At 42.8% G+C, this 288358-nt stretch overlaps 5 protein-coding genes across 11 annotated transcripts; 3 read left to right on the top strand and 2 right to left on the bottom strand.

Annotated features, from left to right (window-relative positions):
- Positions 1-67252: 67252 nt before the first annotated feature.
- Positions 67253-87078, top strand: LOC121291441 (serine/threonine-protein kinase Sgk1-like). 2 transcript variants are annotated; one of them, XM_041212604.1, is made up of 13 exons: positions 67253-67309; positions 70093-70168; positions 70943-71018; positions 71111-71154; positions 72037-72094; positions 72256-72339; positions 72826-72957; positions 74852-74964; positions 75942-76065; positions 77182-77277; positions 79047-79202; positions 81683-81772; positions 84624-87078. In XM_041212604.1, the coding sequence occupies exons 1-13, from the start codon at positions 67276-67278 to the stop codon at positions 84792-84794; spliced, it is 1254 nt and encodes a 417-aa protein (XP_041068538.1). In that variant the 5' UTR covers positions 67253-67275; the 3' UTR covers positions 84795-87078. The 2 variants fall into 2 exon arrangements, with proteins under 2 accessions (XP_041068538.1, XP_041068537.1); XM_041212603.1 differs by lacking the exon at positions 67253-67309 and adding an exon at positions 69290-69530.
- A 43679-nt stretch (positions 87079-130757) lies between these two features.
- Positions 130758-195642, top strand: LOC121291413 (eyes absent homolog 3-like). Of its 5 annotated transcripts, none has more exons than XM_041212539.1 (19): positions 130758-131038; positions 159245-159355; positions 160851-160900; positions 162930-163045; positions 164008-164085; positions 174098-174164; positions 175365-175501; positions 176258-176380; positions 177040-177131; positions 177225-177405; positions 179519-179658; positions 182714-182797; positions 184047-184136; positions 184800-184858; positions 185355-185515; positions 185634-185748; positions 186341-186462; positions 188865-188965; positions 194494-195642. In XM_041212539.1, the coding sequence occupies exons 2-19, from the start codon at positions 159323-159325 to the stop codon at positions 194572-194574; spliced, it is 1830 nt and encodes a 609-aa protein (XP_041068473.1). In that variant the 5' UTR covers positions 130758-131038; positions 159245-159322; the 3' UTR covers positions 194575-195642. The 5 variants fall into 5 exon arrangements, with proteins under 5 accessions (XP_041068473.1, XP_041068475.1, XP_041068472.1 ...); XM_041212541.1 differs by having other exon boundaries at positions 130765-131038; positions 179522-179658; XM_041212538.1 differs by having other exon boundaries at positions 130769-130941.
- A 5863-nt stretch (positions 195643-201505) lies between these two features.
- On the bottom strand, positions 201506-211585 carry LOC121291501 (XK-related protein 8-like). The gene is made up of 3 exons (XM_041212787.1): positions 211009-211585; positions 208580-208770; positions 201506-205233 (listed from the first exon to the last, which is right to left on the bottom strand). The coding sequence occupies exons 1-3, from the start codon at positions 211329-211331 to the stop codon at positions 204512-204514; spliced, it is 1236 nt and encodes a 411-aa protein (XP_041068721.1). The 5' UTR covers positions 211332-211585; the 3' UTR covers positions 201506-204511.
- A 17698-nt stretch (positions 211586-229283) lies between these two features.
- LOC121291750 (acid sphingomyelinase-like phosphodiesterase 3b) lies at positions 229284-274013 on the bottom strand. Of its 2 annotated transcripts, XM_041213267.1 has the most exons (8): positions 273743-274013; positions 268515-268725; positions 262387-262484; positions 258791-258934; positions 250371-250540; positions 250020-250200; positions 233764-233897; positions 229284-229806 (listed from the first exon to the last, which is right to left on the bottom strand). In XM_041213267.1, exons 1-8 carry the CDS (start codon positions 273744-273746, stop codon positions 229441-229443), a joined length of 1308 nt encoding a protein of 435 aa, XP_041069201.1. In that variant the 5' UTR covers positions 273747-274013; the 3' UTR covers positions 229284-229440. The 2 variants fall into 2 exon arrangements, with proteins under 2 accessions (XP_041069201.1, XP_041069202.1); XM_041213268.1 differs by lacking the exons at positions 262387-262484; positions 273743-274013 and having other exon boundaries at positions 268515-268651.
- Positions 274014-274126: 113 nt separating this feature from the next.
- Positions 274127-287358, top strand: rpa2 (replication protein A2). Its single transcript, XM_041213711.1, has 9 exons — positions 274127-274247; positions 275759-275877; positions 276857-276958; positions 277125-277238; positions 280968-281042; positions 281827-281937; positions 284519-284635; positions 286610-286704; positions 286786-287358. The coding sequence occupies exons 1-9, from the start codon at positions 274232-274234 to the stop codon at positions 286868-286870; spliced, it is 834 nt and encodes a 277-aa protein (XP_041069645.1). The 5' UTR covers positions 274127-274231; the 3' UTR covers positions 286871-287358.
- The last annotated feature ends 1000 nt before the right edge of the window (positions 287359-288358 follow it).

Raw genomic sequence — 288358 nt, 5'->3', positions numbered from 1 at the left:
TCTAATGCAAGTGTCCAGTGATTAGTTTCCAGGGTTAGCTCTATTCTCCATAAATAGGCACAGTTCACAGGGAGGAACAGTATGTCTCCATGGGTGTCAGGTTGAAATAGTTCCTGGGATCTTTGAGGTGAGAGTTAGGGATTGGGAGTCTTTTTAGTTGATGGTTCGGAATCTCTTTGGCTGTAATGTAGTTTAGGCCAACTGTAAGGAGGCCCATTCCTTAGTGTTTTCATTGCCTCAGGCATAATCCCTCTTGTCAGTTGTCCCATTGGTCCATTGTTCACATTTGTTGCCTAACTCCCACCTCGCACCAAATCCTGTTCACCCCTCACCCCTGCTCGCTGATCTACATTAGCCATTGGCTCCTGGTCTGCCAACGCCTGAATTTTAAAATCCTCATGCTTGTTTTCAAATGCCCCGCCCCTTCCTATCTCTGTAGTCTCCTCCAGTCCTCCAAGATCTCCGCACTTTAAGCCCCCCCACCAATGGAAGCTGTCTCTTCAGCTGCCAATGCCCTAAGCTTTGTGATTCCCTCCTTAAATGCATCTCACTATGTCTCTCTCCTCCTCTAAGATGCTCCTTAGAGCTCTATTGGCCACCTGTCCTAATATCTCCTTATGTGGGTTTGATGTCAAATTTTGTTTGATGATGCTCCTGTGAAAAACCTTGGGATGTTCACTATGTTAAAGGCGCTATATAACGGCAGGTTGTTGTTGTTTGATGATTTAAGGGGGTGGAGGGAAGTCCTTTCTTGCTGCCTGATATTAAGTAGAGCAAACCTGTGGTGACCTAAGTTTATTGTTGACAGTAAGTCATGAGGTCTGGTTGAATGGGATGGGAGGGTGGGGCTGATTATGACAAATTCCTGAACTGCCCCTCTGTGACTCAAAACAAATCCCATAAAAATCCCCTGATTAATGGATCCAAGCCCAGGTGGGGAAATATGGAACTGGATGCAAATTCTTTTCTTGATAGTTCTTTTATTTACAGACTGCTGCATTACATCTGTTTGCCTCCTACCTACTGTAATGTCCCAGCAATGTCTCTAGTACTCTTTTTTAAACTAAAAGTAAATTCACTGAATCCTAAAGTGGTATGGATTTGAACCCGTCTTCCCAGAGCATTAACTTGGGCCTGCGGATTACTAGTCCAGTGATATTGATTTTTTTGAATCCTAAACTGTCCCACTTGAACTGCTGCACAAGCTAAAGTCAGTCAGCTCACAGACTGAGAATTCAACTGGGGCTTTCAGGCTCTTTTTGTCTTAATTCTACTGAGTGAAGGAATTGCTTACTCTGCCATTGTGGGAGCTCCCAGTCTCATTTTATAAGTGCTCTAGGTACTTATTTAAACAATGCTCTTCACCTCTGTATCTTAACAATATTGATCAACATACCATTAACACCCCCTGCTTCTAATTCATGTTGCCTTCCGTAACATTGGATGATACAGAAAGCTAATCCTGGGAGTGTATCTGGCCAGAGTAGCAATGGAGGATCGTGGTAATTGTGCCTCTACCCTCTCCAGATACATCAGCATGAGGGAAAATTAACTGAAAATTATCCATTGTACATATCTCCCCTCATACAAACATCATAAAATTCCAACTGACGCTGCAGATGAATGATGAAAGAACCGAAATAAGATCTGATTTTAACACAGAGATAAAAACAAAAAAACTGCAGATGCTGGAAATCCAAAACAAAAACAGAAATACCTGGAAAAACTCAGCAGGTCTGGCAGCATCGGCGGAGAAGAGCAAAGTCGACGTTTCGAGTCCTCATGACCCTTCAACACAACTGTTCTGTTGAAGGGTCATCAGGACTCGAAACGTCAACTTTGTTCTTCTCCGCCGATGCTGCCAGACCTGCTGAGTTTTTCCAGGTATTTTTGATTTTAACACCCTGGACAGAAAGCAGGCAAAGTTTTGAAATTTTTAAGACGCTCCCTTAAAAAACCTATCACTTTGTCCAAGCTTTTGATCACCTGTCCAACTACTTCCTTGTATGGTTCAGTGTTAAATCTTGTTTCATAATGCACCTTTGAAATAGATTGGGATGTTTTACTAAATTAAAGGGTGCAGTAAAATACAAGTTGTTGCCATATCTATTTTCCTGATGACTCATTGGGTAAGTGTGAATACTATCATGACAGGCTCAGAGACGTAAATCACTGAAGTTCAGTATTCTTCCACTCTGGCTTGATGCCAGGCCTTGCTGCCCTCTGGGCCCAGATGGTGCTTATGTGGTCAGAATTCTGTACAAGTATAACAAAAATATAAGACAAGCAGGTACATTATTAGAGGGTGAAGTGAAAGAGCCAAGTACTTAGCTGGCTGCTCCCCGGTGTGCTGTTGAAGAGGACAGGCTCAACCGTCTTCTTAAAGGCTGCACCGAGTTTCCAGGGGCAGAATTATATATCCCACGGTGGGGTGGGAGGGGCTGGTCTAGCGAGCGCTCACGCGATATTTCAGTCGGCGGGCACATGTGAGAGTCGGCAGTGCACCCGCCGACAATTAAGAGGCCTATTTTAAGGCCATTAATGTTGTAGTTGATTTTTCATTGCCCGTCCAACGTTACGGTTGGCGGGCGGACGAATCAGCCAGGCGGCCTTTGACTTTTTGAGGAAGCTTCACCCAAGGGCAGGATGAGGTTTCCAATGTTAATTTAAAAAATTAAAACGGGCAGGACTTTTACAATCTATATGTTTAGGTGAGCGAGTCCGATGTGTGGGAATTATTTTCTGCATTTTTAAATCTTTATTTGGTGGTTTTAAATCCTTCAGCTCCCCGAGGCAGTTCTCTCTGCCCTCAGGGAGCTTTCATTGCGCGCTCCCCCACCATGCCCCGCGCTGAGTCCAGCGCTCGCTCTCCTCCCGCCCCTCACCCGGCAGCGCTGAGCCTTTCAGCGTGCCCTTCATGATGGCTGCCCGTTAATTGGCCAGCCGGCGTGAAATCGCGGCTGGGGGGGGCCGATCGCGGACAGCGGGCCGTTTCCCGGTTGTTCCTGGGCCGCCCACCGCGCTCACCTGATGACCTCAAAATTCTGGCCCAGGTGATGTACCTGTTTACACCCGTTCTACAGTGGGACGGTAAGTGAGCAGAACCAGGGAAGCCGTGTGTGACACCTCGCACTGAGCATGAGCGGGCACAGGGTTTTAAAAAAAAAATGGCAACCTGTTTACAGGATAATTTAGGCCAATCAGGAAGTTCTAGCCACAAGAGTGAAGCTTCAAACCATTCTCTGAAGAATGCGCCTAGTTAAGACTATGAAGATTTTCTCTTTCATATACCACAAAGAAAGAAATAGGTAAATCCCTGACCGATGGGCCAGTAGAATGGCAGGACGTGGCAGAAGCAGCTGATCGGATGGTCTTGATCTTGGTGACAAAGCAGTCAATGATTTCCTCGCACTTATTGTTGGTGAGGGAGATGAGGGTAATCTCAAGGTGGGCATTGTTATGATTCTCAGGTGAGGTTACCACTGGACAAGCCTGGTCCCAGGGTGGATCCCAGCTTGATAGATCCTAACTGGAGGAACAGCACCTCATCTTCCGATTCTGCACTTTACAGCCTTCTGGACTGAACATTGAGTTCAACAATTTTAGATCATTAACTCTCTCCTCCATCCCCAGCCCCTTTCTGATTTTCCCCCTCCTTTTTGTTTTTTCCAATAATTTATAGATTTTTCTTTTCCCACCTATTTCCATTATTTTTAAATGTATTTCCATCCATTGTTTTATCTCTACCTTTTAGCCTTTTTCGATTCCTTCACCCCACCCCACCCCCACTAGTGCTATCTGTACCTTGCTTGTCCTGCCTTCGACACTTAATTAGCACATTCCTTTGATAATATCACCACCTTCAACACCTCTTTGTCCTTTTGTCTGTGACATCTTTTGGTTATCTCCACCTATCACTGGCCCTCTATCCAGCTCTCTTGTCCCAACCACCACCCCCCCCACCTTAAACCAGTTTATATTTCACCCCTTTTCTATTTTTCCTTAGTTCTGTTGAACTCATGCAGACTTGAAACATTAACTGTGCTCCCTTCCACAGTTGCTGCCAGACCTGCTGAGTTTTTCCAGGTATTTTTGTTTTTGATTTCCAGCATCTGCAGTTTTTTGCTTTTACCTAACTTTTATTTGTTTGTTTAGATACATGGAGAGGGACTACTGAACAGAGTCACTGGAGTCAGCTAATGAACTTTTAACAAAAGAATAAAATATTTATTTAACAAGCAGAAATGGGTTATATTACAATACTCATTCACCCACAACCATATCGTTACAGGTATATACAAATTTGTAAGGATAACTCAAGTTACGAAAGCTATCTTATACTCTAATGTTCACAGTAAGTACAGCCCACGTAAACCAATTGGCAACCTGTGGTCAGACACAGCGCACCCTGAAACCAAGTGACAGATGCCACCCTGGACAGATGCAATGGATCTCTCCTCAACCCTCCCCAGATGCTTATTACGCCATGAGCCAAGCAGTCTCACTGAACTCCATCTTTCACATGGGGGTTTCCGATCTCCACTCTGCAAGAACCCGCTTTGGAATCTTCTCCCAAACCAACGCTTTCTCTCAGGTGCCCTCATCCAGGCCCAGATGAAATGTATCCTAGGCTGTTGAGTGAGGCAAGAGAGGAGATAGCAGGGGTGCTGGCAATAATTTTCAATACCTTTCTGGCCACAGGAGAGGTGCCAGAAGACTGGAGGACAGCCAGTGTGGTACCATTATTCAAGAAAGGAGGAAGGGATAAACCAAGGAACTACAGGCCAGTCAGCCTAACCTCGGTGGTGGGGAAACTATTAGAAGCAATTCTGAGGGACAGAATTAATCTACACTGAGAGAGGCAGGATTAATCAAGGACAGTCAGCATGGTTTTGTTAAGGGGAGGTCATGTCTGACCAATTTGATTGAATTTTTCAAAGAGGTGACCAGGTGTGTAGATGAGGGCAATGCATTTGACAGTCTACTTGGACTTCAGCAAGGTTTTTGATAAAGTCCCGCATGGGAGACTGATAATGCAGGTAAGAGCCCATGGGATCCAAGGCAATTTGGCAAATTGGATCCAGAATTGGCTGAGTGGCAGGAAGCAGAGGGTGATGGTTGAGGGGTGTTTTTGTGACTGGATGCCTGTGTCCAGTGGGGTTCCACAGGAATCAGTGTTGGGTCCCTTGCTGTTTGTGGTATACATAAACGATTTAGACCTGAATGTAGAAGGGTTGATCAGTAAATTCGCGGATGACATGAAAATTGGTGGAGTGGTAAATAGTGAAGAGGATAGCCTTAGATTAAAGAAGGATATAGACAGACTGGTCAGATGGGCTGATCAGTGGCAAATGGAATTTAATCCAGATAAGTGTGAGGTGATGCACTTGTGCAAGATAAACAAGGCACAGGAATACACGATGAATGGTAGGACCCTGGGAAGTACCAAGGATCAGAGATACCTTGGTGTGCTTGTCCACTGGTCCCTTAAGGTAGCGGGACAGGTAGATAAGGTGGTTAAGAAGGCACATGGGATACTTGCCTTTATTAGCCGAGGCATAGAATATAAGAGCAGGGAGGTTATGCTGGAATGTATAAAAAGTTGGTTAGGCCACAGTTGGAGTATTGTGTGCAGTTCTGGAATCCGCATTATAGGAAGGATGTGATTGCACTAGAGAGAGTGCAGAGGAGATTTACCAGGATGCTGCCTGGGCTGGAGCATTTTAGTTATGAGGAGAGATTTATATAGACTGGGGTTATTTTCCCTGGAGCAGAGGAGATTGAGGGGGGACATGATTGAGGTGTATAAAATTATGAGGGGCATAGATAAGGTAGACAGGAAGGAACTTTTCCCCTTGGTGGAGGGATCAATAATCAGGGGGCATAGATTTAAGGTAAGGGCAGGAGGTTTAGAGGGGATGTGAGGAAGAATTTTTTCACCCAGAGGGTGGTGGGAATTTGGAACTCACTGCCTGAAAGGGTGGTAGAGGCAGAAACCCTCATAACATTTCAGAAGTATGGATGTGCACCTGCAATGCCATGGCATTCAAGGCTATGGGCCTAGTATTGGAAAATGGGATTACAATAGTTAGGTACTTGTTTGACCAGCACAGATTCGATGGGCTGAAGGGCCTTTTTCTGTGCTGTAGACCCCTATGACTCCATGACTCTGCTTCCTGTAGCTTGGAGCTTTAAGCTTGGAGTTTTTCTCTCTGATCCTTACTTTCACTTCCACAGAACAGGACCTTTCCCAGGTTCCTGTCCTTCCTTTGACTACAAGGTCTTCTTGGGACTTCCTCCTGTTCCACTCCCGTGGATTTGGGGACATTCTTCTTTAGCTTGGAACTGGCTATCTGCCCCTTCCAGGTGCTTGTGCCTGGTAGCTGTCTTCAAAACTAACTGAACTCAAAAAGCTTCCAAATCAAATTGCTGTTCCTAGTTTCTTCTGTGTGTATGTCTGTGGGAGGGACCTGACTCTCTGATCCCCTGTTGCTAGGCAGCAGCCCAGTTTTTCTACTCTTGTATTTGCTTAACTTCACTTACAGTCATAAACTCTCATTAGAAATGCAGGATCCTTTTAAAGTGAAACTAAAACTCAGCTTGACCTTTTCTTATCACACAGATACAAATCAGACTTAAATATTAAAGCTGAAACTCATTCCTAACACCCACAAGTACCAATATAACTTACTTAAACTATCTCTATTTCCTAACAGCAAGGAGATGTGAATCAATGGAGTTCTGTACTCTTCCACTCTGGCTTGATGTCAGGTTCTGCTGCCCTCTGAGCCAGGGTTCTGAGCAGCATTGGGGTGCCTGATGGACACCAAAAAAACTTACTCGATATATTTTGCTGAGGAAGAGCTACTTCAATCCTCAGACCTCACTGTTCTGGCAAGCCACTGTAATCTAGCCCAGTTTGGAACACTAGGGACTTTAGACCCCGATGTGTCAAACTCTAGACTTTGATGGCCCTGAGGTAATCCCTGCATCTCTGAACCACAGAGGCTTGGTCTCCATTCTGCGCTGCGTTAGCTAATCTCAGTTGGATCAGCAGTAAAGTTGCGACATTTGGCCATTTTACCTCTGGGTTAGGAAAAAGGAATATTAACCAGGGCACCTCCTGTGAATAGATATATGGTGATACCACCAGTTGGAACCCACGTGTGTATACACCAAGTAAACACGTGATCGGACTTGTCTACGTTGTTCCTCACTATTACGTGAGTCATGAATGAATAATAATAGTTACATGGAAAAGTGCGAGAGGGAAGCCACTGCCCATGAAACTATACCTAGTAAGGCAATCAACGCCTTCAGGATAAGAGGGAAAAGAAGAGCATCAAGAGAGAAATTACTCTCCTGAAGAGTGAGTTCCTTCTTGATTGTTCTTAATCCAATTTTTGCTTGAGACGTTAAGCTGAAGACCCATTTGTCTTCATGGTGGATGTAAAGATCCCATTGCGTTATTCAAAGAAAAGCATTGGAGTCCTCCCTGGGGTCCTGGCCAATATTTATCCCTCAACTATCATCACCAACACAGATTATCTGGTCATTATCGCATTGCCATTTGTTGGGCCTAACTGTGCACAGGTTGGCTGCAGCCTCCAACATTACAAATGACTACATTCAAAAGAGTTCTTAATTGTCTGTAAAGCTCTTTGGAGTGCCCCGAGGTTGCTATATAAACGCAAGTTCTTACTTTCATTACTACAATTTATATTTCATTTCCCTTACACACCTATAACTGATAAATAAAATAAAAGCAAAAAATACTGGAAATGCTCAGCAGGTAAGCAGCATCTATGTGGAGAAACAGAGTTAACATTTCAGGTCAAGATGAACTTTTGTCAGAACAGTTAAAAATGTAAAATAACTTTATGGAACAGATGACTGCAGTAATTGGATTGTGATATGAAATGTATGTCATTGCAAGACTTAAAGGGTTAATGAATAATTAGAGTGCATGTTACAGACTGCCGGAATTTGGCAGTGAATCCTAAATTAGTGCATTAACTGTACCTTTACATTTTGTGGTGCATTGCTTAAATGATGACAGTTCAAATCTGCAGCAAATAGGCATTTATCTCTTTGAAGTTCAATGACCTGTTCCTTGATCCCTGAAAAAAACAAGCATTTAAGTGGATTGTCGAAGGACAGCACAGCAGAGGACATTGTTCCTTATGTGACATTCCTTCTCCAAGTGTTAATTCCTTCTTATGCTTGTAGTACCAATGGACTTTGGTGCCTGTAATTATTTCACAAACTATAACCCTCAGATAAAACATCTGACACTTTTGTGGATTGACTGCTATGTAAATTATTCCTTGCAATGTAGAAAAATAACACGTGCTTGATTGCTTAATTCATTCATCTTGTCCAATCCCAAAATGTATGGGTTTATAAACATAACCACCTTTAAGAAGTAGTCCCATATTTGATGTTCAAAGACCTACTTTCTGTGAACATTACCACCTTGTTACTTTGCCCCTATCTCTTCCTTCACTGTAGCCCAGAATTGTTAGAGCACAGAAGTAGGCCTTTGGTTCTTTTGCCATTCACATTAAACTGGTGTCCTCTGGTTCTCAACCCTTACATTAATGGGAACATTTGCCCCCTACCTACTCTGTCCAGATTCCTCATCATTTTGAACAGCTCGATCAAATCTCCTTTAAACCTTCTCTTCAAGTAGAACAGCTCCAATCTTTCCTCGTAACTGAAATCCCTCAACCCTGGATCCATTCTTGTAAATGTTTTCTGCAACCTTTCTAAAGCCTTCACGTCATTCCTAAAGCACAGCGCCCAGAATTGGATGCAATACTCCACCTGAGGCCAAACCAGTGATTTATGAAGGCTCACCATAACTTCCTTGCTTTTGTACTCTATGCCTCAGCCCAGGATACCACATGCCTTATTAATGGCTTCCTCAACCTTCCCTGCCATCTTCAACAGTGGTGGGTTTTTGAAAGAAAATTATCTTTAGAGTGTGTTTATTTTTTGCATTGCATGCATGAGTCCAGGTGGGCAATCTAATTGACTTGAAGCTTTATAATGGTCACTATCATTGCAATCAGACAGAAATTACTTCAGTGATTCATTATATAATGAGATTTAACCCGTCCAAAATGTCACACAATAAAGGTATCTCATTCAGATAGAGGTGGTTCATGCTGCGTCAAGTGAAATTTCTACCTGAATAGTTTAAAAGTAGCTAGGGTCAAAATAGAAGCCTCCATTAATGTTCAAATTGGACGATATGAGTTAACCTATCTGCATGAAAAAGGCCTAATGGCTTTTTGTTCAGAAATCAATTAACATAGAAGTATTCCGGCTAGTAGATAGAAAATATGATTTGCGGTTACTGTCAACAAGTTATTCTGTGTCAGGAAGCCAGGAGCTCAGAGCTATTGTCCCTTGATGTGAGTCCTGTTGATGTTTTGTTTGTTCATCCATTTCAAAAGATTTGGTTTGATTATTTTAACTGTGGATAGTTGACAGCATAGAGGGAAAAAAGATATAAAATTAATTGTTTTCAGCAAACTTCTGTCCTGGAGTAACTGCTGAAAATCCCATTGGCATTTAGGACTCACACATAGTCCACATGCAACATCTTATCCCAAAAGACTGAGAAAAGAGAATACCCAGCTGGTTCAAGCAAAACAAAACAAAACAAGAGGTGGTAACTGGCAGTTTCCTTGAGAAGCTTTCTTTCAGATTAATTCTAGTTCTATTTGTGTATAATTATTATGTTGATTAGCATTGTGCGTGTTTCAGTCTGCTTCTATGTATTTTTTATTTATAAATAAGCACTGGAATAGTATTTTTAGCCTGTTCAGAGCAGTGTAGGAGTGCAATGGTTTTGCTTTCTGAGGTGATGGGAGAAAATGGCCAGCATCCCATGTATTCTTCAGTGATTGTTTTGTGATTGACGGTAGCAATATGATAGTGATGTTGATCATAAGGACACAGGGGATAGCACCCCTGCTCTTCACCAAAATAGTTATGATACTTGAAGCAAGGTTTAAGTATCACAGAGGGGGCTGAAGGGTTCTCAAAATTCCCACATTTTTCATATCATCAACAAGGATATGACTTTTGGACTTTTACCTGAAACCAGACAATGAGAGGAGACAGAATATGCATTCTTCCCTTTAAAACAATCAACACGAAACTAAAGCCCATCAAAATCTTGCATAAATAATCGCCACTAACTACGGGGACAGGAAGACGACAATCAATGCAATTATGCGAACCCATCAATACTCCACACATACGATGGCTTTCAGTTCAAGACTAGTTACGGGAGCAGGAAGACAATGATAAACATCATGTGAGCCCATTAAAAGCAACAAGACAACAATCATCGGGGGAAGCCCATCAAAATCAGACAAAGAACTAACCTTGATTTGGATTGAGGTAAGATATTCGAAAAAAACTGTGTGACATTTTGAACAGGTTAAATCTCATTATATAATGAATCACTGAAGTCATTCCTGTCTGATTGCAAATGGAGGCCAGGAGATCTGAAGTGAGCAGGTTTTTGGGCAGTGAGCAGTTTAAGCAGGGAGCTGAGCCAAGTGGAGGAAGGAGATCTGGAGGTTTGCAGGCCCACAGGCAACATCACGGCGAGGGGCACTGGGTGGTAGGCTCAAAAGAAAAGACAAGAAGGCCGCAACTGCAGCCCTCCGAAGATTGACCACCCACAACCGCACCCTCCACCCACAGACCAGGACCACTTGGGGACGGCAGGCCCCAGAGGACACAAAGAGCATACCCCAAAACTGCAACTGGCTTACCTGGCTGGATTTCGAATAGTCAGGAACCCCGGTTGGTGAGCATGATGCCTGACCTCTCCTAGTTCAGTTTAGTTAGGTTTTGGGGGTGGGACAAGGGTACGGGGATTAGTACCGTGATTTTCCCTCGTTATGCCATGCGTTCCCCATTCTTAACTAAGTGTACTTTGTAGATCTGTATAATCTCAGTGTAATCCTAATGTTATAAATTCATTTGTGACTTCAATAAACTCAGTTTTTTTCTTGCACCAAAACCAGTTGTCTGCTGCACTTTGTCACAACCCCCAAATAAGTCCAAGGTCAAGAACCCAGGGAGTGGGAGCGATTCAAACCTCTCAGAACTCAGAGGTGAAGCTGACACACACCAACACCCCCTACATAGTCCAATGGTATCTTTTGATTCCCACCTGAGAGAGCAGGCTGGGTCTTGGTTTAACATCTTATCTGAAAGATGGCACCTCCAACGATGCAACCCCCCCACCCACCCCCAGTACTGCACTGAGTGTCAGACTAGATTTTTGTGACCTCACTAGATACTCCGTCTGCTTGCCACTGATTCCATCATTTTCTCAGTGTAAGGTTGAACCACACTGTTTGTTATCTCAGAGTCCTGTTCAACCCTGAGTGGATCTTCTGACTTCTCCTTCAGGTCCTACAATCATGCCGAGGCTCCCAGTTTCTCTGATTCTTCACATCTTCTTCATCTTCTGCTCCCTTCACTCCACAACTGGCAGCCACACCTTCACCTGCCAAGGTCCCATGTTATGGAATTCCCCCCCAACCTCCCCTGCCTTGCCCTCTTTTAAGATGTTCTTTATAACCCACCACTTTCACCAAGTTTTTGGTCACTCCCGCTAATCTTTTTACAGACTCAGCATCCATTTTTGTCTGATTTATTTATCAGTGAAGTTCCATATGAGGTTACTCTACATTCTCTGTAACTACACGTTATTGTTAAAAAAAAATTAAAATGTGTGTCACGCAAGATACTTTTTACAAATTGCCACAATGTTCCTGGTAGGTTGATGGTTTTCTGATAACGTAAAGCCCTGCACTTCTTGAGGTTATTTGAAATTGTGTGGGTGATATTAGTAATGACTGTATTGCTCATTCATTATTAATATGGTGCTGCACAATTTCAGTTCAATCATGTTTCAGAAATAGCAGGGTTTTACATTAATGATTTTGTACAAAAATTGTGGACTGTGTTAGTAAAGAGATTGCAAACCACCTAAAATAGAATTTTAAAAAAGCAATTTGCACAATGCGTTGCATATTCCCGTAATGCTTTTGTGAACATTTCTGTTATGCTTCAATAATAGTCACATTTGTTTTGGCCTAGAAATCCTGATACTGTTTACCCCTCTCTACCATGATACTGTTTACCCCTCTCTACCATGTCATTGTCTCCAGATCTGGTCCTCCTAAGAACTCCCTGAGGTCTAACTGGTGCTTAAGAGCAAGCAGTTACAAGAAGTGTATGCTCTTTATTCTCCTGACTTTCACTAACTGAATTTTGTCAAGTTTTTTTTCTTTGATTCCCCCTGTTTCAACATCTATTATTTCTATAAATCTTGTTCTGATCCTGGCAATTAAGGCCCGATTCTTGCCGGCAGATTTTTTTTTTTCTCACCTGCCCTGCAAGAGCTAAGCAAATTCTCTACCAGACTGAACAACAATTCTCACAGATTCATAGAATAATACAGCCATTCGGTCCAACGTGCCTGTGCGAGCTGTTTGCGAGAGCTAACCAACTAGTCCCACTCCCTTGCTTTTACTCCCTCTGTGTACTTATATGCTTTGTCTTAGAGCCATGGTTACACTGCTATTCTGGGAATGAAGGGCAAAGTGGATGCTCTGTGCACCCAGGGCTTAGCATCTATACAGGCTGCAGCTCATGAGCAATCTTAGGCCTATTTTATTCACTCAGAGGATTTGGACATCGCTGGCAAGTCCAGTACTTATTGTCCATTCCTAAATGTCCTTGAGAAGATGGTGGTGAGCTGCCTTTTTGAATGGCTTCCCAGGGCAATTAAGAGTCAACCACATTGCTGTGGCTCTGGAGTCACGTGCAGGCCAGACCAGGTAAGGACTGGAGGCTTCCTTCTCTAAAGGGGGGTTAGTGAACCAGATGGGTTTTTAATCACAATACATTAGTTTCGTAATCGCCATTAGTGACACCAGCGCTCTCTTTCAGATCTGTTTAATAATATAATTTAATTTAGATTACTCCCAGCTGCTCAAGATCATGAGGATGAGAGAGGCACTATATAAATGCAAGTTCCTTTTTTCTTCGATAGCATATGTTCCGGCCCAGTCCCATGGTGAATTTATCCACATCACTACAGCTCTATTTTACCTTCCCACAAATGATATACATCTCTGGCTTGCAAGTGGAGCAACACAACCTCTTTCCTACCATTCACCTTTTTGCCAATCCACAGTGCAGCAGGTGGTCAAGGGTTTTTTAACAATAAAAATCTGTGTAAAAACAACTGGAGAGGATATTGCAAGGATGTCGAGCATTATATCATTCATGGGGAGGTGAAATAGAGCTGTCGCGATGTGGATAAATTCACCATGGGATTGGGCTACACGGTACATATGCTGTTGGATTAAAAGGGTCTTGCATCCTCAGGACAACCCAGAGAACTTCCCTACCAATGAGACACTTTTGAAGTGTAGTGATGTTGCGATTTATTGGTTATCCTTAGGCTAGTGCAACTGAGGTGGTGGGGAGGGGGAGGGGGAGGATTATCATTGAGGTCCAAGAAAACATGAGGTGAATCCTGAGAACACTTTCACTATTCACATATTGTATAAATGGATATGGAATTTGCAGGTAGAAATTGCCTTCAGTTGAGACACACCATCAGCACCCCTGCACACCATCAGTCTCCCCCTGGACACCCTCAGTTTCCCCTCAGACACCCTCATTGTCCCCCTGGACACCCTCAGTCTCCCCCCTGGACACCCTCAGGGGAGTCCTGCCTCTGCTGAAAAAAATGTTCAAATAATAAATCAGGATAAAATAGAGCCAGAGACGATGGGCAGACTCTTGCTCTACAGTGGGCGGGAGGTGGGGTTAATAATAAGCTACATATTCTCTGACATTCTCTCCCCCATCCCCTCGTTTCCTTCTCACCACCAAGTCATAAACAACCATGGGAGCGTTGTGAAGGAAAGAGTTTGAAGCAAAATAGAAAAAAAATCTTTCACTGAGCATTAATTTCAAGAGTGAAATTCACAAATCTTCTAGAAAACATTGATTTTTTTTTTGTTATTGATTTTTGCCCTCATTCAGTTGTTGCACTTTGACCAGGTTTAACATCCAAAGACCCCACTTTACCCCCTGCAAGGCCACTTTACCTACACATTCAATAGGCAGTCGCTGGCAAGGGTAGGAATTTCTTTGGCTTTTGACTTTGCTCTGTACCCACACAGGTGGCATCCATTGTGCCAGCTTCCTTCAAGTCTGTACTTGTAGCTCGTTGCATGACCATGTAAGACACTGAGAAGATTTCAGTTGCAAAGGTTGCCACGGTTCATGTGCTGTAAAAACAGGTAAGTTTCTCCTCTTAGCAAATAATACCTTACAAGATCGATCTTGAGTGCTTTCTGTGATGGAGAGAAGTGTTAGTCACAAGGCTAGAGTTTCAGCCCAACGGAGGAATGGCAAGTGCTCAATTTAAACTCAGATTTCTGGTATTCCTAATCCTTGAAGATTTTCTTCACATTTTGAGTTTGCAAGAATTTATGGATTCTTAGGTTTTTAATTTTCTGGACTCATTGTACACCGTGAATGATAAATCAATCAACCAAAAATGATGCAGCCCGTTTCAAGTGAGGCATTTCTCGTCCTTACTGTCAGGTGAGCAGGTGGACTGGTAATACTGTGAGTGAGGAATGGACTCAGTTTCTACATCTAATATTCCAGGCCAAAGTCACTGATATGAGCTGGTGTGGATCCTTTGCACATGACAACAACATAATAAGGGACAGGAAGCTTTATACTGTAAGTGAGCTGGATGTATCTTACAATGGTGCAGCATTATTACTATCACCCAATTTTATGGGGTTATGATTGAAGTTGTTTTATATTTTATGTGCCTTTCGTTCCTCTTTTCTTTGCTGAGGTACACATCCATCGATATCACTCCTGAGTTAGTAATTAGGTGCATGTCTTTGTAAGGAGTGCAGAGCTTCTTTTCAAACATGAGGGGCCAGATGGCCTCCTTCTGTGCTTTAAGACTCAATGGAGGCATCGCAGTCGCACCTGATGATGACTCACAAGCATAACCAGCAGGGATCACTGTGGCTCTCCTGCGCTGCAGATACAAGTGACACATCATGCATCTTGGAGACAATATTGCAACCACACCTGCTGTGCTTTTAGATTGAACCTGAGCCCAAGAGAACTAAATCTTGTTCTGTCCCATTTTCAGGCTCGTGACTGACTTTGCATTGCCCAAACCGTAATGTCTGAGGACATTTCTAAATTGATCTTCAGCCCTCATTGTGATAACTGGGGCGAGCTACCACTGCCTGTGTCACCTCCCAGAGGCAGCTCCCCTTGCAGGTAAATGGGACATGGGCTGCTTGCCCCGCCGACTGTGTCCCTCAGGAAGTTCTGGGATGGGGGTCAATGTTCTCTCTAATTTTTCTTTGTTGTGTGTGGTCTGTTTATTGTACTGTGTTGTCACTTTAAGATTGCTGCATGGCCATTGGCAAGGAGGCCTGTGCTCATTTCGGGAGGCCTGAAAAAAGTGCGCGATGAATTTCACAGCGGCCAAGGTACATGCGCAAATTTGATGGCTCCTTACCACTGCTAGATTTAGCATTGTTGTATCTATCTTACACCCATTGAATGAGTTCAACAATATTGAACTTCAACCTCCTAAGTGCAGCACCTGGTCTGGTCTGATGCCTGTGGGTGGTGTCTGAATGCGTTTTCTCTGAGTCGCCACTACTCAGATGTGAGTCTGGGTGGGGGACATTGACAAACTATCTGACCTCCGGACTGGTGGAAAATCGGAGTGACAGCTGTTGCTTAGTTGGTAGCATTAGTCACAAGGTTCAGGGTTCAAGTCCCGCTCCAAGGCTTAAGTACAAAAATCAAGCTGCAGTGCAGTATTGAGGGAGTGCTGCACTGTCAAAGGTGCTGACTTTTGATGTTCTGTTAAACTGAGGTCCCCACCTGCTGCTTAGGTGGACGTGAAAGATTCCATGGTATTATTTCAAAGAAGAGCCAGGGTGTTCTGGACAATATTTATCCCTCAATCAACATCACTAAAAACAGGGTTATTTGGTCATTATCATATTGCTGTTTATGGGAGCTTGCTGTGCGCAAAATAGCTGCTGCATTTCCTACGTTACAACAGTGACCGCAATTCAATGGCTGTAATTTAATTGGCTGTAAAGTGCTTTGAGATGTCTGGTAGTTGTGAAAAAGCGATATCTAAATGCAAATCTTTCTTTGTTCCACTATCTGTAAATGTGCACACAATTTCCTGCAGAGGTCATAATGATTGGCTGGGGTCTACCCAAGGAACACTTGACCCATCATTCCCCATTCAAGATCAGCTGACGCAACACAGAAGGGTCATCTTGGAACCTTCTGGTCTAAACGGCTGAGTTCTAAAGCAATGTTCCTCCCAATTGAACGATCTGCAACATCATTTCTATTTGGACTCTTGACCTTTTGTAATCATAACTCCGGCTGTGCTCTCCCTCCGATGATTCTGTCTGATAGAATCATACAATGGTTACAGCACAGAAGGAGGTCATTCGGCCCACAATGTCCATGCCGTCTTCCTGGAGCTAGTCCCACTACTCACTAGTGTGTAACCAAGTCGTAAGCATTCCAGGTTAAACATTCTTCTCCACAATAACTCTTACCTGGCGACTGTGAAGCTTGATTGACTGTTAAGTCAACGAATGGCTCCAATATTGATCACTGATGCCTGGGTTAAATAATCATTGACAATATTTATTAAATCACTTTCACAACATGTATTAGGTGACTTTAGGTTATGTTATGCAACATTCATTCCTCTTAAGTCAAATTCAATGTTATTCCCTGCAGAACATAATAAGGAGCAATAGGCATTCAATGAAATTTCAGACTACTTTTTCTCTAATGTTGATGAGTAAAGATGGGGTGACCTTAGTCCGAGTTGATATACCTCATAACCAGCCAGATCTCTCCAGTAAGCTGTTAGGTCATTCGCATCACCTGGCAATATGCAAGTTGCTCACGTTGTAACACAAATGATTCTATAGAATTATAGAATGATACAATTCGGGCCTATCATACTCATGCCTGCTCTTTGAAAGAGCTGTTCAATAAGATCCCCCTCCCATGCACTTTCCCTGTAGCCCGGCAAAACTTCCTGCTTACTGGCCTGCAACCCCCAATATTCCAAGCCTCATAACAGGGGGCGTACCCCAAAAACGTGCTGCGGAACCACCCCCCTCCTCCTGGAAGCCCCCGGGTAAGAAGGATTGCAATCGGAACCATCCGAAAGTATGAATTAAATCGCAAGCCTCAGATGGTTCTGACTGACTTATAGTATTAGTTACACAGGAAAAGTTAGAAGAATTACAACCACTTCTAACTCCTGGGTAACTCTGGGCAGAATATTACGCTCGGCAGGCGAGCGTGCGTCCGATACGACCGAGCGCAAAATGACACGCGACGATGCTGGGCGTGCGTCACGAAGTCATCGCGCATATTTCATTCGGCGGCGCGCATCCAACTCCAGCCTATCAAGGCCATCAACAATCTAATTAAATTCAAATTTACGCTGCCCGTCCAACCTTAAGGTTGGCAGGGCAGGCGAAAAGGCCGAGCGGCCTTTACGTTTTTTAGGAAGCTTCATCCACGGGCGGGATGAGCGTTCCTAGAGCACACAAACATTAAATAGAAACTTTATTTTTAATTAAAAACACGTCCCAGCTCATGTGACAAGAGGGGACATGTTTTATTAAATTTTTATTCTCTTCATCATTTTTTTGTTACACAATCTTCGATCCCCCCCTGTGGCCGCTCCCTGCCTCAGGGAGATCGAAGGGCTCTTTCTCATGCATGCGCAAACTGTGCACTAGGCCCGGCTCTCCCTACTCCCCCCCTCCCTCCCCTCCCCTTCCCGCCCGCACAGGCAGATCCACGCAGGGCGGGCCTTAATTGGCCCACCCACGAGAGATCACGGTGTGGAGACAATCGCAAGCGGCGGCTGGATTCCCGATTGCCCCCGCCCATTCCCGCTGAGCACCCCCGCCGAGGGCAAATTCCTGCCCTACAGTACTGACCCCTCCATGGGACCGACCCCCTGACCACCCCCCAATCCTATCCACTTACCCTAGAAACCTACCTTCTCCCTGGCTCTCTGGAAAGTGGCCGGGCATTTAAACTTAGCCGCTTTAGAGAAGGCTAGGGCGTAAAAAATGTAGGTTTAGTTCCCTTACCCCCGACTATCCAGCCCTCGACTGTAGGCGTCAGGAATGCACTGCCCCTATACAGTTCTCACCCCGCCTGAATTGGCAAGTCGGGCAAGGATAGAGTGGTTGGATTTCCAGATAAGAAACGAGCAGAGTGGCAATCAGGCTCTGATTGCCATTCCATGGAAGTTGAGGCCCACTATATACATCCAATCTGAAAGTTGTTATTGAATCTGCTCCCCAGCACCTTCCAGGCAGTGCGCTGGAGATCATTAAAAACCCTCTGTATAAAAAAGAAATGTTTCCTCCTGCTCTGTCTTGTTCTCTTGCCAAATTCTTTTAACTGACTATGTTGCACACCATTTATTATTGTAAACTAATATTTCAACCATTTTACAGCTTGACCTTTTGTCCCCATCTCTGAATTCCACTGCAGATTAGACAAAGTGGTTTATTACAATAAGGTCAGGTCACATCAGGTTGATTAAATAAAATCAGTTATCCCCAGGCTGAGCAGTTTATCTTCATTGAGCAATTGCTGCTTCTACTTTCTATTTAAATCCATTGAAATCAAAAGTACTTGATTAATCAAACCAGGCAGCAGGTGCATGGGAACACCTTCAAGTTCCCCTCCAAGTCAGTCACCATCCTGACTTGGAAATATATCGCCGTTCCTTCACTGTGGCTGGGTGAAAATCCTGGAGCTCCCTCCCTAACAGCACTTGTGGGTGTACCTTCACCACATGGACTGTAGTGGTTCAAGAAGGCAGCTCAACACCGCCTTCTCAAAGGGCAATTAGGGATGGGCAATAAATGCTGGTCTAGCCATAGACGCCCACATCACATGAACGAATATAAAAAAAGTCCTTACCCTGACTGGAGAGCCCCTCAGGATTCCGAAGGTGCCAACTGTGGGACCCAATTACATCCTGCATTGAGTTGAGAAAACATGGTGGGGCTTTTTGGCCAGCATTCCAGGGCGGGCAAAGAAAATGCTCCAAAGACACTGAAGCTCCCCTTGAAGCGTGGCAGCATTGATGTTATGACTGGGAGGAGTTTGCTACCACTCGTTCAGAGTGGCGACAACTTGTCTGTCAAGCTGCATCACACTTTGATTCACAACCTCTTAATGATGAAGCATCAGCGGCAGCAAAGAAGGAAAGGAAAGGAAGCAGTCCTGCACTCTGATCCCACTGCCTCGTGAGATGTCCTGCCCCATGTGCTCAAAGATCTGTGGCTCAAGAATCAGCCTGTTTTCATTGGCAGTCTCTCATCTCTGAGCCAGAAGGTTGTGGGTTTAAGTCCCACTCCAAACATTCAGTCAGATTTTTCAGCTCACACTCCAGTGCAGTGCTGAGGGAGTGCTGCACTGGCAGAGATGCCATCATTCGGATAAAATGCTAAACCCAAGCCCCTACTGCACTTAAAAGATCCCATGGCACTGTCTGAAAGAAGAGCAATGGCATTATCCTTGTTATCCTGGCCCATGTTTCAAAAGTGTTTGATTGCAAACACTTTGGGGTGGAATTTGGGGTGGGTTGGGGTGGACATGAGGTCGTGAGGTCATGAAAGATACTTGCAAAGATGCAAGTCTTTCTTTTCTTTGTTATGACCAGGATGTGTGCAGCTAATTTGGCCCCACTCCTCCACAGGTCGCAACATTTGTTTAAAAGTTTGATTTGCCCACCAAAATGGCCAACCATTTATCTTTGCTACTGTTACCCAGAATAAAAGAAACTTTAACCAGGCCACTTTCAATAAACAACAAACTTATAAGTTTATTATTACAACAAACTTATAAGCTTATTATTAAACCAGTCTTGTCAAATAGAAAGACAAAGCTTATCAACACACTGTATAGAATATGAAAGTATACTAACTACTCTTTTGAGATACTCTAAATTACTCCAACGCACAATAATAAACAATGAAATAAAAGTCAATGGTTCAAAGGTGAAGGAGTCCTTGAAATGGCGTCTCGGTAATACAGTTGGTTTCTTAGCAATGGTCTGCGAAACAATCAATGACTCTGGCACTGCTTTTCAGTTGGACTCAAGGAATACTTGAGGGTACTCTATTCCAGCATGTAGAGCATCTTAGGAGTAACTTATATTCACTTCCAGCTGTGGACTGGCTCTGGAGTACAAAAAGGCTGCTGTCTTCCTTCTCAAGCAGCTGGCCCTTCTCTTCTCAAAGCAAAACCCACTTTTAAAACACAGGCATGGTCTTTTTTCAGAGCCGTAAAAACCATGGGCAGGAGTTTTCATATGGCGCGTGGGCTCGGTGGGGGCAGGGCTCCGCACCGCCACTTTCACAGGTGGGCCAATGACGCAGCGAAAGAGCACAGCAGTCGCCCTGAGGCATGGGGCTGTCTCAGGGAGATTGAACGGATGTTAAAATAATTAAATGAATGATTTAAAAAATTACTTAAACACGTCCCCTCGTGTGACTGTGTCACATGGAGTTGGGACATGTTTTCATATTTATGAAAGTTTATTTATTTATTTGATAAAAGCTTCAGGAAACCTCATCCCGCTCATGGATGAGGTTTCCTGAAAAACACAAAGGCCATTTGGGCCTTAAGGTTGGACGGGCAGTGTTCACAAGTGCTTCAATTAATTCCTTAATGGCCTTAATAGGCCGTTTACATTTCGGCGGGCGTGCAGCCGACTCTGGCGCATGCCTGCCAAATGAAATACCGCGATGGCGTGCGGTGACATTGGATGCATGCCCACCACCACACACCAACGGAAAAGTCCTGCCCCGCGTGACCCTCTTCGTACACAGTTCACCCAGGTCAAGGGTTCACAGCCCTTCTTTTCAATTGCTTAAATACCTTTCCTTGTATGAAATTCCAGGATTTTGACCCAGCGACAGTGAAGGAACGGCGATATATTTCCAATTCAGGATGGTGCATGGCTTGGAGGGGAACTTGCAGGTGGCGGTGTTCCCACGTGTCTGCTGCCCTTGTCCTTCTAGGTGCTAGAGGTCGTGGGTTTGGATAGTGCTATCGATGAAGCCTTGGTGAGTTGCTGCAGCATCTTGTAGATGGTACACACACTGCTGTCACTGTAGTTGAGGGAATGAATGATTATGGTGGTGGATGGGGTGCCACTCAAACAGGCTGCTTTTTCTCGGATAGTGTTGATCTTCCTGAGTGTTGTTGGAGCTGCTCTTATCCAAGTGACCAAACTGACAGGCTGTTTCCTATATATAGATGTTAAAAAAAGCGGACTTGTGAATTAGTATTCTGACTGAAATGACCTACTTGTTACCATTTCTGAGACTGGGAAATCATGAATGAGTCTCAAAAGGAAGTGAATCAACCTCGGGATAAGCATATCATTCCATTTCTATGGAAGTGATTTTGACCTAAACCTCCTGATGGGAATGTTGAGGCGAGTTGGTGTTTTACCCCCGTCCCCTGTCAAATGTTACCCCTCCGCTGTCTAGGTGGAGTTGGGTGAGGTGTAAATAGATAGATGAACTGAACCTTTCAACACTTCCCAGCACAAATTAGGTTAAAATGACCTAAATCTGTGGAGAATGCTGGATGGAAACACTCCTCATTAATTTCTTGAACCTTAGTATAGGACGTCGTCTATTTTAGTTGAACTCTCCTATAAACTGTAGGTCACTGGCATTGCCTGGTAATAGAACAAATTCTTGTGCTATAATATAACATGCTATATGTTGTAATATGACAGATCCATTTTTAACCTTGTTGCTCTTGCAATGTTTGCACAGTTTTTGCTAGGGCTTTTTCTCCCTCCCATTCCCATTGCTAGTTAGGCAAAATGATTTTATCTAATCAGGTCAACAACATTGGACGTCGCTGCCCTCAGCATTTTGATTGACAGCTGAGAAGTTGTTGTTTGTTTCCATTCGCCTCCAGATACTTGGATTTAAAGCAACCTCAAATGAACTCCCCTGACTGTGGAAATGTTCAGGATTTTGACATCGCCTCCAATTACATCTTCTGAAGCCAAAAATAACAAATCTCCTGAAGCTTCCTTAAAGATTGAAGAGAGCGAAAAAGACAGTTTCTGAAGAAAGCGGATACCCACCTTCGGAAACTTGAGCAAAGTAATTAGGAAACTGACGCTTGGGGCTGTAAGGTTTTAAATGCGGGTGTCATAGCTCAGGATTTTTTTGCATCAATTTCCAAGGAAGGATTAGAGATAAGTGAGTTACTTTTACTTTTAAGGGGTGTTATTTATTAAAAGCAAAATGTATTCATACAAGTTTTGAAAGGACGCTGAGAGGGTGTTTTGCCATGGTTTGTAAATAATATGCATTTCCTTAGCCTGTGATAGTAATCAAATAACACCTCCCATACCTCACACCCATCATGTATCAGGAAAATACTTGGTCCTGAGCATTGGGCAGGGATTAAAAAGCATAGGCCTTAAATCATCAGTTTACTAAGAAGCTGAACACACCATTGGCTGCTCCTAGTACGAACAGCACCCTTCAAAAATACAGGTTAGAAATAAATCACAGGTCCACAACCTCTGATTTTCCAACCATTAAGAATAATGGGCATAGAATTGTGAGCTCTGGATCTGTAATTTCCTAGCCTGAGCTTTTTGAGTGCCACTACTCTGGTAGCATCCAACCATGGAATCAGACTTCAGTTCTTATTCTTGCAATGGACTGTACAAGTGCAAACCTCAATTATCACCCACTGACTACACCCAGCGACTACAATTTGAACTAGCCTCCCTACACTGACTACCGTTTTAAATAGATGTTCACTCAAAGCCTGTTGGTTAATTGTTAGCATAACCCACAGTTACAAATTTGGCTCTGTGTAGATATCTTCCTGGGTTCGGTGGTGTCAGTCATAGCTGTAAGTGGATTGCCTTTTTGTTTTGGAAACGACTCACTCCAACACCAAGCTTCAGAATTTCTGCATGCTCCTCCGGCCCAGGTCTGTTCCTGCCATATCATGTTCCACCTTGTCCTGCAAGTGGAGAATCATTACAAAGAAGTGACAGAGCAGAAATAGGCCATTCAGCCCAATATCTCCACATGAGCTTCCTGCCAACTACTTCATCTCACCCTATCAGCATATCCTTGTATTCCTTTCTCCCTCATGTTTATCCAGTTTCCCTTATTCATTTCTAACAACAAATTACATTTATATAGTGCCTTTAATGTAAACAAATGTCCCAAGGCGCTTCACGTCAGCATTATAAAGCAAAATGTGACAGCGAGCCATGTAAGGAGATATTAGGATGGATGAACCAAAGCTTGGACAAAGAGGGGTCTTAATGGAGGAAGGTGAGGTGGAGAGGCAGAGAGGTCTAGGGAGGGTATTGCAGAGCTCAGGGAGTGGGTAACTGAAGGCACGGTCACCAATGGTGGAGTAATTAAGATCGGGAATGCTCAAGTTGACAGAATTAACGGAGTGCAGATGTCTCGGTGGGTTATGGGGCTGGAGGAGATTACAGAGATAGGGAGCAGCGAGGCCATGGAGGGTTTTGAAAACAAGGATGAGAATTTTAAAATCCAGAAGTTGCTTAACCAGGAGTAAGTGTAGGCCAACAAGCACAGGGCAATAGGGGAATGAGACTTGGCTCAAGTTAAACTTGGGCAGCAGAGTTTTGGATGACCCCAAGCGTACAGAGGGTTAAATATGGGAGACCAGCCAGGAGTGCATTGGAATAGTCAACCACTCCATAGGCAGCAAGTTCCATATTCTGACCACTCTCTGAGTAAAATTTCTTCTGAATTCTCTATCAGATTTATTGGTGACTATTTTATGTTTATGGCCTCTAGTTTTGCATTCACCCACAAGTGGAAACAGTTTCTTTATCTTATCAGAACTCTTTCATAATTTTATAAACCTCCATCAGGCCACTTCTCGGTCTTCTGTTCTAGACAGAAGTAGTTTTGCCATGTTGCACATTTAAGGAAAACCTAGTCACAGACATGATCCTAACCTCATCTTGGTACATTTGAGGAGCACAAGAGGCTGACAGATGCCTATAATGTAACTTGTCATGGAAATGACCATGCAACTAGGATATAAAAAATACTTTCTACATAAACACATTTTAAGGTATCAGTATGCTAAAGGTTTCCGCTCAAGCTGTGGGTTTTACATGCTCCAAAAGTAAATGTGTGGTGATTTGATAGGCAGCATTCTGTGCCTTTATTATTGAACCTGGTACATGGGGGTTGCTAGATGATAAAAGACTATGGTCCATTGAGTTCACAATGGAGTTGTTGACTAATTATAACAATTAATCTCTATCAATTAGTTCACGACAGATCCAGTGTCATGCTCCAGTATATTATAAGCTTTCAGACGATACTTTAAAATTTTGAATACAGTCTATAAAATATTGGCTGCTGCAAATCATGTGACCCTTGGCATCCTGAACTCAGACCATCCCGAGTCTCAAGCAAAACGCTGTCACCGGAACCTTCCGGGCCTACCCGCAGCAGGACTGGAAATTCCCTCCCAAAGTCAATGGACCTTTGGCTGGTCCATCAAATTTGCCGTCCCGCCCACGGGGGGGGACGGGAAAATCCCAGATTGTGCCTCCTGCCAGCCCGGGATGGCCACTCATACCTCTCTGCACATGCGCAGAAAACCAATAACGTCATTTGCAGAACATACAGTGCTAGCAAAAAACCCAACTGTGATCTGTCCCCCTGCAATCTTTAACGTGTCAACTTTCCTCTTTTATTTCACACGCCAGGCACTTGTAATTTTCAAGCAATTTTGTTAAAAGGTTCATTTGTTTCAAAGTAATTGTTGGCTCTGCACTCTTCTCGGGCTGAAGGTTAATGGATACAAGTTCAAGAGTCGCATATTTTTTTCCCTGTGCTATCAATGCCGGGTAATTCTAAGGGCTATGTGTATCAGTAAATTATAATACAGTACTGAGCTTTCAGTTTGGTAAGACACGTACGTATTCAGTTGGCATTGTGCTAAACTGGGTCTGTTTATACTGCGAGGCTTAACACAAGATGCAGTGTTCTCTGGTGATCCCAAGTCAGTGTGACATTGTAGTCAGTGTAGGGCAGCCGTGCTACACTGGTGCTGAATGGATGGAGGGAAAGCATGGAAGAGAAGGTAAAGCTTTAATAACTGTTTGATAAGCATCTTTCTCCTGGCCGCTGCCTACTTTGTCACTCCCAATGACACCATGGAGTAAAACAGTGAGTACAACTGCACATGCTGCAGCAGCAAACGCAGCCATTTAAATATGGACATTCACAGCCTTCTGGGAAATTCAGAAGTCCCTTTGTTTAACAATGGACCATTAACTATGCTAGCTTCGGCATTCCAGCTAGCTCACCTTTCTGTTTCACCGAGGACAAAAGAAACATCGAAACTGAATGTGTGTTAGACAAATGTAAATGGATCTCACTGAGCTTCCATTGTATTACGATGGTCCCTCATCAAACTAGACTGAATGAATTTCAAAGTGCCAAATGACAATGCAGATTGTACCTTTGTAATGGTGATTTTGAAATGGTCTGGAATGTGGTTGAAGATATTTTATGAATAAAGTATATTTTTGCATAATGTGTAATCAACACACCAACCCTTTTTTGGAAAAAGTACTTTGAATTTGTACAAGTCACATAGTGAAAAAGCCATTTTGTTGTCTGCTTTTTTAATAACAGCAGGAGACGTTCTGCAGAGATAGAATTCTATCAGAAAGCCATTGAACCAGCTGCAAGTCAACTATGCAGCTAAGCTACACAGCATTACCTTGAAAGTGGAGAAAGACTCTTCTCCCCAACCTGTTCCAACTTCAAATTCACCTGCGAACCAGCCTTTTAAAAATTCAACTACAAGAAGCCTCACAGTTTACTGAGAATCTCAGTGTTACAAGACTTTCACTTCAATTAAAGCCTCAACGTATCTAAGAAGCCACAGGCTTGCCACAAAAGAGACTGAAACAATCAAAAATTATAATTACATTGCTTTTTTTTCACATACCTATATCTAATCTTTGTCTGAGTGATAGTGTGGGTGAGTTGAGTGAGTGAGACATTGCGTTTTTAAACTGCCAGGGCAAATTAAATTTAAAACCCACCAAAAAGCTTGCCGCAGAGTTTATTTCAATTGGGCCAATCACTCTGAGGGTAAGAAAACATACACCTCCTCACATACAAAACAAACTGAAATTCGGCAATAAGGAAACACGCACATTCTGTCTGTGACACCCAGACATAAGGGGATGAAAACCCCCAGTTGTGGAAATCTTTGGGAAACAATGGTCCAAAGTCACATGCTATACTTAGCTATAATGTGTCAACATTGGCAATCAGAAGGTGAAACTCTGGCTTCTCATCTCCATTAGCCCAGAAGAGCTGGTGTTAATTGTAGCATGTCTATCTCAACACCTGCTGAAATTAACTAATGCCACATTGAGCAAGAATTAAGCCTGATGTCCTGGCCTGAGTCACCCATTTCATGTTGGTGATCCATTAGCCCATTAAGCAATGTGCAATTGAGATATTTATCATAGTTTCAAAAACACACCTTTCAGTATTACAACAGTGTGAACATTGTCACTCAGTCCAGCAATACCTTGCTTTTAAAACCCTCATCCTTGTTTTCAAATCCTTCCTTGGCCTTGCCCCCAGCTACCTCTGTAATCCCCTTCAATCCCACAACTCCAATAAATGCTTTAAATGCATACCAACGCAACCCTCCAATTCTGGCCTCTTGCACATTCCTGATTTTCATCACTCTAGCATTGGTGGCCATGCCTTCAATTGTCTAGGCCCTAAGCTCTCGAATTCCCTCTTCAAAGCTCTCCACCCCTCTAGCTTTCTCTTTCTTCCCTTCTTTATGACATTCCTTAAAATCTATCTCTTTGACTGTCCAAACATATGAACATACAAATTAGGAGCAGGAGTAGGCCACTCGGCTCCCCCACCCCGGCCAGTCAATAAAGTTATGGCTGATAAAAACAAAAAACTGCGGATGCTGGAAATCCAAAACAAAAACAGAATTACCTGGAAAAACTCAGCAGGTCTGGCAGCATCGGCAGAGACGAAAAGAGTTGACGTTTCAAGTCCTCATGACCCTTCAACAGAACTAGGTGAATCCAAGGAGAGGGGTGAAATATAAGCTGGTTTAAGGTGGGGGGTGAGGGGACAGAAGTGGAGGGGGGTGGTGTGGTTGTAGGAACAAACAAGCAGCGATAGGAGCAGATAATCAAAAGATGTCACAGACAACAGAACAAAAGAACACAGAGGTGTTGAAGTTGGTGATATTATCTAAACGAATGTGCTAATTAAGAATGGATGGTAGGGCACTCAAGGTATAGCTCTAGTGGGGGTGGGGGGGCATAAAAGATTTAAAAATAATGGAAATAGGTGGGAAAAGAAAAATCTATATAATTTATTGGAAAAAACAAAAGGAAGGGGGAAGAAACAGAAAGGGGGTGGGGATGGAGGAGGGATTTCAAGACCTAAAGTTGTTGAATTCAATATTCAGTCCGGAAGGCTGTAAAGTGCCTAGTCGGAAGATGAGGTGTTGTTCCTCCAGTTTGCGTTGGACTTCACTGGAACGATGCAGCAAGACAAGGACAGACATATGGGCAAAAGAGCAGGGTGGAGTGTTAAAATGGCAAGCGACAGGGAGGTTTGGCTCATTCTTGCGGACAGACCGCAGGTGTTCTGCAAAGCGGTTTACGTTTGGTCTCTCCAATGTAGAGGAGACCACATTGGGAGCAACGAATGCAGTAGACTAAGTTGGGGGAAATGCAAGTGAAATGCTGCTTCACTTGAAAGGAGTGTTTGGGCCCTTGGACAGTGAGGAGAGAGGAAGTGAAGGGGCAGGTGTTATGTCTTTTGCATGGGCATGGGGAGGTGCCATAGGTGGGGTTTGAGGAGTAGGGGGTGATGGAGGAGTGGACCAGGGTGTCCCGGAGGGAACGATCCCTACGGAATGCCGCCGGGGGGTTGAAGGGAAGATGTGTTTGGTGGTGGCATCATGCTGGAGTTGGCGGAAATGGCGGAGGATGATCCTTTGAATGCGGAGGCTGGTGGGGTGATAAGTGAGGACAAGGGGTCCCTATCATGTTTCTGGGAGGGAGGAGAAGGCGTGAGGGCGGATGTGTGGGAGATGGGCCGGACACGGTTGAGGGCCCTGTCAACGACCGTGGGTGGTAAGCCTCGGTTAAGGAAGAGGGAGGACATGTCAGAGGAACTGTTTTTGAAGGTAGCATCATCAGAACAGATGCGATGGAGGCGAAGGAACTGAGAGAATGGGATGGAGTCCTTACAGGAAGCGGGGTGTGAGGAGCTGTAGTCGAGTTATGGCTGATCTGATTGTGGCCTCAACTTCACATTCTGCTTTTGGTCATCTGTCCTAAGATACCTTTATATGGCTCATTGTCAGATATTGTTTTTGTGAAGTGCCATGAAATGTCTTATTACATTAAAGGTTCTACATAAACGCAAATTGCTCTTGTTGCCTCTCTCCCTTTCTGGGGCCACTTGCGTGGAAGTCAGTAACTGACCAGGTGAATAGGTAAAGATCTGAGAAAATTAACATGGCGACAGTTGTCTGTGCTCCAAGAACCAATTGAAGAGGGAGTGGGGAGAAGCAACAGATGTCTAATGCTCTGAGATTCTCAGGGTTGGACCACGCTACCTAGCAGCAAAGTATCCTACTTACTAATATAATGGAAAACTACCCCATGAGCTGGGGCCACTCTTGGCAGCTGCCTTACTGCACTTAAACAGACAGCATCAGAGTCAGTGAACTTTTCATGTGTTCTCTGAAAACCTTGTCATTTTGGCAAGTTTTACATAGAGAACTGCAGCCAGTTGAGCTGCTTCCTCTCTTGGGTGTACTCAATAGTGACCTGACCTGACTTAGGGGATCAATAACAGTCAAGTGCTTCTATATTGATTGAGGGTGCGTCCATGCTGACCAGCCCCAATGCAACTGATGCCAAGCCAGGTATACAAGCAGCTGTAGACCCACAAATATGTCAGTTTACAAATACACCACTGGGTCATGGACACTCCTTTGAATAACTATGGTGGGCTGGTCAAACAGCTGGGGGTTCCAACTCTTTATATTGCAGGGAAAAGCTCAGGAACACTACAGAAACCAAGGAGTGCAAAAGGAGCAGAATGAATCATGGATGTTGCTCCCTTCAAAATGGTTCAAAAAGATGGTAAAGTATAAAAGGACCTTAAGACGAGATGAGATCCTGTGGCCATAGGCAGGGGAAAACCTGTAATAAATGAAAAAGCTGCTTCAAGTGCTGGAAATCTGGAACAGAAGCAGAGAAAGTATGAACGCACAACAGATCTGTCAGCGGAGAGAACAGACAATCAACATTTTAGGTTCAAAAAGGAAAAAAAAACAGATGGATAAACATTAATAGGGTCAGCAAAATGGCAAGGGGAGAAAAAAGTATTAAACAAAGAAACACAGGCAGGAAGTATCAGTGGAGTAAAGATAATGACATCATGTCAGTTGAGTGATAGAAGCATAAAAGGAATAATATACATTGGGTCAACACAATATACATTATAATACATATAATATACATTGGCTTGGATTTCCGCCCAGGTCTCTGTATCTCCCACTCTAACTCCGGCAGAAACACTGGACAAACACCAACTTGGTTTATTTCACTTCATTTCTTTGGGATTCTGATGATTTTCCACCAAAGTTACAGCAGAAGAACCGTGGGCAGAACTGTTCGTCCCACAGGCGGGCGCATGCCAACCCGGTCGGGTGAGTGTCCCTACATCATCGCGCAGTCGCGTGATATTTCGCTCAGCGGACATGTGCGGGTGCCGAATTGGCACCCATCGTTAATTAAGCCACTGCTTTAGGTCCTTAAGAGTCAAAGTGAAGGCAAGTTTTCTTTGCCCGTGTGATTTCCAGCTCGTCGCACGGATAATGTGGGCAGCTGACATTTTCACAAACCTCATCCAAGGGCAGAATAAAAAGGGTCAGCAGCATTGCCAGTGTGAGGAGTGAGGAGTTTTGGAGATAGTTTGCTGCTGGTTGCTTATTGGTACTTGACAGTTTCATCTCTGTTCGGGGCTTCATTCTTAGCATTTCCAGGTTTCACTTCAGGCTCATTGCTGTCTGCAAGGCCCTCGGAGGATTCAGACCGTGTGGACCCTTCCAGGTATCAGACAGCCTTCCCTTACCCTGGTAATGGGGATTGTGGCCTCCGCTGGAGGCACCTCCTCTGAGGAGGAAGAGAGAGGCAGAAGGGAGAGGAGGCCCAGTGTCCCAATGCAGCCTCCAGGGGAGGGACCTGTGGGAGGAGAGGTGCAGGCACAAGGGGCACAGGGCTGGCACATAGTCCAAGGCGGAAGACGCCACTATCCTGCTGCCAGTGTTTACAGGCGGCGATGCAGCTACCTCAATATGTCTGAGAAGCAATGCCGAAGGAGGCTCTGCCTCTCAAGGGAGAGCGTAACCTCGATTTGCCAGGTGATTGGACCTGAGATCAGCTCTGACTGTGTGGGTGGACACCCCATGCCAGTGACTCTGAAGATCACAGTGGCCCTCAACCTCTATGTTTCCGGCTCTTTCCGGGAGTCAGTGGGGGATCTGTGCGGAGTGTCCCAATCAGCTGTCCACAGTTGTGTTAAGCTGGTGACAGAAGCTCTGTTCAAGTGGGTAACAACAATTATTCTTTACCATATGGACAAGGCCAGCCAGGCAGAGCGAGCCAGAGGCTTTGCAGTGACTGCTGGGTTCCCCCATGTCCAGGGTGCTGTAGGCCGTCAAGGTGCCAGCGAGTGAGCCCGGTGCCTTCGTCAACAGGAAGGGCTTCCACTCCATGAACGTGCAGATAGTGTGTGATCACAAGATGCAGATTCTGCAAGTCTGTGCAAGGTACCCTGGCAGCTCCCATGACGCTTACATCCTGAGACACTCCCAGGTGCTGAGGTTCTTCAGTGCTCCAGCCCGACCGGATGGATGGCTGCTGGGTGACAAGGGCTATCTCTTGAAAAGATGGCTCATGACGCCTCTCCACCACCCAAGAACAGAAGCAGAGCAGCGTTATAAAGGAGTCATGCCTCCAGAAGGGCAGCGGTAGAGAGGCCCATAGGTCTTCTGAAGATGTGTTTCCGATGCCTGGACCATTCAGAAGGAGCACTACAATACCCCCCAGTGTGGGTGTCACTGATAGTTGTTGCATGTTGCGCTCTCCACAATCTGGCACTGGCAAGGGGGGATTCACTGGAGGAAAAAGATCTTGAGGCAGCTCCACAGGCCACAGAGGATGAGTCCAGTAGTGAGTCAGAAGAGGAGCATGGTGAGGAGAACACTGAGGGTGTGGAGGCAGACCTCTGTATCCTTCAGGGAGACAGGGACTCCAGGGACACCTTGATCCAACTCTCCTTCAGCTAGGCTGCCAAATATCAACTTGGACCTCATGCCAGGGCTGCCGCCTCCATCCCTTCTGAAAGGAAACTTTTATTTGAACACAAGGAACACTCAGTGCCTGTGTAATAAAGTTCAGAGCCACTATTGGCCAGCATTACATACTGGCGTACACTGCACCAATGAAATAAAAAAGTGAAGCATACCCAGGCCGGACAAAAGCAAAATTTATCTCATTTTGATAATTCCAAACTATTCACATAAACTTCTCTGGTCTTCATTCCCAGACCAGTACGGATGAAGTAAACATAAATGAACATAAAATCATCCATGACCTGTCCCTCTTGTGCTCATGGTGCCTTTAACTTATGCTTGTAAGTGCTGCATCTTGGTGCTCACCCCTTGCTGGCACTGGCATTGGAGACAGCCTGCTGACTCTGCTGTCTTGTTGGCCTTGATGACCTTGACGGTCATCCTTTGGCCTGTGGAGCCTGTGCTGGGCCCACCTGGGAGGGAGCAGCCAGTGCCATGACTGGAATCTCCCCAGTTTTCGCAACCTCATCAGAAGCGAAGGTCACTAGCAGAGGGGCGGAGGAGCTGTTGCCATCAGCCAGAGTGCCCCAAGAGGAGCCCGCAGAGTCGACAGGCAGCTCATGCGCCAATGTGAAGTCACTCTGGACCTCCCTGCTCACCATTGATCGCCGGGCACCTAGTTGGGATACTGGGTGCCTCATCCATCTCCCACAATGCCACTGACGACCTGAGGTCAGTGCCTGTGTGAGGGTTTGCAGGTCCAAGCACAACACCAGGAACCCCTGATTCTGTTCCTGGAGCTGCCTCTCCATGAGGTTGGCCACTATCTCAGTGGAGGAGGCAGTGCACTTGCCCATGAGGGTCAACGCAGTGCTCATGCTCCACATGGACTCCTCCATAACAGAGACCATGGCACGCATACCCCCGTGGATCTCTGCCAGATACTCGCGCACATCTTGCCGGGCATCCAGCATCTGCCGCCTAATGGACGACTCCAGAGGCTCATCATCAGCCTTCGAATGAGCATCATCCTGATCCCCAGCAGTCCTCCGACTGCCAGCACCCTGGGTATTCTCTGCTTCCGCCTGCACCTCAAGCAAGTGAGAAGTGCCCACACCGCTGTGCACCGAGATACTAGCCCCTGATCTAATTCCACCGAGGTGCTGGTATCTGCGCTGGTCTCTGCTTCAAAGACCGTGTGTGACACAGGTGCAAAAGATGCCCAGTGGTCCTCTGGTGTCAGGGATGGGCCTTTGGGGTCTGCAGAATGAATGCCTGCTGGCAAATCTAGAAGGGAAAAGAAGGACATGTCATCAGTTAAAGTCATCACACTGTCACTGTGCATGCCAGATACCCTGGTGAGACAATGGAGATCTGCATCATGGTGCCATCATCTTTCAATGATCAATGGGGACTCCAGGTTCCAGGCTCCCATCAATGAGGAGACTACACTAGAATGGTTGCACAAGCCGAAACTCTCACCTCTGTGCTCTGCACTCTTACCTGCATCTGGCACCCCCGCCTGGTTGCGCGGGGAGTGTGCCGCCTCTTGAGCTCCAGGGACTCTTGCTCAAACCTGCTGAGCAGCAGGAGTTTGGGCTGCCCTCTCTATGTACGTACCCTCTCTGCCTGTACGTGCCCTCTCCCTGTACATGCCCTCTCTGCCTGTATGTGCCCTCTTCCTGTACATGCCCTCTCTGCCTGTACATGCCCTCTCCCTGTACGTGCCCTCTCTGCCTGTACGTGCCCTCTCCCTGTACATGCCCTCTCCCTGTACATGCCCTCTCTGCCTGGTTATGGCTTGTCTTCTCCTGGAACAACAGAGGAGCATTGATGGGTCCACTCTCTACCAGCAGCACCATTGCAGCCTGGCCAACCCCGCCTGAGGAACACCTTGCAGGGCACATCCGAGTTGTGGCCCTCAGCCCAAGCAGCCAGGGCTCACCCCCTTGTCCAACACTGACAGTTGGCACTCAGACTCTAGCACTCCTGAGGTCCAAGGGGGACGGCCAGATCTTAACACTTCTGCACACTGACCCACGCCAACACAGTACTCACCCTTCCTGATCGCAGCAGGTCATTGAAGAGCTTCTGGCACTGCACCCATGTACGCCGCACCGCGTCATGGCTGCTCACCATTGCTGCCACTTCCTCCCGTGCCCTCTTGGTGAGGTGTGGGGGCCTCCTCCTCCTCCCACCTCTGGGGATGAGGGTGACCCTCCTGGCAGCCACCTCCTCCGTGAGGATGCCGAGGCACTCATCAGAAAAATGGGGAGCCAACTGCCCTCCCACCTGCCGTGCCCAGCCACACTCGACTGCATTGAGAATGCGGAACACATGTCCTTCTGTGGCAGCCTTCCAGGGGCTACCTGGGCCATTTTTAGACTGGTTGATAGGTCACCATTGGTCCCGGTGGCTGACAGGCCCCAGCACCCGATTGGCCCTTCCCGGCCAGTGCGGAGTCGCGTTTCATGCTGGGTGGGCCTTAATTGGCCCGCCAGCGTGAAATCGCAGCCGGGGCCTGATCGCAGGTGTCAGACCGTTTTCCATCCACTCCTGGGCCCACCCACCGCGCCTGCCCAACGACCTCAAAATCCTGTCCCATGTAGAAGTTCTAGATGAGTGCAGGAACAAAGGACTCATGAATAGCTTAGGCTGGAGGAAGTCTAAAGAAATTGTAGAGGTGGAAAACAGACGGTGGAGCGAGCAGGCATCCAGCACCTTTGGCAAGTGGCCAATCCTTCATGCTAGAGGCTGAAAAATGAGAATCAGGGGCTTATTTAATCATTGCGTTATCACAGCCAAACTCAATCCTGGTTTCACCCATTGTCCACCTCCATTACTGGCCAGTGAAAACAAAGCAATCAGGGTAGGGACTTCATTTTCACTGCCCACTGCAATAGAATGAGATAAATTGTTATAAACCTTACTGCAGTCCCAGGACACTCGCCAATTTACCACAGTTAAAGTTGTCATCTCTTCTACAAGAAGGCAAGAAAATTAAAAAGAATCTATTGTGCCATTGCTGAGTGCCATTTAGCTTCTGGCAAAGTGTTCATTGGCTGAGCTATTGCTCGGTTAGATGAAATGTACATTGAGTAAAAAAAACTTTACCAATAAAGTAAAATATCTACTGAATTAGCTCAGTAAATTTAAAGTGTTGTGTTATGTCTTGCTAGAGATAGTGTTAAGTATTTCTGGTGTTAGATCTAAGGGATTTTGACCATATCAGTGAAGTTGGGTTCAGGTTTACTCAATTCAAACTGATCACAAATCTCAAACTCTAAGATGGTGTATTCCTTTCTATGTAACACATAGCAACATGAGCAGACAATTCCGCCCCTCAAGCTTGCTCTGCCATTCTACTAGATCATGGTTGATCTGTAGCTCAACTCCATTATTAATCAAATATTGTCCATATCCCTTGATACCTTTTCTTCTAAATGCCTTGAACTAGTGTCCCTCTCTGGTTTCTCCACCATCTTCCTTCTCTGTAAGATCCACCTCCCACTTCCTTGACCCTATTCCATTAAACTGCTGATGAATGCCTCACTTTTAAAATTCTCATCCTTGTATTTAAATCCCTTCCTGCGCCATCTCTTAGTATCAATAAACTCCTCCAGCTCTTCAACTCTGCCCTCCTGAACTCTGTTCCTCAGACTAACACTGCTCCTCCCTTCTTCCCATTAAGGACTTGCCTGCAGCTGTCTAGGCCACACACACTTAAAATCCTTTGTCTTGCTAGCTCCTTCTCCTTCTTTAAAACAGGCCTTAAAATTCACCTCTTTGACCAAGCTTTCAGTCACCCAGCGTAATATTTTGACTACTTGACTCAGCATCCTTTCTTATTAAGCTTCTGGGAAAAGCCTTAGGAAATTTTACTATATTAAAGGCCCTTTATGATTGCAAGGTGTAGTTGTTGGTTTAGTCGTTTTGAAGGGCTAAAGGGCCCTTAAGTGATTGACAGATACTTTCATAGACTGAAGAAGGGTAATTGCCCTTGGGGTTTGAAAAATGTTTTGCATGATAACAGGCTTCACAATCTGTTAATCTGGTGCCATTATAGATATTCTTTCAAATTGGGGAGCAGCTCTCCAGTGAATTACGAATCTTGCCAGTAGCTTTCAATAGGATGATTAGACTCTTTAAGATAAAGCTAGGAACATTATCATTATCTCTTGTTTCAAAGTGTGGGATCTATTGAAGAGCAAATCAGGTAGTCTCGGAAGAAACAAATAAAGCACCAAGAAATTTGAGGAAAGAGACCACACACGGAATTTCTTTTAAAAGATTTGGTCTGTGAGGAGAGCCTCAGGAGATCAACTACTATTGTATAGTCTATAATTTGATACATTTAGCTGCCAAACCTAGGAAACTAGCAAGACATTAAAATGTAAGAAAGCTTGAAGGATGACTTGTTAACGTTAATACAACAATTCTCCTGTTGCAATCTTGATATTTGATAGAATAAGCATGTCGAAGTGACGTGCATTCAGACATGTGAGACAAGTCATGAGCACAGAGGGAATGAATCAGGATATATAACCCCCAGCTATCACAAGTCATGGGGTGATAGTCTTTTAGGTCCATAATGTCTGATGCTGAAAACGTTAAATGAAAACTTGACATTTCTTAATATTCTTCATGTATTTCAATTACGGATCAGTTAGTACATGAAACATCTGGATAGCACTCCAAAGACTCATTGATCAATTTCAATTTGGAGTCTATCTTCAGAGAGTTGGTTTAAATCTGAGCTGGGTAGATAGTATTCCTGAGTGTTCAGAATTACTTTTGAAGTATGTAAAAGATATGACCATGTTAGTTAAAGCCTGCAGTGGTAGTACAGCTAGGGAAACCATAAATTTAAAAATAGATTGGTGCTTTTACATTACCTGAAAGCTGATTCCTGGATCTGGATAGTGCCTTATATACATTCTTTGAGCTGTTGAGCCACAATGCTATTGACTTCTGCAATATAACATAGACGCATTTGCTTAAAGTGGCAAAACATGGGGTACAAACTCCTCAGGTTTTCTTGTCAGGAACCTTAACCCAATGCCAGATTCATAGGCAGCACATTTTCACAGTTCTACAAAGTCATTGGAAATGATGACAATGGGAATAAAAATTGGGAGAGGTATGGAATGGACTTTTGATTTACTTTACTCATTTTACACTCTCTCAAAAAGTCAAGACCTGCACCATTCATTCCTGATTGGGCCATATACGCTAAGATCTGCAGTTTCTAGAGAAAGAGTTGCATGTTTGACACTAATTTTCAGTAATGTGAAGCTGCCTTGAAGTGAACTCTTTGAAAATGCAGCATTAGCGTGTTTGGGAATTCGGGGCAGTAAAAGTTGCTACAACGCCCAGTCTGAAAGTTGCTATTCTGCTATTAGTCTCTGACTGAGTTTGTGATTCATCAGATAATGTATTGGCTATAATTCAACTCTTCCCATGCAGACTTCTCCTCCACATACCTCCCCCACCCCATCACTAGTTTTAGCTTGCTTTTAAGGTTTGTGTGAGCTGAAGTGACTGGTGATGCAATGGCATCTTTTTTTTGAAGGATTCTATTAGTACAGCTCCGTTTATAGGATGTGGCATGTTGGGATTCGGATTCTGGGAACTCGAGTTCCTGATCTTGGCCCTCCAGTCACAGTGATGAGTTGCAGAGCAGAGGTCAGATGTCTCCTCAGAGAGAGAAAATCAGCAAAAGAGTTATCCTCAGACTGTCCTGTGCATCTTCTACTGGCTGGGACAGATTGGCATTGGCTGAGCTTTGGAAGTCCACTGTCTTTCAGAACCGCAATTGTTCCCGTGATGCAAGCATCAAAAGTGGGGGTGCTGCATAGTGAATAAAAAAAGAAAAGGCTGGCATTTATAAACCATAGATCTCCGCATGTAGGTTAACTCAGCATATAAGATGGCCCCATTTTTCTGGCCCTGGAAATCATGCTTTTGCACATTCTTGGCATATTTGCGAACTCATCAAATAACAGGACTGCAACGGGGGAGTTTGATGTTAGTGAAAAACTGGTGCGAGAATGGAGGGAGAAGGAATACACTCTGAAGAAGATGCTCAAGGCCAAATGTGCCATGAAGACAGGGACCAGCCACTGGCCTGATCTTGAGAAGCATGTATCGGAATGTGTCCTCGAAAATCGTCCAAATGGTTATAGCGTCACCAGAAGTGCTATGTGTATACACACTGAAGTGGGCCAAATCAAACCCTGAATCCAGCAAAGATTTTCAGAGTAACTGCTAGCTGGCGTAGCCGCTTTATGCAATGAAATCTAGTGTTGCAGCAGAAGACCAAGATCACTCAGAGACTATCGAACGTCCTCGATGCCGAAATGACCAGTTTCCAGCAATTCTTCAGGCAGCAGCGAAACACGAGTACCCATTATGTCATATATCGACAACATGGATATAATGCCCATGAATTTCTATATGCCCAGCTACCAAATTGTGTTCAAACAATTCTAGTGAAAACCACAGGACATGAGGACACGATTTAACTTAGTACTAGCCTGCTTGGCCAATGGAACAAAATTAAAGCCTATGGTAATTTTTACATTGCTTGCAGGAGTTCTCGTGCATGTCGATGACAACACATGGAGTGAAGATGTGGATCAATAATGTGTGAGGATGGAGTGAAGTTGTGGATCAATAATGTGTGAGGTCAGCATCTTGGTCAACTATGCAAAGAATGCAGTTTTGGGTCATGTTCAAATCCCATATAACTGATGAGATCAAGAAGTGTCTGTGAAGAAATAACACCCACAAGGCAGTTATACCAGGGGGTTTAATGCCCATAATTCAACCTTTGGATGTATGTTTCAAGAAGCCATTCAAGGATCATGTTCATGCTGAATGAAATAGGCTGATGGATGGTGGAGCAAAAACCTTCACAAAGAGTGGAAATATGGGTGCTGCCCTGCTTGGAGGTTTGTGTGGTTTCATCATCAAATCGTTGGATGCTATTTGTGAACAAAGTGACCAATTTAATGGATGGAGAGGAAGGTGATTTGTTGGTTTGAAATGCTAAATACATAAACATGGTTGAAGTTTTAGGATGTGAAGTGTGAGGAACATTTGCATTTTTAGATAAACCAGTGTAGTTTGAATTTCAAAGGGATTATGGGATGTTACACCTAGCCATAAGAAGTTAAGCCAAACAATGTATGTCTTTTTCCCAAAGATTACTGATAATAAGAGTACAATGAAAGATCTATTTTATGGAAAAATTAAAGATGCAAAGACATATTGGAACAATGGAATTTATATTTAAAAGGGAGAAACCTGTATAAAGGAGATGAGATTATATGTAAGGAGAAGGCATTCTAAGATCTAACAAGTCTCCAACTTCTATGCATCAAGCTGCTGTCTACAGGACCAAACCTAAGAAAACTCATTGTGAATATCACTGTCCAGGGTATTGTGTACTTTGCCTGGGTTTGTTGAAATCTATGTTGTTTTACTGTTGGGTTAGTGGAGGTGTAACTGGGAGTTAGATTAATTAAGGGAGTTAGGAGATATTATAGTAGTAATTGGTAGACCTATGTATGTGCTTAAAATCTTTTCCTCTATTAATAAATATTTAATTTAGTTTTGTAAAAAAAAAACCTCTAAGACTCGATGAACTTATTATTACTGAATTCAAGGCACACATCTCAAAACAAAAATACAAATTACAAAACAGTTGTGGTGGCTGTTTCAAGCTTCCTCTGGGATTTGAGCAGCTCAGCATTTACTATCTGCTGCGCCATAACAAAATGAAGGAACTTTTGGTGCATTCAGAACTGGTTATTCGTCCAGCAGTTTCTAAGAACCTAATATGTGAATGGGTCATTTGTCTCTTAGGGTCCACTCTGTGTAAATATATCTAAAGCTCTCAAACTGCCCTGTTATTGTAAAGATAACATTGCTGTTCTTAACTTTGAAAGTGCCCAAAGCCACACTGACCACAATAGGTGCCTGCTCGCTCCTGACATTCTCCTGGCAGCAGAGGGGCCACATAAAGTTTAAAGGGTCAAAAAGTCCTTGGTGATTTGAATGCCTTTTCTCAAAATTTAAAAATAAAGTTCAAACCTTCAACCAGCCCACTGGCCACACTGTGTCACAACGAGTCTTTGGACTGCACTGCATGCTCCCCAGACTAAGGCAGGCTTTCCAGTGGAGATCATGGAGCCCACCTTAATACAAATCACACTAACAGCAGAAGAGATGGATCAATCAGTGTCTTACCCTCGTGTCGCACAAAGCCCATTCCCACCAAAGTTGCCTGATGTTCACACTCCATAGAAGTTCCAGCCCAGTGCATTTCAGCCTAAGGTGACAAACCGAATTACAATCAGCTTTTCACTTAAACTATAAATTCAGAACATCCCCAACGTGATGCATCAATCTTTATTGCGCAACAGTTCAACAGAGCAGTAAAAAATGATGCATGAAGACAATGGTGTTGGGTTTGCATATTGTCCTTTCACCTCTGAATCTAGCCTTAATAATATCTGTAAGAATAATAACTGAACTGAGTTTGACATCTCCACTGCAGGTGATTTGATGATTAATTTCATCCCACTACTGAATACTGTAGGCTACAAAGGTGGGAATGTGGGAAACTCAGTTGTCATGTGAAGAATAATTGGACATTGTAGACTGACCTAAAAGCCTGGCTACACAGAGTGTCAGACTACTTGATACTGAAACACAAAAAATGGTATATCTCTCAATTTCAACTAAATTTTCTTTCAGTTAAGAAAATGTGCACTATACAACATTTCTGACTGACCCAGTAAAGAAATACTTATGTCTAAGGAAACTTTGCTGCTAACTGTACCATGATAACATTTTCAACACAGCATAAGTAATTCATTACTCAGCTCTACAAGGACAAACATGTATAAATGGATAAGAAATGTATAAGGCACTTTGCTTCCGAAAAAGTGAGGCTCACAAAAGCAGAGTTGGTCACAGGTTACAATAATATTTGGCTGAGCGTAAAATGAATGAATTCGTACTGCTCATTGCAAAGTACAATGTCCAGAAGCTGTGAATTCTCAGGCTTTGTCAACATTTTGTGAAATAAGATAAGATCATTGCACAGACAGTTTTTTTTCCCCCCTCTCTAGTCTCCCTCTTAAAGATGACTGGACTGTAGCTTTTCAAAAGTATTCTCATGCGTAAATGTTACTTCAGGCTTCACCAATGCAGCATTATCCTCGCAAAGCACTGATAAGACAGGAAGCTCGTCGGTTAATGGAAATCAGTTTAAGTTACAGCAACGAGAGTCTGGTAAATGTTCTATCCATGGTTGATGCTAATTGAAAAGTGTGGTCTATTATTAGCTCCTATGACTGTCCAATTTCCCAAACCTTCTTCATCATCAGCTGATTTATCCTTAATCTCAGAGTGTTCGTAGATTCACTGTACTTGATGTGATGTGCACATCTAAGAAGTAATTTAACCACTCAGTGTGTCGTTGTGGAAGCCTGGGTTATTGGCAAACACGAATTGAAAATTCAGTGTTTGCTGTCTGGAAATGCAGCTGAATTTTGAAAGATGCACTGTTGGCCGATAAGACTCTGCCAGTAGAACAGGATCATAAAATTCCTTTAAAACTAATCAAAATCTGTAAATGTGTTTTAAAAGTCTCACCTTGCTAACATTAGGATTGCACTTTTATTACATGATTGCTTTAAGACCGGCAGCTTTGGCATATGAAAAGGAGCAAGTAAAAAAAAAGTGATATGACTCACATTCTGGCCGGGATTTTCCAAACCCACTGGCATAGGGCGTGTTCGGTGACTTGAGCGGACAATAAGGCAAGGCTAAAAATCGGTTTCATGACGTCATGAAACCAGTTTGTGATTGTCCGCTCAGCCCCTCGATGGTGGGCTGCATTCCCTGCCATCAGACGTTGGGAACCTCAGTGTAATACATCAGCGTCTCATTATAAGACCAGCCCGCCGGACTCATTCCCACTCCAACCACCCCGCCCACCTCCCCCACCCCAGCCCCCATGTTGGTGGGAAAACACACCGGTGCAGAACAGGCCTTGACAACTGTGACTGTTGGGAAGGTGGTGGCATAGTGTTATTGTTATTGGACTGGTATTCCGGAGACCCAGGGTAATCCTCCAGGGACACGATTCAAATTCCACCATGGCAGGTGGTGAAATTTCAATTCAATAAGTCTGCTATTGAAAGTCTGGTGATGACCATGAAACCATTGTCAATTGTTATAAAAACCACCTGGTTCACTAATGCCCTTTAGGGAAGGAAATCTGCCATCCTTACCTGGTCTGACCTACATGTGACTCCAGACCCACAGCAATGTGGTTGACTGTTAAAATGTCCATTAGGGATGGGCAATAAATGCTGGCCTAGCCAGTGATGCCCATATCCCATGCATGAACAAATAAAAAAAATATTGGCTGGGGAGGTAATGAAGGCGTCAGGGTGGGGTGAGCTTGGTGGGGGGGGGGGGGGGGGTGGCAGTGAAATTAAGGTGTCAGACGGGTGAGGCTGGAAGGGAGTATGGAGGAGGAGGAGTTAATGGGGAGAAGATGGCAACAGGGGAGGTAGGTGTAAGGCATGAAGTTCGGAGGGGGGAAGGAGTGCAGAGAGGGGAAGGAGTCCAGGGGGAGGAAAGAGTGCAAAGAAGGGAGGGTCTGGGGGGAGGTGCAGGGGAGGAAGGAGTACAGAGAGGGGGGGAGAGTCCAGGTGGAGGAAGAAGTGCGAAGAGGAGAAGGAGTTCATGGGAGGAGGAATGTGGAGAGTGGAGGTAGTAAGCGTGAAGGAAGAAGTAAGGGTGGAGGAAGGAGGAAGGAGTCAGGGAAGAGGAAGTAATAAAGCTGGAGGAAAAAGTGAGGGTGTCTGAGGGAGCCAGGAAGGGGGAAGAAGCGAGGCTGGAGGAAGAAGTAAGGCTGGAGGAAGGAGTCAGGAGAGGGCAAGGACTAAAGGTGGCAGAAGAAGTGTGTCTGTGGGAGTCAAGAAGGGGGAGGGACTAAGTGGGGGTGTCCGGCGAGTGGGTAGGAGGACTAAGGGGTAGTGAAGGGGATCCTGGTGGGAAGGAGTTCGGGTGGGGGAAGACGTCCAGAGGGAGGAATGCCTAGGTGAATGTGCAAGAGTCCATGACTGCCTCCTGGGGAGAACTGAGGGTGGGCATGATATGAGGGCATGGTGAGAATGACCGAGGGCAGAGTGAGGCAGTAGGGTGGAAGGGTGAGGATTCGACAGTAGTGGTACAAAGGATGGTGAGGTTGGTTGGCAGGAACTCAGATTAGGACATGGACCCTGGGGTGGTAAGGTGTAGGCCAGGGAGACGAATGTGGATGGGGTGGGATTTTTGGGAAGGAAGGGAACGTGCACGTTCACCTGGACATCTCTGTAGGAAAAGGGTTGTGGCTGGTAGGTCATGGAGGGGAGGTGGAAGGTGATGCCAGGGGAGTCAACTGTGATGGGGGAGAGGAAATGGGTGACCGGGGGAGGGGAAAAGATGGGGGAGGGTGACAAAAAGATGGGGGAGGGTGGCAGACCATGCTGCCCGGATCGAAAGTGAAACGACAGTCGTGGTTGGACAGACCAGGTGCTGCATGGGGGTGTGATCAGTGGGTGGGCTGAGATGCAGGTCAGCTCAGATGGGCAACTGAAAGAGAACCCCAGCAGGCAGCAGTGAAAAGGCTCAGGACATTGAGGTGAGAATGATATGTGAAGCCTCCGTGTGAGTGAGAGAGTGCTTGCACAAGGCTCCGAAAGGTCCTGCCACACACACACACACTTCTCCCTCCAGAATCACTCTTTGGCATGTTGCTCCCTCTGTGGTGACAGAGGACGAGGTTGAGTGTCTCATAGGCAAAGGGGACCCAGAGGAAGAGGACAGCTTCTGAGATTCCTGAGTGGATGACCTAGGGGTGTCCAGATGCTGCTCTTCCTCTCTTAGGTGTCCGGGGGTCCTGGCCTGACTCCTTGAGGGGAAGGAGCACCTGGAGGGATGGCGAGATGCCTCGTTTCTCTCCCATGTTGTCACTGCAGGAACTCACCCATGGCTACCGCAGTGGAGTGCACGTCTGTGTGCTTCTCTGCCTTCTGCTGGACCAGGTTCTCCATGGTGTCTACCATCCTTCCTATGGAGACCTCCATACAAGCACATGTGGGCACCACTTCATCAGAGAGCAGGCAGACGCACTCCTCCGACTCGCATGCCACTCTGCTGAGGGCTTCCAACAGCTCTGCATGATGTTCCCCTGCCTTCTACTGACTCTCCAGGATGGGTTGGGAGGCCAAATCTAGAGGCTTGTTGTCTGACTCGGGCCTCTTCCCTAGCAGTCCTCCGACTGCTGGGGAGCTCGCATGAACCTGCCTCCTGCTGCTGTGGACGTGTGTCTGTGCTGAGACCATCAGACTGTGAACCCGAGAGTGCTCTAGATCTAGATTCCACTGAGGCGTGTGTCTCTCAGCTAGTGGATAGTGTGGGTAAGCAGTCTTCCAGGCTGCTTATTTCCAGCTCTTCAATAGAGGTGTTCTTTTGGCAGGAAGAGAGGATGTGGATGGAGCTGAGGGACTGGCTGGCTGAGGGTGTCGGTCGCTTGGCAGAGCTCCCTGTGAACCAAACTAGAGAAAATAAGTGCATGGCAGCAGAGTCAAAAGCAGGAGAGAGAGCACTCACAGCTGCGTTGACAGAGGGATGCTGTGGTGCAGGATCCTTACAAGGGTGGTTGCCACCAACCTTACCATCACCGCAGGCATGATCCACATCCTCACCAGTCAGTGCGATGGCACACTGCTCAAAGTGAGTAAGGGGCCTAATGTGGGCCACTCCACCCCCAGGTCTGGGGCCTCTCCCTGCTGTTGGGAGCCAGGTTCTCCTGCATGAAAACAGATGGAGAGAGTGTGAGCAGGACGCATGGCACTGCGTGGAACGTTTGCAGAGCCATGGACAGGATGAGGACACGAGCTCAAGAGGGTATGAGCCTGATGGAGACGTGAGGGTGTGTGTGAGAGTTAGTGTTGTTGTCCCTTGAGGTGTGAGATCCCTGTAAATGTGTGATGGGTTTGTGAGTGTGTGAATTGAGAGTGAGGAAAGAGTGGAACGGATGAGACCATTCATTTAAAAACTAAATTAAACATTTATTAACAAAAGAAAAGATTTCAAGCACAGACATAGATCTACAAATAATTACTATGATAACTCCTAAAACCTCTAATTAATCTGGCTTCTAGTAACTCCCCCATTAAAGCAACAATAAAAAAATAGATTTTAAACAGATCCAGGCAAGTCGACACAAACCCTGGACAGTAGAATTCAAAGTGGCTTTTCCCAGCTTCAGTTTCTGTAGACAGCAGGCTTAATGCATAAACACTGGAGGCTTCTCACATTTCTGGTAGATCTCACAATGCCTTCCCTGACACATAGCCTCATTCTCCTTCATACATGTTTCTCCCTTTTAATCTAAATTCCATTGTTCCCATATGTCTTTGGGACTTTACCTTTCTCAAAATATAAATCTTTTCATAGTTCTAATATTGTCAGCATCCTTTGGGAAAAATAAACACAATGCTTGGTCCAGCTTCTCTGCCTCGGTGTAAACATCCTACTATCTCTATGAAATTCAAACTGCCCTGATTTATCTAAAAATACAAATTCTCTTTACCTCACAGCCTAAGACTTCAGCCATGCTTACGTATTTAGCATTTTAAACCTAGCTTATCTTGATGAGTCAAAGCCTCCAGACCAGCTGTCTCCAATTCAATTAAATCCCACACGCACACACACACTACAGAGAAGCTATCCAAACCCCACTATTAACCTACTTTTACAATAAATCACAATAATATTATGAGAATTATTATACTTTCATGACACATCCAAGGAAGGTGTGTTCGGAACAGGTTGAGATTGATACTCAATCTGCAAATCCATGCAGCACACACCAGTGGGAGGCTTAAGAACGGGAGAAATTCCTGGTCACCCATGTGAGGGAAAGAATGTTGGAGTCTCTGCCATCACTGTCCATAGCTCCAGACTAGAACATGCATGTAAAAGTGCATGCTACCGCAGCAACTTGGATTCCCTGGGTGAACTGTAACACACCATCACCATAGCACTTTTCACAGGAAATTCCAAAGTGCTTTACAGCCAATGAAGTGCTTCCGAAATGTTGTCACTAGTGTAAACACAGCAGCTAATTTGTGCACAGCAAGCTCCAACAATCAGCAATGTAATAATGGCCTTAGAATGTGTTTTTTAGCGATATTGGTTGAGGGATAAAGATTGGCAGGACACAGGGGAGAACCCCCCTGCTCTTTTTCAACATGGTGCCCTGGGATCTTTTATGTCTACCTGAGAAGGCCAACTGGGCCTTGGTTCAATGTCTCACCTTAAAGGCAGCACCTCCTATAAGTTCCACACTGGGATGTCATCCCAGATTTTGAATGTACATCTTTGAAGAATGATGAGATTATCGATATTTTACAGGCGAGAGAGACTAACGATTGGCAGAACCGACTTAAGATACTCAACCTGTTTGTCTTTTGTCATGGGCTTTAGAGTGACCCCACAGTGAGATGCATTATAATAGTAAGGCATCTCAATACTGCTATTGAAGGTGGGCTGGGATAAGAAACCAAATCAAATATAATGAAGAAGTGGAGTGAGCTCAAATGTCATTTTAAGCTTTTGGTTTTGAAATCCATGGTTTCCAACTGGATCAAACTGTTTTCTTGATTACTGGACCTGGAATTTCTACTTTATGGGATTGCAATTTATCTTTGCAATATTTTTACAAAATAGTTAGCATGTTTGAATAAAATCTTTATGTTTACTATTTAACTAAAGGTATTACACTACCAAGCTAATGACTGCTAAAATAGCTAACAGAGGAATTTCACAGAATCACAGAATTTTAACAGCGCAGAAAGAGGCCATTCGGTCCATGGTATATGCACAGGCTCTCTAAATGAGCATTATAACCTAGTGCCATTGGCCTGTCTTTTCCCCGTACCCCTGCTCATTGTTTCTATTCAAATAATCATCTAATGGCCTCTTGAATGCCTCGATTGAACCTGAATGTGAAAACCAACTTACTAAAGCCAGTGCACAAATTAATTTTTAATCCCAAATGTATTGTGATTCCTTGGTGTAGTTTCAATATTTGTTTGCGTTTATCATTTCTTGTTTAAATCCTGTCCAGTTTAAACCTCGGCATGTCTGTATTTATATGTGTAGATATCGGGGTATAAATGGGTACCCAGGAGTGATTGCAGGGTAGTAAATTTGTCCAAGGGCTCTGCTGACATAATAAAACACCAGGACAAAGCTTATGCAGTTCACAATTTCCCCCAAACCTCGAAAGCAGCTTTCCGTTTGCTCTAAGATATTTCTTCAGATTCTGTCTTATATTATTTAGAGAGTGAGAGAAAATAAAGGACTTTATAAATAAAGGCATTTAGATGGTGCTTTTCAGGACCTCTGGATGTCTCCAAGCATTTTCAGCTAACAGAGTTCTTTTGAAGTTTAATCACTGTTGTAATGTGGGAAACGTGGCAGCTAATTGAAACTTTGGGGTTGATTTTGGCTTTATGTGACTGTATAAAATGGGCAATATCGAATCAGCTGCCTGTTATACATCTTTTGGGATTTCCAATTCCATTGAGATCTACCCAATGCAATAATGCACAAAGTCAAAATTTCACAGCCTGCCTCCATTGGTTTCAAAGCATGGTTTAATTCAGTTTATAGTCCTGTTTGATTATTTCTGGTAACAGCTCTCTCTGTATAAGTTGCTTACCCAGTCTGTGCCATTGACAAAAAATAAGAAAAATTGCGATTACTGCAAATTTAGGGAATATATTTTGTATTTAATTACAGGGAGTATACAGCTCCCCAAAGGCGCTACTACACTAAACCACAGAGAACATGCATCCAAAGAAGAGAAAAAGGGGAAAAGATTTAACTCTGATGGGAACATTAACCAGATGTTAATGGATTCTTTGCCGATTACACACTCTACATTTCCTTCCCATCAATTTTGAGTGAGGTGGAATAGTAGCGGCAATCCACTACCCCATTTTGCACCTGTACTGACGTTGAATTTTAACCTCCAATGAAAATGAGTAAAATAAAGAATTTGTTAACAGGACATCTTGTGCCTGTGCACGCACATGTGCATTCATCAGTTAGCAAGAAAAGGATTTGAGTGAGCCGACCTCAGCTGGAGTTATGGGAGGTGTACTGCAATTGGCCTGTAGGAATAGGAGGACGAAGGGGCAGAAATATTTCCACTCCTGCTTATTGGAATTGTGGATGTGTAGACAATAATTGGAGATGGTGAATTCAACTATTGCGGCATTACATTATATTTCATAATATCCCCGTTGAAGGTGGGCGAGATTCCTATTGGCTATGAACCATATTCCAGCAAGAGTCATAATTTGATTAAATTCAGAAACCACACAGTGTGAATATATGATGTGAGTGTGTATGTGCTGTACATGAGCATTGAGCTTCACTAATTAATGTTACAATATTTTCCAACACAGATAATGAAACAATATTCAGACATCCTGATAGGAATTCCTGCCAGGAAATTGTTCCAATTCGACAGCACTCCAGGTAAATTTCTTTATGCTGCTATGCTTTTACCATAAAGACAGTGCGTTAACCAAGGAGTGAAACTTTTTCCCATTTTTTAATGTGCTTGCAGATATATCCAACGTTACTGTATTTTCTGGAAGGCCAGACGTGCGAAATAATACTCGGTTGAATGGCTGTTGGGAAGCACCTGCTTCAGTTGGAAACACAGCCACTAAAGCAGCGAAACAGCTCAATGTATGCTGTTCAAGATGAGTGGAGTGCAATTTCTGAGCAGTGGAGGGAGAGCGCAGAAAAATTAAAACAAAATTTATGCATGAAGATTTGCAGATCATGGGAGACAGTGTGAGGGTGCATTGAAAGTGCTCGGCATGGAGCAGAGAGGCAAGCTTAGAAGGCTTTGGGCAGCTGTTACACAGGAGGTCAATATCAAATCGCACAGCGGCAGAAGCTGGAGAAAGATGTCAAGATTTGAAGCAAAGTACAAAGGTGAAAAATGAAAATCAGTGTGATAATTTTAAGCTTCTATCTATTGAGGCAACCAAGGTACCTTACAGATGTCAGATGCATTTTGCTCAGTACCTTAGTATAATTAACCTAAATTAAACTAGTAGAAGACTGAAAATACAACACAGCAACACAAGAGAAACTTATGCTCATTGTGGAGAATTAGCACAGCAGGGTTAAAACAAAAACCAGAATGAAGTAACTCAAACGCTGAAGATTGACCATATATAATTAATTCATACAGTTGACGACTAGAATACACTCAGCCCTCAAATAGACTCACTAACCTTTTTTGTAAACCAGGTAACTTTGTTGTAAACTGTAAACCGTGCTGCATGATACTGCTGCCCATTCAAAGTCAGTTTTTGTGTTAACAAATTAGCTAATCATGTAAGTTAAATTAAGCAATGAAATTTGAATTACCAGATACTTTGAATTAAGAGGAATAGATTGTATTGCTGCAAATGCATAAAGTATTTGTTTATTCAGCACCTTTTTGTCTTTGTTTTTACAGGAAAGGGCTGCCGTCAACAGAAACACAAATGGGTGGACAGACTCAAGAACACATCTCTCACCCACTTCGAAGATAGTACTTACTGGTTGTCAGCTGGGAGTTGCACGTACAACGGATGAGAACCAAATCAGAGGAGGCGGAATACGTTTCAGTTTCTATAATTAGACTTGTAAGCCTTCGAAAATATTTCAGCCAATGGAAAACAGGGAATCTATTGCACTGTGAAATATGCCACACAATATCAATGCAGCAACTCCAACATACCTAGCTGTGTACATGGACGTATGATGTGCCACTTTTTTTTCGTTATAACCTTATAACCTCAGTCTGCCACGCCCTCTCACCAACAAGCCTCACTGCAGCCCTCAATGTCGTCACTTCAAGCAGAAACCAGCACAGTGACACACACTCCAGAGGTTAATGAAGTGGAGCACAAATCATTTTAGGACGTAAAAATAGAAGCAATATCAATAAAAAGTTACAAAATACCCCCGACTGAAAGAATAGCATCGCCATTGCTTTTCCGAGAGTCTTGATGATTCCAGACTTCTCTAGCCACCTATGAAATGAGGAATGTCTCAGAGGTTTGCATTTACCTCTTTGCAAAGTTGAGTGTAAGAGGATAATAAACGGCTGGACCGCCGTAGACTATAAGGACTCTCTGCTCCATGGTCTGTTGTTAAGTGGTGTGCGGGGTCAGTGGCATCTGCCAGGGTCAGCAGGCACAGCTGCAACATCTCTGATGAATGAGGTTCACACTTCATGACACAATATGGTTGGCTTCAATGTGCTTGGAAGACTGTCTCCAGAGAAAACTAAGCATTGGATTCAAAGATGTTCTGGCAGTGCAAAGCTCTGTGCTCAAACAGTGTGGTGGGCCAGTGGGAGTGCTAGACCTGCAACACAGGCATGGCATGCAGCAATAGGTGATGTGCTTCCTCAAGCTGCTGCCAATCCTTTGCCCCTAAGCAACCCTGGACAAACCCTTGGCAAGCATCTATCAGTTTATTGTACAGTGTGTGTCAAATGTTATATGCCGCTGAACCCACTACTTGTGACTACATGTACAACATGAACTAGGACAACCTAGTACTTCTATTCCTTACATGATGTACTGCTGGAAGGACTAGATGTGTTGCAGACCGGCTTGTATGTTGGCTGCATACCTCACTGTGTGATACAGATAGTCCTGTTTTTGGACCAGAAATGGTCTCTCCTGTCCTGACCTCTTCAATCTGCTGGGATTTGCTTCCTTTTGGGGTTTTACTCAATGTCTCTTGTTACCTGGGAAAGAAAGTTGAGTGTCATTCCTACACTTATCATTACTGACAGTATTTGTTTTCTCCTTGATTGGCTCTTGGGTTCTAAGTATAAGCAACTTGTCTATGTCTCCCTTATGAGACAAAGCTTCCTCACACTGTGTGACAGCAGCTCACAGCTCTAAGTACTTATGGGCATACTGAACTTTTAAAGAAAGATTTTTTTTTAATAAAAAAGACATACAGCAAAAGCTGGCTGAAAATGTAAAGTAATCACCCGCTGGAAAATTCCTATATGGATTACACTTGACTAACTAGTCCAGAGAATGGAATGTTGCACCTCAAAATGTGTAAGGCCTACTTCAGACAGAGACACTTCAAAGGAAGAGATGCAATGCAAAAGCTGAACTTTAATCTCCTGTGGTTGCAGAGACAATGGACACTGATTACCATCTCAGCATAAACCATCTCCTGTTGAGTTTTATATCAGAATGTAGAAATGATCTGATTTGAGAGAAGACAGATCCTGGGCGAAAGACATGTTTGTTTTTCCCTTCCAGGAATACACAAGAAAAGAGGTTAAAAAGCCAGCTGCAACCCTCATTTGTGTGTGGTCATTCTGGTGTTCTAATTCTGGGCCAGAATCTTTCGCTGATTGGTGGGTGTGTGCCTGACCCACTCAAGAGAAAATAGTACGTGATGACCTCAGGTGAGCATCCCAACATCATCACACACTCGCACAATATTTCTGTCGGCGGGCGCGCTAAACTTGGAAGCACGCCCACCGACAATTAAAAGGGCTATTAAGCCCATTAACAGTGCAATTAACTGGGACTTTTCGCTGCCCCTCCAATGTTACAGTTGGTAGGTGGGTGATTTGGCCAGACAGCCTTTGCATTTTTTACCAAGGTAGGATGAGGTTTCCATTATTAATTTAAAAAAAAATCTAAGCACTGAATTTTTATAATGCCTATGCTCAGGTGACTGCTGGTGTTGCATGGATGAATTTTCCAGATTTAAAAATCTTTATTTGATACTCTTGCAGCTCCCTGAGGCAGCTCTTTGCCTTCAGGGGGCTTTCTGTGAGTGCTCCCCTGTGCCCACATTGACTTCAGTGCTTGCCCTCCTCCCGCCCTCAACCCTAGCAGCACTGATCATATCAGCACGTGCTTCATGCTGGCTGGCTGTTAATTAGCCAGCCAGCATGAAATCACAGCCAGGGGCCAATTACGGGTGTGGTCCATTCCCCAGCCAATCCTGGGCCCGCCGATCGCATCCGCACGCCAGCCTAAAAATCCTGCCCCTGGTGTGCTAGTGTGTGCTGTGAAGGTCAACAGCAGAAGAACAGCAACTAGGCATCCCTGCAGCTTGCAGGTAAAAGTCTCTCTCTGTTGCTGGAGGCAAGTCACAAGTCAGCAAAGCCACAGTCAGAAGGAAACAGGACAATTCCTTCAGCCAATCTGCAGAACCAAGTGCCTCCAAACCAGCTGCTCAACTGTCAAAATCAGCACTACCGGAATCACCCAACTTCGCAATTGCAATATTTCACCATCTACTCCTCACGGACAAGCCAAAGACTGATTCGTATTTTTTTAAACTTTTATTTTTGGACTCAACTTTTCATTTCTGATCTGTGCGTATATGTATTTTTTCTTGGATTTTTAGTAACTAATAAACTTATTCTTTGATTCTAGAAAGCCTGGTTAAATTGGCTCCTTCTAAAACATAAATACATGTGGACCAGGAAAAGGATTTTGCAGCTGTGCCTGCTGACTCTGGCAGATGCCACTGACCCCGCACACTGCGTAACAACAGACTATGGAGCAGAGAGTCCTTATAGTCTACGATGGCCCAGCTGTTTATTATCATTTTACACACGTGCAAAGAGGTAAATGCAAACCTCTGAGATATCCCTCATTTCACGAGAGAAAGGATCCTTTTTAAATGAACCTTGTTGCGATCAACCAAGGGGGTTGGATAAAGAAGGGGAGGCAGTTCTCCTCATCCGGGAGCATAACAATTTGGAGTATCTCGTCCAGGATCATGACAAATTGAGGGACTTCGCCCCGGGATGATTTGTGACAGCACAAAGCTTTTTGGCATGACTGAGGGGTAGCTCAGTTACTGACTCGGCACCAATTCTGTTTGAGGTATTAGTTACTCCTGGTGTAACTGCTCAGGTTTGGAATTCTTTGGCTCACCTGTGCTCCTTCTCTACCATATCCAGTAAAGTGAGACACCCTGGTGTATCTGCATGTGTACTTTTTACAGTGGGGTTAGACATTTGTCAGCAAGTGGTTTGTCAACAATGGCAAAATGAACTGTTAACGCTAACTGACTAAACAGCGTTCACTATCGCACACTTTGGGCAGAATTTAGCCCTTGGCTGGTGGGCGGGCCCCACCCGGTTCGGCGGTGGGCGAGCAGCCGAACACTGCTATCGAAACATTTTGAGTGGGTGGGCCAATTAAGGCCCGCCCAGCAGCCTGCCCGACAGGAGGCGCTATGAGCTTCTTGTGTGGAGGGTGGAGGGATTCCCCATCTGTCAAAGTGCGCACTGCTCCCTGAGGCAAAGTCCTGTCTCAGGGAGTTTAGTGAAAGGTAAGTAACGTCAAAAAATAGAGACATTTTAAAATTATTAACATGTCCCCCTCATGTGACAATGTCACTTGAGATGGGACATGCTGATAACAATCTTATAAAATTTATTAAATGTTTACAAAACAGTAAAGACACTTCATCCCGCCAGTGGATGAAGTTTCATTAATAAGCTACAGGCCGCTGGGGTTCCTGGCCTGCCCGCCAGCCTTAAGGTTGGCCAGGCAGGGCATTTAACTATCTTAATGAGCCTGTCAATGGCCTTAATTGGCCATTGACAGGTCGGCGGGCGGACAGCTGATTTCGCTGTCCGCCCACCTTCCTGAAAATTTAAAGGGACCGGGATGGCGTAGGGGGTTCCACCCAATGTCATCCCACGCCATTTTCCCGTTGGCAATCTGGCCCCGCCCCCAAAACGCCGAGGGGAAAATCCTGGCCTTTGTTAGTTTCTTAGCTCTACTGCACAGAGTAAGTTTATTGTCTCTGTGTTTAATTATTTGCTGATAGGGAGTAATTTCCTGTTCAGCCAAGAACTCATTATTGACATAAAATTCAGAGTATGTGGCTACCTTAAAGGGGCAGTGCCTTCATGAAAAGCATTTATAAAAGAGACCAGTCATTGTTATCACACAGATAATCTGAATTTTGATATATTTTCTTTTACAACATAAAGCTTATATAGTTAGTTATGAAGATAATTCACATTAAAAAACATGTTTTTGCTATACTTTTCCTGTCTGATCTGTACTTGATGATGCTGGGATACAGCTTCTTGGTTAACAGTGACATAGGTAGAGAGGAATGGGAGGAGGCCATTCAGCCTCTCAAAGTTGGTCAACCATTCAATTAAATCATGGCTGACCTGTATCTTAACTCCATTGAGTCTATATCCCTTGACACTAACAATTTTCGATTGAACCCAGCCTTGACAACTTCGTTGGGTTGCGAGTTCCAGATTCGCACTACCCTTTGTGTGAAGAAGTGCTTTTTGACATCGCTTAATGGCTTAATCATAACATTATGTCCTCCCTGGTCTGGACTCTTTCACAGGTGGAATTAGTTTCTCTTTATTTACCCTATTGGATCCTTTAATCATGTTGAACACCTCAATTCGATCACCTTCTTTACTCGATGGAATACAAGATTAGTTCATGTATCCTGGTCTCATAATTTAACCCTTTTAGCCTCAGTATCATTCTGGTGAATTTGCACTGCTCCCTACTTCAAGGCCAACATGTCAATTCTAAGGTGTATTTTCCCACACTCTCCAGCATCCATAATTCACGTCTAAACATCAACTGGCAGGTTATTCTGTCTCAGTTACTCTGGCCGGGATTTTCCTTGGCATCTGCCATGGGAGGTTTTGCGGTCCAGCCAAAAGTCCACTGGCTTTCGGTGGGAGCAGACGATCCCGACGGTGGGTGGGGCTGGAAAACCCTGCCCTTTGTCTCGGTTACTCTGTCTCAGTTACTCCATCTCATTTACTCCATCTCAGTTACTCCGTCTCAGGGGCTTCATGGTCAATGATCATTCTGACCTCATTTTCATTCAGGGAGAGCTGGGGAACAAGCGGGAGTAGCACCCCTGGGGGCTTTACACCTTCAATAACCGAGGGGCATTGAAACCAGTTACGTGGAAACATAGAGGGCAACATTCCCCCCACCCCCCGTCAGTGGGGATGTGCGGGAGCGGGTGGGGGTGGGTGGGATCCTGATCGGCCCTGCCCCCCAGTCGGGGGTGCGCCACTATTTTATGTTGGTGGGCCAATTAAGGACCGCCCAATGTGACGTCTGCCAGAAAGCGCTTTGCACCCCCTGTGCGGGCGGAGGTGCTGGGGGGGAGTGGGATTCCCTGAGCAGATCTGAGCACTCTTTCGCATATGTGCCTGAAAGAACGCACAGATCTCGCTGAGGCAAAGTGCTGCCTCAGGGAGATCGGCTCAGATTTGAACCTTCAAATAAACATGAGAGAAAAAGAAATGTGACACTGTCACATGAGTTGGGACATGTCCATAACTTTTATTTTGCAATATTCTGAGATTTTTAAATCACTCTTGAAACCCCATCCCGCCTGTGGATGAGGTTTCATGGTTTTTCAGAAGTCCCCCAGGACTCCCAGCCAGCCTGTTTACCTTAAACTTGGACGGGCAGGTCCATTAATCACAGAATCACGGAGTCACACAGTGCAGAAGAAGCCCTTTGGCCCATCGAGTCTGCACCAACACATGAGAAACATTAAAGATTTCAAATAGTTTTTTAATGGCCTTAGTAGGCTGTTGATAGGTCAGCGGGCACACAGTCTGAAAATCTAAATGAGGCAGGATGATGTTGGGACGCACGCCTGACATTACCCGATGTCATTTTACACATTGGTGAGCAGGCCCTGCCCCCACTCACCAAACAGAAGATCCTGCCCAGAAAGATTCACTGCTCAGAAAGAGTCCATTCAGTTCATCATGTTCATGACAGAAAACGAGTTATCCAGTCTAATCCCATCTTCCAGCTCTTGGTTTGTAGCTTACAGCACTTCAACTGCATATCCAGGTACTTTTTAAATGCAATGAGGATTTCTGCCTCTACAACTCTTTCAGGCAGTTTCTAGCTCCCCCACAACACCATCTCGGTGCAACAATTACTCCGCAGCTCTCCTCTAATCCTTGGTCAATCGCTTTATATCTATGCCCCTTGGTTGTCGGCCTCTGTGCTAACAGAAATAGGCTCTTTCTATCCATTCTAACTAGGCCCTTCATCATTTTGTACACTTCAATTTACCAGGGTCAATCAACTAGGGCCACCCAGCTCCTGACCTCATTACAGCCTTGGTTCAAACATGGACAGAAGAGTTGAACTCCCGAGGTGAGGTGAGAGTGACTGCCCTTGACATCAAGGCCACATTTGACCGAGTGTGGCATCAAGGACCCCTCGCAAAACTGGGGTCAATGGGAATCAGGAGGAAAACTCTCCACTATTTGGAGTCGTACCTAGCACAAAGGAAGATGGTTGTGGTTGTTGGAGGTCAGTCATCTCATCTCCAGGACATCACTGCAGGAGTTCCTCAGGGTGGTGTCTTCGACCCAACCATCTTCAGCTGCTTCATCAATGACCTTCCTTCCATCATAAGGTCAGAAGTGTGGATGTTCGCTGATGATTGCACAATGTTCTATACCATTTGTGACTCCTCAGATACTGAAGCAGTCCACGTCCAAATGCAGCATGACCTGGACAATAGCCAGGCTTAGGCTGACAAGTGGCAAGTAACATTCGCGTCACACAAGTGCCAGGCAATGACCATCTCCAACAAGAGAATCCAACCATCACCCCTTGATGTTCAATAGTATTACCATCACTGAATCCCCCACTATCAACATCCTGGGTGTTGCCATTGACCAGAAACGGAATAGGACTAGCCATATAAATACTGCAGCTATAAGAGCAAGTCAGAGGTTAGGAATTGTGTGACGAGTAACCCACCTCCTGACTCCCCAAAGCCTGTCCACCATCTACAAGGCACAAGTCAGGAATGTGATGGAATACTCCCCACTTGCCTGGATGAGTGCAGCTCCCACAACACTCAAGAAGTTTGACACCATCCAGGACAAAGCAGCCCGCTTGATTGGCACCACATCCACAAACATTCACTTCCTCCACCACCAACACACAGTAGCAGCAGTGTGTACCATCTACAAGATGCACTGCAGGAATTCACCAAGACTTCTTTAACAGCATCAACAGCATCTTCCAACCCATGACCACTACCATCTAGGAGTACAAGGGTAGCAGATAGATGGGAACACCACCATCTGGAAGTTTCCCTCCAAGTTACTCACCAGGCTGACTTGGAAATATATTGTTGTTCCTGCACTGTCGCTGGGTCAAAATCCTGGAACTCCCTAACAGCACTGCGGATATACCGACACCACATAGATTGCAGCGGTTCAAGAAGGCAGCTCACCACTACTTTCTCAACAGCAACTAGGGATGGACAATAAATGCTGGCCCAGTCAGCGAAGCTCACATCCCTTGAGTGAATTTTAAAAATTAAATCTCGCCTCAGCCTCCTCTGTTCCAAAGAAAGCAACACAAATGTTCCTCATGTCTAAAATTCTCCATTTCTGATAGCTTCCTTGCTGCAAATCTCTTCTGTACCCTCTCAAATGCGATCCCATGCTTCCTGTAATGCAGTGACCTGAACTGTTATATGAACATACAAACATACGACTTAGGAGCAGACGTAGGCCATTCGTCCCCTCGAGCCTGCTCCACCATCCAATAAGATCATGGCTGATCTGATTGTGGCCTCAATTCCTCATTCTGCCTACCTCCCAATAACCTTTGATTCCCTTGTTAGACAAGAACCTATCTACCTCTGCCTTAAAAATATTCAATGACCCTGCCTCCACTGCTCTCTGGGGAAGACAGTTTCAAAGATTCACAACCCTCTGAGAGAAAAAAATTCTTCTCATCTCTATCTTCATCGGGAGGCCCCCTATCTCTAACCTGTGACCCTAGCTCTAGTCTCTCCCACAAGGGGGAACATCCTTCCAGTATCAAGTCCCCTCAGGATCTTATATGTTCCAATAAGATCACCTCTCATTCTTCTAAACTCCAATGGATACAGGCGCAGCCCGTCCAACCTTTCCTCATAAGATAAACCCCTCATTCCATGTATCAGTCAAATGAACCTTCTCTGAACTACTTCTAATGCATTTATATCTGTTCTTAAATAAGGATAATAATAATATTAACAATAATAATATAATAATAATAATCCCCTTTCAGGACTGATGAGGAGAATTTTTTTCTCTCAGAGGGTTGTGCAACTTTGGATTCTATGCCTCAGAAGGACGTGGAGACAGGGTCATTGAATATTTTTAAGACAGAGGTAGATAGATTTTTGTTAAGCAGGGGAAGCGAAGGTTATCTGGGTTAGATGGGAATGCGGAAATCAAAACACAAGAAGATCAGCCATGATCTTATTGAATGGCAGAGCAGGCTCAAGGAGCAGAATGGACTACTCCTGTTCCTATTTCTTATGTTCTTATGTTCTCAGGAGACCAATACTGTATGCCTTACTCTAGCACCCTGTAATTGCGATCTGGCATCATGCTGACTGAAATGATCAAAGTCCTCATAATCCAGGGATGGAATCTGTGACCTTAGAGATAGCTCAACTACTTGAGATAAACTGAGGGATTGCTGCTGAACCTGTCCTCAGGAGCAGGAATTCTGCCTGCTTCTTTCCATACACTCCTTAGAATCAGGAAATTGCTTCAGTGCCTCGACTGAGAACCTCACACAGCCCAGGTCGAACCTGTGACTATGGTGACCTGCATGGTTCTGTTCATTTTGGAGTATTCAAGCAAACTCCAATATTTTCTTATTTTGCAAGAAAAATTATTTAATAATTTTTCATTTAATCATAAGCAGATGAAGCATTCTACTGTTACGTACCTTTCATGTTCATCCATTTTTGGCATTCCTAAAATCAATGAATGTTTACAACGCCCTGGGTAAATGAAGCATGACATAGTAACTGGTACTTATTCACATTCTAAGTGTTGAATATTCATTTAAGTGCTCTAGTTTACTGCTTTTAGAACTGCATTTTAAGAGTATGTGACAGAGCCAGCTATGGCTCAGTGGTAGCAATCACGTCCCTGAGTCAGAAGGTTGGGGGTTTAATTCCCACTCCAGAAGCTTGAGCCCATAATCCAGACTGACACTCCCAGTATAGTTCTGAGGGAGTGCTGCACTGCCTGAAGTGCTGTCTTCCAGATGAGGCATTTAGGCCTGTCTGCCTTCTCAAGTGGATGCAAATGATTCCATGGCACTATTTTGAAGGGGAACAACGGAGTTCCTCTTCAATATTTATCCCTCAACCAATATCATGAAATCAGATTATCTGGTCATTGTCACATCGCTGTTTTTGGGAGCTTGCTGTGTGCAAATTGGCTGCCGCATTTTCTACACTACAATAGTGACTACACTTCAAAAGTAAAAGGAACAGTATCTCATCTTCCGACTAGGCGCTTTACAGCCTTCTGGACTTAATATTGAGTTCAACAACTTTAAATCATGAACTCTCTCCTCCATCCCCACCCCCTTTCCGATCCCCCTTTTTCTAATAATTTATAATTTTTTAATATATATTTTTTAAGTATATTTTTTCTTTTCCCACCTATTTCCATTGTTTTTAAATGTATTTCCATCCATTGTTTTATCTCTACATTTTAGCCTATTTCGATCCCTTCCCCCCACCCCACCCCCACTAGGGCTATCTGTCACCTGCTTGTCCTGCTTTCTACCCTTAATGTCATCATTAGCACATTCCTCAGCTCATATCACCACCGTCAACACCCCTTTGTCCTTTTGTCTATGACATCTTTGGCAATCTCTTCTTTGCCTCCACATATCACTGGCCCTCTATCCAGCTCTACCTGTCCCACCCCCTTTAACCAGTTTATATTCCACCTCATTTTTATATTTCTCAGTCATACGGACTCAAAACATTAACTGTATTCCTCTCTGCAGATGCTGTCAGACCTGCTGAGTTTTTTCAGGTATTTTTGTTTTTGCTTCATAAGTATTTTGTTGCCTGTAAATTGTTTTGGGATGCCCTGAGGTTGTTAAAGGTGCTATATAAATGCAAATCATTCTTTCTCCTTCCTTAAATGTACCTTAAACTGATAGCTGTATGCAGACAAAACTATGTTTAGGCTTTTTGCACCAGGTGCACTGTAGACTTACAAATAGGGAAGGTCACCATGAAAACACCAATTTACTATAGGCCAGGTAAGTGAGCTCTAGTGAAAGGAGTCACTACCACAAAAAAGAGGAACCGGGAAGTGCATCAGAACTGTGGGGACATTTGAGTCAGTTCCCCATCTCTGGCCTCCTTGACTCCTTCACTGCCTGGTGGGGCTGGTTTTCATTTTAAGCATTATTCTCTAGGGCAATGAGCCACCCAGATGTCAGTGTGGGTCCTAATGGATTTTGGTAATGAGTCCTAATGAGAATGCAGGAATTAGGAATATGGTAGCATAGTGGTTATCCTACTGGACCAGTAATTCAAAGTCCTGGACCTTGAGCTAGAGACACAAGTTCAAATCCCATCACAGCACCTGGGAAATTTAAGTTCTGTTAATTGAGTAAATCTGGAATAAGAAGCTAGTCTCCGTAACAGTGACCATTTAAATACCGGGTTGTTGTAAAAATCCATCTGTAAATTGTTTTGGGATGTCCTGAGGTTGTTAAAGGTGCTATATAAATGCAAATCATTCTTTCTCCTTCTTTAAATGTACGTTGAACTGATAGCTGTATGCAGGCAAAACTAGGTTTAGGCTTCTTGCACCAGGTGCACTGTAGAATTACAAATTGGGAAGGTCACCATGAAAACACCAATTTACTATAGGCCAGGTATGTGAGCTCTAGTGAAAGGAGTCACTACCACTGAAGAGAGGAATCGGGAAGTGCATCAGAACTGCTTTTTAGCGAAGGAAATCTGCCATCCTTACACTAATCTACACGTGACTCTGAACCCGCAACACTGTGGTTTTTGTTAATGGCCCCTGAAGGGACCCAGCTGCTGTAGAAGACCGGGCAATAAATGGCCAGCAATGCCCACAAGGTGTGAATGAATATAAAAATAAAGTTCAGCAGCAAGTGGTCAGTCTAGAGGAGGGAAACCAAATAGGCAAAAAAAAAGTGAAGGGCCTGCAGCAGCAATGCTAAGAGTATTGGCATCAGGACTGAAAGGAAGCAGCAGGCAACTAAAGTGCCAAATTCATCACATGTGAATGTTCTTAAGGCTCAAAACATAAAAATGCCTTCCAAAACCAAACTCGGTTTTCCCTGAAGGCAGCCGTGAATCTCTATAAGTAGCCCTGCAAATTGCTACCTCCTGACTTTTACCACCCAGGCTAACTTAGCCGAGACCGCGAATCATTTTGGCAAAAAACAGGAGCATTTTGTGATAAATAATTCCATGTGAAAGAGGGTCACATCATATTAAGACCTGTGTTCTAAAGGTAGTCAACTCGGGGGTCCAAAATGAAAGAATGTCACAAAAATTGTTCAGTTACGGGGGAGAGATTCTATATTTAGGGCAGCAAAATCACCCCTTGATGTGCACGTTGCTAAAATAGCAGTTTATCTGAGTTAAGTGTGCTGTGCAACGATCTGAACAACATCACATCATCAAGCTGACACTTCCCACGTTATTCTTTCTCCAAAGTTGCTGTTCTTTCCAGCAGATCTTTTTTTGTTTGGTCTGGCAGTTTGGCACTTTGTTTTTATTTTCATTCACACAAACTTTAATATAACTTCAATAACCACCAGTTAGACCAATATCTTCCTCCGTATCTCCTGGTCTATGTGAACAATCTGGCTGCAAACATAAATCTTCAGGAAAAAAAATTCTTTACTGATTTTTAATACTTCACCATTAGCTTTTCTAAGACATAAAGAGTGCGCATTCATATAGCACCTTTCATGCATGTAGGAATTGGACACCAAAGCTCTGTTTCAGAACCAAGAGTGCTACCTATTGAGCCACATGTGGCCAAAAAATACTCCTGTTATCACTTAGGTTGTTTTGTTTTCCTAATTGAAGCCATGTGTTTAATTGCTTTTGTCCTGGCAGCTCCCAATGTGTTGGTCTCACGCAGCTAACAGAGATACCAAAGATATTAATGTATACTTATAGTCTCACTATGAAACTCCCTACCTAAAAGGTTAGCATGCAGGTGCAGCAAGTAATTTAGAAGGCAAATGGAATTTTGGTCTGTGTTGCTAGGGGGTTGGAGTTTAAAAATAGGGAAGTCTTGTTACAACTGTACAGGGTGTTGGTGAGGCCGCACCTGGAGTATTGTGTCCAGTTTTGGTCCCCATATTTAAGAAAGGATATACTGACATTGGAGGCAGTTCAAAAGAGATTCACTAGGCTGATTCCTGGGATGAAGGGGTTGACTTATCAAGAACGGCTAAATAGGTTAGGCCTTTATTAGGATTTAGAAGAATGAGAGGTGATTTTATTGAAACGTACAAGATTCTGAGGGGGCTTGACAGGGTAGGGGGGGAAACACAGACTAGGGGACTTGTTACAGAATAAGGGAACACTCATTTAAAACTGAGATGCGAAGGAATTTCTTCTCTCAGAGGGAGTGAATGTCTGGAATTTTCTACCCCAAAAAGTTGTGGAGGCTAGATCACTGAAAGTATTTAAAGAGGAGGTAGATAGATTTTTAAAATATCGAGGAGTTAAGGGCTATGAGGAGCTGGCACGAAAGAGGAGTTGAGGCCTGGGGGAGATCAACCATGATCTTATTGAATGGCGGGGCAGGCTAGAGGGACTGAATGGCCTACTCCTGCTCCTATTTCTCATGTTCTAACAGCACTGTGAAAACAATTTCACCATGTGAATTGTAGTGGTTCAAGAAGACAGGCTCACCACCACCTCCTCAAAGAAAACTAAAAATGGGCGATAAATGCTGGCCTTGTCAACGGCACCCATCTCCCAAGAATTACACTTTTTGAAACTATAATGGCAGGCAGCTGGGTTAAAGTTTTAACAGGGTCCTGGCTACCAGTCTTACAAACCAAGGCAATCTGATGTTGCCGTTGGCTGCGCAAGAGCTGCCTTTTGGGTAGTGGTGGCACTGGCGATTTAAGGAAGGGGTCCATGCTGGGAATATAGCACTTTACGTCTTTAATACCTCATCTCAGTCGCAAGTGCTCCCAAGTCAGGTTGAGCAAAGGTTAAATGTTTCACTCTGCTATTCTGTGCAATCCCTGAATATTCCATAAGAAATATAACTTGACCTGGTACAAATGATCTACTGAGTAAATGTTATTTGTTGTTGACAGCATGATCATCTTTTTTAAAAAGAAAGCTGAAGTAGAAACTTGGGTTACTGAGGGCGCTATAGAAATTTCTTTGCTGTAATTGGAAACTTTGTAACAGTACAGTCAGGCTGCGTTGGAACTGCAAGAATAAACAGCACACTCTCACAGCCTATGTTTTAAAAGATCAAAATCCAAAGATGTTTGAGATACACAGCAAAACCGTGATTGCTGAAAATGGAAATAAAAGTAGGGAATCCTTGAAATACACTTTAAGACTGCGGTGATTCATGGATGAGGCCCAACACCAACCTCTCAGATCACCTTGCGATAGGCTTTGGAGGCAAGTTTCACGCATTGAGATCAGGTAGAAAAACATAATCAAAGAGGCTAATGGAATGTTGGCCTTTAGCTCCAGGGTTAGAATGTTAAAGGGTGGAAATGATGCTTCAGTTGTTCAGAGCTTTGGTCAGGGCCAACTGGAGGACTGCGTTCAGTTCTGGTCACCACGTCTCATGAAGGATGTGCTGCCCTTGAAAATGATACAGAGCAGATTTGCCAGAACGATGTCAGCGCTTAGAGGGTTGAGTTCTGAGGACATGTTGTAGAAATGTGGTTTGTATCCCTTTGAGTTTAGCAGATTGGGCGACAATCACATTGAGATATTTAAAATGATTTAAGAGGATAGAGAGGGTACATGCAGAGAGACCATTTCGTCCAGTGGGGGAATCTAGAACAAGAGGGAAAAATAAAGCTAGGCCACTTAAGAGTGAAATCAGGAAGCACATAAAGGATAGTAGAAAATCTGGGACACACTCCCTCAAAAGGCTGCTAATATTGAGACAAGTGAAATTTTCAAATCTAAGAAGGATGGCTACTTTTGAAGTGTAGCAAGGGATATGGAACAAAGCTGGGTAAATGGAGTTGAGGTCCAGGTCAGTAGTACAGGCTGCAGAGGCTGAGTGGCCTACATCTTCCTATAGTTCTATACCTCTTATACAAACAAAAATAGGCCCATTAACACCTGAAAGAGAGAAGAAACAAGTCTTAAAAAATCTAGAATGCTAAACTACCTTTGCTCTTTCAGATCGTTCTTTTTTAAAAAAATAACAAGAAGGAGACATTGGATTGCTAGTGTTAGCAGTGTTATCAAGCAAAAGGTAAATAAATGTCCCCCTGTTTAGAGGGGAAAAACTTATAAGATGCTTTTTAAATTCTTTCACAGAATGTGGGTGACGCTGGCTGGGCCAGCGTTTATTGCCCATCCCTAACTGCACTTGAGAAGGCAGTGGTAAGCTGCCTTCTTGAACCACTGCAGTCCATGTGGTGTTAGGGAGGGAGTTCCAGGATTTGGCCCAGCGACAGCGAAGGAAAGGCGATATATTTCCAAGTCAGGATGGTGAGTGGCTTGGAGGGGAACTTGCAGGGGGTGGTGTTCTCATGCATCTACTGTCCTTGTCCTTCGAGGCGCTGGAGGTTGCGGGTTTGGAAGGTGCTGTCCAAGGAGCCTTGGTGAGTTGCTGCAGTGCATCTTGTAGATGGTGCACACTGCTGCTGCTACTGTGCATCGGTGGTGGAGAGAATGAATGTTGAAGGTGGTGGATGGGGTATCAATCAAGCCGGCTGATTAGCCATAAAAAAGAGGAAAGTTATAAAATTAGTTAATGTTATTGCTGATGTCCACTCTGCACTTCAGTTCCTGCAGTGCTCACCAACTGTTGAGGGAGTCTTTTACAGCTGCTGATGGAACCAATGTGTATGTGCAGCATTTCCTGTTTTTATCTTTCAATGAGTTAATTGTTTTGGCTACCTCTGAGCCTCATGCAGTTTCTTCAGAAAATGCAAAGGAGGGTAGTGTCAGGAATTTCCGCTTGCTGAAATTGAAATTCATCAAGGTAAAGGCATGTGTAGGGGGAGCTACTTTCAATATAAGATACACCTTTGTCAGCACCAATTTGTGCCTGCTGGAGGTTATGTATCTTCCACATCTCAGAACACCTTCTCCTCAAAACATGTAGGCACGTGCAGATGTTGCTAAATACTAGCTAAGTGCCTGCAAACTATCAAAGCTATTATGCCTCAGCTAATCTGCCCTGTGCCACAGACAAGGTTCAACAAGCAAAGCAGTAAAGAAAAAAACCTTTGAAATTTAGCTACAAGAACACTTAAGACTCATCCCAATGAGAACATAATTTTGCTATTACAGCACCTTCAGTTTTTGAGAACACTGTGTGGTCATGGTTATGTTACCGGACTAGTAATTCAGAGTAGAGCAAGATCCCAATTTCAGAAAACAAAAATTGTAGTAGAATTTTGTTACACTTTTTTTTGCATCTGTAACAATATATGACAATTGAAATATGAGACCCTAGTGTTCTCCAGTGAATTTTCCATGGCTCTGTGGTTGTTAAGTTTTGACAGGAACAGTGTACAATGAAAAACAAGGTGTTCTGCTGCTAACATGTACATGCATATCTTTTTAAGGTTGCAGGATATAATTGCCATTAATTCCTGAAGTAAACATTAGGTTCACCTACGGATCAGGCTGCAGATCAGGAACCTGACATTGATTCAGCAAAGTTCAGTTAAAAAACTGTAGATCCGCTGGGTCAGATTTCCCTGCTAACATTAGTGGAAAATTAGTTCCAACACAGGTAAGAGGGAAGTATTATGTTTTAGTAAGAAAAATAAGGAGGTTACATTTTATTTGGAAAACAAGAGTCTCAATGGTGTCAAGGAGCGAAGGGATCTGGGAATATAAATAGACAAATCTTTAAATTCAGTAAGACAGGTTAATAAGGCCATTAAAAAACAAACACCAGGGTTTATTTCTGGATGGATAGAATTGTAAAGAGGATTTGCTAAACTTATATTAAACCTTGGCCAAACCGCATTGGAGTACTATTCTGGATGGGTAGAATTGTAAAGTAAAGAGGATTTGCTAAACTTATATTAAACCTTGGCCAAACCACACTGTACAGTTCTGATTGCCATATTATAAAAAGGATATTGAGGCACTGGAGAGGAGACAAACACTATTTACACAGATGATGCCAGAAATATGAGGCTATACCTATCAGGAATGCATGACCAAGCTGGGTCTTCTCTCTTCAAAAGGGAATACTGAGAGGTAAACCTAATACAGGTTTTTTAAATTATGAAAGGTTTTGATGGAGTAGACACAGAGAGAATGTTTCCCTGTTGAGGAAAAAGCATAACAAGAGGCCATCAATATATGATAGTCACCAAGAAATCCAACAGGAATTCAGTAAAAAACATCTTCACTCAGAGAGTGGAGAATCTGGAACTCACTACCACAGGAAGTGGTTAAGGTGAATAGTACATATGCATTTAAGGGGAGGGTTTAAGCACCAGGGAGATGGGAATAGAGGTTTATGTTGATAGAATTGGAATAGGAAGAATGGGGGCGGCTCTAGTAAAGCATAAATTTTGGCATGAACTCATTAAACCAAATGGCCTGTTTCTGTCTCATATATCTTCTTTAATTCTATGGAATATGCTGGTCAAATCTCAACTGGGTGGTCAGGTAGGAAGGATTGGTTGCCCATAGGGAACCCGTCCAATATTCCATCTGCTCATTCAAATGGATGGAAAATGGGGCAGCCTCCATTAACTGTGTGCAATCTTTCCCATCAAACCTTCCTGTATGCAGTGTTCAGATGATCCAATAAAGCCTGAGGCACTAACAAGGGAACCTGCCCCTCCAGTATTAATTTCACTAATTTCATATTTCACCTTTCTTCTATTTTTCCTTAGTTCTGTTGAAGAGTCATATGGACTCGAAACGTTAACTGTGTTCCTCTCCGCAGATGCTGCCAGACCTGCTGAGTTTTTCCAGGTATTTTTATTTTTGTTTTGGATTTCCAGCATCAGCAGTTTTTTGCTTTTACCTCCAGTACAAATTCTGTTACAGGAATTTACATTGACACGTGGAGTGGTGATACACAAGCATAGAATCAGTCAATACAACAGGAGGCCATTCAGTCCATCATGCCTGTGCCAGCTCTTTGAAGTACAGACCCAATTCGTCCAACTCCCATGTTATTTTCCCATATGGCAGGAGCATGCACCCAATCGCAGTGTATATAGGTAAGTTTGACATAAGAATCGGTCTGGCTTCTCTGCTATTTTTCCTATTTGTTCCTAATCGCCACATTTCAACACGGAAATCGAATGAGACACCTTCAATTAGGTGGTCTAGTCTAATAACAGGGCGCTAATGGCAATCCATTAAACAGAACGATTTGTGCCTTGCATAAGATCAAGATGCAGGAAGTAACGCGGGCAGTGCAGAGGGATCCATCCAGAAGAAACAAGCATGAAAACGGCTAGTGCAAAATCATCATTCATTGGTGAGAACAGTATTTTTCATTGAGAATTACACGGTTGCGTTTTGTTTTAGCAGCAAGAAACTCGGTGCTGATTGAGGAAAATCTGATTTTTTTTCGTCTGGTACGCGACCACAAAACATTTCGGGCAGAGCAATTGAAAGGAAAATAATTTCTGGAATATCCAAAAGATATTTGACCTTGAATTCACGATATGTTGGTTCTATGACTATTGAATGAAGATTAGATAATTGTGTACGTTCTCAAAAACGAATGCCTGATTAACAGGCTCACTGTTAATATTAAATGTCGAGCAGTGTTGTATAGGTTTTATGTTGGTTGTGGTAACGGGGCGGCTTTGGCACTTGATTATAAACAGTGATAATCTAGACAATATGAATAAAGAACATACAACGCAAACATAGGCTCCTTAGCGGATTTGAAATGCTCTTCCGGCTGGACTAGATTGTGACCTTCAGTATAGATATTTTTGGGTTTTTTTTTGGATTACTCAACCCCCCCTCAGTAAATTTCCATCCTCGGGATGTATGACTAGAAACCGCTGCCAACGCATATATGAACTTTGCCCACAAGTTTTGAAGTTGGGAAATGCAAATACTGAAGATCGTCTAGACCGTTTTAAAGATATTTTCTTAAATATGTGCACCACGAGGCAGTGCCGCTTCCCTCCCCCCTCGTGTCCTGACTTGTTAAAGAGACGAGTTAATTCAAAGCAACCTCCTCTTACGAGCTGCAGAAGTATGGACACACAAAAAAGAGCGGAAAGGTAGTTCTAGAAGTACACGAAGCACAAATGTTTTTTAAAGGGGAATCAAGGACCAACTGTGCAGGGTTATTTTGGGAGGGGAGGGGGGAAAGGAGCGGAGGAATTAATTGACTAGCTCTTTCAAAGAGTCCGCACAGCACGATGGGCCGAATGGCCGCCTTGTGCGCTGTACCGTTCTATTGATTGCATTAAGGCTTGCTTGTTCTAACATGCAGCATTACGCCAGTAGGCAGTGTGTGTGAACAACCGCAACGCCAACCGGATGCTCTTTCTGCAGATTAATACGGAACATCTGATTTAAGCAGCTTTAACTTCCTGATGAATGAAAGCAGTCTAGGGGGGAAAAAAACCTGATTAAACCCAAGGGAGAACTGCACTCGGTGCTCATAACATAACATCCCCGGCCCCGATTTTATTTCAATATTAATGTGTTTCCCGCGGTTTTTCTGTTAGTGCAGACCGAGCTGCTTTCAAATTGATTCGACTCCCAGTAGTCGTCTTCAGAAACTGTATGAACGCAAGGTGATAAACCCTGTCAAGCCTCCCATTTTTGGAAAATCTCTAGCTGCCCGCGGCACTGTAATCCACGCGTGGAAATGGGGGTGGGGGAAATGAAAGGTGCAAACGTCCCGTCAAATGTGGGCAGCTCTGCGAAAGGTTGCTAGGAAATAATGTAAACCCAGAGCAGACGGCGTTGGAAATAAAATGCATTTTGTCCGAATAATGAGCGAGCCTCTCAAAGCTTCCATCGAAGGGTGCTCAGCATTTTCTGGTCTTGTTTCTCTGATTCCCAGCGTCTGCAGGTTTTAATGTGCAAGCAAAATGTGTGTTTTGACTGGTTAACTTATCTCGCTGTAAGGCCTTTTTATTTAAATACCCTGAATTGCAAGCAAGAATGCATCACTAGACGTTCAGGGCTTCGTCAGACAATTGTCCCCTGGGGGCAAGTCTCTACCCACCCCACATGGTAATTCCGCTCAGGCGCCAGCCCGGCAGCACCACCCGCTTCATGAATTTTGATTGACATTTCCCGGGACAGCGATTCGAATGCGGTGTTTCCACTTTGCAAGCAACCAATCGTCGGCGTCGACAGGGCGGGGATTCCCGCCGTACCCCTCCCACTGCGTCACTGAGCACGGTTACCGGAGTAACGATTGTGACGTATTCTAAAGGGGGCGGTGGGGAATCAGCACGCTCTGTGCGTGGGTGTATAAGAAGGGCGCTACGGGCAAGGCGCGGTGTTCAGTCCGCCGGTCCCAGGCTGCAAGAGGCTGGTACCAATTTCAAAGGGATTAATTCCGGTTAAGACATCTCCATCCCGATCCATTCCATTCCATTCCATCCCATTGCAACCGGTCCGTTTGCTCCTGTGGATTGATACTAACAACATGGCTGTGACTGAAACCGCAAGCGATTTCACCTATTCCAAAATGAGAGGCATCGTTGTGTTTCTAACTGGTATGTTTCATTTAGTAAGTGCATGAAGCATTTAAAATAAAAAGACATCGCACCTGTGTTAGTGTCTAGGGGTTCTCAGCACTTGTCTCTTAATTTTATGGTGGGTTTATCATAGAATCATCATGGCAGAATAGACCACTTAAATTTGAATGACCTCTCCTGAGCTGTTAAGCAGGAGGGCTACAATGAAAGATGAACTGGCAGCGTCCCAAGACACTTGGTCAGTTTCTGTCATGCAATTAATGGTTAATTTTAAACAAATGCTTTATCATTTGGGAATTCCAATTTTTTAATCACTTTGGTTAAGTCTAAAACCGCATATTGTTGTGACCTGACTGGAATGTATTGTACATCCTCCAGGACTCTTCTTTTGAAACATGAATTGGCATATTTACTTATGTAACATATTGTAATGAACATTCCTTTCCCTATACACTAACTTCTGTAGTATGAAGACTAAATGATTCAACAGGGTGGTGTTTAAGTTTATTGGGTTTTAACATATTAGAAGGATATAAGCCTGTTTCAAATTGAGATTAATGAGTATTTTAATTTTTTCCAGCTTTTATAAAGCAACGTAAAATTGGCTTGAATGACTTCATACAGAAGTTGGTCTCTAACCCACAGATCTGCCAGCAGTAAGTGATTTTTAAAAAAATAGATAATTTCAGTTCATTGTTACGCATGCAATTCTTCTGATGGTTGAGTATTTGCATTGTTCACTGTCCTTAGTTAAGACCAGGTTTAAGACAATACTTGCTGCAAGGTTGGTGTGTCTTTAGGTGAAGCATTAAATGAAGGCTCCATCTGCTCTCAGACAGACACACAAATTATCTCATGGCACTTTTTTAAAAAGAGCAAGGGAGTTATCCCTGGTTCCCTGGCCAATATTTATTTATCCCTCAGTCAGCATCGCAACAGATTATTTGGTCATTCCCACATGCTACTGTTTGTGGGAGCTTGGTGTATGCAAATTGGCTGCCATGTCTCCTTTACTATGTGGATTGCACTTCTGCAAAATGCTTTGGGACATCCTGAGGTTGTGAAAACTGCTATATAAATAAGTGGTTTTTTTTTCTATTAATTTTGTAGTCTGAAATTGAGTGGAATGGAATGATTAATCAAATTAACAAGCTTGGAACTGTTGACCATGCTTAATGAATTCTTTCTTTGAAACATATTGGATCTGGAAGACTAAAAGTTGAGAAATAGCTCCACCCTGAGGGAGTTGCTTTTAAATTGGCCCAGAAAGCAAGCTTGGAACAGTACAATTTGTTAGTGTCATTCAAGTGAAGGCTACTTGTTTTACCTTTGATATAGCATATTTTGGGTAATAGGGTGCTCAAAACTGTCATGATGCTGTCAACTTCTGTTATGTTGTAGATTAAATAAAATAAATAATCATTTTGCAGCCCAGATGTCTGTGTTTTCTTACAAATTGACCAAAACCAACCAGATGAAGCAGAATCTTATTCTAATTCTAATAGAGTGAGTATCTGCCTTTAATTTTTTTTTTTTACTTCCATATTTCCATGCATTTTGAATTGCAAATCTAACAATTCCCACTTCTTTTCCTGCAGTCAAGTCTTGGTTCAGAAGAATTTGACCTTTCTACACCCTATAGGTAAGAACAATATTTTCTACATGTAGAAATATTATGTTAATTAATTTGACTTGGATCAGAAAGTTGTGGGTTCAAGTCCACTTGAGCTCGTAATCTAGGTTGGCAGTACCAAGGAAGTGCAGCATTGTCAGAGGTGTACTATCTTTGGTAGGGATGAATAAAATCTAAAATAATTCCTGTTGAAGGGTTCAAAAGGACATTAAAGATCTGGTGGGACTATTTATACTGTTTCCAGTATTTCTCTGCCAAGCACAACTAACTGGCTTACCTGGAAAAACTCAGCAGGTCTGGCAGCATCGGCGGAGAATAAGAGAGTTGACGTTTTGAGTCTCGTGACCCTTCAGTAGAACTGGCCCTCCAGCATCTGCAGTTTTTTTGTTTTTATACAGAGGGCCTGTTACCAGAAATAACCAAACAGGACTATAAACTGAATTAAACCATGCTTTGAAATTAATGGAGGAGGGCTGTGAAATTTTAACTTTGTGCATTTATTGCATTAGGTAGATCTCAGTGGAATTGGAAATCCCAAAAGATGTATAACAGGTAGCTGATTCGATATTGCCCATTTTACACAGTCATGTAAAGCCAAAATTAACCCCAAGTTTCAATTAGCTGCCACGTTTCCCACATTACAACTGTCATGGGTCATGAGGACTCGAAACATCAACTCTTCTTCTCCGCCGATGCTGCCAGACCTGCTGAGTTTTTCCAGGTAATTCTGTTTTTGTTTTGGATTTCCAGCATCCACAGTTTTTTGTTTTTACAACGAACTGGCTGTTTCTGGGGTTTTGCCAACATAAGGTCCTTTTTTATGTGAAGGACAAGGGCAAGAGTCTAATATTTGTATTTCCTGCCTTAAAATAGTTTTTTTAATATATACAGTGTGAAGCCTTCAGACTTTGACTACCTTCGAATAATTGGAAAAGGCAGCTTTGGAAAGGTTAGTACAAGTTCCTGATTGACAGCAATGGATAGGGTTTATAAGCCATCAGTAGTGTCATTGAAATTTTAGTTAATGCTTGGCTGTTTAAAGCATTATGGAGAGACATGTACATTTCTGTATCAATTGCAATTTGAGAATGTGAACATCATTCATTCTAGGTACTTCTTGCCAAGCACAAAGAAACTGAGAAATATTTTGCAGTAAAGGTTTTGCAGAAGAAGATGATTCTGAAGAAGAAAGAGGTGAGCTTTCTAATTTCATTATTAGAATGATGTAGAAGCAGCAGATAAAACAGAAGGGTGGTGGAGAATTTGGTGCAGTAATGCACCCCTTTTTTTGTTTAAGTGGTTTTGGAATAAGCCTACAATATTGGGAGCATTATAGAATGACACAATGAAACTTTTATTGCCTGCTCCGGTTGCTTAACTTTAGTTGCAATGTAAGGAACAGTAGCCCCAGGTCTCGGGTGGAGACAACTATTGTCGCACGTCCCCTGGTGGCCATTGAAAGAATGGCAGAGACCTGAGTAAAGCTGAACTCTCTGCTACCTTGGGTGTGGTCGACATGCCTCAAGTGGAAAATTCCACTGTTTAACAGTGCTACTGAGATAAGCAGAAACCTTGCTGCTGAATTGATGGTTTTGCTGAAAGCTTGGTTCTTGCCCCAAGTATCAGTTGGAATGACATATACTGTTTCAATACCTGGCTAAATGTTTTTTCCTTTCTCAGCAAAAACATATCATGGCTGAGCGCAGCGTCCTCCTGAAAAATATGAAGCACCCTTTCCTAGTAGGGCTCCACTACTCCTTTCAAACTACAGACAAACTCTACTTTGTCCTGGATTATGTGAACGGTGGTGAAGTAAGTAGCTATTACATGTTAATTTCTAAAACAGAAGGGAATCCTTTAATATTCCACTCCTCTAATGCCTAAATGGCTACGTTGCTAATGGCTCAAGCCACACAGGTTGAAATTCCAGGTTCTGTATCTGATAACACGCTAACTTGGGCTAGGCCACCAGTTGGAATACTTCAACTGGTTTCATTGCCCAGCTCTCTCACTGCTGCTCAGACTCCTGCACATGTTTGAGAATTTCCAGCAGCCAGATTTGGGATTGGCTGCAATTTCCTCTGGGTGAATGCATAACCCATTGATAACACATGTTTAGGTTGATCGATTCTACTTTAGTCAATTGTTTTGAGGAGACACCAGTGGTTGAAAAGGAGAAAGATGTGGGTGGTGCCTTCATCAGAAGCCCCCTTCTGACTGGGGGGTGCCCTCCTCTTGCCAAAAAAAAAATCCAATTACCAAGTCAGATGTGATTTGTGCACCCGTTTAAATTTTGTGCACTAAGTTTTTAAACTAGATAGCAATTGTGTACTTGGTTCTATAAGAACCTTTTTCAAGCCAGTAGATATTCTGTAGTCTTTCTTTTTCTGCTATATTTGAAGCTGTGCAAAGCACAATTGCCTATCTTCCTGTTGAGCATTTCTTAGATATGTTAAGATTCCCCCGGCCCCCCAAATCTGTTAGCAGATTTCACCCAGAACAATATGTAGGCCAAAAATTTGCAACACTGCTCCATTAGGATGGGGAAAACCTGTCTTTCAGTCAGAAGTAAATATTTTGTATGTCAGAGGATAACATCAGGTTATCCCCTGGACTAACCTGTTGTGTAGGATCACATGTAGAGTGGTTATCTGGGTACTTTTGGTGACCTTGCTTTTAGGACCGAAGAGGTAAGAGGAACAAATTGGGTGAGGAAAGGATTAATTTGTGGGAAAATAACAAGCCTGTTCTATTGTAAATCTCAATTTCGCTTCAGTGTTATAATTCCAAAGCAATTAGAAATCTGTTGGGTGCCATTAATTCCTGATGGACTACTTGTTGGATATTCATGAATATACGCTGACATGAGCCTGAATTTTCAGGATGGGGGCTTGACCTCGACCATCTGAAGAGTCAGGAGGGAACATGTCCCATGCACTCCAACTTGATTTGACATAAGGTAGGACTTCTGCCCCTTGCTCAGAAGGAGGTCCTGCCTTGGAGAAATGCTAGCCAATCCGATTGGTCTGCAGCGCTCCAGACCCTCCAAGCACAGTGCTGGAAGAGGCACTGCAGGGAGCTACCTGGCACAAAGTCCTGGGACCTGAAGGGCAAGGTAAGGGGCAGGGGTCCCAGGATGGGAGGAGTTGGGAATGCCTGGGGGATCAGGATTTCCATTGGGGTTTGGCATGCCTTCAGTGATCAGGGCACAGTGAGGGAAGGTCCAGAGGCCACTGGGCCTTAAGAGGAGGGCACCCCCAGTCAGAAGGGGGCTTCTGATGAAGGCACCACCCACATCTTTCTCCTTTTCAACCACCCACCCTGCCCCACCCCTTGCCAAAAAAAAAACATACCACTTTCCTGCCCAAGATCCAACCGTCTCTATTTCTGGCATTTCCCCTGTGACCCCCTTAACTGGTATCTGCCTGCTAGCCCAAAAATTGAGCCTGGGTGGGAAAATGGCCACATGAGTGTCGTTAAAGACCTTACTTGGGCAAGGGTTGGCTTCTTGTCAGAGGCCCTGTCTGGCACAGCATAAAATCACTTGAGGGCATGCCAAACCCCAATGGAAATCCTGTCCATGCAATTTCCTGCTTTCTGACCATAATTATTTGACCCATTCAAGGCCCTATAGTTGACTGTGTTAAGAAAGTAGCTAATCATGGTAAATGTTTGGAAGGCTAACCTTTTTTTGGTGTTTTTTCAGTTGTTCTACCACCTTCAGCGTGAGCATGTGTTCCTGGAGCCCAGGGCAAGGTTCTATGCTGCAGAGATTGCCAGTGCTCTAGGCTACCTCCACTCCCTGCACATTGTTTACAGGTATGTGACTATAACCAGCCAATAGTCAGTCAGTTTACATAAAGAAAGGCTCAATATTCTCTGTTCCTTTTTGTGCACTTGAGTGACTGTACATCCATAATGCAATTTGATTAGTCAACTGCAAGGAATGAAATGCATGCAATTCTGAAGGTATGCACAGATCACATACCATTGAAAAGTGATTGCATGCAAATCTTAGAATCGATCTCTTTAAAAGGCATGAGTTTAAAGGCTTCAGTTTTGAACTCTTGTTAATTGCTTGTGGATCATAAGGTAAATTTGGATGAAGAGTCTTTCAGTTGATATCTCACACTTGTTCAGAATGGATTTATAGTGCCTCCTCCTCCTCATGGAATTGAAGAGGGTAATTTTAACCAAATCTGTCCACCAGCAAACTGATTAGATCAGGTGCAACATTGGCTTAACACTCAGGCTGATTTTTACATTCCACTGAAGTAAAGGGTGAGTGTTATTGGATGGCATATAAAATCAGTGTTCCACCTGATCCTGTGGGTTTCCTCCATGGGGAGTTAGGATAAAATCACTCCCCAAAATTTTTAAACCATCCTGGGTTTGTTGACAAACCCAAAATTTCATTTTGTATGTTCACTCTTGAATGGGAGGTGGTGGGGAGAAAAGGCTTCCTCACGTTAGCCTTGAATTACCCTCCCCAATTTGAAACACTGCCACTCATCTTACTGCTGCAGTTTAACTTTTCAGGAGCAGTTGTTTAAAATTTACTTTCTTGCATATTCAGTCCTTTCTTACACTGTGGGCCATCTCAAGCCATTTTACCCATATTAAAAGTCTTATATAAATGAAGGTTGTTTTTTCTCCCTTAGTCATGCCCTGGACTTAGTTCTTCCACACTTTTCTCATCAACTGGCCCTAAAAGTGTCAACTTTCCTGCATTAATTGTATCTATTTGATTTTGTATATAATGTAAGTTACTAAATGTGCACTTTTTTCTAATGCAGAGACTTGAAACCTGAAAACATCCTCCTGGACTCTGAGGGTCACATTGTGCTAACAGACTTTGGCTTGTGCAAAGAAGGAGTAGAACCAAATGGAACAACCTCCACGTTTTGTGGTACCCCAGAGGCAAGTGACCAGAAACCTCCTTCCAATTGTATAACATTGCAGGTTTGGAGACTTGCTCTGCTGCATTACATCCAGATGTGTACAGACACCTGTGGGGAAGATGCCCTGTGCTTGTCTCTGTAAACGTTGCACAAAGAGTCCCTCTGTGCACCATGCATTACAAAATCAATATCTGTTTAATGGAGAATATTCTACACAGCACACACAAATGTCCTCACCTCTGAATATATTGTTTACTGTTTCTATTAAAACCATAAACATATTAGAGATTTTCCCTGATGTGGAATTTGGGGTGGGTGGTGTGGGGCAGTTGTTAACTTGATCACTGTTGTAACTTTGGAGAGATTATATTAAAATCTTTTGCAAAGTTATGCTGGAGAATCAGGAGATCAAATTCTCTCCTCCACCACCCCCCGCCAAATTCCTTTTAAACACATTTCACCACTTGGCTACAAACAACAAAAAAAAAAATGGGAAATCCTCCTGTGTTGTTCATGATGTCATAGCACAACATCTTTCTTTGTGACTTCCTGATTGGACCCATGAGCTAAACCGGTATTAGCTGAATTTACTTGTCCCTGAGTGGAGTTGGGGATCCAATGCCTTTTGAGAGCTTTTGACTGAAATGTGGAAGATGCTGATGGGAGTTATTTAGCTTAAGACAGCTAGTATGGTGCAGAACAATGCCAACAGCACAGGTCCAATCCTGTAGTTCATGGCCTGCCTCCATACCCTGCCCCATCCTTGATGTGGAATGGTGTCCCTCAAACTATAATCAATTGTTACTCTCTATCATGGGGAAATGCCTATGGTTTCCCCCATGGACCAAAGCTAATTACTTAGGGAATTCATGACTGTTGGAAGCTGAAGTGGTATCAGGGCTTCAGCCTAATTTGAAGTCTTGCGCATGTGCTGGGGTAGGAATGCATCACTGACAGCAATATGTATCAGAAAATCAGGGGCCAATGTTTATTGCAAACTCATCCCATCTGGTGTCAGGGCATGAGCCAATGATTAAATCTCTTTTCCCCTAATGAAAAGACATTTGAAGCATATAACATAAATGCGGCCTATGGCACCTTGCAAATGTATCTAATATAAATGTTTGTATTTCAGTACTTGGCCCCCGAAGTGTTACAGAAGCAAGCCTATGATCGAACAGTTGATTGGTGGTGCTTAGGATCTGTACTGTATGAAATGCTGTATGGATTGGTAGGTGTCTGTTTAAATAAATCATACAGTGGGTTATGTCAAAGGCCAAATGAACTCTGGTAAATAAAAGGTTTCATTTCATAATCTTGCCATTGTGAGCAGGGAAAGGTGCTTTGGTCTCTTGCCTTTGTCAGAGATGCATGGGCTCAAGCCTCTCTAGAGAAACGAGCATGAAATCTAAGCTGGTAAATCACAAGTTCTGAGTGTTTGTTTCTGTCCAGTGCCACCCTTCAGATGGGAGGTTAAACCATGGGCCTGGTCACCTTTTTCGAGTGGACATAAAAGATCCCACAGCACTATTCCAAGAACAGCTGGGGAGAGTACCTGAGTTAGCCTGCCCTGTTTGGAATAATCCCGCTTGGGTGAGCTGCAACCAGGGGAAGAATTCTCCTGTCAGCGAGCAGGGGTGGGGCCCACTCGCTGACATGTAAAATGACATCGGGCATGCATCCCGATGTCACCATGTGTCATTTAGATTTTCAGCCGAGTCAGCTGGGTGCCCGCTGCACTGTCTAAGGCTGTTTATAACCTAATTAATTCAGTTCAATGAGCTGCCCATCCAACCTTAAGGTTGGTGGGTGGGGCAGCTGAAGAGCCCAGGCAGCCTTTGTGTTTTTCATGGAACCTCATCCACGGGTGGGATGAGGTTTCATGAAGTGTTTTAAAATCTAATAAAAATTTATACATTTTGTTCTTTGACATGCCCCAGCTCATGTGATAATGTCACATGAGGGGGCCTTGCTTTAAAAGTGTTTAAAAACCTTTTTAAAACTTTATAGCCCTGAAACAAATCTCTTTGAGGCACCTTTTTGTGCCTTGGGGGACCTCTGCGCTCTTTTGCACACATGCATGAAAGAGTACAGGCAATCTCTCAGGGAATCTTCACCCCTCCCCCCGGTCCATACGGAGTGCTCAGCCCTTCCATGTGAGGCTGGATGGGCCTTAATTGGCTCGCCCACGTAAAATGGCGGCGCATCCCCCAATCGGGGGTACCGATTGGGGCCCCCCCCCCCCTCGCACAACTCCCCCAACGGGGGTTGGGGAAAATTCTGGCCCAGGTCTAAGAGCCCTTTTTGATGGGGATGAGGCATGATGCCTTGTTGGAAATCAACCTAGCGTTGAGAATTGGGACTGTTTGAAGTGGAGTTTGGCCCCTTCACCATCTCTCTCAAATGAGAATGCTACCACTAAGTGAAGTTAACTCTGAAATATTTGACAAAAAAATTTTATTTTCCAAATTTGCTTTGCTCTGATTTTTAAAATTGAGTTCCTAGTGTTAAAAGATGTTGTCCATTAACAGCACATTAGATTGGTAAAATATGCCCAAATACTTTTTTTGCAGCAAAGCTAAGCAGGAGTGGCTAGAGAAGTTGGGTCTGGGAGGTTTTTGAAGACTAAAAGTGGTGGCAAGGAGGTTTGTGTGGAGAGATCTGTGTAGGGTGGTGGTAACTGAAGGCTACACCACTATCAAGGGAAGGTGTAAAGTAGACTAGGCAGGAAAGTGCAAAGTGAATGCTAGAGTGATTTGGGTAGATAAAGGCTACAGTGTTTTCAGGTTGATATAAGGGTATAGGGAGAATAACTGCATCCCATCACATTTTATATAATTACATTAGGAGAGTAAACATATATCTTTAAATGTTGATTTGTTGCCTGCCTGAAACTGCAATGACATTCATTCATGTTTTTTCTGTTTGATACTTACTTTGTTTTCACCCAAAGCTGGTTGTGAATCTGCACACATACTAATCTAATCATTTCTATCACAGCCCCCATTTTATAGCCGGAACACAGCTGAAATGTACAACAACATCCTGCACAAGCCACTGCAGCTCAAAACCAACATTTCAAATTCTGCCCACACGCTCTTGGAAGGCCTGCTCCAAAAAGACCGAGTGCAGCGACTGGGGGCCAAGAATGACTTTGTAAGTATATCGAAGGCAGGATTCTCTGGTAATGTCAAACCATTCAGATGCAAGATAACTTTTTTACTTAAAATTTCAGCACAGTGTAACTAATATTTATCTGTAGTGATGACTGAAATATCATTCAGTTGTATTCTTCAATTTGTTTGGTTTACTACTCGAAGCAAGTAATAATTCACCCCCTTTTTAAGCCAATCCACCTTTACCTTTCTCTTCCTGTGGTGTTACTATGCCCGTTTCAATTGCAACATTCAGACTCTAGAGATTCTATTAAAGTTGATTTGAATTTAATTTATTTATGCCCTAATCCTGCTTTCATAGAAACTAGGAGCAGGAGTAGGCCATTCGGCCCTTCGAGCCTGCTCCGCCAGTCGTTATGATCATGGTTGATCATCCAACTCAATAGCCTGCTCCTGCTTTCTCCCCAGACCCTTTGATCCCTTTCGCCCCCAAGAGCTATATCTAACTCCTTCTTTAAAGGATACAACGTTTTGGTCTCAACTACTTTCTGTGGTAATGAATTCCATAGGCTCACTACTCCCTGGGTGAAGAAATTTCTCCTCATCTCAGTACTAAATGGTTTATCCCATATCTTCAGACTGTGACCCCTGGTTCTGGACTCCCCCACCATCAGGAACATACTTCCTGCATCTACCTTGTCTAGTCCTGTTAGAATTTTATAGGTTTCTGATATTTCCCCCCTCATTCTCCTGAACTCCAGCAAATATAATCCTAACCGACTCCAATTATTTGTCAGTCCTGCCATCCCAGGAATCAGTCACGTAAACCCTGCACTCCCTCTATAGCAAGTACACCCTTCCTCAGAGATAAGGAGACCAAAACTGCACACAGTACACCAAGGCCCTGTACAATTGCAGCAAAACTGCACACAGTACACCAAGGCCCTGTACAATTGCAGCAAGACATCCCTGTTCCTGTACTCAAATCCTCTGGCTATGAAGGCCAACATACCATTTGCCACCTTTACTGCCTGCATGCTTACCTTCAACTGGTGTACAAGGACACCTAGGTCTCGTTGCACATCCTCCTCCCCCCCACCCCCCTCAACTCAATTACTAGCCTTCAGATATTAACCTGCCTGCCTGTTTTTGCTACCAAAGTGGATAACCTCACATTTATCCACATTATACTGCATCTGCCTTGCATTTGCCCACTCACTCAGCTTGTCCAAATCACACTGAAGCATCTCTGCATCCTCCTCATGGCTCATCCTCCCACCCAGCTTTGTGTCCTCTGCAAATTTGGAGATATTACATTTAATTCTTATCTAAATCATTAATAATGATTGTGAATAACTGGGGTCTCAGCACCGATCCCTGTGGTACCCCACTAGTCACTGCCTGCCATTCGGAAAAAGACCCGTTTATTCCTACTTTGTTTCCTGTCTGCCAACCAGTTTTCTATCCATCTCAATACACCTAACCCCAATCCCATGCGCTTTAATTTTACATGCCAATCTCTTATGTGGGACTTGGTCGAAAGCCATCTGAAAGTCCAAATAAACCACATCCACTGGCTCCGCCTCGTCAACTCTACTAGTTACATCCTCAAAAAATCCCAGTAGATTTGTCCAGCATGATTTCCCTTTCATAAATCTATGCTGACTCTCTGATTCTGCCACTGGTTTTCCAAGTGCTCAGCCATTAAATCTTTTATAATGGACTCTAGAATTCTCCCCACTACCGACGTCAGGCTGACTGGTCTATAATTCCCTGTTTTCTCTCTGCCTCCCTTTTTAAATACCGTGAAGACATTGTCCCTTTTGAGGTATGATTTTGTAACTTCCAAGCATTCAGTGGCCTAAGGGGGCAGCTGCTCGAGTTGAGAGTGAAGTTGAGCTATTTGACCTCCTGGGGCATCAAGCAACCAAATCCAACTGCCCAGCTGCTGACTGGATAAAAATATATTTGGACTAGTTTAAAGTTTTTACATTTTATTTTAAAAGCTTGCTTGTTTGGCATTTTAAAGCTGAAATATTCTTGATTTAAAATAAAATCAACCTGTGAGATCATGGATTTCTGGTGGGAAATCACAACTACTTCTGCCCAAAATGAAACAGCCTTCAAAACACTACAACCAGCAAAATTAAAACTGGTATTTAATGCAAATGAATAATGATCGCCTTTTTTCTTCAGCATTTTTTTTAGTGTGGGGACTGTGCACCCAATACCTAGAACGAAGTAGAAACTGTGTTTTTTCCAAAGAATATTCAAATGCCACTATGCCGGCACCCTTCACTATCAGGGCTTTGCACACTTTAAATTTGTGCCGTTTGCTGATCGGAGATAAGCTAGATGCCTTTCAACAGTTCTAAGAGCTGGCAGTTACACAATCATACTTCAGAAATACGTTTGATCCTAAGCTGCTTCTGTAACACTTCAGGGGCCAAATACTGTTTAACAGTTAATGGTGGTTAACCTATTTTTTTTGTAATCATCCATTTTGTTTATCTTCCACAGTTGGAGCTGAAGTTCCATTCCTTCTTTTTACCAATTAACTGGGATGACCTCCTGGCTAAGAAAATCTCTCCTCCGTTTGTCCCAACCGTGGTGAGTATTTTTGGTAAATGTTTTGACCTGGATAGTACTTTGCTGGGAGGGTGGGTGGTGGAAAACAGTATTTCAGAAACCAAATTATATTCCTCCAATTTCAATTATATTTGTAATTTGGCTTTTTCTTCCCTTGCCTGATGATGCTTTCCTCCAAGTAGCTGCTTCTCTGTATTGTGAAAAGCCTTGAAATGGTGAAATATAAGCTTAGACACTTGGGCATATTTTCTAAAGCTCTCCTCTTCATTATCTTAGAGGCACAGCATAATTTTAAGACTAGAATGTATGTTCCACAATAAACTGCTTAATCTTCACATTTCACATTGGAACATCCCTCTTGTCACCATCTTCTAACACTAGACTCTGATCCACTAATAGATTTTACTGTACAGTTCACAAAGGGCTAGTTATTGGAATGTGGCTATTGCTACCTTTGAATTTAAAAAGCACGTAACTTACTGGCAGGGTGGTGGGGTGAACAGCATGTAATTTACTAGCAGGGTGGTGGGGTGAAGAAGGGAGCAGGACTGAAAGTCAGGTATAATCCAGTCTCATCCAACAGTGAAATTATGCTGGGCAGTGTATCAGTGAAAGGTCCTGAAGAATGAATTGATTGTTTGCATCTTGTTAGTTGTATTTTTCAATTTGAAAAGGCTCTGCTGATATCAGTCAGTTAGGTCATCAAGCAGTTTGAATCAGCTGCTCTCATCTTGTTACAGTGCAATTACTTTGGCACTTGCATCCAGAATCTATTATTAACAATTGGAGCAAGTTGCTCAGACTGGTTTTTTAGTTACAACATGTATAACCATACAATATGCTATGGTTACTTCTTTGGTTTTAACTACATACTTGCTGTAAGCTCGGCAAGCTGTGAATTGATATTGCTGTTTTATGGAATTTTCTGAAATAAAAGGAAAGCTCTGATAGGTGCAGTCATTTAAGACACATTCTAATTTCTTAGAACTGTTGTAAGGCATCTAGCTTATCTCTGATCAGCGAGTGGCAAAAATTTGTGTGCAAAGCCCTGATAGTGAAGGGCACCACCATAGTGACATTTGAATATTCTTTGGAAAAAAAAACTGCTGCTGTTTAGTTCTAAAATATTGGGGGCACAGTCCCCACTTAAAAAAAACAATTTTAAAATGATGAAAAGGTGATCACCATTTGCATTAATACCAGTTTTGATTTTGCTGGTTGTAGTGTTTCGAAGGCTATTTCATTTTGGGCAGAAAGTTGATTTTCACTAGAAATCCACAATCTTGCAGATATGATTTTTATCAATGTTTCAGCTTTAGTGCCAAACAACAAGCAGGATTTTTTAAAAAAATTAAACTTTTTTTAAAACTAGACTAGATATTTTCTAACCAAGAAGTGCATTAAGCAATTCTTCACCATTTAAAGCCAAAGTACACCAGCTCTGGCAGTTGACGTTAAACATCTTCACTAATCCTAGTGCATGAGTTATAATGTAATTTGCTCCATTAGTGCTGTAATGAGTGAGGTGGCACTTTTTAAAAGGAATTTTAATAGCTCCAAATAGAATTTTTTTTTCTGCCAGCCAAAAACACATTTAGTCAAGGAATTCACAATTTCAGAGTGTGATTTAATGAAAGAATCATTTTTCTCAGTTGCAAGGACTTCTAGTATTTCATTTGATATAGTTCCTGTTTTCAGTATCTACACTAGTAGAGCACTGTCAGTGCTACTCCATTATACTGACCATTACTTTGGTGGACAAATCACATTGACGTGAACACATCTGCTATAAATGGTATGAATTTCAATGGACTTGTATTGCTGAATATCAAAAGAGCTTTTTGGTACAGTCAGACAAAGCATCTTCTGTTAACTTAAATTTAATGCCCTCTCTCCCATGCTGAATTTGAGGTGGGGGCACTTAATTGGGTGGGAGGGTGTTGGATGGCCTTCCTGTCCCACTGCCAATTGAAGCCCTTAATGGAAAATGAATACCCATTTAAGGTGTCTCCATGCTGCTGCTGGTAATCATTCAGTGGTGGGTGGGGGACTTGGTTTACTTTTTGGTCTTCAAGCATGTCCTGTCTGGGTTGCTTTAGGCACCTGGGTGGGAGGTCCCTTGTTCAAAGGCACTCTGGCCTTTCAATCAGAAACTAACATTGGGGAAAGGTGGGGGTGGCGTCCCCACTGAGAGCCTCCTGCCACCATGCATCTGTGGCCTGGGTCCCTCTGACCATGGGCCTAGGATGTTTGCATTACTGGCAGTGGCCACTGCCTCAGCATTAGTGCTGCTGAGCAATTGAGTTGCTGGCCCCTGGTTGGCTGGCAGCTCTTAACAGTGGGGGAGCTTTGGCCCCCAAGGGGCTTTGATCCTTGATCCTAGATGTTGTTGCCCTGTTAAGTGTCTGGATGGCACTTACTGTGGCTGGCATTCCCAAGAAGCAATACCCTGGATTTTTACCCTTGATCATTAAGTTGTTCTATCTTCAATTCCATGTCCTTGGCATCCATTGTTGGTTGGATAAATAATGCATCCCATGCTTGCCTGTATGGATGGCTTAATGTCACATCGGCCCAGATATTCATGATTTGCTTGAGTATATTTTTCCATTCTTAATATTAGACTCGTTGGTTATTAGCCTACAAACATTTAACCAGTTTAGATGGAACCTATTGTTAATCTAACCAGACTTCAACCTATTTAAATTAAATGGTTTATGTCAAAGTCAAATCGTGATTGAAAGAGTTCCATGTGAATGTATTAAGTCTTTCTGCACCAATGCTCAGACCTTAATTGCAAAACATTTATTGTGACCATCCTTATGAATAGTGGCAAAATTCTTTTAACATGTTTCTATATTGTCTTTCACAGTCCGGGCCCACTGATCTGCAACATTTTGACCCAGAATTTACCCAGCAACCAGTTCCAACCTCAGTTGCAAGTTCGCCTGAAGATTTTCTAATTAGTGCCAGTGCCAGAGAGGCTGCTGAAGCTTTCCTTGGATTCTCCTATGTTCCACCTGTAGATGAAAACTACCTATAATAAACTAGGTGGACTATTCTGCCCCTTTTAAAAAAAAAAAAGCAAAGAACGGATGAGGTAGAAACCCTCTGCACATTGTGCACCTTACTGCATAAGTTGTCCCGAGTCTCTCTTGCTGAAGAGAACTTCTGTAGGAGTAAGTGTCTTCCTGTTGCAGATTTCAGCATTCAACATAGTGAAAGGATCCCATCAACTCTGCTCTAGTATGACAAGTGCACATTCACAATTTCCCTTCAGCTTGCCCATACTATACAAAAAAGGTCTTGTGGATGACTCTCCACCTGAAATATCACTGCTAAGAAGCACTTTCTTCAGAGTGACTCGCATGGTAGATGAACTCCACCCCAGCAGCAAAGTGCACCAAGATTCTACTTAAAACTCTATCAAACTGAACCACTTTTTCTCCAGTTTTTATTTTCTGCAAATTTGGCAGAAAACCTGTTCATACTTCGAGAGCTTGAGGGAATTGCAGCTACCATTTGCAAAAAGGTTTTTAAGGAAAAGGACATTTGCCCACTTTCAGTCCAATCGATTGGCAGAAAAGATTGCTACATTCCACACAAGAACTGACAAATTGTTACAGACTAAGTCTTTAATGAAGTGCTTAATGAAAAAGTACAATCAGGACCATTCACAACTTAAATTTTGTACTAATAGATCTAAGACTGCATGTTTTTTTTCATGTGAATGTACCTTGCTGTTTTTAGCCAGGAGAAAGGCATTGGGAATGCTGTTGATACTGTGTGGACTGAACCTTATTTTCATTTCCTCTTTTGGAAGAGCAACTCTGTTTGAACAGCTGAACAGCAATTCTTATTACCTGTTAATCTTTGACCCATTGCAACAAATACTAACTGGAGTCTTGATCAACATTAAACTAAATTCTAGTCCTTTAGACGAATACTGTGAACTAAATTATTCCCAGTTCTCTAGATTTCTCACAAACAGTGTGTGAATCCATAATAAGGTTATCTTAATTCCAAGAAGCTTGAATATATGGCTAGCAGGGCAGCACAAATCCTAAAGAAAGATGTAATAAATCAATTGGTTTAGGTTTTAAAAGCCAGACATAGCTACAAGAGGAAGGGAAAGGTGGTTAAGGAGTTCTCCAATTTTGAAGCTCTGGGAGGGGCAAGAAGAGTGAACTTTAGGGAAGGGGGAATAGGAAGTTATGGATGAAGAATCAAAAAAGCTGACTAAAGGAATTAAAAATTCAAGATTATCATTAAATTTGTTTTTGGTGGGGGGGGAGGGGGAGGAGGAGGATCACTCAACACCCAAGATGATATACCATCCTTGTGGGATGTGGTAGTGATGCTAGCCCAGACTGCTGGTGTACCACCTCCAGATGAGATTGCAATTTGAAATTGAGTGTACAGTACCCAAAGGGTTAAATAACTGCTGTGCAGATATTTCTTTCATATTTGGAAGATTATATTTAATTTCTCTTTATTTGCACCTTTTATAAACAAAAATGGTTTGTTGGAAATGTTTAGAGGTGAGAAAGAGCTTTTAAAATGTTGTGGTACATATCTTTGAGACTGCAATCAGTAAATATTTTTTTGAATCATAGCAGCACGACATGTGACAGCCAAGTGCTGCAGTTGCCTTCAGGCTTCAATTATATTGCTGTTGTGTGTAATCTAATGATTTAAGTCAGTGTCACTAGGAATTCTACAATATGTAATATTTAGTGACTTCCTGAATTATGAAAAAATGCCCAGTCACTTGGGAAAGAGCACCTTGACCTATATAACACTAGGCTGAAGCATGAGCATTGGGAACAGTTTGAATTCTGAGTATCGAGCCATTTTTACCATGGTGTATCGGTTCCAGCCAGCGTGCTTAATAAGCCTGGTGATAACAGTCTGGTATCACAGTCCCAAGTAATGGGGGAAGAGTTGACCTGTGTAGAAATTATTCACAAAGAATAAGTCTGCAATTTTTTTGGTACGCATAGTGAACTCTCTCACCCTCCCTGCTCCCCAAATGGTTAATCTGGTTGAAAGTCCATCAAGGTTAGTTTCTGTGCATGTGGGTTTCTGAGGGCTCACCTAAGAATTTAATATGAAAAAAATTAATGAAAGACTGCATTACTTGAGTTGGTGTATGTACATATGTGAAATATAGATCTGGGTATACTGTGCATATGTATATACGATATAAGATCAGACCATCTTATCAGTGTTTTGACTTGTAATTGTAATGTATTTCTAATTTTAATGTAATGGTTTATAATGGACACAAACTTTGACTGAACCAATAAACTGATTATTACAGCAAAGATTAGCTGGTTTTCTCTTTTTTCCTCCCTTTATTGTGGGGGTGAGGCTCCTTTTCAGTCTTTTATAAAATATCATAGGGATATATGTGGGGGAGGGAAATCGTCCTCTAGTCAAAATCTATCTGGTCCAGAGATGTCGGGTAGAACCTTTCCACTTGGTCCCTGTTGGAATGGCAGGACCATTTCCAGGTGGAGGACCTGATTTTTTTAAATAATGGGCCAGATTAGCTGAAAGATGCTAATGCCATGGCTGTCCAGTTCCTATAAACCATGGAGGGTGAGCAGGATAATGCCTATTCTGTCAAAGAATTAAAGGGACCATGTCATGGATTTCCAAGGGCTCACAAGCACTTTGGATTTTGAATCTGCTACCCAGGTGTCTCACTCCTTGGCTGAAGAGGTTGCAGAGAGGCAAACACTTCCAAGGGTGGGAAGTAGAAAACCTCTCCTGAGCAAGATGATGTGGATGGAGTTGGCTGAGGAAGTCTGCATCGGTGAGTGGTCCCTCCATATTGGTGCACCTAGAGGATCAAGGGCCTTGGGTAGGCATAACCGGTGAGTAGCATAACACTTTCAGGTGTCAAGCCTCACACTCTGCCACTCCCAGCGTTCTGCACAGCATTCCTCAGGTCAACACACCCTTGCAGCTCCACTCCTCTCCCTCGAATCCCTACCTCAATCAACATTCACAATCGCCTTCTACCTATCGTCTTTCACACTATGTTGTGTTAAGTCTGGCCTCCTAATTTATTAACTTCCTGAGCGATATGCAATTTTGTTTTGCTACTTGGTTGCAACAAGGTTAATTTAAAGGGATCCCTTCCCACATGGATACCTTTTCCCAGTCCAAATGTATTTATTTTTAAGAAGGAGCCAATTTAACCAGGGGTTTGAGTCAAAAAGATTAAGTTTATTAGTTACTAAAACCCGAGGGGGAAAAATAATAAAAATGCAACACATTCTCACAGATCAGAAATGTGAAGAGTCTAAATAAAAGCTTCAACAAATTGGTCTTTGGCTTATCCATGAGGTGTAGATGGTAGTAATTTGCTACCGTTAAGTTGAGTGACCTTGGTAGAGTGACTTTTGGCAATTTTGCAGTTAGTTTAAAGACACTTGGTTCTGCTGAAAGTCTGTCCTATTTCCTTTAGATTGTGGCTTCTGCTGATCTTTGCCTCCAGCAACAGAGAGAGATCCTTCACCAGCTGACAGAATGACTAGGAAACCCTCATCTGGAATGTACAAGATGAGTTTCCCACGTGTTGCTGTACTTTAAAAGGTTGTCTAGGTACACTATGCAATTGGATAAGCCCGCCACTATCTGGTTCATTAGTCTTTGAATCCAAGTGGCATAGCTTGACACTGGTTATAACCCATCTGGAGTTATGAAGGCGGAGTTTCCCTTTCAGCTGACAGTCAAGGGAACCTACCAGTATCCATTGAGCAAATCTACCTTTGTAACCTAGGATGCTTCACCTACCCAGTCTTCCAGCTGGGGTCTTGGGTAGGAGTCGGCTCTGGTCACTGCATTAACTCTCTAGTTGTCAATGCAGAACCTTGTGGAGCTTGGGCACCAGCACAACTGGGGAGCTCCAGCTACTGCTGCTGGGCTCCATTGGTTGGTGCTCCAGCATGTAGTTAATCTCCTCCTGAACCTGGGCCCGCTTTCCTAGGCCTAGATGATAGGGATGTTGCCTTATGAGAGGGGCCTCTTCCACATCATGTTGAGCTAGTCTGGTGCTGCCTGGCTTGTCTCTGCATAAGCCTTTAAATGCAGTGAACAGTCTCGTCAAGTCTGCTCCCTGTTCTGGCTGAATAAGGAGTTTAGGTTGTAAACAAGTATCTTGGTATTGGTTAGCTGGGTAGAAGGTTCAATGTGGGCCCCACCCATGTCTCCCTCCAATTCATTCCCACTCACCCTCTAGGTCAGTGGCAATGAGGCAGACTGTTACCTGCTTGCCCCCTCCTCGACTGTGATAATCTTTTAAATCTTTTAAATTCCTCGACTGTGATGTTGCTTTATCATGCTTAGATAGTATATTCCCCCAATCTGGGGTGTCAATTAGGTAGTTTATTTCCCCGAGCTCCTTTGCTACCCTGTATAGGCCACTGACCCGGGCTTTTAAGGGTTCACTTGGTATTGATAGGAGCACCAGCACTTGGTCTCCTGAAAGATTTGGGCCCTGGCATGTTTGATGGCCTGTTTTTTCATAGCTGTCTAGGAGATTTTTAAGTGTTCTCGAGCCACATCACAGGCTCTCATGATTTGCTCCTGGAACAATGTAAGATAGTCTAATATGGAGACTTCCTCCTCCTGTTCTAAAAACCCCTCCTTGAATCATTTCATGGGCCCCTCGCACTTGGTGCCTGTAAACTAATTCAAACGGAGTAAAACCGCTGGACTCATTGGCTGAGTCCCTGTAGCAAACAGAAGAGAACCCAGTCCTTTATTCCGGTCATGGGGGTTACTCGTGGCAGTACACCCTGATCATTGTTTTCATGATCTACATGATGCATTGAAGACTTCAGCTGGGTCATGCCCAGGTTACCCATGACTTCCTGGAATATTTTGGACATGAAATTTGAGCCCTGATCCGAGTGGATCTCAGTGGGTAGACCAAACTTGGTACAGGATTGGGTTAATTCTCTCACCACTGATTTGGCAGAGAGAGATTGCCCATAGGTAATTGGTACCATTAGTCCACTGCCATAACTTTTGTCCTCCCCTCCTCTGCACACAAGCCATTATGGATACTCACTTGCAGGAGAAGAGAGTACATATTTTCACAGAATCTCAGTGCAGAAGAGGCCCTTCAGCTCATCGAGTCTGCACCGACGCGTGAGAAGCACCTGACCTACCTACCTAATCCCATTTACCAGCACTTGGCCCATAGCCTTGAATGTTATGATGTGCCAAGTGCTCATCCAGGTACTTTTTAAAGGATTTGAAGCAACCTGCCTCCACCACCCTCCCAGGCAGTGCATTCCAGACCGTCACCACCCTCTGGGTAAAAAAGTTGTTCCTCACAGCCTCCCTAAACCTCCTGACCCTCACCTTGATCTTATGCCCCCTTGTGACTGACCCTTCAACTAAGGGGAACAGCTGCTCCCTATCCACCCTGTCCATGCCCCTCATAATCTTGTACACCTCGATCAGGTCGCCCCTCAGTCTTCTCTGCTCCAACGAAACCAACCCAAGTCTATCCAACCTCTCTTCATAACTTTAATGTTTCATCCCAGGCAACATCCTGGTGAATCTCCTCTGCACCCCCTCCAGTGCAATCACATCCTTACTATAATGTGGCGACCAGAACTCCAGCTATGGCCTCACCAAGGTTCTATATAACTCCAACATGATCTCCCTACTTTTGTAATCTATGCCACGATTGATAAAGGCAAGTGTCCCATATGACTTTTTCACCATCCCACTTACATGCTATGGCTGCAGCCCTACAGTTTCAATTATCTAAACCTTCCCAGCTTGCCAGTAACTCTTCCCGCTATGTTCTCACCTTGGTAACACTAGCAAGTTGCTCAACAGATTGGGAAACAGGTGCCCTGGCTGGGAAATCCAAAATTGAAGATTAAAATAATACTAAACTGCCATTTTATTTGCCTGAATTGGTCTCCCCCCAGATCCAAGGGGGTTCCCCGTTGGCCTCAGAATCCACTGCTTAGAAACATGGACTCGATGATATTGGGATCCTGATCCAGTGTCAATTTCAGGAAACTTAACTCCCTGCACATGCACAATCCCATCTCCCCTTGGCTGGAAAAATCTCCCACCCCTGTGCAGTTGATTGGACCATCAACTCACTCATGCTGTCCACTGGGGGAGGCAGGAAAACTGAGGCCGATTTAGGGAAAAGATTTGGTAAGGTCTCTCTGAAGGACTTTCAGTTATCTGAGAGATCAGAGAGAGAACAGACAGGGTTTTGACCAAGTAACTACGGAGAAATTGTTTCCCCTGGCAGGTCAATAACTGAAGAGTACAGGTTTAAGATAATTTGCAAAAGAACCGAGGGAAAATAATTTTATTTACACAGCAAGTTATGATCTGGAATGCACTCCACCATTTAAGAGCGGCTAAGTAACCTGGAAGAGGCTAAAAGGCAAATAAAAACCTGGGCCAATTCAAGAGGAGAGAATTCAGTGAAACTTCCTGAATCAGGACATAAATAGAGTGGAAAAGAAATCTATTTGCCCACATGATGGTGCTATAACATCTTATGGAGTCTGTTAAATATCAGCTGTAAACTTGGACTTATAACTTGTATGTACTGTGATTCTTTGATCTAATTTTGTGCTACAGATGCAATCATCAGAACAAGTTTTCAATCAACTCGCAGAAAAGAAAATCAATGTCGAATAAGATGCCAGAAATCTGACGAGTGACAGGCTAAGACATGATAGTTTTTGCTGGTGTTTTGATCTGCCTATTTCTCAGCTGCGTATTCCCAGCATTTCTGTTTGTGTTCAATGATGAGCAACAATTGTCAGATGATAAACAGACACAGGCTTGGCCAATGGTTTCTGTTGACTGAATAAGTCAAATTCCATTTTTATTGCACAGCATTCCAAGATTTTTTACAGTGGTTTTAGGGATCACGTTCCACAGCTGGGCCCATTTTCACATAATAACTGCAAAGCTTTAGAATAATCGCACTGTACAATAGTAGTAACTGTTGTGTTAATGTATGGTTATGCAATTCCTGTTTTAACAATAAGGCCTTTCTTTAAAAAAGCAGACAGAGGAACTTCATGTTAACACATGTATTCACTGGGAGTCCAACCCCATGGATCCTGCAGAGAAGAATGAATGACATAGAGGTGGATGCTCCTCCCAGCGACAGTGTTCAGGTTCGATGAAACATTCCCCCATGACCCCCTTCTTACACTATGGCAACCCTGACCCAGTTTCCTGGGCTGATGTTTATTATGACAGGCTGCATGCGTGATTTCTGCTATTGGTGCACAAGCACAAAATCCTGGCAATATTGCCTTGACACTCCTACCAAAAGAGGCCAGCTGGCATTAAAAGGGGCAGAAGGCCTTAAGGATCAAGTAATCGTCAGCATGTGTGCCTTGGCAGGGACTGAGACCTTCACATGTAAGTTAGTGAGGGCCAAAATGGAGGGAGGTTCATTACGTGTCCTTGGGTTATTATCACCGCTTCCTGGGTCCTATCAGCACCTGTCCTGGTACGCATCAGTAACATGGGATGGTATTTTATCAGTAATACATGGTTCCCAATGCTGGAACTGGAAGTAGGCTGCACTTGAGCTCTCGAGTCAGGAGCCAGTTCCCATGCGATTCTAATTAAAATTTAAAATGACAGCGGCGTGCATGGGAGACATGTGCAATCATGGGACGAGTGCGGGCATTTGTTGGTGGAACCACTGTCAACCTGGGCTGGGGCCTCAAAAAGTTCTGGCAGCTCCAAGTTACGCAAAATGTTTTGAGTCACGAGAGCTCCCGGTGAAACAAGCACAGACATGAATGATTCTTTGTTTGTGGTCGCAGATCAGTTGCACTTTCAAGGAGTGAAAGCCCTTGCGATTCACAAATACCACTGGTTGGTCCCCGGGAGTTCTAATGGCTACATGGGCGCAGTGGATGCCCCCTTGCAAGGGAAACAAGTGATGGCCGTGAAGCGCAATGCCCTTGCCACCTGACTGTCCTCATCTGCGGAGTAACTGATGAATTCATTTGCTTGACTAAAGAGGGCATTGGTCACCTCCTTTATATATCTGGATGTGGCAGACTGTGATGTGCCACATATGTTGCCTGTGGCGCCCAGAAAAGCACCGGTGGTGAAAAAATTGAGCTCTGCAATCACCTTGAGAGCCACTGGCCATGGGGTCCCCTCCAAATTCACATGGCTGCAGGTCTTGCCGCACAATCCCCACATGGTTCAGTATTTCCTTCCTGGGGCAGCCTCAGTTGTCTCTGGCAATGCCTCTCTGACATCTGCAGGAGTTAGTTCTTTTCCTGTGAATGAGGTGACGTGTCAGGGTCCGTCTTCTACAATGCCTTCCCTGGATGGCCGCATCCTGACCAGCCTCCTCCTCTGGTGCTGTCTGATGCTGGCATTGTGGCCTCTGTTGTTGAACAGCAAGAGCCCTCCTTTGTCGTATCGTCTCCTCCATGCCCCCAACCCCACCCTCTGTCCTCCAAGCCCCAGACCCCATTCCAGACCCTCCTTCCCCCTCACCTCTGACAAGCCTTTGCCAGTCCCAAACCTCCACTGGCAAGCTGTCCTCCCTTGAGCCACAGACTTCAATAAAGAAAACCATTGACCTCGGACACAATTGCACAAAGCATACCACCCTTTAACAAATGTGAACCAGGTGCCATGAGATTCTGGTGTGCTGCTAACTTAATCTTGAAGGTAGGACATAATTACAAAAAGTTTTGCTATAAAGAGTATTCACAGGGTGCAAATGTATTATAAGTAGAAACTGTTCAGATGAGTTTTCGCTTATTCTATGAGTGACTTGCAGATAGTCAGTATTTAGTTTTTCTTAAACTATTTATTTAGAACTCCTTACATCCAAGACTTCGTGGTACATATATTGTTCTCTGGGCACAGACTGTTCTGGTTGTTGCTCTCTTGGAGTTTCTTGATCATCTGACTCTGATGTCATGCTTGCATCATTATGAACAATTTTGTCTAATTAACATAACCATTACAGAAACTTTCCCCGGGACAGCACGAGGTCCGACCCGCCACTAATGTAACTTGTGCATTTCAATCCAGCGTCGGGAAAACAAAATGTTGGCTCCTGACTAATAAAGACACATTTCCCTCTCTTACAGGCCCCCTAATAGGAAGACTCCATTTTCAACTGAAAGGTGAGAATGGGTTGACCATCAGTGGTCCTGGCAGGGCTGTGGTTGGAAAATTGAATTTCAGTAGCAGAAGACCACAACCAACTTTTCTTCCACTTTCCCATCTGAATTTGGGCAAGATAGTGGAAGAAAATCAGTGTGATTCCAACTGGGTGAATTCTCCTTCCAGTGCCAATGTTCAATTATGGCAAGACTTCTCCTTTCACCTCAATCCTAACACAGTTATCTAAATCATAATAATTTATTTGAAATTCTGTTCATTAATACCACTTTGTATGCCTGTGTTCTGATATATGTAACCAAGTTAGGCTTGAGAGCAGTAGTTATTCAAATTGTATGTGCGACGGTCAGATAGACAACAGTGCAGAGTAACACCTTGTCTTTTTATCGTGCCATGTCCAGTAAAGGCATGTCATATTCATAGCTTTACACATGGGACTGAGCTTGTATGGCAGCTTCTGGAACTGTCTTTTATTTCTAAACTGGACACTGATGAACTGTTAAGATGGCTGCCAAGGGATCAGGAGACCTTTACTTATTTAACACAGACTATCAAGCTTCTGGAAAACTCCAAATTGAAGAACAATAGTGGGGCCTCCCACTGGAATGGACATCCCACTCAAATGTTGTTATCTGTGGAATTTACACCTGCAATTGCTCGAAGCTTATTCAAAACACAGAAGCAATGGGCTCTTACTCTTTGTCTCCAGGTTTGCGGTTCAACAAAGAAAGCAGTCAGTTATCCACCAGTTAAATTTGAAAGACCACCATCTATCTCCTATTGTATATCAATGGCCTTTAGCTTTAAACCTTTCTGGGTGGACAATGGCTGTTGACCATGTGACTGAAACTAGCTTCTGATACTGAGATCCTTTATTATCCCAAGACCCAGAGGAGAACTGACCAGACTGCAGAAGAACAACAAGAAAACAGCTGCAGAAAAAGGCAGTACCATCTTTGCCTTTTAAGGACTATCAGTCATCAGTTAGTCTGAGAACCAGACTCTGAAAATACTGCAAGTCATCAAGCAGCCAAAGTAGTTAAACCTGTTCCAGTTCCAAAGTTCATCTAAGAAACAATCTTCTAGATATTCAAATGCAAGAAACCTCACAACCTGCTGTGAACCCTTCACATTACAAGAATCTCACATCAACATGAAATAATCAAAACCATTCAAGAAACCACAATGTACTGATTACAGACAGATAGTGAGCACATGCATTCTGTCCGTGACAATGGGTGTGCACATATTACTTCAATCCAACAACAACTTGCATTTATATGATGCCTTTAAAATGTCCAAATCCATCAAGCTTTGAAACAGAAAGAGCTTGCATTTATTTGGCCCTTGTCACATCTTCAAGATATTTCAAAGCATTTTGCAACAAACTAATTACCTCATGATGTATAGTTTGTTGTTATGTAAGAAAATGCAAAACCTATTTGTGCACAGCAAGATTCCACAAACAGAAATTAAAATGAATGACCAGCCTCTCTATTTTTTAGTGATTTACCTTGAGGAAGAATTATTTGCCCTTCGAATAGCACCACTGGATCTTTTGCATCCACTTGAAAAGAAAAACTGGGCTAACTTCTCAATGAAAAGACAGCACCTCCAACAACAGAGCAGTCCCTCAGTAATGTAAAGTATATAACAATTTACCAAGTCTCGAAGATGCACCCCAAAGTGTTTCAAAAATAACAAATGACCTGTAAATGCAGTCACTATTGCTATGCAAGTGAATCCAATGTTTCCTGCGGAAATAATTAAACCACGTCCTAAAGTTGAGCATAGAAAGGATATCACACTTCAATTAGCTTAAATGTTGCGGAGAATCTAGAGATTCAGCTTTACTATCACTTTGAACTTGCTGGAGCTGCACATTTTATTTACAGCTGCAGGTAGAACATTAGAGGGCAATATTAAAGCATAGCAATGCAAGGCCAGGCACCTCATAGCAAAATGAGCCACCGAGGAAGCAGAAGAGAAAGAAAAACTGCACCTTGGTTCCAACACTTTTTGCATGTGCATGATGTGCGATTTGCATGTGCACTTGTACTCACATTCCAAAACTGGGGAGAATACGGGACAAAACACTGTGCATGGCAAACTAATATCAAAGAATATAAAAAGAAACAGCAAAGCATTTTACGGACACATAAATGACAAAAGAAGATAGGAATCTTGGTCACTATGGGATATAGCAACAACAACAACAACAACAACTTGCATTTGTAGAGAACCTTCACCATAGCAAAGTGCCCGAAAGTGCTTCACAAGAGTATTGTGGAAAATAATTTAACACCAAACCACTGAAAGAGACATCGGTCAGGTGACCAAAAGTTTGGTAAAAGAGATAGGTTTGAAGGAACATTTTAACGAATGAGAGAGAGAAAGCGAGAGAGAGAAAGAAGTGAGGAGGTTTTTGGAAGGAACTCCAGACTTCAAGGCCAAGGCGGTTTGAAGACACAGCCACCAATGTTGGAGCAGTTAAAATCATGGATCTGTAAGAGGCTAGAATTGGAAGAACACAGAGATCTCAAAGGTTTATGGGACCAGAGGAGGTTAAAGAGATGGTGGGGTGGGTTGGGAGGTAGGTTGTAGTGAGGGGACCGGGTGTGATGAGTGACCCCGAGTCCATTGAGGGGTTTGAAGACAGGGATGAGGATTTTAAACTTGATACTTTGCCAGACTGGAAGCCAGTTTAGGTCAGCAAGCACAAAGGTGATGGATGAATGGAACATGGCATGAGTTAAGGAATAGGCAACAGAGTTTTGATTAAGCACAAGTTTATGTAGAGTGGAAGATGGGAGGCTGGTCAGATGTTCGTTGGAATAGCCAAATCTAAAGGTAACAACTGCATGGAGGACAGTTTCACCAGCAGGTGGGCTCAGGCAGGGTTAGAATCGAGAGAAGTTGTGGAGTTGGAAATAAGCAATCTTGGTGATGGAGTGAATATGTGGTCAGAAGCTAAAGTTGGAGTCAAACAAAGCACGCCAAATTTGCAAATGGTCTGCCTCAGCTTTAGACAGTTGCCAGGGAGTGGAATGGAAAGAGTGGACAGGGAACGGATTTTGTGAAGTGACCAAAAACAATGGTGCAGTTCTTTCCAATATTTAGCTGGAGGAAATTTCTGCTCATTCAATCCTGGATGTCAGACAAGCAGTGTGACAAATTAGGGAGAGTGGAGGGTTTGTGAGAGGTGCAATGAGATAGAGCAGAATACCATCAACATACATGCCATCCATTGTATACCAGCATAATGGCAGAAATAATAAATACTTACTATGCCCAGTATTGACCAGGAGAATAACATGGTGGACAAGATATTGGAGGAAGAGATCAAAAAAGACACCTAGACATTTAGGATAGAAAAGGGGGAGATAATTGCTAAACTTTTCAAACTTAGAAATGATACATGTCAAGAAAGATCAAATAACCTTTCCCTAGAATAGAGAAGACTGAGGGATGACTAGAAAGAGGTCTTTAAGTTTATGAAAGTGTTTGATAGGGTAAATGTAAAGAAGATGTTTCCACTAGTGGACAAGACCAGAACTGGAGGTCATAATTGTAAGATAGCCAATAATATATCGAATCGTTAATTCTGGAGAAACCTCTTTAATAGAGAATGGTTAGAATGTGAAACTTGCTACCACATAGAATAGTTGAGGTAAATAGCATAGATGTATTTAAGGGGGAACAAGCCAAACACAAGAGGGAGAAAGGAACAGAAGGATATGCTGATGATGTTAGATGAAGTAGGATGGGAGGAGGCTTGTGCAGAGCATAAACCACAGCATAGATCTGTTGGATTGAACATCCAGTTTCTGTGCTGTAAATTCTATGTAATAATGTCATGCAGTGTGAACGGTATAGTCCCTCGCCATGGTATCATCCTAACAATATTAAGAAAGTGCACTGCTGATGGGGAACCTTGGCTGCAAAAGCAGGAAATCACAGGTATTCTGATCTTTATCCATTACTTTTGTTGTTAAGTATAATTGATGGAATTGATTGTATTGAAGCACCTCGTGATCCATGTGCAAAAGTTGAATCTGATTGCAATTTTTGTGATGGCCATTTAGAAAAGTTTTGTAATGTTCTTTCAGATATTTTATGAATAAAGTATATTTTTCCCCAAAAAAATAATTGATGGAAAAGTATAAACTAATGGCTGGACTAACAATGTGAAATGGGGCTGATGATGTTTGATAGATTTCATGGAAAGCCTGATTAGTAGCATAATGCATGTAAGGATGATAATTAAGTTTATGTGGTTAAAACCATGCTCGCATACAGCCAGGAAGTGAGCGATTAAATATCACCTTTGTCCAGTTAATTAATGACACAATTCCTTGGGGCCATTATGCCGAAAATCCAGTTTGAAATCACATTATAGGTGCGGTATCCCACTTCTGTAATAACTTAAAAGAAAAGATTCCTAAAAGGTGTTAAACAATAAGTCTAGATGAATTCAGGAGAGTGCAGCCTTTGCAAATCCCATTGTATTTTACCTGTTTCCCCTTTGTCCCTTTTTGTCTTTAGAATCAACAAAGAATTGGACAAGAAATGCTTCAAAGTCATTCCATACAATTTTGTAAAGCTTTAGCACATTAACAACAACTTGTATTTATACAGCCTCTGCAACATGGTGAAATGTCCCAAAGTGCTTCAAAGGACCATTATTAAACAAAATTCCCATAGGCAAAGGAATTGTAGGGTTGAAACACTCAGGAATGCTACTTCTTATCAGCATCAACTGTGCAGAAATGTTTTCTAGTTTTGTAACCTCAGCTCTATTAAGCTGTTAATTTTAATTCTCCAAATTAAAATGTTTTAAATGATGGTTCAACCAGGATTTTACCAAGCCATAAGTTATATCCACAATTCTGTGGAAACACTGAAGCATATCACAGTGAAAAGAAACGATGGCCGGGATCGTCCATGCCCACTGGCGTCGGGTGAGCGGACAATATGGCGCATTCGGTTTCACAAGGGAGTGGGACCAGTCCGCTCAGCCTGTCCAATGGGCTCGTTTCCCGCCATCGGACGTTGGGAAGCTCATTGGAATACATCTGCATTTCATTATTAGGCCAACCCTCTGGAATCGTTTCCAGCAGGAAAGCACGTGTTTCAAATCAGGTGGGGGCAAGGGCTGCCCTGCCATTGAATATAGTGCACAAGCACTCATGTTGGGAGGTTAGGGTGGGCGAGGGGAGCGGCCATGCATTAGGGAAACCTGTATAAAGTGACCATTCCTCTGCATCATTCAGATGCAGCCACATTAATATGATTGGAGTCGGGCCTCTAGCTTCTCTGCCCACTCAAGAAATGCAGAGACATTAAAGTGCCACCAAGTGCTCCAAAACTTTTCACCCTCTCAGCACAGGTTGCACAGTAATGAGCATTTTAGTGGTCTGTGGAACAGTTGGACAACTGGACACGTTGTACAATCTCCTTGCTAACGCTGGCCATGGAGTAGTCACTGCTGGAGGTTCTCACAGCCCCTTGCAATGTCAGCATCCTGATTTGGACCAGTCTCCCCCATGGTTCAAGCTAACAGCGCAGCCTTGCAGTGCGGGTTAGGAGAATGCCTGTGCCTGAGTTGAGAGCACAGCCTGCAGTCCAATGGGCAAAGCTGACGCCAATCGGTCAGGTGGAGTGGGGCGGAGGTGGTGGGGTTTCGGGCAGCCATGCAGCCCACTAAACTCTGGCCATCCAAGTGGTGGCCAGCACTCTCTGGGGAGCATTAAGGGGCCTTCACACTTAACCAAGGCGGGTTCTTAATGCACCCATAACCATGTGTTTCCCCAATTCATTCTGCAGGAGGACTACATCAGGATCATGGAGTCTGGTGAACTAGCCGTATGCCTGATGGCCTACAGAGAGCCAAGACAACAGAGGAGAGAGCAATTGAGTCTCGTGGCTGTGCAGAGGCAGAAGCAGCACCCTCAGGTAGAAGGGGTGGCTGGGGCTCCTGCACATTCTGCCCAAGAGCCACAGAGAGCATTGCTGGTTGGTGCCAAGCGACACTCAGGGTCTGTAGACGACGCCTTTCATTCCTGCAGATGACCAAGAACCAGTGTCACCAAAAACTGTGCATGTCTAGGGATCTGGTTGGTCACATCCGCCAGCTACTGCAGGATTTGGCGCCACGGGGACATGGAGGGCATCCACAGCCAGTAGCATTCATTTTTATGCCAGTGGCTCCTTTCAGGGTGACCTCGGTGGGATCTCGCAATCCGCCACCCACAAATGTATCCATGAGGTCACAGATGCCATCTTCGTGTGGGCACACAACTTTGTGCATTTCGCCCGGGACCAGGACAGCCAAGATGCAAGAGCGATTGGATTCGCCCAGATCTCGGGTTTCCCACAGGTGCAGGGTCTGATCAACTGCACTCACATGGCGCTCAGATCTCCATCGCAACACACGGTCAACTATATCAACCGCAAGGGGTTCCAATTGCAGAATGGGCAGCTGATGTGTGACCACCAGAAACGGTATAAAGAGGCTCATGCTGCAGCTCACAACTTGGTGGAGCAGATCACAGGGATGCTGAAAATGAGATTTCAGTCCCTGGACCGGTCTGGCGGAGCCCTGTAATATAAGTCACAGAGGGTGTCACACATCGTCATCATCTACTGCACGCTTTGCAACCTGCCATTGCAACAGGGAGACGAGCTGGCTGAGGAGGAGATGGAGGAACTGGAGGTCTCTTCCGATGAGGAGGACACCGATGGGGATAAGGGTGAGGAGGTCCTCGAAGGTAATGATGACGGGGATGAGGCCCTCACACTGGCTAGACAAGGCAGGCACACTTGGGAGGCCCTCATAGTTGCTAGATTTGTGGACGATGATGATGACATGCAGTGAGGTGACCCCATAGATCCTCGCATTGCATTGGTGAATCTTTGACTCCAGCCTGGCTTATGACAGCATGAATACCCTCTGTGAGAATGCTCCTATCTTGGGGATGCAGTGGAGGCCTTAATGTCACTTGATTGCAGGAGGATGATGATGACATGCAGTGAGGACACTCCATAGATCTTCACATAGCCTTTGAGAATGGCTGACTTCTGTATGGCCAAGGGCAGCTCGCTTGCTCTCTGTGATCAGGGTCATATCATAGAGATACAGCCATGAAATTTTAGAAGCATCTGATCATTTGTCTGCTTTCAGCACCTGAGCCCTTTAGGAGCACACTGTCAATGCTGAAAGATGCTGAAGAGATGGGGGCCAGCCCCACCTTAAAGCTGTTGAGAGTCCACAGAGGGGATGATGGAACTCTGTGACACCTGCCCACTACATTCTGGCAGCAATGACAAGCACCATCGAAGCACAGGCATCAATAATGTTTCCAGGGAGTGTGAGGCTGGGTCATCAGTTTGGTCTGAAGGTTACTCACTGCACAGAGAAGAGGCCCTGGACTGAGACAGCTGCCCTTATCTTGTGCAGAAAGGTTTCACCTCTGAGTGGCATGAACACTGCTCATCAGAACAAGGAGCCATAGGCACAGGGACATTCTTGGGAGTTTATTGACAATAGTGAACAATATGTACAAGTGATTAACATCTGCACCCAGGCTGTGCAATTAATTTTTAACTTTCCTAACCCTGCTGCTATGTCTTGGTGCTCCCTGGATATCCACAGCGGAGGTGGAGGCAGCCTGCTGACTGTGACACTCTGTCTGTGATGACCTTGGCGGGCGTCCTCTGGAGGACTGAGACTTGGAGGGCCCCGGCCTGCTTTCAGGGACCTGCTGTGTGGCAGTGACACCCTCCTCGGCCTGTGGAGCTGGAGCTGCTGAGGTCACAGGGAGAGGGGATTTGGATGGGCCGGACACTCCTGGAGTCACCTGGGTGGATGGCCTCGGGGTGTGTGCCTGCTGAACCTCCTCCCTATGGGTGCCCGAGGGCCCCAGGCTAACTCCAACTCCTGAGGGGAAAGAATAGCTGGAGTGAGATCAAGCTGCCTGGCATCCCTCTCACGTACACGGCGTTAGAGGCCAACTATGGCATCAGCGATGGAATTGAGCCTGTGCAGCAGTGCAGGACTGGTGTCCTGGACCAAAGTCTCCGTGGCAGTCACCAACCTACCAGTGTTGACCTCGGTGCCTTCTCATGCCGGCGCAATCACCTCAGAGTGAAGGCAGACGGAGTCCTCCATCATGCCTTGCAATCTGAGGACTACAGCAGACGTCATTTCCTGTTGTTCCCGAGCTTGCTTTTGCAGCTCCAGCAACTGTGACTTGACCGAGTCTGGAGGCTCCTCATCTGACTCAGACTCAGCAAATTTCTGGCCTCCAGCAGTCCTCTGAGTGCCGGACACCTGGGAAGTCCCTGCCGCTGCCTTCGGTGGATCAGACAGTGCGGTGTGCTCACTAGATTGTGATCCCGAGGCTATTCTAAAGCTAGGTCCCACTGAGGTGTGTCTCTGCACCAGTGGAGGGTGTGGGTGAGCGCTGTGACAGGACTTCAGTGAGAGTGCCTTCTGATTCCTCTTCAGAGCTTCTCTCAGGGCTTGACTGGAGGCCCTGGGTCGTGGACTCAGTCGGCTGTTTCCAAGATGTGCTTGCGGAAGCAGGGAGAGATAATTAGTGCCAGGCGGTGGCCTGTGAAACAGGACACATCACTCGCAGCATGGTTGTCTGATGGACGTTGTCCTGCTGGACCCTCACTTGACATAGCACCCCCAATCTCACAGTAAGAACAGGGCCGGTCCAGATTGTCGCCAGCCAGCTAGATGGCGCTATTTTTAAAGTCCGTGAGGACCTTGATTTCAGGCATTCCTCCACCAGTCTGCGACCTCTCCCTCTTGTTGTGTGCCAGCTTGTCCTGCATGAATAGAGATGGAGAAAGTGTAAGCAGGATCTCTGCCAGATGATAAATACACCTGGCCTGTGTGGATGGTGAGTGACCCCATGGATGGGATGAGGACAATGACGGTGAATGTGTGAGACCGAATGGTGATGTCCCTTGAACCAGCAGCGAGTGAGATCCCTGTTGATGTGTGATGGATTTGTGAGTGATGAGAAAAGTGACTTACCCGCTTGGAACGGAAGAGATCATTCATCCCCTTGCGGCACTGGGTGACTGTTCTCTTCTGAAGGGCTTTGGCCCTGACCACCTGCTGTCACTGCCTCCCAAGCCTGGTTGGTCACGCTGTTGGCCATCCTGCAGCCAGAGCGGGGGGGGGGGGGGGGTAGCGGACATCCTGGCGGGACTCCACGGCATCCAAAAAGTGTTCCGGTGACACGTTGTTGAACCTGGGGGCTGCGGTCTTTTTGCCTTTTTTGGACATCTTCCCTGTAATAGTCGTGGGCTGGAAGCTCTGAGATGTGTGCACACGGCTGGATTTTAAATATGGCGCCTGGCGTGCTGAAGCGGCGAGGTCATGGAGGGCAGGTGAATGAGAGCCCGCCCGCCATGGAAACAGCGTGTTTCCTGGGGATGTATAAATAATGTGGCGGGTTTGGGACGATACGGCATGAAAACCTGCTATCGTGGCCAGCGGGTAAAACATCGTTTTACCTGCCCACTTCCGCGCTTAGTGTAAATCTGGAACTTTCCCGCCCTATGTCTTACATTCATATAGTGCCTTTCACTACCATTGGATGCGCCAAAGCACTTTACAGCCAATGAAGCAACTTTGAAATCATTGTTGCAAATTTGGCAGCCAATTTGCACACAGCAAACTCCCACAAACAAAACTGTAATAATGACCAGAGGACCTGTTTATGTGATGTTGATTGAAGGGTGAATATTGGACAGGACATCAGGGATAGCTCTCCTGTTCTTCATTGAAAATGCGCCATGGGATCTTTTACATCCACCTGAGAGGACAGATAGGGCTTTGGTTTAACTTCTACTGTGAAAGACCCAGCACCCATGCACCTCTAACAGAGCAGCCCTCCCTCAGTACTACACTGGAATGCCAGCCTTGATTTTTGTGCTCAGGTCTTGGAATCAGACTTTAACCCACGACCATTTGATTCAGAGGCAAGAGTGTTCCCAACTAAGCCATAACTGACAATGGACAGTGTATCTGTAAATGTGAGTTCTTCAACAAGATTAATAAAATAGTGCCAGATACATTCAAACATTGTTTAATTTCAGAGTCAAGAGAATAATAGCCATTCATGAGGTGATTTGACAAAGATTGGCCAGATGGGTGTCATGGTCCAGTATAATCTAAACTTCAAACTAATTTTTATATTTTAAAACTGAACACAAAAGGCTGAAAAGGATGGCTGCCCAAGGGTCACCTGACTTCTTTTGTGGATTGAAACCACTCCCTCTCCCAAGGAGGACCAAAAGGAACATTCTAGACTGATGCGAATCCAAAACAGGTATTATCAAACTGAATGGTTCATTCAAAAGCAAAGAGACTGACAGCCTCTGTTAAGTAGTGAGGTACAAGTGAAGAGGTTAGAGCTAACCGTTGCATTTTAGATGAGTTGAGGGGTTGTTTGAATTTGAAAGAAAAATGTTTGCATCCCACAGGAGTTCATAGTAAACAAGTTGTGGGGATATCATTTTTTTATTGACCCCAAAGCAAATACAAGATGGAAATATGAAAGATCCTTTATTTGGAACTGTTTGAGTTTCAAAGGGGTGTGAGAACAATGGGATTAAATATGAAAGAGGAAAATCATATTTAAGGAAAGATTGAAGGCTGTATGGGAGTGGCCATGTGAGATCTTGAAGAGTGTACTGTGAATTAGCAGCTTCTAGCCACCCCAGAGTAGTGCCATTTGGTTCCAGAAAGCAAGGTTTTGTTACAAGACTTGGGTTTCCATTGTTGAGGGACAGGGAGAGAGAAACTTGTGAAGTACCTCCCTTATAGCAACAGTAGTTGCCTTGCAGTAATATTACTGGATGTTTTATATATTCAGAATCTAGTGGAACTGCTGCCTGAAAAGGAAAGTTTACTTGTAAGTCTAGCTAAGTAGAAATCTTTTGGGAAATATGATAAGACTAACTTTAACAGTGCAAATGTAATCTTGTGTGTTTAAGTTTTCTTTTCTTTTGTTAATAAATGTTTTAATTAATATCTTAAAAATCTCCAAAAGCGATAGTGGAATCTTTACTTCTGACTTCAGCACACATACCTTCTTGTAATAAAATACAAATTGCAAAACGTTGTGATAGCCTGACAAAGTTCCCTTTTGGATTTCTTCAGCCCAGCAAGTACCACCTGCCATATCATAACACTCAAACTCTCAAGGTGTTAAACAACAACTGGACATTGGAATCAACTTAACTACCTACCTTATTTGGAAAAGAGCTCTGAACTTGTAAGAGGTCACAATGACCATGTTTTCTGTCTGCTTTTTAAATCAGCTAGAAGCTGCTTGCAGACAGAGTTCAACCATGAAGCCATCAAACTAGCTGCAAGTTATCCAAGCAGCCCAGGTAATTAACAACAATACCTTGAAATTGGGGGATCCAAACAGCCCAAAGGACACCCCCAACCTGTTCCAACTTCAAGTTCACCTGAGAAACAGCCTCCTAGAAATTCGACTGCAAGAAACCTCACAGCCTGCTGAGAATACTTCACTTTACTAGATCTTCACTTCAACGTTAAGGATTGAAACCATCCAAGAAACCCTAGGCCTGCCATGAAAGAGACCGAGATAATTACAATCTGTAACGGTATAATTCTTTCACCTGTATCTCATTTTAGTGTGAGAGAGTACACGTGAGACAAGGGACTGAAACGTTGCGTTATTTTTGGGGTAAGTGAGAATAAATAACACATGCTTGAATGATGTATCATTACACCAAAATTGAATGTAAGATTGTAGTACAATGTAGATTAGAGTATTCAAAACCCAGCAGTGTTGGTGTGAAGTCAGTGGAGGTGGTTTTTTATAACTTGTAATGGTGAAATCATTAGGTGGCAAATGATCATTTGAAAGAAAGAAGTAAACACAAAAGCTCATTGAACTAAAAGAAGCAACTATCATCTTGCAACCAATTTGAAAGACTGGATCTATGGAATGTTCTATTGAAAAGCAAGGTAGAAAGTTATTGGGAACGATCAAAAATGATTTTCCTGCCAACATTTCCTTTCCTGTGGATTCACTTGATTTCAATTTGTTAAAATTACTTCTGAAGCACTTTCATTGTTGTTGTAAGGAGGTGACCTACTGAAAGCTCTGAAATGATTCTAAGATAAAGAAGCAAGCTGCATGAATGTTAGGAACAGTGATTTTTGTAAAGATATGAAAGTTTTAACTAAGACTTTAACATATTGCAGTTTGCCTAAAATCCTAGCTCCTGAGAAGGACACAGTTTTACCAAGGTTACGAAGGCCAGTTAGTCCATCTCAGCTTATCCATGCAAATTCTATGGCCTTACCATTACTACCAATTATTTCTTAAATTATTCCGTTATCACTTCCACTATCCTACACAGAGCCTAGTCCTTCTTGAGATTTTGTTTGAAGTAATTTTCTGAAATGGTCGTTTATAAACCATTACTATCTCACTTATCTTTCTATCAGGTGACCTCTTGGTCACCTTCTTTCAAAGTGGAAGAATTCAAGTTTCTCCTCAAAATTTAGTCTTCTGATGCTAGGAATCAGCTTTGTGATCCCTGAACTGCCTCAATGGCATCTATGTCACCCTTATGTCTTGGTGGCCAGAACCCATAGAACCATATAAACCATATAAATACAGACTGAAGGAGGCAATGCAGCCTATCACGTCTATGCTGGCCAGGAAAGAGCTACCTAGCTGAACCCCACTTTTCAACTCTTGGTCCATAGCTTTGTAGGATACAGGTTACAGCTCTTCAAATACATACCCCAGTACTGTTTGAATACAAAGGGCGTCTGCCTCTACCACCTTTTCAGGAATTGAGTTCCAGATCCCCACCGCCATATGGGTGAAAAAATTCTCCTCAACTCTAATATTTCTACCAATACTTTCCATCTATGACCCTTGGTTATTGACCTCTCTGCTAAGGGAATTATGTCCTTTCTATGCACTCTATCTAAGCCCCCCATAATTTTATACATTTCAATTAAATTTCCTCTCAGGTCCTCTGTTTCAAAGGGAACAGCCCCACCTCTCCCATCTTTCCTCATGACTAAAATTCTCCAGTTCTGGCAACACCCTCGTAAATCTCCTATGTACCCTCTCTAGTTCGATCTCATCCCTTCCTGTAATGTGGTGAACAGAATTGTATGCAGTATTCTAGCTGTGGCATAACAAGTGTTCTATAAAGTTTTAGCAGAACCTCTCGGCCTTAAGGATTCTATACTTTGGTGACTAAAGGACAGAATTCCATATGATTTCTAAGTAAACTTATTGATTTGTCCCACTACCTTCAGGGATCTGTGGACGTGCACTCCAAGATCCTTCTTTTCCTCTACACTTCTCAATATCCCACCATTTTTTCCTTTATTTTTTCATGGGATGTGAGTGTCACAGGCAAGGCCAGCATTTATTACCCATCCCTATTTGCCCTTGAATTGAGTTGCTTGCTGGGCTATTTCAGAGGGGCAGTTAAGAGCCAAGCACATTGCTGTGGGTCTGGAGTCATATGTAGGCCAGACCAGGTAAGGACAGCAGATTTTCAAACTCTAAAGGACATTAGTGAACCAGGTGGGTTTTTACAACAATTGATAAAACTTCTTGGTCACCATTACTGGGCAAGCTTTCATTTCCAGATTTATTAAATGAATTTAAATTCCACCAGCTGCTGTGATGAGATATGAACCAGTGTTGCAGATCATTAGCCTGGGCCTCTGGATTACTCATCCAATGATATTACCACTATGCTACCGTCTCCCATGGTCAGCTTGGAATGTCTCCTGTTGTCTAGATGCTATGTAAGTGTTTCAAGTACAATTTAGTCAGTACTGTTGACAATGGTTGAGGTCGATCGCATGGCAAAGGTGAACACCAAGTGTTAGATCTTCTTTTGCTTAATACTGATGTGAAAACTTGCATCTTTGAGATTTATGCTGGTCAACTATCCGCCTCCACACTCTCAAGTTATTGGAGATAATGGGCAGAATCTTGTGCCCTACCCGGGCGAGTTTGGGGCAGGGGGCATTTAATCAGGCAGGAGGGTGGCGGGTGGGAATCCTGCCATTCCCCCACCTCCACCCTGATTAGGCCTGTGGTGGGAAGGCCTGCAGACAGACTTCCTGCCCCACTGCCAATTGGGGCTCTTAAGTATTCACCCATTATGAAGCCTCAATACCACCTTGATACATTTAAACACTACTGTTCTGGTTATGAACTTCAAAATTGTATTTCTGTTTTAATTTCTTCTCCATATCATCTCGACATTTAAAGTTTCTTATAGCTGTGTCAACTTCTAACTATATTTCTATGATGCCCATTCATTCACCCAATTAGTGGCACTTTGAATTTTCCACTGGGTGAGTTTCATTTTCCCTTTCATTACTAACGCTGCCAAAAACATTCATTCCTAGACTCGGGACGTTTTGAAAAAAATCATATTAATTACTTCTGTGAGATGTTTTCATTTTATTTAAGATAGAAACTAATTCTATATTGGCAGGCAGTATTTCCTGATCCTTTTAATTTGACATCTGGTATTAGTAAAAGACAGCCTTGCTCTGGACAATGACGGGGGGAAAGAATCTCATCTGTTATTTGACAGCAGCTTGATTCCAAAACAATAGAGAATTTTTCGTTTGCCATCTTCTAGCACAGTTTGTAGCGTAAAATGTGACAAGCATGTCAATAGAAAGCAGGCTTTCTGAATTAAGTAGTTGAGCTCTATTCCAGTATCATCCAATGCTTCCACTCCATTGTAGTAGATAAGCGAAATCTTGCGATAATTTTCCAAGTATTGGTATAATACAATGATAATCATCCAATGTAATTTGTTTGTGTTGGTGATGACAATGGAGCTGCTTTTCCCAGGTCAGCACACACAGCTCATGACCTTTACAGTCATTCAACAGCGATAGAGCATCATGGTTAGTGTGCCTGGGATTACCAAAGCTGCATAAATGGCAGGTGAGGCTTCCTGGCAAACACAATTTACTGTCTTCCAGCTTCAAATGCAACCCCTAGAGGGAAAAGAAATGTTCCCTCTTCCCAGGAACTAATAAAAACAGTGGTGTTTTTCTGAGGGAAGCTGTTACTGCCCAATAGGGTCAAGGCAGATTCTCCCATTATTTGAATTAGGTGCAAAAAATCATTTGGCTCTTTTACAGCTATCTCCACCATCTGACTTTCCGCTTTGCATTGTGCCCAAGCGATCCAATCACCCAGAAAAACTGCACCTCAGTGCCTTGCTTAACATCTGGGCTTAAAAACGTCTGAAGGAATTTAGCATTAGGGTATTCAAAAAATTGACTCTAAAATTTCATACCAGCTTTTTGTAAAATCATGAAAGATTTAATTATAGAGTGATAGAGTTATACAGCACAGAAACAGGCCCTTCGGCCCAACGTGGCTGTGCCAGCCATCAAGCCCCTATCTATTCTAATCCCATTTTCCAGCACTTGGCCCGTAGCCCTGTATGCTTTGGCGTTTCAAGTGCTCATCTAAATACTCCTTAAATGTTGTGAGGGTTCCTGCCTCTACCACCCATTAGGCAGTGTGTTCCAGATTTCAACCACCCTCTGGGTGAAAAAATCTTTCCTCAAATCCCTCTTAAACCTCCTGCCCCTTACCTTAACTCTATGCCCCCTGGTTATTGACACCTACGCTAAGGGGAAAAGTTTATTCCTATCTACCCTATCTATGCCCCTCATAATTTTGTATACCTCTATCAGGTCCCCCCTCAGCCTTCTTTGTTCTAAAGAAAACAATCCTCACCTATCCAGTCTCTCTTCATAGCTGAAACGCTCCAGCCCAGGCAACATCCTGGTGAATCTCCTCTACAACCTCTCCAATGCAATCACATCCTTCCCATAATGTGGTGACCAGAACTGCACACAGTACTCCAGCTGTGGCCTAACTAGCATTTTATACAGCTCCAGCATAACCTCCCTGCTCTTATATTTTATGCCTCAGCCAATAAAAGCAAGTACCCCATATGCCTCCTGTGATAACTGTATTTGTAAATTCAATGTGTATAATTTCACTGAACCACAGGGACCAGGAAGCCCTATTCTATTCCAGAAAGCTAGTTTTCATTGGATAGAACCAGAGCCAACCTTTACATATTTTTATATTAATTTACAAAGTTACATATTAGAAACACACACTTCCTAATCCAACAGCCACAGTTTCAGTCTGTGCCTATTTATTGAGATACAAATGAATCCCCAGTTAATACCCACCATCTGCATACAATTAAACATCATTAATACATAATTAAGAATTTCCAGGTTTAATTCATCAGTCCTAAATTAGTGTGATTCAATATATTAGAGCTTGTATAAAAGGTTAAAAGCATTGCAACGCAGCAACCATTATTACAATTATTGTACACATTATATATTATTGAGACTAGGCATTCAAAAATTAATTCTGCTGAGAAAGGTATGCTTTGTTGCATCTGATAGGTCAGTGATAAATGCATTTGTGGTGTGGCACTGAGAGTCCAGCAAAGGACGATGATCCCTGTCATGATTCCCACTTTGTTCCAAAATACATGTCCTCAGCATGGGTGGCAATGTGATGGCCACAAACACTCCAATGACCTCTGCCTGGAGAAGAAAGTATTGACCCAGTGTCCTTTGTATGTGGGCATTAGACAGAGCAAAATATACCTTGCCCCAAAATCCTCCCCTACATCCTTTCTTACTTGCTTAGTTATAACTTTAAATTGATGACCCCCTGTCACTGACCCTCCAACCAAAGAAAATATTCATTGAAACTACAACATTCATAATTTTTTAAAAAATCTATTAAATTACCTCTCAGTTTGCTGTTCCCCAGCTGAAAAAGCTCCAGTATTTCAAATCTGTCTTCATAACTGTAGTTTCTTATCCCTGATATTGTCCTAGTGTACCTACACCATTAACTCCCTACTAAGGGCCTCCTGAAACTGCACAAAGTATCTTAATGTCGTCTAGGCATTGCCTTGTACAAATTCATTATTACCTGTTTACAGCTAAACTTCATTCTTCTATTTGGGAAATCCCAAAATGCTGTTGGCCATTATTATTAACTGACCTACCTGGATTCATACTTAAAGGAATTACATGTTTCAACCTGTGAGTTTCTCTGCCTACCCTAATGCTCTGGTGCTTTTCCATTTCTTTCCAAAGTACACTGCATCATGCTGTGTATTAAATTGCATCTGCCAACAGTTTGCCATTCTGCTACCCTGTCTTTGTTCCCCTAATGCTTCCTTCTTTTTTTAACAGTTCTCCAAGTTATTTGAAGAACTTCTGCCTCTCTGTCATCAGCATATCTTGATATTATTTTCCCTTCCCCAGGTCCAAATCATTTACCTAGTCCAAATGAATACCAAAAAAAAGTGAATCAACCACTATCAACTCTTCTCCAATCTTAATAGTATCCAGTAAATCTCACCCAGTATGACCTGAATATTAAGTAGCTTTCTATCCATGTACAGCTATACTCAATAGCCCAGAGTTTTTTTACATATCTTGTCAACTGAACTATATGTAGAAAAATTATATTATTTAAAACGCTGTGATAAATTACTGTGATGTTGCATGATTATACTATTACTAGGTTGTTGTATGCGTCTAATGTTTTCTGATTGTTATTGTTGGCCATATGTCAGTCAAATTATTGGAGATTTTTGGTTTACCTGTTTTAGTCGTCATTGTCATTCTATGTTGTCCATTCTATTTATTCTGTTGCTTGCACATTTACTCACTCTTCTTGTCTTATCTTCTCCAGGACCTTTGATTCTTCCCTGAGTTGAAACTTGGTATCTGTTCTGCAGCCTCCCAAGCAAGCTATGAGTGCTCCAAGTCTGTTTCGACTCCCTACTGCTCTCTATCCCAAGTGCTGCAGCTCATCTCATTCCTTTCCACCAAGGCTCATCCAGAGTACTCCATCCCTGACCCTGCATTCCCCAGTTCAAGCTAACCTTGAATTCATCAGCCAGCTCCCCAGCTAGCTTATCCTGACTCTAAGTGACCCATCTACTTCCTTATCTGCCCCAACCATGAATACAACAGCCAATTTCCACTCAACCCAATGAGAAAGCTGATTTCTCCTGTCTCACCCAACTCTGAAGGTAGATCAGATGCTATCTAAATGGCTATGTTAGTTCTTTCCAAGAATTTTGAACTCGTAACCATTTGGACTTTTCTGTTTAATAGTGCAGTGTTTACAGGCCCCACATTTCTTCTGTAATCCCATGATCATTATAAGAAATACATCATTCCTGAAAAATGATTAAACTTATTAATAAAATTGTTCAAAAATATGATTACAAAAATGATGGTTGACAAACTTACTAATGACAGACATCCTTGATTTGGCCTCAAATCACACAACATTTTTACAAGACAAAACAGCTCCTTTAGCTTCACAGGCATAATTGTGGAATGGTAGTTTTATTATTATCTATTCATATGACCTAACGTGTTTAAGTAACTGTCAGCAACAGACCTGAAATGATTAATTACTTATCTGAAGAGCTCTAATGTTTGTATTTATCAGTCATGCTTAATTGGGCAGCCAGGATCCAATCATTAGGAATCAACCACAGTTCTCCTCCTGGGTGGTTTCCTCTCTCTGGGCCTGTCAATCAGTGATGAAACGCTGGCAAAAAAAATACTGCATTAGTGGCAACTTTCAAGCACATTGTCCAAATGAAACGTTCTCCTGGGGTTTTTCCACAAAATCAGTTTAGAGTTATAATTGGCTCCTGATCGGCACAACAGCTGCTTTCCAGATGTCAAGATGAATAGCTGTGGACAGTTCTTTCAGCTGGGGTATAATGAGAGCCAAATAAAAGCTCCATTGCTTGCAAGCCTTTTTTTTTACCCTGATGTGTTTGTTCCATGCCTGTCTGAAAAAACACCTGCATCCACATGGTTTTGAGTGTGAACTATTTTGATCTGCTGTTTCATTCAGTTTTAATATTTCTCAGCAGTGATATCATTTTCAGACTTCCTTTCCCATCTGCGCAAGATGTGAAGCTTCAAAATTCACTGGGTGACACCAAACCTGACAACTGATACCTTATTCAGCACCCAGCAGCCATCTACATCAATACTAGCCATGCAGACAGAATGCGCTGAGGCCGGCCAAGAAACTAGAAATGATTGAGCTTATGCTTCATGAGGTAGATACCTTTCCATATCCTTTTAATCATTTTGATATCATTTAAATGGAGATTTTATTTTATTATTTTTAACTAATGTGCCTTTTTATGCTTGATCTTTGCTGCATCATATCACACCTTGATTGGTTAGATCCTTGATCTATAAGTTCCAAAAATAAAGAGACAGCGATGAAGCAATATAATGTTAGAACATACAAGTTTTCTTTTTCTGAGAAAACTGGATGAAGGGCCAATGCCAATAGTTGACTAGAGAAGGAGAGAAAGTATGTGCTGTAGCCAAAATAGTAGAGTACAAGTTGGAGGAAGTCATGCTCAGATATATAAGGGGCCCTGACCAGGCCAATCCTTGAGTGCAGTATCCACTTCTGGTTGAGACATTTGAGGACGTTTCTCAAGCTTTGTACCGGGTGCATAGAGAAACTTTGAGCCATGCAAAGCCATAAGTGATGAGTACACTTAATTTTGATGAAAGGCTGGTTAAATTTAGGCTTTTCAGGCTAGAAGTAAGATGACTCAGAAATGATCTCTTAGTAAAGGGCATGGAAATGGCAAATCCAGACCAGTAGTGACAACTAAACTAGAAGATCCCATGACAATTTTTTGAAGAAATGTAGGAAAGTTCTACCCAGTGTCCTGGTCAATGTTTATCCCTTAATCGTCATCACAAAAACAGATTATTTGGTCATTATCACATTGCTGTTTGTGGGAGCTTACTGTGCCCAAATTGGCTGCCATTTTTCATACATTAGAACAGTGGCTACACTTCAAAAGCACTTCATTGTGAAGAAGGTATTCCCTCCAATCTAGCAACCACCACAGAGGCCAGTTGAAGAGGAGAAATTACAATCCCTGATCACACAGCGACCACTGAGACTCAGGCTTCCTTTAACTGGTTTTATTCAAGCATGTGCAAGGGAGCCACAATCATTCCTAAGAATGAAAACCCAGCTCCCAGATTGATTTCTTTTCATTACTATTGTACTTTTTCTTTTCAGAATACATTTGAGTACACTTGAGTACATCCAATTGGTAACCAACACACACGTACCATGTTAAAACTATCCTATTGAGTACATAAACATGTGATTTTGCTAACCAATTATTCTAGAGGATGTATACATAATTATATTATCCAATCAAAATTAAAACACGTATGCAAAGACCTTGGTTCTCACAACTCGAGATTGTTTGTGTTTCATCAAAGCCCCCTCTTTGTCCTTTGTATGTCCTCCCATATCTAAGCTAAAACCATCTACCCCTTCCCTATGTGAGAGGGGAGTACACATAATCTAATTTATGTCCTATTTGTGTCTTCCAGTCTGACTCTCAAGGCTGTGCAATGCCCATCTGGTAATTTTCAACTCTTAATATGTTTAGCAGCCATGTCTGCCTGGAGATTTTAGGGTTTTTCAGTAAATTCTTACAGTGTTCTCTTGTAGCATTTTTAATTTTCCCCTAACAATTGGCTGTAAAGTGCTCTGGAACATCCTGAGGTCATAAAAGATGCTATATAAACACGTCTTTCTTTCCTTCTAAGTTATGAAACTAGAAGAGGAGGACATAGGTGTTATGTTTCTGGGTTTCTTCTATCTTTTTTTACACCGCATATTTTGCTCTCAGTGTTTCAGGCTATTGTAATAAATGAGACTTAATTCCTTATGTCCCAGAGAGTGTTCTAATTTGTCTTCCTAGCTTGGTAAAAGTCATGGTACATTTGGTTATTGAAGAGAGAATGTTCATACTTGAATTGATGTCTTGGCGCCTCCTTCAGATGCGGAACAATTCTGCAACAGTTGTTGGAAAATGAGCTGGAAGATTGAGCAGTTACTTCTTAATTCCTTGTCTTCGATAACTAAACTGCAAAAAGCTAATACCATAACTGGTTCAAAGTAATAAAATGTAAATATAGGTTAATGTACCATCAAGATGACACGTATACACATGAAAGACTCAAGAAACTCAACACCATCCAGGACAAAGCAGCCCGCTTATTTGGCGCCACATACACAAACATACACTTCCTCCATCTTCAATGCACAGTAGCAGCAGTGTGTACCATCTACAAGATGCACTGCAGGAACTCACCAAGCCTCCTTAGACAGCACCTTCCAAACACAAGACTACAACCATCTGGAGGGAAAAGGGCAGCAGATACAAGGGAACACCACCACCTGGAAGTTCCCCTCCAAACCACTCATCATCTTGACTTGGAAATATATTGCAGTTCCTTCAGTGTCGCTGGGTCAAAATCCTGGAACTCCCTCCCTAACAGCACTGTGGGTGTACCTACACCACATGGACTGCAGGGTTCAAGAAGGCAGCTCACCACCACCTTCTCAAGGGCAATTAAGGATGGGCAATAAATGCTGGTTTGGCTAATGATGCCCACATCCCATGAATGAATTTTAAAAATGGTTTAAGGAGGGTGGAATAGCAACACAGCTGGAAATGCAATATTGATAGGGGTTTCTATAGTTCCAGGGGTTGACACAATCTTTTGCAGTATAGATTAACAGTTTCAGATACTTTGCTACCTCACATGTGCTGGAGTAAAAGACATAGTAGTGGTATGAGTAGGAATAACAAGACAGAAAATGTTGGAACCACTCAGCAGTCAGGCAGCATACGTGGAGAAAGAAACAGAGTTAACATTGCAGGCTAATAAGCGTTCATGAAGACTGGAGGAAGTTAGAGATTTAATCTGCTTTTAGAGAAGTGTAGGTTTATAAGGGACAGCCAGCGTGGATTTGTTAAACGCTATTCATATATGATTAACTTGATTGAGTGCTTTGATGATGTAACAGAGAGGTTTGATGAAGGTAGTGCAGTAGATGTTGTAAATATGGACTTTCAAAAGGCATTACTGAACTGTAAGCACAGTCTAACAGACTTATTCAGAAAATAGAAGTACACAGTATTAAAAGGGCTGGAGGTACCTTGGGTATAAAATTTGTTAAGGAATAGGAAACAGAGCAGAGCGGTGAATGAATATTTTTCTGACTGCAAGGATGTATATAGGAATCCCTCAGGGATCGGAATTAGGACATTTGATTTTCTTGGTATATAATGTTATGCCAAAGTACAAAGATGTTATATTACGAACTTTCAGTCAATATGTTTAAAAAATAGACACAAACAGGCTATTAAAATGACTGCTGCAAATCATGTGACCTTTTGCATTTGAACTACAGATGGTACCAAGCCTCAGGCGAATACATAATTAAATATGGACATTCCCAGTCATCTGGGGAATTCACATATTTCTTTGTTTAAGAACGGGCCAACAACAAAAGAGCTATGGAATCTTCAGGCTGCCTGCCTGCAGGTTTCATACTGAACAAAAGGGGAGATTGAAACTGAATTGGTGACAGAATGAATGGACACTATCACTGTCCCATTGCATCAAGATGACGGTGTCAAACCCTCAAGGTGTTAAACCACAACACAGGATGTTGGAGTCAATATAGACACCATCCTTATTTGGAAAAGGACTTTGAACTTGTAGGTGTCACATAATGAGATTTCCATGTTTCTTTGATTTGCTTAAAGGAACAGCCAGAAGTGTTTGCAGCCAGTTTGACCAGAAAGCTATTGAACCAACAGTTCAGTGGTCAGAAAGCCGGACCATGAAGAGCTGCAAGTCACCAAGCAGCCAGGGTAATTAACAGCAATACCTTGTCAGCAGGAGATCCCAACAAAGAGAAGGACTCTCCCAACATTAAGTTGACCTGAGAAGCAACCTCCTAGAAATTGGATTACAGGAAACCTCACAGCACCGCTGAGAGTCCTTTGCTATACAAGATCCTCACTTCAACTTGAAAGCATCAAAACAATCCAAGAAACTACAGGCCTACCATATGGGACACTAACCAGAGACTGAGTTAACCATAATTTGTAACAGTGTGCTGCCTTTACCTGTAACCAGTCTTTGGGTGTGTGAGTGTGCGTATGAGAACAAGTGTGTGAGAAGTCACGTTTAATTTGGGGTAAAGGCGTGAGAATAAATAACCTTCTTTATTTTAAACTCACTAAAGCTTGTTGCTAAAATTATTTAATTGGGATACACACACACTGAAGGTAAGAGAGCTCACATCTCTTTCATACAAAACATATTGATCATGGGCAGTGATAGAACACATAAGTTCTGTCCATGACAATAAATAACCTGGACACGGAGATAGGAAGTATTTTGAAGTTTACAGATACTACAAAATTTGGCAATGTAATAAATAGTGAACAGGATGTTAGCAGACTTCAGGAGGGCTGAACGAATGAATGATGCAGGCAAACACATGGCAGGCACAACTTAAGGCAGGTAGACTTTGGGCAAAACAACGTTGCGAGGCAGCATAAGGTAAATTATATTGTTTTAGGAGGGTGCGAGAGCAGCTCCAGGAGGTAGAGAGAGAGAGATAGCAACACCACACCACTGATGAAAAGGTGCCATCACTTGATCTAGGACACAGCCACTGGTTCAGAGACTGGCAGTGCACATAGTTTGTAGGCTACTACTATGGAGTTGGACTCAGGACATGGCGATTCACTGAGAACAAATAGGCTGCAGCTAAGCCAAGGTTAAAGGGCTTACCGGAGGGTGAAGTTGCAGATCTGTCCTGGTACTGGGAACTCAGATGATGACCTCAACAGAGAACATACGGGAGAATACTGGTGGGCATGCTCACCAAGACGATGGATGAATTGGCTGTCCTGCCAGACAGCCTCCGAAAGCAGGCTGAGGCCCTCCAAGTCTCAGCCCTCCAAAGGACGCCCAGCAAGGTCATCACAGACAGGATGTAGCAGTCAGCATCGGCATCCTCCTCCAGCTCCTCCATCTCCTCCTCAGCCAGCTCCACTCCCAATGCAACACCAGGTTGTAAAGGTGCAGCAGACGACGACGATGCATGACACCCTCTGCGGACTGTATTGCAGGCTCCACCAGATCAGTCCAGGCACCGGAACCTCATCTGCAGCACCCTGATGCTCTGCCCCACCAAGTTGCGAGTTGCAGGATGAGCCTCATTATAGCGTCGCTCTGTTGCAGTCTGAGGCCGCCGCACGGGTGTCATCAGCCCCGGTCTCTGCCCTTGTCCTCGAGGAGCCAACCCTGCAGCCTCTCTGGACCCTGCAAGACATCAGAGATCTGTGAATGAGGATGTAGGAGTAATGGACACTGCCTGGAAACCATGCACACACCTGCAGGATGCATTTCTGGTGGTCACACACCAGCTGCACATTCAGCGAATGGAACCCATTGCGGTTAATGTAGTTCACCGCGTGTTGCCATGGAGATCTGAGCGCCGCCTGAGTGCAGTCGATCGCACCCTGAACCTGTGGGAAACCCGAGAGCTGGGTAAATCCAATCACTCTTGCACCCTGGCTGTCCTGGTCCCGGGTGAAAAGCACAAAGTTGTGTGCCTTCGCAAAGATGGCATCCGTGGATGCATTTATGTGTGGATGCTTGTGAGATCCCACAGAGGTCACCTGTGGAGCCCTGAAAGGAGCCACTGGCGTAGAATTACACAGATTCACAGAAACGTTATGGTGTAGAAGGAGGCCAGTCGGCCCATCATGTCTGCACTGGCTCTCAGGGCATTTTAAATTAGTGCCAACCTCCAGACTTTTCCCCATAACCCTGTACATTGAGTGTCGTGATCACTTTCACAGCCATTGGCAGTGGATGCCCTCCATGTCTCCGCGCCGTCAAATCCTGCAGTAGCTGGCAAATGTGACCAAATAGTTCCCTAGACCTGCGCAGTCTTCGGCAACACTGATTGTCAGTCATCTGCAAGAATGACAGGCGGTATCTATAGACCCTAGTTGTTGCTAGGCACCAACCAGCGACGACTCGCTGTGGCTCTTTGACAATGTGTGCGGCAGTCCCAGCCGCCCTTTCTTCCTGAGGTTGCTGCTCCTGCCTCTGCACAGCCAGGAGCCTCAGTCACTCTCTCCTCTGTCATCTTTGCTCTCTGAGGGCCATCAGGCATACAGCTAGTTCACCAGGCTCCATGATCCTGATGTACTCCTCCTGCAGGATGAAAGAGAGAGACAAGTGGTTAGCATAGGTGTACTAAGGACCTGTCCTGCTCCATAAAGCTTTCCGGAGAGTGCCGGTCGCCACTTGGATGGCCAGAGATGAGTGCGCTGTATGGCTACCCGAAATCCCACCACCTCCGCCCCACTTGACCTGACCGATTGGCAGCAGATTTGCCCATTGGACTGTATATTGTGCTCTCAGCTCAGGCACAGGCATTCTCCTAAACTGTGCTGCAAGGCTGCACTGTTAGCTTGAACCATGAGGGAGACTGGTCTGGACCGGGATGATTGCATTGGTCTGTGAGTGCCTCCAGCATCCTCTGGCAGGGCTGACGGTGGCACTCAATTTCTACGCCAGTGGCTCCTTTCAGGGCTCCACAGGTGACCTCCATGGGATCTCATAAGCCTCCACCCACAAATGTGTCCATGAGGTCAAGGATGCCATCTTTGTGAGGGCACACAACTTTGTGCATTTCACTCAGGACCAGGAGAGCCAAGATGCAAGAGCGATTGGATTTGCCCAGATCTCAGGTGCAAGGTGCAATCGATTGCACTCACGTGGCGCTCAGATCACCATGGCAACACATGGTCAACTACATCAACCGCAAGGCATTCCATTTGCTGAATGTGCAGTTGGTGTGTGATCACCAGAAATGCACCCTGCAGGTCTGTGCTCAGTTTCCAGGGAGTGTGCACATTTCCTACATCCTCAGTCAGTCATAGATCTCTGAAGTCTCCCAAGATCCACAGCAACTGCAGAGATGGCTCCTTGAGGACAAGGGCTACCCACAGAGGCCGTGGCTGATGACACCCATGTGGCAGCCTCGAACTGCAGTAGAGTGACGGTATAATGAGGCTCATGCTACAGCTTGCGACTTGGTGGAGCAGACCATCGGGATGCTAAAGATGAGGTTCCAGTGCCTGGACCGGCCTGCTGGAGCTCTGCAATACAGTCCACAGAGGGTGTCATGCATCATCGCAGTCTGCTGCGCCTTTTACGACCTGGTGTTGCAAAGGGGAGAAGAGCTGCCTGAGGAGGAGATGGAGGAGCTGGAGGTCTCTTCCAATGAGGAGGATGCCGATGGGGATGAGTGTGAGGAGGTCCTCGGAGTGCGATGATGGCGATGAGGCCCTTGCATTGGCTAAACGGGGCAAGTGTTCTCAGGAGGACCTCATAACTACTAGATTTGTGGAGGATGATGATGACATACAGTGAAGATTCTCTATAGATCTTCACATAGCCTCTGAGAATGTCTGACTCCTGTCCGGCTGAGGGCAGTTTGCTTGCGTTCTGTGATCAGGGTCATATCATGGAGAAACAGCCATGAAGCTTCAGAAGAATCTGATCCTTTGTCCACCTTCAGCACCTGTCCCCTTCAGGAGCACAGCATCAGTGGTCACAAATGCTGAAGGGGTGGGAGCCAGACCCACCTTAAAGGTGCTGAGAGCCCACAGAGAGTATGAGAGAACTCTGGCGCCTGCCCACTACATTCTGGCAGCAATATCAAGCACTGCTGAGGTGCAGGCATCAGTAATGTTTCCAGGTAGTGTGAGGCCAGACCATCACTTTAGTCCGAAGGCTTCATGGAACACAGGGAAGAGGCCCTGGACTGAGACACCTGCCTTTATCTTGTGCAGAAAGGTTTCACATCTGAGTGACATGAACACTGCTCATCAGAACAAGGAGTCATTGGCAGAAAGACATTCTTTGGAGTTTATTGACAATAGTGAACAATATGTGCAAGTGACCAACACCCATGGCCAGGCTGTACAACTAATTCTTCTTAACTGTCCTAACCTTTGCGCTACGTCTTGGTGCTCTCCGCACATCCACAGGGGAGGTGAATGCAGCCTGCTGACTGTGATGCCCTGTCTATGATGATCTTGGTAGGTGTCCTCTGGAGGATCGAGACTCGGAGGGCTCGGGCCTGCTTTCAGGGACCTGCTATGTGGCAGTGGTACCGTCCTCCTGGAGCTGGAGCTGGAGCTGCTGAGGTTACAGGAAGAGGGGATTCGCATGGGCCAGACACTCTTGGAGTCACCTGGGTATATGACCCTGGTGCGTGCACCTGCTGACCATCCTCCCTATGGGTGCCCGGGGGCCCCTGGCTGAATCCTTGAGGAGAAGCAATAGCTGAAGTGAGATCGAGCTGCCCAGCATATACACTGTTGGAGGGCAACTATGGCATCAGCAATGAAGTTGGGCCCCGCAGCAGTGCAGGAGTGACGTCCTGGACCAAGGTCTCCATGGGGCCGCCATCCTACCAATGTTGACCTCAGTGCGTTGGCATTCTGGAGCTATCACCTCAGCCAGAAGTTGGATGGACTCTTCCATTGTGCCTTGCAATCTGAGGAGCGCAGTGGACATCCCTTCCTGATGTTCCTGAGCTTGCCTTTGTAGCTCCAGCAACTGAGACATGACTGAGTCCAGAGACTCGTCATCTGACTCAGACTCAGCAAATTTTTGGCCTCCAGCAGTCCTCCGGGTGCCGGGGACCTGGGAAGTCCCGGTCACCACCTGCTGCGGATCAGACAGTGCGATGTGCTCACGAGATTGTGATCCCGAGGTTATTCTAAAGTTAGGTCCCACCGAGGTGTGTGTCTCTGCGCTAGTGGAGGGTGTGGGTGAGCGCTGGATCAGGACTTAATGGACGGTGACTTCAGATTCCTCTTCAGAGCTTCCCTCAGGGCTTGACTGGAGGCCCTGGGTCGTGGACTCAGTCGGCTGTTTCCCAGATATGCCTGCAGAAGCAAGGAGAGAATATTTGTATGGCAGTGGCCTGTGAACCAAGACACATCACTCACAGCATGGTTGTCTGACGGATATTGCATTACTGGATCCTCACTTGGCAGAGCAGCACCTACCTCACCGTCAGCACAGGACCGGTCCTGGTCATCGCCGGCCAGCTGGATGGCTCTGTTTTTAAAGTCCGTGAGGGCCTTGATTTCAGGCAGTCCTTCACCAGTCTGCGACCTCTCCCTCTTGTTGTGTGCCAGCTTGTCCTGCATGAATAGAGATGGAGAGAGTATAAGCAGGATGCCTGCCAGGACAAATGATAAGTATGCCTGGCCTGTGTGGGTGGTGAGTGGTCCCATGGATTGGATGGGGACAATGGCAGTGAGTGTGAGAGAGTGAATGGTGATGTCCCATAAGCCGGCAGCGAGTGAGGGCCCTGTGGATGTGTAATGGGTTTGTGAGTGTGAGAGTTGAGAGTGATGAGAAGAGTGACTTACCCTCGTGGAACGGAGGAGATCATTCATCCTCTTGTGGCACTGGGTGGCTGACCCCTTTGCAGGGCGTTGGCGCTGACCACCACTGCCACCACCTCCCAAGCTGGATTGGTGAGGTTGCTGCCCATCCTGCGGCCAGAGCGGGGGTAGAGGACATCCCAGTGGGACTCTATGGTATCCAAAAGGCGTTCCAGTGATGTGTTGCTGAACTGGGGGGGTTGCAGTCTTTTTTGCTTCTCAGGGCCATGTATACTTTGCAGCAGTCATGGCCTGGAAGCACTGAGTGGCGTGCATGTGGCTGGACTTTAAATATGGCGGCCGGCGTGATGAAGCGGCGAGGTGATGGAAACAGGTTTCCCGGGAATGCATAAACAATGTGGCAGGCTTGGGGGGATACGGCGTGAAAACGTTGTTTTATCCGTCTGCTACCAAATCTGGGACAATCCCGCCCATAGTTTTCTCGGAGTTTGTTCATGCATGTCAGGCCGTGGAAAGGTTTATGTGAGTCCAGTTATAGACATGCTGCGTTAAGTAATGTGATACCCGATTACTCCCCTAATGATTTCTTTCTGTTACAGGAGAAGCCTCTTCAGCGCAGCCTCCAGCAAGAGCAGTGCAGCAACCTTCCTCCTCCTCCTCCTCCGACGAGGAATCCTCAGGGTTTGCAGCGTCACATCCTCTCTCTGCACCCAGCGCCATACTGGCACTTTGGCAGGGTTTAGCACGTCAATCAGGGGTCATTCACACACTAGTGAGGGCACTACACATTCGCACATGCAGCTGCCGGAGAGGGTGGTGGAGCAGGCCCTGGACTGTCGGAGGAGTGCCCCGGGGAGGTCCAGATTCTGATTCCCAGTCGGATGATAAGCCTTTGGAGTTGTCCGTAAGGTGGCAGATGATGGATGTTCAGCACAAGGTCCATGAAGATTTGACTGGCATATAGAGGAGTTGTGTGCTCTGGCACAGACTGTGGAGGTGCCCATCCAGGCCCTAGCACTGCAATGACCTACTCTGGCGACTGTCCTGGAGGGGCAAACTGAGTGCATTGCAGAGGGGATTGTCGGGATGCGCTCCGACCTTCACACCATTGTTTTGGCTCAGAACTCAAGGACTTAGACTCAAACAGCATTTAAATTGATACTTGAATAACGCAGGCAGGTTCCCGACTTTTCGACCCGCCGGCGTATGGTATTATCTGAAACTGTTGGGAATGGCGCCTGATGTCATCACGCCACATGATATGGTCCATGAAGCGGGAAACACTCCCGATCACAGACTGTAAAATTCAGCCCACTGTGAGGCCTGATGGTTCCTGAGCAGCTGGGACTGAAAATCAACTGATCAATAAAAAATTATGTATTTTGTGCGGTTGGATGGATATTTTGACATTTTGCTGATTGGCGGAACAAATAGGAAATAAGTTATATTGAGCCCCTCAAAGCTCGAACTGTGCAGTGTGAAAGAAATTAGTCAGATAGTTCCATCATTTCCTAGGTTCATTTTTCCCAGATGAGTGATATATTCTTTATGTTCATTCCTGTCTACTTCCTAGAAACTAATAACATTGGCAAAGGCCTGCAAATGGCTTACACATCAGTTTTCATCTTTGAGGGATTTTATATGTCAAACCGAGACTCAAAGAATTGTAGAAAAACAATTTAATTCTACTCCTTCCCAGCATCCAAATGTAATTATCCAATATATTTGAGACTGGATTATAACTGTCTAAAGTACAGGTGGAAGTATGCTGATGTAAGTACAAACATATTGGTGCCTCTGTGGAGTTTAATTTGTTGATTTCATGAACTTGACTGGTGAAACTAAAGTAATTTTTGTTGACCTGTATCTCATTTATCTCTGAATATCGCATTCTTATTATCTCCCACATCCTCAGAACTATAGGACATAGTTTCCTCTTAGCTGCAAACACAACTTCTTATTTTATCCACTTAGCCAAATGCCAACCTGCCTCACTCACCATCCCAGTAAGAGTTGGCTCTTTGCTAGAGTATAATCCATATGTTCCCCTTATTTCCTATTACCTTATCCATCAGGGGAGATACCCGTCGTTAATTGTAATTGTCAAATAACATTGCAACAACTTATTAAATAATTGTTCAATGGTTATCCTCTAAAATGGACATAAAAGCCCCACTCCAAAGACTGGAACACAAAGATAAAAGCAAAATACTGCTGGAAATCTGAAATAAAAACAGAAAATGCTGGAAAAACTCAGCAGGTCTGACAGCATGTGAACAGAAACAGAGTTAACAATTTGAACCTGTATGACCCTTCTTCAGAGCTGTTTTTATTACTTGAGCACAAAACGTAGGCTGACCCTTCAGCACAGTTCTGACGGAGTTCTGCACTGATGGAGGCGCCATCTTGCAGAAGAGACATTAAACTGAGGACCCACCTGTCCTCTCAGGTGGATGTAAATCACCCTTTGGCATGAGTTGAAGATGAGCAGGGAGTTCTCCCCGACATCCTGCCAATACTTATTCCTCAACCAAAATTGTTACAAGAATTTATCTGGTCATTATTTCATGACTGTTTGTGGGACCTTGCTGTGCTCAAGTTGGCTGAAATAATGACTATCCTTGAAAAATACTTTATTGTTAAAACGCTTTGGAACATCTTGAGGTCATGAAAGACACAATATAAATGCAAGCCTTTCTTTCTTTTTAACAGTTACCACACTTGAAAAATTATTAATTGACTGTAAAAAAACTTTAGATTGTGAAAGGCACTATACCAATGCCAGATCTTCCTTTCTTTCGCATGTTCTCCCATATATTCTTTCTAATCTTTTCAAAGGTGGAGGGAGGAAGTGTTTGATAAAATAAGATGTCATACAAATCGTTTAACTGCTTTATTTCACAGACATAAGTGAACACACACACAGCAACAACTGTGATCAGACTCAGCTGCTTCAATCTGAACTTGTTTGTGTAATTATGTGTCCAGCCCCCTACAAATCAGATAGGCTTGGCCTAAATAGCCAAGTGGTTATGGTACTGGGTTTGTAACCCCAAGATCAAGAGTTCAAATCTCACAAGGGCAAACTATGTAACTTCATCTGAAACAGATGGAAACGGGTTTGTACTCGAAAGAGTTACAAATCAGATAGTTCCATTGCTTGACTTTAGTAAAATAATTTCTAACTATCCTTTTGCATTCAAACTTTTTGAGTTAGCAAAAGTCTGTCCTACCAGTTTATTGTTTAAAAACTTGACCATCAGACGATCTCTCTGCATTCACAAAGAGCTGAGGTCCAATGCCAGACCTACCCTGCCAAGTGCTCAGGGTCAACAGATTGCCAAGACAGGCTAACAAAAGTGTTTATTGTTTTCAGCCTTTAGGGAGACTGCTTCAGTGTCTAGTTCAATTGCACATTTGTGCTAGAATCTTTTCAACAAAAGTGTGCTTTAAAACACAACACTAAAACATAAATTCCCAAATTCTTCCTGTGAGGATACAATGCTCTTATTTTAAAAATACAGAATTTTGGTGTCTGATTTACACTTCAGAAACTTTCAGGATGGTTTATTCAATAAATTAAATGGCAACTCTACTTATTTTACAAAGGGATATATCAAATCACAGTTATGAACACTGCCAAATTACCCATTTTAGATTTGAAGTAAAATATTTCCTATGATGGCTCAGAAAACACACTGCCCAGTATGAGAAAGAACACATTGACCAAAAAGGTCTCAGCTTGAATCCCTGGTCAGTTTTAAGTAAGTTCAGGTCTGCTAAGAACTTGTTAGGACTTCAACGTCTCTGAGCTAGAAGGGTAAAGCCAGGTCGATTTCCTAATCCTGATGCTATTCAGCAATGATGCTGAAAATTGCACTGGGTACTAGGTGAAAACAATAAAGTGCTCATTGTCTATTCTCACAAAATACTTTAATTGAGGGCCCAGAGAGCTGCCACCACCCTTGGAACTCTAGTACTTTCAGAAGAAGAAAAAAATTAAGTAAAATCTAAGTGGTTAATAGTAACAAATCACCCATTTTCTCTCTGCAGCATCCCACTTGTAGTTGGTCCACAAATGGCACCATGTCTTCAGCTGCCTAAGCACTAAGCTCTGGAATTTTCTCCTTAAACCTCTCAGCCTCTATCCCTCTCTTTCTCTCCTTCATTAAGACACTGTTTAAAACCTACATCTTTGACCAAGTTTTTGGCCATCATCCCTGATATCTCCTTATGTGGTTTGGTATTTTGCTTTATAATGCCTCTGTGAAACACCTTGGGATATTTCATTAAATTATAGGTGCTATGTAAATGCAAGTTGTTGTTGATTGTTTTATAAGTGCAAATCATTGCCATGCAATTCATATTTCAAAATCAACACCTCATACATTTTGATCATATATTAATATTCAGTGGCTCCTAACACTTAATCCCCATTAGTCTCCCCATTGGCCCTCTCCGTGCAAAATTGCAACACTTCCTACTCTTGCCTATGATGTGGTGGGTCAGGTTTCCTGTCTCAGTTCCACGGCCTTATCCATGCCTGGATAGCCCTGGAGGAAGACTTGGGGCCCACTGGTTTGCTCAAGGGCTTCTGCCACTAGTTGGCACCACAGGGGCTGGAGGATGTGGGGCGGGTTGTACAACTTATATTTATATACCACCTTTAATATAATAAAACATCACAAGGTGCTTTCATGATTGTTATAAAACAATGTATGACACCGAGGACTGTAAGGAGATATTAGGTCAGATGACCAAAAGTTTGGCCAAAGAGTTTTAAAAAGTGTCTTAAAGGAGGAAAGTTGGGTATGAGACAGTGGGATTTAGGGAGGGAATTCCAGAACTTGGGGCCAAGGCAACTGAAGGCATGGTCACGTATGAAGTGATTAAAATTAGCGTTGTGCAAGAGGCCAGGATTAGACGATTGCAGATATCTCGGACGGTTATGGGGTTCGATGAGACTACAGAGTTAGGGAGTGGCAAGGTCATGGAGGGATTTGAAAACAAGGAAATAATATTTAATTGCCCAAGTTTTCTTTGTTTTACAGTTAAGCATTTTAAACTAATTGTACTTGTTCTAGCGAAAAGGGTAAATAGGGTAGTCAACAGGACTTTAAACTAGAAAGTGGGGGGGAGGGAAGGGTAAAACTCCAAGAAGTATGACTAATGGGAAACAAAGCAGCAGGTTACTGTGTGGTGGATTCAACTTTATGGAAAATTATGAAAAAACTGAAAAGAAAGGAGAGCCCAGGAGAGGCTATTAAAGTCTCCAGAACACAAAATAGGACAGAGTGTTTGAAAAGGGCTAGGAATCTAACTTCAAGTACATCAAATAAAGGGACGACAATGAGAAAGGGGACGGGAAATAAAGGACCGAAGGTGTTTTATCTGAATGCACGCAGTATACAAAATAAGGTAAACGAGCTTGTGGCACAGATTGAAATTGGCAGGTATGATGTGGTGGGCATCACGGAGACATGGCTGCAAGGGGATCAGGACTGGGAGCTAAATATCCAAGGATATACATCCTATCAGAAAGATAGGCAGGTTGGCAGAGGGGGTGGGTTTGCTTTGTTAGTAAGAAATGAAATTAAATCGATAGCAAGAAATGACCTAGGGTCAGATGATGTAGAATCTGTGTGGGTAGAGTTGAGGAATCACAAAGGTAAAAACACCATAATGGGAGTTATGTACAGGCCTCCAAACAGTAGTCAGGATGTGGGGCACAAGATACGCCAGGAGGTAGACTGGGAAAATCAGGTTGGTTGTGCATACCAAGAAAAGGAATTTGTAGAATGTCTACGAGATGGCTTTTTGGAGCAGCTTGTGTTGGAGCCCACTAGAGAACAGGCAATTCTAGATTTAGTGATGTGTAATGAAGCAGATTTGATAAGGGAGCTTAAGGTGAAGGAACCCTTAGGAGGAAGTGACCATAATATGATAGAATTTACCCTGCAATTTGAGAGGAAAAAGCTGGAATCAGATGTAACGGTATGAATAAAGGTAACTAGAGAGGCATGAGGGAAGAGCTGGCAAGAATTGACTGGGAGATGAGCTTAGCAGGAAAGACAGTGGAACAGCAATGGCAGGAGTTTCTAGGAGTAATTTGGGAGACACAGCAACAATTCATCTCTAGGAAGAAGAAGCATACTAAAGGGAGGACGAGGCAACCAAGGTTGACAAGGGAAGTCAGGGACAGCATAAAAACTGAAGAGAAAGCATACAATGTGGCGAAGAGCAGTGGGAAACCAGGGGATTGGGAAGCCTACAAAGACCAACAGAGGATAACTAAAAAAGAAATAAGGAGGGAGAAGATTAAATATGAGGGTAAACTAGCCGGTAATATAAAAGAAGATTGCATGAGTTTTTTTTAGATATATAAAGGGTAAGAGAGAGTCAAAAGTGGACATTGGGCTGCTGGAAAATGATTCTGGAGAAGTAGTAGTGGGGAACAAAGAAATGGCAGAGGAACTGAATAGGTACTTTGCATCAGTCTTCACGGTGGAAGACAAGAGTAACATCCCCATAGTTCAAGAGAGTTGGGGGGGAAGAGGTGAGTATGGTGGCTATTACCAAGGAGAAGGTGCTAGGAAAACTGAAAGGTCTGAAGGTGGATAAATCACCTGGACCAGATGGATTACACCCCAGAGTTCTGAGGGAGATAGCTGAAGAGATAGTGGAGGCGTTAGTGGTGATCTTTCAGGAATCACTGGAGTCAGGGAGGATCCCAGAGGACTGGAAAATCGCTAATGTAATCCTCCTGTTTAAGAAGGGAGTGAGGCAAAAGACAGGAAATTACAGGCCGATTAGCCTGACCTCTATCATTGGTAAGATTTTAGAGTCCATTATTAAGGATGAGATTTCAGAATACTTGGAAATGCATGGTAAAATAGGGCAAAGTCAGCATGGTTTCATCAAGGGGAGGTCATGCCTGACAAATCTGTTAGAATTCTTTGAGGAGGTAATGAGTAGGTTAGACAAAGGAGAGCCAATGGATGTTATCAACTTGGACTTCCAGAAGGCCTTTGACAAGGTGCCGCACAGGAGGCTGCTCAGTAAGATAAGAGCCCATGGTGTTAGAGGCAAGGTACTAGCATGGATAGAAGATTGGCTGTCTGGCAGGAGGCAGAGAGTGGGGATAAGGGGGTCCTTCTCGGGATGGTGGCCAGTGACTAGTGGAGTTCTGCAGGGGTCAGTGTTGGGATCACAACTTTTCACTTTATACATTAATGATCTAGATGAAGGAACTGAAGGCATCCTGGCTGAGTTCGCAGATGATACAAAGATAGGTGGAGGGACAGGTAGTATTGAGGAAGCGGGGAGGCTGCAGAAGGATTTGGACAGGTTAGGAGAATGGGCAAAGAAGTGGCAGATGGAATACAACGTGGGGAAGTATAAGGTCATGCACTTTGGTAGGAAGAATAGACGCATAGACAATTTTCTAAATGGGGAGAGAATTCAGAAATCTGGAGTGCAAAGAGACTTGGGAGTCATAGTCCAGGATTCTCTTAAGATTAACTTGCAGGTTGAGTCGTTAGTTAGGAAGGCAAATGCAATGTTATGTTGGCATTTATTTCGAGAGGATTAGAATATAAAACAAGTATGTGCTGTTGAGGCTTTATAAGGCTCTGGTCAGACCACATTTAGAATATTGTGAGCAATTTTGGGCCCCGTATCTCAAGAAGGATGTGCTGGCCCTGGAGAGGATCCAGAGGAGGTTCACGAGAATGATCCCAGGAATGAAAGGCTTAACAAATGAGGAATGTTTGAGGATTCTGGGTCTATACTCGATGGAGTTTAGAAGGATGAGGGGGGGATCTGATTGAAACTTACAGAATACTGAAAGGCCTGGATAGAGTGGATATGGGGAAGATGTTTCCATTAGTAGGAGAGACTAGGACCTGAGGGCACAGCCTCAGAGTAAAGGGAAGACCTTTTAGAACAGAGATGAGGAGAAACTTCTTTAGCCAGAGAGTGGTGAATCTATGGAATTCTTTGCCACAGAAGGCTGTGGAAGCCAGGTCATTGAGTGTATTTAAGACCGAGATAAGATATGTTCTTGATTGATAAGGGGATCAAAGATTATGGGGAGAAGGTGGGAGAATGGGGTTGAGAAACTTATCAGCCATGATTGAATGGCGGAGCAGACTCGATGGGCCGAATGGCCTAATTTCTGCTCCTATGTCTTATGGTCTTACTTCTCTAAAAGGGGCCATCTTTATTGGGTATTTTTTTGTTTTGGTTGGACGACGTTGATGGCATTAGGATAAACTCCACTTGCTCCATGCGGTTCCATTAAAAAAATTGCAACACTTTCGCGGCGGGAAGGAGCGCTGCTTGAATCACGTGACCCATGGAGGGGCGGGGCAAGTGGAAATCCCAGGGTGCAGCGCGACGATGTAATGGCGGCCGTTGACTCATAGCGACTGAAGAGGCGGGATGAGGCTGGAGTCAAGGGGCGCATCAGCCTGCGGATTCTCACCCGCCGACTCTTAACCGTTTCTGTCGCAGAAGATTTAGCGCCTGGCTTGTTTTCATGTCAAACAGTTAGTGCAGTTTATTATTTTATTGTTGTGCGCGCTCGGGTGAAGCAGGCTCGATGGGGCAGCGAGGACGCAGGCCCCGAGTGTCCTTTGCCAAATAGTGAGTATCAGCTGACAATAACGGCCACGCATGCGCTTGAGCTCGCAAGTGATGCTTCCTGCTAAATAGTGTGCTTGTGTACAGTGAGCAGGACTGAAGTTAACTCCTGCAGTCCAACAATGTTTAGGTTAGACATAACCTTTAGTTGTTAAGTTTCCTGTTCTAATGTTTCAATATTAATGCTGCAACGTGAAATTTAAATTAATTGTAACTCAGAAAACGTCTCCATTTAAAGTTCAAGCTTAGTTCATTGAAGTGTGCAGATCTTATGTTTACTTGGTAAGTCGAATTGATTTTAGTACATTGTCGATTGAGGGAATTTTATGTTAAAACACTGGGACAGCGTGGTTAACCTGGTGTTGGCTTTAAAACCAACAGCTGTTAGGGTAACTTTTTTGAATTCATTCATAGGATGTGAGTGTTGATGGTAAGGCTACTGTTTATTTCCGTCCCTAGTTGCACTTGAGAAGGTGGTGGTGAACTGCCTTGTTGAATACAACTGAGTGGCTTTTTAGGTCATTTCAGATGGCAGCTATAAGTCAGTCACATTGCTGTGGGTTTGGAGTCATGTTTAGGCCATACTGGGTAAGAATGACAGATTTCCTTTCCTGAATGACATTGTCGTAAAACCTCATCTGGTTAACCAAAGTTGGATACACAGTCACCACTACTGATACTAGGAGATGGAGACAGCGTAATATTAATGTCACTGAAAGGAAAAAGAACTATGTGAAAGAATAAAGAAAAATACTCCACATCTGTTTAATTAAATTGAATTTAAATTCTGCAGCTGTCATGATGAAATTTGAACTTGTGTTTTTGGATCATTAGCCCGGGCTTCTGAATTACTAGTCCCTTAGAACCACTATGCAACTGTTCCCATGGTTAAGTTGCAGACCCTAATTCTCTTTGTTTTTGGACATTGAAGCTCGTTTGTGTATTTCCAGAATTCCTATTTTCAATGGATATTCAATATTTGCAGTTTTTTTCCAGTTTATCTCACAGGGTTTGCCATTTAAATTTGTTTTTCTATTAAATTTTGTTTTGTTGAATGATCTTTAACAAAACTCATCGTTTGTTATCTACTATGAAAGAGTGTTTTAGTTTAATTAAATTCTGCGCTATAATTGCCAAAGGGAAGATCTGTCGTAAATTTACTCCCTGATGTGTTGCTTTGTGTCCGGTATCTCGAATAAACAATCAAAAGTTCTATTCTATTGACAGAAATTTAAAAACAGAAAATGCTGAAAATAAACAGTGGTCTAATCGGCATCTGTAGCCAAAGCAGGAGAGTAAAGGCTATAAGGAGCAAGCCGGAAGGTGGGCTTGAGACTAAGATCAGATCAGCCATGATCTTATTGAATGGCAGAGCAGGCTAAACTGAAATTAAAAATCAGGCGAGCATTCTAGTGGTTAATTAAAAAGGGAAATATTGCTGTAAAAGACATTGAAGCTTTTCACCTTGCACTCATCAGGACACTTTGCAAGAATGCCAATATATGGGGAAAACAGTTTATACTGTATGAGAACAGAGTGTTGATCGGTGGAGATGTTGTCATGGAAAATTTCTGTCTGTAAAGAACAGGGGCCTGTGTATTAATATATGTAGCTTCCGGTACATGCAAATGCACCACACTATGAGCATGACTGACAATCTTAAATTGGTTGCCAGCATAATGTTTAGCACACCTAAAGATTATTTAGCAAACGTTGTCCAATTGTGGAATCACAACTTATGTTGGACACCGTGTTTTGAGTTTTGCAAGCATGGGCTGGCTGGGTATGGTCTGTACCCTGCATGTTGTGAACAGCGGCTGGGATATGCTGTTTGATATGATCAGCCAGCCTTTGGGACATAAGCCCTACATACCTAACGTCACACTGGCACTGTTCAGCTAAACAAAATAAGTGACAGCCATTCGCTGACTCATTTCTCTGGGCAATGCCTTGACCAATCGGGGTCAAGCTGCGTGGTTTAAATTTCAAACAATGTTCACTGTCAGTCACTATCACTGGTGCATTCTCCATGGCACCGCCCCAACCAATCAGTCCACTTGCCAACCAATCAGCGCTCTGTTCTCATACAGTATAAATTGTTGTTTTTGCCTTATATTGGTGTTCTTGCAAAGTGCCCTGATGAAAAGCTTTGACATGTCTTTTTTTTTCAGCAATGCTCAAGTTCTGTACTACCAAACAACTAAAAAGGGAAGTGACAGTGCACAGATTTTCTAGTGATGGGGAGATCGGATTATTGAGTTAATAGAACTGTCAGATGATATGAAGGATCATCTAGAATGGCAATGGAAAGACGTAAAAAGAATGAGCAAACGAAGAGGCCCAAATAAACAAAAAAGAGAGAAAGTAATGGGGTGGCAGAGCTGCAGATGCAGCAGATCACAAATTAAAACAGAAAATAATGAAAATAAAATGCTGTGAATGGTGAGTCTGCCAGTGCCAAAAGGAGAACAAACAAGCCAACACCGTTTGTGTAGACCCACTACTCTTGTGTTCTGACATATGATCAACACTCACATCCCCAACAATGACCAACTGATCCCATGTAACCAGCGCCTAGTATTGCACAGACCTTTGATTACTAATGTCAGTGTTTCGAGCAAGGGCTGTACAGTGTTCAGGAGAGAGTTGAGGGACTGTTGCTGAAATTTGAGTTGAAATAATGTAGCAGGTCAACGATGGAAAGGTCAGAATGGAATGAGAAGAGAAGTTAGTGATGAGCTGCAGTGTGGTCAGGGTCACAAATGCAAATATTTTCATTCATCAGGCTGATTGTTAATAACCTTGGGGTTTGTTAAATTGTGCTGTAACTAACACGTCTGTGCAGAGTGTATCCATAAAAATTCTACACTTAAAGGATAGCTGCTTATTGCTCCTATTTGTGTAATGTTAATGTAAAAGGCTAGCTTTAACATCTACTTATTTAAGATGTGGTGGCATCCAGCAGCTGTAAATATCATGCTGTTGAACAGTTTGACAATGATATGACAACTAAAGACTGCATTTCCAAATTGAATACGTTCAAACACATCTTTTTATGGACTTTCAAGAGCATGAATTGTAAACATGTAGCACTTCTCAGCTATCAGCTTCAGTTGAAATTTGTCCAAGATATTTTGGCAATGAGCTAACATTGTTCTCCATTATGTGTTTGAGTGGCATGCTGCCACGCTTGCAGCTGGTAAAATTCTTTCTTGAAATTAAATTGTTATCTGACGGAGTTTACAGAGATCCCATCATCTTCCTCAACCATGTTTGTCTTAATTTGTAGTCTTGGAAATACCTACTGTGCATTGTGTAGAGCTGATCCATGACTTGTAATTCAAGTAGTTGGGACAACCACACCTTGGACTCGCCTTTTAACTTTTCCATAAGCTGCTGTGTGCTCACGATCAAATCATATTTTCAACTACTTGGATGGCCTTTTCCTCTACATCTAGGCCTGAACAAAAATATTGGCTTTGCTAAATACTGTTTCACAAGTATGGCGATCAACTTGATGATTAATTTGATGTTTAGGAAGCCAGTTAGTATCTGAAGAGAGGATTGCAGCAGCCAGTTTTGCAGTAATGACAATTCATGAGGATATTATTGACTGACGGCATTTTGTGTATGTGAAATGTGACACTGACGTGCTCCTTGGGAAGCAAACAGCAGAATGACACCTATGACCAGGTTCATGCTGTGGACACTGGTAGAATCTTGGCAAAGCTCATGGTGGCAATGAAGCTGTGACAGAGTAATTAATACATGTGACTAATAAAAAGTGGCAAAATCCTATGGCCTCATGTTATATGAATATGGCACTGTCTTTTTCAATGTTGGTGGCATCTGTAGAGGGGTAACAGTATTCTTGGAGATGGATGACTGGTTAGCTAAGTTTAGCAATGTCTAAGGGGCTAAGCTTTCATAGTGGATGTCATTTGAGTTGCTAATCAGTAGAACATTAAGAAAATTAAAAGGTTCCATGTTCTCGATTAGAATTCTATAAACAAATAAAAAGAGAAGGATACCTCAAGAATGGGTAGGGCCAATAGGGATCATCAAGAGATATTAAGTGCTATGTTCCAGTTTTTATTGTATTATGGTTTTGGGAATGAAAAGGACTGAAGGGGAGAAAGTGAAAGAATTAATTAGGATAACTATAAAGTAGAATTTTTAAAAATTGTTAACTCAAAAGTGGAAGAGGCACAAGACCCTTATTGACTTCCCTCAGGATTTTAGATGGATGCAAAGTGGAATTCCACAATATGTTAGAGAAGCTAGAATAACTTGGTTTAGGCTTGGACAGGAGCTTAATATTCCTGGTGTCGGGATAAGAAGGAACAATGTTATCTTTCAATTTGGGGTGAATAATGCTTTCTATCTATGTGATAGAAATTTTTCCCTGGTGTGTTTATTGTAGTCAGGTTGTGGGGTCTTCAGCCAGTCTGGAGTTAGGTTATATATGTTCATATGATTATTTGTGCTTTAGTTACAGACATGGGGTATATGTCAGCTGCCCTTTTTGCTCCTGCCCATCCGGGACTGGTTTTGCCCATTTATAGAAAACTTTAGTTTACTACATGTATTTGTACTACACTGGTTATTGCACTTTCAGGAGATACAGGAAACAAGAAAAGGTGGCTCTTCATTGCACTAAAATGTGAGGATCGTTAATGAGATTATGTTAAGTTTGATCCATTTGGATAGAATTAAGAACTAGAAAAGGAAATAGTACAGCTATTGTGCCTTACAGGCCATCTAGCAGTGACGATGGGGGGTCGGGGTGGGTGATCAAGAACTGTGCAAAAACAGCAGGACAATAATGGATGGTTTTGACTATTCCAAGATAGAGTGGCAGTAAAGGCAAAGCATCTTATAAAAATGCAGAATGCTTTTAAGAATACATATACCTAAATCAGTGTGCTTCTGGTCCAAAAGGGTAAAAAACATAAAAGCAAAATACTGTGGATGCTGGAAATCTAGAACAGAAACAAAAATACCTGGAAAAACTCAGCAGGCCTGACAGCATCTGCAGAGAGGAATACAGCTGACCTTTCAAGTCCATATGACCCTTCATCAGAACTAAGGAAATAGAGAAATGGGGTGAAATATAAGCTGGTAGAGGGGGTGGTGGGACAGGTAAAGCTCGATGAGTAAAAAACATTATTGTTTGAAAGGCATTGGTGAGAATAGGAGAAAATTGGGGGGTAAGATATCGTTACATTCAATGCAAGAACAGAAAAGGATATTGAAGATAAAAGGAAAGATGCTGAACATATGAACATACAGTTGGGAGCAGGATTCGGCCACTTGGCCCCCTGAGTCTGCTCTGCCATTCAATAAGATCATGATTATTCTGATAACCTCCCGCCTAGCCCTGTTAATCTTTGACCCCCTTGTTTATCAAGAATCTGCCTACCTCTGCCTTAAAAATATTCAAAGACTCTGTTTCCAGGAAGGGAGTTCCAAAGACTCTCAACCCTCAGAGGAAAAATATTTTCCTCTTTCCCCCTATTTTTAAACCTCATTCTAGATTCTCCCTCAAGAGGAAACATCCTCTCCACATCCACCCTGTCATGATCTTATGTTTCTAAACTCTATTAGATGCAAGCCTAACCTGTTCAATCTTTCCTCATAAGACAACCTGCCCATTCCTGGTATGAGTTCGGTAAACCTCTTGAACTGCTAATGCAGTTACATCCTTCCTTAAATACCAATACTTTTTTTATTCGTTCATGTTGACGTGGCTAGGCCAGCATTTATTGCCCATCCTTGTTCAGAGGGTCTGTGGGTCAGTGTGGGTCTGGAATCACTCCAGGTAAGGATGATAGATTTCCTTCCCTAAAGGAGATTAGTGGACTAGATGGGTTTTTATGATAATTGGCAATAATTTCGTGGTCACCATCAGACTTTTAATTCCAGATTTTTATTGAATTCAAATTTCACCATCTCTTGTGGTGGGATTTGAACCTGGGTCCCCAGAACATTACCCTGGGTCTCTGGAATACCAGTCCAGCAACAATACCACTATGCCACTGCCTCCCTGTACACAGTACACCGTTACTGTACACAGTACTCCAGATATAGTCTTGCCACTGTCCTGTACAAGTGAAGCATAACCTCACTACATTTATATTCAGTTCCTCTTGCAATAAATGAGAACATTCTATTGGCTTTCCTAATTATTTGCTGTACCTGCATAGAGCCTTTTGCGATTCATACACTAGGATACACAGACACCTCTGCATCTCCAAGCTCTGCAAAATAGCAACCCTTACTTAGCTAAACGATTTGGCTCACCAGCTAGGTGGAAAAGTTCGAGAATAACAGATAAGCATTGGGAAACCTTTGTTTAACTGCAAAAAAAATTTATATAAGCAAAAAGAATACATTAATCTATTTAGATTAAAATGAAGCCAAAACTGAAATAGGTGACACGGTTTTGCTTAACAATATGGAAGATAATCATGAGAAATATGAAGTATAGTTGGTAAGTTAAAAGAAATATGGGCTAAAAGGGGGAAAATGCTTGTTGATAATATAAAAGCACTTACTATTTCCTTTTATAAGTGAGGACAGAAAGGAATAGTTAGTGCAGCCCTGCTCAGGGATGAATGAGGGAGCCTGATTGTGGAGGATGAACCTATGACTGAGGTGCCAAAACATCACTTTTGTGAAAACAGATGCATACTAGAGGATACAAAACAATTTGGATAATTCTCAAAAGAAATTGGTTCTGGAAAAAATAGCAGAACTAGAGGTTGGTTAAGTTGCTTATCCCTGATGGCTGGTGTCCCAGGATGTTGAAAGCAGTCAGAAAAAGACAGTGGAGCCTCTGGCCATAGCTTTTCAATCATACTTCTGTGTGCTAATTATATCACAGAACTGGAATATAGCCAACACAACACCTTTTCTTGAAAGAGGGAGAAGAGAAGCCAGTCACTGTAGACTGGCTACTCTTAACATCAATTATGGACAAACTATTAGAATCTATAAAATAAGTGAGCACTTAGTCATTTGTGGGTTGGTCAAGGATAGCCAATATTAATTTGCCATGTGACAGATTTTAGGTTGATTTTAAGTAATCAATTGAATCGATAATGAAAGTGCAGTAGGCACTGTGTATATGGATTTTTGCAACATTTTTGATGAGTCTCACAGGTATCTTGTTAGAAAAGATCAAGCATAGTATATTAAACATAATATAGCAGTATGGTTAGAAAGTTGGTTGACAGGCTTGGAGTAAGGTTTGAAGTGGTGTACCCCAAGGGTCAGTGCTGGATATTCCAGGTATATGTTCAGGGTTTGGACTTGGGAATGTGATATCTACCTTTGTGTCATCAGCAAATTTCAATATGATGAAAAGCAAGGAGACCCCCAAAAGGTTTCAGGAATGCAGACACTTTGCAGAAAGGGTGAGCTAATAGCAGGGTTTTTTTATTCTGCGTGTCACTGGCAAAGGTGGCATTTGTTGCCTATCCCTATTGCGAAGTTGGTGGTGAGCTGTCTTGATCTGCTGCAGTCCATCTGGCATGCGTACTCCCACATTGCTGTTAGAAAGTTCCAGGAATTTTATCTACTGACAGTGAAGAAAGGACAATATAGTTAAGTCAGAAGGATGTGTGGATTGGAGGGGAACTTGCAAATAGCGGTGTTCCCATGCACCTGCTGTCCTTGTCTGAAGTTGTAGAGCTTGTGGGTTTGGAAGGTGCTGTCCAAGGACCCTTGGTAAGTTTCTGTAGTGCTTCTTGTCGATGCACATTGCTGCCATTGTGTGAATGGTACGCAGGCTTTGGGAGTCAGGAAATGAGTTACGAATGCAGAATTCCCAGTCTCTGACTTGCTCTCAGTACTTATGTGGCTGCAGCCGCCTCCTGCTTTCGCAGCCAGTGAGACGCAGTCTCCCTTCGCTTATTCTGCTGTTGAGGATGTTTTGGACTGCAGTTTATCTGGCAGCTACCCCGACCTTGCTGCAATGGGTGGCCCTACCAGGAGCAAGGAGTTCCCAATGGCATCGCTCAATAGATTGTTGGAGCGCACAAACCTCTCCAACACATCATTGGCAATCCACGGGTGCTTTCAGCTCGACACATCACTGAAATCTGACCACCAACCGTCAAGCTCATGTGGGTGATGATGGTGCCCCAAGGCCCCCACGTTAAGCCAAGTCACAAGCAGGCTTCTACCAGGGTCCACTTGCCAAGTCCTGTGGCAGTAGAAAATTGGCAGTGGGGACAGGGCTGTGAACATGGGAGTTCCTGGTTAAGAACCTGCACATTGGACATATATGTTGAGACAGGTGTCTTTTGGCAGCAGCACCTGTGACTGAGCAGGCCTCTTGGGATACCCTCTGCTCACTCAATATGGGAAGTGACTAGAAAAGGTGCCCCAAAAATAGCCTGTCCCACTTTCTCCTGACTGGGGAACCACACCCTGTAGGATCACCATCTTTCTTTGACCATAAAGAAAACTCTAAATTTTGCAATTTGGAATGTTAGAATACTCATAATCCTGAGTGACTGTCCAGAAAGAAGAACTGCAATTGTATCACATGAACTATCAAGACTGCAAATTGATATTGCCACTCTAGGTGAGAACTACCTTCTTGGGGAGGGGCAGCTGAAAGAACAATCGGGAGAATACACCTACTGGAAAGGAAAGGTTGACAGCGACACTTGTATCCGTGGAATGGGTTTTGCCATCCGGAATAAGGTCTTGGATGTGCTACCAGAACTCCCCAATTGTATAAATGAAAGGCTCATGAGACTTCACTACAGCATGGCCTTAATCAATATGCCACCATCATCAGCACTTATGCCCAACGCTTGACTCCAATGAAGATGTTAAGGAAAAGCTCTATTATGATCTTGAAGTTCTCACTGCCATCCCAAAAGAAGAAAAAATCATCCTTCTGGGAGACTTCAATGCCAGAATTGCCTGTGACTCCAATGTCTGGAGAGGAACCATTGGGGAAAGTGGTGTGGGGAAAGCTATTGCAAATTGCATCCTTCTGCTGACAGTGTGCTCAGCATAGCCTCATTATAACAAATACCCACTTCTGACAGAAGGATAAATATAAAACTACATGGAGGCATCCGAGATTATGTCATTGTTCGACTCCAAATCTAATTGAGGTCTGTATCACTCAATGCGTGCAGGGGACTGATGCCTGCTGGTCAGATCGTTGACTTGTTCAATTGGTGATACACATCTACCTAGCACCAAGACATCACAAGAACCAAAAGTCCTAAAAGGGAGAAGATCAATGTCTCAACCCTAAAGCAGCTGACTGAAAAAAGAATTTCAAATGCAGATTTCAACCAATTTGGAAAATTTTCAACATCAGTCTCAATTTCAGAACTGGGATCAAATAAAGTCAGCTGTAGTAGACTCCTGTGTCCAGACCATTGGGTTCAAGCATCATTGTCACCAGGGTAGGTTCGATGAAAACCATTCAGAAACGTAACCCGGAACAAATTGAGCAGCTGCCTTTGCCTGGCAGAACAACCCAAAATCTCAAGTCAAGAAAGCAGCATTCAACATCTCAAGGCTGACACCCAAGACAAATCTGAAGATAAAAGACAAGTGGGTGGAAAGAGGGCCTAAGAGATCCAACAATATGCTAAACATCTTGACATGTAAAACTTTTTTGAAACCACCAAGGCCATCTTATAGGCCAAGATCAAAGCATGGTGTCTCTCTTAAGGATGACAGTGCCATCTGTCAACGCTGGAAGGAATATTTTCAACAACTCCTCAACTGTGAATCCAATTGTGATACTGTCCAGGCTATCTTGCAGTATCCTGTGGTAGAATCCATGGGAGGGCTGCAGCAAGCAATTAAATGTATGAAAAACAACAATCAACCTTAAGGGCAATTAGGGGATGAGCAGTAAATGGTGTCCTAGCCAGCAAAGCCCACATCCCTTGAAAGAATAAAATATAAAAACCAAAGCCTGTGGCCCTCCATCGCATTCCAGCTGAGATGTTCAAAACTGGTGGGCTTCCATTCACATCAAGACTCCATTCACTCATTCTGTGGATTTGAGGAAAAAGAACTCAGACCACCCACCCATATAGCATGTCTGTGTGATAGTACTTAAAATCTACCTGACCAGTGGCTATTCATCCTATCAAAGGTCAACTGCTCTCTAATGTGAGTATTAAATACCCACTAGGTAGTAAACACTTTTTGACCTCTGTCACCTCCATGCCAAAACTAAACTGACCACCATATACCTACATGATCTACAGTATATAGATGACTGCAGTGTTGTTGCTTACTCTGTGCCAGATTTGCAAGCCACTCTCAATCTCTTCAATTCTGCATACAAGAGCCTCGTCTGTCCTTGAATGTTGCCAAAACAAAGCTCTTATCAACCCAGACCTAGACAGTCAAATATTCCACCTCCCATATATGTTGAAGGAGAGACTCTTGAATGCGTTGAGCACTTCCTATACCTATGTAGCCACCTCTCTCAAAAGGGCCACCATTGACGAAGAGATTCAACACCGAATCAGCTGTGCCAGCTCAGCTTTCTACAAACTGGGACAGCGAGTGTTTGATGACAAAGGCCTCTGCAGACCAACAGAAGTCCTAGCGCACAGAGCAGTTGTCATCACCACACTCCTGTGCTGTAGTAAGACCTGCACTGTGTATCAGTGGCATATGAGTGCTAGAGAAATTCCACCAGCAATGCCTCCGCTGCATCCTCCAAATTCAATTGAAGGACTGTTGAATAAATGCTAGTGTCCTGCTCGAAGCCAACTCTAGAAGCATTCAGGCAAAACTGCAAAATCAACTGTGATGGACTGGAATCTGTGTTCAGTTGGCCGAAAAGCATCTCCTTCACCAGGTCATAGAATCATATCCTGCTTTCTCAACTCTCAAATGGGCCAGAGTCCCAAGGGAGGACAAAGAGAACACTGCAAAGACACTTTGAAGCTCTCCTGGAAGTGTGGCAATATTGACACTAGTGACGGGGAGGAGTTTGCCAATTATTAAAAGTGCTAATTCATCCATTAAGCTGCATCATGCAGCCTGGGAAGAGTGTCCTGCAGTCAGCATCGCTGTGAAGCGGCCTGGGAAGAGCGTCCTGCAGTCAGCATCGCTGTGAGCACTGGAGTGCTGCTTTGGGAGTTTGGTGAGGAGGGAATGAGGTGATCCTTGAGTACCGTGAGTATGGTCGGTTAAGTATTTATTACTTTTATCGCTTATAGTTTTTAAGGTCTTATTTTGTGGTTCATTCTGTAACTATATTCTGTAATAACAAGGAACAGGGCAGAAGGGCCCTAGAGTAATTGATATTGTTTGATATTAAGTATCTTCCAAAAGATTTAATTTAAAGGGGTATGTTATGGTAGGAGAACTCAAAGCCGTGGTGTGCTCCTCCCCTATGTGTGAAGTCGGGAACATTTCCAGTGCCCAGGGCCAGCACGTGTGCAGGAAGTGCTGCTCCCGCTGCAGCTCCTGGAAGCCTGGGTTTCAGAGCTGGAGCGGTGACTGGGGACACTGTGGAGCATCTGTGAGGTGGAGAGTATCATGGTTAGCACGTATGGAGAAGTAGTCACACCGCAGGCTAAGAGCCCACAGGCAGGAAGGGAATGGGTGACCACCAGGCAGAGCAAGAGGACTAGGCAGGCAGTTCAGGAATCTCCTGTGGCTATTCCCCTGCAAAACAGATATACCGCTCTGGGCACTGTTGAGGGGAATGGTCTCTGGGGGCGGGAGAGAAACAGCAACAGCCAAAATTCGTTGTACCACAGTTGGTGCTGCTGCACAGGGGAGGAGTAAAAAGCGTGGGAATGCAATAGTTATAGGGGATTCAATTGTAAGGGGGATAGGTTTTTCTGTGGCCACAAACGAGACTCCAGGATGGTATGTTGCCTCCCTGGCACTAGGGTCAAGGATGTCTCAGAGCGGCTATAGGACATTCTGAATGGGGAGGGTGAATAGCCAGTGGTTGTGGTACACATTGGTACAGATGACATAGGTTCCTAAAAAAAAAAGGGATGTGGTCCTAAAAGCAGAATATAGGGGGTTAGGAAATAAGTTGAAAAGTAGAAGCTCAAAGGTAGTGATCTCAGGATTACTACCAGTGCCACGTGCTAGGCAGAGTAGAAATAGCAGGATATATCAGATGAATACGTGGCTAAAGAGATGGTGAGGGGGAGGGTTTCAGATTCCTGGGACATTGGGACTGGTTCTGGGGGAGGTGGGACCAGTACCAACTGGACAGGTTACACCTGGGCAGGACTGGGACTGATGTTCAAGGGGGAATATTTGCTAGAGTGGTTGGGTTTAAACTAAAATGGCAGGAGGATGGGAATCTATGCAAGGAGTCAGAGGAGGGGGAATCAAGGACAAGAACAAAAGACAGAAAGGGGAATAAGAAAAGTGATAGGCATAGAAATTAAGGGTAAGAATCAAACAGGGCCTCAGTAAAAAATAGTGGTAACGCGACAAGTAATGTTAAAAAGACAAGCCTTAAGGCTTTGTGCCTTAATGCGAGGAGCATTTGCAATAAAGTGGATGAATTAACCGTGCAGATAGATGTAAACAGGGTATGATATAGTTGGGATTATGGAGACATAGCTGCAGGGTGACCAGGGATCGGAACTGAACATCCAGGTGTATTCAGTATTTAGGAAGGACAGATAAAAAGGAAAAGTTGTTGGAATAGCATTGTTGGTTAAAGAGGAAATTAATGCAATAGTGAGGAAAGATGTGAGCTCCGACGATGTGGAATCTGTATGGGTAGAGCTGAGAAACACTAAGGGGCAAAAACGTTAGTGGGGGTTGTATATAGACCCCCAAACTGTAGTAGTGATGTTGAGAATGGCATTAAACAGGAAATTAGAGATGCATGCAATAAAGGAACATCTGTAATTATGGGTGATTTTAATCTGCATATAGATTGGGCAAATCAAATTAGTAACAATACTGTAAAGGAGGAATTCCTGGAGTGTATACAGGATGGTTTCCTGGACCAATACGTTGAGGAACCAACTAGAGAACAGGCCATCCTCGACTGGGTATTGTGTAATGAGAAAGGAATAATTGGCAATCTAGCTGTGTGAGGCCCCTTGGGAATGAGCGACCATAATATGTTGGAATTCTTCATCAAGATGGAGAGTGATGTAGTTGATTCTGAGACTAGGGTCCTGAATCTTAATAAAGGAAAGAGGCGTGAGTTGGCTATGATGGATTGGGAAATGTTATTTAAAGGGATGACGGTGGATAGGCAATGGCAAACATTTGAAGAGTGCATGGGTGAACTGCAACAATTGTTTATTCCTGTCTAGCGCAAAAGTAAAACAAGAAAGGTAGCCAAACCATGGCTTACAAGGGAAATTAGAGATAGTATTAGATCCAAGGAAGAGGCATACAAATTGGCCAGAAAAGAACAACAGACCTTTGGGAGCAGTTTAGAATTCAGCAAAGGAGGACTAAGGGATTAATTAAGAAGGGGGGAAATAGAGTAAGAGAGGAAGCTTGCGGGGAACATAAAAACTGATTGTAAAAGTTTCTATAGGTATGTGAAGAAAAAAAAATTGGTGAAGACAAATGTAGGTCCCTTACAATCAGAAACAGGGGAATTTATAGTGGGGAACAAAGAAATGGCTGACCAACTAAATCCATACTTTGATCCTGTCTTCACAAAGGAGGACACAAATAACATACCAGAAATGATAGGGAACACAGGGTTTAGGGAGAAGGGGGAACTGAAAGAAATCAGTATTAGTAGGGAAATGGTGTTGGGGAAATTGATGGGATTGAAGGCCGATAAATCCCCAGGGCCTGATAATCTACATCCCAGAGTACTTAAGGAAGTGGCCTTGAAATAGTGGATGCATTGGTGGTCATCTTCTGAGATTCAGTAGACTCTGGAAGAGTTCCTACATATTGGAGGGTAGCTAATGTAACCCCACTATTTAAAAAGGACCAATACGTTGAGGAACCAACTAGGCAACAGGCCATCCTAGACTGGGTAATGTGTAATGAGAAAGGAATAATTGGTAATCTATTTGTGCGAGGCCCCTTGGGGATGAGCCATTATAGAGTCCATTATAAAAGATTTAATAGCTGAGCACTTGGAAAACAGTGGCAGAATCAGACAGAGTCAGCATGGGTTTACGAAAGGGAAATCATGCTTGACAAATCTACTGGAATTTTTCGAGGATGTAACTAAGAGTTGATGAGGAGGAACCAGTGGATATAGTTTATTTGGACTTTCAGAAGGCTTTCGATGAAGTCCCACATAAGAGATTAGCGCGTAAAATTAAAGCACATGAGATTGGGGTTAGTGTATTGAGATGGATAGAAAACTGGTTGGCAGACAGGAAACAGAGTAGGAATAAATGGGTCTTTTTTTTGAACAGCAGGCAGTAGGGTACTGCAGGGATTGGTGCTGGGACCCCAATTATTCACAATACATATTAATGATTTAGATGAGGGAGCTAAAGAATGTCTCCAAATTTGCAGATGACACAAAGCTGGGTGGGAGGGTGAGCTGTGAGGAGGATGCAGAGATGCTTCAGTGTGATTTGGACAAACTGAGTGAGTTGACAAATGCATGGCAGATGCAGTATAATGTGGATAAATGAGATTATCCACTTTGGTAGCAAAAACAGGAAGGCAGATTATTATCTAGCTATAAATTGAGAGTAAGGAATATGCAACAAGACCTGGGTGTCCTTGTACACCAATTGCTGAAGGTAAGCATGCAGGTGCAGCAGGTGTTAAAGAAGGGAATGGGTATGTCCTTCATAGCGAGAGGAACCAAGTATAGGAACAGGGATGTCTTGCTGCAATAATACAGGGCCTTGGTGAGACCACACCTGGAGTATTGTGTGCAGTTTTGGTCTCCTTATCTGAGGAAGGATGTTCTTGCAGGAGGGAGTGCAGCAAAGGTTTACCAGGCTGATTCCTGGGATGGCGGGACTAACATATGAGGAGAGATTGAATCAGTTAGGATTATATTCGCTGGAGTTCAGAAGAATGAGGGGTGATCTCATAGAAAGCTATAAAATTCTAACAGGACTAGACAGGGTAGATGCAGGAAGGATGTTCCCGATGGTGGGGGAGTCTAGAACCAGGGGTCACAGTCTGAGGATAGGGGGTAGACCATTTAGGACTGAGGTGAGGAGAAATTTCTTCACCCAGAGAGTGGTGAGCCTGTGGAATTCGCTACCACAGAAAGTAATTGAGGCCAAAACATTGTATGTTTTCAAGGAGGAGTTAGATGTAGCTCTTGGGGCGAAAGGGATCAAAGGATATGGGGAGAAAGCGGGAGCAGGCTGTTGAGCTCGATCATGACCCATAATCATGATGAATGGTGGAGCAGGGCCGAATGGCCTACTCTACTATTTTCTATGTTTAATGAGGAAGTAGATCGGAGGCAGGAACTAAAGGAAGAGGAAGGAAATCCTGTACTCCAGATCACTACCTCATGGGACATCCTGTCCTATGTGTCCAAAGAGAAACCCTGCCTGTTCAGTCACATGAAAACCAATGGCAGAAACTCACAACCCTCAGTAGATGTCTCCCATTTAAATTGAGGGAAGCTGCACTGGCCAGTCCACTCCAGTTTCTGGTTAGTGGTAACTGCCAGGATGTTGATGGTGGGAGATTCAGCAGTTGTAGTGCCATTCAATGTCATGAGGAGATTAGATTATTTCTTGTTGGGGATGGTCATTGCCTGGCACTTGTTGGTGTGAATGTTACCTTCCACTTATCAGCCCAAGCCTGAATGCTGTTCAGGTCTTGCATATGGGCATGGACCATTTGAGTAACATTTTGAGCTGTCTAGCTATTTAAATACTTCATATATATCACGAGAGCTCAATGAGATTAGCTTGAATGATCAGAATATAATTGTCCAGCACATGGTTTTAGATTAATACAGTGGGGCATAATAACTTTGCAGAACAAGGACACTTTCTTTCTTTCTCTCTCTCCCCTTTTGTTGCTGATGGTGCTATTGAACTTCCAGGAGAATTTAGATAAAGCATAATTTTGCTTTGAATTCCTAGATTTCAAATACCTTCTAATTGCAGGGCTGATTAAAGCAATAATTATGTGACTTAAAGGATCCACGGGTTAAAAATATTATCTAAAAAGACTGGCATTTTGCAGTGATGTGGTTGGCATTAAGTGTCTATATCTTGTTTGATTAGCAGTTTCTGTTGGATTTTTGAATGAGTCACATGTGCTGTGGATAAAGGGGAACTGGTGGATGTACTGTACTTAGATTTCCGGAAGGCATTTGGTAAAGTACCACATCAAAGGTTATTGTGGAAAATAAAAACTCATGGTATAAGGGGTAACATATTGGCATGGATAGAAGATTTGCTAGCTAGCAGGAAGCAAAGAGTTTGCATAAATGGGTCTTTTTCTGGTTGGCAGGATGTGACGAGTGGTGTGCCACAGCAATTAGTGCTGAGGCCTCAACTTTTTATAATTTATATAAATGACTTGGATGAAGGGACTGAAGGAATGGTTGCTAAATTTGCTGATGACACAAAGATGGGTAGGAAATAAAATTGTGAAGAGGACATAAGGAGGCTAAGTGAATGGGAAAAGATCTGGCAAATGGAGTATAATGTGGACAAATGTGAAACTGCCCATTTTGGCAGGAAAAATAAACAAGAAACTTGTTATCTAAATGGTGAGAGATTGCAGAGCTTGGAGATGCAGAGAGATCTGGATGTCCTGGTGCATGAATCACAAAACACCAGTAAGCAGGTACAGCAAATAATTAGGAAAGCTAATAGAATGTTATCATTTATTGTGAGGGGAATTGATTACTAAAGTAGGGATGTTATGCTTCAGTTATACAGACAACAGGTGAGACCACATCTGGAGTATTGTGTACAGCACTGGTTTCCTTATTTAAGGAAAGATGTAAATGCATTAGAAGCAGTTCAGAGAAAGTTTATTATACTAATACCAGGAATGTGTGGGTTGTCTTCGGAAAGGTTGGACAGGTTAGGCTTGTACCGCTGGAGTCTAGAAGAGTAAGAAGTGACTTGATTGAAATCTTTAAGATCCTGAGGGGTCTTGACAGGGTAGATGTGGAGAGGATGTTTCCTCTTTTGGGAGAATCGAGAATGAGGGGTCACTGTTTAAAAATAAGGGGTTGCTCAATTAAGACAGAGCTGAGAGGTTTTTTTCTGAGGATCATGAGTCTTTGGAACTCTTCCTCAAAAGGCGGTGGAAGCAGAGTCTTTGGAACTCTTCCTCAAAAGGCGGTGGAAGCAGAGTCTTTGGAACTCTTCCTCAAAAGGCGGTGGAAGCAGAGTCTTTGGAACTCTTCCTCAAAAGGCGGTGGAAGCAGAGTCTTTGGAACTCTTCCTCAAAAGGCGGTGGAAGCAGAGACTTTGGATGTTTTTAAGGCAGAATTAGATAGATTCTTGGTTAACAAGGGGCTGAAAGGTTAGTGGTGGTAGGCAGGAATGTAGGGGGGGTAGGCAGGAATGTGGGGTTGAGGTTACAATCAGACCAGCCATTATCTTATTGAATGGTAGAGCAGGCCCGGGGGGCCTAGTGGCCTACTGCTACTAATTTGTATGTTTGTATGTCTTGGGCTTGAGAGTGATGTCTTCCTATGGAACTCTATCCCAGCACTTTCAGGATGTCTTCAGTCAAAGTCTGTATGCAGGTCTGCCAATACTGGTTTACTTGTGCTTTGACGGCTTTGTCCATCTGTTCTGTCACCTCTGTTTATTTGTGACCATGGAAATGCTATCATCCTTGCAGTCAGCTGGGGATTCTGAATTACAATGATTAGATAGTGGTCCTTTTGGGTGAGTTTGCTCTAATATGGTGTGGAGTTTGGCTCACTACTGGTGTTAAGCTTGTATAATTTATGATTGTTTTGTTCAGGCCACACTGATTCTGAAGTGAAGTAATTGTAATACAAGAGTATATGGGTAATCATTTTATAGCGATCACTTGCTCTTCACGTATTAACCCTTAATTAGGATCCATAATGTGCAAGTACAATTGATTGCTGTTTTACGCAGGTAACGGAATACAAATTTGACTACTTGCTTGTCCTTGAATGTAAAATGCTTATTCAACGCGATTAACAGCTCGAGGTGATAAGTGTGTAATGCCATAAGAAACATATAGAAATCTTTTGAAAGCTGGTAAACTAGGAAATAATAGGATAGGTAAAATAAGGAATTCAAAGCAATTTCACTCAAAAGCAGGCTTTCCTAATATTCAGCTGATTTATATGATAAATTATATACTGACATTGCTTTCTACAAAAAATCGCTTATTGACTTCATAATTTGGGTGCTGGTCAGAGGCCCAACAGTTTTGATATAACAAATTCATCATGTAAAAGCTAGTAGTCTTGTGCATTCTGTTTAGTTCTTAATTAATTTTGTAAGGATTTTTGTTTTAAGAACGTCAACGTTTTGTTGAATTTTGGTTGGATCTGCTGGTGCAAATTTAGTAAAAGTCTCATGTATGGTAGCCAGAATAAACAGGAGCCCAAAATTACAGTTTTTTAAAATTAAAATATGAAAGGACAATACATTTTTAAAAATGTAAATATGCTCATGGGGTGTGGGAGTCACTGGCTAGGGCAGCATTTATTGCCCATCCCTAATTGCCCTCGAGAAGGTGGTGGTGTGCTGCTTTCTTGAGCCGTTGCAGTCCATCTGTAGGCACACCCACAATACCATTAAAAAGGGTGTTCAAGGATTTTAATCCAACGACAGTGAAGGAGTGGCAGTATAGTTCCAAGTAAAGTGGTGTGTGGTTTGGAGGCAAATTTGCAGGTGGTCATGTTCCCATACACCTGCTGCCCTTGTCCTTTCAGGTAGTAGATTTCGAGGATTTGGAAGGTGCTGTCGAAGGATGGGAAAAAATTAAGATGTCCTGTGCGGTGCTTCTCAGTGACTTAATGTATAAATATATTGTCTGTTGTGGCATTGAATCATAGGTAACTGGATTGGTCCCATAATCTATCTGTGGTGAGTAACTTGACCTCAGCTGGTGATGTGCTTCTATTCACTTCAGTATCGCTCGGCTAGGGATGAAAATATCAATCAGCCTTGTTTCTGGATCTGTGATTGTGAAATTCAATTCTGTTCTAATATTTTGTGTTCTGAAACTTTTAAATGTTAATGTAGGAAGTATTATGATTGATCTGACATTTTGCTAATTTATTGGAATCCTTAATATCCAAATGGCTTGTCATCACAGTCTGCAGGTTACTGGAGTTCGGTGACAATTTATAATTAACTGATTGTGATGGCCCAGAATTTTCTGATTAAATAAATGCATGTGAACAAAGCATGCCCTTATTAATGCACAAATCTCATTGAGGAACAGATAAGCCGTGAATTACAAAGTTTGTGGACGTTTTGCGTCACTCATGAAAGTGGCTTCTCACATTTAACCTTTAAATTTCTGTAAAATTATCGTAAGTGCACATTAATTGCCCATTAATCTCACTACAGCAAGTCCAGTTTTTTTATAGTGCAAGTTGTCATCTTTTCTGGCCCAAAAGATGAACAATGTAAATCTCATCTTGTATGTAGTGAATTGTTGGGAGATTTTCAAAAAGGTCGTTTTAAATTTTGACAATTTTTTTTCTTGGCCCTTTCTTCCTTAATCCAATTTTTCTTTCCTTCCCTTTATTTCTGTCTGTATATGATTTGACTCTAATTCAACTTTCTTATCTATCCTTCCTGTTCATTTCTTAATCCTTAAATCTGATAGGGCTAACTGTGTAGTTCCTTAGCCAATCACTCCCAAGGTCCCGGATGTCCCTGCTTGAGCCGTTAAATGTTTGGAGTTGCAGCAACTTAGATTCATGGAGTTTTCATGAGAGTTATTTACAACAGAGAGGGAGGCCACTCAGCCCACCGAGTCCATGCTGGCTTCCCCACGGAGCAATCCACTGAGTTGCACTCTTCCACTTGGCCCCTGCAGCCCTGAAAGTTTATTTCTTAAGTCTCCATCCAATTTCCTTTGACACCATTGATGGTTTCCTTATCCACCACCCTCATGGGCAGCGAGTCCTAGTTCATTTCCACTCGCTGTGTAAAAAAGTTCTTCCTCACATTTCCCTGCATCTTTTGCCCAAAATCTCAAAATATTAAGGCAAAAACAATTTGAGCTGTGGCATGGGGGAATAAGTTTAACAAATGGCATACATCACAAGATGCCCAGCTCTAGAAAATTCTGGATCAGTTTTATGAATTGGGCTTGCATTTGAAAACAGTTTATTAATACTGTTACTATTTACAGTTCCAGGCAGTGGGCTTGTAATAATCTATCTATAGGAGGAATGATGAAGGCACTGTGCTGGCATTAGAAAGTGTCTTGTATTCCTGTGTTAGGAGTATTCTAATGCTACATCATTATAACCTTCTAAGGGGACTGGTATTAGCTGCCTTTTTTTGCAGATGTCCTTTATTTTCAAAATGTCTATTGTATGTACCGTAAAAACTTTCAGAAGAAGGGGCATTGTTTAGTTCGTATCCATAGCAACAGAAAATCTGCCCTACCTCCTCCAATCCCTGTCACTATGGCTACTGGGGTAAAGAGCTCTTCCATTCCACAGAAGCACTTTCTTTTACTCCACCTGCTGCTGTTTCTTGCTGACCTGCATGCAGTGATCTCGTGAGAATTTGCGGGCAGGGAAAGAGCAAATCGTAAAGGGAAGTGATAGTGAATCCCGATTTAAAGTTCCAGATAGGGCACTATGTTTGAGTTGTGAAAGGACTTGGTGCATTGAAAGCTGCCTGTAGGGCATCCAATTCGGTATCTGTCGGCGTAACACCAGTCATCTCAATTTCTCTGCTCCTCTCACTCACTCTAACCTGTCTCTCTCTGAACTTGCTGCACTCCGTTATCTCCGGTCCAACCCTGACATTGTCATCAAACCTGCTGACAAGGGTGGTGCTGTTGTTGTCTGGAGCACTGACCTCTACCTCGCAGAGGCTGAGCGTCAACTGCAGACACTTCCTCCTACCTCCCCCTGGATCATGACCCCACCACTGAACATCAAGCCATTGTTTCCAGGACTGTTACTGACCTCATCTCCTCTAGAGATCTTCCTTCCACAGCTTCCAACCTGATAATCTCCCAACCTCAAACAGTCCGCTTCTACCTCCTACCCAAAATCCACAAACAAGACTGTCCCGGCAGACCCGTCATGGCAGGCTGTTCCTGCCCCACGGAACTCATTTATTGCTATCTTGACTCCATTCTCTCTCCCTTTGTCCTGTCCCTTCCCACCTACATCCGTGATTCCTCTGATGTCCTACATCATATCAACAATTTCCAGTTCCCTGGCCCCAACCACCACCTCTTCACCATGGACGTCCAATCCCCCTACACCTCCATCCCCCACCAGGATGGTCTGATGGCTCTCCACTTCTTCCTCGAACAGAGGCCTGAACAATCCCCATCCACCACTACTCTCCGTCTGGCTGAACTTGTTCTCACACTGAACAATTTCTCCTTAAACTCCTCTCACTTCCTCCAAATAAAAGGTGTGGCTATGGGTACCTGCATGGGCCCCAGTTATGCCTGTCTCTTTATAGGGTATGTGGAACATTCCTTGTTCCAGTCCTACTCCAGCCCCTTCCCACAACTCTTTCTCCAGTACATCGATGGTTACTTCGGTGCTGCTTCATGCTCTTGTCTGGATCTGGAAAAATTTATTAATTTTACTTCCAATTTCCACCCCTCCATCATTTTCACATGGTCCATCTCTGACACGTCCCTTCCCTTCCTTGACCTCTCTGTCTCAATTTCTGGTGATAGACTGTCCACCAATATCCATTACAAGCCTACCGACTCCCGCAGCTACCTCGACTACAGCTCCTCATACCACGCTTCCTGTAAGGACTCCATCCCATTCTCTCAGTTCCTTCGCCTCCTTTGCATCTGTTCTGATGATGCCTCTTTCAAAAACAGTTCCTCTGACATGTCCTCTTTCTTCCTTTACAGAGGTTTTCCATCCACGGCGGTTGACAGGGCCCTCAACCGTATCCGGCCCATCTCCCGCGCATCCGCCCTCACACCTTCCTCTCCCTCCCAGAAACATGATAGGGTCCCCCATGTCCTCACTTATCACCCCACCAGCCTGCACATTCAAAGGATCATTTTCCGCCAACTCCAGCATGATGCCACCACCAAACACATCTTCCCTTCATCCAGACCCACACCCAAAGCGCGCCCCCCCACCCCCCGTGATCCACAGTGATCGTTCCCTCAGGGACACCCTGGTCCACTCCTCCATCACCCCCTACACCTCAAACCCCTCCCACGGCACCTTCCCATGCAACTGCAGAAGATGCAGCACCTGCCCCTTTACTTCCCCTCTCCTCACCATCCAAGGGCCCAAACAGTCCTTTCAAGTGAAGCAGTATTTCACTTGCACTTCCCTCAGTTTAGTCTGCTGCATTCGTTGCACCCAATGCAGTTTCCTCTACATTGGAAAGACCAAACGCAGACTGGGTGACCGCTTTGCAGAATACCTTCGGTCTGTCCGCAAGCATGACCCAGACCTCCCTGTCGCTTGCCATTTCAACACTCCACCCTGCTGTCATGCTCACATGTCTATCCTTGGCTTGCTGCGTTGGTCCAGTGCAGCTCAACACAAACTGGAGAAACAGCACTATCTTCTGACTAGGCACTTTACAGCCTTCTGGACTGACTATTCAGTTCAACAATTTTAGATCATGAACTCTCTCCTCCGTCCCCACCCCCTTTCCGATTTCCCCTCCCCTTTTTATTCTCTTCCAATAATTTATATAGATTTTTCTTTTCCCACCTATTCCATTATTTTTAAATGTATTTCCATCCATTGTTTTATCTCTACCTTTTAGCCTATTTTGATTCCTTCACCCCACCCCACCCCCACTAGGGCTATCTGTACCTTGCTTGTCCTGCTTTCTACCCTTAATTAGCACATTCCTTTGATAATATCACCACCTTTGGCATCTCTTTGTCCTTTTGTCTGTGACATCTTTTGGCTATCTCCACCTATCACTGGCCCTCTATCCAACTCTACTTGTGTTCTCCCCCCCCCCCCCCCCCCCCCCCCCCCCCCGCCCAAACCAGTTTATATTTCACCTCTTCTATTTTTACTTAGTTCTGTTGAAGAGTCATACGGACTCGAAACGTTAACTGTGTTCCTCTCTGCAGATGCTGCCAGACCTGCTGAGTTTTTCCAGGTATTTTTATTTTTGTTTTGGATTTCTAGCAGTTTTGCTTTTATCATTTCGGTATCTGGTTTCAGATTTGTTTCTTGAGTACTTTACCATATAATAAATATCCTGGTTTATTTCTTGTGTGTGTTTGTTCAGTTGTTAGGAATATCTGGTCTTATTCATATCTTTTAGAGGTAAAACTTTTAATTTTGGGAATTGAATTTTTAAATGTAAGATAAAGGGAAAAATGTGGCTTCCAGAGACTGATAAAACACTCCTCAGGTAATTATGAATCAAAAGGGGAGTCCTATTCACACCAAGGATTATAGTGGCCTCTCCGGATCTCCTCTGAAGGATCCGTTTGTCTCTAGGCATCCCAGTAAAGCCTTTGAAGTTGGAGTGTAGACTGGGGAGGTTTAAATTATTCATGTAGTGCCCCAAATCAAAGAAGCTGTGAAAGGCACTTCTAAACAATGGGTGATCTATTTGGGCTTCTTGATGGGACCAGCAAGTCTGGTAAGATTGCAGTTGTCCCCATTAGAAATAAAAACAAAAAAACTGCGGATGCTGGAAATCCAAAACAAAAACAGAATTACCTGGAAAAACTCAGCAGGTCTGGCAGCATCGGCGGAGAAGAAAAGAGTTGACGTTTTGAGTCCTCATGACCCTTCGACAGAACTTGAGTTCGAGTCCAGGAAAGAGCTGAAATATAAGCTGGTTTAAGGTGTGTGTGTGGGGGGCGGAGAGATAGAGAGACAGAGAGGTGGTGGTGGTGGGGGGGTGGTGTGTGGTTGTAGGGACAAACAAGCAGTGATAGAAGCAGATCATCAAAAGATGTCAACGACAATAGTACAATAGAACACATAGGTGTTAAAGTTGGTGATATTATCTAAAGAAATATAATTAGAAATATAAGTTATTCATGTGGGCCACAGAGTTAAAAGGATGTTCTGAGGATAAAGATAATTGGTTTGAATTTCTGTCTGGAGCACCCCTGATGCTGTGGAAATTGATTATGCAGCAAGGTACTGTTTTGCTTGGGTTTAATCTATGTGGTTTATCACAGAAAAACTCAAATGATTTAGTTTATAGTCATTTGTTAGTATAGAGCTCGAGTATTGCTGAAAAAAGAAACATGTTGAAACTTTTAGTCTTGCACTCATCAGGACACTTCGCAAGAAAAACCAATATGAGGGGAAAACAACAATGTATGCTGTATGAGAAGATAGTGCTGGTTGGTTGGCAAGTAGACTCTGATTGGTAGAGGCACTGCCATTGCGTGAATCGGTACTCATTGAACTTATGAGCTCGGCCACTCGTTAAGTTCAGTTTTAACGACACCATATGTGCCCAAATAGGTGGCGTTGCCATGGGACTCCCTCTAGGCCCAGGGCTCTCAAACACCTTTGTTGGGTTCCATGAGAAACATGTCTTCAATGACACCGCACCTCTAACCTCTCGCATATTTCCAATATGTGGATGGTACATTTGCTATATTTAAATCTGCAGTTGCATGTAATAATTTTCTTGCATGCCTTAATGGGCTCCATCCTGCGCTCAAATTCACCTTTGAAATGGAGCAGTCAAATAAACTCCGTCCTTGACGTACTAATTGAGAACTCCGTCAGAGGATTCTCTACCATGGTCTACCACAAGCCTACCTTTACTGGTCAGTATACGTGTTGGGATTCTTATACCTCCACATGCTGTAAGATTGGCCTTATCAGCAACCTTGTAAATAGGGCCGGAGTCATTTGATCACCATGTAAGCTTGAATGTGAAATAGGGCGCATCATGCAGGATAATGGCTACCCTGATCAGATCGTTTTGCACTGTATATCACTCATGAATGGGCCTAAGGCCGTCACTTTTGGCCTACCTCAGATTACCCTAGAAGGGCAAAGTATCTCAAAAATTTGAGCAACAGGTGAAGCTAGCCATTTCACGCTGCTACTATGCAGTAGCAGCGCAAGTGGTATTCACCACTAACAGATGCTGCCGTCAAGCCAGAAAGACGTTCTGCCTGTCACACAAATGAGTAATGCGGTTCATGAATTTCAGTGCCAGTGTGATGCCAGTTGTGTGGGTTGTACGTTCCAAAGACTGGCTGATTGTATCAAACAGCATGTCCCAGCTGCTGTTTGCAACAGGCAAAGTGCAGACTACCCAACCACCCTGCGCTTGCAAAACTCAAAACACAGTGTCCAACATTAGATGTGATTCCACGACTGGACAACATTTGCTAAATAATTCTCAATATGCTAAGAATTATTCTGACAACCAATTTTAAGATTGTCAGTTGGTTCGCAGTGTGGCGCATTTGTGTGTACTGGAAGCTAAAATATATATTAATATACAGGGCCCTGCTCTTTACGTACAGAACCTGGTGTACACGGTGCCTGTTTCAGCTAAACAAAATAAGTGACAGCCATTCGCTGACTCATTCCTCAGGGCAATACCTTGACCAATCAGAATCAAGCTGCCTGGTTTAAACTTCAAACAATGCTCGGCAGTTAACTGTCAGTCATCATCAATTAGTGCATTCTCCATAGCAAAGCCTCTACCAGTCAGATTCAAGTTGCCAACCAACAAGCGCTCTTCTCATACAGTATAAATTGTTGTTGTCCTCTTATATTGGTATTCTTCCGCTGTGTCCTGATGAGTGCAAGATGAAAAGTTTCAACATGTTGAAAAAAGGGGAGACAACACTCAATGTTTTAGTTGGTGTTTGCAGGAGGCATAAAGATAACCTACCAGGAGCAAAGGTTCATCAGAAACACAGGGTGGTTTTTGATTTAAAGCCAGTAATCAAGAATGAGTGAGGTGGGGGAGTACACAATCACAGAATTATTACAACGCAAGGAGAGGCCATTTGGCCTGTTGTGTCTGCATTGGCTCTCTGAATGAGCAGTTCACCTGCCTTCTCCCCCTAACCCTGCACATTCTTCCTTTTCAGATAGCAGTCTAATTTCCTTTTGAATACCTTGATTGAACCTGCCTCCACCACACACTCAGGCAGTGTGCATTCCAGACCCCAGCCGCTCACTTAAAAAAAAAAGTTTTTCCTCATGTTGTTTTTGTTTCTTTTGCCAATTACTTTCAATTTATGTCCCCTTGTGCACTTCCTTTCAAGAGTTGAAACAGTTTCTCCCTTTCTACTCTGTCCAGACCCCTCATGATTTTGAATATGTCTATCAAATCTCCTCTCTGCCTTCTCTTCTCCAAGGAAAACAGTGCTAACTTCTCCAGTCTATCATCATAACTGAAGTTCCTGGAACCGTTTTTGTGATTCTTTTCTGCACTCTCTCCAATGCTTTCACATGTTTGCTGAAGTGCTGCACCTGTTGAGGTCAAACTAGTGCTTTTGTACTCTATGCCCCTATTAATGTAGCCTAGGATACTGAATGCATTATTAACCACTTTACCACTCTCATCCTTTCTGGCACCTTCAATGACTTGGCATATATACACCCAGGTCCCTCAACTCCTGCACCCCCTTCAGAGTTGTGCATTTCCATGTTCTTCCTACCAAAATGGATTGCTTCCCATTTCTCTCAATTGAAATTCATCTGCCACTTGTTCGCCATTCCACCAACTTGTCTTTGTCGTTTTGAAGCTTTGCACTATCCTTCTCTCAGTTCACAATGCTTCCAAGTTTTGTATCATCCGCAAATTTTGAAATTGTGCTACATACACCAAGGTCTAGGTTATTAATAAGATATTGAAAGAGAATCAGAAGGTTGCTTGGCTGAATGCTAGTGGCATGTCTCTGAGAATAGTTGGAACACTAAGGGGAACAAAAGTGAATTTCGGTGAGCTGTGGCATTCCTTAGGTCCCAGGAAAAGTTAGTGAACTCTCAAGATCATGTAACACATGGGGGCACTCTTGGGTAGAAGTAAAAGTGCAAAGGTTTTAAGTATCAGTATTTACATTTTGTTGAGCTTTTTAACTGAAGTATAAGTGTTTACAAATATAGTGTTAAGTTAATATTTGCTTTCTTTAACTCTTGATTAGTAAAGTTTTTAAAATGTGAAATCTTGTGGCGTAGTTCCTTCAGTTAATAACTGAGTTCACATTTCCCTTGAAATGTTATTGGTCTCTACGGAGATCGAAACACAATATACTGTGTGATGCAATGGAAAATATGACTCTACTTAAGAGCTCACATATTTAATATTTGCAATAATATTGCTCATCACTTTACAGAACGACCTTCAGATACATGTAACTGCACTTTCCGCTTGCCCAAACTTCATTATTTGTATCTTGAATTTTCAAATAGAGGTCTGTAGGAGGAATGTCAGGGTACCTTGAACTCCTCGGATTTCTGTTTCTCAACAGATCTCTGACTTTTTCTGTAAAATGTTGGCTTTTTTGCACATTATTAGAATACAACAACAAAAGTATTTTTCAAAAATGCTGCAATGGTGCTGTTTTTTTCATTTGGGTAGCTGTTATTCAGAATTTAAGGAACTGCTCTGGTTGTGTGGCATTATTTGCAGGGGATTCTCTGCATCAAGGTTTAAAATTAACCAATTTATATATGATGCTTGTACCCTACTTCCCACAGTGGACTTAACAGTGCTTCATTTGTTTATGATACAGGTTCTCTAAGTCTTTTAGCCACCTTACTTGCAGTTCACATGTATTCAGAAGAGAAGTTTTTCTGTTGTTTAATTATTGGATATCAGTTTACTTGATTCAGTGGCAAGTCATATAAACATAAATCTGAGGGAAGAAAATTGAGTGAATTTGTAGAATAGCAGCTACACGTGGATACTCTCCTGATTATTTCATGTGGTGTCCTTGTTTATCGAACATTTTATCCTTGATATCCAGCTAATTGTTCTGTCTAGGATTAACCATGCAGCTGCACTTAATACTCGGTACAGTTAGTGATGGGCTTGTCTATAAATGAGGTCTCACGTGTCAGTTTGAAATAAATCAGCAGTTTGAGAGTATTTGACATCAGATAACCTTTTGTGATCAGAATATATAAGGCTGTGAAAATCTTTTCAGACGTAATAGCCTTGGAAGACAAACGAGCATCATTGTCCTATACCTTGAAAGGAGAGAGAATCCCGACACTCGACTTCAATGGAAAATCCACAGGACTCACAGGAGCGACCTGTAAGTTATGTGATGTTCACTTCTGACTAAAGCCATAATGTTACTGGATTTTTATTGTGTTGTATTAAATCTTGGTTTCCAGTGAGGCAGTTAGTATTTATTTAACCATGGTTCAATATTTTGTGGATAATTTCTTCTAATTTCAGTTCTATTTCTGAAGTGAATATGCTGCAAAAGCATTCCTTCCCCCCACCCTCTCTTTTTTTCATGCATCCATTGTTTCATTCTCTCTCCCTCTACCTCTTTTGCTGCCCCTTCCCATTCCACTACCTTCTACTGGTCACAGCACAGAAGGAGATCAATCAGCTCATCATGGCAACTCACCTAGTCAAACTCCCCTGCCTTTTCCTCTTAATTCTGCAAAGTTTTTCTCTTCAGATAATTATCCAAGTCATATTTTGAAAACGACAATTGAATCTGCCTGCACTGTAATTTTTTATGCAGTAAATGTTTAGCTCTATCCCTGTCATTGCAGGTAAGGATCCAACTCCCAAGTTGATCCTGAGTGTGTTATGGGGACAAGGGATACCGATTTAAGGTGATTGGCAAAAGGCACAACTGCAAAATGAGGCAAAGCTTTTGTACGCAGTGAGTGGTTAGGATCTGGAATGCACTACCTGAAAGTTTTTTCCTCATTGGCGAAAGTAGCAATGGCAGTCACTAAAAAATTACTTCCTTATGTATTCACCAGGAGAAAGAAACCAATGCATCCCGCCTGCCTACATACACAATAATTTAAGTGATATTACTAACTGACAATTGAGAGAGGGGTCTTCAGACAGAGTTAAAAGTAAAAGTCTATACTGATGGACTGCACAAAAGAAAAAATTTCCAAGAAGTCACCCTTCAGTTCATTAGCTGTTCATTTTCCATTACAGTCCATTACATTATCCCTTTTATGGTTCTCAACTTCTGACTACACTCCTGCAGTTCCACAATTGGGAGAATTTTTATTTGTGTTCAGCCTGCGATTATGCTCACTTCTAGCTTCTTCTTTGCTCCTCTGATCACTTTTTAAATATGTCTCTGAATATTCTTGCATCCATCCCATCACTCCTCATACCCCAACCTTCATGCCTGCCCTTTTTCAGGCCTGCCCTCTCCCCTCTTTCCGCCTGAAAATTTGAGCTGTTAATGTAGCTATAACCATAAATCCCAGTGACTGCAGGTAAGGATCTGGCTCCCAAGATGTCAATTGATTCTGAATTGTCTGTTCTTCTCTGGGAGTGTGTTCTTTTGTGTCCTCCATTCTTGCTAGGGATGTGAGGGGTTGGATTGATGAAGTTTCTCGAGACTTGAGTTTTTCTAACCATAATCTAAATTGTATGCAATAGCGATGTATAGCAAGATAAGATTTATTTCTTTCTTGAATGAAGAAATTGTAACCTGAAATATCTCCCAACTCTTTAAAATCCCTTACATAGATCATTTAAATTGTGTACAACTGTGCTTTTTTTAAACGAAGAAATTGTTGTTAATATCTTTGCTTTTACAGGTGAAGAAATCGCGCCATGATTTAGATTCCACAAATGAGCAATGTTTAAGGTTCGTAGGTGTTTGTATTTGAAATCTTTCATGTTCATGCTTTATGCGCTTAAAGTATTATTAATATTGCAGGAAGAAAACCTGCAGCTTGCCTTCACCCATCTCAAAATACCATGCCAGTAATTGAAAGCTACAGTATTGTATGTAAACTCTGAATGTATTAATAAACAGTAATTTAAGGTTACATTTATTTGTACTGCAAGATTAGGGAGAGCACTTCCTGCACATGTGCAGATACAGTGACAGTGGAAGAACTTGTATGCGTTTCCTTAGTAACTGTGCGTTCTATTAATATATCTTTCTTCAGTGTTCAAAATTTGACTATGATGGATTTTATTTTGGATCTTTATTCATGGTGGAAAGTTTTATTCAAGGTAAAGGCTATTATTAAATAAAGCAATATTGTTTTCCAAATACTTATTCTAGTAGTGAATACAAGATGCCTGGGAGTGACGGGTAGATATTTTTTCTCCAGAAACCTTTTAAAATTTAAAAAGAAAAAACATTTCTTAAAATATTTAAGAAAAAATCATCACCCAAAATGAGGCTTGAAACCATGACCCTGGGATTAAGAGTCCCATTATCTAACAACAGAGGCTGTGTAGGAAGTCGCTGCACTTGTTCACTTGTTCAAATAAACGCAGCTTTTTAATAAAGCAGTAAAGTTGACCCCTCTTAAATATTTCAAAATCACTAACTCCTGTCACCCGCTGACCAGAAAGGCGTAAGGAACAGGCTGAATGTACACCAACAGTTGTAATGCACGTGCTCAGTTGTTTCTGACACCTTTCCGTCGGTGGCAGTTGTTACAGTGCAATCTATATTCCAGTTTATGTGGAAGTCGGATTTGAAATAACTTTGTTTTAATCTATAGTTGGGTTTAAGTAAGCCTCAATTCAGTGGTAGCATTCCCACCTCTGAATCAGGTGGTCATAGTTTCAAACCCCACTACAGATAGTCCCAGTGAGCACTTAATATTGGGCTGATATCCAGTGGGATACTGACACCTGATGGCAGCGAAGTGGTGAACTTCTCACCCTCCCCACCCCAGCATCGCATGAAGCCAGTTCTCCTGGTTGGCAATTGTGAGTTGTAAGGCTGTTGTTGGGGGGACTCTGGGTTGGGAGGAGTTGGGGGCATTGCTGTTCATAAAAATAAAGGGGCTTTGTATAAAGACAACCCAGAGCATTGAGGTGGATATAAAGCAATGAAAGAGACGGGTGTGCCACTGGGCTTGGAGAAGAAAGATTTGACGCAGAACATTTTGTACAATTGTGGTTTATGCAAACCTTGAGGGATCCAAATGCAGTCTCAAAGTGATTTTGGTAAACCGCTGGACCCCAATGTGTGCAATGATACAATTCTAATTTGTGCATGTCAGTTTTTTCTCAAAAAAGAGCCATTCGTGGGTAGGTTTGGCTCGTGTAGTAGTAGTAGTAGTGTGGATCTGTGGAGTGATGTGCATTAAGAAAATGCCAGAATGGGCAAAAACTACCAAACAACTTTTTAATAAAATTACTTTTTTATTAAATAGCATATGTTGTGCAGAGATCAACTATGAAAACTCAAACAACCCTTTGTCCTAGTGTTCAAAGAAGGACATGTTCATGTATTGTTATGAACAACTTAACTTTCCTTCTTCCAACTCAGCACTGCAAACTGCTGAGTTTATTTTTAGTATTACATATTCTAGATGAGAAGCTAATATTCATCTCTCATTTCCAATGTTCACCTAGATTTTATTTAAACGAGAAGGGGAAACTATCCACAAATTGCCTATGCACTGCTGCCTAGTGAAAACTAGTCTGGGCGAAGTTGATAGGATTCTGTTGGCTATATCATCCTGCTTCTGATTTGATGAATGCTAGGGGTGGGCATCAGATGGAATGGACTGGAAATTCTTCTTAAGAAAAAATAATTGATAGGGAGAAGGTTCATCAACTGCACTTCAATTATTTAAAGTTTTAGGGTTGAATAATAGCGCATATGAGGATTTTTAACTTTTTTTCTTTCCTTCCTTTTTCCCCAGGACTGGAGAACTGCAGAACTTAATAAGACTGCAGAGTCAAACAAATAGAAATGATGTGCAAAAGTCTGAGGCTGGCAGTCTGGCTAGTAATTTAACTGTGCTGAACGAAGCAGAAGGTGAGTCAAGCTCATGGTTACTTAAAGTATCCGGTGCCTACTTGATTGCTGTGAAGCCCAATATCCATTCATCCAGTTCAACAGTGATTACTGGGAGTGGAAGTCCTGGCAGATATCTTTTTTTTCTTTCTACTGCATCTTTTACCCCAGACATTGAGGGCCCTGGCTGCAACTGGCTGACTCTATTGATACTTGAACTCTCTTCTGGTCTGAATGGTGAGACCACATATTATTTTTTGCAAACTGAATTTATAATTTACACACTTTGCTTTTCCTCCTGCATTGATCCCTCCAATTTGGGCCTCATGCTGGTTAACGCCTTCAATAATTCTCATCCTGTTTTCAAAAAATTCCATTTTTTTCATTGATCATTATTGTCTCTCCTGCAACTAATTTTAGTGATTAAAAACAAAAAAACTGAGGATGCTGGAAATCCAAAACAAAAACAGAATTACCTGGAAAAACTCAGCAGGTCTGGCAGCATCGGCAGAGAAGAAAAGAGATGACGTTTCGAGTCCTCATGACCCTTCGACAGAACTGCTGTCGAAGGGTCATGAGGACTCGAAATGTCAACTCTTCTTCTTCGCCGATGCTGCCAGACCTGCTGAGTTTTTCCAGGTAATTCAGTTTTTGTTTTACTAACTTTAGTGAGCCTACTTTCCACATTACCACTTTTTTTCTGTTAACATACTGCATTTATCAAAACTTCTCTACCTAGTTAGCCCTGGCGAGTTTTATTTCATATTTTTTTGTTTTTTTATAGCTGAAATTCAATGTTTCCTTGCATTTTCATTAAACCTTCTTTCTCTCTCCTTCCTCATTTGTTGACCATGGTATGCAATCCCATTGTATGTGAATTATTTCTGCATTTGAGAACAGTGGCTTTTGTGTGTAAGGATGAGTGATCTGTCCGTTTCTTTGAACCTGTCTTTTATTTTTTTTAATCTTTGTTCTTTACATAGTTAAAAATGAAGTGGTTCAAAGCAGTGAATCTGAAACTCCAACAGGGAACACATCTGTTGATGTATATCCAGGTTCAGGTAAAATCTTACCAGTGCATGTCAATTCTTTGCAGTTATTTTGTTTAAAATGTGTAGCTTGCAAAAGAGGTTAAAACTGTTTAAAGATTGGGCCCAGAGGAGATAATTACACTTGATCTTTTACAGATCTTTGAAATAAAGATTGGCTAGTTCCAAAGTCTTTTCGAAAGGGATTGCATTTATTCAACATTCATTTCCCCTGTCAAAAGTGTTCACTCCCTGATTGGGCACAACTCTATTTACACTGGTCACTTGTGGTACTTTGCTCGAGAGCCATGTTCGTACGTGTGCCTTGACCATGCGATTCAACTACAGGGGTTGCGCAACTGAATCTGATCTTGGTCCTGGCTAGCAAAAAAGAATGCACAGCAGGAGTTCATGTATACTGATCCAGAGTATGAAATCCAGCTGAGTAACTCCACTTCTCCCACTTCTCGAACCCAAGTAGTGAAGCTGAAGTACTGCTGTGACTACATTCAACTTACTTAAAATACGATGATTGATTGGATTTATAGAATAGTTATAGCACAGGGAGGTCTGTCATGCCTTTGCTGGCTCTCTACAAGAACAATTGTTTGTTCCATTCCTTCACCCTTTCCCTTTTGCCTGGCAAGTTTATTTTCTTCAGCTGCTTATGCACTTCCCTTTTGAATATCACAATTGAATCTGCCTCCAGCATACTCTCATGAAGTGGATTCCTGATCCTAACTACTTGCTACATAAAGTTTTTCTTTGTGTCACAATTGCTTTTGCCAGTTCACCTTAAATCGGTGTCCTCTCATTTTGGACCCCTTTGTCACTGAGAACATTTTCTCCCTATTTACTCTGTCTAGATCACTCATGATTTGAACACTCCATCAAATCTCTGCTCAATTTTTTCTAAAGAGAATGACCCTAGCTTCTCTAATCCATCCTCCTAATTATACTTCTCATCCTTGGAGCCATTCTTGTAAACCTTTTCTACACCCTCTCTAAAGGCCTCACATCCTTCCTAACATGCGGCGCTCAGAATTGTATTTATTAATTTACAGGATGTGGACACTGCTGGCTAAGCCAGCATTTCTTGCCCATCCCTAATTGCCCTTGAGAGGGTGGTGGTGAGCTGCCCCCTTGAATCGCTGCAGTCCATGTGGTGTAGGTTCACCCACTGTTAGGGAGAGAGTTTCAGCATTTTGGCCTAGCAACAGTGAAGGAATGATATATTTCCAAGTCAGGATGGTGAGTGACTTGGAGGGGAACTTCCAGGTTGTGGTGTTCCCATCTGTCTGCTATCCTTGTCCTTCTAGATGATAGTGGTTGTGGGTTTAGAAGGTGTTGTCTAAGGAAGCTTGGTGAGTTCCTGCAGTGCACCTTGTAGATGGTAGTCACTGCTGCCAGTGTGTGTCATGATGGAGGGAGTGAATGTTTGTGGATGGGTGCCAATCAAGCAGGCTGCCTTGTCCTGGATGGTGTCAAGCACTCAAGAGGTTTGATACAAACATTCACTCCTTCCACCACCGATGCACAGTAGCAGCAGTGTATACCATTTACAAAATTACACACAAGAATTAGACACAACACAGCAGTTCAGGCCAAACCAGCATTTTATAAAAGTTCATCATAACTCGCTTTTGTAATCTATGTACTCATGCCTCTATTTAGAAAGTCCAGAATCCCAAATCCCATATGCTTCATAACCTCATTCACAACTTGCTCTGCCACCTTCAGTGATTTGTGCACACATACCTCGGGTCAGTTTTCACTATAGAGGATACAAGTAACACCCCAGAAGCAGCTATAAACCAGGAAATGGAAGTGGGGAAGGATGTCAGGAAAATTACCTTCACTAGAGAAATGGTACTGAGTAAATTGTTGGAGCTGCAGGCTGTCAAGAGCCCGGGTCCCAATGGACTTCATCCTATGGTCTTAAGAGAAGTGTCTAGTCTGATAGTTGATGCATTGGTTTTAATTTTCCAAAATTCCCTCGATTCGGGGAAGGTCCCGCGAGATTGGAAGATAGCAAATATAACACTCATTATTCAAAAAGGGAGGGAGACAGAAAGCGGAAACTACAGACCAGTTAGCTTAACATCTGTCATAGGGAAATTGTTAGAAGCTATTGTTAAAGAAGTTATAGCAGGGCACTTGGATAAGCCCAAGGTTATCAGGCAGAGTCAACATGGTTTTGTGAAGGGGAAATTGTGTTTAATCAACTCATTGGAGTTCTTTGAGGAAGTAGCATGTGCTGTGGATAAAAGAGAACCAGTGGATGTACTGTACTTTCCAGAAGGCATTTCATAAGGTGCCACATCAAAGGTTGTTGGGGATAATAAAAGCTCATGATACAGGAGGTAACAAATTAGCATGGTTAGAAGATTGGCTGGCTAACAGGAAGCAGAGAGAAGGCATAAATGTGTCTTTTTCAGGTTGACAAGATATAACGAGTGGCATGCCACAAGGATCAGTGCTGGACCTCAACTGTTTACTATTTATATAAATGACTTGGATGAAGAGATGATTGCCAAATTTGGTGGTACAAAGATAGGTAGGAAAGTTGTGAAGAGGACAGAAGGAAGCTACAAAGGGATATAGATAGGTTAAATGAGTGGGCAAAGATCCGGCAGATGGAGTATAATATGGGAAAATGTGAATTGTCCATTTTGGCAGGAAGATTGAGAGAAGCATATTATCTAAATGGTGAGAAATTGCAGAGCTCTGAGGTGCAGAGGGATCTGGGTGTCCTTGTGCAAGAATCACAAAAAGCTAGTATGCAAGTACAGTAGGTCATTAGGAAAAATAATAGAATGTTATAATTTATTGTGAGGGGGATTGAATACAAAAGTAAGGAGGCTATGCTTCAGTTTTACAGGGCACCAGTGAGACTATATTTGTATAGCATTGGTCACCTCATTTAAGGATGGATGTAAATGCATTTGAAGCAGTTCAGAGAAGGTTTACCAGACTAATACCTGGGATGGGTGGGTTGTGTCTTATGAGGAAAAGATTGGACAGATTAGGCTTGTATTTGCTGGAGTTTATGATGGTGAGCAGGATCTTGATTGAAACTTATAAGATCTTGAGGAGTCTTGACAGGTTTGATGTGGAGAGGATGTTTGCTCTTGTGGAAGAATCTAGAACTAGGGGTCACTATTTAAAAATAAGGGGTCAACCATGTAAAGCAGAGGTGAGGCAAAATTTTTTCACTGAGGATCATGAGTCTTTGAACTCTCTTCCTGAAAAGGTGGTGAAAGTAAAGCCTTGAATATTTTTAAGGCAGAGGTGGATAGATTCTTTGTAAGCAAGGGGGTGATGGGTTATCGGTGGTAGGTGGGATGCTGCTTTCAGGTTACTATCAGATCAGCCATGATCTTATTAAATGGCAGAGCAGGCTCGAGGGGCTGGATGGCCTACTCCTTGTTCATGTGTTTGTACGTCACTCTGTTCCTGCACTCCCTTTAGAATGATACCCTCTAATTTACATTGACTCTATCAGGATGAAAGGCTGATCATTTAGGCTAGAGATGTGGAGAAATTTCTTCACTCAAAAAGGTTGTGATTCTTTTGAATTCTCTACCCAAGATGATTGTGGATGTGCCATCGTTGAATATATTTAAGGCTGAGAGATTTTTGGTCTCTTGAAATATGGGGAACGGGTGGGAAAGTTGAAGTCAAAATCAGCCATGATCATATTGGGTGCTGCAGCAGGCCATATGGTCTTCTCCTGCTCTTTCTTGTGTTCTGTCTTCGTTCTTCCTCCCAAAACGTATTACTTCACATTTCTCTGCATTAAATTTCATCTGCCCGTGTCTGTCCATTCCACCAGCCTGTCTTTGCCATCTTGAAGTCTACCGTATCCTAAGTGTTCATAATGCTTCCAATTTTGTGTCACCTGCAAATTTTGATGTTGTGCCCTGTACACCCAGGTTTAGGTTATTAGATTGAACCTGGGGCATCTCTGGTGCTTGTGGCTCAATGAGTCACTGAATAATCTTCTTTTGAACCGTTGCAGAAATATGATAAGTTCTTCTGTGTAGAAATCCCAGCCTAATTAGGCATCCTGCTGAATTCCACTTTAACTTTCAAATGATGTAAACAGAGACCAATTTGTCTGTCAAAGAATTGATGTGGAATTTCTTTAGGGAAGACACTTTATTCCTGTTTTGACCTGATCCCTGTAACCTTTAAAATTCTATATGATATCCACGTCAATGGTTAGAGGGGAACCTGGAAAGGGAGGGGGTAAATCCAGTTGTCATGCTCCATGTGGGAACAAATGACCTAGGTAGGACAGCAAGGCGGTTCTGCTGAAAGGGTATCAAGTGTTGGGCTCTAAATTAATAAAGACCTTGAGGGTAATAGTGTCTGGATTATTGCCCGAGTCGGAAATAAATTGGCAAAGGAGCTGACAGAATTAACTTGTAGCTTAAGGGCTAATGTGGGAAAGAGGAGTGCCTTTTCTTGGAACACTGGCATCAGTTCTGGACCAGGAAGGAGCTGTACTGATGGGTAGGCTCCACCTAAACCAGGATAGGGCCTGTATCCTAGAGGAAAGGTGGCAAAGGCTTTACACTAGTTAAGAGTGGGTGGGGAGATGATCTACAAGAAAAGTAAGCATTCTAAATATAAACAGCAGGAGAAGATAGGAAAAAATAAATAAAGGGAGGACATTGATGGAAAGGGAATAAATGCAGTTACAGAAGGGAATCCAAAATGATGATTAAACAAAGTGAGAGGAAATCCTATTAAAAATGAGTTTAAAGGTCTGTACAGCAATGTACACAACATGTGTAATAAAACTGGGGAGCTGAAGGTGTTCATACAACCAGACATAGTAGGGATTACTGCGACATGGTAATTAAAAAATCAAAAATCAAGATGTAATGTATTTAGAGAAGATAGAGAAGGGCTAGGAATATAAAACTTTTCAAAAACTCCCTAGAAATGTCTTGTGTTTTTAATGTGTCAAATGTCTTTGGGATCAATCTTCCTTCAATAATTCTACAAAACCAGCTGCAGCAGGATGACTAGGTCATTTGAACTTTGACATTCTTGTGTTTATCCTGATGAATACAAGACAAAAAGCTCGACACCATTTCTCTCTTTTCAGCAATATTCAAGTTCTATGGTACCATTGAGAGAATTTGAAAAAGCTTGTAGGGGCTTTGAAATTTTGTTAGGTGCTGGGACAGCCAGTAGTGATTGATGGGGATAGGGGTGATGGGTGAGGAAGAATTGGTGCCAGATAGGATGAAGGTGATAGAACTCTGGATAAGTCGGAGTTTATAGGATGGAGTCAGGAAGCTGGTGAGAAGTTGAGTTTTGAGATGGCAAAGGCATGAATTTGTGACAGAGTGAGTGGTATAGGTAATGGACCTGGATGTAAGGTTCAAACTTCAGCTTAGGATCAAACTTCATCTGAAGGAGAGGGGGGGATGGAGGAGTGTTAAAGTGCAAACCTACTGGTGAGAGATGGACAGGATGGATTCAGTCTTGCCAAATTCTAGCTCATCCATGACGTGATTTAGGACAAGCAGATGAGCATCATATATTGTGGATGGTGGTGAAGGTGAAAATTGTTAGCATACATATAGAAAGTGATCCCATGTCTAAAGATAATGCCGTTGAGTGACAGCATATAGGTGAGCCTTAAAGGGACAAGGATTGAAGTCTGTGGCACAGCCATGATTGTGCAAGTCCTGTAAGGGAAGGCATGGTGCTGACAAGATCATCTTTACATGGTTCCACTCCTGTGGAATGGGCCATGAGGAAAGGTGGTGGAGGAGGATAACATGGTCAGTTGTTTCAAAGGCTGCAGTGAGCATGAGGTGATAAGGCGCTGCAATCACAATTATACAGGGTGTCATTAGGGCGTTTGAACAGTGATTTTCAGTCTGGAGACAGAAAGAAATCTAGTTTATTGAGGATTGAAAGGGAATGGGGCGGTGGCTCGGGGAGAGATGGTCAAGGAGTTGGGTGGTCACTATGCTGTTGAGAACTCCAAAGAGAAAAGGAATGTAGAAGGAAAAAAAATTACACATGTTGAGTTAAAAATAGATATGCTGGACATGTACAACATGGCTGGCATCATTTGTGAAAAGAAAAGGCAGATTTTGGCTGTATAACCTTTCATCAGTTCTGCTGAAATGTTACACACACTTGAAACATCAACAATCTATCTCTCCTCTTTAACTGTTAACTAGGTTTTTTCCATCATTTTCTGCTTTAAAGTAGGAGATGAGGGGAGCGAAAGCGTAAGTTACTTAATGGAAGGCAAGAGATGAAAAGGAGTTGGTCTGGGAACCAGGAAACTGAAGTATAGAAAACCTCCACGTCGGCAGCCAGTGGGTGCATGCAAGTGAGCACAGGGGTAACACTGCTACATATGCATACTTAGAGCTAGAAAGAGGCATTTTGGTGGGAGCCTAGAAAGATGTAGATTGAGCCCTGACTCATGGCTGTAAAGCCCAGGAAAGACAGCAGATCAGCTGGCAGTGAGAGATGTGACCATAATTGGACAATGGTTTAATGGGAGATAGCACTGGGCTGGCTTAACGCTGCCTCCTGTAATGTGCCTTGTCTTGCATTTGGGCCTGTTCCCATGGAGGTGGACCAGAACTTGAAGGAGCAAAGAAGTTCTTTGGAGGAAATTTGCAGCAGAGTTTTTCCTACTTTGCTGTTATTTGGATCCTATCACTTAAATTGCGGGTGTGAGCGTTTTGTCATTGTGGATTGTACCCCAAGGGCAAAGAGTTCTGTATTTTGAGCTTTAGAAACAATTCTACTAGGAATCACCAGCAGGGTGGTAATAGGGCCAAGATGAGGAGAAAGAGAGGGTACATTAGCAACTTGAAGTTTAGTTCATGGATTTCACTCTGGAAACCTCAAGGGGAAGCATGCCATTCATTTGACATCAGAATTTATCAAAACATACTGTGGGCACCAGTAGCAGCTAGAATTTCTGTAGCTCCTTTAACATGGTGAAACATCCCAAGGCGTTTCACAGGAGCATTATCCAACAAAATTTGACACTGAACCTCAAGCCACCTGTTAGGACAGGTGTTCAAAAACTTGGCTAAAGAAGGTTTTAATAAGCTTCTTAAAAGAGGTTGAGAGGTTCAAGGAGGCAATTCCAGAACTCAGGGCCCAGGCAGCTGAAGGGACAACAGTCAGCAACGGAGTGATTAAAATTATGTGCATAAGAGGCCAGAATTGGAGAGATCTCGGTGGGTTGCAGGGCTGGACGGGGTTACATAGGGAAGGATGCGGCCATGGATGGAATTGAAAAGATGGGCGAGAATTTTAAATTAGGGTCTAGACTGGGAGGCAGTGTATGTCAGCAAATATAAGGGTGTTGGGTGAATGGAATCTGATGCAGATCAGGGCACATGCAGCAGAGTTTTGGATGGCTAAATTTATGAAGGGTACAAGATGGGGGGCTGACTGACCATTGGAATATCCAGACCTAGAGATAATGAGGGATAGATGAGGCTTTGGCAGTAAATGTATGAAGGCTGGAGCTGAGCTGAATGATGTCACAGGTGGAAGTAGGTGGTCAAATCATTTACATACATTCAGTTGGAGGCAGTCGTAACCTGTGCAGCGAGAAAGATTTAAATATATATATATTTATTTATCATTTAGCTCATCAAACAGCTTGCTAAACAAATTGTTTAATGTTTTCCAGCCTTGACAATGAAGTCATGGGAATTAATTTTCATTCTTCTATTGCCATTGATTTAAGCATTTTCCTGATAAGTTTTGACATAGCTGAAACATCTTGCTGTTAAAATTAGGCTGAAGGATTTACAGGGATTTTGCAAGTCTCAACACCCTGCAGTGTTCTTTGAATATACTTCAGCCTTGAAATAAACCAACGGTAGGATGGATAGATAGATAGATTTTTGATATGGTGAGCATGTGGAAAAGTGGAGTTGAGGAGAAGATCAACCATATTGTATTGAGTGTCAGAGCAGGCTCAAGGACCGTAAGGGCTACTCCTGTTCCTGTTTCTTACGTTCTTATGTTCTTGTGCAACAAGGTGATGTGATTCAGTCCAAAGAATTCTGAATTAAAGCAGCCAATGTGTTCATCCATCTACACTATTGTCCTTAATCATTTAAATTAGACACCTTGCCTAGAAATGTCAACATGTGGGAAAAATGCTAAATGGCATTGGCTCGTGTGAAATATTGGAGGCATAGACCAGTTGGGCCAAATGGTCTATTCCTATGCTCCCTAAAGTTCAGAATTTTTCATAAAATGCATAAAGAACAAATTTAGTAATACAGCCCTTAAATCAGATAGGTTACTGTGATTGGCATTTGCAATAATCACTCACCATCTAAGAGCGGTAGCTAAGAAATTGCTTTTCATAACTTGATTTTCTGTAATATTTCATTGTAAAGGTTCAGGCAGTAAGCCACAGGACATTAGGAAGAGCAATAACTTCGATGGGTAGATGATCAGAATTATTAAATTATGGAGCAAGCTTATTCAGCATGTCAAACAAGAACATTTTAAAGTAATTGGGATAGAGACAAAAGGCAGGAAACGGGGAGCTGTAATATTTCAAATAGATTACCTAGTTTTTTTAATTCATTTTTATGGGATGTGGGCTTTGCTGGCTAGGCAAAAGATTATTTGTACCTTTTAAAAATTATCCACCAACAGAGATTGAAGAGGTCAGAAATGCGGTTTGATATTTTACTTAAAGTTTGCTGATAATCCAAATTTTGAGACTTTGAAAACTGAAGAAGGATGCAGAAAATTGTAGAAGGAAATAGGTGAACAGACAGGTAACGAATGCTATTCAGTGCAGAGAAATGTGAAGTGCTACATTTAGGGGTAAAAACGAAAGGAATTAAACTCTAAACAGGTGCTTAAGAGTGGACGAATACAGAGAACTATTAGTGCAGACTCATTGGCCTGGAATTTCTGAGGAACACTAGTCATCCTCGGATTGGTGCTCCACCCGAACACACCCCCAACTCGACGCTGCTCCTCGTTTCTCCCAGGACCTTCCGAGTCCGGCTTTCCCAGAAATGAAGAGTGTAGCATCTGTTGGAGAGCTCTGTTGTAGTAGAGGAGAGTCGAGGGGATTGAGGGTGATGGACCATGTCCCCTTTTTACAGCACCAGCTGCCATATAGTAAGTTTAAAGGTTAAGTTTGAATGTTAGTGATTGGCTGAGTCGATGAATGGGTAGAGTGAGTGAAGTGGCAGGTGGATGGGGTGGCAGTTCTGGAGTTACCCAGGAGTTAAACTAAGTTTTAATCTAATATTTTCTGGGTAACCATCCAGGTAAGTACATTGGAACTGTCCTAAATCTCTGGCTTTATCTCTAAGTCGAAGATAATCGTGGAGGGTCGGGGAGCAGGGGAATTGCCCATTGGAAGTTACTTCCCAGGCAATTCCCATGTAGATCAGTGTGTCAGGACTTCCACAGGTCCCAGATATCTGGTCTCCCAGCGATTCAGAAACTGGAAGATTTGAGCCATCAATCTTTCACATCAGAATGTAGATCTAAATGGCAAATAGGATTCTAGATTTAATGCATTTGAATACAAAATTTAGGGAACAGTGGTAAATTTATAAAAGTCATTGCATGCAGTTTTGGGTTCTCCATTTATAGAAAGGATGTTGGAGTCATGAGGAGGTGGTTCACTTGAATGGTACCAGGAATGAAAGATTATGGTTGTAAAAGGAAGTTTAAAAAAAATGAAGTTTTTTCCATTTGAGCAGTAGCTTCTTTTTCAAATTTTTATCATAAGTCTTTGTAAACCATTTTCAGATGGTTTGCATTAAAAATATTGAAGTTTGCAACGGTTTCGTGTTTGAGATTAAGTACCAATTGTTGAATGCATTTCATGCTGTATTTAAAAGGTTTGATAAATCCTCATTGCCTTGCATTACAGAAGCAAATACGTTGTACATTAACAATTTTAATTTGGACAAAGTAGGACAAGGAAGTTTCAACTTTCTAGTGTTGGTTCCAGGTCATTGAAATGAATATCTCCTCCTGTTTCTTTTTACAGTTATAACCTGCACAGGTTATAGTCCACGGGTGCCAAATCAAGATAACTTGCTAATGTTTCCTACAAAGTAAGTTTCAATTTAAATGAGTAATGTTGGTATGGGTTTCTCAGTTTGACCAAACAATACTTTTAGACCATGGGCATATAGAACATGCATTTTTTTAGGCAATAGAAAACACCATTAGACAAAAGTCAGTGTTTTTCAGTGATCAAACTATCTCAATTGCCTTTTTGCCATATCCCTCAATCCCTCCTCTCACATTGTCTCTCCAATCCATTCATCCTGTCAATTTCAGAGGACTTCCCTGGGAACTTATTCCATAAGACTGATGCTCCTTGGGTGAAATGCTTTCATCTGTTTTCCCTAGCTATTTATAACTTTCATGCCCCAGATATGAGCCCTATCCTGTAGAGAACAATTTGCTCAGATGGGTATATGTTGACTAAGCTGACTGAGAAGTGGAGATTCTATTGTCATGCAGCTCATTTGGGGAAAAAAAAGTGGAGCCAAGTTCCATTGCAGGGATTCCATAGTGATTGAGCATGGGTGCAGTAAATCAGTCACAATTAGAAATGGGAAAGTAAGCAAATTAGTACCTGCATGAGTGAAAAATAATTCTTAACTTTCTTGCTGCTCTTGATTTTTACAGCTCTTACAAATTTACAAAAAATATTTTATTTTTAAATTAATTTTAAATAAATTTCACTTGGTTTTTGCCTCCTTTACATTTGCACATTTGTATAATGGGGAGGGCAGTTTTTTCACTGAGGCTGAGAGCTTTTGTGCATTTTCTCTGTGCACTTGCTCAATAACATTGTATAAATTCTGAAAGCACATATATAGATTGTACAATTTTTACACTAGCGCATTAAGGGGGAGATTTATTTTTATGCATGTTAATCACATTACATGTCCTTGCAAATTAGTTGAACCCTTAAGTACTGATGAGAGGATTTCATTATTTTGTTAATATACTCTACACTGGCATTGGTTCCAGTATTTTACCTAGCATATAATGTTGTGTAATGACTGCACTTGTTAACCACTTCATATAACTTGTTTCTTCACTGATGAGAACTAAGTTCATTATTGGTCCATTTGCTCAACTGTTGTAATAATGACCCAGTTTTCCTCCTGTGCTGTTTAACCAGAAATAATTGTAGCTTATCAGTTTGTCATGGTAATCAGATGATTTTAAATTTATTTCAAACTAATCAGTCGTGGTTTAAAGGTGCTTCAGGCTAATCAATTTTTAACTTTTTTTAGGCCATATCCACACCTTTTTTCTCCACCAATAGTACAAGCTTCTTATTCAGGACAGACTCGATACCCAACAGTGCAACAGGCAGCATCTTATACAGCATATCCACAACCAAGTCAGCCTTATGGACTACCTCCCTTCGGTAAGCTTATTCTGCACCCTGCTTTGTAAAATAACAAAATGGTTATAGCACAGAAGGAGGCCAATCTACCTGTCATGTACATGAAATGGGTAAAAGAATTTTTGAAGATGCTTGATTCATTCTTTCCTTGAGATTGATATATGTAATATTGGTCTTGCCTGAAGCTAAAGAACCTTCAAAAACTAGAAAACTAGGGACAAAAATGCTGAGGAGTGAATACATGTCATTTTGACATTGTCAATTCCAGTGTATGTCTCAGTAATTTTGGAATTCGGATTAATTGAGCAGTTCATTATCAATGCGTTGTTTGGGAATTATATTTTATTAAAAAATCAGGCACTCTGTAGATGGATCAATATTCAGATAACTGACCATGGGAAGATATGTAGTAGCCAACTACTATTTTTAAAAATCATTTTAGTTTTCATCCAGGTGAGTGATTTCTGGATCAGCTGTTCATTAAGTTAGATGCATGTTTGAATTTTTCTCATTTTTAAATCTACACAACTTCTCCTGACTATTAATAGTGTTCAAAATGTTCCATAATTTATTGTAATATGGAAATAGCCACTGGGATCCAGTAGGTTGAAACCTGAAGCTATTTGTGTAATGTTTTGCAGAATAGCCCCGTTAACAATGGCTCAAGGAAGATTTGGTTTACATCAAATGCTTGCATTAACATATTTTGTTTTTTCCTTTTAGGTAATCTGGTTATGGAAGAGTGCCATTAATCAATAATTGCTGTTTTAATCTTAGGTGCATTGTGGCCTGGTGTGAAAACAGAAGATGGATCACCCAGTCAGCCTGGATACCTCACTTATAATACAGGGTTTAGCTCAAACCAAACTAGTACAGCACCTTATACATATCCTGTTCAAGGTAAGAGTACAACATATGCCTTAGTGTTAATCCGTCGCAACAGTCATTTGGGGGAGGAGGTTTCTTATTTTACGGGTTTCGTGCCATGCGAGTGAGGGATGCTATGTTAACATATTTAAATAAGACTTCAACAGTGCAGTTGGGGACCTGACTTAAATTGAAAATTGTAATATGCAGCAGTAAAAGGGAGCTATTAGTTCTGGCACAATAAGGTAAATGCCTTTTACTGCACTCCTTGTGGGTGACCCTGGTCTCTGACTTCAGCTTCCCCTAAGCCAGTCAGTTGTACCTTCTCTCTCCCCACTATCACAATTTCTAATCTTCTCCTACCTTGATCTCTTGCTCCCTTCAAACCATAATGTCAGACCTCCCCAGCACCAAACACTTGTTACCGTGCACCCCACCCACATCAATTCCCCCTTTCGTGCAGAGGTGTTAATGGGGAAGTGAGTGATGTATGTGTATGGATTTTGCTGTAGGTCATGCAATGTTTAGAAATATTTATTAGCAGTATTTACCTCAAAGTTTTCATATTAGTATCAAGTTTGTATTTCTTTCAATTTTTTATGGTTTTGAATCTTGGGATTTACTACAGATATATTGTATATATGCCAGTACATGTATTTTTTTGAAAATGCTTTGCCTTTTAATTTTGACAGGTACCAGTTTCCCAAGAGCTGGTAGCTATTCTGGCAGCGCTGCTACTGCTATTGTTGTCACCAGTGCTGCTAGCCCTAACAGTTCGAATCAGGTAGGTAATATGTATTTTTTACCTGTCATATTTTTGAAATCACTTTTTATATATAAATAACATCATTATCTTTTATCCATTTTATTTCTATAGGATTATCCTTCTTACCCACCCATTGGGCAAAACCAGTATGTGCCCTATTTTTCCAATTCAAATTATGGAACCACAACTCCAAACTCTTCACCTGCCAGCAGCACCTCAACAACTGTCACCTACCAGATGCAAAAAATGCAAGCAGAGGTTTCCAGTCCAGCAAACCAGGGTTTCCAATCTGGTAATGCATTTTAGTACAGTTCTGTTTAGAAGCTGGTCTGTAAAATCTGCAAAATTGTCATGCAACAGTAATGTTTTATACATAATGTGCTGGAGCATAAACCTCTTACATGAATGCTGACTTTGCAAAGATTTTAGCATTTTCTTTTAGGTAATCATTTGGAGGTGGTCAAGGAACATGTTGAGTATCAGACTAACAATGAGGTAAATAAATAAGTATTCAGCAAGTTTCCCAAAGATAGGTGCTGTTGGCACCCAGAGGAGCACTTCATTTACATTAAGACCAGATTTATCTTTGTTTCGGTGGGCCTGTCCGCTCATTGGAAGTAAAGGCCTTATTAAATAGATGCCTATTAGTATATATTGGAACCTTTAGAGTCAGTTTTTGCTGACTTCCAGTAATGAATATCTGTCAATTGATTCCTGGCTTTTTGGTCTTGAGGACGACGGCTGTAGTAAACTGGTTAAAAATTGATTTTCCTCCCAAACTTGATGGAAAAAAAATCTCCATTTCCTATTGTTTTGTTAATAATAACCAGTCCTGGAGATGCACAGGCATCATATGGATAATTTTGAGTGTTGCATGTGCTATTCTGATGCCATGTATGTGCACCTCTGGACTCGGTTTTCATCAGAAAAGAAAAAATATGCAGTTTGGATTTTTAAAAGGACTTATGTCCACTTTAGGGACTGTTGTGAAGACTTTTTTAATATTATAGAAAATTGCAGTCTGTCTTTGGGCATGGAGCAAGGTCAACAGTGCACTGACATAGTACCACACTAATAGTTCCCTGTAGACAGAGATCATCAATCAAAAGCCAACTGCACAGATTTATTACAGCGCAGATAGAGGTTATTTGGCCTGTTGAGTTTGCACCAGCTTTCCAAATGAGCAATTCACTTAGCACCATTCTCTAGCCTTCTCCTGTAACCCTGCGCATTCTTCCTTTTCAGATAAGTCTAATTCCCTTTTGAATGCTTCAATTGGACCTGCCTCCACTGCACTCTCAGGCAGTGCATTCTAGACATTACCCACTCGCTGCGTGAAAAAGTTTTTCCTCATGTCGCTTTTTGCTTCTTTTGCCAATTTAAATCTGTGCCCTCTTGTCCTTGATCCTTTCATGAATGGGAACAGTTTCTCTCTATGTTTTCTGTCCAGACCCCTCATAATTTTGAAAACCTCTCTCAGCCTTCTTTGCTCCAAGGACAACTGCCCCAACTTCTCCATCTATCTTTGTAACTGAAGTTCCTCATCCCTGGAACCATTCGCAAGAATATTTTCTGCGCTCTCTCCAATGCCTTCACATCTTTCCTAAAGTATGGTGCCCAGAACTGGTGCAGCACTTCAGCTGAGGCCAAGCAAGTGACTTATACAAGTTCAACATAATCTACTTGCTCTTGGGTCACACTAAGAAATAGTTTACTAAAAACAAAATTGCACTATCTATCCCACCCCCACTGCATATTGTCTAACAGTTTTCAATTTCCCTCCATCAGAAGATGCATGTGCTCTAAGTAAAATTTTACCACAAAAGGTAGATTCTTAACTCTGAGGCATGCCACTCATGCATATTGTACATTCTAAAATTGTAAGTTTCATAGGGTGCACATATGAAAACTTAGAAAACAGAATGTTTACTGACTAGTTTAATTCCAAACTAAAAGCTGCACTTTTGTTATGATAGCAAATGTCCTCAAGACATGGTAGTATAGCATTATTTTATTGAGGTAGAAGAGAACTGATGGCTGGACTATTGAACCTGCAAACAACCAAGATCCCATATAAAATGAAGTAGAATTTGTATTTCAATCTACTGAGAAGAGTCAGGAATGCAAAGTTGTTGGAAGCTCTTGTAACATTTGAAAGAAATTAAAAGTTCACAGACTTACACATGGTAACTGAGGATCATTTGAAAGAAACATTTGAATGTAACAAAAATAATCAATTTTAAAGAGAATCAACTAAACCTGTATTGAAAGAAGAAAGCTTTAAAAGATAGGACTTGTGCTTTTGCAATTGTACAAAACATAAAATGTCGTTTTTGAGGGAATAGCATGTGTTAAAATTCTGTATTGACTCTCAAAAGTACTAGTTTAATTTTCTTTCTGTTCAGGAGATGATGGTACAGTTCAAGGTGTGTCACCCACAATAGTAAAGGAGCTTGAGGAGCGATCTCATAAAACTCCTGGTGGGAAATCCAGGGGGAAAGGAAAGAAGAGTTGTTCCTCACCACCACCTGATAATGAGCTGGAGGTAAGTTTGGTCAAAAGCAAAATGTTTGTGCAGGAGGACAGGAGTAGAAGTGGCAAGCTATTTGTTTTAGGGTGTTGTTGTCTGTTGTTTAACGTATGTAAAGTTGAATATTGCTGAAAAAAGAGACATGCTAGTGAAGCTTTTTGTCTTGCACTCATCAGGATGGTGTGTGGATTGGAGGGGAACTTGCAGGCGGTGATGTTCCTATGCACCTGCTGCCCTTGTCCTTCTAGGTGGTAGAGCTTGCAGGTTTAGTAGGTGCTGTCAAAAGAACCTGGGTGAGTTGCTGCAATGCATCTTGTAGATGGTACACACTGCTGCTACTGTGCATCGAGGATAGAGGGACTGAATGTTTAAGGTGGTGGATAGGGTGCCTATCAAGTGAGCTCCTTTGTCCTGGATGGTGTCAATCTTTCTGAAATGAACTGCCTGGAAGGGCGGTGGAGGCGGGTTGCCTCACATCCTTTAAAAAGTACCTGGATGAGCACTTGGCACGTCATAACATTCAAGGCTATGGGCCAAATGCTGGTAAATGGGATTAGGTCAGGTGTTTCTCACATGTCGGTGCAGACTCGATAGGCCGAAGGGCCTCTTGTGCACTGTGATTCTGAGTGTTGTTGGAGCTGCAGTCACCGAAGCAAGTGAGGAGTATTCCATCACATTCCTGACTTGTGCATTGTAGATGGTGAACAGCTTTGCAGAGTCAGGAGGTGAGTTACTCATCACAGAATTCCCAAGTCCCGACCTGCTCTTGTAACCACAGTATTTATATGGTTGGTCCAATTCACTTCCTGGCCAATGGTAATCCTCAAGTTGCTGGTAGTGGGGGATTCAGCAATGTTAATGCCATTGAATGACATGGGGAGATGGCTGGATTTGCTGTTACCTGGCACTTGTATGGTGCAAATGTAAATTGCCACTTATCAGCCAAGCAAAAATGATGTCCATAAATGCATTTTAGCAGCAAAATATTGTTTTACTGATCCAATTTCTTTTAAGAACGCAGTTTGGAAAAACATCAGCTGAACTATCTTGTCACAACTACATTGTTTCTTTTGGAGGAAAAAATGATTTAGGGAACGTATTGAAAATGTGGCTACTGTTGTTAGAACGTAGGCTACATACTCCTTCAATATTGAGCTTTTAAAAAGACTTTCATATTTAAACTTAAAGGTGCTCTTCTGTGGTTTTTTGGAAAATGTTCTTTTGTATACCATTCATTTAAATTTGAAATTATTATTGTGGAGTTTTACTTGCACACTTCAGGACATGAGCAGTTTTCATTTCATGCTGTGTGGTATGATGCAAATTTAAAGCTAATGTGTGTGGGTAGTGCGTAAACTTCAAATTAATAAGAAACTTGGTGGATGGAGTGAATCATCTTTTCCACACTATGTTGGAGATGTGCAGAAGATGTTTGTTTTGCTCAGGATTCTAAGGTTAGAGAAATTCATGCATAGCAAGCAACATATTCAGGTGAAAAATACTGTCCATCTTATTATCCCAAGAATGATACAGTAAAAATAAATATTCCTTATTTTAAACTCCAGGCCAGTGTGGCTGTTATTGAAAAGTATGATCTATTTAAATACTAAATCCAAACAAATGAAATCTGAACCATTAATGAGCAGGAATTGTGTGTTGTTAAAAGCAGTAATAGATTTAAAATGTCACCTCCTCCATTCTGAGTCAGAAGACTGTGAGGTTTTGTCACACTTTACATCATGAATCAGTGAGTTGGTGTTTTGCTGCTGTGCTGTCAAAGATGCTGTTCCTTGGGTGAGATGTTATTACTGAAGGCCTGTTTGTCTTTTTAGATGGGTGCAAAAGATGTACGGTACTTTTTTTGGCAAAGTTAAGGTTCATCTTTCTATTAACATCAGAGAAGCAGTTTCATATGTTGTTGTTTCTGGTACACTGCTAGTTGTAAATTGGCTGCTATATTTGTTTTCCAAACAAGTGGTACATAGGGAGCAAGCTAAATACAAATTCATAATAGAAACATAGCCATTTGAAACAAGTTTTGAGAACATGTGGTTTGTATGTCACAACTAAACAAAGCAAGAATTTGATAAAGATTAGCCTCAGCATCTTCAAGATGGGAAGGAGAAAACATTTACCAAGGCTCATGTTTCCTGGCACTGCAACAGTTGACAAGCACATGAACCATCACTATTTGCCATTTGGACACCTCGGAAAATACAATAGAATTGGCCATGGAGACAATTTACAGAAATAGGAGGAAGTTTGTCTTCTGTATTGAGACAGTTCAGAAAGAAAGATTGACATTTAGATATCACCTTTTGGTGTCTCTGAAAGACAATGATTGGCTAGCGATGTAGGCAGACGAGAGCTTTCTTTTTTACACAGCAAGATCTCAACAAATAACTGGCCCCAACCATCGGACAAATTGAGGAATGTTTGCCAGTATTGGACTGGTTGAGAATGCACTGTCTGAAAGCAAATTCAGCAATAACTTTTAAAAGGCAATTGGATTAATACTTTTGAAAGCAAAAATTGGAACTGTTTTGAGGAACTAATTGGGTAGCTCTTTTAAAGAGCCAGCATAAGCACAATGGGTTGAATGGCCTACTTCTGTGCTGCCAGATCTGTTAACATTAAACAACTCATTTTTCTTCTGACACTGCTGTGTATTTGAAGGATAGCAAGAACCATAAAGTTTTGTCTTTCTTCAGAAGGAATGACCTGACAGTATCCTTGCATTGTACCCTAATCTGACTGTCTTCATGACCCTTGAGCTGACATGAGCACATAGAGGGTATGAATCTACAGCCTTTAACTCAGAAATACTGTATGGGCCAACAGTGCTCGCTACCGTCGTGCTGTGTTTTGAATTGCTGTTTGTCACCTTGGTATAAAATTATTAGGAATGAAACCAATAAACTCAGGTGATCAGACTCAAAGTAATAAGTCGACAGAATTGCTGTGTTGAGTATAAGGAAATGGTTAAAGCTATTTTGCATGGAGCTTCAGAAGATTTGGGGGTAGCAACTTATCACTTGTGTGTAATGTTATTTCCATGTCCCTTTTACAGCGTGTGTTTGTGTGGGACTTGGATGAAACCATTATCATCTTTCATTCACTACTTACTGGGTCGTATGCACAAAAATTTGGAAAGGTAGGAAATGACTAAAAAGCTTCATGTAAAGCTGACTTAATAGCAAAGTATTGGAGGTAGAACAACACTAAAATAAATTTGCAATGAATTAATTTTGAAAAGTCTATTATGCTTCAGGCTTTATGCACAATAATTTCTATCACTTTTTTTTAAAAAAAAAAGAAAAGCAATCATTTGCAAAATGCAGATAAACTGACCCATTAACAGAAAAATGCTTGGATTGGCTTCAGGTGAAACTTTTTTTTAAGTATGGAAAGACATTGACTGCTGATTGACTTGCAAGTCCTGTTTGGGGGTCTCAGCCTTCAGCTGATCAAAAGGAGCCACATCAATTACACTTGTGCTGCTAGAGATATATCAAGTTACAAATCGAAGCATTTAAGCCAAACAATACCTTGTAATACACCTTTCTCTCCAAAAATAAGTGTATCCTCCAACATGTTGTGATTAGGGCACCAGGTAATCTAATACTATAATTTTCATAAATTTCTCGATCTTAAATAGAAATTTATGGATTTATGGTGAAATTAGTAAGTGCCCTGGTCACCAGCTCTCTAATTTAGACTCCCAGTGCTAAACAACGCTGCAGAGCTGAACTGACAATATGTAAGAACTGCTGAATACTGTGCTAGCCGACAACTTTCTGCACATACAAGTACAGGCAGATCCACTAGCATTTAAAACTGGTTAATATTTAAATGGCAGTAAGGAAGAGACGCACTGTTGCAAATTATAACTGGTAGTATTACATTTTATTTGTCTTGATCTGTCAGATTTAAACTCCATTATATTATTTCCAGTTTTACAGTATATAGTGTGTTTTCATTACCTTAGTTCTCTTTTTAAAATGCCCTCTCTAATTTTCTCCTTGAATCGTTGACTTGTATTACCGAGTGAGGATTGTCCTATTTGGAAAGCTGGGGCCATTCATTTCCTTAATGTAAACCTAAACACAACATTGATGTACTTTTGATAATGGATAAAGCAGACATTTGAGCAGGTTTAGCTACAGAGTCACTGGGCACTGGACACCTGGTCATGAAAAGGAACCTTGACTTATCTTTTTCTTTCCCTTCTCAGTCCTCCCATTATATTCCAGAGTCACTGAGGTTATCTGTGGTGCTGCAATTATCCCCCATCTCTAAATGGGGCACAAACTCGTGATTGTCCTTCTTTTAAATCTTCTCTCAATTAAATAATTTACATGATGTGTGTGGTGCCACTGTTGACTGATGTGATTACTTTGCAGGACCCATCATCAGCATTGACATTAGGACTGCGAATGGAGGAAATGATTTTTGATCTTGCTGACACACACTTGTTCTTCAATGACTTGGAGGTAATGACTAATGATTAGCAACTAAATAATAGCATCTCAAAAGATTTATGTTCAAGTCTCTCTCTATATAAGCTTCAAAGTCTAATTCTAACCTTTAGAAGTTGGAACCACTTGATGAATGAAGCAGAAAGTGCGGAGGATAGCTCATTTTACTTAGGAAAGATATTGCAGGTCTATTTTGTACTAATGCCTTCTGTTACAGAGATAGATTATTTAGTGCTGGTTTTCAAATATCTTGATTATTCAGATCGTGCTGAGAAAAGACTATCTATTTTCATGGCATATAGAAAATGAACAAGACCTTGTGCATACTTGTGACTGACAGGAAGGTTAAGAGGGTTTGACTATCTATAAACATTGTATTACAGACAATTCAACTTTGAACAGTAATCGCTTAGTCTGGCTTTTGCTATATGTTTCTATAATCCAGTTTTTGGAAGGCTAACACGGGGCTGCTTTTAGGCCTGCTTACAAACCGGGGAGAATAAATTTCATAATAGGGAAGTATGTACAGAATCTCACAGGTTGTTGGCACTAAATAGAACAAAACCCATGCAATTGCCTCACTGTTTGGCCTCTGATATTAATGTGGAGACTAGAAGCCGGAGTTTGAAATCTCTGTATAATTCCAAGTTCATGCTTTTTGCCTTGCTTATTCAACAGGAGTGCGATCAAGTTCACGTGGAGGATGTTGCGGCTGATGACAACGGACAAGACTTAACGTAATCAATGTTATATTTCAGTTTAAAGTCTTACACTTTGTGCATTAATGTACTATGACAGAATGTTATGGTCGAAATTGGTAGTGCCCGAGACTGGTGGTTCACATTTTCTCCTCTCCCCCCCCCCCCCCCCCAAACCCATTTTTAAAAAATTTTAAACCTCTTCACGCAAAAGGTAGTGGAAATCTGGAACTCTACTCCCTGAAAAAGCTCTTGAGGCTTGGGGCGGGGGTCAAGTAAAAATTTAAAAACTGAAATTGATGAATTTTTGTTAGGCAAGAGCATTAAGTGTTATGGAACCAAGTCAGGTAGATGGAGTTAAGACACAGATCAGCCAGGATCTAAATGAATTGTGGAACAGGCTCAAGGGGCTGAATGGTCTGCTGCTGTTCTAATGCATCGTATTGCTTTGTGTATGTTTTGTTGATTAATGTAAGTGTTTCTTTTTATAAGATACTGGTCAAATGTAAGAAGCTATTTTTACTTGTGGTTTCAGTAACTACAACTTTGCTACTGATGGTTTTCATGGATCGGTGTCTGGTTCGAGCCTTTCCTCAGGAGGTGGTGTGCAGGGAGGTATTGATTGGATGAGAAAGCTGGCCTTTCGATATCGACGTGTGAAAGAAATGTACAACACATACAGTACAAATGTCGGAGGTAATTTTCTTATAACAAAGTTGTGAGTAACTGCCTTGAGAATTATTTTTCCACTCAACCTCTCTGCCAATGATTGTTGCTAAGAAAAATGAACAAGCGTCATTTATTGTTTCAACAGAGCTGCTCAATCCGGCCAAGAGGGATTCCTTACAGCAGTTAAGGGCTGATGTTGAAGTTTTAACTGACTCCTGGCTAGCAACTGCATTGAAATCACTATTGCTAATTCAGTCAAGGTAACTGAATTGATTCATAATATGCATAAAAATATATGATTTTGGAATTTTGTTGACTGTTTATTTCACCTTTGTTGCATTCTACTACTGAACAGTCTCTAGTATTCAAATCAAAGACTATTCAGACTCACCATGTTCAGATTTGCATAAACTCTGGAAGCATGTTTAAGGAATTTGCTGCCTTTGCATCCTTGGGAAGCCTTGCCTGCTGCCAGAAATGCAGATTGGGAACTTGGGCATGTGCTGCATATAATTTTTCATCTATTATTTTAACAGAAAATTGAAATCTGTCTGCTGTTTGAAAGCTTCAAATTAATCTTACTTACAATCAAGTTTCTAGTAAGCAGTGGACCCCCTGTACAAAACTGCTCATATTTAAGCACTAATGATCTTGCTTGGAGAGAGCACAAGGATGGTTGACATATAAAGTGGAGAAACCCCAAATTGTACAAGATGTTGAAGCTGGCAGCCAACATGACTGACTTCTTCAGCTTGATGATCACACAAAAGATTTTTTTTAAAGGGAATAAAAGAGCTTGTAACATACGTTTAGAAAAATAAATAGACTAGTTGGGGTCTTTTTTTATTCCAGAAGAAACTGTGTTAACATACTGGTCACTACAACACAACTAGTTCCAGCTCTGGCTAAAGTGTTGCTGTATGGACTGGGTGAAATTTTCCCCATTGAAAACATTTACAGTGCCACAAAAATAGGTAAGGGATTTGTTTTCAATTTTATTTTATAGTTATTGTCTTTGGATGATTTTCTCATAATCAAATGCAACTCCACCAACACGACTAGTTGAGTAATTTTTTTCAAACTTCACACATTGTGTTGCAAAGTTAGCCTTATCAAAAAAAGTGGAATTGATGTTGTTTTGTAATATTCTGATGGAGATTCTAATCATGCTCCAAGTAGCTTCAATATCTAGAACATTTTAAGGGTGTCACTGTTGTGCAATGATGAGAGTTGCACTAGACTTGTGCAAATTCTTGCAACTAATCGTGGTATAACTTAGATACCTGGAAATGCACTACTTATATATTTACTTGGCTTATTGTAGGGTGGAGGGAAACAAATATCATTAGGGTTTGAGCATCAGCTTATGTGGGTCTTTTTCTGACTTCCAGCAACCTGCCCTATTGTTAGTGACTCTTATATTAGTTTTTATGTGACCTTATATTTTTAATATTTATCATTATATAACTGCCCTTTTTTAATATGTTCTAGAATAAGTTGTTTTGTAATTAATTGACTTGTCAACACCATTTGATTATCCCAACATCTGGTATTATATTCCAAAGTATTACTGACTTCTTTAACCTTTCATCAGGTAATTCTGATCATCTAGGTGCTGTTAGAATAAGTTTTGATAGTTATGACATTCTCTGCTTTTGTCATTTTGTTAGTTGTAAAGTTTTGAGTGAACTGGAATAAGTTCATTCAAAGAAATCTAAGTGTGAAGAACATTATTTAAGTAAGCTACTGCTGGCAATGAAAATGTCAGTTTGCTTAGAGCATATTTTGTTCAGGTTTGCATATAGTTTCATTATAATTGTGAATATCAAATAATCCAATAGGGGGAGCTGCATAGAACAGTGAATTGGAACATTCAGTTCATATCTGGGCCATGAGTTAGAATCTAGCTCAGACTGTTGGATGTCTTGGACAGCTGCTAAAAACCTCAGTAAAATGATTTTGGCCAGTCTTAACATGGCTCTTAATGGGTATGATTTCATGCTGAAAACTGTCTAGGATATCTGATATGGAAATATAATGCTATTTAGGGTTTTCTATTCTAATGCCTTATATTAGCTGAGCCAGGGTAAGTCACTTAACAATTCTGCCGCCATGTTCCCCTGGGCTCTCTTAGTTGGGTGTATGACTGCAAGATGCATGTACTGCTGTCTTGAGTGTCATAGGAAACCAAAGTGCCTATTGTGTACAGCACTTAATACTTGTGATGCATGCTACATTTGCTGGTGCACTGACTATTGGTTCAGTGGCCAGGTATAGGGCACCTCCCATGTGCACAGTGATATATATGTCACACATTGGGTTTTGGGATGTTGTAGTTAGAGAGTTGTTGCTCCAGCTTTGGTCCACCGTCATGAACAGGTTTTGAATCAAAGTGAAGTTAGGTACCCTGTATGACTTACGCACTGAATCACACCTCAGTAGATGTGAATTCAGTATAGAGCTCTTGGTACAATGGGGGCATAAGGGATTAGTTAAGACATGTTGGCATTGTAAATGAAGCAGTATTTAGCATTTGACTTGTGTTTCATGCTGGTGTTGGTTGGAAGAAGTGAATGCATTGCTGTTCCAAGCATGGGCCATTGATTTTCTGCTTTGGATAAACGTTTTCAAATATGTATTGTATGGATTGTAATTTGGATGAATTTGCCATGTTGAAGAATAAAAAAAAGTCTTTTAGGGTTATTTTATTATATTGAGTACCTCTTTTATTATTTAAAACCAGCAGGGAAATATGCAATCTGCCTCTGTTGTATGCTGACTTGAAATTTCTTTTAGTTTAGTTCAGCCTATTCTGCTTGCCAGTTTAGACTGACACAGAATACGGGTTCCAGCTGCTTAGGACTTTTTCCTGAGAGAGCTTTAAAATCACCACCTGTAGGTTGATGTGAAAAGCCAATCGCAAGAAATGTTCAATGTTATTGGGGTGTCTGCCCTTCACAGAATTAATTATGTCTGGGGTGGGTAAATGAGGTAACTAACTGTTCATTGCCAGCAAGCTCTCTCAGACCCCAACCGGTTTTTGATGGTGTAACTTGAAAAAGGAATGTTAATTGGAAAATTCCCTGCTCAACAAGTGATGCTGACAGCAAAGGGATGATCTTTTCAATGCCCATCTGAGCAGATAGATGGCTCCTTAATTTAACATCTGAACCTCAAGTACATTGCCACACTCCATAATGCTCTTGTGAGCCTTTTCAGCAGGGTTTCTTCAATGCAAACCATTATTTTACTGGAAGGAAAGTTTTAAGCAGTTGGCCCTGAAGTGCAGGTGGAAAGTATTCATGAAGCCTGTGTAAACAAATCCTCCATCTTCTCTGGGACGTAAAATCAATAAGATGTATTTGTTTTTCTTCAGGCAAAGAAAGCTGTTTTGAGCGCATTGTGTCCAGATTTGGGAAGAAAGTTACATATGTAGTCATTGGGGATGGTCGGGATGAGGAGTATGCAGCTAAACGGGTAAGCTTGACTTGCAGTGTTTTGCAGTGAATGTAAGTTGTGCACATTTCACAAGGTTTGATACAAAAGCAGCAAACACAATTGTAACACCACATAAAGGGATAAGTGTCAGAAATTGCAATAAGGATGGAATAGTTGATTGGGATTGGAGTGTAGCAAAATATTGGCTTTGATTGTTTGAAAGTATCATAATGTGTTTTCTTTTGGTGAGTAGCGAGATATCTCTTAATAGAAGGCGACCATCACCAAAAACTTTAACATTTTTGCCTGGGGTTGAATCTAACAAATCAAATAAGGTAAACTCTGCTTTTGCCATTTTTTTCTTCAAAGTTACACCAGTTTTTAGAGTCAAATCCACTTGTATGCAAAATGCATTTTAAATATATATTGCTTGAAAGTCCCAATTTCACCTTTGTTCATTTGTTGTATTTTAAGTTCTGGCAAAATTTGCTATAATGTAACTTTTCCCCCAGCCAATTATTGTGCCTTGATGTGCAATATGTGTGAGCTTAACACTACCACCTGATTGCAAATTACTGATCCTTGAAATGATACCTGTTATTTGCCCCATTAGTCTGTGTAAATGAAGTCTGAAGTATTTCATCAGCTTTCTTGCCTTTAGTGTGTTACAACTTTTTGAGTGATTAATTTTATTCAGTTTCTCAATAATTATATCCAATTATAACTCCGCTTCTCCACACTATTTACTTGCATTGCATTGTTTCATTTTTCTTTTTCATTTTCCAAGTGTTTTCTTATCCCTTTTCTGCCTACTTTGATTTTTATTAATTACTGAATTCCTGTCAATTTGCATGCATGCTAAGTGACCTTCAAACAATATTTTTTTAAAACGTCCCCTTCCCTGAGATGGAACATCTCCAAAGAAGCATTTGTTAAAAAATGTGATGGTTGTTTGCTGTGTTTCTTGTAATGATTTTTTAAAAATATATAAATAGGGCTTAAAAATTAGTTTATTTTCTGGACTATCAGTGAATGAAAAAGAACAAACTTGTATCTAAGTAGGGGCTTAACTTTGAAGCTCCCCAGCGTCTGATTGCAGGGGTACCCCAAAGATGCGCTGAGGAATCCCCTTTGGAAGTTCACACATCAATTGCCCAGAGCTGCTGATTCCCCTGGGCAATTGCCCTGCATTGAGAACCATCCAAAAATACAATTTAAATCACAAACTTTGGATGGTTCCGACTGGGTTACATCAATAGTTACCCAGAAAAAGTTAGAATTAAAACCCCTTCTAACCTCTGGGTAAATATTGTACAGACCCAGACCGACCCCTATGGGACTCCCCCCACCACCCCCAGGAGTGTCATACTACTCCAACCATTCCCCTCACCCACATGGGTCTTTCTCCCCCCCCCGCCCCCCCCAAACTCTACCGCAGGCCTGTCCCAACCTTCTGCCTGGCCTATCAAAGACCTTTAAATTTCAATAGACCTTTAAACTTAGCTGGCTTAAGGCCTTTAGTGCTGTAAAAAAAAAAAGAGAAAAAGGGAGTGTGGCCTCCTCCACTCTCCTGCACTTCGCCGGGCCTTGAGGATGCACTGCACTGCCTGGATCTCTCCTAGCCTGAGTTGGGAGGTTGGGTCAAATGAGATTAAAAAAAACATTGACATAAGTCATTGGGCATGAAGTGGCACTCTGACACTGATTACCACTCTGAGGAATTTCAGTCCTAGAGTGTAATGGCCTCTGGATGTCCCAAGGGTACTTCAAAGTATTGCAGGTATGTGCAGCAGCCGGTTTCCTCACAGCATGGGTCTGCAAGCAACAGCGAAAAGAATAGTAAAATAAAAACCTACTAAGCAGAAAGCCACGTTCCCCAACTCAGAGTGTACATGTGAAAGAATAAACCTCCCCATATCTATCCTTCAGGGATCATTGCTTAAGTTTCCTTTTGTTGATGTTTACCCTTTCAGTTACATTAAAATTATATCTCTGGTCATAATCCAGCTCCACAGAAGAAATCCATTGGAATAAACCTGTTGTGATGTTAAACACAACGGTCTTGTTTTCATGTAATCATGCACTTTTCTGTGCTCATTCCAAGTTGTTGCATATTGCTTGATTTCACTGATCTTGCGATGCATTCTCTACATACTATAGACTATACAAACTATAAGGTGGCATTGAGTGGTTTACAAAAATGTCTTCCCTCTGTGCACTGTTGTTTACTAACTGGATGGGTTTCTATAGAGTCACACTCAAAAACATTATATTTCAGTCTTTTTACAAACACCTGACAATCTGCTTTATTATATACTGCATAGGATATTGTTTTTTGGGCTTCCAGCATCTTTATTTTCAACAGTCATAGCCAGCACTAATCATTGAAAGTATAATTCACTTTATCCTTGGATTTCTCAACGTGTGTGGTGTATATCTTACTAACATCCATACTACAACTGATACACAACCATTGACAGATTAGTCTTGTTGGATTAATTTTTTTGTACTGTCTATAAAAAATATAAGCTGAGGTTGCTTTGTTAGTAAGAAATTAAATTAAATCAATAGCAAGAAATGATGTAGGGTCAGATGATGTAGAATCTGTGTGGGTAGAGTTGAGGAACTGCAAAGGTAAAAAAACCATAATGGGAGTTATGTACAGGCCTCCAAACAGTAGTCAGGATGTGGGGCACAATATACACCAGGAGATAGAAAAGGTGTGTAAGAAAGGCAAGGTTACAGTAATCATGGGAGATTTCAATATGCAGGTAGACTGGAAAAATCAGTTTGGTAGTGGATCCCAAGAAAAGGAATTTGTGAAATGTCTACGAGATGGCTTTTTGGAGCAGCTTGTGGTGGAGCCCACTAGGGAACAGGCAATTCTAGATGTAGTGATGTATAATGAGGCAGATTTGATAAGGGAGCTTAAGGTGAAGGAACCCTTAGGAGGAAGTGACCATAATACGATAGAATTTACCCTGCAATTTGAGAGGAAAAAGCTGGAATCAGATGTAACGGTATTACAAATGAATAAAGGCAACTACAGAGGTATGAGGGAGGAGCTGGCCAGAATTGACTGGGAGATGAGCTTAGCAGGAAAGACAGTGGAACAGCAATGGCAGGAGTTTCTGGGAGTAATTTGGGTGACACAGCAAAAATTCATCCCTAGGAAGAAGAAGCATACTAAAGGGAGAACGAGGCAACCATGGCTGACAAGGGAAGTCAGGGACAGCATAAAAGCTAAAGAGAAAGCATACAATACGGTGAAGAGCAGTGGGAAACCAGGGGATTGGGAAGCCTACAAAGACCAACAGAGGACAACTAAAAAAGAAATAAGGAGGGAGAAGATTAAATATGAGGGTAAATAGCCAGTAATATAAAAGAAGATTGCAAGTGTTTTTTTAGATATAAAAAGGGTAAGAGAGAGGCAAAATGGACATTGGGCTGCTGGAAAATGACGCTGGAGAAGTAGTAGTGGGGAACAAAGAAATGGCAGAGGAACTGAATAGGTACTTTGCGTCAGTCTTCACAGTGGAAGACACGAGTGACATCCCCTAAGTTCAAGAGAGTTGGGGGGTAAGAAGTGAGTATGGTGGCCATTACCAAGGAGAAGGTGCTAGGAAAACTGAAAGGTCTGAAGGTGGATAAATCACCTGGACCAGATGGATTACACCCCAGAGTTCTGAAGGAGATAGCTGAAGAGATAGTGGAGGCGTTAGTGGTGATCTTTCAGGAATCACTGGAGTCAGGGAGGATCCCAGAGGACTGGAAAATCGCTAATGTAACCCTCCTGTTTAAGAAGGGAGTGAGGCAAAAGACAGGAAATTACAGGCCGATTAGCCTGACCTCTATCATTGGTAAGATTTTAGAGTCCATTATTAAGGATGAGATTTCAGAATACTTGGCAGTGCATAGTAAAATAGGGCAAAGTCAGCATAGTTTCATCAAGGGGAGGTCATGCCTGACAAATCTGTTAGAATTCTTTGAGGAGGTAATGAGTAGGTTAGACAAAGGAGAGCCAATGGATGTTATCTACTTGGACTTCCAGAAGGCCTTTGACAAGGCGCCACACAGGAGGCTGCTCAGTAAGATAAGAGCCCATGGTGTTAGAGGCAAGGTACTAGCATGGATAGAAGATTGGCTGTCTGGCAGGAGGCAGAGAATTGGGATAAGGGAGTCCTTCTCGGGATGGTGCCCAGTGACTAGTGGAGTTCCGCAGGGGTCAGTGTTGGGATCACAACTTTTCACTTTATACATTAATGATCTAGATGAAGGAACTGAGGGCACCCTGGCTGAGTTTGCAGATGATACAAAGATAGGTGGAGGGACAGGTAGTATTGAGGCAAGGAGGCTGCAGAAGGATTTGGACAGGTTAGGAGAATGGGCAAAGAAGTGGCAGATGGAATACAACGTGGGGAAGTGTGAGGTCATGCACTTTGGTAGGAAGAATAGAGGCATAGACTATTTTCTAAATGGGGAGAGAATTCAGAAGTCTGGAGTGCAAAGGGACTTGGGAGTCCTAGTCCAGGATTCTCTTAACGTTAACTTGCAGGTTGAGTCAGTAGTTAGGAAGGCAAATGCAATGTTAGCATTTATTTTGAAAGGACTAGAATATAAAAGCAAGGATGTGCTGCTGAGGCTTTATAAGGCTCTGGTCAGACCACATTTAGAATATTGTGAGTAATTTTGGGTCCCGTATCTCAGGAAGGATGTGATGGCCCTGGAGAGGGTCCAGAGGAGGTTCACGAGAATGATCCCAGGAATGAAAGGCTTAACATATGAGGAACGTTTGAGGATTCTGGGTCTATACTCGATAGAGTTTAGAAGGATATGGGGGGATCTGATTGAAACTTACAGAATACCGAAAAGCTTGGATAGAGTGGAAGACCTTTTAGAACCAAGCTGAGGAGAAACTTCTTTAGCCAGAGAGTGGTGAATCTATGAAATTCATTGCCACAGAAGGCTGTGGAGGCCAGGTCATTGAGTGTATTTAAGACCGCGATAGATAGGTTCTTGATTGGTAAGGGGATCAAAGGTTATGGGGAGAAGACGGGAGAATGGGGTTGAAAAACTGATGAGCCATGATTGAATGGCGGAGCAGACTCGATGGGCCAAATGGCCTAATTTCTGCTCCTATGTCGTATGGTCTTATGTGAAATCTTTGGCCATGGTAAAGTTCATACAGTTGCTTCTAATTTATTATGAAATTTGTCTGCAGCTAAGCCTTCTGAATCTCACTTCTATAAACCAATAAATGATTTTACAGTTTGAAATGTAATGCTATTTCTGGTCATGTAACCCTCTGTGCCTGAAGGTTGACAGCCATCTGCTGGACTTCATTTAGGGGTACAAAGCACAAAAGGTTCAGTTTCCAGGTTTACATTGACAAAGTGCACAATTTTCAAATGGATGAAAGGAGGGAGCAAAAAAAAATACATTCACACAAAGTACCCTTTTTCTATTTGTAATCTTTAGTTCAAAGAATTTGCTATAATTGTGTTGCAATGTTTAACTAAGGTTTATCTCTTTCTTACACTTGATTATGTGTATACTCTTAATTCCAGCACAACATGCCATTTTGGAGAATATTGAATAATGGTGATCTGGTGTCATTGTATCAAGCCCTGGAATTGGACTACCTGTGAACAGCTGGGAAGGAACAAGAAGCTGAGCAACTGCAACAGATGCCTTGCACCATGTTTGAGGATGGACCACTAATTTCATTCATAGTGATTCTTGTTTAACCCAGAACAAACCAGTTAGGACTGTGGGCAGTCGAACTATGCGAACGATCTGCTTATTAATGTCAGGCGTTAACTTAACAAACAAACAAACACACACACATACGAAAACACACTCTGCAGGAACTCTAGAAGGTTAAATTATCACCCCTTTTTTGAAAAAAAAAAAAATCTGTTCACATAGATCAAAATTTCTATATGGATGTTTAAAGGAAGAGAAGATCCTGTGCTGGACTATAGCCAAGTAAGTGTCTGCTCCATGTTAAATGCACTGAAACCTCTGCAGGCATTAATATTGAGGCTTTGTGCAAAACATTCTTTGGAAGCTTTACTGTATAAATGTTTCTGAATATCCGTACTTCAGCATTATCTACAGACCAACCCAGATCTAGCAGTGATTTATTACTGGGAAGCTAGGCTGCAGAAATGCATTGGAGATTTATTTGGCGAGAAGTATAAAGGAGCAGTTTTATCTTTTTGTTTTAAACAGACCTTCATTTCAGTTGGGGGTCTTTTTAAGTGTAATTCTGTGTAGTTTTTAATAAACATCTTTGTGGTTGTATACCAATTCTGAATGTTCCCAAGGTGATACGGTGCCACTCAGTACCAGATCGAGCCTCAAATACAGAAGTGAACCTTTTCAGTTTGACACTACTTGACAGTAGTAGAGGAGGGAGATAATATGCTGATCTTGATGTGGTGTAATCTTTCCCTTCCTTTGACCCTCAGAAGTTAAATTGCTTCTTTCTATTTTTTTGTCAGTGACGGAATCACTATATTAGCGATTTCCTATTGTTAGCAGCTCCACTCGGATTGTTCTTTAAGCATATTTTTATGATATTACAAGTGGACTTTGCTATTACTCTTTTTATAGTCAAACGCCCCATAGGAAATATCTGGTTTGAGCAATTTGGATATTTGAGATGCTGGTAATAATGTGAATGAATGAATGAATAAAAAACATAGAAATACTATAGTTGGCTGTGCCTACTGCTGTTGTTTAAAATATTTACGAACTTTATTTATTCCAAGCTGTAGAATGCAAATGAAGTTTTTGAAAATTAATTGCCCATCTGTCCGTTTCAATGCATGTTCTGTGCGTTTCACGTTTCAAATTATATGCAACACAAGTTGAGCATAAATCAGGCCGCGTTCAATGCCACAAATATTAAATGAGAAGTTAGACTGCAACCCTTTATCATGAAGAGTAAGTTGAATACCTTCGTACCATTCCTAAGATGAGTGGTTTGCATTCAGCAGTTTGAGTTCAGTGGAGGCTGCTGGGGCCAAACCAGAACTCTTTTATAGATAACTCCTTGTCTCTTTCTGTGATCTTTACTGCAGCTAAGAGCAAACTATCCCTTGCTTAATTGTGAAGACTATTTTACCTCTGTTGATGAAAAGACATTATTTATAGAAAAGAACAATTTCGGAACACTTGGTATTGTGACATTTTGGTAAATAAAAACTTTAATACTCTGCCATAATTCACTCAAGCCTGATCAGTTAGCACCATTCTGTTTTGTAAATACTATGTGCTGTTTGTGTATTCTTCCTTCCTACAGTCTTACCCATTGTGTTTATATCCTGAGTATTGGCAAATGTCAAACACTTATTGGTAACAAAAATGGCCTGACTACTTGCCTCCCAGAGGTAGAATTGTACACAATACTCCCTAGTAGCTCAATTATGCAGACTCTGTGATGAGAAGCATGCACACCCATTTCACTGATCGCTCAAAGTAAACTTTGAGTTTTCTTAAAGGTGTTATTAAACCTCTTTATATGCAACACTCTCATCATGAGTATTATATAGTCCAGATGGGGAGTTGTAACTCATTTGAAAAGGGGTACTTCAACCAAAAATGTTTGAGAATCACTGATCTATAGGGCCTCTTAATCAAACAAGTCGCAGTGTAAGCCAAAATGCAAGAATTCATTCAGCATCAATGTCTTAAAGGAGGAAAGTGAAGTAGGGAGGCCGAGAGGTGTAGGGAGGGAACTCCAGAGCTTAGGACCTAAATATCTGAAGATGAGACCACCAATGGTGTGGTAATTAAAATCTATTTGCATTGTGAAAACTGAGCTATGATTTTTGGTTTCCACATTGTAAATCATTTATTGTGTGGTTCTATTACTAATACCAAATCAGACAATTGAATTTTTAATGTGTTTGGGTTAAAAGGGAAACAGAAGAATATGATTACTTTTATCTTAGTTTAGTTGTAGAAGTTGGTCTGTACTTCTGTGTATGATTATTTTCCCCTGCCCCCATTCCACCTCCAGCTATTCTCTACTTCCTAATTCAGCGATGGCAAACTGAGATGGTGGTTTGATTCCTTTCTCTGTCGAATAACACACCAGAGAAACAAAACTAAGACCTGCAGCGTTAAAATAATGATAAAGAAATCTTGAATTTAAAATAATTGAAATTTAATCTTTTAAATGAATTCACCTGAAAACTTTCTGGTGTGGAAAGGAGTCCTAACAGTAGACATGAAAAAACTCCAGATGACTCCCTCATTTATGTAGGCATCAGTCCTCCTCGGGAGATGATGGACTGTGCCTGGGTTATATGTCACTTCTGAATTGAACATGTGGCTGTAGAGGTCAACCTGTGAATGGCAATGCCTTCTGCATCTGGCACACCTGAATAATGTTGGTCTGAGGTGGACTGATGGTTTTTCCTTTCACTCTTTTCCTCCATCTGGTTGTTTCTTTTGTCCTCTGCCTTTTCCATGCTTTCCCTGACTGCTTGTCTCTGTTGTAATATGCCTTTAAGGTATAGCAGCTTGACTTCAGTGGAAGGGAAGTGTGTCATACAATCCAGCCTTAGTTTCACTTTTGCCTTTGAGCGGAGAGCACAGCTCTGCTGCTTAAGTCTTCAAGCTTTCTATTTATGTATATATGTTCTCATGTGCCTAGCCTTAATAAATGAACCCACAATGCATTTACTCAATCCTTGAGTGATTAGTGCCTTTTTATCATTATAAAAACATAATAGTCTCCAGCAACTCCAGTAAGCAGCAAGTCCTTTCCTCATTTGCTTAGTCTGAAAACCTGCTTAGTTTAGTTTCCCTTTGTATTTCCAGCATTGTAAATAATTTAAAAGCAAAATACTGCAGATGCTGGAAATCTAGAGCAAAAACAAAAATACCTGGAAAAACTCAGCAGGTCTGACAGCATCTGTGGAGAGGAACACAGTTAACATTTCGAGTCCGAATGACTTCCAGAACTAAGGAAAAATAGAAAAGAGGTGAAATATAAGCTGGTTTAAGGGGGGGGGGGGGTGGTGGGACGGGCAGAGCTGGATAGAGGGCCAGTGATAGGTGGAGATTGCCAAAAGATTTCATAGACAAAAGAACAAAGAGGTGTTGACTGTGGTGATATTATCTAAAGAATGTGCTAAAGGGGACATTAAGGGTAGAAAGGACAAGCAAGGTACAGATAGCCCTAGTGGGGGTGGGGGGGGGGGGGAGAATTGAAATAGGCTAAAAGGTAGAGATAAAACAATGGATGGAAATACATTTAAAAATAATGGAAATAGGTGGGAAAAGAAAAATATAAATAAATTATTGGAAAAGGCGGGGGGGCGGGGTGGTGGGGGTCAGAAAGGGTCTTGGGATGGAGGAGAGAGTTCATGATCTAAAGTTGTTGAACTCAATATTCAGTCCGGAAGGCTGTAAAGTACCTAGTTGGAAGATGAGGTGCTGTTCCTCCATTTTGCGTTGAGGTTCACTGGAACAATGCAGCAGGTCAAGGACGGACATGTGGGCATGAGAGCAGGGTGGAGTGTTGAAATGGCAAAGCAGTCACCCAGTCTGTGTTTGGTGTCTCCAATGTAGAGGAAACCACATTGGGAGCAGAGGATGCAGTAGGCTAAATAATTTGTTGTGAATGACTTTAATAAATAACACTTGTTACATTGTGTAACTGACATAAAAGTCCAAACGGTAACTGGCAACATCCCGCCCTAAGGCTTTTACAATAAATAGTGCATTACAGTATGTGTGTGAATTCAGCCAATGAATCCAGTGCAACCTAATAAAACCTTCGGTCAGTCTTTATACAACTGACCTAACCCAAAAGACTCATTGAACCAGTCTGGCCTAATCCAGGGGTCAGCCATTGGCAAGTAATGAAACCATATTAAAAATTGAAATACAATATTTTTTATTTTATTGGGTTGGCAGCTTTTAAATATGTAAAACGTTTGGTGAATTTTTAGATTTATTCAAATTGATTAGAGTAAGGTTTTAACACCATGCTTGGAATTTATTGTTGCCAATGCAGATCCTGCTCACTGGTTGGTGAACACTGGGGAACCAACATTGCTCCTGTGGGGTATTTAGTATTGGTTAAGCTCACTAATGAGCCTAACTGACATCCCACCGTAAGAGGGTGGGTTTCCCACATTGGCCCCTTCCCACCTCCAACTTAATTGCGGGAGGTTTTCCTGCTGCTGATAGATTGACATGCAGCCTCTCCCGCAATTAAGTGGACCTGGCCACTGTGTTCCCTGCCACACCAAGCTGCAATAAATCCAGCCCCATGTGTGTGTTTTGTACCATCTTTCACTTGAAACCTCGGGCTAGCATCCTTGTGATCAGTAAACAGTGAATATTGCAGAGATAAGAACAGTGCTGAAACATTGCTCTGGTGGGAGTGTAGCTCTTCCCAGTGAGCTGACCTTTGATTAATTATAAAAACAAAAAACTGCGGATGCTGGAAATCCAAAACAAAAACAGAATTACCTGGAAAAACTCAGCAGGTCTGGCAGCATCGGCGGAGAAGAAAAGAGTTGACGTTTCGAGTCCTCATGACATGTCCGGGTCATGAGGACTCAACGTCAACTCTTTGATTAATTATCCCCTTTCTCCTATGAGGTGTATTCCCAGAGGATATACTTATCAAGAAAGGCTGAACAAGTTGAGATTCTTTCCAGAAAAGGCTGAAGGGTGACCTATTCAAGGTCTTAGGATTAAGAGAGAGTTTGGAAGGGTAGGTGTCGAGAAAATTTTCCCACTTGGAGTCCAAAATTAAAATTCATAACTTACGAATGACTATCTTATGTTTAAGCAGGGAATTCAGGTGGAATGTGAACCGTGCTCCCACGAGGATTAGTTTGAGACGAGTAACATAAATGCATTTTGAGGCAGAAAGCAATGGAAGGATCTACTGATAGGTTTAGATGCAGTGGGAGGAGGCTTGTGTGGTACAAAAATGGCTGGTATAGACCAGTTGGGCCAAATGGCTCAGACTGCTGTAGCTTGCTATTCTAAAGTGCCAGCAGACAATTAAGGACACATCCGAGTAGCATGCTGTAGTTTAAGTGCAATAAAAACCCGAGTATTTTGCGCTAAGTTCATCCTGAGTTTTACTAAGTTCAACAAAAGTCAAAATGTCAAAGCATCATGAGTCCTAGGTATATAGTGCAGTGGGCATTTGTGGGTATACTGCAATGAGGGAAACCAAGCGGGAGCTATATGACTCCGCAGAGAGCAGTGATATTTCACCAGAGTCATCAACCTGCAGGTGGTGAAGGCTAATGCAAGACATGAAGGCCAGGGACTGAGGTATGCCACCTGGTGGATGAAAATTTACTGGGCTAGTCAATCATCTGCGTAATATCACCAGCAGCAGCAGCCAAGGTCAGCACTTAACATTTGCACAATGGGATCATAGGATCAGGTTTTAGTAACTATCATGTCCTACTCCATTACGTATAGATAAAGCTATGTCACCATGTAGCTCCCAGCAAAAATGAGCTGCAGGTCAGCTGCTGTAGTCAGAGAATGATCTCATTATGCAGATCTTTGGGGTTTTAGACAATGGACGCGTTATTTTCTCCACATAGAATGACTGACTTGTATGATACTAATGATGAATTCATTTTTTATTAAGTTTTGCAGTGTCTGTGGCTATGTTTTCAGCACCATAACTTGTGTTTTGTCCTTTATCTGTTGGTTTTGGATGTGCTGTACTACTGTGTGCCCCCAACTGAACGAGGAGCACTGGAGGATAGCTGCAATGGCTACAGAAAACCCTCTACCTCTATTTGTGTCTATGACTAACGCTAAGAGACTAGCATCAATGACAGGTGGTCATTGTTGCTATGCAATTGTTACTGTGAACTTACACTGTTGGAGCCTGTGCATTTACAGTTGTGCATGGCAATGCTATGACACAAAACTGTTGATCTGAGTCCTCTCTGGGTGCACATGTTCAATTTCATAGATGGTACCAGTGGGAAATGTCCTCATGATGCCTCCTTGTGTGATTAATATGACGATTGTTGCTTTTCAAAAATTACATTACGTTTTCCTCATCTACTTCTTTGGTTCTGAAACTGGGAAATAGTTTCCTGCTTGTTCATAGTTTCCCAGAAACACTCGTGTGAAAATCTTCATTATCTCGAGACTTTTTGCTTCTGCAAGCAAGTATCTCACCAGCTGCTTGAGAAGCATTTTAGGTGCATCAAGATTGGCCACAACCTTTTCAGCAATGCTAATGAAACCACATTCTTACAAATTGCAAGTTTGAAAACATATGTTCTGACAACTTCATGTTTTTCTGAAAATGCATTTCTCCATTTGTGTTTTTTTTTAACAAAAGCAGTTGTTCCTGTTTCCCCCTTCACCTATGTTTTTGTGTGTCTGAAATGAAGCTGTTATTGTAAGGAACTACTGAATGACAACTGGAAAATTAATTATTTTGGTGACCAGTAGCATATTGCAATTTGTGCTTACTAATCTTGTGCCAATTCCTATTAACATTCAACAGCAAACATAATAACTCTCCACAATTCAAGGATAGGATACAAATCAGATGATGGATTCCGGTTGCAAAAAGTCACATTTATTTATAAAGCTGATGAGCTTTTCCAGCAGACAGTGAGTAGGTTGGTCCTCATTAATATGATTAAGTACTGTTTTCATTGTGATCAATCACTGTTGTAAGTTACCAACTCACATGCCGCCCTTGGTCAACTAAACAAATTACAGTCTCCCCTCTACCCTCATCATGTCCTAATGGGACAACAACTTGCTACGGTACAATTCCAGGTTCCTGCTAGTACCTTGTCCAAATGACTGCTTGTCATGGGTGAGACTTGACAGTTAATGGCATGAGGTTATTCAACTGCACGTCTAATCCCAGCTAAACTTAATAGTCTCCTTGTGTGATGTCATATATGTTCTGGGTTCACAAAATACATCTGTGGTTAAGAATTGTAGGTTGCTGTCCCTGCCTCATCTTAAGGGTGCCAAGGGCAGTTGTAGCTGTGATCAGATGGCTCTGCATCCTCTTGGGAGATATGGAGATATTGATCCAGCTTCTAACTCCCATTCACTTCTAAAACTTAACTAAGCCATGATTCAAACAGCATCACAGCAGTTGCCAGTGGCATCTGGCAGTTCCCCTGATTGATGTCTTGTACATAGTCATAATGGCATAGATGGGTGGGTGGCCATTTGGCCCTACGAGTCCCTGCTGGATCTAACAGATCAATACAACTTGAGAAATTTAGTTAAAGAAAAAGATATGTTGAAGGAAAAATCTCTTCCACAATATATATTTATAAAAATTAATACACATGCAAATATAAGAACTGCTGAACTGTTGAAATATTAAGTACAGTATGAGAAGCTGTTGAAGAAGCAGGTTTCAGGGATAGCCAGTACATTCACAGACTGCACGGACTTAAAATCCTGCACTTGCACTTCCTTCATGAATCTCAAATTATCAGCAATTCAAATTAACTAAATCAGAAGCACATTTCTGTGGTCGAGTTAATATTAACTCTTATTTTCCCTGTATTAAAACAGTGAGCTCCTCCACTAATTTAAACTACTGTAACTCTAGACATTTGAATTCCAGTATTTGTGCTTTCAATGGCACATACACAGGTTGTCAAATAATCTTCATGTGACTACTGTAAATCGATGCAGTGACCTTGGTAGAAGGGAGATTTTCTCCACATTGTCGTATATAGCAAAGTTTGCCACACAAGTTTTGCAAAAAAGGAACTATTCCCATCCTCACTTTATCACTGTATTTGCACATAATCTGTGAAGATATTCATTCATTGTCATATGTAAACTGGCTACTAGCTTGTTCAGTCATTGCAAAACTTTGGTTACATTCTCCAAATCAGATACACAATAACAACAACAACATGCACAATGAGAGCTCATAATCTTTTCCTACCCAATTTTATCTACTACAGGCATTTACTTACTATTGTATGCTGCGACAAGAGTGCCTGCACCCTTTATCTCACTCAAATTGCTATTATTCTTGTGAGTCGTGCTGGTAGGGCTGGCTGGCTATGGACAATATCTATGGACTGATTTCACTCCCACCCCCCCACAAAACCAATTCTCCCTCTCCAAGTCCACAGCGCTGCAGCCACTTATTGTGCTGCTCATGGCTTCCTGACTGCAATCAAATGACCTGACACAAACCAGGATTATGCCTTATACTTTCCTCTCAGATTTTCACTCTGGTCCATCCCAGCAAGTCTTATTTAATATATTCAATTTTAGTAGCCTACTTTTGGAACTGATTACACAGTACCAGGTCTGCATTATTAACTGTAAATAATGTACATCTTCTGGGAGCACCATGACACATTTAAGGACGTTGTGAAATCATTTCTGTTTTCACTGAACTCATAGCTGACTGCATTATGTTAATTTTTAGTAGCCTGGGGCAGTAAAATTCAGTCTATTTTTCTTGAATACTTAATAGATAATCCATCTGTTGTACAAGCTTATAATAAAGAGAATTACACAGCTGGTAAATTGGTGCCTGAATTACTCAGGCCAATTTGCTGTTCTTGCTCCAGCTCCTACTGAACTCAGCAAATCTAACTTGGGCACATTGAGGAAATAACAAATGGAGGACAAGGCGAATGTAGGTGTAAATGTAGGAGATCCAGAAAGTCTTTGGAAATTTACCATGTGGTGAAATATTGGACAAGATTCAGGGGCATGGAATTAGGGGAACTGAAGCTTTTTAGGTTATAAATGGTTAGAAGTGGGGAAACTAAGTAGAAGTTAAAGGTGGTAATTTAGAGAGGATAGAAGCAGATAGCAGTGCCCCACAGGATTCTGTTCACAATGTGCATCAATGTTATGAATATTGAGCTAGAGGAAGTAGTATCCACATTTGCCAATAATAAAATAGGCAAAATAAAACTTGCAAGAGGATATTGATCTTGCAATGGGTAGATGAAATTCAGTCTGTCAGTGAGGTGGATTTAAAGATACATCATACTCCTGAATGTGGAAAGTTGGATGATGTAAATATGGAGACATAGATATAGGATTAAATATGAGACTTTGGACAGAGCATGGAAGAAAATTGTGTTCCAAAGATTCTCAAACTTGAAAGAAAAGTAAAATTAGAGTTAGTGATTGAGGCAGAGATCATGTTAACGTTTAATAATGATAGATGGATGAATGAAAGGAAAATAGATATGGGAATGGGACAAACATATGGGTTTAGAATTATTGCTTATTCTGTCTGACCCAATTTCCATATTGTAATTTATGTTAATTTTCTCTGGTCTACTGGGTTAATATCAGAGGAACTCCCGTTCATTAATTCAAGGTTGGTATCCCCATTCATTGATGCTGCTTTTAAGCAAATAAGTTTGTTGACACTCATTGTATCACCTGACAATGGCAGGAGAGGAGAAATTAACTGAAGAAGGATCTGCTCCTGATGTTTACATTCCAACTGAATTATACCCTTAGTGCATTTTGACCTGAAATAAAGTTTCATGGCAGAGAAAAAAAATCTTTGCACAAATTGACATTCAACAGAATAATGGATCTTTAGATTTTAGTTTCCTCTACATTTGAATGTTTGTTACCCTCAGGTTTGGGAGAGTAAAAACAATTGGCGAGGATTTTCATTCTTTTGTTTATCAAAGATCTGCTGTCACATATTGATCGAAATCCAACCTCTTCTAGGCTGTCTGTTTCATCAGTTGTTAGTAAGTCTAATGCTGTGACAGTAGGATGTAGATACTTGTAATAAATGCACTTTACAATCACACCAAGAAGATATGATGACAATATAGCAATAAGGAGTGGGAGCGAGTAGGTGATGGTTAAAACTGGGTCTCTGTAGAGCCACCAAAATCCAACTAAAATACTGCAATCCACAGCCATGAATGAGTGATAGATAATCTGCCTGATGTTTGTTTTTCCCTCAGCAATATTAAGCCAGGTGAAATACAAGATGACTGCCACTGTACCCCTGTAGAAGACTTCTTCAGGACGGCTGTTCATGAAGTCTGTACCTTGCTGCCATGCCCAAACAAACATGGGCAGCCAAATAAGAGCAAAGTGCAAGAGGACATAGAGTTTGAATACGGTTGTAAACAGGGCGATGCTGAAAATCCTAGGACAGATGAACAGCAGGTTAAACATGAAATAAAACACCGAAGACATGAATCTAAGACTTATTTTGTCAGCGAGAGATTTGCGCAGGGCCTTTTGAAAGTCCAGGAGAGCCCAGGCAATGGAGAGGAAAGAGGCCACAATGGAGAAATCTGAAAAGTGGAACAGCGAGAAGACAAAGCATGAGAAGGTTTATCACATTCTTGGTTGTTTACTTAAAGTTACAAATATCACTCAGTTCCCCCCCATCTCCTCCCTTTCAAGTCAAGGAAGAATAAACTTGTTGGGTGCAACAACTATATCAGTTATGTTTCACCTAACATTCCCTTCTCCCTTTTTTCCTTGTACGTGAAAGGGTTGGGGGTTGAAATTAGCCAGGATATCATCATCTAGTGACTCTTATTAGGAAGTGTTTGTGTGTGAGAATAGGACCAGCATGGGATGATGCCTGCTACTCAAATAGCCTGTTAACACCACCTGATTTTTAACAATAGCCAAGTGAATGGATCGTGAGCAAGTTCGGCCCTGTACTGTTTCTGGATTCGATCTGAAGAAGTCGCTTATGTGAAGAACGGGGCTCCTTGAAACTAATCCACAATAACAGCCCCCATGGGAGAGATAGAGTCAGAGTTTTACAGCATGGAAGAGGCCCTTCGGCCCATTGTGTCCACACCGGTCATCAAGCCCCGATCTACTCTAATCCCATTTTCCAGCACTTGCCCCATAGTCTTGTATGCTATGGCATTTCAAGTGTTCATCTAAATACTTAAATGTTGTGAGGGTTCCTGCCAACCTATTAGGCAGTGAGTGTCAGATACCCCTCTGGCTGAAAAATCTTTCCTCAAACCGCCTCTAAACCTACTGCCCCCTACCTTAAATCTATGCCCCCTGGTTATTGATCCCTCTACTAAAGGGGAAAAGTTTCTTCCTATCTACCCTATCTATGCCCCTCATAATTTTGTACACCTCGATCACGTCCCCCCTCATCCTTCTCTGCTCTAAGGAAAACAACCCCAGCCTATCTAGGATCTCTTCATAGCTGAGACACTCCAGTCCAGGCAACATCCTGGTGAATCTTCTCTGTATCCTCTCCAGTGCAATCACATCCTTCCTATAGTGTGGTGACCAGAACTGCAAACAGTACTCCAGCTGTGGCCTAACTAATGTTTTATACAGCTCCATCATAAAGTCCCTACTCTTGTATTCAATGCCTCGACTAATAAAGGCAAGTATCCCATATGCCTTCTTAACCATCTTATCTACCTGTCCTGCTGCCTTCAAGGATCTATGGACATGCAAATCAAGGTCCCTCTGTGCCTGTTATTCCTAGGGTCCCACCATTCATCTTGTACTCCCTTGCCTTGTTAGTCCTCCCAAAATGTATCACCTCACATTTTTCAAGATTAAATTCCATTTGCCACTGTTCTGCTCATCTGACCAGCCCGTCTATATCGTCCTATAGTCTAGGGCTTTCCTCCTCACTATTTACCACACCACTAGTTTTCATGTCATCTGCGAACTTACTGATCATACCTCCTACATTTATGTCTAGATCGTTAATGTGCACAACAAACAGCAAGGGACCCAGCACCGAACCCTGCAGTACGCCATTGGACACAGGCTTCCAGTCGTAAAAATAACCTTTGACCATCACCCTCTGCCTCCTGCCACTAAGCCAAATTTGGATCCAATTTGCCAAATTGCCCTGGATCCCATGGGCTCTTACATTCTTGACCATTCTCCCATGAGACACCTTGTCAAAAAGCTTACTGAAACCATGTAGACTACATCAACTGCACTACCCTCAGCTACACACCTGGTTACCTCCTTGAAAAATTCAATCAAATTTGTTAGACATGATCTCCCCCGACAAAGCCAGGCTGACTATCCTCGATTAATCCCTGCCTCTCCAAGTGAATAATTCTGTCCCTCGGAATATTTTCCAATAGTTTCCCTATCACTGTGTGGAGGGGGGCGGGGGAAGAGAGCAACCTTTTTAAAATAGTTAAAAAATTGTGTGAATGCATCAGTGGTGTAGTTCTCAAAGAAAAAAAAATTGTGCCTGTTTTTAAATTAGATAGTGTTTTAAATGTGGAAATAAATGTATGTTGAATATCTGCTGTCAGAAGTGTGGTTTCGATGCAAGAATCCTCTGCGAATTTAAATTTACCATATGCTTTAGTAAGCTGTCCTCCTTTAATTGGAATTTCATTCTCCCACTTGCATCAGTCAGTGGCACCTAGTGAAATCTATAGAGTGGCCTCTCCATTTAACCGTGGGTTCTTGAATTCCTTTGTCCTGCTGTACTGTCAACAGTCATAGTGAGTGTTGATTGAAAATCCAAGCAAGGCAGGTAACATAGTAGTTACATTGGTATCCAGAGGCCTCTTCTAAATGATCTAGAGACACTAATTCAAATCCCACCATGACTACTGGTTGTCCTTTAGGGAAGGAAGTCTGTCATCCTTAGCCAGTCTAGCCCATTTGAGATCCCAGAGCAATATGGTTGACTTTTAACTGCCCTCTGAAAAGACCTAGCACTCCGTTTCAAGAAGGTGACTCACCACCACCTTCTCTGGGGCAATCAGGGATAGGCAATAAATGCTGGCCTAGCTAGTGATGCCCACATCCTGTGAATAAATAGAAATAAGTCGAGGGAGGCAATGCACAGCAGTGTTGAGCCAATGACAGACGAGAGGAGAGTATGTACAGGCGGGTTCTAAAGCCAATTAGAAACAGAAAAATGTAATAAAATTATAGGAGAAAGCTGAATGCAAACTGAACTGAAACACCAAAAGTAAAATACAATTCAACAGAATTTACAATTAACTAGTCTCCTAACTAAAGTCAACTTAACAATGAGATGAATCAGAAAAATATTAAAAGCAGTGCCCACTACGGAAAACTAGAATTCCAAAGTGTACTTTGCCAATCATGTTACTTCTAATAAATTTCACTTATTGGCCATCAAAGTCAGTGAGATTCTTCCATTTCTGGTCTCACTAGGATCTTTCTTCCTGTGCACATAATGCACAACTTCTACTCTGAAACATGAGGGTACACAGGCCTCAGACAGAATTCCATGGCCCTCCTCAGAAGGTTAGCACCAAGTCCTGGTATGGAGATGCCAATCTCCTTCCCACATAAAGCTGCTTTTAGAGTTTTGGTATGAATACCATTTATACCTGTCCCATCCCATTAGAATGTAGTTCCCCATGAAACAAAGTAGTTCATTAAAGCTTTCTATTGGCACAGCTTACTCTGCTGGCTTTCTTGAATAGCCATGTAGATATTTACTGGATCAAACTGCTTTTAAAAGGCGCAAATATGTCAAAATGCTAGTTAGAATTTTTTTTAAATGTGGTCAACTTGTTCTTAGTTTTGTATATCACTACTTTAATCTCTGCTCTTCTGCTGATACATAGTTGTCTTTCTTTTATAGTTTTTGTTCCACATAAAAGTGGCTGGATGAAGCTGGATGCAGTAGTTAGCACTTACACTGGTGAAGCTCCACCTGGTTCCTCAGCATGATGATGTACAGCATCAGTGTGAGTTGAGGAGCACTTTCAAAAATGATCTCAAAGAGTCGTAACATGCTGATATCACTGACCAGGTAAGTGGTATACTGCAGGTCCACAGCATTATTGTCTTTGTATGCTCGGAACCCCACCTCTAGTGCTGCTACATACCTGATGGAACAAAGTGTAATTAATAAAGTGACATCCTGATGTATCTTGCACCTTTTGTTTTGTGGGTCTGAAGACCGATATGATGAGGAAGGCCATTCAGCCCATCATTCATCAATCTGAAAACCTACAGTTCCTCATTGCAACATCCAACTTTTTTTTTTAAACAATTCCAATATATTCACCTCTACCTCAAAATCTGTTCCCGATATTGATCATGCTTTGTGTGAAGAACTGGTTAACAACAACAACTTATATTTATATAGCACCTATAATGTCACAAGGAGCTTCACTGGAGTATTATAAAACAGAGATGAGGAAATAGTTGGTCAGATGACCAAAAGCTTGGTCAAGGAGGGAGTTTTTTAAGAAGTGTCTTTAAAGGAGGAAAGACAGGTGTAGGGTGGGAATGCTTAGGGCCTGGGCAGCTGAAGGCCAGGCCACAATGGTACAGCAATTAAAATCAGGAATGCAAAAGAGAGGAACACAGATATCTGAGCGTGGTGAGGTTGGAGGAGATTACAGAGATAGGGAGCGGCGAGGGATTTGAAAACAAGGAAGAGAATTTTAAAATCTTAAATTAATGTAGTGTTCTGGTTGCAACTTTTCAATGCTGTTAAATATCTTGTGACCCCCCCTTTTTAAACCTGAGGAGTGCAAACCACCAACAAGTCCTCAATCCTAGGGATCATCCCTGTGGCTGTTCTCCGCATGATCGCTAGGACTTGGAAGTGCATCTGGAAAGCACTTATTGAACTGCAATGACCGTTGTAACAAGGAAAACCCAACAGCCAATTTGCACATAGCAAGCTCCACAAATTGGATGGTTGTTATCCCCATACAATCTATTTCAGTAATTTTAATATTCTTTCAGTACTGTAGTGAAGTGTTAGCCTGGAGGTGGAATTTGCACGGCTAACCTTCTGACTCAAAAGAAGAGAGTGCCAACAACTGAGCCACACCTGACAGCTCAAGGTGGAGACAGGAGAGCCTGTTGCTGGGTCACTGCTAAAATCCCTGGAGCTGACTGCCAGAAGCAGTCTCAAGCTCGATTGTTTAAAACAACCAGCAACCTGATCAAGTCAAAATATTAAACGATACCGTTAAGAAAAGCAGCAGGATATTACTTTTAAAGCAAGCAAGGAGATTAAAATCGGAAGACATTAATTTAAACTAATGAAAGTGGAGGTGGTGCATAGTGGTATTGTCACTGACTGGTATTTCAGAGACCCAGGTGCTGGGGGATCCGGATTCGAAACCTACCATGGCAGATGGTGAAATTTGAATTCAATAAAAAAAAAATCTGGAATTCAAAGTCTGATGACGGCCATGAAACCATCGCTGATTGTTGTAGAAACCCATCTGGTTTACTAATGTCCTTTATGTAAGGAAATCTGCTGTCCTTACCTGGCCTGGCCTACGTGTGACTCCAGACCCACAGCAATGTGGTTGACTCTTAAATGCCCTCTAAACAAGGGCAATTAGGAATGGGCAATAAATGCCGGCCTAGCCAGAGATGTCCACATCCCATGAACGAATAAGGAAAACTAGTAAAAAGCAAGTCTAAAGTCAGTATTCAGTATAAATCTGTTTAAATGAATGTTTGAGTACATTACTGAACATATGTGTCAATAGTTTACATGTGTTCGGTAATTATTTGCATTATGAAACTGATGAGAACTGGCTTAAACCTGCTATGGTGGTGCAGAGAAGGGGAATGGAGAGAGACACATGAGAAGGATGAGAGCAAGGGAGAGAGAATATGACTGGGGCGAGGGAGGATCACAGGCAGAAAGAAACAAGGATTAATGAAGATACAGGTGCTACTCCATTTAAATTAATGGGACTGCGGTTCCTTAAGTCACAATGAGACACGGTGTAAAGGTCAATATAGCATCACCATCCCTTAGCTGTTCCACCATCCCAGCGAAGTTCTTGCTACCTTCGAGCCATAGGCAACACAGCTGATATCCCTGACTGTCTCCTCACGGTTCAACCTAATACATCACTAACCACTCTCAAATCCTGCTTTACTTTATCCATGTCTCTCTTTCTCTGCCCATTGCTGTTCCTCCCTGCCTTGTTCGTCTTCCTCCTCTATTTCGTTTTCTGTTTCCTCCATTTTTTTCCCCCCCAACAGCCTTTTATTCCCTCGCTCTCCAACTCCCTCCATGGAGCAGTACCGACCCTTACCATTTCCCACTGACCCCTTTTGCCATCTGCCTGCCTGGCGATACTGACCTGACCAGGAACCCCAGCTGCAGTCCATGTAACAGCCGCAGGACACGGCCTTCCACCGTGCTCCTCAAGGCTGGAAGTTGTTCGGAACTGACCTGCAGCTTCTCCCGATCCCCGGCAAACCAGCACCAGCTGAACAGCTGGACGACCAGCGAGCAAAAGAGCACCAGGAATAACACGGCGCCGCCCCAGAAGTAATCTCCTCTCAGGAAGAAAGAGCCCACCACCCAGGCATCAGTGCCCAGGTCCAAGAGAAAAGTGACCAACCCGATCCAGATGAAGATCAGATCGAGCGCAGAGAAACGAAGCTCATCGCCCGTAGCCATATTCGCAACAAAAGGGAGCGGGGAACGTCTGTCATTTACTTTGGAGCTGGTCGCTTACTGGAACTTTTGAAACATTTGTTTCCTCTTGGGGTTGTTGCTGCTCCAGACTCACCAGCCTGCATCTTCCCTCCCTGGATCGCAAGCTGTTTCATTTCACTTCTGGCCGTGTTCAATTCCCCAAACTCAAGGGGATTTTATTTCCTGATAATAAAAGGGTAACTTTTATCAAAACAACACACAACACTTGGGGGAGGAGAGGAAATCGGGCAAGAGCGGACAAAACTTTAATGCTTTTCAGTAGCACCCTCTAGTGTTATCTTCCTCACTCCAAGCAAAGACCCTGCTGCTCGGGGTGAGAGAGAGAGAGACAATGACAATCTCACTAAGTCAAATACTGCGCATGCTGGAAATCTGAAATAAAAACTAATAGAGATAAAAACTAATAGGCTGGAAGGACTGGACAGCTCTGGCAGTATCTGTGCAGAGAGAAAACAGTGTAAACGTTTCAGGTCAAGGACCTTTCTTCAGAACTAAAGAGCAATAGAACTGTGAAGGTGAAGCAGCGATTTACTTGTACTTAGTAAACCAGATTCACCACGCGCAATGGGGTCTCTTCTACACTGGGGAGACCAATCACAAATTGGGTGACTGCTTTGTGGAGCAGCTCCACTCAGTCCGCAAGCAAGACCCTGAGTTTTCAGTTGCCTGCCATTTTAATTCTCCACCTTGATCTCACACTGACATCTCTGTCCTCGGTCTGCCGCGGTGATCCAGTGAAGACAGCACCTCATTTTTTGTGTAGGTATTTTACAGCTTTCTGGCTTCAACATTGAGTTAAACAATTTCAGACCATGAACTCAGCTCCCCCATTTTGATTTTTTTTTTGCATGTGCTGGTCTTAATCTTGTTTTCAGTGGTTTTGCTTTTGGACAGAGTTGATCATTATTCTGCCATTTACACTCACTTTGGACAAATCTTTTGTTTCTTTGCTACAACTATTACTACTCCCTTTGCCTTTTGTACCATGAAATCTTTTGTCGTATAACATCTCCTGCTGACAACCCTATCACTGATTTCTTTTGTTCTTCCTACTCACTCCCCCCTTTCACTTGCACAAAATCTATTTCTAAATTCCATTCCCATTCCTATTTCAATTTCTATATTCCTTCAGTTCCGAAGAAAGGTCCTTGACCTGAAACGTTAACACTATTTCTCTCTCCACAGATGCCGCAAGACCTGCTGAGTATTTCCAGCATTTTTGGTTTTTATATCTAATCTCACTGTTCTTGGTATAAAAATGGTAGCAATAAATAACACCAAGAGAGAGGGGGGACATTTCTCCCATATCATTTTATCAAAAAAGTTGGCACCAGTACAAGATAGAGTTTTCCCCTGGTGTCTTGGCCAATATTTATTCTTCAATCCACATCATTAAAAACAGATTATCTGCTCATTATCACATTGCTGTTTGTGGGGGCTTGCTGTGTGCAGGTTGACTGCCAAACTACACTTCAAAAGTACTTAATTGGCTGTAAAGCAGTTTGGGACGTCCAGAAGTCATGAAAGGCACTATAGAAATGCAAGACCCATTTTTGGACATTTTGTACTCCCTTTAATGTTTTGCACCAATATTATTGAAAGGAATAATGTCATCCCATCGATAAATGAGTTGACCATCAGTCTGACAGTTTTTCATTATAAAGTTCATCCCTCAATTTTCCCTAACATTGACAGTTCTGTTTTCAGATGCTCCTCTGTCTTCATTTTGCAGGTACATACCTATCTGGGAGATGCAGCAATTACCTTTCCCCTATACTCTGCTTCTCTCCTGAAGCCTGCTCATGCTACAGTGCAGTTCCAGAGGCACTGGCAGCCTTTCAATATTTCACCAAAATGGCCATTCTTCTTGTAAGCCAAAATGGTGAGCCTTTGTAGGCTATTCCACTGCTGAAAGCATTACAAACTGTCCTTTCCCAACATCTGCATGTGTACCTTTCAGCTGATACAAGTTAATTTTAGTTAGTGCCTCTACCCCTTTCCTGCCAGAATCTAACTGACTGAGCACAGGCAAGTGGCATTTTTTTCTCTCCTAGGGAGAGAAACAGAGGTTGGCACAGTTTCTGAGTCCCAAACCTGCACCCAGAGGGTGAAACAGGCAGTCTCTCAAAGCTGGACGGCCAATCAGAGGTCTTTTAGCTTGAAAGGAACTGCAGGATGCAATGGAAGGTAAGTAAGAGAGAGGGTGCTTCAATATGGAGGTCCCCTCTCCAATTGTTTTAAATTAAAAAAACGGATCTTGCAGCCAGACCACTAATGTGGGGATGGGGGGTGGGGTGGGGGGGAGTCCCTACACAGGGTGGCCTGTTGCTGCACCCAGACAGGTGTGGGTCTTGTAAGCCTGACAGGAGCGGTCCCCCAGTCTGCCACCAGGAAGCTACCTCCAGGTGGCTAAACTATCCCACACTGCCTGTGTGAACCTGGAGGCCTGCTTTAATTGGCCTCAATTGGCTTTTAAGCTGTGTCAGCTATCCTATGTGTGGGGGAGATTAGCCCTGCTGCCTCTCCCCACCCGCAACCACTATCCCACCGCCACAGAATGGCCCAAAGCGGGATAGCGGAGCCAGGGAATTTTAACTCTCACTGCCTTCAACCCTGGCCCCACTTGGGGGGGGGGGGGGGGGGGAGCTGAAAATAAAGCTCAGTTTCCTGGAAAAACTCAGCAGGTCTGGCAGCATCGGCGGAGAAGAAAAGAGTTGACGTTTCGGGTCCTCATGACCCTTCGACAGAACTTGAGTTCGAGTCCAAGAAAGAGTTGAAATATAAGCTGGTTTAAGGTGTGTGTGTGTGTGTGTGGGGGGGGGGGGGGGGGGGGGGGGGGAGAGAGAGAGAGAGACAAGTGGAGGGGGGGGTGTGGTTGTAGGGACAAACAAGCAGTGATAGAAGCAGATCATCAAAAGATGTCAACAACAATAGAACAAAAGAACACATAGGTGTTAAAGTTGGTGATATTATCTAAACGAATGTGCTAGTTAAGAATGGATGGTAGGGCACTCAAGGTATAGCTCTAGTGGGAGTGGGGAGAGCATAAAAGATTTAAAAATATTTAAAAATAATGGAAATAGGTGGGAAAAGAAAAATCTATATAATTTATTGGAAAAAAACAAAAGGAAGGGGGAAACAAAGGGGGTGGGGATGGGGGTGGGAGCTCAAGACCTAAAGTTGTTGAATTCAATATTCAGTCCGGAAGGCTGTAAAGTGCCTAGTCGGAAGATGAGGTGTTGTTCCTCCAGTTTGCGTTGGGCTTCACTGGAACAATGCAGCAAGCCAAGGACAGACATGTGGGCGAGTTGTTTTGGATTTCCAGCATCTGCAGTTTTTTTGTTTTTATCTCAGAGTTTCCAGTTTTCTTTAACACTGATATTTGCTGATTCTGTTTGTCACTGATGTTAGTTGAAGGAAAATTGGATTTCCACCCAACAGAAAATGTCTGTAAGCCTGTCAGGAACAGTAACCCACCCCCTGGGGTTCAATGTTCAATGAAGGGTCTGTTTTTCTCTTGATAAATGAAACCCTTTTTTAAAAAACTTTAGTTGGAAGAGATAAAAGTGGGAGTAACTTACTTGTGTGAATGATGTATCAGGTTACTGTAACTTAGCAGTGGACGAAAATATCGGGCATTTGGCTCCTATTTAAGGATCTTTTTAAGTCGGTTTTATTGCCGTTAAAACCTTTATGTTAGGGGGGATGGGTGGGTGCAGTTGTGATTTTAGCATCGACAACAGAGAAAAGGCTAGAGCCCAAAACCCAGGGTTTATTGGAGAAAATCAGTTTTTATTTTGAATGTAATAAATGGGTATAAATGTGCTCCAATACAGATTTCCAGGCCAAACTAGTTTTTACTGGAAAATACACTTACAGTGATGGTAAGTGAACTATGTTAACTGATAAAATCTATGGTTAAAATAACACATGATCATTTTGAAGCACAAATGTCTGTAAAACTTTTCAAACATGGAATTGTCAAAGCTAAGATTTAGTTTTTCTGTATATTCTATGAATTGATTTTTTTTTTATTTGTTCACTGTATGTGTATGTGGGTGTGGGTGGTGAGGCCAGCATTTATTGTCCATCCCTAATTGCCCTTGAGAATGGGGTGGTAAGCTGCCGCCTTGAACCGCTGCAGTCCTTGTGATGTAGGTACACCCATTGTATACATCGCATGCAGTGTATCCGTTTTGTTAATAACATCTGTAGTCATTATCTTAAAGCTTTTCAGATATATTTCACTTTTGTACATTTTGTTTCCAAATATATCATTTTACAAGGCTTGTAAAGGACATTCTTTCATCCTTAGTCAGACAGCCCAAATCTGGCCAGCAAAACTGTACATTGCCACAGGCTGCAATCTTGTGATCTGGCACATCCCTCACTCCTCCAACATCGAGAAGATCATTGTCCTTCACTGGCCTTAGTTTTGCTAGAGCTCCTTGCTGCCATACTTAGTTGAAAGCTACTTTGTTGGGCCCAGTATCTACTCTTGCCTCTCCTGCAGACCTTCAGTTCCTGTGCCTATGTTATCAGGTTTGGAGAAAAGAGGTTCTGGAGGATGTCAGGAAGATATAATGTTACTGGAATTTATTGTAAAATAGTGGTATCTGTGTCTATATGTGTATGTGTGTGTGTGTGTGACTTAATTGAATTAAAGGCAACTGGCCTGAAGGCTTTGACATGTTAGAAGATAAACTGGGTTTGAAATGTTAAGCAGGTAAACATGGAAGTTTCGAATGTAAGGTGTAAAAGAACGTTTGCATTTTTAAATAAACCAGGCTTGATTATTTTCAAAGCAGGGGTGAAATGTGTCACCTAGCCAGGTGGAATTCAGAAACAGTGGGCAGAAATTTGCACTGAGAGGGCGGGTGCATGCCCAACCGGCTTGAGTATAAAATGTCGCGTGATGACGTTGGGCGAGCATTCCAGTGTCATCGTGCACCCGCGTGATATCTCAGTCGGCGGGCGTGCGCAGGAGTGGGCAGCGTGCTCGCCAACAATTAACAGGCCTATTAAAGCCATTAAAATTATAATTGAATGAAACTTTTTGCTGCCTGTCCAACTTTACGGTTGGCGAGTGGGCGAAAAGGCAAAGCGGCCTTTGGATTTTTTAGGAAACCTCATCCAAGGGCGAGATGAGGTTTCCAACAGCAATTAAATGTCAATTAAAATTTTTAAAAATTCATTCATAACATGCCCCTGCTCTTGTGGCAGAGTCACATGAGGGGACATGTTCTTAACATTGCTGTTAGGGGGAAGAAAGTAAATGAGAATTCATGGTAAGGGAGAATTCATTATAAGGGAATTAATTACTTAAATTAGAATCTATAGGCAGGCCAGTGCTAATCAGTATATCAACAATTAAACAGTTAAACCAGATGAACCTTATACACTCTCAAACTTTGTACACCCTCAGGGTTTGCAATCACCAGCAAGGTCCTGGGAGTTAGACTGGGGTCAGAGGATGGCAAATACATTGATTAAGTGTGCTCTTCAACAGATAGAGGAAGGACAGATAGACCCAGCTTAGATAGGAAGGCAGGTCTCTGCCTGGGTGAAAGTAGGATCAGATGATGTATGTACCTTTGTACCAGAGACTTGTCTGTTTAATGTAAACCTATATGTTGACAAGATCGAAATCTGGAGACTGTTCCTGCACGTGACCAATAATGTATAAATATGATGAACACTTGTAATTTAGTAGAGTACTGTCTCAAGCTGCAATGAGATGGTGCCCTCCTTGCAATTGCTCGAATAAACAATCGTAACGTCTACCTGAGTCTCCTGTGGTCCATTCATCAAAGATACCACAACAATTTGGCATAGTCGGCAGGATAATTGCATCGGATCCTCAGGACAGCTCTGCAAAGTGGGTGAGTATATTCATTTACCACCCATAGTTAGTGCAGCAAACCTACCCGAGAACGGTCCAGTCAAGTATCAAAGAATCAAGAGGAGGACTCAGGACAGGAGATTGGAGGTGCCAGGGGTAATAGGCAGAGCCTTGCAGGAGGGCTAGTGGAGCCAAAGCTGCGCAGGGAGGCCAAACTCCAGTTGGGAGGAGGCAGAGCCGTGCTGGCATGGTTACGGTTTGAAATATAACCATAATCGAAGCCGCGCAGGGAGGCCAGACCCCAGTGAAACCGCACATACATACCTCAGATAACTAAGTTGTTAGGGCCGTGCGAACGTACCGTGCAGAGATAGATGGGAATAAGAACTGAATGCCGTCAGGGAAATAGAATAGCGCTATGGAACTCGACTGGGGAACCACGGACTCCATTATGAGGTTCATAGTGGAACAACAGTCAAAAATAATCACTAAAATTGCAGAAGGAGGGGTGGAACCCACAGGGAACCCCCAGAGAACAAAAACAGTAGTGGTTAGAGCAAAAAAAAGGATAAGGAAAAGAAAGGGATGATGGTTATGATCACACTGTACCTACAGTTGTGCAGACGGGTTAATACTAAATTCCAGTCGATTAGAGAGAGAGAAACAAAGTCAGATCCAGGACAGATCAGAACAGTGGCGGCAGCAGCCTGCAGTGACCCTGATCAAGAGGGGGAAAGCTCCGAAGGAGAAACCTATGAAGGAGCTGAGGCAGTTCCACCTTCGTATGAACCAACCGCCCCACTGTGCCCATTGAATCCCATGGCCCCTGTGGCAATAACCGTTAGGAAAAGTAAAGTCAGGAAAGGCAAATTGAAACCCGAAGGGAGAAAGGGGGGCTGAGGAATAGGGGTAGGATGAAGAGATTGAGAGGGTTACGGAGAAAGTTAAGCACATACCATTCAGCCCGGGGGAGAAACAGGTTTTGCTTAAAGAACTGCTGACTCTTAAAACTCGGCATAGCAACCCAGATTTTTGGACCAAACTGCGGGAAATGCAAGATTTCCATGCAATGCACCCCCTTGATAATCACATAGTGGTGAAGGTTAAATGCCCAGGGGATATTTGGGAAGATTACCCCTGCAGTCTAGGAGCGGAGACTGGGCGAAACCTGAGGACGTCCCAGACCGGGAGAAGGCGACAGCCCGGCACAGGGAGTTTGAGAGGGCAGTCCAGGAAGCCTTGGGGGAGGGAGAAACAAATTGGGGGTGTATAATGTCCCATGTGGGATGATGAGATTTTCCTGAAAATGTAGAAGGATGATTGGGACCTGAAAGGTCCGCTACCCAATTTTCTGCAATTTAAAAAATGAATTGATCCACGTTACAAGAGCTGCTTGTGCTGGAGAGAGAGAGAGAGAGAGAGAGAAAAGGGGCGTACCCCTAGGGGAGTTAATAAGCACTGACAGGCAGGGGAAATGTGAGCTTTCATCAGTTTGATGGTCCCTATAGGTGGAGCCTTCAAGATCCCTTTACTTCCCCCACTGCTATTTGAAGTTTCATTTAGAATTTGAGAGTTTTAAGTTAAGTTAAGGATACAGGAATATAAATACATACCTGGAAATATGTTTGTTTGTGTGCAAGGAAGCATTCGTATGTGAGCTTTAATGTGCTTCTTCCGTAAATTGTCATTTGCGTGTGTAATTCAGCATTTTAGGGTTGAAAGCCCCATGTTAGATTAAAGGAAAAGTATAATAAAACATTCCAAAGTTTTGAGTATAAGGTTTGAGTTGAGATTTCTGACAAAAATCATAATTTGAAGGTAATGTAAAGATAAAACAGGGCTTGCCTTTGTTTGAGATGAACCACCCCCTTGCAGACTAGTAAGGAATAACCTTCATCTTCAGCTTCCAAGCTGATTGGGATTAAAACATACCAGTTAGTATTCTAAAATTCTGAGAAAAAAAAATTACTTGAAATTCAAAAGGATTCCAGGAAAACCAAAAGACATAAACACAAGGTCTAGGTGGGTCCAATGGATAAAAAGGGGTTTCTTAGGAAGAGATGAATTAAATATTAAAGGAAATCTGCTTTCCAAAAGCACTGGAATTTGAATTTGTACAATCTTGAGATGTAAAGTGCAGTGTAATTTAACAGGTTACTTTGAATAACGAGGATGCTATCTAAGATAAAGAATGTGTCGATAAACATACAGAAATTATAACTTGGATATAAATCGTTACAAATGAAAAAGAGGTTGTTTTAATTTTAATAGTGTAAATTACAGTTCTTACAAAGTTTAAAAATTTGAGGTTTGGTTCTTGATAAAGTTCTCAAAAGGGAATTTTGATTTTAAAAGGTTTGACAATAATTGGCACTAATTCAAATGCTGCAAGCTTTTGTATTTGTAAGTCTGTTCCCAAAATATGAAGCTAAACTCAAGACCTTGACAGAGTTTGGCAGAAATCCAATTTTTGGACGAGTTAATGAATCTGGGATAATTCTAAAAGAAACGGGTCAGACACAATTTAGTAGTTACTTTTGCGTCAATAAAATGTTGTTTGAGAAGATAAGGAACATGTCAATGCCTGATTTCTGTTTTTAAAACTGGTTTGAGAATACTTTATTTATTTTAAAGTCTCTCCAAGCAACCTGAACAAGATAAGATGGTAGCTGTTGCATGTGTAAAATAGTATGAGGCAAGTAGGAGAATGAGTTAGGGAAAGAGGACACAATATACAAACTTTTTAAGGGAAGTGAGCTTGATAATCTGGCCGTCAACTGAGACATTGGAAACGCACAGGGGGAGATAAGCAAAGATCTAGAGACAGAGATCCTCGTTGACAATAGAGAAACTGAACTCAAGAGAATCTTCGGATGGTCAGGGAAAAAAAAACTTAGAGGTAAAACTATGTGGAATCTGTAGTTCAGGAATTGAAATGTAAGGAGAAATAATACTTAACTACAATTTGCCACAAGATGTATATAGGTAAAGGGAAAGCTGGAAAAAGGCTAAATAGATGTATTACTGATTGTTAATGCTGCCTGCGAGCTACAAAAAGTAAGGCCACAGGATTAATACTATGATGACAGACAGTTAAGCAGCTCCAAGAGAGAACTATCACTGGAAGTGAAGATACTGAACCATTGAAAGATAGGATAAGAAGGTGCTCTGTCGAGTTTTGTCGGTAGTTTAAGGAATTGAGGTCCGATGTGGGACAGCAACAGGAGACAGTAGATGGGAAAGAGTGGAGGGTGCCCATCCAGGTGGATTCAGATCAGGGAACTCATTTCACAGGAAGATTCATCAAAGACATTTAAAAATGAACAGAAATTCCACATTCCCTATCAGCCACAGAGCTCTGGGATGGTGGAAAGGATGAACTGAACTTTACAAAAAAAACATCAATTGCAATAGCAATTCAAGAGATAGGGAACTGCCCAGTATTCTGATGTGCCTTAGGGCTACCCCAAGCAGAACCACCAGGTTCACCCCATTTGAAATAATGACAAGGAGAGCAATGCAGTTACCCGAGGGAATCATAGTAGGAGTGGGAGATGTAGGACCACTGAAAGGAAGGATGCAAGACTATGTGAGGGAAATAAGTAAGCAATTGCATGAGTTAAGGAAGGAAGTCAGAGACCGACGGGTGATTAAGGATATGGAACCAGGCAAATCCAAAGAGCAACAATGGACCATACTAGGTAATTATGACAAGTGATACATGAGCACTTGTAGGTATGAGAATGGGAAATAAATGGAGGCATTACACATAGTTAAAGATACATGACAACTGACCAAGCGGTAACCTGGAGGACGGGAGCCAATGTTATTGTCTCCACAGATCTACGATCCTGGTCGTGGGTGTATCAGTACTGGCAACAAGTTCGGGGATCATCACTGCTCATCCTGCACCGAAGGACAGCACGGACAGTGCCGAATGCAACATGCAATGGGGAATAATAAATGTAACAGTAGGACAACAAGTGCTTTCGAATTGTAGTAAGGGTTTGCTTCAGATCAGGCGTGGGAGGTCCACCCAAAATAGAAGATTAGTACCACTACCCAGCCACTTCCCACACCTACTTTCACAATCCCTTTCAGTCCACACCGATTGATCCACCTTGTCCAGGACCGACGAATGGTTTGGTACTGGTTAATCAGAAGTTTTGTATGATAATGTACACCACGAGCTGGTACCTGTAGTCTTGAACATATCCGGAATTGCCCTTCTCCAGTGGTGCTCAATCCATATTCGAGCACTATATACGGCTCTAATGGGCCAGCTGATGACTGAAGCATCTCACCAGTTCAACAGCGAGATGTGACCAGGCTTGGGAGGGAACCACGTTAAGCACAGCCTGATAAATGATGCTGCTACGATATTTAATATAGGGACATCAGTGGTTAATTCAGAACCTGGCTTCTGTTGACCAGAAGGTCTGTACCCTGAGCTTTAAGCTTAAGGAGATTTTAGAGCGGGGACAGGGGATCCAGGATACACAATTAGATACAGACTAGGACGTGACACGGTTAGTTCAAAGCCTGGCTACTGTGCTTGAGAGTCACGCGGGGACTATCAATAAACTAATTGAAATAGGAAAAAATATTTCAGACAAAGTGAGCAGAAATGATGTTTGCAGCACCTATGGATCTTGGGCGTTGGAACAAGCCCGAGAAAATTTAAGACAGATTAATGAAGGGGTAATCCCTTTATAGGTAACTAATGAGCATTTATTGAATCTCTCATAACACAAGAATCATGACTTGACCGGTTGCCAGCTCAGAGGTTTGACACGTGTATATAGAATGAATGTTGAATGTATAGTGAATAGTAATATGCTAATAGGCATTGTATTAGTAATACCTGTTATACCTATGTCAACACCCGGCAGGACATTATATAGAGTAGAAAAAATTGGGGTTATACGGGAGGATTATTATATTAGGTATCATGTCATTCCACCATATGCAGTAGACATAGAAGGGAATATAGTTAGTACCACATTAGAAGAGTGTAGGATAGAGGCCACCGCAGTAGTATGCACATCTGATATATGAGACAGATGAAGCTAAGTGGATTTAAAGCAGCAGCAAACTTGTACAATGGAAACTACATGGGCTGCCAAAGAACCGACCCATGTTGCATATACAGGGAATGGGAGATGTTGTATCACCAAGTGGCAGGAAAGAATCCAGTATTGGGGTAACCAGATATGCCCCATCCATAATCATTCAGTGTGCCTACACCCACAGGCGCCAGCAAGGGTAGGGAAAGTGGAACTGGTCGAAATATACAAGAGAGGAACAAGACTACTAGTCAGGTCAAGGAAAGCCTTAAGGATAACCTGACACAGTATTTGAACCAGTTCTCCTACGAAATTCCCCTATTACCGCATCTCACCCCAATTCGGGGACAGGCTCAGCAGATATACAGAACTTACTCTACACTGCAGCAACAGGTTAGAGCCTTAAAGACGGATATTGAACAAATAGATTCTTCCACATGGTGGGAGGACCTGTGGAACTGGGGCTCAAATGTACAGAAAAACCCCTGGATTCGGATTATCTCCCGTGCCCTAGTTATACTTCAGCTGATATTGATTATGTATCTAACATACTTGATTCATTGTACTCGGAAGTTACAAAAAAGGTGGCATTGGGGAGTTTTAGTAGCTGAAGTAGGAATCTGGTAAGCCAGAGGTTCGGATTAAAGGACCAGATGATACAGATGGTTTGACCAGTACCCATAACCTTTACGTGCCAAAGCTGGCTGACTGGCCAGCATCAATGGGTGGTGGTGCATAAAGTGGGAGGGGGGGGGAAAGCAGACAGCACTGTAATTGGCTACCTTGGGCTAGGCGAAGGGCCAAAAGGGGGGACTATTAGGGGGAAAGAAAGTAAATGAGAATTCATGGTAAGGGAGAATTCATTATAAGGGAATTAATTACTTAAATTAGAATCTATAGGCAGGCCAGCGCAAATTAGTATATCAACAATTAAGCAGTCAAACCAGATGAACCTTATACACTATCAAACTTTGTACACCCTCAGGGTTTGCAATCACCAGCAAGGTCCTGGGAGTTAGACTGGAGTCAGAGGATGGCAGTAATATAGATTAAGTGTGCTCTTCAACAGATAGAGGAAGGACAGATGGTCCCAGCTTAGATTGGAAGGCAGTCTCTGCCTGGGTGAAAGTAGGGTCAGATGATGTATGTATCTTTGTACCAGAGACTTGTCTGTTTAATGTAAACCTATATGTTGACAAGATCAAAATCTGGAAACTATTCTTGTACGTGACCAATAATGTATAAATATGATGAACACTTGTAGTTTAGCAGAGTACTGTCTCAAGCTGCATTGAGATGGTGCCCTCCTTGCAAATTGCTCGAATAAACGATCGTAACTTGTACCTGAGTCTCCTGTGGTCCATTCATCAAAGATACCACAACACTAACTTTTTTATTTTTAAATTTATAAATCTTCAGCTCCCTGAGGCAGCTCTGTACCTCAGGGAGCTTTCATTGCGCACAATTATGCACATTCTTGACCTTCTGTCCTTGCCCTCCTCCCACCCTCACCCTGGCAGCGCTGAGTGCTGCAGTGCAAGTTTCACACTGGCTGGCCATTAATTAGCCAGCCAGTGTGAAATCAATGTCGGAACCCAATTGCGGGTGACTCTTGGCTTCGCGACCGCTCCTGGGCCCTCCCGACAAGGTAAAGCTCCTGGTCAGTGTGTTTATTTTTCCCAAAGCTTACTGGTAAAATTGGTACTATGATAAATATTTATGATCAGGGAGATAGAGTCCAAAGACATAATGAAACAATGGGAATTTACATTCAAAGGGGAAAATATGTATAAAGGAGAGAAGGCTGTATGTAATGGCAGGCACATTAAGATCTAACAAGTGTGAAAAGCCTTCAGCATCTACATCTCAAGCTGCTGTCTACAACAAACTGAAATTAAGAAAACTCACTTTGAATTGGATTGTTCAGGGTATCATGTTTCTTTGCTTGGGTCTTTTAAAATCTATGTGTCTTACTGTTGCCTTGGTGGAGGTGTAACTGGGAATCAGATTAATTAGGGGATTTAGAAGTTATTATCATAGTAATTTGTAGACATATGTATGTGCTTAAAACCATTTCTCTTACTAATAAATGTTTAATCTAGTTTTGTAAAAGCCTGTAAGGCTTGGTGGTCTTATTACTACTGATTTCAAAGCCAGCATTTTGAAACATACAAATTTTTTTTTATTCATTCACAGGATGTGGGCGTCGCTAGCTGGGCCAGCATTTATTGCCCATCCCTAGTTGCCTTTGAGAAAGTGTTGAGCTGCTTTCTTGAACTGCAGCAGCCCATGTGGTGTAGGTATACCCATGGTGCTATTAGTAAGGGAGTTCCAAGATTTTGACCCAGCAACAATGAAGGAATGGCGATATGTTTCCAAGTCACGATGGTGAATGACTTGGAGGGGAACTTCTAGGTGGTGGTGTTCCCATCTATCTGCTACCCTTGTCCTTCTAGATGGTAGTAGTCATGGGTTTGGAAGGTGCTGTTGGGAATTCCTACAGTGCATCTTGTAGATGGTACACACTGCTGCTACTGTGCTTCGGTGGTGGAGGGAGTGAATGTTTGTGGATGTGGTGCCAATCAGGCAGGCTGCTTTGTCTTGGTCAGTGTCAAGCTTCTTGAGTGTTGTGGGAGCTACACTCATCCAGACAAGTGTGGAGTATTCCATCACACTCCTGAATTGTACCTTGTAAATGGTGGACAGGCTTTGGGGAGTCAGGAGATGAGTTACTAGCCGAAAGATTCCTAATCTCTGACCTGCTCTTGTAACCACAGTATTTGTGTGGCTAGTCCAGTTGAGTTTCTGGTCAATGGTAACCCCCCCAGGATAATGACAGTGGGGGATTCAGTCATGGTAATGCCATTGAACATCAAGGGGCGATGGTCAGATTCTCTCTTGTTGGAGATGGTCATTGCTTGACACTTGTGTGGCGTGAATGTTACTTGCCACTTGTCAGCCCAATTGCAAAAATAGTTGTGGCAGTTGTCTCAAGTTCCCCTCTGGAACTTGAACAGCTCAGCATTTACCATCGGCTGTGCCAAAACAAGGAGAATTGGCACTTTTTATGACTCCTGTTTCATTACTGATTATGGGAAGGAGCTTGATTGAGTGCAAGTGGCTCTGTTAGAATTAGCCTGGTTTTTAGAGTGTTTGCTAGTAATTGCACGGTGTTCAGTTCCATTCACAACTTCAGTAAGGAAGCAGCCCACGTCAGCCTACAGCATTCAAGTTTGGGTTGATGAACGTACCAAGCTAGACAAAGTCCAGCCACCTGTCCCTCACTTTCAGTAGCATCATACTCTGAGTTTTCCATTATCAACATTTCAGGTTGGTCATTGACCAGAACCTTAACTGGACCAGATATATACAAGAACAGGACAGAGGCTAGGTACTTTGGCTCCCCAGCTGACCCCTCATAGACTCTACCTCCAGAGTAATATACGCATCCAAAGACAATGCAATTAGCTTAATATTGCCACTTACTCAATGTCCACTCCCTCCATCTACATTGAATTATGGCTTCAGTATTGTATATACAAAATCGAAGATACAGCAACTCATTATTCCAACAGTTACTCCCTCCCCTGAAACCTTGTCTGAAAAGGACAAGCACAACAATGTAATGGGAATACATATACCTCAGGTCACGTACCAGTCTAATGTATGTATAATCATGGATGTATATTGCTGATCCTTCAACATCTCTGGGTCAATATTCTGGAATTAGCTATCCACCGCTATTGTAGGAACACCTTCACCACAAAGACTGCAGCATTTCAAGGAGAGACCCCATGACCACTTTCTTAGGGCAACTTGGCAATAAGTGGCACCTTGCTGGAATCATCCGTAGCCTAAGAAGAAATTTTAAAAACCTACGTTTTAATACACACTTGATTTCATTGCCTATTAAGTGTGCATGCCTATTACATTTTGACACAGTGCCTCTTTGAATAGGACTTTCATTTTCCTTTTGGCACCATGGGTCATTTGTGGTAGATATGTGGCAGCATTTAATCTCTCTCTCAAACTCCCAATTACTTAAGGAGTTCCTCTTTAAGAATTTTCTGCAGAAGTTGGGTCCTAGATGTCCACACATTGTGTTAATGCTGTCATTACATGTTCCGTATGTCTTTAAATAAAGTGTGTTTAACATTATTAATGCAAAACAAATGTATCTCTGGATTTCCCAAGAACTGCAAGAATTCAAATTTAAAATATTAATTTTTAACTGTTTTACCCTACATAAAGATCGATCTGTGAATTTAGTCATGGAAATTAGTAAAAATTGATTTTAAAGGTCTCTATACCTAGACCTACTACGTTTTCTGTTTGGCCGATTGTTACAGCCAGGAGCAGTTGTAGATTGGCTCCCCTCTCTTTCCACCTCCCACTGACTGCAACAGGTGCTTTAAAAGAGAATTTGCTTACTAATTCAGTGAGTGTTAACTGTTTAAGTGCTGTGACTGTAAAATACACACACACAGAGGTTTTTTTGTAAGTTATAAAAGAAAAGGAAATGGTACTAAATGTACTTAACACCCAGCATAAAAAATAATTTTGAAAAAATGCTCCAACTCTCATTCACATGCATTCAAGTGATTCATGCTCACACACACAAGTAAATTACAAAGAGGGAGGGTAGGTAAATGGTTTAAGAATCCCAAAAGGCAGTCAATCATATACGATTCCTGTGTATTGATTATTTGGACGGTTTCAGGCTGGGTTCAGTGATCTTTCCAGATTCTGCGTTGAGACGATTTAAAATGTTGACAGGCAGTTTCTGTCTCTTCTTCTGGAGTCAGCATCTGCTTGGTTTATGTTAAATATACTGCCTTTGGGGTTTGGCTAGTAATTTGACTAGTAACTAGGGAATGCTTGCAGAATGGCTGGAGAGAGAGAAAAGGGACTACAAAGTCTTCTTGCTGTTATCAGTTCATGGTTTTTCTGTACTCTGACCTTGGAAATCAGTGTCATTTTACACAAAAGGCTAACTTGCTGTCACACGACCTTCCTTCACGAACTAGCCAGTTACCAAACATGGTCATACAAGCTCATTCCAGGTCCATTGTTTACAGTAATTAGATTAAGATGGTTGGTGTGGCCCTCTTCTCAGCAGGGGTCCATTGTCCAAAAGTGTAATGCTAGGTCCACACTCCCCGCCAATACCCCCACCGCCCCTCCCCCTCCCCGAATTGACAGGTTACATCTGGATGTTTAGTGAATGGTCCAGGAGATGGGTCATCCACACTCATTTAAGTTAATTGTCTCTGGTGGACTACATCTAGACTGTGTTCTGGTAGCTTTGTAAATGGCAAGGTGTAGTTATGAAGATGTTTGGCCACTTTAGGAACTGCTATTTAAGTCACTTAAAATGTTGTTGTTCAGTCTTTTAAAACATATTCTGTGGCTCCAGCCCATTCAATACACAGTCATTTTCGACATAAAACATGGATTTTTAACACAATGTACTATCAAAATTGACTGATGGCTTTTAATCAGAAATGTGATATTTATTAATCAGATGAGTTAATTTTGTTTTTGTGTTAACATCCTGTGCAATAGTTAGAAAAAACAAATTAGTAAAGTGAATTCCAGCCAGCTTCAACTATAATGTGAATGGAAGCTTTGAGAATTTCTCCAAAATAATCGGAAGAGCTTTATTCAAATAAAAACCAACCACTGTGCATCCTACTTGCAGCTTGAAAACTGGAGCCACATCCTGGGTGCTTATGTTTGGACCTGATCTTAAATGATATTTACACTTGCACTGACTCTCCAGTCAAGTTTATATTCTCAGGATAAGGGACCAGCTATTTAATACAGAGATAAGGAGAAATTACTTTACTCAGAAAATTATAAATCTTTGAAATTCTTTATCCAGAGGGCTGTGGATGCTCAGGCTTTGAGTGTATTCAAAGGTGAGATTGATTGATTTCTGGACTCCAAGGGATCTGGAGGGAAAGTGGAGTCGAGGTTGAAGTTGCGAGGGCATGGTTTGAGGGGCCATATTGCCTACTCACGTTTCCATTCCTTATCTTTCAGTAGAAGGATAGGTTTGCCACTTTTAACCAGGTCTTCTGATGACTTGGCACCTCTTTTGCAGAAATCCTTTTAGCTAATGTCCATTTTGCCCTTCCAATCTTCCTATTGCCTTGAATAGCATAACTCAGCCTCTGTGCGTTGAGTTTACCACCAGTCTTGGTAAGATTGCATACACAGGTTGACAATGCACAACAACAATGTATAATTCTGACAGAATGGAATAACTTCAAGGCATTAAATAACAATCATTATTAAGTTCTTTACGTTCAATTAGGCAAAATCTGTTCTAAAACTGGAGCCATTACAGATGTTTGGAGATTTTTAGGCAGATTGTGAAGCTCCTTGAAAGGGTGCAGAGGAGATTTACCAGAACGGTTCCAGGGATGAGGGATTTTAGTTACAAGGTTAGACTGGAGAAGCGGGGGTTGTTCTCCTTGGAGCAAAGGAGGTTAAGGGGAGATTTGCTAGAGGTGTACAAGATTATACAGGTTTAGATAAGGTAGACAAAGAAAAGCTGTTACCCTTAGCTGATGATACAAGGACTAAGGGACACAAATTTTAGGTTTTGCATGAGAGATACAGAGGATTGGAGGAAGAATATTTTTATGCAGTGTGTAATAATGACCTGGAACTCGTTGTTTACAAGGGTGGTAGAAGTGGGGAAGATCAATAATTTCAAAAGGATTTGGATAGGCAGTTGAGGAAAGCAAACCTGCAGGGATAATGTAGAGGATTAACTGGATCGCTCTACAGAGAATGGCATGGACTCAATGGGCTGAATGGCCATCTTCTGCATTGTAATGACTCTATTTCATGCTGTGAAATTGGTTGTCTCCAGAGAAAAGTCCATGAAGGTAATTTTCAACATTGACTGGCTGCCACAAATGCAGTTTAGTTGCATTTCTTTTTTCTTTTCAATAGTTACACAATCATACACAAAGTCAAAGGACTAAATGGATTGTTCTATTCTAGCTTAACGATGTCCCAAGCTAGATTAATCAGACTGAATAAAGTACATGTGGATTTTGAAGTATATATCATTGTCACTCTCAGATTGCCCATTAAACAATTTATAGGATCCTTATACTTTGGTACATTTACATAGATCTGGTGTATGCTAGAATGGAAGGAACAGGATGGAAAGCAGCAGAGATGAAATCACAGGTACTTGTGCCGTAAGAGTGGAAGAAGAGCTCTCCCTTTTTACACAATCTTCATATTTAACAAAGTCAACTTGCTGGATTGCACAAATCTGATCAATTCTGCAGTCCTTGTTACATTCAGTTAAATCGTAGTTTACAGAATTATATTTGTAATATTTCTGTAGATAGTCGTTGTTATTGTATAACTTATTCAGTGCCATTTCCATAGATTGAACTGTACCATCTGGAACTTTGAATGCCTCTGTTAATCGGTACTCCAATTGCCATAGTGGAGCTATTGTGTTGGCATAGCTTAAATTGAAATAGTACGTCACCATATCCTAAAGAAAAGTCAGATGTTATTATGGTAGTGGTGAAACTGAATTATTGATGAGCAACGACCATAAAACCAAATTGCAGTGAGTGCTTAAATATGCATATAAATAATTTTAAAATTGACTTTGGTATGGAAAGTTTGCAGGGTTTTTGACAGCAGTCAGTCTGATTCTGGGTGCAATTTCAGGACACCTCTATCAATTCTTCTCTCAACTTTTTCTAAAGAGAGCAGCCCCAGCATGTCCTGTCTGTTTTGTCTTTTCTGTCTTCTCCTTGTTGGCCTGCCAATTTTGTCTCTTCAGATAATTATCCAATTGCCTTTTGAAAGCCATGATTGGATCTGCCTCCATCACACTCTCAGGCAGTGCATCCCAGATCCTAAACATTTGCTGCAATTAAACAAAAGTTTTTCCTCATGTTGCCATTGCTTCTTTTTCTGATCACCTTAAATCTGTGTCCTCTGTTTCTTGACTCTTCCGCTAATGGGAACAGTTTCTCCCTATCCAGTCTGTTCAGACCCCTCATGATTTTGAACACCTCTATCAATTCTCACAGCCTTCTCTGTTCTAAAGAGAACAACCCCAGCTTTGCCAACCTATCCTCATAACTGAGTCTCTCGTTCCTGGAACCATTTTTGTGAATCTTTTCTGCACCCTCTCCAATAAAGGTTCACCATAACCTCTTTGCTTTTGTACTCTATGCCTCAATGAACTTAGAATTACTAAAGTTGTAGTCTGTTCACAGGTGCACTTTGAACCCCGACACCCATCCTTCCCTGAGAGATGGCAATCAGTTCAATCAATTTATCTGATGAGAAATTCCCCTTTTCTGCTCTTATATCACTGTTATAAATCTCATAAAAAGAGATGTTCAATGTTTTTTTAAAAATTCATTTATGGGATTTGGGTGTCACTTGTTAGGCCAGCATTTATTGCCCATCCCTAACTGCCCTTGAGAAGGTGGTAGTGAGCTGCCTTCTTAAACTGCTGCAGTCCATGTGGTCTAGGTACCCTTACTGACTTTCTAGCAGTTTTGATAAAACTGAGTGGCTTGCTAGGCCATTTCAGATGGCATTTCAGAGTCAACCACATTGCTGTGGGACTCGGGTCACATGTAGGCCAGACCAGGTAAGGACCCTAAATTAATGAACCAGATGGGTTTTTATGACAATCGACAATGGTTTCATGGTCATCCTGAGACTTTTAATTCCAGATTTTTAGATTTTTTATTGATTGAATTCAAATTCCACCATCTGCCATGGTGGGTTTAAAACTGGGGTCCCCAGAGCATTACCCTGGGTCTCTGGAATACTAGTCCAGGGACAATATCTCCACGCCACCAGCCATGTTCAATGATGTGTAACTGGGTTTTTAGATGGTGATCTGAGCAATAACTACTACTGAACAACTGATCTGGCCCTGAAAAAACATGTGCATTGTTGTTCAATGTCTCCATTATGATTAAATATTAGATTTTTATAAAGTAGATTTTTAAAAATTGAAGTGTTTCATGATATTTCAGCTTCTACCTTCACCCAACATGTACTCTCAAACTCTATTTCACACTGTGTAAAATCTTTAAGAAGTGATTTGGTTATTATGCTTTTCATTTCCTGGCTGGCTGTCCATAAGAATTCTTTAATGTGATTGGTTGCTTGAAAAGCTTGATGACTTCACTGCAGCTTAACACTGAGAATCACCGTTAAAACATACTACAACCAATTACAAGGTCAGAAACTTAAAGTTCTCGCCACGGAGATTGTGAGAACTCTCAGTGCAGCTTCCTTCGAGATCAACACCAATGCTTCGCCACTGATCACAAAATCTGTGCCAATGAACTGTTCCATTAAAAACAATTACAGTAGTAAAGAGAGAATTCCACTTTATCAAACTCAGTCTATCACAACAAGGTCACAGAAAAAAAGATGTGTTTTCTTGAAGAACAGGTTTCTTGATATTTTTTATGACCAAGAGACTAAAATGCATATTTGCCCACATTTTAGAAATCCAATCTACGTCCCTCTCAGTATGAACTAGAAAATTGTAAACAGGAACACATGGAATGGGGGAATACTTCACTTAACTAAAGTAGTTTATTTCTTTTCCTCCTTCTCCTCACCGTCCAAGGGCCCAAACACTCCTTTCAAGTGAAGCAGCATTTCACTTGCATTTCCCCCAACTTAGTCTACTGCATTCGTTGCTCCCAATGTGGTCTCCTCTACATTGAAGAGACCAAACGTAAACTGGGCGACCGCTTTGCAGAACACCTGCGGTCTGTCCGCAAGAATGACCCAAACCTCCCTGTCGCTTGCCATTTTAACACTCCACCCTGCTCCCTTGCCCACGTGTCTGTCCTTGGCTTGCTGCATTGTTCCAGTGAAGCCCAACGCCAACTGGAGGAACAACACCTCATCTTCCGACTAGGCACTTTACAGCCTTCCGGACTGAATATTGAATTCAACAACTTTAGGTCTTGAGCTCCCTCCCCCATCCCCACCCCTTTTCTGCTTTCCCCTTCCTTTTTTTTTCCCAATAAATTATATAGATTTTTCTTTTCCCACCTATTTCCATTATTTTTAAATATTTTTAAATCTTTTATGCTCTCCCCACCTCCACTAGAGCTATACCTTGAGTGCCCTACCATCCATTCTTAATTAGCACATTCATTTAGATAATATCACCAACTTTAACACCTATGTGTTCTTTTGTTCTATTGTTGGTGACATCTTTTGATGATCTGCTTCTATCACTGCTTGTTTGTCCCTACAACCACACCAACCCCCTCCACTTGTCTCTCTCTCTCTCTCTTCCCCCCCCCCCCCACCCCCCCCCCCCCCCCCCCCCCCCACACACCTTAAACCAGCTTATATTTCAACTCTTTCTTGGACTCACTCAAATTCTGTCAAAGGGTCATGAGGACTCGAAACGTCAACTCTTTTCTTCTCCGCTGATGCTGCCAGACCTGCTGAGTTTTTCCAGGTAATTCTGTTTTTGTTTTAGTTTATTTCTTGTTTGGGATGAAGATTGCAGTGACATAGAATTTAACATTGATCATCGTTTATGAAATAGTTTTTCTTTTTCGTTGTTAGCTATATCTTTGTGTGAGATTTTTAATGAACAAGCAGTGCACCCGCAATGAATTTCTGATGGATAATAAAATTTGAATTTGAAACAATCTCCAATTAGAAATGGAAATCAAGCATTAAATAATTATAATTATTCTGCTTGACAAATGTAAAACCAGTTAAAACGAAGTAAAGATTAATTGCATCCTGTCTGAAGAGGAAATGGAGCCTAGTCAATGAAATAGTATTGATTGATGACTTATTCTCATTTAGACCTACATAGGGACTAAAACACACCCACTGTATATCAGGTCAATGTCAACACCGAGCTGGCCACCAGGGGACTTACTGGACATAGGCAGAGTTGGATAACATTTACTCCAACGTGAGGACAAGGCTGAGTAAATATATCTGGGTATGTAGTGCTCAACATTTGAATCTGTTGTATAAAGCAAGCATTCCATTTTCCCCACTCTCCTGGAGGCAGTTGTTGTTGCAATATGGTTCCACTATTCAATACTTTGCTCAAGCAGCCTTCTGTCATGTGCATATAGGGGTTGCTATTCCTCAATGGAAGGGGCCACATTCAGCATGCACACCTGTGCAATTACCAACAATCACTTTACCACTGTCAGGAGTTGAGACTTATAGCTAATTATTTCCCCCTCCCTAACCGAGGATACTGAGGTCGATTGCAACACTTTAACTGGTGCTATAGTTAACTCCATGTAGATAAGGAATCAAGTTTGGGATCTACTGGTCTGAAATACTTGGTAGCTGAAAGTGTGGCATTTTTACCTACTTGGAGATTAGAATAAGGAAGTAAGCATTTTAAAGTGTGTCTACAAAATGATGAAGTGCTGGCATATTTACTGGAGAAAGAACAGATCCCTCTTACCTGGACTTCTAATGTATTTGTATCATACTCAAATACCCGAATCCCAGGATTGTTAGCTCCATTTTCCACACCAGGTAGTGTTGTTTTCCATGGTGAAATGCCAGGTGCAATAAACATAACTCCTATGGGAGAACCTGGAAGAAAGTCAGATGTCCATAGAATACTGCATTCTGTCCACCTGCTGTGAAGTTCATAGCCCATAGTCACAATATTCTGTCTTTGTTATTCAGAAGTGAAATGATTTAATGTTCCTCCTGTCACTCACTAAGTCCTAGTCACCCATCACCCTGTCCTTGCTGACCCTACACTGATTCCCTGTCTGCCAATGCATCCAATTCAAAATCCTTGTTCTCCTCTTCAAGTCTCTCCACAGCCTCCCTCTGCCTTATTTCTGTAACCTTCCCCGTAGCTTAACATTTCCCCATTGCACTAATGGTTCTCAATTTGTGGTCTCCTGTACAACCCACCTGCCCACACCACCACATGGCACCCCTTCCCTCACCCCCAACTTGCTTTGCCCAGCAAGTCTTCAATCACCTCAGTTCCACTCTCTGGTAATTCCTCTGTATGCCTGTCTTTTTACTTTTACTTCTCTGCCCTTTAAAAACCTTCTCAAAAGCCATCCTTGTGGCCTAGTGTTCAGTTACTTGTCCTAACCCTTGCTCATAGCTCAATGTCCATTCTTGTTATTTCACTGTAAAGGATGTTAGAAAAATTAAAGGAAATATATAAAGGTAAGTTGTTGAAGCTGATTCCACTGCACACATGCAAACATATGTGTGGCATTCCAGGAAAAAAATGCTGAGAAAGTCAAAGGCACATTAACCTCATCTGGTCAAAACCCCAAAGCCTGCTAAAGGATGATTTTAAGACTTTGATAATTAGAGAGAGTGCAAATATACGTGACTTTGTAACCAGTAATTTAGCAAAAGCACCAAAGCTGCTTTTGGAAATCCTGTGCAATTAAGTTCAGTACAAATAGAGTATGTTGGAAAGTTTTCAATTACATCTTTTGCTTCAGAGCTGGAGTTAGATTTGCCCAGGCAGATGACTTTCAATTTTAACTGTTTTGGGAACTGAAGAGACCAGAATTATCTCTTCCAGAAACTTGGAACTCTATGTTCAGACAGTAGTAAATAAACATAAGCCTGAAAACAGCAGAGAGTTTTACAGTGATGGTATTTGGAGGGTGAGGTCATCATTAACAACCATGTCCAGAGGCCATGATATAAGGTCCTTGCAAAAAAAAAATACCTTAAATGATGGTGCTTCAATAGTTTCAGCACTTCACCGAATATTGTTAATGTTTGCTGATTCATGAAGCCTTCTTGAGGTGTTTGTTATAATGTTTGCAATTCACATGGAGGTTTATGCATTTTAAATGTTTATATTTAAATGTCCCATGCAAATTATAAACATTAAAATACCTTTTGCAAGCTAAGAAGTCAGAGCTGACTGATCATGCACTGCACCTCTTCCTTAAGTGCAACTACTGGGTTACCCAGAAGTGGAACTAAAGAGGAAAGTCCAAACTGAGGTTTATTAAGTTCATAGAACATTTAGAGCTGTGTGTAAAGTGTTCTCAAAAAGTAATTTAATTGGTTGCATTGAGTGTAGAGCATAGCAATAGACCATTTGACCCAATCAGTCTGTTGGCATTTATGCTCCACATGAACCTCCTCAATTAACCCTATCCGCATCCCCTTCTATCCCTTTCTCCCTCGTGTACTTATCTAGCTTCCTGTTAAATGTATCTGTGCTATTGCCTCAACTTTGACAGCACATTTCAAAACTGTGACCTCTCCCACCTAGAAGGACATGGGCAGCAGATGTACGGGAACACCACCAATCGCAAGTTCCCCTCCAAGATATACATCATCCTGACTTGGAACTATATCACCATTCCTTCAATGTAGCTGGGTCAAAATCCTGAAACACCCTAACAGCACTGTGGGTGTACCTACACCACACAGACTGCAGCAGTTCAAGAAGGCAGCTCACCACCACCTTCTCAAGGGCAATTTAGATGGGCAATAAATTCTGGCCTAGCCAGTGACACCCACATTCCATGAAATAATAAGAAAAAACTATTACTTGTGACAGCAATTCCACATTCTTAAACTCTCTCATCGTAAAGAAACTTCTCCTGAATTGCCTATTAGATTTATTAGTTACTGTTTTATTTTTATGGTCTCTGTTTTTGTTCTCCTCCAAAGTGGAAATATTTATTCCATGTCTACCCTATCAAACTCTTCCACTACCTTAGCAACCTCTATCGACCCTCAGCCTTCACTTTTTAAGAGAAATGAGCCCAAGCCTATTCAATCTTTCCTAATACTTATAAACTCCCAGGTAGGATCTTTAGGTAGCGCGCCGATGCGGAAAATGACATGGGATGATGTCGGGCGGAACTCCCGATGTCACCCTGCGTCATCTCCATTTTCAGGTCAGCGGGGTGCAGCCGAATCAGCTGTATGCCCGCCGACCTGTCAACGGCCTATTGAGGCCATTTAAAAAGTCATTAACTTAACTAATGGACTTGCCCGTCCAGCCTTAATGTTGGTGGGCAGGCCAGGAGCTCTGGCGGGTTCAGAAAAAGCATGAAACCTCATCCACGGGTGGGATGAGGTTTCATGAGGGTTTAAAAAAATTTAATAAATGTTTGAGTTAAAGTGATGGACATGTCCCAACTCATGTGACAGCGTCACATGAGGGGACATGTCAGGGAAATTTTTTCAACATTTGCCTTCAAAGTTTTAATTCTGAGCTGATCTCCCCGAGGCTGCACTTAGTCTCAGGGAGATCAGTGCGCTCTTCCGCATATATGTGCAAAAGAGCGCACTCCCGGCTGAGGGAATTCCCCCCCACCCACCTGCACAAGGAGCACATAGCAGAGGCGCGCCTGCCTGCACCCGCTCCTGCACTTCCCCTACGACGGGGGATACATTCTTCCCCCAGTTCTGTTCTTATCCTTGTGAATCTTTTTTCCACCTTTCCAATGCCTCTATGTATTTTTTATAACATAAATACTCCTAAGTGTGATCCAACCAAGGTTCTATGCAGGTTTAACATAACTTCCCTGGGTTTAAATACTGTGCATTCACAAATGAAACCAGTGCTAGATTTTCATTTTATGGCATTATTATCCTGCTTGCTACTTTTATTGATTTCTGTACCTCTTATCCCTTTGCTTCTGTACATCATTGAGATTCTTAATATTTAAGCAGTATGCAGTGTCCTCAATGAACCTCACCCTTAACTATATTGACATTCTTTTGGTCATTAAACACCTATTTTGCAAGTTTATTAATGTCTGCTATTTTACTGCATTCTTCCTTTGTGTTAACTACAATTCACAATTTGGATTCATCCACATTTTTAGAAATTATGTTTCTGATTTTCGAGTCCAAATTGTTAATGTAAATTGTGAACAACATGGTGCCACCTTTGCTTGTCTGGGTAGCTGCCTCTAACCCCTACTCTGTTTTGCTCTCCATTTTGCTACTATTCCCCTAACCCCACATGTTCTGACCTTAGTCCTGAGCCTGTCTTGTAGTACCCTATTGACGTGTTCACAAGCTTTTTCTTTCACATCCACTTAGGCAGAGCAAAAGACCCTATGGACCACCTAACAGTCCTACCTCATCCATTTTCCTGCCACTGGGAAAATAAAATGCTCATTAGATGATACACCAGTGAGGTGATATCTGCTTCCAAGCTGGAGGGCTTCAGTCTCATGTCGGATTCCACTCCTATTTGTTTTCAGCCCCACGTGTCTTGTATGTTGTTATATGTAACAGTAACATTAATCTTTCATATAAAACCATATTGGCACCACTTGCGCTGATGACGACTTGTGCCGTACACATGGGTTCCGGTCTGGTTGTGTGATGTCAGGCGAGTAGTAGGGATGAGGGTTCTGGCCTGTTGTCTTGTATGGCCTCGGTTGTGACATTGCATGTCAACCATCCCATGGATCACCTGGATGACCCAGACTTTGAGAACGACTTTATCAAAGGTCTTTGAAAAATCCAAATATATTACTGTACTATAGTACTCTAATCTCCTTTCTCTGTTACTTCTTCAAAGAATTCAATAAGTTTAATCGAGTGTAACCTTCGCTTTTGAAATCTGTGCTGACTACTCAATTGTATTTTTGGTTTCTGGATGTTTTTCTATCATGCCTTTGAGTAAAGATTCCATTTTCCACAGTTCCTGGAAAGTTTATTTGATGGTTGACAAAAATTAAATGAGTCTAGTACAAGAATTGCAATCTTTTGTGTCAATCACAAGGTGAAGTATCATTTCTGTTTTCCACTCCAATGTTGGGCAGATTTTCCCCAGCCCTGCGGTGGTAGGAGTAGAGGTGGGGGAGGGGTCTGGGGAAATAGTGAGGAGTGGGGCTGGGCCATCTCCCCAATGCCCTCCTACTGCTGGGGAGGACTCCCAGGGGCAGGCTAGGATGTGGATTGGCTGCCTGTTCCACACAGGCAGACAGCCAATTTGACTACTTAAGGCCCCAATTAAGGGGGATCGTTTGGGCTTGCAGATATATTGCTGCTGGCTGAGTAGTCATGTTTGGAGGCCACCAGCTTAATGGAGGGAGCCCCCCTTCAGTAGGTTGAGGGTCTATTAATTTAAGGAGACGCAGGAAGGAAAGACCAACCCAGTGTCCCCAACAATTCCTCCAGACTGCTTTCCCCTTTGATCTGAGGGGCCTTCTCCGCTCTGAAATAAATATTTATTTCTAAGTCTCTGAGGGTGCCTCCATTTTGAGGCATCCTCAAGTTGTCCTGCCTGCCTCAGCAGTGGCCATCTGCCAAGGTTCCAGAGCTGCCAGCCCTCTCATTGGGCCCGCCCGCCATCCTTAATAGGAAGGCAAGTGGGGAGGCAGCCAATTGGGAAGCCTCCTCTGGAAGATCATTCAGTCACTTGTTCCTGGCAAATGTGGGTTTGGGATTCAGTCCCGATGTTGAGGTCCTGAAGCCAGTGGGAAAACCCTGCCTGTTGGCTCACTCCAAAATCAAAATTACTGTTAAGGACACCTGCTGTGCCTGTGTGGAAGGTGTAACTTGAAAGGTGTCATTGTCCAGAGATTCACCACATGATTATTTTTTTGACATGATTATAGGAGTTAGAAAAGGCCATTTTCATTGGGGGCTTATGCTTCATTATTATCCTGCCCCAAGTCGGTATCCTGTTCCTTACTGAATCCGGAATATGTTTTTTTTGACTGCTTCAACTGAGCTTAGGTCAGGATTCGCTTTACTAGTTGGGAATCTGTTCACTTATCCTTAAAATTTATTGTTTTTAAGATGGGACTAATTGAAATAGATATGGTGCACATGTGGCCCCTCTCTCACCTTGAGATTTAACCCCTCCTGGTTACAATCTTTATCTGATCTGCCTCTTGCCCCTCTGACCCTGCAAATACGTTGTCCCATCCTCTTCCCCATATTCAAATCAAGAATCATTGCACCTTCTCCCACTTCCTTTCCAATGACCTAGAAACTATTAACTCAATACCCCTCTCACTCTTTCTTCTCTCCTCCAACATTCAACCATTAACAGTCCAAGTTTGACTTTGTTTAATGTCTCGTTCCTCAACTTTTCTCTTTCTGTTTTCAACTTTGGGATCTTTTGCTTTAAAAGGCTGAATTTTTTTGCTTATTGGGCACGCGCGATTGGCGGGCCTGGGAGCGGACAGGAAAGGCTCAGCGCTGCCGGTGGGGGCGGGGAGAGGGCGGGCGCTGATGTCACCGCGGGTGCTGGTGAGCGCCCTGGAGGCAGACAGATGCCCCGGGGAGCTGCAGACCTTCAGAGATAAAACAAAACAACAAAAATGCTGCAAAATGTACCATGCAGTACAATCAAGCACTTTAAAGCATACCCCATAACAAACAGTTACCTGGAGATATCCCCAGGTTTGAGCAAAGAGGCAAAGGCCGCCTGGCCGATTGGCCCGTCCGCCAACCGTAAAAGTGGACGGGCCACGAAAAGTCATTTCCAATTGCCTCCTTAATGGGCTTAATTGCAATTGTCGTCAGCGTGCCGGCTGAGCAAGATATCACGCGAGTGCGCGATGACATCGGGACGCTTGCCGGATATCATCTCGAGCTATTACCCGGCCAGGCAGATCGGGCATGCACCTGCCCGCGGTGGGGGGGGCGGGGGGGGGGGGGGGGGGGGGGGGGGGGGTAAAATTCTGGCCAAGGTCTTTGATCTTGGTTTCTCAATTTCAATACAAAATTAACCAACTGGAAAGCAATACTTTTGGTCCAAAGCATTAAAGCCACTTATTTGTTCCATTGCCTTGATTTGAAATGATCAGCCTACCTTATCATCTTGACCAGAGCTCCTCAGTAGCCTGGGGAGGAAGCAGATGTGCTTCACCGGTGCCTGATGGGGTGGCTTTGCAAAGATTGTTTTCCAACTACTGTTCATTGCACAATTACATTCTGAGACACTGATTGAGAATAGTCTTAAGTGATTTAAACCTCTGCATACTCTATGGGGGTGGGGGGGGGGGGGGGGGGGGGTGTTAATTTTAACCAGATTTGATGGGTAAAAAAAAAAACCACACAGGGCAGGATTTTTCACTCAGCGTGCAGGTGCAAGCCCGACATGTTCAAGCGTGAAACAGCAGGCGAGCATCCGACATCATTACGCACTCGCGTGGTATTTCGGTCAGTGGGCACACGCGATGGTCGGCAGCGCGCCCACCGACAATTCAGAGGCCCATTAAGGCCATTCATGCAGTAATTGGCCAGGATTTTCCGCTGCCCGTCCAACATTATAGTTGGCAGGCGGGCGATTCAGCCAGACGGTCTTTGGATTTTTGAGGAAACCTCATCCAAGGGCGCGGTGAGGTTTCCAATATTAACTATAAAAAAAAAATGTTTGGGCAGAATTTTTGCCATCAATAGGTTTAGGTGAGTAATTCTTATGGGTAGAAATTTTTTTTTCAGAATTTCGTAATGTTTATTTTTGGCTTTAAAATTCTTTGGCTCCCTGAGGCAGCTCTCTGCCTTCAGGGAGCTTTCATTGCCCGCTCCCCCTCAACCGCACTGATTTCAGCGCTCGCCCTCTTCCAGCCCCAGCCCTGGCAGCCTTAGACCTTTCACCGCACCTTTCACGCTGGCTGGCTGTTAAATCCTGGTCATGGATTGACCAGCGGCGGCCCCTTTCCCAGGCTCTCCCGGGCCTGCCCAACAACCTGAAAATCCCTGCCCACAGAGTCAGGTTGAACTTTGACAGGAGTGAAATTGGGTGGGTGTAAAACCAGATTTACACCCCATCCACTAGTTTTCCTGCTCAATTATTTAAAGTAAAGTTGTTCCAGTCTGTTTCACAGTGTGGTAGAATGTTAGCTCATGCAGACAATCAGAGAAGCCACTGACTGAAGGCTTTAGTCTGGCCCACAGAGGAAAGAGAAACTTGATATGCCATTCTGAATTTTCTTTGCTTACCCTCTTACTGTGTGTAGAATTTTCTGAGCCCGCTGGTGGCAGGGGTGATAAGTGATGTGCACGAAATCTGGCGTGAAAGCAGGTCACGATCTTCTGCTCAGCCCGCCAATGGCAGGCCACATTTCCTGCCATCAGTCAGCAGGGAGTTAATTATAATAAATTAGCATATAATTAAAAGGCCACCCTGCCAGGCTCTTGGAACACCACCGTATCATCCGTCCACGTCAGCAGGAAAGCACACCGACGTGTTTCACAACAGCACGCAGGCCTTCACTTTGGGGGAACCGAGGTGAGTGAGCGGCAGCGTTCTCCACAGCTCGCCTGTCGTTTACAGGCCTCAGGGGTACCGTGGGGCGGGGAAACTGATGCCTGGCCCCGCAGTTGACTGCTGAGGGGAGTGGGGGTGTCTGGGGGCAAGTGCTGGCCAGCCTCGAAAATGACGGCTGAAGTAGGGGGATGGGGTGGGGTGGGGTCAAGTGCTGCCCTGGCGCTGCACCCCGCACACAGGCAAATCGAGGTGGGGGGCAGGGTAAGTGAGGGAAATGGCCACGCATTAGAGCCACCTGTATAAACTGACCATGCCTCTGCAACTAAGATAGATCAGGCGCAGCCACAGTGATATGATTGGGGTCAGGCTCCTAGCCTGCCCACCCATGCAAGAATCGCAGAGGCACCAAAGGGCCACCAAGCGCTCCATACCTTACCCTCCCCCCACCAGCCTCCCAGCACCCCCAGCACAGGCTTCAAGTCCACCACCATTTTATTAGACTGCAGAGCAGTTGGACTGCACACATTGTACAATCTCCTCGCCAATGCTGGCTATGTAGTAGTCATTGCTGGAGGCGCTCACAGCCCCTTTGCAATCTCAGCTTCCTGGTTTGGACCAGTGTCCCCCATGTCGCAGGTTGACAGGGCAGCCATGCAGCGCATTCATCTCTGGCCATCTGAGGGGTGACCAGCGCTCTCTGTGAAGCATTGAGGGCAGTCACACAGGGTCAGGAAAGGTGCTAAGGGCAGCCATGATAACCACGTCTCTCTCTCTTTCAAGCTGCAGGAGGATCATGTCAGGATCATGGATCCTGGTGACCTAGCTGGATACCTGATGGCCTACAGAGAGCAAAGATGGAGGAAAGAGCGACTGAAGCTCCTGACCGTGCAAAGGCAGGAGCAGTGACCTCATGAAGCAGGGGCAGCAGGGGTTCCGCAGACGCTGCCCAGGAGCGACAGTGAGCCATGGCTAGTCGGCGCCTCGCGACACCCAGGGTCTACTGAAACCGCCTGCCATTTCTGCAGATGACTGAGAATCAGTGTCGGCGACAACTGTGCATATCTAGGGACCTCGTGGCTCACAACTGCCACTCACTGCAGGACTTGGTGCCAAGGGGACATGGAGGGCATCCACTGCCAGCGGCTGTGAAAGTGACCATGGTGCTCAATTTCTATGCCAGTGGCTCCTTTCAGGGCTCCACAGTAAAGCTCCGTGGGATTTCACAATCCACCACCCACAAATGCATCCATGAGGTCACAGGTGCCATCCTCTCCATGGCAACAACTTTGTGCATTTCGCCCGGGACTGGGACAGCCAGGATGCAAGGGTAATTGGATTCACCCTGATCATGGGATTCCCAAAGGTGCAGGGTGCGATTGACTGCACTCATGTGGAGCTCAGGTCTCCATTGCTACACTCAGTGGATTTCATCAACCGCAAGGGCTTCCACCCACTGAACATGCAGCTGGTATGCGACCACCAGGAACGCATACTGCAGGTATGTGCACGGTTTCCAGGGAGTGTGCATGACGCCTACATCCATCGCTCGCAGATCTCTGCAGTCTTCCAGGGTCCACAGAGGCTGCAGGGTTGGCTCCTTGGGGACAAAGGCTACCCACAGAGGCTGTGGCTGATGACACCTGTGCGGCGGCCTCAGACTGCAACAGAGTGATGCTATAATGAGACTCATGCAGCCTCCCCATGGAGAAGATGGCATCCATGACCTCATGGATGCATTTGTGAGTGTCAGATTGTGAAATCCCACAGAGGTTTCCTGTGGAGCCCTGAAAGGAGCCACTGGCATAGAAATTGAGCACCATGGTCACTTTCACAGTTCCATGACTTTTCCTTCAGATGCCTCTTTTGTTTCACTCAGCTGATTTTTCAACTCTTCTGTCTCCTTCTTATATCTTTTGGCTTTCTCCCAGAACCTTGAACATTTCTGCATCTTCTCTGCCAACTGGTTCTTCAGTTTGTTCAGAGTTGACGCAAATTCATTCTGCTTCTCTTGGTAATTGTTCAGAGGTACAAACTTTGATCTGAGGGATCCTTGTAGTGTGTGAAGACCTTTCAACAGATTTTCCTTCTCTATGTGAAGCTTACTTGCTTCATCTTGAAGTCTGTAATTCAGCAGTCTCCTTGAGTTTTTTCTGCTGTTCTTCCATGTTGCTGTTTATGACAGTCTTCATCTCCTCAGGTTACTGAATGGCTACACACTCCTTTTGCTGTTAAGGTCCTTTGACTCTCCAGGTTCATTCTGAAGTATCTTGCCTTGTTCCTTTTCCAACTCAGGAACTCTTCTGGCAGGAGGGGGCACTGCAGGAATTCAATGCAGGAATGCAAGGTTCTTTAGACAGCACTTTCCAAACCTACGACCACTACCATCTAGGACAAGGGCAGCCAGAAGGTGGGGACACGACCACCTGGAAGTTCCCCTCCAAGTCACTCACCAGCTGACTTGGAAATATATCAGCTGTTCCTTCACTGTCGCCGGGTCAAAATCCTGGAATTCCCTCCCTAACAGCCCTGTGGGTGTACCTACACCACAGGGACTGCAGCGGTTCAAGAGGGCAGCTCACCGCCACCTTCTCAAGGGCAACTTGGGATGGGCAATAAATACTGACCCAGCCAGAGACGCCCACATCCGTGAATGAATAAAACAAAAGGTCACCTTCTCAGCTGAAATGTAAGTGTGGAAGCACATGTCTGATTGATCCCTATCATAATAAAGTGTGAGGGCTGCGATGAATAACTGGCTGTGCTTTTACAGAGGGCTTTTGTGCAGCAGATAGGTTTGAGGGGGAGGGGGGGTAGGTACAGTGCTTCCTTAACATTTGAAATCAAAAGCAAAAATTTTGAGTAGAGCCTTCATCAGTTAATCAATTGCGAACACGTGGCAGACGAAATTTAATGCAGAGAAGTGTGAAGTGATACATTTTGGTAGGGAGAACAAGGAGAGGCGATATAAAAGCAAGGATACAAATCTAAACAGGGGTGCAGGAACTGAGAACCTGGGGGGTAAGTCTGCACAAATTGTTGTAAGGTGTCAGGACAAGTTGAGAAAGTGGTTAAAAATGCACACAAGATTGTGGGCTTTAGAAATAGAGACAGAGGGCAGAAAAAAGTGTGGCCGCGGGTGTGAAAAATGACATTTTACCCGCCGGCCGCAATGGTGGGTTTTTGTGCCATATTGTCCCCTTCCTGGCGCGTCCTGCCTCATTAATAATGTATTTATGGGAAACACACCGGGATCACTGGCGGGCGGGCTCAGATTTGCCCACCTCGCTGTGACCTCAGCGCTTCCTCACTCCTGGTGCCATCTTTAAAGAGCACCAGAGCACAGCCTTCTGCATGTCTACAGACCAGGACTGCTCCAGACGACCACCCCAAAAGCAAAGAAGACGGCAGCTCCCAAATTTGGCAACGCGTCTCTGGGGCGTCTGTTGGATGCAGTGGAAGGCTGCTGCAATGTCTTCTAACCACACTCTGGCAGCAGGAGATCCACCAGAGTCACCAATGCAGCCTGGGGGGCAGTGGCAGCAGTGATCGGTGCCACCGGAGCACAGAGGAGTTCAGCCATCCAGTGCAGGAAGAGGACGAATGATCTCATCCGTTCTGCCAGGGTAAATCAACCACCTCATCACTCTCAGCTCACACACGCCCAAACCCATCACACATCCACAGCGATCTCACACCTCAAGGGACAACACCAATAACACCCTCACACCTCCATCAGGCTCATATCCCCTGGAGCTTGTGTCCTCATCCCATCCATGGCTCCGCTCACCACACAAACATTCCATCCAGTGCCATGCATCCTGCTCTCACTCTCTCCATCTGTTTTCATGCAGGAAAAGCTGGCTTACAATAGCAGGGAGAGGTCCCAGACGTGGATGGAGTGGCCAACATTAGGTCCTTCAATCACTTTGAGGAGTGTGCCATCATGCTAACTGGTGAGTACATGGACTGTGCCTGCAGCGACAGTCAGATTGGCAGCGAACACCCTCATGAGGATCCTGCATCACATCATCCCTCTCTCAACGCAACTGTGAGTGCTCTGGCTCCTGTTTTTGAGTCCACTGCCATGCACTAATTATCTGTACTTTGGTTCATAGGGAACTCTGCCAAGGGAACGCCCCCAACCAGCCAGTCGATCAGGTTGATCCAGGTCCTCACCTCCAGCCAAAAGGATACCTCCTGCATTGAAGAGCTGGAAATAAGCACCCTGGAAGATCTGTCACAGCGCTTACCCACACCCTCCAACAGCGCAGAGACACACACCTCGGTAGGACCTAAATCTATAGCAGGATCGGATTCAAAATCTGGTAGTCAACATGCGAACACATGTCCGCAGCAGGTGGCAGGTTCAGTCCTTGGCACTTGGAGGCTGCTGGGGAAGAGGCATCTGTGAGATCAGAGTCAGATGACGAGCCTCTGGATTAGGCCTTCCAGCTCATTGCGGAGAGTCAGCAGAAGGCGGGGTAACATCAAACAGAGCTGTTGGAAGCCTAAAACAGAGTGGCACCCAAGTCGGAGGAGTGTGTCTGCCTGCTCTCTGATGAAGTGATGCCCATATGTGCCCATATGGAGGTCTCCATGAGAAGGATGGCAGATGCCATGGAGACCCTGGTTCAGCAGAGATGCGTGCAGAACTGCACTCCATTGCAGTAGCCATGGGTGAGTTCCTGCAGTGACAATGAGAGAAGGAAAAGGGGCACCTCAACATCCCTCCAGGTGCTCCTTTTCCTCAAGGAGTCAGGCCATGGCCCTCAGACACCTGAAGGGAGGAGGCGTGGCAGCTGGAGACCCCTGGGTCATCCACTGAAGAATTTCAGAGGCTGTCCATTCCCTCCAAAGTCCCCTTTGCCTGTGACATCTCAACCTCATCCTCTGTCACTGCAGAGGGAGCAGTTGGCCCACAGGAGGACAGCCAAAGCAAACCAGGACCATCAAGGCCTCAGCTCTCCAGAGGACCCACGCCAAAGTCATCAGTGGCAACAAGCCAACCATTGCACAGGCTGTCTCCACCCCTGCTACAGATGTCAGAGCAGCACTTAGAAGAAGTGGTAGGCCTAGAAAAGTTAAGAAATTCGGATCACAAGTGGTTGCACGGGTGAACACATTTTGTCACTTTATAATCTCAAAATATATTCACTTTCACTAAATAATGTGTAATGATGTCCTTCAGCTTCATTAGCATGCTTCGTGAGTCCTGCCACTACATCCCACCCGGCTAGCAGTTCAGCTGCACGCAGCCAGACCACAAGTGATTCTGGAGGGAGACATCTGTGTATGGCAGGGCCTTCCGGAGCCTCGTGCAAGCGTTCTTCCATGCATGCGGAGGCTTCATCCATCACATTTATCTTACTGCCCTGCAAAATTTCAATGCTGCCCACTGGGGTTCTCTTTCAGTTGTCCATCTGAGCTGACCTACATCTCCGCCCACCCACTGATCGCACTCCCATACAGCACCTATGCCCGTCTAACATGAGGTTCTGCTCACTTCTGATTTATGCAAAATGGTAATTGTCAAGTTTATTGTCAGCTCCCCTGTCCTTTCCCCTCCCCCAGTCACCCATGTCCTTTCACCTCCCCGAATCACCCATGTCCTTTCCCCCATCACTGTTGACCCCTCTGGCATCACCCTCCACCCTCCCACTGTTATCTACGAACCAGAACCCTTGTCTTTCAAGGATGTCCAGGTGAATGCACATGTTCCCTATCTTCCTGAGAATCCCACCCCCACCCACATTGACCTCCCTGACCTACTCATTCCCACCCCTAGGGTCCATGTTTGCCTCCATGTCCCTACCACTCTCGCCGTCCTTTCTACCGCTACCAATGCACCCACACCTAACCATCCCACCAGCCCCCTGCCTCCTCTCATACTCACCATTCCCTCCTACAATGTCCACTCTCAGTTCACTCTCCAGAAGGCAATCATTGGCTCCAAAGACCCCTCCCTTGCACATTCGCCTAGACATTCCCCCTTACTCCCTTCTTCACCGTTCCTCCCTCCTCCACCCTTACTCACTCCTCCCCCCCCCGCCCCTCCCCCGACACCTTCCTCCCCTCCCCTGAACTCCCTCCTGTCCTCGGACACCTTCCCCCCCCGGCAACTCCCTCCCTTGCACCTTTCTACCCCCTTAAATCTACTTCCCGGCATGCTGAATTCTCCCCCATTACACCCTTCCCCACTTGTACTCCCTCCTCTCCACTCCCAACCTCAACCTCCGACACCTTTGTCGCTCCCCACCAACTTCTCCCCCCCGAAACCTTCGTTCCCCCCCTTTTCAACCTCACCCTCCACCCCCAGCCCCTCTACCAGTATAGCTTCCTCTCCCCCCTCTCGCCGATTATCTGTAGCAGCCCATGGCCAAGACCATGATGTTCTGAAGCAGACCCAAAGCATCAACAGACACCTCCCATTTTCCATGAGCTGCTTTGCAATGGAGCCATGTCCATGAGAACCATCCATCATCTGAAGCACATGTTCCTCCAGGGTCCGGAAGCTGTAGGATATCTGCGATCTGAGCAAGGCCCTCAAGGCGAGTCCTGGCTTCTGCATGTCACATTTGTCCAGATATGTTCTGGGCTGGCAAGTTTTCCTGCCAGTGTAATGGTAATTCAGGCCTTGTGGGAGAGGAGGGGTGATTCCAGTCAGGCCTTACTTTTCATCCCATTACTGGGATGCAAATCAGGTTCACGTCGGCCTCTAACGGGATTCGCATTCCACCATGGCAGACACCATCGAATGATCCCGCTGTGCTTTCACACTGGTGTGAAACCGATTTCTGCCCTTCACATCGAATTATCCACCCCGCCCATAAAGTGCAAAAGTAAGGAAGTTATAATGAACCTGCATAAAGCAACTGGTATAGTGTGTCCAATTCTGGGCACTACACTTTAGGAAGGATGTGAAAGCTTTAGAGAAGATGCAGAAAAGATTTACAAGAATGGTTCCGGTCTGAGGGACTTTAGTTATGAGGACAGATGGGAGAAGCTGGGACTGCTGTCCTTAGAGGAGAGAAGGCGAGAGGCAATTTGATAGAGATGTTCAAAATCATGAGGGATCTAGACAGAGCAGATAGAAACTGCTCACGCTGAAGGAAGGGTCAAGATCCAGAGGGCACAGGTTTAAGATGAATGGAAAGAGAACCAAAAGTAACACGAGGAAAGATTTTTTAACGCAGTGAGTGGTTAGGATCTGGAATGCATTACCTGAGAGTGTGGTGGAGGCAGTTTCAATTGTGACATTCAAAGAGGAATTGGATACAGTATGCACTTAAAGAGAAAACATTTGCTGGGCTATGGGGAAAGGACTGGGGAGCAGGACTTGCTGTTCTGGAGAGCCAGCATAAACATGATGGGCCGATATGTACAGCATTGGTGAAAATTGTTTTATTTGTACATTTTTGATTGGGTTTTTGCGTAGAGTCACATTATGATAGCATTGGAGTACAGAGTCACATTATATAACACTGAAGGAACGAATTTCACAACTTCCCAAAGTGCTTTACAGCCACTGAAGGACTTTCGAATATAGCCACTGTGTAATGTAAGAAAACACAGTAGTCAATTTGTGCACAGCAAGCTCCCACAAAACAGCAACATGATAAAGACCAGAACATCTGTTTTAGTGATGTTGATTAGAATAAATATTGGCCAGAACATCAGGGAGAAACTAATGGTGTGGTGGGGGTCTCATTAAAAGATTACATCTCTGGCAGTACGTCACTCTTTCACTACTGCACTGGTGTGTCAGCCTAGAATGTTGTGCCTAAGTCTCCAGAGCAGGTCTTGAGTGCAGAAAATTCTGACCCAGAGATGAGGATGCTACCCACGAGTCACGGCTGGAGTATAGAGTCATATTAATACACTGGCAAAACATGTGAACTAATTGGAAGTTTTTTCAGAGAGCTGGTACAGGCCAAATGACCACCTCCTATGCTTTATGATTCTATAAGTGTCTGTGTTGGGTGGAATTAGAGCCAGACTTACAGTCTCACCCAGTCAGCCATTGAACACAGGATAGTATTTTTGGGCTATTGATATAATGTGCATTCTACAAGTTAAAGTGTATCATCTTGAGGTTGCCACTCCCTACACATCAGAACACATCCTACATCTGTTTCTGAGAGTATATATACACACACCACCCAACACAGTAGTAAGCTGTACAGAACAGAAAGGCCCAGTTTCAACCCCCAAACTCTGCTCTGGTTGTTCACTTGGTTGCAATAATATTAAGGAGTTCCTTGGACCAGGTAGAACGAAATATCAGCCAGGGTTCATGCTCCATATCACTACCTGGTTATCTAGCAGAAAATGGGTGTTTGCAGACACGTAGATCAGACTTAGGTGTTGTGCCTAACACCCAGTTTTCTAACCAGCCAACACCCATGCAGTAAGCTGGCAAATGAAGGACTGTCTGTGGACCTTCATACCAGCAGGAGTCAGAGTTATCAGGATTGCAAGGGAGAAAATGATAAAATAAGATAAAAGATGCATTTCACTACCTGAATGACCGTAGAACATCCTGAAGCTGTCAGTATGGTGATGCCCAAAGAACTGACCGGCTATCACACTGTGATACTTTTGGACAATTTCAATATATCTATTATTAAAGTGGTGTTGAAACCAAGATGTCCCTCTCCTCTTTTCGAAAAAGCCAGGCGGCACATGTCCAATAATATAAACCTAGGAAGGTAGGTTAAATTAAAGTAAATTCATTACTAACAAAGTATTTATAAACAAACTTGATTTTGCCCCCCCCTCTTTGTTTTTCTCAATAGGGAAGGAAGCCTGAAAATAGACTTTAGTTTTTAGATCTGTAATATGTTGTATATGTATTTCAATTTAAAACTTACTTTTTCTTTTGCTGTCAATGCATTTGAAAGGACTTCTTCAAGCCACTTAAACTGGCCAGCAGGGTCACTAATCCCAACATTAAGCTTATTGCTCCTGTAGTACAGGTTTGTGTTTAAAACAATGATCCGCTGGTCAATCCGACCCTTCAGCCTCTCAGTGTAGAAAGCTCCTAAAGACAATCACAAGGTTCAATGAGCAGGTTCATTTAAAACTTGGGTATTTCTTCCTCATTCCTTTGCAATTCATATAGCTCCTAGGTTTTCTTCCCTTTTCTTGAAGGCTCTTATCTCTTTATTGGAAGCCAATAACCTGCCTCTCTCCATGATCAAAACCAATGCAGCTCCATGACTCTGTAGGAAGAGCCAATATGGTCAAAGCCATTTATTCCTATTGCATGGAGGATCACACCATTGTTTGAGGCTTTTTTGTCCAGCAGTTTAGCTGTGTCTGGTGGATTCTACTGGACCAGTACCCCAGACGCCATCAGCACTCTGAGGCAAACTGGTGAATTGCTATGTTTCTGGAGCTTTTTGTTTATTAATGTTCTTTGCCTTTAGGAGAAAACACAAAAAATATCCAAAGTCAAAGCACAATAAAATAGTAATGCAGAGAGAGCCCAATGGAGCTAAGTTATTCCATTTCCAGTTTGTTATAAACTGGATGATAGCAGGATTTTTCTAAAAAGATTTTGTAACTAGGATTATCAATTAGGTAAGTATTTAAAGAAATAAACAGTGGTGCTTATCTGGAGAATTAGTACTTATAGTCCTGTTGCTTTTACCTCTACCATTGTCAGCCTTAACCTTTCCAAAGCCATTGCTACCAAAGGAACAGGAGTAGGCCATTCAGCCCTTCGAGTATCTTCCACCATTCTATTAGATCACAGCTAATCTGCAGCTCAACTCCATTCGACGAGCTTTACCCCTTACCTATCAAATTGATTTTAGTCTTGAAAGTTATCATCCCATACATCAAAAATCATAACCGCCTTCTCTAGAGAAACTACTGATCCAAATGGCTTTAGTTTAAAAATCTATCATGGAAAACTATCCAAGTTCAATATTTTGGTGCCTGTGCTAAGGTTGCAGAAGAAGTTTGCTGTGCTACCTGTTGCAAAGTTGGGGTGGGAGGGGCAAAAGTGTCCCGAATAACATTCAAGTACACCCACGATACTGTGATACAGAGCCATTGAGCGCAGGAAAGTACAAAGTTTGACCGAACATCTGGACTGTTGATATTGGTGCTGAAATTGACCTCAATGCGCTTGGGAGAGGATTGGCAGAAACCAAAAGGAAAGAAAAAGAAAATAAATTCATCTGGACCTTTCTTCCTTGGTTTCAAATCCCTCCATGGCCTTATCATTTCCTATCTCTTTAACTTCCTCCAGACCTGCAATCCCCTGAGATCTCTGTGCTCCTCCAAATCTGGCCTCTTGTGTATACACAATTTAAATTGCTCCACCATTAGTGGTAACGCCTGTAGTTGCCTGGGCCCCAAAGACTGGAATTCCTTCCCTGAACCTATCTGCCTCTCTTTTCTCCTTAAAACCGATCTCTTTGACCAAGCTTTTGGTCACCTGCCCTAACATCTCCTTATGTAACTCAGGGTCAAATTTTATCTGATAATAGTCCTATGAAGGGCCTTATTGGGACATTTTACTAGGTTAAAGGCACTATATAAATACAAGTTATCGTTTGGCCTTAGGATGTCCCAAGGTGCTTCACAGCCAGCCTTACTTGTGGTCATTAAATTAACAGCCAAGTTATGCACAGCAAGGTCGAAAAAACGGCAATGAAACCAATAGTTGTTCTGGTTGAGGGAAAAATATTGGCCAGGATAATGGGAGAACACCCTTGCTCTTCTTCAAGATGGTGTCATGGGAGCATTTACAACACGTGAAAGAGCAGATGATATATTTGTTTAATGTCACTTTCGACCTGCAGGAGGTCCTTTTGACTCCTGTTACTATCTGATGATGCCTGCAGGATGGGAATAGGTCTGGGCTTAGCTCTGATGGCCACCCTCGTAAAATAGTCCACCAAACACAATGGGTGTAATGGTCCTAGATTTGCACTAAGTGCGGTAATGGGCATGAAAAACGACGTTTTACCCGCCTGCTGCAGTGGCAGGTTTTCGTGCCATATCGTGCCCCCTCACTGCTTCCTCACTCCGGGTGTCATATTTAAATTGCGGCCGCATTGCAGTTTGCAATGTTTGTAACCCACGATTGCTCCGGTGGAGACATGACCCCAAAAGCCAAGGCAAGTGCAGCACCCCCCGATGCAGCGATGCATCTCTCTCTCTCTCAGCAGCACAGAGAGTACCCTTGGATGAGGAGCCTGAGGGTAGTACCATTGAAGATGTGTCATGGCGCTGACCCACATCCTCCACCAGTGCAACGACAGACACCTTGGCGGGACCTAGATGTACAGCAGCCTCAGGATCACAACCTGGTGAGCATAGCACATAGTCCATTTCACAGGAGTGGGAGATAGCAGCATTTGAAATGAGGAGAAATTTCTTCACCCAGAGAGTGGTGAGCCTGTGGAATTCGCTACCACAGAAAGTAGTTGAGGCCAAAACATTGTGTGTTTTCAAGAAGGAGTTAGATATAGCTCTTGGGGCGAAAGAGATCAAAGGATATGGGGAGAAAGCGGGAGCAGGTTATTGAGTTGAATGATCAGCCATGATCATGATGAATGGCGGAGCAGGCTCAAAAAGCTGAATGGCCTACTCCTGCTCCTATTATCTACATTTCTATGTTTGAGGTTGCTGGTACTCGGAGGACTACTGGAGGCAGGGAATCTGCTGAATCCGAATCAAATGATGAGTTTCTAGTCTCGGTCCTCAATCAGCTGTTGGAGCTGCAAAGACAATCACGGGAACATCAGGAAGGGACATCTGGTGCACTCCTCAGATTGCAAGGGACGACGGAGGAATCTGTCCACCTTCACTCTGAGGTGATAGCGACGGCATGCCAATGCACCGAAGTCAACACTGGTAGGATGGCAGCTGCCTTGGAGACCTTGATCCAGGACATCAGTCCTGCACGGGATGAACTGCATTGCTGTTGTCATAGATGGTCTCCAACAGTGTCAACGCAAGAGGGGTGCGGGTCAGATCGATCTCACTCCAGCTTCCCTTTCTCAAGGATCAGCCAGGGGCTGTCGGGCGCTCATCTAAGAAGGACCAACAGCTCGACTTCCCAGGGCCATCCATCCAGGTGATTCTAGGAATGTCCAGCCAATCCAAATTCCCTCTTCCTGTGCTCCCATCATCTCTAGCTCCACAGGCCGTAAAGGGTGAACCTGGCTCACAGCAGGATATCCATAGCAGGCTGGGGCCCTCCAGGTCTCGGTCCTCCAGAGGATGCCCAAAGTCATCACAGACAGGGCATCGCAGTCAGCCGGCTGCCTCCACCTCCACTGTGGACATTGGAGGAACACCAAGACATAGCGGCAGAGTTAGGAAGGTTAAGAAGATATAGTTGCACAGTGTGGGCACAGATGTTAATCACTTGTACATTGTGTTCGCTATTGTAAATAAACTCCCTAAGAATGTCTCCTTGCTGATGGCTCCTTGTTATGATGAGCAGTGTTCATGTCACTCAGATATGAAACCTTGGTTCCTGCACAAGACCAAGGCCTCTTCCCTGTGCAGTGTGTAACGTTCAGAGCAAAGTGATGGTCTGGCTTCACGCTCACTGGACACATCAGTGATGCCTGTACCTTGACGGTGCTTGTCATTGCTGCCAGAATGATGTGGACAGGTGTCAGAGTTCCGTCATTCTGTGTGCTCTCAGCACCTTTGAGATGGGGTTGACCCCCCCCCATCCCTTCAGCATCTGTGTCTGGTGACAGTGAGGCCCTGTAGGGGACAGGTGCTGAAGGCTGCCAAAGGATTAGATGCATTTAAAGTTTCACGGCTGCGTTTCCATGAGATCTCCCTGATCAGAGTGCAAGCGAGCTACCCTCAGCCAGACAGGAGTCAGATGTTCACAGAGGTAATGTGAAGATTTATGAAGTGTCCTCACTGCATGTCGTCAGCATCATCCTGGAATCTTGTGATGGTTAGGGCCTTCGCTGCATCTCCATGTCATGAGCACTGAGGGTACATGGGCTGCCATCTGCCACACAGGGGTCAAATATTCACAGATGCAAGGTGAGGATGTCAAGACTCATCATTATCCTCCATAAATCTTGTGGCTATTAGGGCCTCACAAGCATTCCTGCCTCATTTGGCCAGTACAATGGCCTCATTGCCAGCATCCTTGCCTTCAAGGACCTCATCACCCTCATCCCCTTCGACATCCTCCTCATCGAAGGAGACGTGCAGATCTTCCATCTCCTCAGCCAGGTCCTCCCCGCCGTTGCAGCACCAAGTTGTGTAGTGCGCAACAAACTATGGTGATGTGTGACGCCCTCTGTAGACTGTATTGCAGTGCTCCACCGGACCTGTCGAGGCATCGATATGCCTAGCGTTTGCTCCATCAAAGCCCAGGTTGCAACATGAGCGTCATTATAACTTCGCTCTGCTGCAGTCTGAGGCTGCTGCACAATCCTCTGTGGGTTGCCCTTGTCCCCTAGAGCCAACCCTGCAGCCTCTGTGGACCCTGGAAGATGTCAGGGGTCTCAGACCTTATGGAGGATGTAGAAGTTGTGTAAGCTCCCTGGGAATTGTGTGCAGACCTGTAGGATGCATTTCTGGTGGTCGTACACCAGCTGAACATTCGGCGAGTGAAGCCCGTGCAGTTGATATAGTTGATTGCTTGTTGCCACGGATATCTAAGCGTCACATGATTTCAGTCAATGACACCGTGCACCTGTGGGAAACCAGAAATCTGCAGAAATCCCAGCGGTCTTGCTTCCTGGCTTGCCTGATCCTGTCAAAATGCATAAAGTTCTGTGCTTTTGCAAAGTTGGTGTCTGTGATCTCCTGGATGCGCTTGTGGGTGGAGGCTTGCGAGATCCCACACAGGTCAACTGTGGGGCCCTGGAAGAAGCCACTGGCATAAAAATTGAACACCATGGTCACTTTCGTGGCCACTGGCAGAGGATGCCCTACATGTGCCCGTTACACCAAATCCTTCAGCAAGTGGCACATGTGACCGACCAGTTCCCTAGACATGTGCAGTCTTTGGCAACACTGGTTCTCAGTCATCTGCAGGAATGACAAGCATTGTCTCTAGACCCTGGGTCTAGCAAGGCGCTTATGAGCGACCGCTCGCTGTGGATCTTCAGCTGCGTGCACAGGTGGCCCCTCCACACCTTCATCTTGAGGGTGGTGCTTCTCCCATGGCAAGCCAGGCCGCTCCCTTGCACTCTTCTCCTTCTTCTCTGCTCCCTGTAAGCCATGAGGGATACAGCTACATCACCAGGGTCCATGACCTTGATGTTCTTCTTCTGCAGGATCAGCATATGTACCCCAAGGAACTCTCTTGGTTAAGTCTCAAGGCTCTTTCATGCATGCTGGAGAGTGCTGCCCATGACTTGGAGGACCAGTGTGTAGTGTGCTTCATGGCCGTCTGAAACCCCACCCACCTCCAACTGAAGAATTGGCAGCAGCTTCGGCCACTGGACTGCATTCTGTGCTGTCAGCTCAGGCATTCTCCTAACCTGCACTGCAAGGCTGCACTGTTAGCTTGAACCATGAGGAATACTGATCCAAACCTTAACAAAGGCATTGCAAGGAACTCTGAGTGCCTCCACCAGTGACTGTGCCATGACCACCTTTCGCATCTACCCGGCTATGTGGAAAATTGACCCAGGCATGTACTGTACATAAAATGCAGGACAAATCCAACCCGGCAAATAACTAGCCCATTAGTCTACTCTCGATCATCAGTAAAGTAATGGAGGGGGTGACGAACAGTGCTATCAAGTGGCACTTGCTTAGCAATAACCTGCTCAATGATGCCCAGTTTGGGTTCCACCAGGGCCACTCAGCTCCTGACCTCATTATAGCCTTGGTTCAAACATGGACAAAAGAGCTGAACTCCCAAGGTGAGGAGTGTGACTGCCCTTGACATCAAGGCAGTGTTTGACCAAGTGTGGCATCAAGGAGCTCTAGCAAAACTGGAGTCAATGGGAATCAGGGGGAAAACTCTCTGCTGGTTGGAGTCATACCTAGCACAAAGGAAGATGACTGTGGTTGTTGGAGGTCAATCATCTCAGTCCCAGGACATAACCGCAGGAGTTCCTCAAGTTAGTGTCCTAGGCCCAACCATCTTCAGCTGCTTTATCAATGACCTTCCTTCCATCATAAGGTCAGGTGGGGATGTTCGCTGATGATTGCACAATGTTAAGCACCTCCTCAGATACTGAAGCAGTCCATGTCCAAATGCAGCAAGACCTGGACAATATCCAGGCTTGGGCTGACAATTGACAAGTAACATTCACGCCACACAAGTGTCAAGCAATGACCATCTCCGACAAGAGAGAATCCAACCATCGCTCCTTGATGTTCAATGGCATTACCATTACTGAATCTCCTTCTATCAACATCCTGGGGCTTACCATTGACCAGAAACTGAACTGGACTAGCCATATAAATACTGTGGCTACAAGAGCAGGTCAGAGGCTAGGAATCGTGCGATGAGTAACTCACCAAAGCCTGTCCACCATCTACAAGGCATAAGTCAGGAATGTGATGGAATATTCCCCACTTACCTGGATGAGTGCAGCTCCTACAACACTGAATAAGCTGGACACCATCCAGGACAAAGCAGTACACGTGGTTGGCACCACATCCACAAACATTCGCTCCCTCCACTACTGACTCACAGTAGCAGCAGTGTGTACCATCTACAAGATGCACTGCAGGAATTCACCAAGGCTCCTTAGACAGCATCTTCTAAACCCATGACCACTACCACCTAGAAGGGCAAGGGCAGCAGATAGATGGGAACACCACCACCTGGAAGTTCCCCTCCAAGCCACTCACCATCCTGACTTTGAAGTATATCGCTGTTCCTTCACTGTGGCTGGGTCAAAATCCTGGAACTCTCTTCCTAAGAGCACTGTGGGTGTACCTACACCACATAGACTGCAGTGGTTCAAGAAGGCAGCTCACCACCACCTTCTCAAGGGGAACAAAGGATGGGCAATAAATGCTGGCACAGCCAGTGAAGCCCACAATACGTGAATGAATTATTTTTTTTTAAATTCTACAACTTGTCCAGTTGTCCAATTGTTCTGCAGCCCCCTAAAACGCACATTAATTTGCAGTCTGCGTCCAAGTGGGTGAAAGGTTCTGGAGTGCTTAGTGGCACATTCATGTTTTTAGAGTCAGAGGTCTACAGCACAGAAAAAGGCCCTTCAGCCCATTGAATCTCTGCCAGTCAACCAAGTACCTAACTATTCTAATCCCATTTTCCAGCACTAGGCCCATAGCCTTGTATGCCATGGCATGGCATGTGTGCTGAATGGGCAGAAATGCCTCAGAGGCCCGACTCCAAGCATGTCAATGGAACTGCTGCTGAATGGTCTCAGCTGTGGAAGAATGTTCACTTTTGACAAGCCTTTTCAAGTGTATGGTCGCTCACACACACACACAGACACACACACCAATGCTTGTGTAATTCCTTCAGTCTGTGCTGCCTTGCTATCAACCAGCCCCACCTGCACTGGAGCCCTTGCCCCAGCATCATACTGAAAGCCAGCCAGGAAATAGCGACTTGCCTGTAGACCACCCCCCACCCCTGAACGCACAGTGCCTCTTCCTTGATGTCCTATGGATGATCCTCACGAGCACTGCGCAACTTTGTGTGCACTTACCTCTGAGTTCCCCTCGAAGTTCTGTTCACCTGTTGCACCCCTTTCTGAAGTCACGCCAACGTGGGAGGTAAATTTGACATGGGTGGGATGATTCCGGCATGCAGGCACAATGATGAGATGCACATGCATTAAAATTAAGTTCCTGACATTGGATGGTGGGAAATGCGGCCTGCCATTGACGGGCGGAGCAGACAATTGCAAACTGGTTTCATGACGATGTAAAAATGATCTTTGGCTATATTGTCCGCTCACGGTCGCCACCAACAAGAGCAGAAAATTTCAGCCAATGTCTAGACACACATATGAAGGATGGTCATTTAAACTGTAAGGCTGCAGGAGTAAAGGTACAGGTGGAGGCCATTTAGCCCTTCGACCCTGTTCCGAAATTCAATTAAATCATTGAATCAGTGATCTGCGATTTAGCTCCATATTACCCACTTTGCCCCATTTCCCTTAATATCTTTGGTTAACAAAAGTCTATCAATCTCAGATTTAAAATTAACTATTGATCACCAATTGTCGTCTGCAGAAAGAGTAAAGAAAACTGTGGAAAAGAGGGCTCGATGGATGAAAAGAAGACATACAATTTGCATTTAGATTGTGTAGCAGTGAACGGAGGATTGCTTGTCTTTCTTTAGCCAGACCTTTGTTAAACGTTGCAGTAGACTGATGGTCCATCCAAGGTTCCCATAGCTCTGCAGTTTTGTTGTAAATTCTGTGGTAGTTACCAGGAAACTGATTTTTTGGATGAAAGTCATGATTCCCCATTGCAGAGTAGACTTTAGTGCCTGTGAAGATATATTAATTTATTACAGACTCAAACCACTTTAAACTCAAAGACAAAATACAGCATATAAAGAAGTAATTAACATCTTTGTAAAAGATTCATAGAAAAAGCTAATTGTACATTTCAACCAGTTCTGATACAAAAATATAGTTTACATTTCCTGTACATATATCATATAGAACTGTTTATCTATAAATCAGGCAAAGCTTAATCAAAAGACACTGTGATATTGGGTTTGTGATCCCTGTGAATGGCCCGTGGGACAAACAAACAATCTAAGCTACTCTTAATACCATAGCCTGACTTCACCCCCCACTCAGCTTATCCCTGCTGAAATCCTCACCCATGCCTTTGTTACCTCGAGATGTGACTATTCCAATGCACTCTTGGCTGGCCTCCCACCTTCTACTCTCCATTAACTTAAGATCATCAGCTGCCTGTGTCCTTGCTTGCACCAAATCCCATTCATCCATCACCCTTGTGCTTGCTGACCCACATTGGTCAAGCAATGCCTTGATTTTAAAACTTCTCATCCTTGTTATCAAATCAAATGGCCTTAATCCACCTTATCTCTGTGATCTCCTCCAGCTCCATGGCACTCTGAGATGTCTGTGCTCATCTAATTCTGGCCTCTTGAGGGCTATTGGTGTTAATTGTCAATTACATTTTTAAGATTTACTAATGTCAATCACATTGTTAAGGTTAAGAGAAACAGGTGATAGGTATTAATTGTCTTTGAGCACAAAAAAATAGAGGATAGCTGTGAGACTGGACAAGTCAATAAACTCTCTTGATAAAGAAAGGCTATGTGTCTTGGTTTTTGTCTTCGCCAACCAGCTTGGATTCTATTAATAATTGGTGGCTGTGTTTTCAGCTGCATGAGCCCTAAACTCTGGAGTTCTCTCCCTAAACCTCTCCACCTTCCTCTAAGTTACTTTTTAAAACCTAACTCTTTGACCAAGGTATTGGCAATCTGGCTGAAGATTGCCTTATGTGGCTCGGTGTCTAATTTTGCTTTATAATGCCCCTGTGAAGTGCCTTGGACCACTTTATTCCATTAAAGGTATTATATAAATATAAGCTGTTGTTGTTATAGTCCCTTTCTCATGTCATATGTGACTTGTTAAGGCAAATGGATGCTCAATTAAGTGACCTTGTGAAAAAAGAAGACACATAAAGGATTGTAACATTGGCAAAGGAACCAGTGAGAAGTTGAGGAGAATTGGGGTGTTTTATTATGCAGAAGAGTTGATGTGATTTGGAATCAGCTGCCTGGAAGGGTAGTGGAAAGAGATTGAATGGTATCTTTCAAAAGAGAATTTGATAACTTTCAGGGGTATGGGGAAAGAGAAGACGAGTGGAACTGGATGGCTGTTTCAAAGAACCAGCGTAGGCACGATTGGTCGAATGGCCTCTTTTTGTGCTGTATGATTCTATGATAAGATGATGGCTTTCAACTATTAAATTGACTGCAGCATTATTTATTGTTGGGTGGTGACTAGGCACATTTTGTAGATACAAGATTACAATTGAGTTGGGAGAAAGACCTCAGAAACCTGTGTTACAGAGTTGTCCAATAACCAGAGTCCTCTGTCTAACTGAGACAGCTAGTGTGGAAAATTTTAATGGGAAGTGTTGGCACAGCATTTCACAATGATAAATGTTAACCATAACACATGATCAAACGCCGTGACAAGAGCAAGTAAAGGCAGAGACAGGAAGCTCACACCTTATGAAAGAGTTTTAATGTCTATTGATGTAGTAGCTGACAAGCTTCCATCGAATGATTGAATGTTAATTCTAAGAATCTGCATATACAGACAGTTCACATGTGAAATCCAGCTTTTTTGCTTTGTTTAAAGGTGTCAACATGGTAAGAACAGGGGCTGAATTTTACTGGGTCCCACCACCCCCTATCACCCGTACCCCCGAGAAGGAAAGCCAGCTGGAAGCCAAGTTGCTCCATTGTCAGTCTGTCCCGCATCATAACACGCTGCTTGAAGACTAAATTGGTCTTCCACCCATCACTGGGGAGTCGCAGCAGTCCTGGCAGTGCCAAGAGCTCACTAGTGGGCGCTGCCAGAAGTGCAACCAGTCCTAAGAAGGCAGCCCAAAGGATCCCAGAGTGAGGAAATTCTGGGTTATTGGGCAGGGAGGGTTTGGCCAGCTTAGGGAGGGGGCTGGGAGTGGTGGGTTTTGGAGAGCTGGCAGGTGGGAGAAAAGGGGGGTAGGGTACTATCTTGCCCCCTGCAAAGGTCTGTCCCTAATGCACAAAGGATATTCCCTGAAGATAGAACCTTTTTCTTCTCCACCTTCTCAAAAACTTTTTTAAAAAAGGCCTGCCCACTCATGCCGGACTGTCCATGCCAACTGTATTATGGCATGGGTGACATAATATCAGGGTCAATTAGCTTGTTAGCAGGCTCAATTGACCCTTGATTGTTTATTTACATATGACGGCCCCGCCCACCTACTACATTATGGGAGTGAGCAAAGAGGTTGTTGGGAAGATGGTCGGCTGGACACCCTCCCTATTTTACATGCCCTCCCCGTGCCAAAAACACGCCCAGTGGGGGCACATAAAATCCAGCCCCAGGTTTTCCTATGAGTTACAGAGCTGGCTTCAGTACAGGCTATGGACATGTTCCTAGTAAGGTTATCAGCAAGGAATTAACCAGCAATGTACAGAATCTGCCAAACTGGAGGACATTTTTTGTAAACTATTTCACAAGTGCCTGCTATGACCTGGCAAAATGAGCCACGTGTGATTGCCTTTTCTCTCCCTCTTTCTCTCCTAAAAGGTCTTTTAGGATCTGGAATGCAAGGCTTGAGAGTGTAGTGATGGCAACTTCAATCATGGCCTTCAAAAGGGTTTAAGATAATTATCTGAAGTGAAAAAATTTGCAGGGCTATGGGGAAAGGGTGGGAGAATGGGTCTAGCTGAACTGCTATTAGAGCTGGCATGGACACGACAGGCATAATGGCCTCTTGTACTGTAACAATTGTATAATTCTATGATGTTGAACTAATTGTTTAAAGAACAACAGGCATCCACCCATATCTAACTTCAACTTCATGAAAAAGGAAAACTTTGCAAATGCCCAAATGAAATAACATGAATTACATCAACACCCTTGTTGGCTGATTTGTGTATGACATCGGTGTTTCCAACATGGCTGCCTCTCATTCATCCAAAATTAAAAGCTTTGCCAAAACCCTTTTTATTTCGATAAAAGCAATGCTGTTTTTAGGATGACAACTTTAGCAATGTAAGTTTTGTACTAGAGAAAAAAGACATTAAAAATCAACACAGGTGAGATGAACTGTGTGGCTTTGAGCTATTCAAGGTAGCAATTGTTCTGGTTGGTGAGCTAGTTTATTTCATGCTAACGCAGTTCAAACATTTACATTTAATGTTGGCTCTGCTGATAAGAACTTATAGTTGCTACATACCTGGGAAGACCTCTTGTATAAGCTGGGTTAACTTGCTGATTATCTGTAGTACTGCGTCCTCACCGAGCTTTTCATCAGCAACATGAGGAGTATCATCACTGAATGTTCCATGAAGAACAAAGGAATTAATTTCTTGAAGCAGTAAGCCCACATTTCCTTAACTTGTGCACGGGATTGTGACTGTGACTTATCTTGAAAACCACGGCGGGTTTAATCTCCCATTGCTAAGCAATGTTTACCAGAGGAAGTTCTGGACAGGTTCATGATGAACACAAGGGGTTGAAAGTGGAAGTAGCAGGTACTTCCTAGAATAACCAACTTTACAAAACTCTAAGAAACCACAGATGCAGTTTCGGAATGATTCCTTGTAAAATAAGCCTTGGATATAAATTAAAAGCAGAGAAGTCATGTTAAATGTGTATTGAACCTCAGTTAGACCACACTTAAAATACCCTGCGCTGTTCTGGTCTCTATATTATTGAAAAAGAATATGAAGAAAGTGCAGTAAAGATTCATGATACCTGAACTAAAAAAGTATACCTATGGCTGTATAGGCTGGGGTTCTTTTCTTTAGACAAGAGAAGGCTGGAGCATGTCCTAACAGAGGTGTTGAAAATTGTAAAGGATTTTATTGATAAGGTTGAGAAAATGTTTTAGAAGCTGAAAATGCTGGAAATATTCAGCAGGTCTGGTAGCATCTGTGGAGAGAAACAGAGCTAACTTTTCAGATCTGTGACCTTTCATCAGAACTGGGAATAGTTAGAAATGTAAAAATGTTTTCATTTGTAGGGGAGAGCAAAACAAAGGGCCATAAACATAGAATGCAGCAAGAACAGGACAGCATCCAGGCTTGGGCTGACAAGTAACATTCCTGCCACACAAGCGCCAGGCAATGACCATTTCCAACAAGAGAGAATCTAACCATCGCCCCTTGACATTCAATGGCATTACCATCATTGAATCGTCCACTATCAACATCCTGGGGGTTACCATTGACCAGAATCTGAACTGGATTAGCCATATAAATACTGTGTCTACAAGAGTAGGTCAGAGGCTAGGAATCCTGCTGTGATTAACTCATCTCCTGACTCTCCAAAGCTTGTCCACCATCTACAAGGCACAAGTCAGGAGTGTGATGGAATACTCTCCACTTGCCTGGATGAGTGCAGCTCCCATGACAATCAAGAAGCTCAACACCATCCAGGACAAAGCATCCTACTTGATTGGCATCCCATCCACAAACATTCACTACCTCCACCACCGACGCACAGTAGCAGCAGTGTGTACCATCTACAAGATGCACTGCAGGAACTCACCAAGGTCCCTTGGTACACCTTTCAAACCCACAACCACTACCATCTAGGAGGACAAGGGCAGCAAACACATGGGAACACCACCACCTGGAAGTTCTCCTACAAGCCACTCATCATCGTGACTTGGAAATATATCGCTGTTCCTTCACTGTCGCTGGGTCAAAATCCTGGAATTTCTTCCCTAACAGTACCTTGGGTGTACCTACAATACATGGATTGCAGTGGTTCAAGAAGGAAGCTCACCACAACCTTCTCAAGGCCTAGCCAGGGAAGCCCACATCCATTGAATCAATAAAAAACATAGGGAATTTAAGAAAAATTTCTTTAGGCAAAGAATGGTGGGGATGTGGAACTCACGACTACAGGGAGTGGTTGAGGCAAATAGCACAGATACATTTAAGGGAAAAAAATAAAAGCAAAAAACCGCGGATGCTGGAAATCCAAAACAAAAACAAAAATACCTGGAAAAACTCAGCAGGTCTGGCAGCATTTGTGGAGAGGAATACAGTTAACGTTTTGAGTCCGAATGACCCTTCAACAGAACAAAGTAAAAATAGAGGAGAGGTGAAATGTAAGGGAAGCTAGATAAGCACATGATTGTGAAAGAAAGTGAAGGATACACTGATAGGGTGAGAGGAGGTTCACTTGGATCACAAATGCCAACATGGAACAATTGGGAATGGCATGCTTCAGTACTGTAAACAATGTAATTCTCTCTGTAACCTACTCTCCTTTAAACTGCAGAGTTTTTACAACACTGTAAAACAGTCCTATAGAAGAAGAAAGGAATTCTGTTATATATTTCATATTTTATTTTTCTGCCAGCTTTTATACTTTGTGCTTTAACAGATTATAGGAACCATTACTTTAAATTCCAGTGGGTCAATAATGTAAACAAGGCTGAATGGTGGAACTAAGGTAATTGACCACAACAATAGATCACGCATTCAGAACATGATTTAACCCTATGCAAGGACATAGACTTGGGCACAACAAGACAAAATGGATAAATGGGTTAAATAAAGGGTTTTCTATCTTCTACAAAAGCCAAAACGCTCTCCACCTGGTGGTGAAGTAGCACAGGAGTCTTTAAAAGTATATCATCCTGAGTAGTGAGATTTGGCTTTTCACATCCATGCTCTACATTTGAGTACTAGTCTACACATCTTTGGGTGAAACATTCCCTGCAAATATTGACATAGGCCCAGGAATTCCATGTAATTGTTGACCCATCTGCACTGGAGTTCCCCTGTCCTAATCTCATAGCAGATTGTCCATTCTAACATTGCTTATTAACCAAAATGTTTTCTGCAATCTTCCAAGAAATACAGAAATCTGATAATAGATGGACAGAAATCTGACATTGTCAGTGGCCTCCTGATGTCTCCTCATGGACCCCGAGGGTCCAAAGACCAGTGGAGGGTGAAATTCAATTTTGGAGGGGGAGAAAACCATTAGACACCCAGCTTGAATTTCTTCCCAGCTGACTGCACTGTAAAATCACACAGTTTATGTGGTGTGGTCAATCCACTACCATCTGTTTAGTGGCCTGCCCAAGTTAAATTTCACCCTTCCCTGAGCACTCTTATTTGAAAACTTATTCCTTACATTGAGTTCCTAATCTCTGTCCAAGTAAGCATGAAGTAATTAGTTCCCAAAACAGAAAAGGGAATGTTCCATCTTTACAACTTCCACTATGTTCCATGTCTCCCTCAGCAACAACAAAACCCTCATCTGTAGCTTTGTCAATTCGAAGTGATTCTCAAATGCTCTCCATATTGGCCTCCACAAAGTTCCAATTAATTAAGTTATGGCAGCCCATTCCTCAACTTCGTAATGTCCCACATTTCTGCCTTGCCAATCTCCAGAAGCCCCAGTGATTTAATATTAAGATTCTGGTCTTTGGTTTTAAATCCCTCCATGGCTTTGCCCCAACTCCCTCTGTAATCTATTCCAGTTGGACATGTCTGTTCATCCCCAACTCTTCTACTCCCATTCTACACCTCAAGTTCCCTTTGCTCCATCCTTGGTCGGAATCTTCCACTGGGGTGTCTAAATTTGGTGACAGGTGCGGAAGTTGGAGTGATTTCTGTTGGGGGAAGCAGGAAAACTGATACATGCGAACTTGCACTGTTCAGCTCATCACAAAAGCATTCGTGAGGAGCTTGCCCATTCTTGTGGAGGGGGCGAGCAGGAAGTCCCCATCCCTGTGCTACCTCACAGAGTCAAAGGTCTGGGCGCCATATTTAAAGGGCACCCGGACAGACTGCACTATCCTTTCTGCCTTTGGCTGGCCACTGATCCACCCTTCCTTGCTAACCCTTTGTTGGTCATCCACAACACAAATTGCACGGTGACCACCCAGTCTCGAGCACAGGTCAGCACTTATAGACGCTCGCCAAAGAGGACAATGCAGCAGCATCTCACCGTTAACCATGCCAGGTGCACGCCACTTATCTGCAGTTGTGAATGTGAATGTTCTAATTTCTCACTGGTGAAGAACTTAATTTGGAGGGGGAACTTAATTCCAGTGAGGCGGCCTTTTAATTGGCATGCATGACATACTAATGCATGTTAAAGGGCTTTCCAACATTGTTTGTCAGGAAGCTTGACCTGCTTTTAACATGCATTTAAAGTCCTGAGGACATAATTACTAAAGTTCATCCTGCCATTAGGATACTGATTTTTGGCCTCAGTTTAAGTTCACCCGCCTGCCAAGCTTCCCGTTGCTGGTAGGCTTGGAAGATTCTGCCCCTGGTAACTGATCCTTCAGCCTTTGCCCTGTGGAACTTCCTCCTTAATTCCTTCCCCCATATCCTTAAGATTTCTGAACTTCCCTTCTCTTTGACTCCATCCCGAATTCCTTTCCTGTTTATCTCCTTGCCCCTCCATTGCTCTGTTAATACCTTTGAGAGTGAGGAACACTGGTGAAATATAAGAGACAGAATCATACCACCCTTGAAGATATTCAGAGCTTGCGGCAAAAAAGCTCCTGACCCCACTGGTGATGGCTGATTGCTGGTCTGTACAATCGTAATGGAGGCAGCCAATTAAGAGGCGGCCTCTGCCATCAAATTAAGGAAGGTGTGTGGGACAGACAGCTGACTGAGCCAATTGGGAGGGCCCGCAGTGTTATCCCACTGGTAGCCCCACTGAGAAGGGTGGGTGCTGCTGCGCTGGGCAGGAGAACACGGGGAGGGACCTCAAGAGGAATTCCAAATTATTTAAGTTGATTTGTGGCCACAGCTGACAGACTGACAAGTGGAACTTCTCCCACGGTATGGTCTATGGCCACAGCTCTGGCCCTGTGGCTAAGCTGCTGGCCGCAGGGGTTTAAATACAAGCGCCTTTGCTGGAGGCCCGGCCTGTTCCCAGGAGGCCATCACCAGGGACCTGCTGAGCTTCACCCGCACTGTGGGGCCCCATCTGCTGCCAGCAAGATCCCAACAGTGTCCCCATTTGAGCAGGTAATTAACACTAACTAGCTACTCGCCGCTTCCATTTCCCCCACCTCCCCACTTCTGGTAAGATTGGCCTAAAGTAAGAACATGTTCAGCAGCCAAGCCAATGTCAAAAAAACCTGGCAGCAAAGCCACCACCAGGCAGCAGTAAAATTCTGCCCAAATTGTTGCTAAGCTCTTTACCTTAAAATGGGTTAATGTTTCTATTAAAATAGTGGTCCGATGATGTCATACGCTTATTAAATGCAGCGGGTTAATATTGTAAAAGGTAATAGACTTTTAATGTTGTAGCAGCAAAATTATTTCTGTATTTTTGACCTTTTTTGACAATTGATGTGGGAAAGCTTCATCATGACACGTTGTAACCCTTCTTCATCCTGTCATGTCACAAGACACACTGTCCTCAAAAGAACATCATGGTAGACAATTGGGGGACATGGTAGTTTCCAAAGTGCGCTATACAGAAAGGCACTTCCTTGAAGGTGGAGAAAGCTTTTCTGTGTCAAGTTTCTCCTCCTTCTCTGTGAGATGCTTGCTTGTGCTGTAGGACCATTCCATGGCACTGAGCACCTCCTATACATGGTAATTTATCATGTACATTGACAGTGAGTGTTTTCTTAATCATGGGAATATCAGGTTTCACCCAAATTTAACTTTTGAGAATGTTCCATTGGGGTGAAGCTGCAGCTTGGCTGCACTTTCAATTGCCTTGGCCCTAAACTCTGGAACTTCCTCCCAAACCTCCCTGCTTCTCCAACTCCCTTTCCTCCTTTAAGATGCTCCGTAAAACCTACCTCATTGACCAAGCTTTGGGTAATCTGTCCTAACATCACCTCATGTGGCTCAATGTCAAATTTTGCTTCAGAATGTGCTGTGAAGTGACTTGAGACATTTTATTATATTAAAGACACTAAATAAATACAAGTTGTTGTAACACAACCTTGGGTTCAAGAGATATTCACTCTTGTGGTCTATGAAGAATCTTTTAATTCATTAAACCCTTACACTTCAATTCATTGATATTCTTTATAATACTGTCACTATTTTTAAACACATTTGACAGAGAAAGGTTATCAACACAACCCTTCGTAAATACTCTTCCTTCATGGTAAATTTTTTTCACAAAAATGTTGTTCACAAAGAAATGGTGTAATGTTGGGTAACGACGTTGCATACCCTACAAATAATGTTATCATATTAAAAAAATGCTTGCATACTGTTCTCCCCATGCAGAATAAAGTTTGCCACACACCATTATTTAACCTTTGATACCTACTGGGACAATTTTAATTGGTGCTTATTTTGCAATTTAGCTATTATCTTTTGATTTTCACTGCTAGTTCCAAACACTTACCCAGTCCAAAGAATGAAATCTGGCTGAGGGTAAAGGTCTTTCATGGTATAAACAGACAGGTTGATGAGGTTCCAGTTGGAGTCACACAAGTAGCTGCCCCACTTCCCTGCGTTTGGTACAGGATTAGAAGATGAGGGACACACAGTGTTTGGGTTCCCTGTCACTTTATAGTCAGGGTCCCAGTGAATATCTGTGATGTGCCAGAAGCGACCTGGCAAAGACAAATGTTTACACTGGGTTAGGATACATCGCTTGCTTTCCCAAACCTCAATGACTGTTCTCAATGTGCAAAATCACAGCAGCTACAAAACACACATGTCGTGACTATTACATATTTAAATATCTCCCAAAAGATGAAGCTTCTGCGATCTTTAAAAGGCAGAGAAACTCTCTTAATCAATTAGCTATGTAACTAATCTAATCACATCATATCCCTGGTCTATGGGAAATTATGATTTGGGCTGGGAGTATTAGTTCAGCTATAATTGGCTTCAGTGTCTATGGGCTAAGGACAGGAAAATCAGCCATGATTCCTCCTGTTTACCGACCTCTGTTGGAAAGTGCACTTGGGTGGACATAGAGGGTGAGATTTCAATTCTTGTGTCAGAACTTTGCCACTGCAATGAATTCCAAATCCTGACCATGGAAACAGCGGACGTGGGAAGGAGGTGGGCCGAAACCAGAAGTAGGCCCGAGTTAAACACAAAGCCATGGAAGGTAATAAGGAAGGGTGGCCATAAGAAAAGGTCTACACTTTAAAAATTAGCTTGTCCTTCCTTTTTACAGATGCTAATAGTCTTACAATATAACGCCCTGAGGGGTCTTGACAGGGTCGATGTGGAGAGGATGTTTCCTCTTGTGGAAGACTTTAGTACTAGGAGATCACTGTTTAAAAGCAAGGGGTCGCCCATTTAGGACAGAGATGAGGAAAGTTTTTTCTCTCAGGGGTTAATGAGTCTTTGGACTGCTCTTTCTCAAAAGGTAGTGTCTTTGAATTTTTTTAAGGCAGAGGCAGATAGATCCTTGATTAGTTTTAGGAGGTGAAAGGTTATCAGGTAGGCGGGAATGTGGAGTTGAGGTTACAATGAAATCAGCCATGATTTTATTGAATGGGGGAGCAGGCTCAAAGGGCCAAATGGCCTATTCCTGCTCCTAATTCATATAGTTGTATGTAGCAGTGTGCCACCAAAATTTTGTTTTTATTTTGGTCTGTACTGAATTCTATCTTTCTGTGTTGGCAATTTGCTGTTGTTAACAAGCGTGCATTATTTCTGCTGCCAACGCTGTGAGGACCATCTCACAGCTTTCTCTCTTCAGTCTTGCCATTTACCTCTGTCCCAACATTTGCAGATTGTTCCTTGCTATATCACCACCTCCTCCTCCTTCATGTTGTGTTTCTGATGGCGCATCAAACCCAACCTATGAAACGAAAATCCAAATCTAACACCTAAATGAGCTGACAACAAGCTCGTTAATGGCCTTAAATGGCCATTTAGGAGTTCCAGTGGGTTGCGCCTTCCAGCTACCATCGGGGTCTTCCAAAATCTGAGTAGCCGGTCTCGCATCAGGAGACTGGCATGCTGGCCCGAGGCGGGTTTAAGTGATGGTTGCCCTCTCAAACAATCCAAAATCCTGCCCAGGGAGCAGGCAGGACTGGGTTCAACATTGATACCTTCTGGTAATAACTGATTAACCTTAGATGTGAAGGATGATGACCTTTGGAACTGTGATATTGCAGTTCAATGAAAACCAGTGTATTAGAGGGTGATGCTTTTGTGTGTGTGTGTGTGTGTGTGTGTGTGTGTGTGTGGTGGGGGTGGGGGAAGAATAGTATTGCAGAGAGAACAAAGACAAACAAAAGTGCTAACACTCACAATCTAGGAAGAAAAAAAGCACTTAGGCTCAGGGGAAGGCTGATCATTGTAGCAATTCTAAAGCAGATACTTTCATAAGTTAATCACAGGAAATGTAGTTTTCATTTCTGATTGAATTAAATAATGTGAAACTGATCAGACCTTACCTCTCTGGCTGAAAGTGATCCCAAAGTTAGTAATAAAAAGAAGGAAGCCCAGGAATCCCATTGTGACGAGAGCAATGTGCATACTATTACCAATTACTCGGTTGGATTAATGGTCAAAGGTGCAGTGTTATAACTTTTAATGTGGCACAAAGGAAGTTGATTCACAGCCAATATCCTGTTCCAAAAGCCATAACTTTCTTATTCCACTTCAAGATAAAACCCTCTGCAGCTCATTTCCCTCCAAGTAGGTCCTTAACCCTGTGAGGAACCCATTTCTTGAAAAATTGAATTTTGGCCATTCTTCCTCCTGAATTATTTCTAAAAGTTTGCAATATTAATTCAGGGCTGTGAATCAAGAAACCATGGATCAAGATAGGTATCCAGTGAAGATCACTTGGAGAGGGAAGAGATACTTTTTATATCTAAATTAACAAAGAACTGTTGTTGACAGTCAAAAGAGTCTTGGCCTGAGAGAAGTATTCTCTGAACATCTTAGCCTTTAAAACTCTCAGTCAGAGAGTGAATGAGTGTGGGGGTGTCTTAGAAGCAAGAAAAAGACCCTGATTTTCCCTCTCTCTGCCCCACCTTTGTGTTAAACCTTCCTTAGAAAAGTCTCATCAGGATAACTCATCTGTTTTTTTAAGAGTTCGCAAAGCTGTAATAAGTAAGATTCATCAAGGAGAGTTTCATCAAAAAAATCCATCTGAAAGAACTTCCAGATCTATTGTGACCAGAATTCTGTTAGATCAACAGCGTTGATATCTCTTCAAAGTTTATCCTTTTAAAAGAAATGTCCCTGTATTCCGGCCTCTGCAGGGGATTGTGTTTGTTTTGTCCTGTTTTGCGTTTGTGTGCGAGTGCATGTGTGGGTCGAATATCTGTTTTTTAAAAAGGGGAAAATCGTTACACTTCTAAACTACAACTTATATGTCAACGAGTTCATTAAAAGTAGTTTGTTTTATAATAAATCAATTTTTTTTGTTTATTGAAAGAAGCCTGGTTAGAGTCTTTTTGTGCTGGGAACCACAGTATCAAAAGGTAAACAATTGGCCGCTTTTTGTGGGTGAATTAAACTAATGTTACAACCTGTGGAGAAGTGGGGTAGGAATAACTGCACACTCCTCCCATCTCGGTCTGTAACACCCCCAGCAGAAATTAATCTAGGTTCCCACCCAGGTTATTTCCTAGTGATTTGATGCTGCTTTGACACTCACAAGTTTACTGTTGAAATGCAGCATGCACTCTTGCTTCTGTGTCAGAACAATGTGTGTTCAAGTTCCATTGCAGAGAGTTAGGCACAAAATTGAGGCTTACACTCCAGTCTGAGTACTGAGGGAGTGTGGTACTATTGGAATTGCCATCTTTCAAGTGAGATGTTAAATCGAGGTCTCATCTGCCTGCTCAGGTGGGTTTTTAAGATCCCACGGCACAATTTCGAAGAAGAGCAGGGGAATTATCCCTGGTGTCCTGATCAATATTGATCTCTCAACCAACATCACAGAAAGAGATTATGTGGTCATTTTCATCTTGCTGTGAACAAATTGGCTGTTGTGTTCCTTACCTCATACTTTGGAATGACTAATGTGGAAAAATGGTGCATCACAAGTGGCACAATCTTGTAAAGTGTGGTTGAGCAGCAAGATCTTGGTTTTCATATACAGAAATCCTTAAAGCGGGCAGGGCAGGTTGATAATGGTAGTTACTCAAGTTTATAAATTGAGGCGTTTATGTAAAAGCAAAGAAACAATGGTAGAAATTTATAAATCACTGATCAGGCCTCAACAACAATAACTTACATTTCTATAGCACCTTTAATGTAATAAAATGTCCCATTAGGTGCATCACAGGAGCATTAGGGAATAAAATATGACACAACCACAAATGGAAATTTTAGGTCAGATGGTGAAAAGCTTGGTCAAAGAGATAGGAATTGCAGCTCTTTTGTGGATAATTTTTGGCAGCACACTTCAGGAAAGATTTAAACATCTTAGGAACAATAGAAAGGTTTACCAGGGATGAGGGACTTCAGTTCCGAAGAAGTCATATTGGATTTGAAACATCAACTCAGTTTCTCCACAGATAGTGCCAGACCGGTTGAATTTTTCCAGCACTTGCTGTTTTTATTTCAGATCCCTAGTATTTCACTTTTATGTTAGATTTAAGGTCAGTGACAAAAGATCTAGGAGGAGATGAGGGGTTTTTTTCCACTGAGTTGTCAGGAACTTGAACCCTCAACTATAAATAATTTTAAATCAGAGCTGGACAGGCATTTGAAGGTGAGGAACTTACAGGGTTATGGACAAATAGCGGGATATGGGACTAAGCATGACTGCTCTTTCAAAGATGCAGTACAGGGCTAAAGGGCCGAATGAGCTCCTTCTGTGCTATTCCTTACCCTCAAGCTGCAGGGAGGACACAAAGAGGCTGCAAAGTGATAAGGACAGGTTGGCTGAGTGGGCAACAAGATGGCAGATGGAGTATAATGTAGGGAAGTGTGAAGTCATTCACTTTGGTCATAAGAATAAAAAAGCAGAATATTTTTTTAAAAGGTGAGAAACTTATTATCACTACTGTTTGTGGGAGCTTGCTGCGCTCAAATTGGCTGCCACGATTCCTACATTACAACAGTGATTACACGTCAAAAGTATTTCATTGTCTGTAAAGTACTTTGGCATGTCCCGTGGTTGTGAAAGGTGGTATATAAATGCGACTCTTTCTTTCTTTCTGATTTAGAGGTGAGATTAACCAATTGACCCACCGCCTGAAGGCTCTACTAATCAGGAGGAGGGAGGAAGGAATCAACAATTGGCTGGATCAGAGGAATGAAGTATTGGAAGTAGAGGACTGAAGGAGAAGGGTTATTTTATAGATCAGTGAAGATGATGATTTTAAATTGTATGTGCTGTGAGAATGGGGGACTGTGTATTTCAGCAAGAATGTGGGTGATCGAATGGGTTAATGGGAGCCAAGGTCATATATATGCACTATGTAGAAGAAGAATCATGGCTAATATTTATCTCCCAACCAACGTCATTAAAAAACAATCATAATCTCAATTATGGTTGGGGAGCTGCCACACTTTAAAAAAAAGTATATATAATATAAGGCTGTAAACATAGGCCGTTAAAGATGTTTTATATATATATATAAATAAATGTAAGCTATTTCTTCTTTCTTTCTAAATTTACATTATAAATTTCATACTCACACATGTATTGCACACTCAAGAGACAAAATAGATGCTAGATCTGAGATATAAACAGAAAATGCTTAAGCGACAGCATCGATGTGACTAATATTTCCAGCATTTTCATTTTTAATATGTTTCGTGTGATGGATTCATAAAATATGTATATGAATGTACTCCGATATGTGTAATCCGTTCATAAAATATACATTTACACTCTTTACGCTTCATGGAAAAGAAACTTGAGGGCAACTGCTCTGCCAGGACTACAAATGGCAGCGGCCAATATAGCTTCACTATTGTCAACCAATCAACGACCTTGGGATGGCCATCCGGGGGGGGGGGAGGGCGGGGCGAAATCCGCGGCACCCTCTGGAATCCGTGTCAACGATTGGCTGAGGGATTTTGAGCACGGAGGTCTGTGAGTGGCTGGATGCTTCACTGGAGCTGGTTGGCGCGCTTTGCCCGGCGCGAGGAGGCTTTCCGTTAAACGGTCGCCGAGGGGGGAAAATGTGGAATAATCCGGGTGAGAGAGAGGCGCCGGGTTCGGGGACTGGGGCTGAAGGGAGGCTTGGGTCCGGCCAGCTGGTCTCCCACCCACCCACCTTTCTGTGTGGACGGCAGCGGAAGTCACGGCCTCGGATTCAGCATCACCGGCCACCGGGAAGGGCTTCATTCGGGTCAGATTAGCCGTCTCCTTCCCCCCCCGCCCCCCCCCCGGGGGGCCGGGCGGTGGGTGGTGGGTGGTGAGGGGTTGGGACGAAAGGCAGTGAGAATGCGGGGGACGGTTTGGAGTAGGTTAGAAGGCTGAGTGGATTGAGGCCTGGATTTTTGGAGTCCCCCAGAGTTGCGACATTGAACCCGTTAAAGTAGATGTCACCTGGGCTTTGGTTATAATAAAAAAAATTGCAATTTCTTTTTACAGGTTGTAAGATTATTTTATGTAGCCGAAACTATGAAATGAGGTTGTCGACTATAATGTAAATATGTAGCATCTCCTGTTAACGTTTCACTAACTTCCCAGTCCTTGTCAGAATGGGGGGGGGGGGGGGGGGGTAAGGTCCAGAGCCTAAGGTCTCAGCAGCTGAGGTGATGGCATTAGTGGTATTTTTTCACTGGATTAGTAATTCCAGAGACCCAGCATAACGCTCAGGGGACCTGGGTTCAAATCACGGCAGATGGTGAAATTTGAATTCAATAAAATTATTAACTAAAAGTCTGATGATGACCATGAGACTGTCCAAACCCACGTGGTTCACTGATGTCCTTTCTGCTGTCCATTGTTGCCGCTGACGGGCAATAAGAGTCAACATTGTAGGCCAGACCTGGTCAGGACGGCTGACAAATGCTGGCCTAGCCAGGGACACCGGCATCCCATGAACGAGTATATATTAAAAAAAAAACTGAAGGCACGGCCACCAACGGTGGAGCAATTAAAATCAGGAAAGCTCAAGCAGCTGGAATTAGTCGAGTGCAGATATCTCGGAGGGTGGTGGGGGCTGGAGGAGATTACAGAAACAGGGATGGAAGAACATGGAGGGATTTGAAATAATAATTTATATACTCATGGGATGTGGGCATTGCTGTCATTTTTTTGGTGTTCAGAGAGCATTTAAGACCCACGTTGCTGGAGTCACAGATAAGGCAGCAGTTTTCCTTCCCTAAATGGCAGTAGTGAACCAGATGGGGTTTTTTTTTCATGGTCGTCATCATCAGACTTTTAATTCCAGGTTTTTATTGAATTCAGATTCCACCATCTGCTGTGGTGGGATTTGAACCCAGGACCCCAGAGCATTACCCTGGGTCTCTGGATTAGCAGTCCAGTGACAATACCTTTATGTCACCACCTCCCCATAACATATTGTGTTTAAGGATGGCAATTATTATTAAGTTTGCATTTGGGTGATCTGAGTGTGCAGGACAGAGAATCCTATGTGGAAATAAATGAAAACTGGATAAGTATAACCTGCTGACAGGTTGTAAATGTAGTTTTATTATGTTTCAATGCTGTGACTGACCTCTAACTCTATTTTCCAGGTTCATTTGATGGTAACTATGGAAGTTTTGGTGATACTGGTGCAGGAGGTGGGGGTTACTTGCAATCACCTGGAGGATTTGGCTCACCAGCTGGAGGTAGCCAGAGTGACAGGAAAACTGTAAGTACAGAGCCAAAATATTTATTGCTACAGTTCTTATCATGGAATGTAATATAAAATTGAGAGTCAAAAATGCATACACTTTTTGCCAAAATATAGAAATTGGTGTTGGTCTAAGTTAAATATTAATAGTAATCTTGTGATAAATACTGTCATATTTCTGTTTGCATTGTTTTAAAAATTTGTTTTGTAAGTTATTTTTCTTCCCTTTTTATTGAGGTTGTTCATTTTACCTGATCATAAAATCTTGCAAGAATTTTATGAAGCCTGTGCCAATTTTTTGACACTCTGCTTGATTTTGACAACAGAGATGAGGAACAGCATGAGCTGACTCACAAAGTTGTATCATGAAACTATGCAGATAATTGTGGTGCGTTATTACATTCTGAAAATTAAAATTGATTTTGGCAAAACATTGTTAAAACTTATCAGTCAGTGTTACCAGGAGTACTATCATAGATGCAACTTTTAAAATACTAATTGATTTATGCAAACCCATTTGTTACAAATATATTTATTTTTGTCTTATACTATTTGGTGATTAGTTTGTAAAATCTAAAGGTTATGATATCCTGGAAATGTATGTAATTTTGTAATGTAACCCCACAGTCAAAATCCTGACTAATCATGATTGGGGTAAATAAAATGAAACTTGGGCCAGGATGTCGTTGCTATTGTTTTGACTTAGCAATGCCATTTATTGCAAAGTCCTGCAATGACCTAAATAAAAGTATTAAACCTTCTAAGACTGTTTTTGTACAATTGTCCCTTATGAGGATGGAATAAAATCATTGCTTAAAATGTAATTTTAAGAACCTTATCATACATTAGGGTAATTTCCTTGTTCTTAGATAAATAATATGTAAATTGTATTATTCTTTTAAGTGATTACACCAATTGCTTTTCTTCCATAAACATGTAATTAAGGGATTGCCTAATGGTAATCTTGCAGTCTTAACTTTATTGATTCTTCTGTCAGAGATCAAGGGCCCAGCAAATAGTTCCTTGTACAGTGTCACAGCTAATGTCTGCTACTCAAGTAGAGGAAATTTTCAGAATTGGAGAAGTGGAGTTGTCTCAGGTGAGTGAGGAATTTGGGACTATTGAATATTTCTAGTTTGAGTAGCTGTAATGTGATTTTGTAATGATTTATAATCTATCAGTGAACACACTCTTTTTCATAACTTTATTATCTCAATTTTCTACCTGAAAGTAAGTCTCCATTTTCTCTGCCCCCCCCCCCCCAGGTAACTGTGGTTGGCGTGATCAAAGATGCAGAGAAAGCCCCAACAAATATTCTGTACAAGTTGGATGATATGACTGCACCTCCAATGGATGTGAGACAGTGGGTGGATACTGATGTAAGTAAATTAACGTCTATATTTGACCTTAAGGTATGTATTAATTCCATTGAGTGTGTAGTGTTCTCTTTCAGTTCTTTCAATATAATACTCCAGTGAACTGTGCACTGCTGTTTTTCAGATCACTGCATAATTATCTAATTCTGGGCAAGTACAGAATATTAAAGGAATTTATATGTCCAAGTCTGCTCATTTGTTGAGTAGGTCAAGCTTATAGTTGGAGCGAGCATCTGTTTTGTTTGTAACTGGGAATAATTTGGTTTGGTGCAACAACAATAAGCAAGTACCCTATTTGCATCAATCACCTAACTTCCTCTCATTTAACTTAGTTGAATAACTTAGTGACCTATTAATGGTATAACTGGCTGCTTGTGGTAAGATGATGGTTCTCAGTTATTTCAAACCTGTCAGGTGTCTCAATGCACATTAGTCTGAAACTGAGGTTTCTATGTTAATTGTAGTTTACAAACTGTCACCATGTGGTAATTGTCATTCTGGTCAGAGGTGCATTTTCTCTTTTTGGTGAGTTAAAGGGGCATTGCTTTCATTTTAACTTACAAACCTAATGCGATGTAGCTTTATAGTCATGGAATTCTTTTTGCATTGTGGAATGTTACAGCACAGAAATAGGTTGACTATTTTCACTTGTGTCATAACTATCTAATTCCATTTTAAAATAATTAGCAGGCTTTGCTTCAGTAATTTACAACAGAGAACTCTACATTATAATCACTGCCTGTAAATATCTTCTAAACTACCCTTTTAAGTCTCTATTAATTATCATAAATTTGATTATTTTATTATCTTGCTGTTCGACAAACATTATTGCTATTTACCTTAACTCCTAATCTTAAGGATTTCTAAGGCCATGTATTACCCTTTGCAGCTCTAGTGAAGAAAATATGTTATATTTCAATGACTTAACCTCCTCGAGGGCAATTTGGGATGGACCATAAATGCTGACCTGACCAGCAATGCACACATCCCGTGAACAAATATTTAAAAAAAAACTTCAGAACTGTCATCTCTTTCCCCAGTTATGATAGTTAATATGTGCTGCACTTTTCATATTGATTTACACACAAATGGTCATTATCGCTTTGCTTTTATATTCTAAACATCTACAAATAAACTCACGTACTCTGTTTGGCCTTTTATGACCATGCCTACTTATATTGCTCGTGAAAGTCTATTTTAATTTTTTTAAAGTCTTTATCTTTTTACTTTTATTTCCAAAGTATATTGCTCTACTTTTTCCTGCTATCTTTCTGCCCACCTTGCTAACACTTTATATCCTCAAGTTGCTCTCCCTTAGCTTCCCTCCCCAAAGTTCAGTGTCATGGGTGGATTTCAGTAGCATTCGTTCAATTCGAGATCACTTATTATAGTCTACTTTTGTTAATTCAGTTTTGTTTTTATATTTAACAATACTTAGATTACCCAGTAATTCATATATTCAATGTGCAGGATCATGCCACCAAAAATGGAATTCAAACTAAGTGACTGAGCAATAAAGAACATAGACCCCTATGGAATACCACCAACAACTTGCATTTATGTTGAGTCTTTAAGATTATAAAACATCCCAAGCCACTGGAATGTTATCAAATGTTCTTTTTATTTATTTATGGGATGTGGGCATTGCTGGCTAGGCCAGCATTTATTGCCCAACACTAATTGCGCTTGAGAATGTGGTCATGAGCTTCCCTCAAACTGCTGCAGTCCCTGTGGTGTCCATACACCCACAGTGCTTTTAGGGAGGGAGTTCAAGGATCTTGACCCAGCTACAGTGAAAGAACGGTGAGATATTTCCAAATTACGATGGTGTGTGACTTGGAGGGGAACTTGCAGGTGGTGGTGTTCCCATGTGTCTGCTGCCTTGTCCTTCTAGATGGTGGCGCTTGTGGGTTTGGAAGGTGCTGTCTAAGGACCCTTGGTGAGGTTCTGCAGTGCATGTTGTAGATGGTGTACACTGCTGCCACTGTTCATCAGTGGTGGAGGGAGTGAATGTGGAATGGCTGCCAATCAAGCAGGCTGCTTTGTTCTGGATGATGTCGAGCTTCTTCAGTGTTGTTGGAGCTGCACTCATCCAGGCAAGTGGAGAGTATTCCATCACACTCCTGCCTTGTAAATGGTGGACAGGCTTTGGGGAGTCAGGAGCTGAGTTACTCGCTGCAAGATTCCTAGCCTCTGACCAGCTCTTGTGCCACCATTTCTATATGGTGTCATGAATCTATATAATATTTTGGAAAATATTTTTCTTTAAAATAGAGGCTTAGTCTGTGGGTGTGTATTAATTGGATCGTGCAATCATCAGCGAACATGCCCATTTCTGATCTTGTAATGGTAGAAAGGTCATTGGTGAAGCAGCTGAAGGTGGTTGGGTCTAGGACACTACCCTGAGGAGCTCCTGCAGTGATGCCCTAGAACTCAGATGATTGACCTCTAACAGCCACAGCCATCTTTCTTTGTGCTAGATATGATTCCAACCAGTGGAGAGTTTTCACTGTATTTTCTTTTAAACTTCTTTGAAGAAATAGGATAAAGATTTGCCAAACTCACACTGCCTTTTAAGTCTGTTCTGACTGCTCTTGATTAGCTCATGAGAATTTCTAACTTTGTCCCGCATAACCCAATTAAGTATTTATCAGCAACTCAATTTTGAGCATATGTCAGGTTAAGTGAGTGGGCAAAAAAGTGGCAGATGGAATATGTGGGAAAATGTGAGGTTATGCACTTTGGCAGGAAGAATAAAGGAGCTGAATATTATTTAAGTAGAGAAAGACTGCTGAAGGCTGCAGCACAATAGGGATTTGGGTGTCCTTGTGCATGAATACCAAAAAGCTAGCATACAAGTTCAGCAGGTAATAAGGAAGGGAAATGGAACGTTGGCCTTTATTTCAAAGGGAATGGAGTATAAAAATAGGGAAGTCTTGCTAAAACTATACAAGGCACTAGATAGACCACACCTAGAGTACTGTGAACAGTTTTGGTTCCCTTATCTAAGGAAAGATACACTGGCATTGGAGGCAGTCCAGAGAAAGTTCACTAGGTTGATCCTGGGGACGGAGAGATTTTTGTTTTGAGGAGAGGTTGAGTAGGTTGTGCCTGTACTCATTGGAGTTTAGAAGAATGAGAGGGGACCTTTTGAAACAAATGAGATTCTTAGGGGGCTTGACAGGGTCGATGCTGAGAGGTTGTTTCCCCTTGTGGGAGAGTCGAGGATCAGAGGGCATAATCTCAGAGTAAGGGGATGCCTATTTAAAACAGAGGAAGAGGAATTTCTTCTCTCAGGGTAGCCAATCTATGGAATTCTTTACTGCAGAGGGCTGGAGAAGCTGGGTCATTAAGTATTTTGAAGGCTGAGATAGACAGATTTTTGATCAGTAAGGGAATCTAGAGTTATGGGGTGAAGGCAGGAAAGTGGAATTGAGGATTGTCAGATCAGCCATGATCTCATTGAATGCTGGAGCAGACTCAATGGGCCAAATGGCCTACTTCTGCTCCTACGTCTTTTGGTCTTATGTGTCACTCTTACATATTGACATTGCTGTGGTATCACTTTTTCCTCCCTCCAAAGAAAGTTTGACAGTGAGGAGTGCAATTTTAACTGCATACACCTGTTTTTGCTTTTGTTCCTTTCAGGTTCACATTTCTTTCTTCTTGACTAAAGTTAAAGTTACTCTGCTTCTAAATGTTGTACCAAATGTTGACCTTTGTTTAATGCAGGAAGCTGGAAGTGAGAATATTGTGGTTCCCCCCGGCAGCTATGTAAAGGTAGCTGGCCATCTCCGATCATTCCAGGTAATACAGACTTCTAAGTCTTTGATATGGCTCATCTTTGATGTGATTTATTTATACAGTACATTGATATTTTGTGAATCTTTAATTTGTCCTGTTATGTTTGCTTATTGTACTTGGTTAATTTAGTATTGTGGGACATGTGGCTTTAGAAATAATGCACATTGTTTCCCAATATTTTTAATGCAATAATTAAAAGGAATTATGTTCCATTAAAATATGAAACCTATGTAAATAACTTAGGAAAAGTATATTGTCTGAGGTACTTCCATCTGGTTAATAATTTAGTACACTTTATTGTAAAAATGGCAATGATACCAAATCATTTGATTAAGGTTCTTGATTGCTATATGTATATCTTGGCATCAGGAGCTATCTAGTCAGTTGTAGAATTGTGGTTAAGTTGAATATTCCTGGTTGTCTCCTATTTCTGAATAAAAATCATTTGGTATTGACAGTATCTTTGTTAAGGAAAACTAGATTGGCTGAATTACCATCTTCAGTAGTGAGGGAACAAAATTAATGTGTGTAATTCAAAGAATAAGATTACTAGAGCATTCAGATATTCATGATTAATGGTAGTTTCTGTTGAAGTTTAGACTAAACAAATCCTGACAATCTTCTATTAAGATGGAATAAAATCAAAGTGTCATTGTAATGCTTTAGTTTTTTATATTATAATTCTTTTTAGATACTGAATTCATTTGCAATTCGTGAGACTGTTGAATATGAATGTTAATCCAAAGTCCTTCTGATCTTGAACTTAACTGTTCCTTGAACTTGGTAGAACAAGAAGAGCTTGGTAGCTTTTAAAATCATGGCTTTGGAAGACATGAATGAGTTGACATCACACATGTTGGAGGTGGTGCAGGCTCACTTGTTGCTGAACAAGCCACAGGTGAGTACAAAACTGATAGGATTTAGCTAATCTTCATAATCTTGTTTGATGCTATCATTGTTCTATTATACGATGCAGCATAATTTCTCAATAGTCAGCTAGAAATGAAAACGAAAAATGCTGCAAATACTTAACAGATCAGGTAGCAGTTGTGGAGGGAGAAACAGACTTAATGGGCAGGATTTTGCCTTTGGTGGGGTCAGGAAGCTGGCTGCCACCTGCGATTGGTTCCACACTGTGATTTCACGCTGGCCTGGCAGGCCAATTAAGGCCCGCCCAGCATGGAACGCAAAAAGGAGCGCTACCTGTGTGGGCGGGGGAGGAGGGCAAGCAGGCCTAGCGCGAACTTCGCGCATGCACGCAAAAGAGTGCTTAAATCTCCGAGGCATTGAGCTGCCTTGAGGAGATGAAGCGCTGTTTTAAAAAAAAAACTAATGAATTAAATAAAAATGTCATAAAATGTGTCCCCTCATGTGACTCTGTCACATGAGCAGGGACATGTTTTTGATTCTAGTGTAACATTTTTATTTGCTTGTGGAAACCTCATCCCGCATGTGGCTGGGATTTCCTAGAACATGTAAAGGTGACTTGGTCTTTTCGCCTACCCGCCAACCGTTAGGTTGGACGGGCAGCCTAAATTTGAAATCAGTTAACTTTTTAATGGTCTTAATAGGCCTTTTAATTGTCGACGGGCGTGCAGCTGACTCTGGTGCGCGCCCACTGAATGAAATATCGTGGGACTACGCGATGACGCCGGGACGCTCACCTGACATCATCGCGCGTCATTTTACACTCGGGCGCCACCTGCATGGCAAGCATAATTTTCTGTCCAGTGTTTCAGGTCAATGAAATTTCATTACTGGAAAAAGTTAATTATATTAGATATAAAGTAGGTGCAGAGCAGGGGAAGTGGGGACACAATGAAAGCTTGATGTCACGGAAGGTAGGTGAGGCTAAATGTCAAAAGGGGTGATGATGCATGGTAAAAGGTTATGGTAATGGGACAAGTAAAGAAACAAAGGATGAGTCTAGAGAGGAGGGTGAAAGAGTAAAGCAGAATCATTAACAGCAACTGTCCCCCAAAAAATGGGGACAGAGGTCATAATCAGAGGTGCTGTTTCTTGAGCTTACATTGAGCCTCATTAGGACAATGTTAGAGGTCAGAGTGGGAGTTGGGGCAAGAATTAAAATTACAGGTGACTGGAAGCTTAGGGATATACATATGGACTGAGTGAAGTGGTTCTGCAAAGCGGTTACCCAATCTGTGATTGACCTCCCCAGTATAAGGGAGATGGCATCTACAGTGAATGCCATGTACTAGATTGAAAGAAGGACAAATAACTTGCTCTTTTACCTGAAGAAGTGTTTGGAGCCCTGGATTGGTGAGAAGGGAGGAGGTATAAGGGCAGATATTTCATATCCTGTGCTTCCATGGGAAGGGGAGAGTGCTGGGGGTAATTGAGAAGTGGAGTAAAATGCCACTGAGGAACTGCCGCTTCAGATGGCCAGAAGGGGAAGATATGTTTGATGTTATCATGCTGGAGGTGGCAGCAATTGTGTAAGATGATTCATAAAATGTGTAGACTGGTGGGGTGGAAGTTGAGGCCAAAGGGAACCCTTTGAGGTCCTGGGACGGAGAAAAAAGACTTGTATTTATGTACTGCCTTTCTCAACCACAGGACACCCAAAGAGCTTTACATCTAATGAAGTACTTTTGAAGTGTGATGACCATGGTAGGAAATGTGGCAGCCAATTTGCATACAGCTCCCAAAAACAACAGTTAGTGACCAAGTAATCTGTTTTTCTGATGTTGATTGAGGGATAAATAATGGCCAGGACACTGAGGATAACTCTCCTGTTGTCCTTAGAAATATTGCCATTGGATCTTTTACAACCACCTGAGTGGGCAAACTGGGCTTTGGTTTAATGTCAGGCTGGCACCTCCAATAGTGCAGCATCCCTGAGCGTTTTTATATCAAATTTCCAGTATCTGCAAGATTTTACTTTTGTAGTCAGCTAGATAGCTGATTTGACCTAAGGGTTGCTTTTGGTGAAATATGCATCAGTTGAATGTTTTTTCAGTTCATGTAGAATGTGCTTCACTTGGGAAAAGGGTGAGTGAGAAGAGACTAATGATCCCATTTATGTCCCTTAAAATGGCTTATGATTTGGGTAGGGAAGCAAGATTGTTTTGTTGGCTAGAAAGGGGTTCCACCCCTAATCCCTATTCAGCACACATCTATAATTGGATGAAATCACTATTGGGCTTGGCTGATGTGACCCAAAGTTAATTAACCTTGAGGCTTGGCAACAGCAGAGGGCTGCTGGCGTAAGTGGAAGATTCAGCACCTTCAGGTGAAAATCATTGGAAGGAATAGGGAGTGAACATTAAAAAAAGCTAATTGATCATAAAGTTGCTTGCTCTGGATTTCTGATGTGAAAATTACTCAGCAGCACTATTGAATTTCATTGAATTTTAGACTAAGCCAAAATTAAGACTTTTATGTGTTCACGTAAGAAAAACCGTTAATCCCATGAAACATTGCTCTGAGGTTTCATTTTTATAATTTATTTCTCTCAGCCTGCACCTGGAGGATCTCTAGCTTTGCATACCCCAACACGAAATGAAAGTGCAATGGGAATGTATGCTGGTGGTAATGATGCATTAATGAATGGACTAACAAGTCAACAAAGTCAGGTAAAACAAACGAGGAAAGAATTATGTGCTATTGTCTGGACCGACTTTTATTAGCAATAGGGTTAAGAGGAAAGCAGTGCAGTTTATCTACCTCTAAGCACACCGTTAAAAAGAAATGTAATGATTAAAATAGATTGGAAAGTTAGCTTAATGTGGGTGGCTGTACCCAAAACGTTAACCTGGTTTTTTTTTACCCCCTTTATGGATACTGCACAGACACCATGGGCCAGATGGCCTCCTGTGCTGTCAACATGCTGCAATTCTGTGAAATGTGTACATCGAAGGTATCCCAGGTATACCTAGGAAACTCTGACCCATTTATGATTAGGTTGCTGATTTGTACTACTTTAGGGGGAGGTTGTGGCATAGTGGTATTGTCACTGGACTAGTATTCTAAAGACCCAGGGCCATCCTCTGGGGACCCGGATTTGAATCCCACAGCAGATGGTGAAATTTGAATCCATCAAAAATCTGGAGTTAAAAGCCTGATGACCATGAAACCGTTGCTGATTGTGGTTAAAAACCCATCTGGTTCACTAATGTCCTTTAGGGAAGGAAATCTGCTGTCTTTACCTGGTTTGGCCTACATGTGACTCCAGACCTACAGCAATGTGGTTAACTCTTGCATCGCTGGCTGGGCCAGCGTTCCCACATCCCATGAACGAATAAAAAAAAACTTGAATTTTGTAAGCCATTTGTTTGGAAAGGGCTGTTTTAACATTAATGCTGCACTGGTAGATAAACCCTGTTAGCATTAGCAATGTAACAATGCACATTAATGAAAATTATTTGATTTTAAGCTTTACATGTAGTTCCTTGAGGCTTCATGTGCGCTTACACGCCCAATTGCGAGAGCTTGAACACAACACACCCGTTGTAGTCCACTACTTTGCTATTTAGTGGGATGTAATTCAATATTTTGATTTTAGCTCAGCAGATTTCTGTTTAAAATATACGGCAACGATATCTTAAGCGGATTGAAGCAAGGGACATATTAATCCACGTAACTTGTGTTTGAATTTAGTGCAAACAGGATTTTTATAACAGATTAAATATGCTCATTCTAATATCTATGGATAATGTCAACCCAGTTCTTAGTGGGCACAAGTTTTTTATTTCATGGAATGCGAGTGTTGCTGGCAAAGCCCATCCTTAAATGGTCTTGAGTTGAATGGCTTGTCACACCATTTCAAAGAGCAGTTAAGAGTCAACCACAAAACTATACAAGGCTCTAGTTAGACCACGCCTAGAATACTGTGAACAGTTTTGGTTCCCTTATCTAAGGAAAGATATACTGGCATTGGAAGCAATCCAGAGAAGGTTCGCGAGGTTGATCATGGGGATGGACCGATTTTCTTTTGAGGAGAGGTTGAGTCAGTTGGGCCTGTACTCATTGGAGTTTGGAAGAATGAGAAGTGACCTTATTGAAACATATAAGGTTCTTAGCATCTACCCTGTCAAGCCTCCTGAGAGGTTGTTTCCCCTTGTGGGAGAGTCTAGGACCAGAGGGCATAATCTCAGAGTAAGGGGCTGCCCATTTAAAACCGAGTTGAGCAGGAATTTCTTCTCTCAAAAGGTAGTTAATCTGTGGAATTCTTTATTGGAGCAGCTGAAGATAGTCACTATCGTGGGTACTTTACCTCCTCTGACCTTCAGTTTGTTCCTATATTCTGGAACTTCCCTTAAGCTCCTCTTCCTTGCTACTTTCAGAAGCCTCAAACCTTTTAATCACCTTTCCTAACTTAACGATTAATGCACAGTGTTGAAGATGCAATATAAAGGCTTTTGTACTGCATCAAGCCTATATTGTATTTGTGTGTTTGATATTGTGCACAATGTGGAAACATTTCATTTTCTAGCCCCATTATCCCTTGTTAAGAAATTATCTAAAATGTAGAAACAAGTTTTTAAAAATAAACTAAAAATTGAACTTACTGACTTTATTTGTGGTAGCTAACATAATTTTCTTTTCAGGTACTAAACTTGATTCGAAATTGTCGAGAACAGGAAGGCATGAGCATTGACTACATGAGGAGAACGCTGAAGAATATGACCATCGTTGCCATCAAGTTAGTGCTATTTTGTGCAAATATACTAAGTGTCAAGTTAAATATTCAAAGTCTCATGGTTACAGTTTTATTTCCATATAGGCAAGCAGTAGAATTTCTGAGCAATGAAGGACACATCTATTCAACGGTGGATGAGGATCATTTCAGGTCAACAGATGCTGAATAAGTAAGGAATGGAGCTACTTTTTAAGTGAGAAGATATGAAGCTAAAATTCTGAACTATTCTAAAACCTGCAGAGTCTATCTCATGGTTAGCTGTTCATCTCATGGGTAACAAGAGAATAGTGTCACCCTTCAGTAAGATGTAAATAAAATCCAATTTTAAAGGGGTGAAATGATGTGGCTCGTTGTACTTGGATTTCCATGTTGTTTGATTATAAACAACTCAATTTTCTCGTTTTGTAATCCTGCACTTTTATCACTGTAGAAAATAAACTGAAAATTGTTTTTGACCTTAACCATAACCTACTTCTACAATATTGCAGCAAGGAGGCTTGTTACAGTGACTCTCATCTTATTGGAGGGCTATACTGTTGCTAATGTTTAGATATAAAATTGAGGTTTTGGTTAAAATTGGGCCATTGTTAGCACAGAAAAATAAGCATTTGTAAATTGTCTTAATGTCCAATGTAATAAAGTTTTTTTTGGATTTAATTGAAACTGTATCAAGTCAATCAAAGACAGCACAAAATATAGTGTGCTGATTTTAAGTGGTCATTTTGTATTAATGTGATACATTTGTTAAGCTTTGCGTGTGCCCCTGTTTACCAAATCTATAATGATGAGCGACAATAGTTTTCTGAATCTGGGTATTTCTCTTATCATCCACCAAGCTGGAATGGGTAAAAGGTACATCGGTGATGCATAAAAAGTTAGTATCTGCCACTCATTTGTATATAGTATATGCTGCCCAGAAAATTAGAGACAAGCAAGTTTCAGGTTTTGCATATCTAAATGAAGATAATTGGTAAATGTCCTGAAAGAGCCGGTCCCCACTGTTGGATTTGGGGCGTACCCCAAAGATGCACTGGGGAATCCCTCTGGGAAGTTCTCAGTTAAGGGTTTGCACAGCAAATGCCCAGACCTCTGGGCAATTGCGCTATGCTGGGAACCATCTGAAAATACAATTTTTAAATCACAAATTTTGGATGGTTCCACTGGGGTTATACCAATGGTTACCTAGAAAAAGTTAGAAGAATTAAAACATTTTCTAACTTCTGAGTAACTATTGTAAAGACCCAGGCCCACACCCCTGGAACTCTGACTCTCACCCCTCCCCCATCCGTGCTTCCAACTGCCTGCCCCCTGGACACCCCCAAATCCTATGCACTTAACTTAGACACTTACCTTCCCCTGGCCTGTTAATCTTCCTGGCTCTTTAGCTGCCGTAAAGCAGGTAAGTTTAGTGCTGTAAAAAAAAGGGGGCGTGGCCGCCTTGAATACACTGGGGCCTGGGAGGAGTCTCTCGATGCAGGCTATGGTGAACGGAAATGGCAATGTAATTTTCAATACCAGGTAAGTAGGTATTTCTTCTAATTTCTGCGGGCCAGCACTTTTTGACGCTAGTCGGAGGTTACAGTTTGCTTCTCTTTGCACCACAGCGTAAGCCTGAGAATCAAGTGGTGGCATATTTTGGTTGGAATTTAACTGTGTT

The sequence above is a fragment of the Carcharodon carcharias genome, chromosome 19, assembly GCF_017639515.1.
Source record: "Carcharodon carcharias isolate sCarCar2 chromosome 19, sCarCar2.pri, whole genome shotgun sequence".
In the NCBI taxonomy this organism is placed as follows: Eukaryota; Metazoa; Chordata; class Chondrichthyes; order Lamniformes; family Lamnidae; genus Carcharodon; species Carcharodon carcharias.
This window is presented reverse-complemented; position numbering and strand designations above follow the sequence as displayed.

Coding starts and splice junctions, on each gene's coding strand:
- LOC121291441 (XM_041212603.1), top strand. CDS start 69,461: ATGGCTGTGACTGAAACCGCAAGCGATTTCACCTATTCCAAAATGAGA. Junction 72,095..72,255: donor GAAAAGGCAGCTTTGGAAAG/GTTAGTACAAGT, acceptor CATTCATTCTAG/GTACTTCTTGCCAAGCACAA. Junction 74,965..75,941: donor TCCCTGCACATTGTTTACAG/GTATGTGACTAT, acceptor TTTCTAATGCAG/AGACTTGAAACCTGAAAACA.
- LOC121291413 (XM_041212539.1), top strand. CDS start 159,323: ATGGAAAATCCACAGGACTCACAGGAGCGACCT. Junction 174,165..175,364: donor TTGCTAATGTTTCCTACAAA/GTAAGTTTCAAT, acceptor AACTTTTTTTAG/GCCATATCCACACCTTTTTT. Junction 177,406..179,518: donor AAACCAGGGTTTCCAATCTG/GTAATGCATTTT, acceptor CTTTCTGTTCAG/GAGATGATGGTACAGTTCAA.
- LOC121291501 (XM_041212787.1), bottom strand. CDS start 211,331: ATGGCTACGGGCGATGAGCTTCGTTTCTCTGCGCTCGATCTGATCTTC. Junction 208,771..211,008: donor CAGCTGGGGTTCCTGGTCAG/GTCAGTATCGCC, acceptor TTGTTCCATCAG/GTATGTAGCAGCACTAGAGG. Junction 205,234..208,579: donor CCAGGTGGAGCTTCACCAGT/GTAAGTGCTAAC, acceptor TCCACTTTTCAG/ATTTCTCCATTGTGGCCTCT.
- LOC121291750 (XM_041213267.1), bottom strand. Junction 262,485..268,514: donor GATTTCATTCTTTGGACTGG/GTAAGTGTTTGG, acceptor TGGAACATTCAG/TGATGATACTCCTCATGTTG. Junction 233,898..250,019: donor GATGTTCTACGGTCATTCAG/GTAGTGAAATGC, acceptor ACTTTCTTCCAG/GTTCTCCCATAGGAGTTATG.
- rpa2 (XM_041213711.1), top strand. Junction 275,878..276,856: donor GCCAGAGTGACAGGAAAACT/GTAAGTACAGAG, acceptor TTCTTCTGTCAG/AGATCAAGGGCCCAGCAAAT. Junction 281,043..281,826: donor GCCATCTCCGATCATTCCAG/GTAATACAGACT, acceptor TGAACTTGGTAG/AACAAGAAGAGCTTGGTAGC.